At 41.7% G+C, this 255,622-nt stretch overlaps 1 protein-coding gene across 11 annotated transcripts; it reads right to left on the reverse strand.

Moving 5' to 3' along the window:
* Positions 1 to 44,964: 44,964 nt before the first annotated feature.
* Positions 44,965 to 227,756, reverse strand: MOBP (myelin associated oligodendrocyte basic protein). 11 transcript variants are annotated; one of them, XM_032345821.1, is made up of 14 exons: positions 227,586 to 227,756; positions 226,465 to 226,565; positions 217,375 to 217,522; positions 213,264 to 213,414; positions 208,925 to 209,028; positions 140,269 to 140,369; positions 103,825 to 104,014; positions 100,854 to 100,904; positions 89,127 to 89,203; positions 70,770 to 70,979; positions 70,236 to 70,481; positions 57,762 to 57,981; positions 47,104 to 47,187; positions 44,965 to 46,990 (listed from the first exon to the last, which is right to left on the reverse strand). In XM_032345821.1, exons 10-12 carry the CDS (start codon positions 70,973 to 70,975, stop codon positions 57,942 to 57,944), a joined length of 492 nt encoding a protein of 163 aa, XP_032201712.1. In that variant the 5' UTR covers positions 70,976 to 70,979; positions 89,127 to 89,203; positions 100,854 to 100,904; positions 103,825 to 104,014; positions 140,269 to 140,369; positions 208,925 to 209,028; positions 213,264 to 213,414; positions 217,375 to 217,522; positions 226,465 to 226,565; positions 227,586 to 227,756; the 3' UTR covers positions 44,965 to 46,990; positions 47,104 to 47,187; positions 57,762 to 57,941. The 11 variants fall into 11 exon arrangements, with proteins under 11 accessions (XP_032201712.1, XP_032201880.1, XP_032201963.1 ...); XM_032345989.1 differs by lacking the exon at positions 103,825 to 104,014; XM_032346072.1 differs by lacking the exons at positions 100,854 to 100,904; positions 103,825 to 104,014; positions 140,269 to 140,369; ... (3 more) ...; positions 226,465 to 226,565; positions 227,586 to 227,756 and adding exons at positions 57,601 to 57,642; positions 96,516 to 96,649 and having other exon boundaries at positions 57,872 to 57,981.
* Between the last annotated feature and the right edge of the window lie 27,866 nt (positions 227,757 to 255,622).

Raw genomic sequence — 255,622 nt, forward strand, 5'->3', positions numbered from 1 at the left:
CTATTGTGGATATCACTGCTATGAATATTGGGGTAGAGATGGCCCTTCTATTCACTACATCAGTATCTTTGTGGTAAATACCCAGTAGTGCAGTTGCAAGGTCATAGGGAAGCTCTATTTTTAATTTCTTAAGGAATCTCCATTCTGTTTTCCAAAGTGGCTGCACCAACTTGATTTCCCACCAACAGTGTTCCCCTTTCTCCACATCCTCTCCAACACTTGTTGTTTACTGTCTTGCTAATTTTGGCCATTCTAACTGGTGTAAGGTGCTATCTCAATGTGGTTTTGATTTGAATCTCCCTGATGGCTAATGATGATGACCATTTTTTAGCTATTTGTATGCCTTCTTTGGAGAAGTGTCTATTCATGTCTTCTGCCCATTTTTTGACTTGATTATTCATTTATGGGGGGTTGAGTTTGAGGAGTTCTTTATAGATCTTGGATATCAGCCCTTTATCTGCAGTGTTATTTGTAAAACCTGCTTTAAATATAAAGACATAAGTGGCTAAAAGTGAAAGGATAGGGAAAGATATACCAATTTTTTTTGTACTAACCAAAAGAAAGCTTGGGTGGTTTTATTGATATCAGACAAAATAGATTTTAGACCAAGAAAGATTATCACAATAATACAAAACCAAAAATAGTAATTTTAAGTCTCAATTAAAATTTTATTAAAATATCACAGAAGAAAAGAAAAAATAGTTTCAGGGAATCTTAATGTTCAAACTGAAGCTTAATTTTACATGTGCTTTTACTTAGATTTTCTTACTTTGTGCATACATGCCTTAAATAATTACTGACATTTTGTCATTTAGAAATATTAACTAAAGTCACGTATCTTTCAGATTTGCACAAATAGCTTATTATTTTGCAAGAAGGCAAAGTAGTAGGGAAACATTCCAGCAGTTTGTTGAAAATGATTTAGGCATGTAATATGCTCTCTTCCCATTATAGCCTGATGTCAACACAATTGGGAATCCAAGTAGGAATGAACTGAGTTACATTCTCTGGCTATTGGGAATACTGCCTATGCTTGTCTGAAGATAGATAGGAGAAAGGAACCTATGAGTTTGTTTACTATTCTTGCAGTATTCTCTCTCTTAGAGATATTAGGACCAATGTAAGAACATTTGCACATACCTACCAGTAGATTTTTAATCACTTTATCTTTTGGATTGAAGGTTATATTGCTTTGTAAATTTATGTAGGATAAATTGACTGGTAATCCTTGATTTTGAGGCTGGATTATTTTATTGCTAATGTATAGTAATATTCAAAAGGCTTATAAATAATGAACATACATACATTTGTGATTTAGGGATATTATAATGCCCCAACAACCAATTTCAGCTAATCTGATTTAATTGACATTATGTCAGGGGTTTTGAAGTTCTTAATAAAGGACCGAGAATAAAAGATTCCCAAGGGTAGCAACTATAGGTAGTAATGATTCTAATATGTTCACTAATCCATTTATAATGAAATAGTTATTGGCCAGATATTATAAATGATTAAAGTATCTCACGGATTGCATGGAGCACTGGGTGTGGTGCAAAAAACAATGAATACTGCTATGCTGAAAAAAATAAATAAATTTTTTAAAAAAGAAAATAATGCATGTGGGCAGATTGTTACATCAGAGGACCTTAAGATAGATTCATGGGTGTTGATAACATTAATATTAATGAGATTCATTGAGGACTGTAGGCAAATAGTTACTGCAAGTGGCACAGTACATCTCCTGGGGCAGGGGGCGGGGAACTAACTGGCAGTGCAGAGCCTCAGGTTCTGGTTTTACAGTATCATCTTTACAATTCAGGCAAGACGCTAAAGCTGTGTGCATGTGTGCCTCCATTTTTTGACTTGAGAAAGTATCAAATGATTCCCTGAAGTGATCTGTAGGGTCAGCTGAAATGAGAGGATAGCTAAAAACTTATGTGGGAGAAGATTAGAGAAAAACATCCCAAATGTGGGTGAAGAAAATAGGGATCATCTCATAATGAAGAGGCACAAGTGCCTCCATCTCAACTATTCTGCAGCTGGCCTTGACAACAGCACACTTGATGTCAAGTTTTACATGACAAATTGTCTTTTTGCCAAATAAGAAAATACATGATAAATGTCAACAACTGATAGTGGTGTTCATATTAAACTACTCTCAAAAAAAAAAGTAACTTTTTGCCTGCTTTCTGCAATTATGAGTACACTACAAATTAACCAAACTGCATCATTTTAGAGAGGTGAGTGTTAATGATACTCACAGAATCAAAGAATCAAAATTATTATTATGGTTTTTTTTTAATCACATTTTCCTTTACTTTCAAAATGCAATTTTCTCTAGGGAGAAAAAAGAAACCACTTGTATAAAAACATTTTTTTAAGTTAAATTCCACCACTCAATGTATACTACATCATTAGTTTTTCTTAAAATTTAATTCAATTTTATTTTTTTTTTTAGTGTTCCAAAATTCATTGTTTATGCACCACACCCAGTGCTGCATGCAATATGTGCCCTCCATAATACCCACCACCAGGCTCACCCATTTCCCCCCACCTTTTCCCCTCCAAAACCCTCAGTTTGTTTCTCAGAGTCCACAGTCTCTCATGGTTTGTCTTCCCCTCTGATTTCCCCCAATTCCTTCTCCTCTCCATCTCCCAATGTTCTCCATGTTATTCCTTATGCTCCAGAAGTAAGTGAAACCATATGATAATTGACTCTCTCTGCTTGACATATTTCACTCAGCATAATCTCTTCCAGTCCTGTCCATGTTGATACAAAAGTTGGGTATTCATCCTTTCTGATGGAGGCATAATACTCTGTTGTATATATGGACTATATCTTCTTTATCCATTCGTCTGTTGAAAGACATCATGGTTCTTTCCAGAGTTTGGTGACTCTGGCCATTGGTGCTATAAACTTTGAGGTACAGGTGACCCTTCTTTTCACTACATCTGTATCTTTGAGGTAAATACCCAGTAGTGCAATTGCAAGGTCATAGGGAAGCTCTATTTTTAATTTCTTAAGGAATCTCCACACTGTTTTCCAAAGTGGCTGCACCAACTTGATTTCCCACCAGTAGTGTTCCCCTTTCTCCACATCCTCTCCAACACTTGTTGTTTATTGTCTTGCTAATTTTGGCCATTCTAAGGTGCTATCTCAATGTGGTTTTGATTTGAATCTGCCTGATGGCTAATGATAATGACCATTTTTTTCACGTGTCTGTTAGCTATTTGTATGTCTTCTTTGAAGAAGTGTCTGTTCATGTCTTCTGCCCATTTTTTGATGTGATTATCTGTTTTGAGTGAGTTGAGTTTGAGAAGTTCTTTATAGATCCTGGATATCAGCCCTTTGTCTGTAGTGTCATTTGCGAATATCTTCTCCCATTTCGTGTGTTGCTTCCTTGTTTTGTTGACTGTTTCCTTGGCTGTGCAGAAGCTTTTGATCTTGATGAAGTCCCAAAAGTTCATTTTTGCTTCTGTTTCCTTTGCCTTTGGAGACATATCTTGAAAGAAGTTGCTGTGGCCACTGTCGAAGAAGTTACTGACAAGTTCTCCTCTAGGATTTTGATAGATTCCTGCCTCACATTGAGATCTTTTATCCATTTTGAGTTTATCTTTGTGTATGGTGTAAGAGAATGGTCGAGTTTCATTCTTCTACATATAGCTGTCCAATTTTCCCTGCACCATTTATTGAACAGACTGTCTTTTTTCCACTGGATATATTTTCCTGCTTTGTCGATGATTATTTGACCATAGAGTTGCGGGTCCATATCTGGGCTCTCTACTCTGTTCCACTAGTCTATGTGTCTGCTTTTGTGCCACTACCATGCTGTCTTGGTAATCACAGCTTTGTAGTAAAGCTTGAAATCAGGCAATGTGATGCCCCCAGTTTTGTTTTTCTTTTTCAACATTTCCTTAGCAATTTGGGGTCTCTTCTGGTTCCATACAAATTTTAGGATGTTTGCTCCAGCACTTCAAAAACTGCCAGTAGGATTTTGATCAGGATGGCATTGAATCGTTTCTCAGCCTTTTGGCTAAGATCAAGTGTGATCGGGATGGCATTGAAAGTATAGATGGCTCTAGGCAGTATAGACATTTTAACAATGTTTATTCTTCCTATCCATTAGCATGGAATGGTCTTCCATCTTTTTGTGTCTTCTTCAATTTCTTTCATGTGTGTTCTGTGGTTCCTTGAATACACATCCTTTACCTCTTTGGTTAGGTTTATTCCCAGGTATCTTATGTTCTTGTTGCTATAGTAAATGGAATTGATTCTTTAGTTTCCCTTTCTATTTTTTCATTGTTAGTGTGTGAGAAAGCAACTGATTTCTGTGCATTGATTTTGTATCCTGCCACATTACTGAATTGCTGTATGAATTCTAGTAGTTTGGGGGTGGAATCCTTTGGGTTTTCCATATAAAATATCATGTCACTTGCTAAGAGAGAGAGTTTGACTTCTTCATTGCCAATTTGAATACCTTTTATTTCTCTTTGTTGTCTGATTGCTGTTGCTAGAACTTCTAGTACTATGTTGAGCAAGAGTGGCAAGAGTGGACATCCTTTGTCATGTTCCTAATCTCAAAGGGAAGGCTGTCAGCTTTTCCCCAATGAGGATGATATTTGCTGTGGGTTTTTCATAGATAAATTTTGTTAAGTTGAGGACTATTCCCTCTATCGCTATACTTGAATTGTTTTAATCAGGAACGGATGTTGTATTTTGTCAAATGCTTTTTTTCTGCATCAATTGAGAGGACCATGTGGTTCTTCTCTCTTCTCTTATTGATTTGTTCTATCACATTGATTGATTTATGAACATTGAACCACCCTTGCATCCTAGGGATAAATCCTACCTGGTCATGGTGGATAATCTTCTTAATGTACTGTTGGATCCTATTGGCTAGGACCTTGTTGAGAATCCTGGCATCCATATTCCTCAGGGATATTGGTCTGAAATTCCCCTTTTTGGTGGGTTCTTTGCCTGGTTTGAGGATCAGGGTAATGCTGGCTTCATAAAGAGAGTCTGGAAGTTTTCTTTCTGTTTCTATATTTTGAAACAGCTTCAGGCAAATAGGTATTGTTTCTTCTTTGAATGTTTGGTAGAATTCTTCATGGAATCCTTCAGGTCTTGGGCTCTTGTTTTTTGGGAGGTTTTTGATCACTGCTTCAATCTTATTACTAGATATTGCTCTATTCATGTTGTCAGTTTCTTCCTGATTCAGTTTTGGAAGTTTAAAGGTTTACAGGAATGCATCCATTTTGTCTGTGTTGCTTAACTTCTTGGCATATAACTGTTGATAATAATTTCTGATGATTGTTTCTATTTCCTTGGTGTTAGTCATGATCTCTCCCTTTTCACAGATAATTTTATTAATTTGTGTCCTCTCTCTTTACTTTTAGATTAGTTTGGCCAACAGTTTATCAGTTTTATTGGTTTTTTCAAAATAAGAGCTTCTAGTTTCCTTGATGTGTTCTACTGTATCCCTAGTTTCTATCTCATTGCTCTCTGCTCTAATCTTGATTATTTCCCTTCTTGTGTGTGGGGTTGGCTTACTGTAAAAGGGTATGTGACCACCATGCTGGCACTACAAGAAATATTAAGGGAGGGTTCTATAAAAGAAGAAAGAACCAAAGAGTGTCACAGAACAGAAATTTACAGAGACAATCTATAGAAACAAGGATTTCACAGGCAACAAGATGGCAATAAAAATGTATCTTTCAATAATCACTCTTGACCTGAATGGCCTAAATGCTCCTATAAAATGGCACAAGGTTGCAAATTACAGGCCAGTCCATATGTTGTCTACAAAAAACCCATTTGAAACCCAAAGATACATCCAGATTGAAAATAAAGGGATGGGGAGCATCCTTCATGCCAATGGGCCTCAAAAGAAATCCAGGTAGTGATTCTCATATCATATAAATTAGATTTTAAACTAAGGACTGTAGTCAGAGATAAAGAAGGAGATAAACCATGAGAGATTCTTGATTCTGGGAAACAAACTGAAGGTTGCCAAAGGAAAGGTGGGTGGAGGAAAAGGGTTCAATGAACCATTGAACACTGCATTAAAAACTAATGGTGTTAATTCTCCAGACTGTAGTCAGAGATAAAGAAAGACACTACATCATTCTAAAAGGGTCTATCCACCAATAAGATCTAACAATTGTAAATATTTATGCCCCCAATATGGGAGCAGCCAACTACATAAGAGAACTGTTAATCAAGATAAAGAGTCATACTGATATGAATATATTAATAGTAGGAGATCTTAACATGCCACTCTCAGTAATAGACAGATCACCCAAGAAGAAAATCAATAAAGAAACAAGAGCATTGAATGGCACATTGGACCAGATGGACTTCAGACATATACAGAACATTCCACCTTAAAACACCAGAATACTCATTCTTCTTGAGACCACATGGAACTTTCTCCAGAATAGACCCCATACCCATACAAATCAGGGTTCAACAAAACCAAAAGACTGAGATTATTCCCTGAATATTCTCAGACCACAATCCTTTGAAACTGGAACTCAACTACAAGAAAAAGTTTAGAAGGAATTAAAACATTTGGAAGCTAAAGACCATCCTACTTAAGAATGTTTGGATTAACCAGAAAGTCAAAGAAGAACTTAAACAATTCATGGAAACCAATGAGAATGAAGACACTTTTGTCCCAAACCTATGGGATACAGCAAAAGTGGTCCTAAGGGGGAAATACATAGCCATCCAAGCCTCCCTCAAAAAAACTGAAAAGTCCAGAATACACCAGCTCTTTTTATGCCTTAAAGAACTGGAGAATCAACACCATTAGTTTTTGATATAGTGTTCAATGTTTCATTAGTTGTGTATAATACCCAGTGCTCATCACATCATGTGCCTTTATTAATGCCCATCACTGGCTACCCCTTCCCCCCACCCACCTTCCCTTTGGCAACCTTCAGTTTGTTTCCTAGAGTCAAGAATCTCTCATGGTTTGTCTCCCTCTCTGGTTACTTCTCATTCAGTTTTCTTCCCTTCTCCTGTGATCCTCTGCACTATTCCTTATGTTCCACATATGAGTAGAACCATATAAAAATTTTTAAATAAAAGAAGATAAAGATGTCACAAAGGAAGGAGATTAACAATTATGGACCACTTTTTGCATGTTAGACCTTGAATCCTGACATCATCTCCCACATTTTCACTGTGGAGCAAAGCAAAACTCAAAGAGAAGTAAAACCAGTTTGTCAAAGCTTCTTCAGCCAGATCTCCTACTTGTTTTGACCAGCTCCAACCTCATTTGCTTTCTGTTATATCACAGTCCATGAAAGAACCTAAATAGAAGGCCAAAGGCCAGTTAAACTCCTTTGAAAATGATCCCATTTCCCCATGAAAAACACTGTCTCAAAATATTTTTAGTCTTCATTCCCCCATGGCAGACACTGAGTCTTGAAACTTTTAAAGCTCCTTTTAAACTTGACCTCTTTCTGAAATTTAAAAAAGTTAGTTTTGCTGTCAACAGACTCCTGGAAAATGCCAACGTAACTACCAACATTTCTAAGGGTTCTCCACTTGGAGTTTTACTTATTTTAGCTGAACTTCAATTAGTCAGAGCTCTGTGTACAAAGCTTTACTTGCCCAAATTCCTATGTGAATTGAGAGAGAAACCTAGGACAATAACAGTGCCTTTTGTTTGTCCTTGATTAAATAAAGTTGCAAACACTTGATAGAGATTTTCCCAACCTAGAAATAATACCAAAATTTGAAAACTCACAACAGTACTGAAATGAGAATTTGATGGGTAGTCAATTGACAGACTCTAATAAAAGTTTTCACTTTTATTTATTAGGCGGATGGATGTAGCCAAACAAATACCCATAGGTGGCCAGTGTTTTATTCCAAGTATCAGCCCTGATTGTTGGTATTTATTGTTGTTTGAAAGAAAGTAAAACTTTCTGGGACACTTGGGTGGCTCAGTCAGTTAAGCATCTGCCTTCCTCTTGGGTCATGATCCTGGGATCCTGGGATGGAATCCTGCATCAGACTCCTTGCTCAGTGGGAAGCCTGCTGTTCCCTCTCCCTCTGCCTCTCCCCTCACTTGTGCTCGCTCTCTCTCTATGACAAACAAACAAACAAACAAACAAAAATAAAGTCTTTAAAATAATTAAAATTTTTAAAAAAGAAAAGAAAGTAAAACTTTCTTCTTCTCTCCCACTGTAAGTCTTCTGGAGTGATTAGACATAAGGGTATCTGTCTGTCTGCCAGCTGGGTGCTGTATCTTAGGGTGGTTAACCTATTATTCCTGTGCCTTTATTCCATGGAAGTCTTATATGCCCACATGGAGCCTAGAACTCCTAGAAGATGTCAGGACAAGGGTGGTAGAGAGTGACTTCAAGACTGGTGACTTTCTAAGAATTTTATGGTTTATGGTATAAGAACTTGGGAATAAGAGAAACAAAATTATCCCTCAACAGCCAGATTGTAAATTCATCAGATAATGAAATGGAGAAAACTTACTGTACAGAGTCAGCACAGATCTCTCTTTGGCAGGTCCTCACTCTATCACATCAAGTGTATTGGCACCTAAAGGAGGACTCACCATCAGAAAAGGGTCTGCACCAGCCTTGTAGAAACAAGAGACTCCAGATAAACAAGGATGATGAGAAGCTACCTATGTTCAGGGGAGAGAGGTTCACACTCAGTAGACATTAGGGTTGGGTGGTAAAGACATCTCTATGATGATGATGGATGTAGACATGGTGAATCCTTGTTAACAGACTCTGGGTATTCTTAGATGGCCATTCTCAGACTATCCCAACCATAAGAGGAAAACATCCCCCTATGATGTCCTAATGGCATTGAATAGTTCTTTTATTTAACTTCCTTTGTTCTGCTTTTGTCCTTACCATTCAACCAGAGAATTACTTGGCTCCCTGGAAAAGACTGCCCATGGGGAGTTTATGGGCTGTCTTGGGATACAGAGTTTTCTCTCCATGGTAGTGATTTCTCATTGCAAATCAGAATTGGGGTTCTGATTGTGGTTTAGCTTTGAGAGAACTCTGCTCCATGGAAACAGCATGCTACTGATTTGGACTTTACTGTACTTCTTGAGACAGTTCTTGTAAACTATTAATCTAGCCTGTTTATTTTCAGCTTCATTCCCATTTATGAGCATTATTAATGTGAAACCTGCTTCAGAGATGAATCCATCCTCAGGATGCTGATAAAATAAGCACAAATAAAGAAGCTGAGGACTAGTGAAGGGAAACAGTGCCACCAAGTGAGGCCTTTTCAGGGAAGACTTTGTGTCCCCTTGACACAACCTGCCATCACCACAGGCCTAGGAGCATGTCCACAGCCAGAGGTACATCTCCATAGATGGGGACACAGAGAGAAAGAGCATAACAAGGAGCATGGCTCAGATTATTATTCCCATCAACTTTCATCCAGTCCAGATCATCAGAGAACCAAGCACTGGGTTGGAAAAACTCCTGACTCACGGAACAGTGATGCTGGGAAGACTGTGAGTGGTGAAGAATCCTTGAGATTACAACACAAGTGCGTACCTGCACACGATTAAAATTTTACAGAAGAAGAATACAGAGCATTTGCTTGGATGAGTTCGTGTTAGAAGAAAGATCAAAAACAACATCCCATAATTGGTAAAAGGGCACATGTGCTTCAGTGGAGATGCGGAGGGTGACAGGATCCAGTGCTCTGGAGAACATCCCTGGTAGAATTATTTCTGGGGAAACTAACAACCTGGAAACCAAATAACCATAAGACCTTGGAATCTTATAGAAATGTAAACTATTAGCTACCAGCCACTGGGGAGGTTAAACTCCTCTGTCCCCAGAAGGACAGAGGGCTGAACTGAGTAGAGTTGCCAGTCCCTCATTGTTGAGGTCTTTTTTTAATTAATAAATTAATTTATTTGTTTGAGAGAGAGAGAAAGAGTGAGCAGTGGGGAGGGACAGAGGGGGAAAGAGAGAGAGAGAGAGAAGCAGACTCTCTGCTGAGTAGGAAGCCCAATGCGGGGCTCAATCCCAAGCCCTGGAGATCATGATCTGAGCCAAAGACAAATGGTCAAACACCAAGACACCCCCGCACTTCTCCCATTGCTGAATTTGAGGAGCCCTTAGTAGGTAGACTCCTTGCCATGAAGCCTAGTTCTTGTCTTTGTCCATGTGGCTCTTTTGGTCAGGAACGTTCTCATTCTCTCCCCAGTCCTGGTTGCTCCAGGACCTTGTCAGAATCTCTTCTGTGAAACTTAAGACTTTGTATTTGACACCATGCTATTTAGGTCTATATCTTATCTACGTTTCCAGACTATGCTTCTAGGAGCAGAGGCCTTGCTGTGTCAGCTCCATGCCCAGGATCTGGCACAGTGCCTCAAATGCAGAGGTGCTTGCTAAGTGGCGGCTGGCAGTCATCTGAATGAAGTCTTCTTATTAATACATGAGGAGTACATGTCAGCTCATGACTAGCTTGGGAAGTAGTGGGACCCCTCCAGAGCTCAGGCTGCCCACAGGGCCATTTGGGATGCACTCAGTTCTTTCCACTACCCCCCGCCTTCAACAGCCCATTTCCTGGCATCAAGCTGATGAAAGGAATTATTCCTGAGATTACTCCCAATTTTGAATGTTCTTTCCTGACCAAGTAGATTTCATCAACTGCACTCTGCGTTTTCCAGCATTTCTGGTTCCCAGAAAGCAAACTAAGGACAGAGCAGAAATTGCTTCATCTCTGTGACATGGCTGGCAGCAATCTGGGACAGGCAGCCCTGATTATTGCCGATCATTGTTTACAGAGTGAGGTGAGAAGAGCCTCAAGTCCTTGGGTTCCAGATTTCCCTTCATTTGCCTTTTTGCCAGGCTCCACAAGCTGTGAGGATGAGGCATCAGACCTCCAGCCAGCAGAGGTTCGAAGGTTTTTCATTTGGCTCCCCTGCCTGGGCTTCAGTATCCTGTTGCCACAGTTACTCTCTGAGGAACAAGTGTTCCACTGAGCATGAGCCAAATCCAGCTAAACTGGGCCAGGCTTTGGAGTCCACATGCTTCTGCCCGAGTCCGGCCTCTGCTCCTAAGGGCCTTGGTAACCCTGAGAAAATTACTCAGACTCTCTAACTCTGTGAAAAAGATAGACTCAGTTTCTATAAAGGGGTTCCCATAGGTGTCTATCTCATGGGGGAGGGTGAGGCTCAGCTGACAAAAGTGATATGCTAATGTGTTCAAAGCTGTTGAGTGCTGCACATGTTAAGAAAGTTCAAAGAGAAACAGCCCTCAAGTAATTTCATGGGTCTTTGGACCAGGAAGTGGAAGATGGGGTAGTGAGGAAGAAATACATCTAAACAGATGGGGCTCCTTGTAACATGCTTGAGTCACACACTCATCTATCTATGTACAGTCATTGTTCATTCAGTCTGCAATTATTGAGTGCTCACTACATGCCAGATGCTGTTCTAGGTGCTGGGTGCAAATCTGAAGGCAAGGAGATGTCAAGGAACGTGATTTCTGTAATTCAGGTTAGAGATGATGATGTCCTGAGTGAATGAATGCAGCAGGAATGAAGTGAGGTACATAGATTGAACTGATAGTTGGGAAGTTGACATAACAGAATAAGATTTGGGGAATGACGGAGAGAAATGTTGGTTAGAGAAGAGATAGAGTCAAAGATGCCTCCTATTTTCTGGTTTGAGCAAAGAGGTAGACAATTGTGCCAAACGCGGAGTAGAGGGGCCATGGGAGAGGAGCTCTTTGGGTAAGGGACATGGGGAGTTCAGGTTGGGTCATAGTGAGCTTCAAGTCCCTATGGGACAGCAAATGAAAAATATTTGTTAAAGACTAGGTCTAGAAATTGGGGAGTGGGGTGGGAAGCTAGAGTCAGCAAATGGACTTTGGAAATAACAACATACAGATGGGGATGAATGGGATTACCCACTGAGTATTTATTACACATAGAGATACAGAGATGGAGGATCTCTGCCTTCAACAATTTTACAGTCTAATGGAGGAGACAGACATTAGAGATGATCCCAATACGATAATAGCATAGTGCATAAAGGGAGTACAAAGGATTGTGGAAACCCAGAGAAGGAGGATATCAATTCTGCCTGGAAAGGTTGCAGAAAGCTTCCAATAGAGTTGGCATTTGCTCTGGGCCTGAAGGGTGTGCCAGGCAACGAAGAAGGTGGAGTGATGCAAAGAGCCAGAGTAGATGAACTGAGAAAACAAAACCAAGGGAACTGTGGCATTTGTAGAGGTGCCAAGCACTGTGAAGAGGAAGTTTCAGGGTGGGGATGGGAGACATGAGGCTGAGAAGGCATATTGAAGTCCAGGTATGCAGGCAAAGGGGCATGGTGGTCATTCTGTGGCCTCCGGAGATTTTCTTCTTTTGTTTGTTTCTTTCAGTTGGTTTGTTTGTTTTGTAGGGAGTGAAGACAACCAAATCTGCATTTTCAAGGGATTACCCTGGCAGCACTGTGGAGGCTGGATTAGCAAAAGTTAGAGCTTTTGTGTCAGAGCATCAGGGCATTTTCTGTTGCTTTCTTCCCTTGCTGTAGAGATCCAGGGCAGGAAGAGAACCAGGGCTTGTGGTTTATTTGAGCATTAACCCTTGCTGAGTCTTCTTGCAAGACAGTTTACCTTTTGCAGATTTCAGAGGTAAAATGAGTTTCACAATAGCCTTACTTTCTTCAGTATATTCTGGATGGTGCAATAAGAAATATGTGAGACGGGTTGAAAAGTATTCCATGAGCTTTATGCAGGGCTATTTTTCATGTATGGTAGGGCAGAGTCTTTGGTAGATCAAGTCAAGAGGTAGAAAGTGTATTAGCATAAGAACTCATTTAAGTTTGGCTATGGAATGCTGTAAGGGCCTACTTAGCCAGAGCGAGCCATTTTGTTGTTTATGAAGTAAACTTAGATTGACCTGCCCCTTCCCCCCAAGAGAAAAGTGCATAGAAACAGAACTAGTGAAATATGATTGACCAGCCCCTGATAACGGAGCCCACATACAAGGACGTGTCCGGCCAGATGGAAACGTCCAATCAGTGAAAGTGCACGTATTACCTCCCTACCCACCAAGGATGAGTCAGGCCAGGTGGAAACCTCCAGTCAAGGGAAAGCTCACGTATTACCCGCCAAGGAGTGTGAGCCCTGCCTTTTGGGCTCCAGACAAATTCTAGCCAAGCTCATAGGCTGAATTAGATGGCTATCATGGGGTAGAATGTAATTCCATTGGCCACCTGTATATGGCCAGGCTTAACCACATGGCCTTTACTCTATAAAAGTTAGTCTGTGAGACTGGGAGGGGCCGCTTCTTTGCAAGAGACGGCCCTGGCCGGTCAGTTTGATTCTCTATGCTTGGCGCTAAATAAAGCTTTGCTTGACCTTCACTTTGTATTGGTCTCGTCCTTTTATCCATGGACCCTTTCAAATGCCATCAAAATTAGCAAGACAAGAGTTTGTTTCTCTTGTACAGGCAACTATCTGAAGACTGAAATGTCTAAGTCAATTCTCTTCTGAGATACTGTGGATCTGCCAGTGCCCTTTTAAGAAAGAGTAAAAACCCATGATTAAGATGGTCTTCAGAACCTTGAATGAGTATCATCCAACAGAATGAGAAGTGAATGGGGGGAGTAGGATTGCTGAAGTTGGAAAAGACCCAAGAATTTGGTGCAGAAATGGATTCCTGAGAACCCATTCTAGATGGGCTTCGGGGGACTTGTTGACCATGACTCAACAAGAATATAGTTTTCCGCCATCTTCTGAACCAGAGCTGTCCAAGTATGATGCAAACCCCATATGCAATTTTAACCTTTCTAGTGCCCGCATCTTTAAAAGTAATAAGAAATGGGTAAAGTCAATGTTAATAACATTTGATTTAACACAATATAGGAAAACATTATCATTTAACAGGTAATCCATATTTTAATTTTTTTTATTTTTAAAATATTTTTAAATTAATATGATATTTTACAATGTTTTGTACATAGTCTTTGATGAAGTTCTAGAACATAGGTGAGTTTTGGTGGTGTGAGGTCTGGAGCCGATGACCAAGAAAGAATTCTCGAGACATCTTTGGTGCAAAATAGTGGTTTATTAAGCACTGGGACAGGACCTGTGGGCAGGAAGAACTGCTGCCCCCAGGTTGCGAGGAGTGGTCCATTATATACTTGTAAGTTGGGGAGGGGATTAGGGATGGCATAAGTCTCTAAGGAATTTTGGAAGCAAAGTTTCTAGGACCTTGAGGGGCTAGCTATTGTCTGGGGAAAAGATTATTCATTACCAGTAATAAAACCTTCTTCTGAGACCCTTTAGATGTGTATCAGTGGCCCATATGCTTGAGAATGATGGTCGACACTGTCTTGGAGGTTTAGAGATAAAGATTCCAAAGGAATTGTTAAAGTGGACTTACAGGGTCATAGGGAAGTTCTATTTTTAATTTCTTTAGGAATCTCCACAATGTTCTCCAAAGAGGCTGCACCAATTTGCATTCCCACCAACAGTGGAAGAGGGTTCCCCTTTCTCCACATCCCCTCCAACACATGTTGTTTCGTGTCTTGCTAATTTTGGCCATTCTAACTTGTGTAAGGTGATATCTCAATGTAGTTTTAATTTGAATCTCCCTGATGGCTAGTGATGATGAACATTTTTTCATGTGTCTGATAGCCATTTGTGTGTCTTCATTGGAGAAGTGTCTGTCCATATCTTCTGGCCATTTTTTGATATGATTGTCTGTTTTGTGTGTGTTGAGTTTGAGGAGTTCTTCATAGATCCTGGATATCAACCTTTTGTCTGTACTGTCATTTGCAAATATCTTCTCCCATTCTGTGGGTTGCCTCTTTGTTTTGTTGACTGTTTCCTTTGCTGTGCAGAAGCTTTTGATTTTGATGAAGTCCCAAAAGTTCATCTTCGCTTTTGTTTCCTTTGCCTTGGGAGACATATCTTGAAAGAAGTTGCTGTGGCTGATATCGAAAAGATTACTGCCTATGTTCTCCTCTAGGATTCTCATGGATTCCTGTCTTACATTGAGGTCTTTTATCCATTTTGAGTTTATCTTCCCTATGACCCTGCCATTGCACTCCTGGGTATTTACCCCAAAGATACAGATGTAGTGAAAAGAAGGGCCATCTGTACCCCAATGTTTATAGCAGCAATGGCCACGGTCACCAAACTGTGGAAAGAACCAAGATGCCCTTCAACGGATGAATGGATAAGGAAGATGTGGTCCATATACACTATGGAGTATTATGCCTCCATCAGAAAGGATGAATACCCAACTTTTGTAGCAACATGGACGGGACTGGAAGAGATTATGCTGAGCGAAATAAGTCAAGCGGAGAGAGTCAATTATCATATGGTTTCACTTATTTGTGGAGCATAACAAACAGCATGGAGGACATGGGGAGATAGAGAGGAGAAGGGAGTTGGGGTAAATTGGAAGGGGAGGTGAACCATGAGAGACTATGGACTCTGAAAAGCAATCTGAGGGTTTTGAAGGGGCGGGGGGTGGGAGGTTGGGGTACCAGGTGGTGGGTATTATAGAGGGCACGGATTGCATGGAGCACTGGGTGTGGTGCAAAAATAATGAATACTGTTATGCTGAAAATAAAAAATAAATAAATAAAAGAAGTAGGCTTACAGGATCCTGGTTGAGGGTAGGGGGTCGGTCAGGCTAGGATTGTCCTTTGCCCTTAGCAAAGCCTTAAGGTGGGGATAGTTGAGTCCCTAGAGGAGGGTCACTCTGCCTGTTTCAAGGGCTTGTCAGTAGGTAAGGAAATTTAATAATTTTTCTTCTGCCTCTGTTTCCCACATCAGTCTTCAAAATCCATTGTGTATTTTGCACTTAACTGTTATCTTAATTTGGACTAGCCACATTTCAAATGCTCTATAGCTACCTGTGACTCATTGCTATCATATTGGACAGTATAGTTTTAGACTGTATGTGGTTTTAATCATCTTATGATAAGGTAACTAGTTCTACTCTTGGTGGATAAATTGGTCCACACTTCTTAGTATTGCAGACATAACTGAAGGTTACAGGTATTTTCTTCCAAGCAGTACTGTTTTAGAGAAGTTTTTATTAACATGACTCAAAAATGCTGCATTTCATTTCCTAATTAAAACTTACTTCATATAGAGTTTTGGAATATAAGTTGGAAATTACCCACCACTCTTCCACCACAAAGAGACCACTCCATGTATGTTTTGAGAAATGGGTGTACAGCTGACAGGACTATTAGAAGTTATTCAATAACCCATTATGAAATCTTGGTTAATTTAGTGACTGTCTAATACCTAATTTCACTGTAATCTTTCCCCATTTAGTTCCTAGGATGAAAATCTTACCCAGTTTTCCACCTGTTAACTGATCCTCCTTTTCCCTTGGTCTGAGGAAGAAAATATAAATATTTCACCTCAGAGATGAGTGTGTGGCAGATGTGAGTTTCCATTTTAATCTTGCATTTATTGGGAGATACTCTTTGCTCATTGATCAAGTTTGTTTTGACCCAATGCTTTGGCCACTAAAGACTTGCAATAGAATGGACAGCCACAGCAGGAGTGAAGAAGTGGGTTCCTAAAGGAAAAAGAGAAAGTAAAAGGGAAAACTAGCTGTGACATTTCCAATGCCACTTCTTATGGACAGAGACAGGATTGAGTCTAGGAGAACATTTTAGGAGGGAGAGATCTTAGAGCTTATGGTAAAGAGGACCAGCCACTTGCTTAAAAGTCACTTTTGTGGGAATTAGAAGGAAAAAATGTCCCTGTGAGCAGATGCAACTTCATAAATAGTGCAGCCCAGTGAGAATCATGGGCTGGATTTTAGCCCTCATTCATTGCTCATCAAGCCAGCTATCATTTTGCAGTGTACAACCTGAAGAACTAGGCGCTGCATCGCCGACAGTACACCATTCACACACACACTCCCTGGGTTGGAGGGGAGATCAGGGTCAGCTGTTGAATGCTTGTGGAATGGGACTGAACCCCTGGATGCCGGAACCTGCTGACCCAGTTAGCACTGAGCAGGGCCCTGCTAGGGCCATAGAGGTCAATAATGGACTCTTACATATGCTTCCCTTCTGCTCCTGTTTCATTTCTCTGCCTTACTGGAGACTGGAAGTCCTGGGGAGCCAGGGGACAAACAGGGTAATGGAAGGTAAAGAGCTCTGGCCTGGAGGGTCAAAGAGGATCAACTAAAGGCAAGTCACCCTTCTTATACTGGATCTTCCCTTCCAAATCTGAGAACTCACCATTCTCCACATCTAATTCCTTAACTGCGAAAGGGCCTGTCACCCAAGATGTCAGAAAAATAGGTGGTTGAGGGCACTTTACAAATGGAAGGGTAAGAAAAGCAGCCTGTGCATGCATGCTGCCTTGGTCCATCCTTAGGGAAGTGACAAACAACTACACACATCTCCAGGTCTGGGCCAGCAAAACTTATCTCCTGACCTGGGAGCAACACTTGCTTAGAATGCCACCTCTTGGGGCACCTAGATGGCTCAGTTGCTAAGCATCTGCCTTTGGCTCAGGTCATGATCCCGGGGTCTTGGGATGGAGCCCTGCATGGTCTTGGGATGAGCCCTCCTGGGTCAGTGGGAGGCCTGCTTCTCTCTCTCCCACTCCCTTTGCTGTATTCTCTGTCCAACTCTCTCTCTCTGTCAAATAAATAAATAAATAAATAAATAAATAAATACCTTACCCCCCCACCACCAAAAAAAAGAAAGAAAGAAAAGAAAAGAATGCTACCTCTCCCTGCTCCCTGGAAGATTTTCCTGATGGATTGGTCATTTATCCAGGGTAGGATGACCTCCCTGACCCTCAGCTGTTCTGCACAGCAGTATTCTGTTACTTTCCTGATTACTCTCTCATTACAGACTAGTGCCCAAGCCCTAGCTAGGAGATGCTCAATAACACCATCAAATGAATGAAGACAACATCAGATAGATGATTGGAAGAAATAGAATTAAAAATCCCTTTTCTATCAGTCAACTTAGGCTAGGCTTTGCTACAGTAACAATCTCAACTCATGAAGGTTTATTTCTAGTGCATTAAAAATGAGGATCTGATGTCTCTTCTGGGAGCCACCTTCCAAGTGGAGACCCAAAGACCCAGGCTTCTGGTAACAACCATGTGGAACATATGACTTCCCTGTTGCTGCAGCAGCTGAAGAAAGCACAGGAAAGTCACACTCAGCAATCCTCCTGCTCATAGCCAGAACAAGTTGCATAACCCTATCTGTGTAACTCCTGTAACACATTGTAATTAGCTGTACTGTAACTAGTCATTGCTAGTTGTACGACTTCAATTAACCAAAGGAGGACCAGGGAATATGGGGAAGCCACAAATATGAATGAGTAATAAACATTTAAGCCACAACTTTCAATTGTGATAACCTAAAAGCTCTCTTTTTCATATAATAAAATGCTCTTGGGATGGTTAACAGAAGAACCCGAAATACTAAAAATAAACTAGGATCTCTGCTCGGTGACAGAGTTCACATCTCTTCAAATCCTCTGGATAATGCCAAAGGTTTTACAAATGGTGGTATCAATTCATGCTGTCTTCAGTAGGAAGTGAAAGTTCGTGCTGCACATTGACTCCAACACTTGATATTGTCAGAGTTTTATCATCTGTGCCATATCTGCTGGCTGGGTAATGGATAGCCATATGTTTAATGGTACTTAATCAGAGTTTAATGTATCGCTTAGTCGGTTTAAGTTTGAGAGATCTTTCATATGCTTATTGGCCGTTTGCACTGCCTCTCTGAAGTGTCTTTTTAGGACTTTTGCCCATTTTTTAAACCAGATTTTATATTTGCAGAAGAACTTTATACATCTTTGATACTCGCCCCTTCTTTTATCTCTGTGTCTCAAACATTCACTCTCTTTAGAGTAACAATGAAAGTCTCTTTTTTAAAGATTTTTAAAATTAATCATTTGAGAAAGAGTGAGAGCATGAGCTGGGGGGAGGGTCAGAGGGAGAGAGAGAAGCAGACTCCCTACTGAGAGGGGAGGCTTACATGGGGCTTGATTCCAGGACTCCAGGATCAAGAATTGAGCTAAAGGCAAACATTTAACTGACTGAGCCACCCAGGTGCACCTGAAAGTCTTTAATGTATTCAGAATTATTAATCATTACATTGTTGGGTAGCATGTTTTGTATCTCATAATGAACAATCTTTCCAGGGCCACCAACCTAATTCAGTTGGTAGAGCATTTTTATCTCAGTGTTGTGAATTCAAGCCTCACATTGGGCATAGAGCCTACTTTAAAAAAGTGAAATTAAAAAATAAAAATCTTTCCTTATCCAGGGTCATGAAAATATTCTCCTGTATCATCTTCTAAAATCTTCATAGTTTTCACTTTAATCTACCTGGGACTGACGTTTATGTATAGTGTCAAGTTGTGTCAGATTCTTTTTTATTATATGGATAACCATATCCTATTTACTGAGCCACTGTTTATTGAAAAGCCCTTCTTCCAGTGATCTTCAATGCCTTTGTCCTTATAAATGAGACATTCATATAAGAACAGGTCTGCCTCCAGAGTCTCTTCTTTGTTCCACCGGAATATTTTTCTCTCCTTGTTTCAGTTCCAAACTGTCTTTACTGCTAATGATTTATATCAGTCTTGATATCTAGTAGGGCAAGTCCTATGCCTCATTTTTCTTATTCAGAACTATCTTGGCTATTCTTAGCCTTTTTCAATTCCATACAAACTTTACAATCAATTTGTCAAGTGCTATAAAAAAAATCTTCAAAATATACAAATTCATTTGGAATGTCTGTATCTAAATATATAGACAAAGAGATTTTACATCCAATAAATTGCAAAACTTGTTTATTAATTCTAATTTGTCTATAGATTCTTCAGAATTTCCTGTGTTCATATCTATAAAAATGACCACTTTCTTTCTTTATTTTTCTTTCTCATGAAAACCTCCAACACAGTGTTGATACACAGTGATGATGGTAGCTATCTTTGTCTTATTCAGGACCTCAAAGCTGAAGCGTTTAACTTTTCAACGTGGCAAAGGGCATTTTCTGTGACTGTTCGTACATACTCTTTCTCAGATTTAGGAAGTTCTTTCTAGTATAGATTTCCTAATTTTTAAATCACAAATCAATGTTGAATTTTATCAGAAGCTTATTCTGTATTAACTGAAATAACCATATGACTGTTCTTTAATCTGTTAATATGATGGGTCACATATTATACTAATTAATGTTCTTATGTTGAAACATCATTATTCTCCAGTATTAGCCTTCCCTAATCAGTAGGTACTATCCCTTTTATACATGATGGGATTTAGTTTGCTAATAATTTAAATCCACGTTCCTGTGTGATACTTGGGCTGAAATTTCCTTTCCCAAGCTGCTCTGAGATGTCAAGCAATCTCCTTGAAGTGAGTTGGGAAGTAGTTCTTCTCTTTGTATTATCTCAAAGAGATCTTACAAATTAGAGTTAGTTATCCTTTACTGTTTGGTAGAAGTTACTGAAGAAGTTCTGTGGACATCTATTTATCTTTGTGGTTATAGGACTACATAGATAATTCCTACCATATTTCTGAATACTAAATATATCTGATATTTCTTGATATATCTATTTTAGAGCATTATGCCTTAACATCCTTTTAAGGTATTTGAAGCTTTAACTCTTTTATCCCCCAATCTCACTCCTCATGTATCATTCTAAGAGTTATATTATAATTTTTGTTCACATTTTTATAAATAAGTTTTTTCAAATACATTATTATTGCCAATGTGAAACATACCTAGGTGTACACTTAGTGGAAAAATTAAAGGCTATAAATAGCCTCAGGTTTTCCCCCAAATAAGTTCAGGTCAAACCATGTTATACAGCTAAATGAGCTTCCAAGATTTTTTTTCTCTGCTTTTCAACCTTGGTAGATTTTGCAATTGCCAATGTTTTCAAGTGTTGGACCTCTAGGGAGGATTTCAGGTAAATCTGGCCCAAGATACTGAACTGGAGGGAATGAGGCAGGAATGCAAGTACTTCCTACAACTCAAGCACAGAACTCTTTCCCCTGGTCTCCAGGGGTTATGAGGGCAGAAAAGAGGTGACACCTAAATCCCTGGGATGGTTGCCAATGCTAAGGAGATGTGAACCAGGATGAGAGATTGCAAGATGAGGGAGGGCTTTTAGACATGGAGGTGGCAGGATGAAAACCCCAGAGCTAAGAATAACCTTGTTTTTGTAGTTCAGCGTGGTCAGGGTGTTAATTGTGGAGTGAGGGTGAGGGAGATAGGGTGAAAGAGGCAGATAGACGCCAGGCCATGGAGGACCCCTGGGTGTGTAACAGTCTACACTTTAATTTTAAACAGAGGAGTAATAAGCTCCGAACCAGAACCTGGCTCCCAGAGTGCTGGCAGTAGGAAAAGAATTTGGGAGGTCCCTTATAATAAATCTTCAAACACTATGGTTTCTGTTATCTTTGAGACACTGCTTCCTTGGACAAGAAACAACAGAAGATAATAACTATGTGGAGGGAACACACTGCCGTCCTTCCAGTATGTGCCAGGGGAGACATCTACTAGAGTGCATCCTGCAGAGTTTGAACCATCTGGCAGAGTAGCTGAGCTGGATCTCACTGGTTACATGTTCACCCGAACCCCTTCGCCATGGATCCATGCATGAATATCAAATTCTGAATATCAAAACTTAGGTGGAGTGAATGCGTGCCTTTCTTTGTTACAAAGACTTGGATGAATGTCTTCTTTGGGGTAGAGAATAGAATTTCCTTCTGAAGGTAAAGATCCAGCCCATGAATTTCTTGTCGGTTACTGGCAGGGCAGGTGGAAGCTGACTTCACTGTGGTAGAAGTTAATGTTCATCACTGAATGAGTTGGAACAAGAGTTCATGCTGTGCTCTGGGTCTGTAGATTTCAGCTGAGCATCAAGAAAGGAATTTTTTTCTATTCTTCACCCTCTGAATTTTCCTCTTTGAGATTTGACTTTTTCTTTTGCAGAAATTAATATCTTATTTGCAACATTAAAGGTCTTGTCTGCCATTTCCTGCTCTTGCAAGTTTTCAGTACAAACTGCTCAGCTTGGGGGCAATAGAACCAAATCTTAAGGACACAAATAAAATAGTTTCTTAAAATTTTTATGAGCAATTCCGTATCTTATTCCATTCTAGTTAACATGGGAATTTAGCTAAGTAACACTTGAGTCATGTTTATTGAACAATGAAATTATAAACAGTCATTGCCCCTGGAAATACAAAGCTTCCAAGCACTCTGCTCTAATATTTCAGTAGGAAAGTGGAAGTTTAATTCTGCTACTGGTTCATGGAGGAAAAATCTGAGGTGATTACTTTGTTTGAGAAGGCTTTGACCAAAAAAAATGAACAATCAAACTTAAAACTAACAGGTGAACTTCAAAGAGTAGCCAAGGCTAGCTGTGCTTGGGTCAGAAAAACCACTTGTGGATATTTTGTTTCAAGTTGATTGATTTCCTTAGTTCAGTGGGGGGCCAGACAGATAGCAAATTTCCTTAGTGTCATCTTGTAGAACAGCATATTGGTGAGAACATAGCTATTGAGGTATTACACTTCATATAGGTAACCTGAGCCCAAGTAACCCACTATGCAGCTGTACTCAACACATGTTGCTCTCCCCAGAGATCTCATTGCTATTCATAGAGTAAATGATATGGTAGCACAGTGGGAATCTGGAGAAGGCCCCAAAGAAAGTTTATCCTGTGTAAAGAATTGTGTCCCTTCATGTAGGTTTTTTTTTTTTTTGTCTTGTTTTGTTTTTGTTTTTAATTTATAGAGAGAATTTTTACTAAGCCTTTATGGACTGCAGTCTTATTTCCCATCCATTTCTCAGCAGGCTTTGAGGAAATGGAGGCCAGACTTATCTATGAGGAAGCAGGGTTCAACCCAATCCAATTTCAACATGTTTATAGTTCACACAGAATGTACACAGCTCTGGGCTTGATCTGTGGGAAATTAAGAAATGAACCTTATATGATTTTTGCCCTCTTCCCTGGAGCTTCATCTAAATAGTGAGAGACACATACAAGGTATTTCATATACTTGACCAAAGGATTTGTACCCATCTGACTAAAAGCTCTGGAAACCTATGGGCAATTATTTAAGACACAAAGGGATAGCATCTGTCTTGGCATGCCCCCCTTATGCTAACTCACCCCAATTTTACAAGTGATGAGGAAAAACTAAAGATAAAAAATATTTATAGGATCATGTTTCACTTTGAAATTTCTCACTCCAGAGCACCCAGCTGGCTCAGTTGGAAAAGCAGGCAACTCTTGATCTCTGGGTTGTGATCAGCCAGACCAAAACTGGCTGTAGAGGTTATTTAAATAAAAATACAACTTTGGAGAGGGCACGGATTGCATGGAGTACGGGGTGTGGTGCAAAAATAATGAATACTGTTATGCTGGAAATAAAAAAAAAAAAAAAATACAACTTTGGAGAAAAAAATTTCTCACTCCAGCCCCTGCCCCCACCTGCCAAAGAGGACAAGGTCAAAGAAAGCAATAAGTGGAAAGGAAGGATTAAAGCCCATTAATGCTGCCTTTAAAATATACAATTTTATGGTGGTGGAACGCCCCCTCCCAGATGCAAATGTTGTAACTGAATAGAATCAGAATACAAATTATAGATAATTTTTGAGTAACACAAAGTTGGGTTCCCCTCAGTCACTTTTTAGCTACATTATACTGAGCAGGATACTAAACTCACTAACCTTGGTTTTCTTATCTATAAAATGGGGAAGATAAAAATTAATCTCACAAGATTAAGTGAGAATTGAATCCCTCAATTAAATGAATTAAATGAGACTTTGTATCTATAGTTTACTCAGTCCCCAAGTCTGTCACATACAAATGTCTAGAGTAAAGTTAAGGGATGAAGACTGACTGCCCACTCCAAATTCTTTCCACTGATAACCCTGTTTGTTGTCTTGCCTCTCTGGGCATCTCATTTTGCCCCAAACAAGGAATAACCATTTCCCCATCATTCCTCAGAGTATCATTAGCCCAAACAAGGTCTATATAATGGGTCTCTACTACCTTACTGAAGATTCTGAAATTATGGTGGATAAAGGAGTCAGAGAGAAGACATTTTTCTACACTGGTCTCCCTCTGACCCTAAGAGACAGTCTTGTTGACTTCTGGTCAACCTTGTTGCCCTCTCCTCCCTGCTTTGTTCTTGATATGGATAAGCCCTTCCCCCAGTTTCCTAGAATGCCAACACCAACCTAATATGTATTACAACCTAATATGTATTACAGACTGAGAAAAATAAAAGATGACTGGAGCAGAGCAGGGGACAGGAAATATAAAAAACAGAGTATCTGACATTTTACTATATCTCACTCATCCACACCACAGAATATCCATGTGACGTCTTTCCCTGGGAGACTACTTAACAGTGACATTCTTGTCAAGATTCTCTCCAACTCAGTGGTTCTTCTAGCTCTCAGGAGTCCCCAGTCCTACTTGTGAGAGGGCAATTCTTAAATTTGGTGCTTTATTTATCAGAGTAATGATTTTCCTTCTGTTCTACTTTCTTAAGTTCTCACATTTCACAACTTTAAAAACCCATGTTTTCCTAAATATAAGAGTTCCTTTGTTTACACTCATTTTATTTATTTTTCCTTTACAGTCATTTTACTAGGAATTCTTGGGGAAATGGAGATAAATATGTGTGTTCAGTCTGCCCTATTTAATTAAAAACCTAAAATTTCACTTTTCTATATCCCATGCATATTACCAAAAATATGAAATAACATTGGATTACTTCTTGGAAGTCCTAAAGACTTTGGAGAGACTAGTGTATTTGATGTTTATTATGAGGGTGATATAGAAGAATATACTTTATCCCTATGCATTAACATCTCCAAATCACATTACAAAATAAAATCATTTTCACCTGCCCAGAGGGCTCTGGTTCTTGTCAGCTTAGCCACAGAATCAGGGATTTCTCCTTGTGGTGTGACATGGGGTGATCTTCACTTTTGAGCCTCTGAGCCCTGATTCCGGCTTCCTATGAACCAGCAGCAGTGAGAGACATCTCGTGCTCCCCTCTTCTCTAGGGTGAACTCTCATGAGGTCCTGCCCACTAGTGAGAAGAAGATTGACCTGGAGCCTAAAGACTGAGATTCAAATTCCAACCTTGGCAGTGACCAAATGTGGGAACTTGAACAAGTCACATGGCCTCTCTGTGCCTTGGTTTCCTTGCCTGCAAATGGATTTTGCAAGAATTTTGTGGGAAGTAAATGGATGAAATATGTGCCTGACATCTCAAAGTGTTCAATGAATAGTGATCTGGATATTCTCTATGCAGGTTTATTAAGATTCACAACTGCCTTGTTCCCTGTTATGGAAATGAATCCACTTGGTTATATTCCTTAATAATATGGTATGCTTTTAAACTGATGGTCTTTCTATTTTCTATTGATGATAAAGCCCCCAAATTTGCATCACCATCTAGTAGGTTACCTGAGTAGCTTTGAGCAGACTTCTCAAACTTTAATGCTCCTTGCTAATCATCCAGGGATCTTGTTAAAATGGAGAGCATGACTCAGTACGCGTGGAGTGGGGCAGAACATGTTGCTTACAGACATGTGGGTTATGGATGTTGGCTGCTATTGACATCTCCCAATCACAGAGCTTCAGGTTGGGTGCAAACTCTGCATCTCTTACCTGTATCCTACTAGTCAGAAGGGCTGCAGGTGAGAAAGAGGAAAGCAGATGGAGAGTTTGGGAGACAGAGATAGAGGATAGGGAAGATGGGATAGAGTGGTGATAAGGGCCCCAGTGTAGGTGTCAGGTAGATTTGGGGTTGAAGTCTAGCCCTGCCATTTGCTGGTTTGACAACCTTTGGCAAATTCATGTAAGCTCTTAGAGGCTGACTTTTCCCAACTTTAAAATGGGTATAATAATGCCTACCTCACAGTATTGTAAAATTTGAACAACATCATATTCACACACCTCTGTCACTGTTTTAAAGAGTTACAACATCACATAGTCCCCTGCAAGTCCTGAGGGTAGAGCTAGATGCTCCTTACTATTCTTCTCTGGCCACATTCAATCCATCCAAAACATATTGATACTCTCCTCTTGTCCTTTGGTCTCCTCCTACTTCTTTTACTATGCAACTGCTCGCTCCACAGGGATCCTGTTCCATCTTGCCACAGTCCCTTGGGGGACTAGTAAAACTTAATCTCAATTTCTTTCTAGGAGGGGTGGAGTAGAAATTCTATGAGACAGATAAACACACTCTTGATAAGATTGATGACCTCTCTTAGCAAAAGTTCAATATAAAAGTTCTCAACACAAGAAAGAAAGAGAAAGAATAGAGGCATTGAAAGAGAGTAAACTCCCTTCTCCTAAAATGTAAATGGCACTGAAAGTCCCAGTAAACTGTGGCCCCCTATAGTCGTCCTTTTCCTTTTAGTCCCAAATCATTAACACACTTAAGAATGAAGTATGCAAAGTTCTTAAGAGCTCCAAGCTATATTTGCCAGCAAAACACCATCAGCTGTTGTCTATGGAATCACGTGCTTGAGCCGAAAATACCAGAATGCCGAGTTAGCACAGCACAGTCCATTCCCAGGGATCTGTAAATGGATTAACCACTTGGGAGAACTTTTCTGCTGACACCAGCATTTCCTTTTTTCCTTCTATCTAGCCAGGTTCTAGGACAGTGCAGAAGTAGGAAGGAACAATGTTAAGACCACAGAGGAGACACTCCTGGAAGCCATGCCAAGTGTACCCTCCATTGGCAACAAGGAGACTTGGTATTAAATGAAGTACCTAATTAATACCCTCTTCTTGACATGATGTATTTTGGGGATGATAGTTCAGAAGCAAAGCTACAAAAACTGTTTTCATTCAAATGTAGAAGTGTAGTGTTAAAATGATGCTGTTTTGCTAGACTAAAACATCAATGTTGGTTTAATAATAGAAAAATGTATTTGTAAATTTATTTGGTCTTTCTTACTTGTTGGCCTATTCTATTTTTCTTTTGGAGCATGCTCAGTCATTGCTATTTTTTCATTTAACAATGATCCATTATTATAACAAAATAATCAATAAAATGTGCAGTCTAAAATAATGAGAATGTATTGAAAATCTTCTTAGCTTCTGCTACCAAGCTGTTTTGAGTTGATGGCACAAAAACAAGATCTGTACAAGGTTTTTACTTTCTACAAGTATATTTCTATCTGTTATGATCTGAGTTCAGCTTGTCTATCATATAGTTTGAATGAGGACTCAATGCTTCTAACTCTTTTTACTTTCCGACCCACCTCCAACTTTCTTAAAATTCTTTGTTGTATGTGGCTTTTTCAACATGGTATATTGTCATGTGACTTTTAACTTGCCTGATGCATTGGTCCTGTAATATTGTTCTGTTCTCTTCTCATTAGCCCAAGAAGTGAAAGACATAAAAGAAATACAAAGTAGTAAGTAATCACCCTTCTGCAATATTTTTTTTAATGTCAAATCAGAATCTCAGTTTGCCAAATGACTTATGACTCTAAAGCCTTCTTGTATAACAATGCTTTCAACTGCATACTATCTCTGCTGAAGAGAAAATTTGTCTTTATAACATGAGTACAATGCTAATTATAAGTCAACTGTCATCATTTTGATGACAACACCAACACCAACACCAACCTAAAGTTTCCAGAGAGGCTTAGCAACACATGAAAAGTTCAGTGCTGTCACTTTGATGAAGTCCCAGAACCTAAGTCAGGTTCGGTGGGGTGAGGAGGTTCGGAGCCGACGACTAAAGAAAAAATTCTTAAGACGTCGTTGGTGCAAAATGGTGGTTTATTAAAGCACGGGGACAGGACCCGTGGGCAGGAAGAGCTGCTGCCCCAGGTTGTGAGGGTAGGCATGTTATATACCCCACGGTTGGGGGGAGGTGGTGAAGGGATGGGAGGTTTCAACAGAGTTCTCACATGTTAGGGAGGGCCTACAAGGTGCCGGGGGGGGGGGGGTCCTTGCCCTTATGGCTTGATCAATGTCGTCTTTAGGTCAGGCACTAACATCAAGATAATTGGGGAATTCTTGGTGGGGTATTATGATCCTGCTGTCATTTACATTCCCTTCTACCTCAGTCTCCTCCAGTTTATGGTGGGAGGGAGACATTAGGGCTTCAGGAACCAAGAGTTATTTGCCTCTGGAAATTTGTGCTATTGATAAGGTAACCTCCCTGTTTAGGCCTCTAGGAAATCTGTAGAGCAAGGGAGATTCCTGTTCTGCAGAATTGCGATCCCTGCAAGTTAACTATTTATCGTTTTATGGCAGTCAGGGGTGCCTGAGGAATGCTACACATATGGAGGGGAGCGGGTGAAGAGGGGGTGCAAGGCGCCAGCTTTTGCTTTGTCCTCAGCCAGCCTCCTGCTCCCTCATCAACTTCAATACAGGGATCACTTGATACCAACATAACTCTCAACACATCTCAAGGAACTGCAAGGCAGAAGCTGGTTTGAGTGTGAGTGTATCATCACATGACTGAGAATGTGGGTAAAATAATCCTTTCAAGACCAGCAGCTTTTGCGAACATAACATTTTCAAGAAGGTTGTATTTTTGAAAAAAGAAAATTTAAAAATTCTCCTACAATTAATCCATCCAGATACCAATGTGTGGTAAACACTAATCTCTGTCATTGTCTTGATTATTCAGGAAAGAAATAGTCCAGGAGAGAAGGGAAGCTGAGGACCGAAGGCACACAGCTGCTTCATGACGCAGCTGGAACTCAGACCCAGAACCTTTCCCACCCTACCCAGCCCTGTCCCTGCACCATTTTGGCTCTTAGACACCAAGAAGCAAGTTTGGTCTCACTAAGCTCAGATATACAAAATGGTATTGTTAGAAGATCTTTATTTGGTTTTAGCGTAGTTTTTTTGAAATCTATATTCTGTGTCTCCATTAAAACATGGAAATCTGGAATTCCAAGTTAACATTACCAATTCATGGAGAATAATTTTTGTTTCTAAGCTGCAATCAGAGCTCCCTCTAATGGCTATTTATTTGGACAGCAAATTCTTGGGAAAATGAAATAACCCTTGTTCTTTTATAACCAAGAATTTTTTTTAAGTTTTTGTTGTTTAGTGAGTCATTATTTGCCTTTAAAATAGATAATTTGCATCCACTTCAGTCTGCAAGTTTTAAAAATCTACAATTTTCCCACCTCTGAAAATCACATCAGTATATGTGAAAACAAAATTTACTTGATGTTATGGTTAATTCTATGTGTCAACTGGACTGAGCTACTGAATATTCAGATATTTGATCAAACATTATTTTGAGTGCCTCTAAGTGTTTTGGGAGTGAGATTAATTTGAATAGTAGCCTGAATAAAGTATATTGTCCTCTGTAATGTACATGGGCCTTAATCAATCAGCTGAAGGCCTAGATAGAACAAATAGGCTGATCCTCTCTCCAGCAAGAGAGAACTCCTGTCTGGATGCATGAGCTAGAACATCAGTTTTGCCTGTCTTCAGAGTTGAACTGAGACACTGGCTTTTCTTGGATCTTGAGCTAGCTTTTGGATTGAAACTTATACTGTCAGTTCTCTTAGTGTCCAGGTCTTCAGTCTCGCTTGCAGCCACAAGTCTTGGAACTTTGCAACCTCTGTAATTGTGTGAATATATATATGTATGTATATACATACATATATATATATAAGTACACACACAATTATATATTCACACAAACTGTGTGAAAAAAATATATATATATATAAATACACACACACAATTATACATAATCGGTTCACTTTCTCTAGGAAACTCTAAAACACTTGATTTCAAGGCATTTCTTTTTTTTAAACATAAAAAAAATGTTTGGATCCTTCTCTTACACAGTCAGTAACAGTGTAGAGTAGCTCTTCTTGAAGCATCTGTCTTCCTACCATCATAGGCAGTTTTGCCTAATTGGTTGTCAAGTCATGCTGACAATGAAGAACACAAAAAAACTGAGATCTGTGATCACCACATTTTAAAAGTATCATGAAAATAACATAAAATATAAAAATATATTCAATCAAAGTAATACCAACTCTACTAATACTGTATTTTACATTTTACATTTACTATCACATGTGATTGGATCCTCACAGCAATTCTGAGAGACAGAGCAAATATCCTACACTCAACTTACAGATTTATAACCCGATCCCCACAGAGAGTAACTGTCTCTAATATTGTGCCTTTTCCATTATAACCACATCACGCTGAGTCATTCTCTGCCACAAAACAATAAGACAGCATCTCCAGTTATATCTCTAACCACGTAGGCTACAGATGCTTTTCAACCCAAAATGTGCTATCCAATGGCTATTTTCTGGCTGACTTGGCTCAATAGACCAGAGTACAATGTAAATAATCCCACACTTAAGGTTGAAATTTCTGTTCAGAACACGTGACTTTCCCCCACTGAGTGGGGGTATATTCCATATACCTCATCACTGTATAAATAAATGATTAGGATCCCATATAAGTTATTTGGTTCCAAAGTGATTTGGAGTCTAGATAAAACCATTCAATTATATCTCCCCAACTAAAGTGAAACTTCCTAGAAATCAGGAAACATATCTTAGTCATCTCTGTCCCCCAAAGCCCTTGTGCAGAACAGGCCTTCTATAAACATGGATTATATAAATACATGAATGTTTCAATAATAATAATATTGCTATCTGATTATTTGTTGTGCATCTACTAGATGTCAGGACCTGTGCTAAAGCGTTTACATTCATTACTTGTAAACTTTTCAACCATCCTCTTGAAAACATAATATATTTTTTTTAATATTTTTTATTATACAGATGAGGAAATTGAGGCTCAGAGAAGCCATGTGCTCAGTGTCTTGCAGATGAAGGTCATGGTGCAGAAACCAGTCCCTCAACTGCTGGTTCCAAAGCCCACACAGTCTCCATACCACTCTGAGAACTGCTTACCATTGATGAGAAAAAAGACAACTTCCAAGCCCATAGAAAGTATCTTAGTAGCATCAAGTTGGTATATAATTTTCAGAAATGACCAAATAATCAATCCATGGGTCAGTACGAGGGCCATCCTGTCCGATCTCAATACGCCTTCCACTTTATGTGGTGCATTTTTTTAAAGGTTTATTTATTTATTTGAGAGAGACAGAGAGAGAGAGAGAATAAGCGGACGGAGGGGCAGAGAGAGAAGCAGACTCCCCACTGAGCAGGGAGCCAGACATGGGGCTTGATCCTAGTACCCTGGAATCATGACCTGAGCTGAAGGCAGATGCTTAACTGGCTAAGCCACCCAGATGCCCTGCCACCTGATGCATTTGAATAAAGGGAATGTTAAGAGCCTCACATAGATTTGGAAGAATGAGAAGGTTAAGTATCCTCTCTGGAATATAAAAACATCACTCGTAGAGACACCTGGCTGGCTCAGTTGGTGGAGCATTCGACTTTTGGTCTCCAGGTTGTAAATTCAAGCCTCATGTTGAGTGTAGAGATTACTTGAAAGAAAAGAAAAACAAAAACAAAAACAAAAACTAACAACAACAATAAAAAACTTAAAAAAAAAAACAAAACAAAACACTCATGTTCTAAGGGCTGGGAGCAGGATAGGGATCTGTTCCCTTTTGCTGTTGGGTGTTCCAGGCTGGCTTACCTTGTCTGAGTGCTCTTAAGAGATGATCTCTATGGCTTTGGGTAGTTTTTCTCAGAACTACTTTATAATATAAAAGGGAAGTTTTTGTAAGACCCAATTTTTTATTTCTATCACTTTATTTACAATCTGTAAGAAGTCAGCTTTATTTAGATACTCATATACATCCTTAATGTTTATTTTCTAAGAGCTTCTTTTGTTTCTAATCTTTTCTTTCTAAGTCACATTTTAGCTATAAAGATTATAGTCACCAACAAGGGTTGGTAAATTTTCACTGGATTCCAGATGACATCAATACCTTGAAAAAGAACTTGGCAGAAAGAGGACCTTCCTTTCTCAGAGGAGGGAATTTGCAAAGTAGCATTTTAAGGTTATATTAGATGTATCAAGATAAATTGTTAGTAATACATATAGAAAGTTGACCACTGAGCAAATACATATCACTGGTATTTTTTGAAATAATATTTGCTTCTTTCTAATCAAGTCTTATAAAAGGAGTAAACTCTAAGATGGCATATGCCAACATGTGCTCCATGGAGTATTAAGAGATGTTTGTGTTGAAAGGATTCTGCGGTCAAATCATTTAAGGAGATACTGTAGGAACCTGTTTGCTTAAAAAGGTAGAATCCTCCCCAGAGTTTCCTAACATACTAATGGGAACTATTACTCTCCATAAATGGAATACAATACATAGTGTATTAGGGTTCTCCAAGGAAGCAGAACCAATGAGGTACATATATATGAAAGGAAACTAGCTTACGAATATTTGGTTCACATGATTGTAAAGGTTTAGAAGTCTCGGGATCTGCTGTCTGAAAGGCATAAACCCGGGAAAGCTAGTGGTATCATTCAGTTCAAGTCCAAAGGCCTGAGGACTAAGAGAGCTGATCATGTAAATCTCAGTCTGAGAGACTGAGATGAGATGAGGTGTCCTGGCTCAACAGTGAAGTAGAAAAAAAGAAGGACAGAGTCATTCTTTACCCACTTTTAGTTCTTTCCAGACCTTCAGCAAAACCAAAATGGAGGGCCTTGGGACGGGCAATCTGCTTTACTGAGTTGCTGATTCAAATGCTAATCTCATCCAGAAACACCCTCACAGAAATGGCCAGAAATAATGTTTCATCTGGGCCCTGCATGACCATCAGGTTAATACATGAAATTAACACATAAATTTAACACATAATTTTTTGCCCAATCTGTTTCTGTTCAATCACAGAACCAATCTATTTATAATTGAGTGAGGTGAAGGCCTGGCATTCGTAAAGTATCTTTGGGAAAGGTGTTTTGGTTCCTTGATAGTTAATGAATTCCTTCTCTCATCATTGTCTTGGTGCTCTGGCAAAGCACTGAAACAAATTTGATAAATGTCGACTGAACCCATTCTCTTCCTAATCCAGCAAGTTGCCAACTGGCAATGAATGTCAGTTGCAAGTGGCAGTATCAATTATCTTGGTATTTTTCTTGAGTTTGATAAAAAACTTGCAACACGTTTTTGGCCCGAGGCTTGATCAGTATTTAGGCTTTCTGTGGACCACTCAGGAAAACACTTCTGCTTTCTCTTTTCTGCTTCATCAATTTCTGCCTTTATATTCATTGTTCCTTTCTTCTGTATTTCTTTGGATTATTTGTTGTTTCCGTTTAACATTTGAGTAGCATGCTTATTTCATTTACTTTCATTCTTCTTTTCCTTGAAATAAGAATTTAATGCTGTTAACTCGTATCTCAGCAGAGCTTTAACTATATCCTTACGATTTGTATTGTTTTCTCAAAATATTGAAATTGGGGTTTATATTTCCCCCCTTTTTTTAGAGAGAGAGAAAAGCAGGGCACAGAGGAATAGGGTGAAAGAATCTCAAGCAGGATCCACAGTCAGTGCAGCATCCAAAGTAGGGCTCAATCTCATGACTGTGAAATTGTTAGGAGTTAATTGGACAGTAGGTAGCCAGGACCAGGGTCCACTACAATAAAACATGGAGTCAGGACAGCTAAGACAAAACAACACTAACATCCTGTTTTGCAGCTTAGACAAGACCATCAGCCCTTGAACATTAACCTAATAGGTAGGCAGATGCTTGATCAAAGCCCTGATTGGCATGCTTTCGCACACCTTGGTTGCTTAAGAAGTTCCACAAAAGAGCTCATAAAACCCCTAGACATAGAAACTCCAAAAACAAACCTCTTGGGTCCCCTCCCTCTTTGTGAACTTTATACCATCACCCAATAAACTTGGCTTTGTTGCCCATCACTCTTAGTCTGGTCTACCTCTTCATTCTTCAAAGTGTTGTGACCAAGAACTGAGGGCACAAAAGGAAAAGAAATCTGAAACAAGATCATGACCTGAGCCCAAATCAAGAGTCAGATACTTAACTGACTGAGCCACTGAGGCACCCTTATATTTCCTCTCTGACCAAAAAATTGAGAGAGGCAGAATGGTGGTGGTATTTTTTTTTAATTTTTACTTTTTCTTTATTTTTTTAGTAGGTTCATTTCCCAACGTGGGGCTCAAACTCACAGCGCTGAGATCAAGAGTCACATGCTTTACCAACTGAACCAGTCAGGTACCCCCCCTCACATTTTTGTTTATTTTTTTAAATTAGTAGGCTGTGGTGGTATTTCTAAATTAGAGGGGGAAAAATTCTTTCTGGGTTTTATCATTATTAATTTCTTTCTTTTCTCTTATTCTTTTTTTTTTTTTCTTTTACATTGAGGAACTTAAGGATTTTTTCCAACTTTAACAAGGTATACCTGACAAATAAAATTCCATATGTTTAAAGCATACAATATGATGATGGATACACATACACATTGCGAAATGATTCCCACAATCTACTAATTAACATCTATAACCACACACAATTAATTACCTCCTCTTTTTTTTGGTTGTTGAGAATGTTTAAGATCTACTATCTTAGCAGATATCAAGTCCATAAAGTAGTATTATTAATTATAGTTACTATGCTATACATTAGATCCCAAGAATTTATTCATCTTATAACTGGAAGTTTTATTAATATCTCCCTATTTTCCCCACCCTCCAGCCCCTGGCAACCACCATCCCACTCTCTATTCCTATGAGCTTGACTTTTTTTTTCCCCACATGTAGGTGATCCCACAAAGTGTCTTTACCTTTCTCTGTCTGGCGTATTTCTCTTAGCATAATACACTCCAGGTTATCCATATTGTCGCAAATGACAGGATTTTCTTCTTTTTGTGACTGAATAATATTCCTCTGTGTGTGAGTGTGTGTGTGTGTGTGTGTGTGTGACACTTGTATATATTCATCCATGGACAGACACTTATGTGTTTCCATACCTTGCCTACTATGAATAATGTTGCAGTTAACATAGCAGTATAGATCTCTCTGAGATAGTGCTTTTGTTTCCTTTGGATATATATTCAGAAGTGGGATTCCTAGATAATAGGGTAGCTCTATTTTCAACTTTCTGAGGAACCTCTACACTGTTTTTCACGATGGCTGCTCACCAGTTTACGTTCTCACCAACAGTGTAGGAGGGTTCCCTTTCCTCTGCATCCTCACCAACATTTATTATCTCTTGTCTTTTTGGGAATAAACACCTAATAGGTGGGATGTGGTATCTCATTGTGGTTTTCATTTACATTTCCCTGTTGATTAGTGATAGTGAACATCTTCTTATGTGTCTGTTGACCATTTGTATGTCTTTGAAAAATGGCCAGTTTTCTTGATCTTCCATAGTCACCTATCTTTGCAAGAATAATGAATCCATACATGTCAATTACACCTATCTCACTAATTGTGTTATTAAGATTTCTATATTCTTACTTGTTTCTTTGCCTTCTTTCTCTGTTATGGACTGGGAGAAGGAAGTTAAATTTATCTACTATACTTTAATCTTTTTATTTGCTTTCTTGTCCTAAATTTCAGTTTAATAAATGCTAACATTGTATTATTTTGTGAATAGATATTTGTTACTTTTGTTATTAAGTACACACTACCATTATATAAAAAGCACTAGTCTCACTATTTGGCATTAACTAATATTCTTGTTTGATATTAATTTGATATGACCCTCCTTGTCTTTTTTTTTTTTTTTTATTTCCCGCATAACTCTGTCTTTTTTAAATTGAGGTCGGGTTCATGTTTCAGGTATACCTTTGCCATTTCTTTTTTTTTTTTTTTTTTAACTTTACTGACTCACTCTATTTCAGATGTTTTTCTTATATAAATTGCTTTGTGGTTTAATCTGATTTTTTTTTAAAGATTTTATTTATTTATTTGACAGACAGAGATCACAAGTAGGCAGAGAGGCACGCAGAGAGAGAGAGGAGGAAGCAGGCTCCCTGCCGAGCAGAGAGCCCGATGCGGGACTCGATCCCAGGACCCTGAGATCATGACCTGAGCCAAAGGCAGCGGCTTAACCCACTGAGCCACCCAGGCGCCCTTAATCTGATTTTTTTAAATAAGTAATTTGAATCTATTTACATTTAATAATATAACAAATGTATTTGGCCTTTGGTCTGTCACATTATTAAATGTTATGTGTTCTCCATTTTCTCAAGGTTTGCAGTGTGCATTTATTTTTTTGTGTGCTTATTTCTTCTTCAGAATGTTTGTGGAAAAGATGGGGTTATAGTGGCCTGAATTTGTCCCTTCCTCCTTGGGTATGCCTGAGGCAGTTTTTATCCTGGTTGAAACTCTTACAAATATTCATTGATGGAATTTACTCATTAAAAGAAAAATGAGGGTGTGTCAGGGAAGGTTGAGGAGGAACTGCTGGTTGACCTCTGAGCTGAGCTTGGGCACTCTGCACTCCTTACTCCCACCCCTGTCCTTTGAATGTGGGTTCCACTTGCCTCTCCTGCTCCCAGAGGCTGCTCCAAGGACATGACCTTGAGATGGTGCTATGGTGAGAATACCTGCAGGGTATGTGTGACTGAACTCAACTAAGGCCTCTGTATAAACTTTTAAGGTTTCTCAAGCAGGTACCAAGATCCATTCATCTTGCTGCTTACAAAGACAAGCTTCTTATGTGAGTTCCCTTCCTTATTAAACCTGCCACCTACCAACCTGGAGTGCCTGGCTAGCCTCTTTCTTCCATCTCTCCCTGCCCTCCATGTTTGGGAGCTGATTTCAGATTACATCTGGGAAGATCCCAAGGAGCTTGCAAACCAACAAGGTATTACAAGGTTGCTTTATACAGAGATTGCTTTTTATTTTCTTCTTTTTTCTTTTGACAGCTCACTTTGTGTAACTTCCTTTGGGTTTTTTATTTCTGCTTGGTAATCTTCCTTCATAGGAGCAATTGATTTTTTTAAGAGGTTTGTTTGTTTGTTTTTTAACTCAAGACAAAATATTTTGTTAAAATGTTCATCTATTGCTTTGCAAGTTTCTTTGTTATCCTTTATCTGGTCAGTTTTGCTGATTTTTAAACTTTTATCTTTCCATGATTCTTGGTCAACTTCTTTTTATTATTCTCAGCACTGGTTAGTTGTATTTCCCTGTCTGTTTGCAGCACGTATGTATTTTTGTTGTTTAAGTTTTAGAGGGTTTTGGAGGGGATTTGATTTGTGGGGTCTTTTGGAGTTGGTTTCTGAGATTTGCCTTTGCTTGTTTTCTATCATACATTTTCTTTGTTGATGTTGTTTAGAATCAAAGATCATGTATTTTCTAATAATAAAGAATTGAACTATCTGCTTAAGGTTCTACGATGCATTTCCTCTCCTACCCTGACATAGTCGCTATTCAATCCTCACCCCAACTTCCCAAATCCTTCAGTTCCTGACATGTGCAAGAAATGTTTTTGTATCACTTCATTGTGTATCCTTACCTACAGGAAGTACAGTTTTGAAATCCACTACCCTACAGCCACCTTTCTATTCACTTCCGTTAAGCAGACTATGCTTATTTCTGGGGCCTTTGCAGCCCTTGAAACTTGGATCTTAGCTGTTTCTCTCTCTCTCTCTCTTTTTTTTTTTTTTTTTTTTTTGCTTAAATGATATTTAATACATTGTTCCCTCATCTGTTGCTTTCTTATAATGTATAAGAGAAGATTGCTGTCTCACACAAATAAGTTCATATTGGAATTTCAGGTATATTTTCTTTAGAGAGATTTCTTTTTATTTTTTTTTCCCCATCAGTTCCTGAGCAGAAACCCAATTATGTGGCTCTCACAGAAAAGTTTGCTTTCTCTCAAAACAAAAGAAAACAAAAAAGCAAAACAAACAAAAGAGTTGGCTTTTTCTATGGGGAAAAAGCAAAGGTGACCCACGTCTCCCAGTCTTCCCATTTGCTTCAACTGAAAACTAGCAGGCATTGCTGTGAATCTAAGCCAGGATTTTGCTTTCTTCATTCTGATGTCTTGGAGATTATCAATAATATCAAACAAAGCTTTCATTCATTTTTCAATATTACATATTTGTCCAATATATGAATTCCCAGTAATTAATCAGACAAGTTTTTATTAATGAAATTCAAGTCAAGATATCTGTATTCAAGTCTGAAGGTAGAATGACATACATTAATTAGAGATGAATAACATTTCAAGGTAAATGAGAAAAACACTGCCTTTTAGTATATGAAATATTTATAAATAGAAGGGCTTTTATTTGCTCTGTTTTCATGAAATATCTATAACTAGAACTCCAGGTAAGCCTGGATGTCTGCATTCCTCAGTCATCTACATCTATAATGTGCCTAGTCACATGAAAGTTTTCAGGTTACCCAGATTATAATTAAAGAAATACCAGTTTAGAAGTGAACAATGTCCAGGGTGCAACCCAACACCTGTAAAATCTTGGGAAATGTTACCCAAATGTAGCTTTTTCTTCAAAACCCAAACAATCTGGTACCCTCTCATTTTCCCTTCCACGTATGACAGGCATCCATTTTATACTTTGCTGCACATTCTTTGTGCTGTTGCCCATTTACTTAATTTCTCTTCTTCCACCTTCCATACACTTAAAGAGTAGACACACTCCATAAAATAGAAGACTATGAATATATAAAAGTTGAGCCCAGGAAAATTCAGAAAAGCAAACTGAAGAAGAAAATTAAAATATGAATGTATAGACTATTACTTATTAGAAGTGGAAAATGGCAAGAATAATTTATTGTTTGCCAGAATCAGGTTTTTTCCTTGGGCATGCATCTAGCTTACCATCTCCAGCCTCCTCAGCAGCTGGAGTCCTTTGTTTGAATTTCACCTAATAGGAAGTATACACACATGATATGTGCTACTTCTGAGCTGTGGCCCATGAAAACCTTCCGTGTGTATTCTTCCATATTCTATCCTCCTTCTTCTTGACTGGAAGGGACTTGACAATCATGACATCAAAAGCCCTGTACTGAGGATGGCAGAGCCTCTGTTATGCTAGGGCCTTAAATAACTCTGTGGGGGAGAGGTGTCCAGCCAATCCTTGTAATTGCCCGACTGTCATCTGAGCCAAGGCAGAAATTTTGATTGTCTTTGAGCTACTAATCATGTTGTGTTTGTTACTTAGTATAGCACCAATAATACATGTGATTGATACCAAGTACAATAAACCCACATTTTCTATTTGGATTTCAGGTCTTTTAACAGCTAGGAAAAAGTCTAGACAGATATTTACCCAACAAATAGCAGTTCAGGGCATGAGTTACTCTTGGTTATCAGCTTTGGAGTATGTCTGAACTGGCACAGAGGAATAAATGACTTTCCAAACCAAAACAAGAGCGCTTTGGCAATGTTGCCATGACAGGAGGCATCCAGTGAAACATTACCAGTTCTAATCTCCTGTAATCTCCAGTTACAGGACTGTAACTGGAGATTGAGGAGCCCACATTATCTGTGAGACATTAAGTTGCAACCAGGATAAGAGCTGTGGTCAGTTTCTGGAGTCAGGCACTGGCAAAGTCAAGAATCCCAGGGGATGGTGGGTCAATATGGAAATTGAGAAAGCCAGGATCCAGGCTGCTGAGTTCAAATCCCAGCTTTACTCCTTACTAATTATGGAGTCTTGAGCAACTTCTTAATGTCTCTGGGCTGATTTCTTTCTTCTTCTATAAAACTTGTATAATATATATGTGTCTCAAAGGGTTGTTGTGCAAATTAAATACATCTAAATTTCAGTGTCTGGCACATAGTAAGCAATCAATAAATAGTAACTTTTCTTTTTTTTAAGATGAATGAGAAAGATGATGGAGCATACCTGGGGGAATTAGGCTGTGGCACAAACCAGGAGCAAAGCCAGAAAGGGTGAGAACCAGGGTTTTGCTCAATAAAAATTCCCATATGAAGCTGTAATATCTGACTTTTGGTCTTGCCCCACCTAATATAAAGTGTGGAGTAACATAAAGGAGCAAGCCACCACTTACATGGGGCAACAACAGCAGGAATCACCCATCCCTGAGGGAAGGAACCTTAAGGTCTGGCAGCCTCACAGTGGGACACCAGGCAGTGTCGGTTCATTGAGATATACCAGGAAAAGAGGGCTGAAGAATGGAGCTTGCATTGGTGTCAGAGTTTCATATCTTCTAAATATCATCTGTGTGACTTTGGGGTGAGTCTTTGAAACTAATTTTTTCTCATCTAAAATATGATAGTATTTAAAGAGCTGCTTATGATTAACAAGATAATACATTATCTTATAAAATATCTAATAAGTCATAGCTCAATAAATCTTTAACACTTGTCAGCGGAAGGGAGGCCATGGTGTCTATATGGTCTCCAATGATGGGTAAGTGGCTGGGCCAGGCATGGGAACCATTCAGTTTATTCTAAAAACCACACTTGGGAGCATTACTAGTTGTTAGTAAGTACTTAACAACATCCAGCTTGTGCTGAGTTGGCTTTGATCTATAAATACATTTAAGACTGTGAATAAGTGTATGCTCTGTCCAGTAGGCCAGCCTCAGAAATTTCTATTTCCTCAGCAGTACCCCTCTGTTCCCAGGGCTGCTCTTGGTCGTGGTCTGGGACACTTTGTTCCTTCCCCCATGGCCACCATCAGAGTCTCCATGGTTCCCTGTGTTATGGCTCCCAGTTCACAGAGAGAAGTTATGGATAGTGGCTCTGTTTGCCTTCTCTTTAGTATGGAGCTTTCAACAACTCCACTCTGCTGCCTTATGGGCTCAGATGATACCTATGCATGAGAACATTTCTGATTCTAAAACTTTGCTCACTCTTATAAGAAACTGTAGCATCTGGGACACCTGTGTGGCTCAGTGGATTAAAGCCCCTGCCTTTGGCTCAGGTCATGATCTCGGGGTTCTAGGATTGAGTCCCACATCGGGCTCTCAGCTCAGCAGGGAGCCTGCTCCCCTCCCCTGCCTACTTGTGATTTCTCTCTCTCTGAATAAATAAATAAATAAGTAAAATCTTCAAAAAAAAGAAAGAAAGAAAAGAAACTGTAGGATCCATTCTGTATAATACTAATGTTAGCAAAGAATTAATTCAAGAAATTTTTTCTGGAATATAGGAGAACAGAGACAGATTAACCCACAATGAGAGAGATGATCAATCTGGTCTAGTTGTTTCTTGAGATGGGGGTGTGGAGGCCCATGGGTATTAAAATTTAGTCAGAGGAGCAAAGTTAGAAACAGAAGGCCCAGATTCTCAGTGTCAAGTGGAAGCCACTGCTCAGGACCTGGAGGGAAAGATGTATTGGTCTATATAAAAGTAGTGATGGCAAGAACCAGGAAGAAGTAGGGCATCATCAGAAACCACAAAATAAAAATCCATTCAGTATGAATAGGGAAGCAAATAAGAGAAGAAGGAGAGTGAGGGTAGGAATGAGTGAATTTGTAAGAAGAATATTATTCGAACTATGGACTCACCAGCCTATGACTACAGAAAAGAGACATCTATATTTCTGTTCCTAAGATAGCTCCAGTCCTTACCTTGTGAAGGAAATACCCCTAAGTTTTTCTCAGTGTTCACAGCAGGGCTGACAATGCAGTCTTCCTCAGCAATTGCTATTAAAGCCAGTCAGTCTTCTTTTCCTGCTGGTGTTCACCATCTGCAAAGGTCCCTGTTTTTCCTGCTTACCAAAGGCCTAGAGATAGAGCCTTCTGAATTTTTTTTTTTTTAACACATCCAGGCAGAAGATGTTCAGTGGTGCCCAAAACACAAATTCTGTGATTTAAAGAGCCAGTAAAGAAGGGATGTTCATATGTTGAAAGCTTCCCCTTACATCCTCTCTCCAGGGGTCCCACCTGAGATGGCAGGAACAAGGACAATTTGGTTACAGCAGTTGGCTCTCCCCATTACTACCAATCATGTTTGACTTATAATTCTCACAGTGACTCCCGGACAGAGAAGACTAAGCAGGGCAAACCTGCCAATCCCGAGTAGCTGATGCTGACCGTGGGCAGTGCTCACAGACTTGAAATCCCTCATTCTTTGGTTTACACATTATACAAGGCCAAAACCCTCTATTGCTTGTTCTTCCCTAGATCCCATTGAGTTTCCAACCAAGTACTTCCAAAATGCCTCCATCAGACTGCCCCACAGCACTGCTGACTTCTTGCCCAAAGCACACTTCCACCACCACCTCCTTTGAGGAAAGTGGTTTGACCTCCTACCTGCATATGTTGGGCATGGTGCTATCCTTTGTTGATGATAAATCTGTTGTTAGTTGGTTTTATTCCAATTTTGTGTAACTATAGTATATGTCTAAGATACGAATTTTACAAAGAAGAGGATGCTATCGTGGCAAGAACAGGTGCTAAAATGACCTTTTCACTTGGTTTATCCTACCTTTAATTCTTACAGACATCAACTGGCATTACATTGACTCATTTTCCACTTGATTTTGGTGCTTTAGGTTGTTTTTAACACAAACACTTTTTTCCTCATATATTTATGACCAAACTTACTTCTTACCATTCTATTTTCTTTTCCTTCACTCATTTTTTTTGCTTCTTTAATTTTTATCTAATAATTTATCTAATTTTTAAACCTTTATTTATTTAAGTAATCTCTCCACCCAATATGGAGCTCAAACTCACAATTCTGAGATCAAGAGTCACATGACTCTCTGCTGAGCCACCCAGGCACCCCTGATTCTTTAATTATAAAATCTCCTTAGAAAGAAAAACCTCATTCAAAATTTATATTTTTATGGCATATTTTCCCTTTATTTCATCATTTTCCTTTTACTTTTTAAATACCTTTGGTACTTTTTCACCAACATGTTTTTTTTGTTTGTTTGACATTACACACCAAATATTTTTTGTTCATCAGTGTCCGTTTAACATTTTTCTGACGTCAGTAGGACTTTTTTCCCCCTTGGAATGAGGCCAAGGGGTCTACTACAGGTAAAAAAGCTTGTTCTGATTGGCCATCTGAGGCATATAACCCCACGATAATAAAAATAATAAAGAGATAGGATGCAGAGCCCCTTCCTGTGTGAAGTGAATCATTATTGAATAAATGGTTATAGCAACATGGCATAATTTGCAATAGTGCACATGTGCTGGTTAGTTGATAAAACTCAGTGCAGCTTTCAGGAGACGCCTCTATCCATGGTGCAGACATTTCTGGGCATACTTAGGGAAGATTGTGATTTACTGCTGGAAAGATAGGAGAAAAAAAACTCTTAAAGATCATCCTGGAATAATCAGAAACCCTGGTTCTCCCCAGTCCACTGGCATCCTTGACTACCCACATATATCACATTTCACAGAGATTTTTACAATAGTCATAGTGTATGGTGATATCCTTCTGACTATGTCCCGCTGCAGGTCCACAGCATCTGATATTTTCAAACTGTTGGTTATAAAACTTAAGTGTAGGCCTCACATGATTTGTATTAATCAATACACAGCTTTTTAAGTAAAAAATTTCAGAGACCAGGTATGTTTTTCAGGCAAATCTATTTTATCTTTTTTTTTTTTTTTACATCATTATGGACTTACGCCTCTTTGATACCTTAGGGCAACTTTGCTTTCTTTCAACATCCCTAAGAGCCACAAGCTAATCCTGATTTTTTTTTCCTCTGCCCAGAATTATGAAATCAACTATCCCCCAAGGGTATCTGTCTTTTTTACTAGAAAATAGTTTTAGAAGCCACAAGCACTAGTTCTACAAATAAGCTTGTTCCACATTCTGACTGGAATTTGGCAAGATGATAGCAAAAATATCCAACAGCATGAATCATTGTAGGGACAGAACAGATAAAGTCTCCTTTAAAAAATGTCAGAATTTGGGGGCGCCTGGGTGGCTCAGTGGTTTAAGCCGCTGCCTTCAGGTCATGATCTCAGCGTCCTGGGATCGGGTCCCGCATCGGGCTCTCTGCTCCGCGGAGAGCCTGCTTCCCTCTCTCTCTCTCTGCCTGCCTCTCCATCTACTTGTGATTTCTCTCTGTCAAATAAATAAATAAAAAATCTTTAAAAAAAAAATGTCAGAATTTGTATTGATATTTTCAATTCACCTCTATTTTAGTAAGTTCTTCTTTCCTTACTCTGATAGAAGAGTTTATTCATCCATTTCAATTTTTCAACAACTCATTTTCCTTGTTTTCATTAATGTTAATTTTTAAAAAGCTCTGTATTTATCATACCAAACCATGGGTCTAAATATCAGCATTGCCTCCTCCAAATTCAGAAGGCTCTGAATTTCTTCTGTTTTGAACTTCAGCTCAGCCATTCTGAAACTGACTCCAAAGTGTGGCGCTCCCATTGATTCTTTGGTTAGCACTGTCTTCACACTAATATCTGGAAGGGAAGCAGCCCAAGCCTTTGTGTAGGAGAATACCAAAGAAACTAAGAGTTCAGAGCACTCAGTATGATACCCTGATGCCTTGTTTGCATAATAAAAGACAAAAAATGCAGGTGATACACAAATACCCCTTCTTAAAATTAAAAAAAAAAAAATCCACTGTCAATTATCTCTGTTTGAGCTCCCAGTTTGATTTGATTTGATTTTTCCTTCTTATTTATTCTTTCACTAGTGCCTTTGTATATCTATGTGACAGGATTTTTAGTTAAAAAAACTGCATTTCCTGCCCTTGGGTACTAGTGGGTACACCAACTTACAAGAGTCGGCTGCATTCATCACCCCTGATTCTGCACTCAGTGACATCATGCTCACAGCCTGCAATCAACCATAGCAGAAGTGTTTACACCATGGAAATTGGCAAACACTATAAATCAGGGCTTTCCACCCAAAAATCCTGTTGTCAGGCATTTACAGGACAACTCTGGGTTCAGCTTTAGGACAACTCAGTTTTTCCAAAACCAGTCAAAATATCAGAACATAAAATCAATTAACATACAGAATTATCAGAGTTAATATGCCAAACATTATGGTCAAGAATCCCCACTTAAGAAGTTTACATAGAATAGCATTTGGAGCTTTATGTAATCTTTGCAGTATTCATGGCATAATGCTTCCCAGAACCAACACTTAGAAGACCAAAAAAAAAAAAAAAAAAAAGGCCACAATTGGATTATAGCACATTTTAGTTATAATATCCACTTAGTTATCCACTAGTTTCAAGTAATTTCCAGATATTTTTTATCCATCCCCAGGGGTTTTATTTCCACAACAGACAAACACAGACAATTCAGTAATTTCTAGTTATTAACATTTCTGTGGTATTATCCAGTTTTTTAACATAAGTTAATATACACCATGCTCTTTCCTTCTCAATTTTGCATTCTGTAATATCTGTGTCTTCTGAGTGATATAGAGGATAGAACCAAGGAAGTTACTAAGTATGAGGTCTGGCTCTGCCAAAATCTAAAATGGGCTGAAGGAATATTAAGTTTCCTTATTAGGTTTGAGTGGGGCTGGCCGACAAATTTGATCTTTCTAGTGGACTGTCATGGCACCCCTGGTGTCATTCCCAGGAATGTAATGTCCTCACCTATCTCATTGTTAAAAAGTGTTCATAGTAGAGGTTCTCATTTTGTTGTTCATTTAGCACCCGAGTTTAGGCAGGAGAAACGTTTCTACCTGAGGGCTTTGTGTAGTTCAATTCCCCTGCCTTTTTATTGCCACTTGCCCAGAGAAGTGGCCTCCCCAGCTGAGAAAGCCAAATGCTCTGACTTGTTCTTCCAGTTGCCTTGGGAGTACTTGGCTTGATTCTGCTTTGCAGAGGAATAGTCTTCTGAGCTGGATCTTACCTGAGTCTAGCATTTTTCCTCCCTACTCTCTGGTTTCCCTCTCCCCCAAACCCCACACCTTAAGCAGACTTCCTCTGGCATTGCCCCATATTCCCACTTGCCTTTTAAACTTGGCTGGGTCTGGCTGTGCTCACTCAAGGACACAGAGCCACAGCCTTGTTGGAGTGTCAGGCATCTGCCTGTGCTTGGCCACCCAACCCCCAGCACAAGACTGCTTCAGATGCCCTCACTCTCCTGAGTTTCCTCTACTAATACTACCCATTTTACATCCCTCCACATTCTGCAACATTCCATTATCTTCTACTGTGCTTTCCTACCTATTGCTACAGGAAGGTTGGGAGGGATGGTGTATTCAACTCTACCCCTTTTGTCCACATGTCAGAAATCTGCCTGAAGCCACAGCACAACCCAGGTCCAAAATGAGCAAGTGTTCTGTTCTCTAAGACTTGTAACCTTGGAAAGACCCCAGGCTGATCATGAGTCTCCCACTTATCCCGCCAAACTCCTTTGTGTCTGGCTAATATTGTTGACTATTTCTATATAGGTTTTAATCTCTTATTTCTTCAAGCCAGGAATTATTTCATATCTTCCTTTTGACTTCTGGGGGATAGATATTTTTTAGATAGGCTTTCATTTTTTGTTGTCATTTTTTAAAATCTATTCCATTATAGAGAGCATTTGAGATATCATGGTTTCTGCTTATCGCACAATTATAGTATTATGGGTCATTAAAATGTATGCATGGGGCATCAGATTGCATTTACCATCAATTGTTTGCTTTTTATATTCTTCATTTGTCTTACAAATTTATGTACCTGGTATAGGTATATATGATTCATTTGTTTTAACTGCTGTTAAGAATTTTATTTATAAGTATACCATTGTTGATTTACTCATTCTATTAGTGAACATTTTTATTAATTCCTTTCTCTTTCTCTCTCTTCTTTTCCAATAGCAAACAATTCTTTACTGAATAGATGTATGTGTGCCTCCTTTTCTCATGAATGCAAGTTTTCTCCAGGATCAGTACCTAGAATTATAATTGCTTGATCATAAGTTATATAATATCTTGTTTTGCTAGCATCCCCATTTTGTACCACAGAAGTATTACAATAGTTTATAAATTTTCATCAGTGGCTTATCAGAATTTTTCCCAAAACTTGATAAATTTTTATTTTTGCCATTATGGTGGCTATACAACCATATTTTTTTGTGTGCATCCCTGAAGAAAGATATATATCTTCAGATTGAAGGAACTTGAGTCCTAAGCAAAATAAATAAAAATAAGTCTATACTTAGTGACATCATAATGAAAATTCAGAAAATGAAAGACAAAAAGAAAAATCTTAATCCAAAGAAAAATAACAATTTACTTACAATGGAAGAACAAGTAGACTGACAACATATTTCTCATTGGCAGTGACAGAGGTCAGAAGACAACAGAGGGGTATCTTCACAAGGCTGTTAAGGGAAGAAAGACCTGTCATATTAGAACTCTATATTATTCTCCCAGAGGTTGTATCTGCACATCCTCAACTTGCCTCCTTCATCTTGCTTCAGAAAGATACTTCCCTTTGACCAAATGGTAGAGTAGGTGTCTGAAGCTGGGCAAATCTTAGAGCCTCATGCCCTCTGGTCTCATGACTGGTTCAAAGAGTAGGTATATAAACAAAGAAAGAAAGAGCTCTCTTTCCATGCATTGTCTTCCTTTTGGTCTGTTCCATCTAAGAGTACTTATAGGAAGATTTTCAGGAAGAAAGAGAGAGGAAGAGGGAGAGAGAGAAAAAACTTTAAAGTTTCTAGTCAGAGTTCATTTTTTAAGTGACTGGAGGTATAGGAGTAGCAGAGGGCAGGTAGGGTGTATAGATGGGAAAAATGTAGCCCAACCACTGTGAGAGATGGGAGACAGAGGCAACAAAAAATGGCACCAGATAAAAATGCTGACCATCAGTGGATGAACTTTAATAGGCTCCACCTACCAACAACTTAACCAAGGAAACAGAGCATCTTAATGTGTGCATAGTCCCTTCACAAGCACAGAAACTGCAGATCTAATATCCTTGTATCATACACCTATGCTCTTTTTATTCAAATGTAAGACAACATAGTCCATTTACATCACAGAATTTCAGACCTGGGAATTTTCTTAAAGGTACCCTTTCTTTGCATAGATGGGTGAATCAAAGGCCAGAGATTAAAGTATTTGGAGCAACATAGCTGAGTAGTGACAGACACAGAGACAGAACTTGGATCTCCTAAGCCCAAGTCACTTCTTTTCCCAGTCACACCATCTCTGCACCCATAGGGACTGAATTTTTGAAGTGGCCTTCCTAATGTTCCTGGGATAATTCTCTGTAGTAGACATGTTCTAAATGCTATCTATCCACTATGTCCTTTTTTTCTCTTCCCATGTCTCTCCATTTTCCTCTGCTAGAAAGTTATTGGGTTTAATGTTAAAGCTGATGTCCTAAAACCCTGCCATTAAGCTGAAGACCCCACCGCTACTTATGAGGGGGGTTAGCCCATGTCATCATAATAACCAAATGGAGTGGGAAAAGGTATCTTGCAGAAGATAGTATACTGATGTGGGAAAATCAAAGGTGACCCAGCAATTTGGTGTGGACTCTACTCCAAGTCCTCCTTAAATTCATGCTCAACATGTTAATGCATTTCAAAAAGAAAAAAATCCTACCCCAAATGAAGTGAAGCCTTAAAAAGACACTATAGCAGAAGACCACCTCATAATCCAATTGGTAATACTTAGATTTTGTCATCAAGTCTACTTTATTCTCTTTCCAAAGTCTTTCTCTTCATATGTCTTATTCCTTTGGAGTTTCTTTCCTCCTCTGCCATGAACTTCCCCTTCCTTTGTCCAGAGTCCTTTGCCTCCACCCTAGGACTGTAAACACCACTTGGCAAGGCACAGTGTTTTAGTTAGCCAAAGATCTCATGTTCCTCAAGGTTGCCCCACCTCAGGGAGCTAAGTTTGTTCGGTGAGGGGTACGGATAGTGCATGCAAGGTTGTCTGCCCAGAGTATGGGACCAACACATATTTTTCGCAGTCCAGTGTTGCTCTAGGTATTGTCCTATATCAATAAACAAACCAACTAGACTCTATTTGATCACAATACTCAGGTTCCTGAAGTTCTGTATGACTAAGAACAGGTAAGCTGACCTCTATCAACTAGAACTCTTTATAATATTCCTCCAGAAAATTTATTTCTATGTAAGTGTGTTAAATTTTTTAGACTCAAAGATTTCATCTTCTTTGGTCTGCACAACAGCCCTGAAAAGGGAAGTTTGGCTTAAATGACTTGCCTAAAGTAATGAAAAACAAAGCCATGCCCCAGCTCAAGTATTGTTATGCACATAAATGGTCTTTCCAGCATTCCTGCACATTTTCCTGAAACTTTCTTTGAACCACTACTTTGAACACCAACAGTTGGAAAACTTACTAATTTACTATATTTACTCCAACATGAATGTATTGAAATTGTACAGAATAGCCAAGATATAGACAACAGGATAAGAAATATCAAAAATTTAGAAATCAATATTTTTAGAAATCAGATGATAAGTTTTTTTATAAATCAGGTTATACTAAAAGGTTAACATATTCAAATGAAATCTTACTTTATAAGAATTAATTCAGATAAAACTTAAATATGAATACCAATAGTAATATTGCTTGGGGCAGAGGAAAAGTGATTTGGCCCAGACCCATACTCACACCCTTCCACCACAAGACTATCAACCAATAGAGCAAGCACCTGTATACAACCTGTATACAACCAATAGAGCAGTGCATCTATGAGCCCTGGTCTCTGTCCAGTATGGGTTGAGGAAATGGTACCATACACTTTGGGGCTCTCAGTTATCCTCTGGAATAGTTATCTGAGCTTTGTCTCTAAAGCCCTGATGGCTGGAAATTTCACTTCTGAGACTCTAATTAGTACTCAGTAAGTCTCAAAACAATTTTTTTTTCTTCAATATATTTTCATTATTTATTCAATCAGCAAATATCAACCCAGTTGACCAGGGATACTTGTGATGGCCACACTTATCTCTCGATCACCTGCAGATACTTTTGTTTTGATCTCTTAGATACAAGTAAAAAAGTACTTAGTGCTCCTGGGTTCCAAGTAAGGAGGGTTCCTAAAAAAACATGGATGAAGATCAAAGTTCAGGTGGTCCCCTAAAAATTTAAAGTGGGAACTCAGATTTTTTTTTAATTTTTTATTTTTTATAAACATATATTTTTATCCCCAGGGGTACAGGTCTGTGAATCACCAGGTTTACACACTTCACAGCACTTATGGGAACTCAGATTTTAAGACAAAATGAGTTCTGTATCTAGAAAGAAATCACATACACACAAGCCTGATTTTTCCCCTGTGTAAATAATGTTCTCAGATAGGGTACCTTGATGGCTCAGTCAGTTAAGCATCTACCTTTGGCTCAGGTCATGATCCCAAGATTCTGGAATCGAGTCCCACATCAGGTTCCCTGCTCAGTGGGGAGTCTGCTTCTCCTTGTCCCTCTGCCTCTCCCCCAGGTTATGCTCTCTCTCTCCCACTGTCTTAAATAGATGATAGAATAGATAGATAGATAAAAAATACTGTCCTGGAGTAAACAAGTTTGTGGCATAATGCATCCTTGCATGAGAAAGTCACTATATAACATGATTCCAAATCAGTTATATCCCAGAGAGAGTTAAAAATGTTCAGAACACAGAGCTGCCTTGAGAAGCAGCTATATGAAGATTTATTGGGTGATATATGTGGACTAATGTTTTTTCATTTTCACAGCAACTTGAATTTTGCAAGTCAGAAGAGAGAGGAAATTGGAATGGCATGTCAACCAAATCTCCTTCTGTATGGTAAAAGACATCACTATGTTTACCCCCCTACCTTCCATCTGCATATGATTTTGAGCAAAAGGAAAACAGGGAGTGGAAGGGAAAGAAACCACCTCCCCCAGGACACACGAAGCAGCAGAAGGAAAGAAACCACAAAAAGGAAAGCATAGGGGCGCCTGGGTGGCTCAGTAGGTTAAAGCCTCTGCCTTCGGCTCAGGTCATGATCTCAGGGTCCTGGGATCGAGCCCCACATTGGGCTCTCTGCTCAACGGGGAGCCTGCTTCCTCCTGTCTCTTTGCCTACTTGTGATCTCTGTCTGTCAAATAAAAAAAACGAAATCTTAAAAAAAAAGAAAAAAAAAAAGGAAAGAATATCTCTCCCTCCCCTCTGCTACCCACATACACATTTGATGCCAAATGCTTCCAGATCTTCCTTTGGACTCCAGAGATTCTCTTATTAGGACTCCAAGAGTTCAGTGAAGTGAAACTCACACTAGAAGAAAGGGGTGAGTATCACATGAGAACCTAAGTTCAAGTATTTGACTGAAAACTTTTGGAAGTATGAGACAATGCAAATATCAGCAAATTAAAATTGTAGGTGAAAGCAAGTTAAGGAAGTAGAAATAGCCCTGACATAACCATCCTAATGGAGATTAGCACATTTGCAAGACACATTGAGTGGTAGCTTGGCAGCAAGCCATGTGGGAAGGCAAGGAAAACTGGACTTGGAGGGAACTGGAGCCAAAACAAACCCGGCTTTGGGTCATCACCCCATCTGGATCATTCTTGGTGACCTGACAAGTGGGGATCCGATAACTCAAAGTGTTGATGGTTTGGGCAGAATCTCAGCTAACATCTGGGAACAAGATCTGGGGAGGACAGAATGAAACCCAGAACAATAAAAATGTATGAGAGTTGTTGGTAGGTCTACTGGAAATCTAAAAACCAAGTTCTTTTGTGAATGTAAGTTGTAGAAAAACAGATGAGTGAGGAAAGAGATGCAAGTTGGAAGAAAGACAGGAGCTGGAGGAGAGGAAGCTGTAGCCATTGGAAATGGTGGAGTGGAGACAAGGCTGTGGTCTCCTCCTGTCACTGGCTGTTCCCACCTTCCCAGCCCTACCTCCTGAGATCAGCAAGAAAATCAGGGGAGATATCAAGTCTCAGAAAATAGCTGTGGCTTAGGAAAATAATGGAGTTGAAGTTCTGAATAAATGTGCTTTGCAGATGACACTACTTGTTCTTCATCTTTGCATCAGAGGAGAAAAATCATAGAGAAGAAAATAAACAGGATCATTTTAAAAATAAGAGTGAGTTGGCAGATTACCATAGTAAAAAGATAAAGAGTCAGGGAAATCAGATGGTACCAAAATCCACATTAAAAAGAGGTGAAGAAAACAGACACCATTTATATTCCAAGCCAAATAATGAGTTATCAACAAGGCAGCAGCTGGAAGACAAAAGTTGGAAAATTATTCTTTTTTGTTTGTTTGTTTGCTGCTTATAGGCAAAGCTCTCGTTTAAAATTAAAGGCAAAATCTTGCAGCTGGCAGTAGAGATCCATAATGATCTCCATCAGCAGAAAACTAAGATTCTGTTAAAGGGTGTGACTCAGAAAGTTTATAAGCCACAGGGAAAGAACAGAGGCTTTTGGGGGCAGAAGGGGATGTTCACAGATGATTCAAGAAATGGAGAGGGAACATAGATTGTGTATAAATCTATTAGATCACTATGTGAGGGTAAAGAAAGCCTAAGATACCAGATTTTTTTCTTTTTGGTGCATTAAAATTTATTCCTGGATGGAAAAGAGTTGTTGCCTTCCCTGAGACAGGAATTGCAAATAGCAAACCCAGAATCTGGTGTACTTCAGAGATTTCAGACATAAAACCAAATCCAGGAAGATCACTAAACAACTTCTATCAATAAGAGGTCCTGGCTCCCATGGGCACTCCCTGTGAGTACTGGGGTATTCTACTCCCCACTGCGCAATTCACTTGGAAGAAGCATGCCTGGAAGTGGATTAGCTGTGAATGGGCTGCCACCCATGTAGGTTAACCTGGGGGGTGTCAGGAAAAACTTTATCCTTGATCTTTGGGCACACAAAATTTAATTGATGAGAAGTAGCCATAATGTCTACTGAGTGCTGTACCCACTGAAAGACAGACTACCCAACCCTCCGTGATGGTATTAGGCACAAAGAGATATCTCTATTTCAGCATTAATCAAACAGATTTGCTTAGAGTTCAAAGTGGGCTGTGCATGAACCATCACCTGGGTCAAGGGATCATTTCTAGTTTCTGATAATATATATACCTCTAATATTGTTCAAGTGTGGCTTCATTAACAAAGACTGGGCCCCAAATCTCTTACTTTCTGCAATGAGGGCTGGTTTTGACTAATGCTGATGCAAATAACTTCTTATCTTTATCAAGAATATGTGTCACTAACCTAACAGATGAAGACTTCCAACAGTCATCATCATCATCTTCTCAAACATGGACCCAGACAGTCCCAACTTTTCCTCTGGGTGAGCTTCCATCTCCTAACTAAAGGAAATCTTGGAAACCTAGACCCTCTTGCTGTAAAAGTATCTTCTTTCTAGGCATCATTACTTGAGATTATCTACCTCTCTCTCTACAAAGTATTTATAGCCTTTGGGCTCTAGAGAGGAGTGCACTACTCTCTCCAGATACCACCGTTGGGCTCCAAGGGCTTCCAGCCTCAGTTATGAATGGACTCTTGGCACAGTGCATGTGCTTCAAAATCCAAGTAATATTTGCAGTTCTCTGGTACTTAAATTTAACACTATTTTAGAACTGAGTTTTATTGTTCTGAGATCTTTTTAACCAAATGACTCAAATCTGATAGATATTTGATTTGTATGAAGACTACCACTTAACTCTAACCTCTCGTTTTCTCCACTCCCTGCAAACCTATTTTATGTGTTATTGATGTAGTTTAGTTAATGTAGCTTATACTACAGAAATGGATTTTTAGTACCATGTTGAATATAATATTCCAACGTAAATTTGCTTAAAAAAAAAGTATAGGTATAATTATCAGGACTGTTCGCTGATCTATGAACTTTTGCTCATCCATTCTTTGGATAAACCTAGTCAGTTGATTCTAAGTCAAAACACTCAACTTGGCAGTGGGTGAGTTGTTGCCTAAGAGGAAATAATTTGTCACTGAAACACCAGTCAACTGAACCCAAAGCTATGATGCAATGCCAAATAGTACACTCTTTGATTCAATGAATCATTTAGAAAATCACTAGCATAAGTATTGTACCAGTATTTGCTCTCAGTTGAGATTGTCAGACCATTTGACTTCAGTGGAACCCCTCATCTATATAAAATTAGAAGTCAGCATAGACCCTAGAAGCTGCCTTAGTTGATGTGGAGCTGCAGCTTAGAGCCCTGTTGGCTCCATCTCCCTCTTATCTTATGATATTGTACCCCAAGGGCCCCAGGTCACCACCAATCTCAGTTGGGAAACTTCTAGGTTGCAACATGATAACAAAAAGGCCAAGATCATGGTTTTAGTGGTCATGGCAGCCATGGCCAACCTCTCCCACTTACAAACCCAAAGTACCATGTAGTATAGGATGGATGTATACTTGATATTTAACAGAAAGAAATTATTTTTATCACTATACTTAACCAACCCCCCTACAAGTGTGTATTTATGTTACCAACAAGAGTGAGTATGCAAAATCTCTCCAACTTAAAACCATATACTCTATTGTTGTGTTAATAGAATCATCTTTGTCTATTAAGAATGCTTCATTTTGTTTAGCAGAGATAATAAGTACCCATTAATGGTGTTATTAGTGGGATTGAGACATGTGCTATGGAGTCAGTCCAGAAACCCTCCCAGGACCCTTTAGGCCTGAGTTTCCACATCTGTCTGGTGTTGGAAGAGAGTCCAGATGGACATTCAACAAACTACTCTCTCAGAGCACAGTCCCATCTTGCTGTGATTTGTCAGAATTTTTATGGCGTCCCATAGTGAAAACTTCCTTGTGATTCTTTATTCCTTGAGAAGTTTAGATTCTGCATTTCTTTCTCTAATTCTTTCATCATCCATCTGAGACCATATGGGACTTAAGTTTAGATCTGGGATTTATATCTAAATATGAAATTGTAGGCAACCACTTAGTGGCAAAATGTTGCCTTGAATTGTTAGTTAATTAATTAAATTCCTCTGTAGAAAGTTTTTTTTTGTTTTAAAGAAGATTTCAAAGATCTGAAATGAAGTGATCTCTTCATAATCCTGTTCACTGTCCTTATATCTCTGACCCTCAACACCACCTACTACCCCATCATGAATAGCTCACTTCACCACTGACATCAAGAGGAAATCAAAGCCATAGGCAGAAACAGCCTCAAGCTCCTGCCTCTAACACTGCAAACCCACCAAAATCTATATCCTCCCTTCCTCCTTCTCCCTTTTCCACTGAAAAGGAACCCATACTCTGTGCCTGATCTCCTCACTTGTGCCCTACTTCCTCCACTCTTGACTCCCTCAATATCTCTTCTTCCTTTGTATACCCACTCCGCTGCTTCCTTACCAGCAGCTTTCACCATACTCAAGCATCTCCTGAGTTCATGGAATGCTCCAGCTACTGGACTATCTTCTGCTTCCCTTCATGGTCAAATTCCTGTTCCTCACCTCCTATTTACTCCAAGAGTGCCCTAAAATGTCACCAATAGTTCCTTATTGTTACATATAATTTAGCAATAAATTTTGAGATACTTCTCAAAAGTATCTAAACTTTTGAAAAATTATTCCTATTTAAAAAACAACAAGCAAACATCTATTCAGTCAGTAAGTATTTATTGAGTTCTTCCTAGTGCTGGGAATTGAAGATGTAGCAGGAAACAGGTGTTGGTGATCATCGAGGTTACATTAAGAGCAGAAGGAGAGCTAAGCAATAAACAAGTAAATAAGTGAACAAGATAATTCCCAAGAGTGATAAGTGCTGTGAAGACAAATACAACTAAAAAATCTAAAGTGGTGGGATAGAGAGTAACTATGGAAACCTCAGTCAGTTTCCAAGGGAAACATCTCTGAGATGATATTTGAGCTGAAGTCACCAGTGCAAAGATCTTGGACCAGAGCATCACAGGCAGAGTGAATAGCAAGAACAGAGCCCCGAATGAACATAAGCACTGAGTAGCTATGACAACATATTGTTTATACATACAAAAGTAGACAACAGAAAGAAGACAGGAAACTGTCATCTTGCTGGGTAGGGAAAGGGCTTCTGAGCTGCAAATGGGGTAGATAAAACCTGGAAGGGCAATAAGTCTTGTACCCTTAGGGCTGGAGCATAGTTCCAGCTCCCCTCCACTATTCTCCTAAGTAGAAAAGTGTTGGAGGGTTGAGGATGAGTGGGATTTGGATCAACTGTCTGTATTTCTCACCCTTTGGTCCCAACTTTAAAGCCAAAAAACAAATCAGCCAAGCTTGGGCTTACAACAAGCTGAGATAGCTTCTGGAGTGGACCCCACTGGAGCCTCAAGAGAGATGAGCCCACCCCAACTGCTCTCCTTCCATCCCCCAACTCTGAGATGAGTAAGGAAAGTGGTCCAAGACAGGTTCCTGCAAGGCTGCTGCTGGGCAAACAGTAGAACCCTAAGTCAGGGTCAGGCCCCCGAAAGGGAGACTATTAGTATGTGATCTTCTCATGTGGTCAGTTTCAGTGGTCAGAGTCCTCTTGGGGGAAACGGAATTTCATGAGACTTGGAGGGGCTCTCCAGGATTTGTGCCTGAGAGAGAAAATGAGAGCCCAAAACTATTTCCCCAAAGCCAAGTTCCCCAACAATACACAAACACACACACCAGTCAACAGGAGGGCGAGATGATCTGAAAGTCCTCCAATTAACCTAGGGGCAACCCCCACCAACAGTGTGTGTGTGTAGGGATGTAGTCTAACAAGGGCAGAGTCAGGGGTTATTTCCTATGCCCCTGACTGAGAGTCCATACTTAAGGTTAAAGTTCTTCCCAAGAGTCTCTGGCTATAAATATTGGGAGAAAATTAGAGATGAAGTCAACTCCCAACCTTACTCCATTATAATTGGGTTCAGACCTGCACACATCATGGGTTAACCTCCTACAAAGGAGGGAAATCTTGGACTACTTATCTACCCTAACTTCCCAATTCTTCACCCCTATCTCCCACTTAATTCTCCTTTCCCCAGGGTCAAGCTCCTGTCCTATTTTACCTGATCCCACTATAGTATGTGGAGGCATTAACCAGGGACAATAAAGAGGGACCAGTACTCAGATCTCCCCAGGAATTTGGGGCACTAGGGCCTGGAAATAGCAACTATTTGAGTACCCCTTCTGGTCCTACGAAGGGCCCTGGGGCCATCTGTCTGTGTCCTGAGGTGGGAGCACAGGAGAACAGAATCTCTGCTTCACAGATGGCTCCTCTCAGCATCGTTGTCTCCAGGAGCCTTTAGGAAAGGGCCAGGGAGTAAGTAAGAAAACTTGCCCAAGTTGAAGCAATTAATTCTAGAGTTAGATCTGTCCATATGGGTTAGAAAGGCTCAAAAACAGTGTCTTGGAATATTTGCTCTCACCCAGGCAGAGACCAGAAGACATTCACAAATCCCTGTGTGAGGTTGGTGACAGGGGCCTGGGGAGTGGGAGGGAGTTGCTTCTTCATGACTTTACTCTCATCTCTGACAGAGCACACTGGCTGAATTTAACATGTGGATTTAGACAACTCCTACCCTCCTTGGGAATTTCCTTGCATGTCTGGTTCATCTGCTAACCTAATATCTTACTCAAAAGAACTTGGATCTTCCCCAGAACCAACTGTACCTCTGACTGTGTGCTAGTACAGGGGAACTGGCTGAAGAGGTCAAATGAAAACCAAATGGCACAGGGAAAGAGAGGAACCAGGCAGAGGATGTTACAAAGAAGATCAAGAATCAAATGTCAAACTAGGCAACAGGATGCCAAAGATAGAGGGGAAAAGATATTGGAGGACAATAAAAGGGCTGATACCTGGCTATTCTGGTCCAAAGACTCTGGAGGTCTGTGCATGTTCTGTGAAAGACAGGACTGCAGCTGAGACTAAAAGAGCCATATACTGAGATCTGGAGCCCAAGGGGACACTGCTGGGACCCACCAACTGGAGTATGACACATAGAGATACCCCCTCTCACCTCCAGGCAGGCTGCCCGGCAACCCCTGCCCCGAGGGGACTGTGGGCATTGGTAGTTGCCACATCAACAGGTGTCTGCCCCTGCGCCATATTTGAAGCTAGGTGACTTGCCCAAGAGCACGTGAGTCAAGAAGCAGTGAGTCCAGGTCCTGAGGTGGTCCATTCACTTGAAACTCCTCCCTCACTTTTTCCGTGGGGTTGGCTTACTCCTCCTTTTCAATCTGGTTTACAAAAAAAAAACAAAAATCCATAGCGTTTCTAAGTGATGAACATTTTATCTGTGCTCAGTTAACATAATTGTGAATTTATAGATACATTTAGGGTTATTATTTCTCTGGGAAATCTAGCCTTAGAATTTCTTTTCTTAATTTCACAAATCTGGTAGTATCTGGCCAAAATAAAATGTTAACTTTTTCCTGGCCTAAGCCTAGAAAAATTATTCTTTTGAAGTTCTATATTTTGTACAATAATTATTGGTTTTTTGATTAATCACTGAAGATAATTTTAAGACACAGAAAAACACAAAGGAAATAAAAAATACCACCCCACTCCTTAAAAAAAAACTAGTTTTACTGACAATAGGCATAAAGACATGATGTACACTTATATACATTAAGGTATTTAAACTCACATTATAAAATTGTGGCCATATTAACATGTTGCTATTTTGATGGGGAACAGATTGTGTTCGGGAGATAAACAACACCCAGTAAAAACATTATATATATGTGTCTCCAAACAGTTGCTTGCAAGCTTGTTCTCCAACTGAGGGATTACATTTTATTAACCACAATTTATTTAGACAGCAGAACTCTATGTGACTACCTTGGAAATGAGGCCATGTCAAATAGTTTCAGAACATCATCAACGTTCTTAATTTAAAAATCAAACAAGAAAAAACCCCACCAAGATACAGACATTAGGAATCCCAACTTTTGTATCAATATGGATGGGACCGGAGGAGATTGTGCTGAGTGAAATAAATCAGGCAGAGAAAGTCAATTATAATATGGTTTCACTTACTTGTGGAGCATAAAGAATAACACAGAAGACATTAGAAGAAGGAAAGGAAAAGCGAATTGGGGTAAGTCAGAGGGAAAGACGAAGGGTGAGAGACTGTGGACTCTGAGAAACATTGAGGGTTTGGGAGGGGAGGGGAGTGGGGGAATGGGTGAAACTGATGATAGTTATTAAGGAGGACACATAGTGCATGGAGCCCTGGGTGTGGTGCATAAACAATGAATCTTGGAACACTGAAAAAATAAAATAAAATTTAATTTAATAAAAAAAGAAATGTGCCATACTTTTAACACTGAAAACTAAACTTATGAGAAACACAGTTTTTCCTATAACTGAGGGGGTTTTTTAAATTAGAAATAAGATTCACAGTCAGGTGTTAACAATACCATTTTCCAAAACCCAAAATTATATATCAAGCTAACAGGGCTGGATACCAAGAAAAATAAAAGAATAAATACTTTATTTTAACCTGTAGAATAAATTATAGCCGGAAAAGGTTGGAACACATCCCTGGAAATTTGAGAAGAAAATCTCTTTACATTTTCTGGATTGCTTCCACGAACTCGAGGCATGACAGCCTGTTCATAAAAGAATGTTCCATAAATCATGCTAGATATGAAACCCTGGGCGCTGGCACTGTCATGGAAGACCACAAATCCCAGGCATCACCCTGTGCGGGTAGCCCTGCAATCAGCCACTGTGGCATCCTAGATGGTGTGAGCTCCTTACTATCTAATTAGCCCTCCACTAGCAATGGCAGCTACATGGGTTCCCACTAAGGGTAGCCAAATTGTGCAGCAATAGCCCATGAACTCCAGTTCAACAAGGGGAAGCAACTGAATTGGGGAGGATCTGCTAGTGGCCAGGATTAAATGACACAATGTGTCTATTAAATAACAGTTCTAATAACATCCACTTACCTAACAGTATAAGATGATGAAAAATGCTCTTTACACTAACAACTGATGAGGAAGGTAAAATCCTCATTTTACAAATGGGAAAAATATAGCTTTCAAAGAATAACTTTGACAGACAGCAGAGCCTGGATTCAAACCTGATGTCAGAGACTTTGTCCTTCCCACTGTGCCAGAATGACAGCTAGGTTGTATTTTCAGGTCTTATTCACTCAGTAACATCAGCCAACTCCTGAATCAGGTCCTGGGGATATAAGTGTTAAGAGTCCCAGGTCCTGATTCATGAAGATTCTGGCAAGAGAGATGCACACTACTGTGTCTGAAATGTAGTAATGGAAGTAAAAGACAAGCTCAGGGGGGAGGTGGCCCTCTGATAGCAAGAACTGTGAAGACCCTTAAGTCAAAAGGCTATGCCAAGACTCCTTAGAAATTACAATATGATGAGTCTGCAGACACAAGAGAGGAGAAGTTCTATGCCTACATGAAATACTCTGTACATCATCCTCAAAGACCAAGTCAAAACAGGAACATAACAGGTCATTATTACACAAAAGTCAAATCTTACATAAAATGTCCTAGTCATCTTATTGTAGCACAGCTTTGAGGGATGAAAATTATAAAGACTCTCCATATAACAGAGCATCTAATTTGGGCTCTAACCTCCTTTAATGTTCCAGAAAGCCAATTTTGCAAGGACTTAATCTTGTTAAAATATTTCTCTTTAAAGAAAATGTTCAAGTGAAATAGTAGTTTAAACCATACAAAAATTAAGCATACATATTGAAAAGGGGGGAAAAAAAGCACCAAAAAAATTCACAGACGTGATTGTCAATGTAGAAAATCCCAGGGTCTGCCCCAGAAAAAAAAAAACTAGACTCAGTTTAGCAAGATCACAAGCTACATGATCAATATACAAAAATCAATTATGTTTTATATATTGTTAAATAAATTTTATATATTGACAATTATATTTTATATATTTTATATACATTGATATGCATTATATATCAGTTATATTTTATATATAGTATATATTTTATGTATATAATGCATGAAGTGCTTCATTATAAAGCAAACAAAATAAGTACAATATCCGTATGCTGAAAATGCAAAACAAAAAAGGTCTAAATGAATGGGCAGATATACCATGTCCATGGATTCAATATTGTTACAGTTTTCACCAAGTTGATTTATAAACTCAACACGACCCCATTCAATTCTACCAGAATATATTGTATAAATTCACACAATGACCCTAAATTTTGTATGGGAAAGTAGAGGAACTAGAATAATCACAACAAATTTCAAAAATAAAGAGGAGTGTTGGAGAATTCACACTAAACTGATTTCAATACTTACTGTAAGGCTATAGTAATAAAGTTGGTTAAAAGAACGGATATGTAAATTAACTAACAGAATAGAAAGTCCAGAAATAAACTCATACATTTAGTCAACCAATTTTTGACAAAATTGCAAAGGTAATTCAGTGGAGAATCTTCTCAATAAATGGTGTTGGAACAACTGAATGTCCATATGCAAAAAAAAAAAAAAAATTGACCCTCAATCCATACTTCACACTATTTACAAAATATTAACTCAAAATGGACAATAATGTAAATGTAAACTTAAAGTTTTAGATTTCTAGAAGAAAACATAAGAAAAAAATCTTTGGGACCCTGGGTTAGGCAAAGAATTCTTACATATAATACAAAAAACATTATCTATAAAAGGAAAAAAAAATTGAAAAATTGGGGTTCATCAAAATTTAAAATTTTGGTTCTTCAAAAGACATTGTTAAAAAAATGAGAAAACAAGTCAAGCTAGCCATAGACTGGGAGAAAATATTTGCAAAACATATATTTGATAAATATATTAAATTTCATATATTTGATTATGTATTTAATATATATCCAGATATATTTTTAAACTCCAAAAGCACAACAATAAGAAAAATAGCAACCAACTTTTTGAAATGGGCAAAAAATCTTTTGTTTAAAGATTTTATTTATTTATTTGACAGAGAGAGACACAGCAAGAGAGGGAACACCAGCAGGGGAGTGTGAGAAGGAGAAGCAGGTTTCCCAATGAGCAGAAAGATGTGGGGCTTGATCCCAGGACCCTGGGACCATTACCTCAGCTGAAGGCAGAGACTTAATGACTGAGCCACCTAGGTACCCCTAAAATGGGCAAAAAGATTGAGCACACACTTGACTAGTAAATATCACCCATCTTTTGTGGATGATATATAAGTTCATTTAAAGATCCTCAATGTCACTAGTCATTAAGAAAATACAAAATTAAAATTACAATGAGATAGCACTATACATTTATTGGAATGGGTAAAATTTTAAAAGCTGACAAAATGCAGAACATTCCACATTGCTAGTGGGAATACAAAATAATATAACCACTGTCTAAAACAATTTAGCAGTTTCTTACACATTTAAACATATATCTACCACATGGCCCAGCAATACCAGTTCTACTTATTTACTCAAGAGAAAAGAAAACTTACACTCACATGAATGTTTACAGCAGGTTTATTCATAATCACCAAAAACTGAAAACAATCTAAATACCCTTCAACTGGTTAATGGAAAACTACGATAGGTACATGCATATAATGGAATATTACTCAGCAATAAAAATGAAAAAACTGCTGATTCATGCAACAACATGGTTCAATCTCAAATGCATTATGCTAAGTTAAAGAAGACAGACTCAAGAGGGTACATACTGTACAATTCCATTTATATGACATTTTAGACTTATAAGACAGAACTATAGGGACAGAAAAGATTATTGGTTGTCACGTGTTTGGTGATTGACTGCAAAGAGGAAATACGAGGGAAATTTGGTGGGGGGATGAGGTGATGTCTCAACTGTGATGGCGGTTACATGATTGTGTGTCTAGAACTGTTTGCCAAAAAAGTCAAATGCTGCTGCATGCAAATTATATCTCAATAAACCTGATATATGTAGGTTATGTTTGGGATGGGTGGGTGTATTACATACATATATATGACACTTGTGGGGTCCATGCCTTTCTCCTTTATCTGAATGCACATAACTGAACTATGACTGCCCAAAAGTTAATAGTGCTAAGTGATATGATGAGCATAATTCTGCTTATACCCAACTACTACTGTCCTGATGTGTGTTATTTTCCAATGAGACACAGCTGCCTGGAAATAGACATGGTGAAGACAGATGGCTGGATTCACCCAAAGTTAGAGTTTTCCCAAAGACATGAGACAGATATTTAGAGGGTAGTGGACTTCAGGGTGCTTTTGAAAGAGATTAAAATGTCGAGCCATGGCTTCTAATTTAGAGAGGGAGAAAAGTGAAGAAAGGAGTTTGAATAGACTTTTTTTTCAGAGAAGACATACAGATGGCCAACAGGTACATGAAAAGATCTTTAACATCACTAATCAACAGAAAAATGCAAATCAAAAACACATGAGATACCATCAACACCTGTAAGAATGGCTGTTACCAAAAAGAGTGGAAATAACAAGTATTGGTAAAGATGTGGAGAACAGGCAACCCTTGCGGACTGTTGGTGGGAATGTAAATTGGTGCAACACTATGGAAAACAGCATGGGGTTTTCTCAAAAAATATAAAATAAAACAGCTATATGATCCAGCAATTTCATTTCTGAGTATTTACCCAAAGAAAATGAAAACACTAGCTCAAAGAGATATAGGCACCTCCATGTTCATTGCAGAATTATTTAAAATAGCCAAGATATGGAAATAAACTAAGTGTCCATCAATGGATGAATGGATGAATGGATAAAGAAACTGTGGCTTATATATACAGTGGAATATTATTCAGTCATAAAGAAGAATGAGATCCTGCCATTTGCAATAACATGGATATGCCTTAAGGACATTACACTAAGGGAAATAAAGAGAATGGATTGATGGTTGCCGAAAGCGGAAGATGGGGAGTAGGGGGCAGGAGAAATGAGTGCTGGGGTTTTTTTAGTTTAAATAAATTGGCTAATCTCTAATACAATACAGTACTATACAATATAATAAATATAAAAATCAAAATGCCAGAGGCAAAAAAAGGAGTCTAATGAATGGAGAATGAAAAACAAGGGTCAGACCACTAGTGACACCCAGTGAAGTTTAAGAACAGCTGTGGAAACATTAGACAAAGCAAGCTGTAAGAAAAGCAGACTTGATGTGGAGTTGAATGATTCCACTGTCAATTGTGGAGATGATAATTTGTTTCCCTCCCTGGAGAATAAATTCTATAAGAACAAAAGATTCAGATGCAGCTCCAAGGATCAGAGCTCAGCTAGCTCTCAGTAGTTTTCCCAGCCTGGTCTCTGGTATTTAAAACCTACCCTAACTTTCTCAACTCTCCCCAGCTCTTTCATCCTTGGTTAGAATTGCCTTCATCGTAATGATCATTAATGTGTCTCTCCTTTGCTAAACTGAATGGTTTTTCCTGCTCCCATCAAAGGCCAGTCTCTACACATACTGTGAAGGAGCTTTACTCTATCAACGATCTCCATTCCCCCTCTTTTATTTTCAATCTCACTCTCATGTCCATACACCTTCTCATCAACTTTTAGCATACTCTAAGTTATAGTTCAAAAAAAATTCTAGAAGTAAAATTAGCCGTCATTTGTTGGGGATGTTTGAAAGTTAAGATGGTGGTTAGGTTTTCAACATGGGTGAAACAAGATGAAATGAGAGAATGAGCACGTCTTCATGGGAATGCAGTCAGGTGGGAACAGCTGGGTTTGGCAACATCCAGTGTGATCTGCCAGACAAAAAGGCCAAATGTGAGTTTAATGTTAGGGCTGGAGTAAGGTTTGAAAGTCATCAGTGTGCTAGTCATGAAAGAAGGGAAAAGAAGGAAAAGAAGGGAAAGAAGGAAAATCTCCCAAGCAGCAGGCTCAGGATGGAACCCCAACAGATTCCAAGGTTTATCAATTAGCAGGAAAGGAAGGATTCACAATAAGGACAGAAGGAAAGTCCACAAAGAGAATTACGAAACAGGAGGGTCATGGAAGGCAAGTGTACAAAAAATTAATGACTGAGTGAGTAGTCAACAAATTTAACAGACAGTACCATTGATATAAAGACGGGGTTCAGCATTCATCAAGTAAAGCAGCACAAAGAGCATAGGGAAGCCATTAGAGCAGATGTTTTTGGGGCTTTGTCTACAATTCCTTGCCCTTACCACTGTATGCACATTGGCTGAATTTCCAGATGCCTTTCTCTGTGTGTGGGCTATTTCCTGCTGCTGTAGCCCACTTTGCCATCTGCTTGGTAGACCAAAGGGTCAAGGAATTAATACCTCCACTCTTGAAGTAGCATTGGTTGACCAATGACTGACAGGACCTGGTGTAAAAATAACCCAGTTCCTTCACCTACTGCTTAGATAGGAAAACTGAGTGCACATCTTACACTGGCTTCTAGGGCTCTTTAGCAGGATTAAGCCCCAGGAACCCACAGTGAGAACTGGTTTGATAACACAGAATCAGCTTCTTCCTTTCCTGTCACACTTCCCTGTTCCTCCAGCATTACCTTCCTTGCCCCAGTGAACTGCCTGCCCTTGCATTGTTGCTGCTGTAGGAACCTGCATAGGAGAAACTCCATTGAGGTGCTATGGGAAGAAGCAGAGCAAAGTGAGCTGAAGAGTTAATGCAATGTAGAGAAGTTAAGGTGATGAATTTACACTATTTATGCTGAAAATAAAAAATAAATAAATAAAAAGAAAGAAACCAGAAACCAAATGGGATTACCCAAAGTAGTATTAAGGAGGGCACGTATTGCATGGAGCACTGGGTGTGGTGCAAAAACAATGAATACTGTTACACTGAAAAAAAAGAAAGAAAGAAAGAAAGAAAGAAAGAAAATTGCCTGAGAAGAGGAGAGATGGGACAGGGCCAGAGGCAAACTCAGTCATTAAGAGACAATTCAACATGTTCAAAAGCTAAAGTGCTTTCTCTTTAGACAATAGAAAAAGGCTGAAGTTGTCAGGGAGGTTCAGCAAGACCCTGGAAGAAACATGAGTGGGGGGAGGAAGATTACACAGATCACACATAAGCAGAGGAAACGAGGGGTTGACTGCTCAGGAAAAAAATTCTTTCTCCCCTAACAAGAAGGATTGAAAGACAGATGCATATCATAATAAACATGTTGGGTCTGGTGGAAGAAAACTAGTCTGGAGAGAGGCAGGTGCTCATCCACCAACACTTATAAGCTATAGGCTTTTCCTAGCTGTGCTCAGCAACTCTCCACATCTATGAATGGACTCAGCATCTGGAAGTTGGAGTAGAGCACATGGACCATCAGCTTGATCTAGGTGAGGGATTTGTGGGATGAGTGTGGCTGGATGATGGACAACAATGGCATTAAGGCTGTTAGAGAAAGTAGTTAATCATGTGGTCTAAATTAAGGACATGGGACCAGGCAGGAATTGTCAGAATAGAAGAACAGACACAACTCATTGAACCAGAGAACTCTCTGGTTTACCCAGGCCTCTGTGAGTACTTGCTCTACATAGGCACTATTGTCTGGGGACTGCCACGATGTGTAGAAGCCTGCTTCTGGTCAGGAAGGAATTAATGACTTAGGTAGGGCAAGACTTAAGGGTTCAGTCATCCAAACTCATAAAAGCAATAATGCGATCTGAGAAGCAGGCAGAAACACCAGAGCCTGATCTAAGAGCAAAGTGCTCAGGCCCTTTTCTGAACTCTGCTATTACCTGGGAAATGGTAGATGAATTTCTGATTCTGTTTGGCTGATGAGACCAAAAATAGATTGCCAGGGTGTAAACATAAGGATACAATTAAGCATAATATATGTCTGGGTGACGTTTTTCCACAAGCATGTAAGACATTTTTTCTAAGACATGAGTACAAAGTGAGTGTTTTTGCTTGTGTAAATACAGGGAAGGCTCAGAAAAGGGACTGGAAGGACAAATTTAGCCAGTCTTGTACAAAGAGAAAATGATTTATGGTTTTTCAGAAGAACAAAGTGCAGAGTGTACCTTTTGGTATCAGGAAGGACAAAGAGAGGACATAGAAATTGTCCGGAGTAAGTTCGGGTCTGCACACCTGAAAAGGAGACAGGTACTCCCATCTAACAGTTGAAGCTTAGCCCCAATACCCAGTTCTGTCAGTGCACACTCAGACCATCAGACCATCAGAGTAATTGCTCTGGGTCAGTGATCTTCAGAAGTAAATTCTAGCTTGTCGAGTATGTCAGTGTTTACAATTGCATTATAAACATGCATGTTGTTTGTCAGTCCTAATAATTCCAAGCAAGCTCACAGCTATATACGTATGTGTGTGTGTACTAATATATATATATATATATATATCTTCTTCTACAGTGACAAAGGGAAAGTAGACTGTTTAATACTCCATTACCAATGTAACCAGCATGTTGTAATTCAGTGAGTGGGCTTGTCCTAACCTTTAGAAGCAATGCAGTGCCATGTCTCGTTCAGGACAATGCATGGTCAATAAAACACCAAACCCTGCTTGCTTCAATATGAGACTCAAAGCTAAAGCACTCTTTCTCTGAAAAATCAAATTCTCGGGAGAGCCTGAAACCACTTAGAACCTTAACTCTCTACCAATCAGCTACTTTCCTGGGCTTTGATTTTATCATCTGCTGAAGTGAGACAAGAGAGTAAAAAGCAGCTGGAGGAGGGGAGGGACCAGACAGGGACCAGGCAGGATGGAAGCAGCCAAGCTTCGCGTAGTTCTGGAGGGAAGAGCAGCATCACCGAGGGAGGGGCTGCTCACAAATACCATGAGCAGCTGGACCAGGGGCATACATCATTTCCTTTGATTGCCCAAAGCTTGGTGCAGTGCTGTGCACATGATCTTGATGAATAGGCCTGAAAATACATGTAGAAATAGATTGGTTCTCCAAGCTTCTGGTGTGCAGGGCTCAATGGGTACAAGACATTTTGTGAAAGAATGAGTCAAATGCACACTGCTCAAAGTTATGCGACTGGTCCCAAATCAATCACAATACCACAGATCACCTGCACCTAAGGCAGAGCACCGAGGAGCCAAGAGAGGCTTGGCCCAGGAAACATGTGTTAACCCTAAACAAGGATGACCTGTGAAATCCTAAAATCTTGAGGAATTGAAAGTAGAATAAATTAAGAGGAAGATCCAAGGTTTCCTCCCATCAGATACAAGAATGCTACCATGTTCAATCAGGTTGCAAGGAATTACACCAATCAGATCCTAAGGTCTGAATATTCTCTGTTTTTTGAGATCTATCCAAGGGAGCTACTAAGGATCCAATAGGTCTCTGTCAGTATTTATTTAACCTTTAAAGGTCAGAACTCAGGAATGGGAATGGCACTATCTCAGAAAGTCTGTTTAGAAGCTCTTTATTGACCTTTTCTCCAAGTGCAATTTAGTAGCTCTACTTAAGAGTGATTTTATTTTTTTTCCCATTAACCTTCCCACCCCTTTGATTTGGGAACAGCCAACCAGTAGCAACAGAGGGAATAAACAGTGTGGTGAAGCAATGGCTCTAATGAATTTCCTCAGAACATTTAGAAATCTGAGAAGGAAAAATGAGTGTCTCAAGAAGGGCTCAAATGGTGCACCCTCAGTGTTGTGGACCATTACAAACAGGGGTTTTCAGGTCCCCTGTACCAGTGAACAAAAAGGACTGAGGAGGCAAGGGCAGCCTGAAACCTAATAAGAACAGTTAACTTGGGGAATCAAGTTACACCAACATTAGGATGTCTCTGGAGTTCAGGTGGATAAAACCAGCAGGATGGGTGCAGACAGATAAGTTGGCTTTCATGGTCTTCCATCTGTGTCCTGCTTGAACTCGCAGCCGCCCAAGCAGCCATCACACAACTCACTGCAAATGGTGGCTTGAAGCCACCCCCGCAGATGACCTGCCATGTATCCAGTTAGTTTCCTCTGCTTCTCACACTTCGTAACCAGTCCCACATATCTTAACTTACCTGGCCATCACCCTTGGACTCAGGCTCCCTGGGACATCTTGATTAATGACTAGGTAACCTGGTATACAACTTCCTATTCCAGAATTAAAGATGGCAGCCTCTTACCTCCTTCACAAATTAACCTCACCTGATCTTGCATCTTTTTAATTCTTTCACTTTTGGTGTCATACACATGGCCCCTTTCACATGTCTTTATTGCACATTACAGATAATGTGGATCATTTATTATGGATGGAAGCATCAGTGCTTCTCAAAGGGTGGTCTGTGTACCACCTGTGTCACTATGCTGGGATGGAGGTGCTGCTTTTTGGAAATAAATATCTCCAGACCTCATTGGTGACCCAAGGAATTAGATTCTCTGGGGCTATTTCTAACATGATCCTGAGTTGATTCTTCTGCATCCTTAACTGGCAAACAGTGCATGACATGCACACACAGTAACGTGCTATGCAGAATAAGTATGAAAATCTCAAATACAATGAGCACCCGCTTATTAACCCAAAAAACAGTTTCATTTCCAAATATTAAAAGGACTAAAAGATTGGCCTGCCATGTGCTTTGGCAGGGAATGTATGGAAAATCTCTGTACCCTCCACTCAATTTTGCTGTGAACCTAAAACTGATCTAAAAGTGAAATATATTTTAAAAAAAGAAGAAGAGGAGGGAGGAGAAAGAGGTAGAGGAGGAGGAGGAGGAGGTGGTGGAGGAGGAGGAGGAAGAGGAGAAGGAAAAGGAGAAGAAGAAGGAGGAGAAGGAGGGGGGAAGAGGAGGAGGAAGAATCTGACCTGTCTCAGGTGGGACAGATAAACATGTCTCTGGCTCACTGTTTCCCTCTGCAATTCCTCAAAAAAAGCCTTTTTTTCTCTGCTTATCCTAGCCTAACCTCCTTAGTGAGGCTCCAGATGAGCAGCCTGCTCCAGGCTCCTACAGCCCAGTATACTTACTGACTATGACAATATTAAGGCAATATTGCCCTACACTTTGACCAACTATTCTCTTGTTTCACCCTGGTGAGTCACAACCTAGCTTGTTCACTGCTGTATTCCCATCCCCCTGCATGAGATATGGAACTCTGGTATGCAATCAAGTTTGTTGAATGACTCAATAAATGAATGAATGATCTTGCCACTGAGATTAACATCAGATGAAGTGTGTCGGGAGGATGGATAAATGAACTGGCTAAACCTCTCTGTTTTTATACATGCATTTTTACACATGCACATCCCTAGAGTCACCCTTCCTCCTCTCTAAGGCACAGCAATGGATAGCCTCAGTCTCACAATCTGTTACTGGGGTGGATACTCTGAGTTGATAAATTAATTAATTGCAGTCCTCCTAGACAAAAGAAGCAATGGATACTGCCATCTGAAGTAGTGTACCGGCAGCTCTATGAGGAAAACAAGCCACACTAGGTATTTCCAATAAGGGGATTTAATGCAGGGAATTGACACAGGTTTGGTAAGGTCAAGAGAGGGCCACTGAGGTAACCCAGATGTTAGTAAACACAGGAGCAACTACTAACCTTAGGGCTGGGGGAACAAAAGGGAAGAGATGGTGTTACCAGAACCTAGAAGCTTTGATGGGGGACCCCCCACGGCTGGTGCCTGGCCCTCTCTGGGGGCTGCTGCGCGGCGGCTGCTTGGACTTCTGAGGGGGGCGCTGCTTGGCTGGTGGTGGTCGGACCTCTGGGCGGGGGCGTGGTTGACGCTCAGACCTCGGAGGGGACCGTGGCTTGGCTGGTGCTCTGACCACCGCGGGGGGTGCAGCTGGCTGGAGCTTGGGCCTCTGAGGGGATGTTGCACGGCGTCCGGTGCTGAGGGGGCCAAAAGAAGCTGGAGGCTGGTGCCATGGCTCTCTTCTGCTGCTTAAGGGACACTGACAGGAGCTGGAAACAGGGAGGCAGGACCTGCTCCCCCTCCCGCCTTTCAATAGCCCTTCAGTACCTTCCAGTGGCAGAACCTAACAGGGAGCGGACTGCAGGGCATTAGGGGATTAACAGCTCAGAAATCACCGAACTGAACAGGATGAGGGGGGGCGTGTTGCAGAGAGACCGCAGGCCAGTACCCAGCCAGGTGCTGAGTGGGCGGTGCAGACCACTTACCTGGTCTTCTGGCAGGCACAGCAGATCCAGTCCTCTTCTTTCTTCTGATAGAAGCAGCCACTCTTACAGATGCTATATTTCCGATCCACGATCTCACGCTTGGAGTTGAGGAAGGTGAATGGTGGGCAGCAATGTATGCTGAAGTGCTCTGTAAACTTCTGGTTCTTGGAGAGTCTGGGACCCTCCTTAGTCGTTTTCTGACTCATCTCACTAGAAATCGTTGTAGCAAGTAGTGATGGGGAGACATAAAACAGCACATCAGGCAGGGAGCTTCCTACTCAAGAAGCCTACTTCCTGCTATTTCCATAGTCCAAAATTAACATTCAGCCTTGCCTTATATCCTGAATCTGGAAGATCAATGTCTTGCCAACTCTGTGGAAAGGAACTAAATTAAGGATTTATTTTTATTTGCATACTTGTTAATCATGTTTTCTGAAAATGAATAATTTTTCATTTATGTTTTAATGACCCATTTAGGTTAGGAAAAATATTATAAAACCAAACATATCTATAGCAAAATATTAGTCTAGGTTTAGGAAAGGCCTTTTCTCTAAAATAATAATAATAGTAATACTAGTTTGGTATTAAAACCATAATCACCATTCAGACAAAATTACATCATAGCCATGAAAAAGAATGATCAATATGTTTGCATTTCACAAACATCATGTTGAACAAAAAAAGCTGGACACAAAGGAATGCAAGGTGTTTGACTCAATCTACATGAGGTTCAAAAACAGACAAAGCTAGTCTATGGTGTTAGAAATCAGAGCACAGCTATGTTTGGAGAAGCTAGGAAGGGGCATCAAAGAAGCCAGAACATGTTCTGGATCTGGGTCTGAGAGGGATTGCTTGGGTGCACATGCATGTCAAATTTCATTTTGGGGCACCTGGGTGGCTCAGTCGGTTCAGCATCTGACTCTTGGTTTTGGCTCAGGTCATGATCTCAAGTAGTGAGATCAAGTCCCACCTCTGACTCTGTGCTGGGTGTGGAGCCTGCTTAAGATTCTCTTTCCCACCTCTCTCTCTCTGCCCCTTCCCCCTCCAAAAATAATTTTTAAAAAATTCAGTGAGTACACACTTTAATTTTGTGCGTCTTTCTGTTTATTTCAGCTTATTTCAGTTAAAAAGAAAGAGGAGAAAGAGGAGGAATGGATGGAGGAGGAATCAAAGAGAAATTTGAGACTTGAAAAAACTCCCAAGCAGGAATAAATAGTTCAATTACTGCAACATGCTTTTTAGGAATGTGGCAAATGCAGAAATAGTCCCACCTAATACTACAAACACTGTAGAACATGGGGGACTTAAACGACTATTAACTGACAGGAGTCAACAAATATACACATGTAACATGCATATATTAGACCCTGAGAATGTCCTTGCTCTCAACAAATCCAAGGTCAAGTTGGACACACAGTTGTGCTGTATGTAATTACTGTGTGATGGTGATCAAGAGAAGTATGTACAAAAGTCAAGGGAAGCACCGAGAAGGGATGGATTCTTTGAAAATAGAAAAGATGATCTGGGCTTTAGGGATGAATACATTAAAAACAACTAAGTTACACTGAAAGGATATTCTAATTGTTATGTTTTTTGATGGGGCTGTCTTCTGCAAACAGAAATGAGGGCTGAGGAGCAAGTTGAATGCAGTTAAGAAAATAAAATAACTTTTTTTTTTGCATCTCAGTTTGTATAGTCCAAACCATGCATTACACCTATTAGGTGTGTTGCAAATGTTCTTTCCAGGAGTTTTACCTGCTTGTATCATGCAAAAATATTTTTTATGTAGTTAAGTTTCTTAGTTCTTTATCTACTCCTTCAGCTTTCATATATAGTTTGGTGTATCCCATTGTAAAAGAAAAGTCGCTCTCGATCCCACTTTTATATATCTTTTCCCCTCTCTATAACTCCTCCTCTCTATAGGCAGAGTACTTGAAAAATTATTGATACTACTTTTGTCCATTTCTACATCTCCTCCTCTGTGTACTCCAAAATAACTCCTGTTCCTTCCACCCAAAGAAAAATCAATCTCCATAGCCTCCCAATGACCTCCATGCTGTCAAACTAGTTGTCTTCTTCTTTGATTCCTCTCTTCATCTAAAGTCTTCCTCTCCTGTCATACTACATTCTCCTAGAGTCCCATCTCCATCTCTAGCCCCTCTTTATCATTTGGATAAAGGCTCCCCTGCTTTATCCAAATATTTTAATGTTACAGTTCTTCGAGGTATAGTAAACACTAAGTGATTAATGGGGTTACCTTCAACCATTCACTTCAACACTTATACTTAGGTCAAGCCAGCACAGTGCTCAGCTGCTGCCACACAGAGATGAATCATGCTTAGTCCAGTCCTCAAGAAAGTTATCCACAAGCTGGGGAGATAGGCAAGGATAAACAAAAGGTGTTGATGGCCACAAAACCTACTTATTGGCCCAAATTATATACTAGACCTTGAGGGAGTAAAGGGCAAGAATCAGATAAACATCCTGCTGACACTGAGCTCACAGTGTAGATTGAGGGTACAAAGAAAGCATCCTGTGCAACATGATAATATTTGGGTAAACCCTGAGAGGGTCCATAGGAGAGGGGCAATATGCTGGGCTGGGGAATTAGGTAAAGCATCATAGGGACAAACATTACATCTCACCCTAAGGTTTGGACAAAGATAAGAGTTTGTGGAGGGATGGGAATGGTTGATACCTAAGAAAGACACAGAGAGGTCAACTACAGTCCCCCCCAAGAGCCCACACTGTCTGCAGTACAGTGTGGGAGATGAGAGAGTGGCTGGATGCAGGTGATGAGGCAGGACAGGATTTACCTGTCACCATGAAGGATCTAGTTCTAGTGATTGGGAACATTGTCAGGCCATCAGACCATCAGTAGTCTAAATAGATGAGAGGGAAGGAGAGTATCTCATTATCTGGGATACTGTGAGTTGAGGGCTCTCGGGACGTTCATTGGGAAGTGAGCATCCAAACCACAGCTGCTATGGTCTTCATCTTGACAGTCCCTCACCTTACGGAAGAGGCACAACCTTGGGAATGGATGTGGTGAATATGAACTGAGTGAGTAGTCAGGCGAGGGAAGGCTCCCAGGATGGGTAGTGGGCCTACCTTCAAACTGCCAGGAGAGGGTCAAGGGAAGAAGGAGCAGCAGAGGCAGCCAGAGAGGTGGGAGGAGCAGCAGCCTCTTAGAAGAGGAATTTCTAAATTCACAGAGAAGGGTATGGTTAGCAGTACCCAAAGAAACCCTTCATACAAACAGGCATTTTTAGACCAATGAGAAACTAAGGTTGATTCTTGGGGTCTGATTCATCGTAAGACCCAAACCCTTAAAGATATGCCAGATTCTTACCCAAGTCCTGCACAATGTGGCAAAGTTCAGCTCAAGTTTCTGCTCTCGGGGGAAATGTTGAAACACTCCAGGACAAACCACATGAAGACGATGTTACTCAACTTTTCACAGCCAACCCGGACATCCGCCAGTTCCTCCAGCTTTCTGGAAACCTCTTTTCCCAAATGGTTCAGGCATTCATCACAAATAGCAGAAGATCTAGCACGTGTCCCAAATTTTTAAGAATGACTAGCATGGGGTCAGAGGGAGATTTAAAGTCTCCCGTGACTCTGAATTCCTGCTCTGACTGAATTCTCAATTCCCACTCACCTGATGTGATGCCATGTCCAACCCCATGCCTGTCCAGACCTTCATCCAGCCATCTCTTCCCCCAGCACATCAGGACAAAGTTCTCAAATTCTCCTTCCAGGACTTTTCTCACCCTCTGCCTTCCCCTACTGTGTCCAGCAGGGGGCAGCCTCACTTTCTGCTATCCTCTGCGTAGTTCCTTAAAGGAAAAGCAGTTCTCTTCCGTGGACACTGACATTCTTCTGGGGCAATCAGCTGAAAATTCATACCCTCTTTTCCTTAGTGAAGTGTTTATAGTCTGTGGAAAGGTTCTGGCTACTGTTTCTCCTGGTAGCGGAAATACAGCGTTTAGCTGGGGTAACCTGATTAATTGGGAATATGCACTGCCTCTCCAACTCTTTGCTCCAGCCATGCCCCAGTTTAGGAATGTTGAGCCCCACACACTAAGCAACAGCAGCTCACAGGTGAATCATCCTTTTCCAACACTCCAGACTTACTAGAAAACTAGTTATAACTACAGACAAATAACTAACAGCAAAGGCGAGAACTCACATTTACTGAGCACCCATTGTATGGTGGTTGCTTTAGGCTCTTTACCTCGTTTCAGAACATGGCCATTATCACCAACAAACTGAAGAGGAGGGAAGCTAAGGGACAGGACCAACTTCAGAAAGCAGAAAGAGGCAGGCAAGGAGTATGAATCCATGTCTGTGCGACTCCAACATCCTGTGTCCTTTGACCAGGCCCAACACTATCTGTTGAGCCCCCTGTGCTCAGCCCTTCTGTCCCCAAAAAGGCCTGGACTTTGGGCAACTGGAGATTGTCCAGGGGAATGGGATAAGGCTGCATAGAAGCAAGGGTGTCTGTCCTAGGGTAAGAAAACCTGTAGGTTGGAGAAACAGCTCACTGAAGAAGGAAGGGTAAAGAATGGGTTTGGGAATGTCACACAGCACAGCGGCCTGGACCTCCCTGTCAGAGCAAGAGGTGCATGATGGGACACGAGAATGTGAACGCCAAGCATCCTGTGAACTCCACGAGCTTTCTCCATCCCTCCTCAACCAGCCCTCAGTGGGCTTTAAAACCTATATTTACTTTTGAGAATCAGAAAACTTGGATGGATAAAAATAAAAGTTCCTAAATTTGTATCCCATAGTTAACCACTTACAAAATATTTAACATTTTTTCTTTGATAATATTTACATATAAATATGTAGTTAATAAAATGCAGGACCTTGCCTTACATATGGTTCAGATTTACATATTTGGAAAATTATTTAATTTACTTAAGTTTTATAGATATATACATTATTTATAGCATACTTACAGCTTTTAAAAGCTGTGATAAATTTATAGTTATAGCCCCCTTTATAGTCCATATCATATATTTGCATCTTGTCTCATTTTTCTTCAGTCATCTTGGCAGCAGTTATCCTACTTTATTACTCTTTTCAAAAACAAACTCTTGGTTTTCTTGTTTGTCTTTGCTCTTATTTTTTCTAGTTTTTTAGCTTCTGTAGGTATTATTTCTTTTCTTCAAGTTTTTTAGGTTTATGTCCATGTTTTTTTCTCTATTTTTTTAAAGTTTATTTATTTCTAAAGTGATCTCTACACCCACTAGGGGGCTCAAACCCACGACCCTGAGATCAAGAGTCACACCCTCTTCTGACTGGTCCAGCCAGGTTCCCCTCTCTATTCTTGAGTCAAGCATTTCTCACATATATTTTTATGGTTATAAGTTTTCCATTAAGTGCAACTTCAGCTGGATACCACAGATATTCATGTAAGTCATTTTTACTCGATTTTAAATATGGCTGAGTTCTTTGATTCATCCATTATTTATAAAAAACTGTCACAAAATTTCCAAGTGTAAATTAACTTCTAATTTTAATGCATTCTAGTTAGAGAAAGTGGCATGTATGATAATGACTCTTTATGTGTGAGGTTTGCTTTATGGCCTAGTTCATAGTCAATATTTTTTTTTCTATTTTTATCGGTTATGTAATTTTTTTTTATTTTATTTTTTATTTTTTTTTATTTCCAGCATAACAGTATTCATTATTTTTGCACCACACCCCGTGCTCCATGCAATCCGTGCCCTCTATAATACCCACCACCTGGTACCCCAACCTCCCACCCCCCGTCCCTTCAAAACCCTCAGATTGTTTTTCAGAGTCCATAGTCTCTCATGGTTCACCTCCCCTTCCAATTTCCCCCAACTCCCTTCTCCACTCTAAGTCCCCATAGTCAATATTTTTAAATGTTCCTTATGTGATTGAAAAGATTGTGACTTTCAGAACAATTTGGTATTATCTAGTGAAGTTAAAAATGGACACAAACTACCATCTAGCAATCTATTCTTGGGCACAGCAGCCATCTTGGATCATTCAGCACCTCAGAGGAAGCCCCATGGAAGAGCACAAAGACTAGAGGAGCTTGAGTCCACTGACTTGTGGAGTTGCTGTTCTAAGTTTAACTCTTGAACACTGAACATCCTTTTAATTTTTTTTAAGATAGTGTGATATTTAATAAACAAGTCTAATCCAAGCACCTGTTCACAATACATTATAAATTAAATGTATTTTAATTTAGGGGGCTTCCTAATACCTAAACATTTGAATCTTCTTATATATCTACCTACAGGATACAGCTTGCATTGTGGTCAAAACTCCAACTTCTGGTCACAGAATAGCTGGGTTACAACTTGACTGTCCCTTAACCAAGAGCCAGTCTGGCTAACCTCTAAAAAAATCTACATCTTCATTTAAATTGGACATCTTTTGGGACGCCTGGGTAGCTCAGTTGGTTGGACAACTGCCTTTGGCTCAGATCATGATCCTGGAGTCCCGGGATCGAGTCCCGCATTGGGCTCCCAGCTCCACGGGGAGTCTGCTTCTCTCTCTGCCCTTCTCCTCACTCATGCTCTCTCTCACTGTCTCTCTCTCAAATAAATAAATAAAATCTTTTTAAAAAATTGGACATATTTTACATGAGAGAAAAGTCAAACTTCCACCTCATTTTAACCACTATTATTTCAGTGACAAGCAAGCAAATACAATTTGAATAAATATGCTCAATTTATTCATCTAACTGGGTGTTTTACAAACAATAGAAATTTACTTCTCACAGTTCTGGAGGTTTGGGAGTCCAAGATCAAATTGCCAGATTTAGTGTCTGGTGAGAAGATGACCTATTTTTGAGATGACATTTTTCTTGCTATGTCCTCACATAGTGGAATGAGCAAGGGAGCTCTCTGGGGTCTCTTTTAATGAGGACACTAACTCCATTCATTAGGGCTTCTCCCTCATAACCTCATCATTTTCCAAGTGTCCACCTCCTAACATAATCACATTGGAGATTAGATTTCAACGTATGAATTTTAGGGACACTAACATAACAGAGAGGAAGAACAAACAAATATTAATACCTCAGGGAGCCTTTGAAAATATTAAATAGAGTGGATAAAGAACCTAGAGCTCAGCCTTATGTAAATCACTTACTTAATAAATTCTATCCCCCTTTTATCAAGAATTCAAATGACCTAATTCTACAGACTTTTCCAGACACATTCTCGAGAATCTCAGTATGTATCTCTGATGACATTTAATTCAAGCATTAATTACATCCTTATTTACATTAATGGTTAAAGACAAATCATTATAAACACTTCATGATGTTTTCAAAAAAGATATCACCTAATTGAAAAGCAAATATAATATGAACTATCTGGCAGGATGAAGAATTTTAATTAGAAACTGTAAAATATAGTTTCCACACTTCCCAGATGTTTCCATATATCCTAAAACTTAGAGGAGGGAAAGTAAGGCAGATATTTGAAGAAGGAGAAAAAGGGAGAGAAGGAGAGGAACCAAAGGGATAGGAACAAGAACCTCCCCCCACACATTATTTATTGCATAACTGCTATGTCCCAGATCCTTATATCCATTATTTTTTGTTCCCAAGATAATCATTTTAGGTAGTTCCCTACTCACCCCATTTTAGAGATGAGGAAACTGAAGGCTGAAGAAGTAAATGCTCCAAGATCATAATAATAATAAAATAACAAACTCGTCACAGTCAGTATGACTAGTTGATTGCCCAATATCCACTCTTCCCTGCAACAGCAAATTTGGATTTTGTTTGGTACCATGATAGGCCCAGTTAAATCTCTATAGAATCCCATGTGATCATGTTCTGGCCAATGAAATGTAGGCAAAAGTCCATAAGGAGATGACCTTTCTTTAATAATAAGGCTTTATTCAAGAAGAGACTCTTCTCTGGTGTGTGCATCCAGCCCAAACCAGCTGGACCCAGTCCCAGGAGGTAGGATTATTTCAAGCTTTTGGAGTCTGATCCATAGGACTCCCCTGCTTCCTTCCCGCCCAACAATTAAACAGAAAACACCTCCATCATCTTTGCCCAAAGGCAGGTCACTTCTTAGAGCCTTTCCAGAGCATCCCTTAACCCAAAGAGAAATTATCACTCCTTCTTTCATGCTTTGAACTTGGTGTGCTATACATAATTCTAGGGAAGAATCTGGAAGCTTTACTTTACCCTTACTGTTTCACTGCTTCCTTAAATTTTCTGTCCTTGTTGAATGCCTGTTTCAGAACAATGTTCTGACACCTGACATGTGATTAAAATGAGAGAATGAACAAAGATGTCTCCCACAAGTGCTGTCTCCAGATGTCCTCATAGGGACCTCTGTTCTGGCTTAGACAACAGTATCTTTTCAATGAGAAGGGCAACACAGAAAGGGACCTCCCCAAATGACCTTGAAAGTTATAAAAACAAGGTTCTTTAGAAAAAAAAATTTTAAAGACTCTGTGAACCCACTATATCTTTTCTTAATTCATGCAAATTAATTAGCAAGCTTTAGTCAACACACACATTTAATTTAATCACACATTCTAGAGATGACATTAGCAGCTCTATATAATCACCAGCTGTTTTTACATATAGCTTCACTATTCCCTAAGGAGACTGCAGGTGGATATTAGAACCCTAAATATAAAATGGATTTTCTTCCTTTCATCCATCCTTCCTTCCTTCCTTTCCACCATGTTTTCTTAAAAGAGAATTGGAATATGGGTTAGTTAATAGAAGTGGCATGTGACCCTTGTCTCAGACAGTCCTCTGGCAAGAAAAGACAATGCACGTAGTGAGCTGACATGTTGCAGCCATGTACTCTTTATGGCATCACAGGAAGTCAAACATAGATATGGGTACAAGGTCTGTGAAGTGAAGAGTGGATGCAGGTCAGTACGGGGGAAACAGAACAGTCCTTCAGTTCTTGTCAGTCAGAGCCATGAGCAAGGGTCTGTACTTGTCTCCTTTAAGAAACTCAACATGGGAGAGACAGGAGACAAGACTTCACCCTGATTATCAGAGTCTGATGCCTATGTGAGAACAATAGTCTGGCTTCAGAAAACAAAACTGTAAAGGAAAATTATGATCAGCCCCAAGGACTTAATATGCTATATGAATTAAGGAATGGGATGCTTAATATATACTTGGGAAATTTTTTTAATTAAAAACCAAAGCAAGATGGGGCATCTAGGTGGTGCAGTTGGTAAAGTGTCTGACTCTTGGTTTCAGCTCAGGTCCTGATCTCATGAATCGTGAGATCAAGCCCTTGGTTGGCTCCATGAACAGCACAGAGTCTGCTTGAGTTTCTCTCTTCCTCTCCCTCTGTTTCTCCCCTCCACCTTGCCCTGTGCTCACTCTCAATCTGTCTTTCTCCCAAATAAATAAATCAATCTTTAAAAAATACCAAAGCAAGAAATTTTATTTTATTTTTTAGTAAGAAATTTTTAATTTATTCACAATCATCTCCATTGTACCCCCCAAAAAAGGACTTTCACATTTTGCTATAATTATATAACTGGTACAGTATTACAAATACATAGCATGCTGAATATTGGCTGGGAAAGGAGAGACAAAACTAATTTCTGAATTTATTCTGCCTTGATCACTTCTGGCAAAAATTATCTCTTCCGAATAAGTGGTCAGTTAAAGTTCAGCTCCTTGGGATGCCTGGCTCAATTGGTTAAGCTTAACTGGCTCAGTGGGTTAAGTGTCTGCCTTCGATTCAGGTCTCCATCCCAGGGTCCTGAAATCTAGTCCTGCATCAGGTTCCCTGCTCAGCTGGGATCCTGCTTCCCCCTCTGCCGGCTACTCCCCCTGCTTGTCCTCTCTCTGTCTTTCTCTATTTCTGAAAAAAAATAAATAAAATCATAAAAAAAATAAAATAAGAAGAAAATTCAGAACCTTGACAGAACTATTCCCTGCCTCCCTCTGATCCTTCTAAAGGTGGATAAGGGTATGGGGAACTGGTAGTCTTCATGGCTTCATGTGGGTGAGATGGCTGGTCTGGGTAGTATCCTCCTCTGCTAGCCGTGGAGTGCCATAGTGTGAATGACACAAGTTACTGCTGACCCCAGCAAAGCCACTGGTTATCAGAGTCCCTGTTCAGTAGTTGCCTGTTCTGGTCCAGCTGTCCTCTCATCTCCTGCATGTCTAACTTGAGGCAACATCTGGATCCCATGCACACCCTGCATTATAGGTGGGTTGTCAAGAGTTCTATCTTGGTGTCATTGGCCTAGACTGCTCCCCAGCCAAAGCTGTGCACTCACTCATGGATCACACTGGATGTGGCTGAGGGCAGGGGGCTTGCAGCCTGTCCTCACTGTTCCTGTTCAAGTGTGTCATCAGGACCCCCCCACACACACACACACATGCACACAATATCAAACCTATGAGGATGATTCCACTGCACCATAACATATCTCTTGCCATGATTCTGAAACTTCATCTGGAGAAAAGAGAGAATATGAATGTTTCCTCCTTAGCTTGCCCTCTCTCCCCCTACCTTGAATAAGCTTCACAAAGTGCAGAATTCCTCCATAAATTCACAAAGTGGAGAAGGCTTAAGCAAATAATGACATGCTCTTCTTAGGCCTTTTCTTTCATTTACCCAACTTCTCCCCATACATGGCTATCAATTCTTATCAAAGCCCCCACTGCCACCCTCTTTGCCTTCAAGTGATTAGGAAAGCAGTAAGGAAGAGATAGGAATAACCAGGAATTGCAATTTTCATAGACTGGTTTCAAGAACAAGATGAAATGTCCAATATTTAAAATGCTAAATTAGGTGTACCTGTCTGCCTCAGTCAGTGGAGGGTGCAACTCCTGATCTCAAGGTTGTGAGTTTGAGCCTCATGTAGAGATTACTCAAAAATAAAATCTTAAAAATTAATTAACTAATTAATTAAAAATACTAAATTATTTCAAAGCATGGAGAATTACTTCAAGTGCTTAGAATACTTACAAATCTTGAATGAATTTCTGTCAAAACTTGCCTCTATTTTACAATTTAACATTTACCCTTTGAAAAGCGAACCCCTTAACAATAAAATCTTTTAAACTTTAATTCTATGAGAAGAGACAGAAGTAAAATACATTTTCAGTAATCATATAAGAATATGGAAGGGAAATAGTAAGTAGGTCTTTACTCACTGGGAGGGACATTTTCTGGGTAAATGGTAGGAAAATCCCCAACTTAATTTCTGCATACTCCCCAGCAAGAGGGAATCCTCTTTCAAGAAATTGTTGGAACAGAAAAAGTACAAAATTCATTATTCTAAAGATTTCTTAAAATCAGGCTAGCTTATGAAAGGAGAGAAGAAGGGCAAGAGATTCTTAGTATTTTTGTACAAATACAATGGAACCAGTAAGGCTTTGATTTTTGTTTAATTATTAATATTCTTATAAATGATAATCACAGAACTATTAGGGAGCCATTTGAAGACTGACTGAATATTAGACAACCCTTTTACAAGGTGAAAGAAGATGTATTAACATAGAAAATACGTTTGAAATATCAAGTGAAAGCCACTGGAAGCTAGATTACTTATTGCATGGCATCAACCCGAGGAAGCCACCCATGCCAACTAAGGCTAGCTCACAGCCCATGTGATAGTGTCTCAAGCACCCCCAGACATCTCCAGTGGTAGCAGCCCCAACACGAGCTGGGACAGGAGCCAGGGGCCTTCAGCAAGGTGGCTGCATGTTCAGACCCTGTCTTGAAGAGATGAGATACTGGTCTGGAGACCTCAAGCAATCTTGGGCAAATTTTCAAGCTGGTGACCTCTCTCTGAAGTGTCAGGAGGAGTTTGGAAATAACTTGTGACCACAGGTGACAGAGGGGTCCAGGTGACATCAGGCTGCACATGTAAAAATGATATACAGAACAAGATTGAAGTAAGTGAAGCTAAATACGACACTAACACTCAGCCATTCTCAAACATCTGTTGAGTGTTGAAGTGCTGGGGATGAATGAGACAGAACCTTGGGTACTCACAGAGCTCAGGGGACAAGGGAGGGAGACTCATCAGACCATCTCAGGAACAGAATAGCCAATGTATGACTGCAATGTAATGAGGGCTCTGGAGGAAGGGAGTGGGGTACTAGGAGAGACTACAGTGGCAAGATCACTATAGACTGGAGGCTAAGGAAGGGCTCCTGATGAAGAGACATCTGTCTGAGATCTGAAGGATGAACGGAGTCCACCATGAATGGGGAGGACAGAGTTCCAGACAAAGGTACCAAAACTTGATGTACTGGAGAAAACAGAGAAAGGATATAGCTGGGGCATTGTGAGGCTGCAGGGTAAGGCTTGGGAAGACCATGCAGGGCTATGAAGGTGAGCTAAAGAATAGGAAGAATGGGAGGCATTGAGAGATCTTGACTGGAGGAGGTAAGTCTTCCCACTTTTTGCTCCATGAAAGATCAGTCAGGCTTCTTGCAATGTAGACTGGAGACAGGCAGGAGGGGAAGCAAGGAGACCAATGACAGAGGACAGAGACTCCAGTCAGGGTAGGGGAGCAGAGGTGGGTCTTGGAAATCTAATAGAACTTGAGGATGGGTCAGATGTGGGGGTTCGATGTTATGGCTTGAGCAAATGACCAATGGAGACATTTACTGAGGTAGAGAAAGCTGCAGGAGAGGGGAGAAACATTCCTTTATTCAAACCTATTAACTGAGAACATACTGTGTGCGAAACATGTTAACCTGAGATGCTTATGAGGATCTAGTGTCGATGATGACACATGGCAGAATGGAAGCATGGCAGATGCCTCCAGATTGCTAAGGGTTAGAACAAAGATTGTTTCCTACAAGTTAACAGTTTGATTGTGTCCCATCTGTTGTTATTATTATAAATGATGTTTTCGTGAATAAAGTTGTGCACCCATCATTTCACACACATGCAATATCTGAGGGATGTATCTCTAAAAGTGGGATGACTAGGTCAAAAGAATCTGTGCACTTGTAATTCTGAAGATTTTAATAGATGTTTTCCAATTTACTCTCCATGGGATTTGTACAAATTATTATTCTACAAACAATGCATGATAAAGCCCATTTTCCCATCACCTCAACAGTAAGAGTAGGTTATTAAACCTTTAGATTTTTACAAATCTGATACGTAAAATGTCTCATAATGCAAAGTAGACAGGGTAAATCTCAAATGTTTTAGATTTGGGAAGTCTATAATTCTGACTTACCTATATAACAAAGTAAGGGAGAGAATAAAAACAGTAATAAATACTAAGAAAGCATTCACTAAAATTCAATACTGAATCATGATAAATACTCAATATAGAAGGAAGAGAAGGGGATGTTCCTAATATTATCAAAAGCTAGCTACCAAAATATCTATAATAACAACTTACTGGGGGTGGAATTTGAGAAATACTTTCATCTAAATCAGACTCCCCAGAAAGAATGCTCTCACTTACTATTCAACACTGTACTTTAGTGAAATCTTAACAAGAACAACAAGCAAAACAAAACACTAAAACTCTACAAACTAATTAGAATTAAAAACAAGATTTCTGGACACAAGATCAATATTCCAAAATCAAAATCATTTCTATAGATTAAGAAGATTCAACTAGAAATGTAAAATAAAAGAATTTCATTCAAGCTGGCCACAAAACCACAGAACACCTTCAGGCAAAAATATATCTAATAAAAGAAATGCAAGACCTTCATGAAGAAATTTGCAAATTTTTTTTGAAGGCTGCAAAAGAAACCGTCAATGTAAGTATACTGAATATCTCCCAATAAATCTGTAAACTTATTGCTAGTCCAATAATTATCAAATATTCATGTCACTGACAAGATGATTACATCATTCTTATCAAACTTTAAGAGACCAAGATGAGTCAAGACAATTTTGAATAAACATAGAGTGTTGTTCTACCAGATGGAGACACTCATCATAAGCTATACTAATTACAACAATAGAGTATTGGGGCACTTGGGTGGCTCAGTCAGTTAAGCGTGGGACTCCTGATTTCAGCTCAGGTTATGATCTCAAGGTCCTGGGATTGACCACCTCTGGCTCTGCCCTCAGCGGGGCGTCTGCTTGAGGATTCTCTTTCCTTCTCTCCATCTCCCTGTTCTCATGCTCCCTCTCTCTCTCTCTCACTTTGATCCTCACTCTCACTCTCAAATAAATACATAAATAAATCTTAAACAACAACAACAATAAAGTATTGCCTTGGAAATAGACCAACAGATCAATGAGACCAAACAGCTTAGAAACAGACCCACATAGGTATAGTAGTATGGTTCATAACATAGGGGACTTTTTTTTTTTTAACTGGTAAATGGACTCAAAAGGGAGACGGCTAATAACCCCAATAAGAATTTTATGTGTTATATATATAATATATAAAATTCTCTCATATATATATGAGAGAAATATCTTTTTTTTTTTTTTGAGAATTATCTTTATAAGCCAGTAATTCTATACAAATACCCTTAACTCTGGAAGACTCAAAGGCATGATGGCAATGAAATGTAAATGTAAATCGACGCCCACTCTGGACTGACCCCCAGAAAAGAGAGTTAAAGAAGGTCTTTGCGAAAGGTGAGCAAGAGGCAGCGGACCAGTGGGCCTGGGAGACACGCAGGGGGTGAGAATTCAGAGAACAGACACTGGGCTGGAGCTCTGCCCAGGGAACCGCCTGGGCTGTCAGAGCCCCTGCTGCTGGCACGCGAGGAATGCTTTGTGGAAGAGTTGTTTCTGGAATAAAACCCAGAGGTTCAGCGGTCTCACTCACCTACCATTGCTTTCCAAAGGCCGCTCAGCCCCAGCTCCTCCTCTACAAAAAGAAATATCACTGTGGCGCAAATTTATTCCACATTTCATAGAGATATTTTTTTGGAATCAGGGTGCTTTTTGACAGACAGCAGGACCTTGCCAAACTCCAGTACTGAGTTGGGAAGCAGCTGAGGCTTTAAAATATCAGCATAAAAGGGCCTCGGTTTGTCTAGGGGTTGATAGCCCATCTGGAGAGAGAACAAAGCCCTGCTTGCTTTGCTCTGTGCCAGGCGACAAGGGCACAGCACAGTGGTCCACTCTTGCATAGACTTATGCAGAGCCCTTTCTGACAACAAATTACCTACTCCTGCTATTATAGGAAAAGGAGCAAGTGTGACCTAGGATTGGTATCCTTAGGACATAGCTAATATATTCAGCAAATGTTTTGGAAGCAAAAACCTTGCTTATTATAGTGGTGGCAGATAAACATGTAAGAAGCGTAGTAATTTTCTGAATGTAATTTTGATAACATGACATTCTTTTTTTTCTAAAAATTATGCGATACACTGCTGTGGTGTATGGGTAGGGAAGCTTCCACTAGAATTTTATGTGGATGACTATTTCCACAATTTTCTATAAACGGGGGCAGGAGAGTCCAAGAGAAAGAACTAAAGGCATGAGTTTGTTTCCTCATGCATCCGTTTTCTACTTAAAAACTTCAGAGTCATTAAAAAATAAATAAATAAAATAAAATAAAATAAAATAAAAAAACAAAAAAAACTTCAGAGTCTTCCTGCAATTACAAAGTGAAGTCCTGTGCTTCTTAATTAATATGTCACACAAGACTTCTTGTGATTTGGTCCCTACCCACCTTTTTCCTGTACAGGGAACCAAGTTTCCAGATTTACATTGTCTTATAGAAAAAACCTAAATGTTAATTTGGCCTGTGGTCCCAACGGTGGGGGGGCGATGGAGGGGGGACCTAAATTAACTGATGGACGGATTTATTGCTCACTGACAGCTGGGTAAAGTGAGAGCTGCTAAACTGGGTTCTCCAAAGGGCATCAGTCTCAGGAAGACAAAGAAAAGAACCAGCCAGAGAGAAGCTGAAATAAGAACCAGATTGTTGAATTTTGGGGTCCAAGGCTACAATCTGACTCACCCAATAGCAGCTATACTGGTAGACTTCCTCAGATAGATAAAATGTCACTTATCTTTGTTCCATTTTGTAATTTTTATGCTCCCATCTTTATATTTATTCTATTATATTGAAAGCACTCATCTAATCAAACAAGCAGGAATGGGGGTCAAGAACGAGTCCAAGGTGTATAGTTCATGGAACTAGGTGAGTGGTAGAAGCATCTTCTAGAAGAGAAGCTTTAAGGAAAGAGGATGAATCATGAGTTCAGTTTTAGGTGCACTTCACTGGAGGTGTTTGAGGGGCATCTAGATGGAGATAGCAAGTGAACAATTCAAAAGAGAAATCTGGGTAGAAGACAGAATTTAAGATGTTGGGAGTATAGATAGCAATTGAACCCAGGGGCATGGATGGGATTGCCTGGTGGCAGAACGTGGAATGAGGAGAGGGTAGGACAGAGCCCCAGGGCCCTCCCACATTTGCAGGGCAGGTGGAGGGGAAGTGTTTGGCAAAGAGTAAAGAGAAGAGTCAGAGTAGGGTAGGGAAACTGGAATGTGTGGTATCATAAAAGCCAAAGGGAACAGTTTCAAAAGAGAGAGTGGTCAACTTGGTGGAATGATTCTAAGAGGTGGTGTGATATGAGGACTGTAAATAATATATAGAGGGGCACCTGGCCAGCTCAGCTAGTAGAACGTGCAACTCTTGATCTTGGGGTCATGAGTTCAAGTCTCATATTGGGGTAGAGATTACTTAATAAATAAAAGTTAAAAAAAAAGAAAAATAATACATTGAATTAAGTGATATGGAGATAACTGATGACTTTGACAATAATGTTTCCATAAAATGGCTGAGACAGAAGGTAAATTAGAGGGCTTGTGAAGAGAATAGTGGCTGAGGATGGAGAAAGACACTGTAGACAACTCAGGCCAGAGATCTGAGAGCTAAGGGCAGGAGAGCAGTAGTAGCTAGAGGAGTATGTGTTTTCCAGACTTTTGTTGTTATTGTTGTTGTTGTTGTTGTTGGGGGTGGGGGAGAATTGGTTGGCTTCTTGATTTGACTTCTTTGTTATCATGAAACTGATCAGAAGCATAAGTGCTGAAAGGAAGAGATTGAAATATAATAAGAGAGAATATAATTAGTATGCCTAAGAAAACCCTGAGGAGATGTAGTACAGAGCACATGTAGAAGGGTTAGCCTTTGTTGGAAGAGGGAAAACAATTGACTGCCTGAAGTTTCCATCTAATGGATTCCATTTTTCTAGTGAAATGGGAAGCAAATGTACCTGAGAATGACAAAGCTGAAAATTTGAAAAGAATAAAAGAGATTTTGTAAACATTTGAAGACCAGGCTGCCAGATAGTAATGACCTGGGTCGGGTCACTGACCATTAATGTGTAGTGGTTTTCCCAGTTGTTCTCAACAGCCAGGGTGCATACAGGGAGAAGACATATGGTTCATCTAGGGTTGGGAGATAATTTGCAGGAAAATATTTGAAAAGATGGATTCCAGAATCTATAAGTAATAGAAAGAAAATAGGCAGAAAGGAACAATTGATGAACAGATTCATAAATTGATGGAGAAATGGAAGGGAAAGTCAACTCAAGTACCTAGTAGAAGAATAGTTGTGGTGGAGTACTTAACAAAACAAGTTGAAGGAAAGGAGGGTTGTGAATGAATGCTAGATGTTTGCACCATTGGATTCAGAAATGGAGTAGTTTCAAGAACTGCCAAGTTCCATAGTATGCAATGGATGGATGAAGAAGAGTGGGTAATTCACTGGAGGGATAAATAGTTCATTCATATGGACATAAAGTCACATACACTGATGGATGGAGGTGGGAGGGCAGCGGGTAGGGGGCTGACCACAGAAGCATCAGTGGAGAAGATATGACTAGAAGTCAGAGGAAGACCGGCACAAGGAATGAAGCACAAGTTTCAAAGTACAGAAGACTAGCCAGAGAGGAAAGGAGTAGTGACCTGACAGTGGCAATGGGGAGGACACTGGTCCACTAAACCCTGGAGCCACTTGGAGTGTAAATATTCCCCATTTGACAAGCTGACAGATGAAGCTTGTTCTCAGAAGACTGTCTAGGTTCAGCTGAAACAATGAAATAGAAGGAATCTCCTGAGTAGGGTTTGAAGATACAGGGGAAGGAAGTCTCTCTTTCATGGAATGGCTCTTCCCCCATGCGTTCATAGTGCATGAGTTTGCCAAAAGTGGATAAATGGTGGCTGAGGTCATTATCCTTCTCATGCAGAGACATTTTTTTCCCCATATTTCTACCTCCCCAAACCTAGGATACTGTGAAACACCTGGAATAAGTTTTTCTAAAGTGTTTAACTCTTAATGAAAATTTGATTGCTCAGTCTTTTGCTGATTCTGCATTCTACTTTGGCATTTCAAATACTAGTAATCATTATACAGTAATTTAGATGCAGATCCAAAAGAGTACAAGAAATTCATTTGTACCTGTATTTTCATCCGTACACATTTGGTGATTAGATCTTTGTTATGAGCTTGTCTTGGTATCATTTGCTCCTTTTTTCCTAAAAGTGAAGCAGTAGAATGTGTTCTGGTTAATTTAGCATTTTGGTTAAGTTGTAGTTAATCCAAAAGTATTATACACAGAGATTATACTATACACAGAGATTCACTTTCACCATCCTAGGAAGGATATGATGATTAATTAAGATATTACCTGTCATTTGGGGACTAGAAAGAGAATATAATAACAAAATTGTATGCAAACTTAATTTATCATTATAGAGAATGCTATATGTCCAGGTAATTCACTGTCATTAAATAAACAGTCTTCAATCTCTTCTCCTAGTAAATCTGATGTCTACAAATCTGATTTTTGCTTATAACACTAATGAATGGAAGTCCTAAAATAAATGAAATTTTGGTGTCTGGCTTTAAAAACGCAAATCATAGCAATTAAGTAAAGCGTCTCAAGAAAGGAGTTGGAATGTCCTCCTCCCATGGAGATCTGGAAGAGAGATGTGTTTTTTACATTAAAAACTCGAGGAAGGAATCCAATTTGATAAGGCATTAAATTGAGAACTTCAACATATCAATCCTGTTTTCCTGGGCAATATGGAGATTTGTGGCCATCTATAACCATTTGCCCCTTCTTTCTTACTATATATCAGATCTTGGGAGTGTTGTTTGAACAAAGAGGTCTTCTAGATACAAAATAACCTGCAAAAGAAACCTATCATTCAGAGTGGTTGTTCTTTTAAGGTTCCTGTACCCAATCCCAATGTTGTGGAAGAGGGGCATGTCCCCCCATCACGCACACAGCACCAAGCAATTCTGGGACATCAGCAGGGTGTCAGGGAATTCAACTCAGTTCTGATACTATCTGCCTGAAAATAGCATCAGATTCCACAGGTTAAGAATTCCGTCCCCCAAGACTGCCTCCCCACCACCCCCCACTTCAGACTCCAGGCCAGTGGCAAACCCCAGGCTGTTACTCATGCTTCTGACCAATGCGCTATGGCTTGGAGGTTTTAACAACCTCCACCCCACTCCACCTCCCGCCCTTATGCTCCCTTAATTTACTAGAGTGCCTCACAGAACTGGGGGAAACATTTATTACTATCAACAGCCAGGTGAGGAGACACAGTGGATGAGGTTTGGGGAAAGGAGGAGGAGCTTCCATGTCCTCTCCAGGCACATGTTGTTCCCGCATCTCCAAGCATTCACCAGCCCAGAAGTTCTCAAAACCTTTGGGGTTTTATAGAGGTTTCATTACACAATCATGATTGACTAAGTCACTGGCCATTGGTCAATTCAACCTTCAACTGCTCTCCCCTCCCCAGAGGCCAGGGAGCAGGACTGAGATTTCCATCTCTCTAACACATGATTGGTTCTCCTGGCACCCTGCCCCCATCCTCATATATCTAAGGCATTTCCAACCTCATTTTATTATCACAACACAAGATACCTTAATGCCCTTGAAGAAACCTTCAAAGGTTTTAGGAACTAGAAACCATAGACAAAGACCGAACACACAACAGATATATGTTTTGGTCATGTGAATGACCAAATATATGTATTTCTTATAAATCACAATATTACAGTTGTCTTAGTTGATAATTTATCTTAGGTGATAACTAATCTTAGTAATAATGATGCAACTGACAACTCTGTATTGCTAACTGTAAAAATTATTGTAATATTTCTCTGTCAAATCAGATGAGCATGTTCCTTTTGAATTTAAATTAATTTTTAAAAATAAACTGCAAAAATAATCTATTGGGATTACAGTGAAATAAAAGCTTTTGCACAGCAAAGGAAACACCATCAACAAGATGAAATCAATTGGGAGAAGATATTTGCAAATAAGTAAACATTTATTAATTAAAAACAGGGCGCCTGGGTGGCTTAGTCAATTAAGTATCTGACTCTTGATTTCAACTCAGGTCATGATCTTGAGGTCCTGGGATCAAGCCTTGCATTGGGCTCTGTGCTCAGCATGGAGTCTGCTTATCCCTCTTTCTCTGCTCCTCCCCCCACCAAGTATCTCTCTATCTCTAAAATAAATAAGTTAAATTTTTTTAAAAATTGTAACTTTATAATGGAGATTCTTGCAAATACCTTCTTTTTTTTTTTTAATATTTAATTTATTTTTATTTATTTATTTTTTTTATTTCCAGCATAACAGTATTCATTATTTTTGCACCACACCCCGTGCTCCATGCAATCCGTGCCCTCTATAATACCCACCACCTGGTACCCCAACCTCCCACCCCCCGTCCCTTCAAAACCCTCAGATTGTTTTTCAGAGTCCATAGTCTCTCATGGTTCACCTCCCCTTCCAATTTCCCCCAACTCCCTTCTCCACTCTAAGTCCCCATGTCCTCCATGCTATTTGTTATGCTCCACAAATAAGTGAAACCATATGATAATTGACTCTCTCTGCTTGACTTATTTCACTCAGCATAATCTCTTCCAGTCCCGTCCATGTTGCTACAAAAGTTGGGTATTCATCCTTTCTGATGGAGGCATAATACTCTATCCCCAGGGGTACAGGTCTGTGAATCACCAGGTTTACACACTTCACAGCACTCACCAAAGCACATACCGTCCCCAATGTCCATAATCCCACCCCCTTCTCCCAAACCCCCTCCCCCCAGCAACCCTCAGTTTGTTTTGCAAATACCTTCTTAACCAAGTGCTCAACATTTTAATCATAAACACTCTGGGGTAGGCAACGTGGCCCTCCCAAGCAATTTCCAAATCCTAGTTGATGACACCTATGAATTACATAATCTTACATGGCAAGAAACTTTGCGAATATTCCTTAAAATAGGGAGATTATCCTGAATTACTTAGGTGAGCCCAATCTAATCAAATGAGTCCTTAAAAGCCAAGAATTTTCTCTGGCTGAAATCAGAGAAATATGACAAAGGAAGAGGTCAGAGATAGTTGAAGCATGAGAAGAGTTCAACCCACCACTGCTGACCTGAAAATGAGGGGCCCAGGGACCTGAGCCATGTGGAAGTGAATTCTGCCAACACCTAGAATGAGCTTGGGTATAGATTCTGCCCCAGAGCCTCTAGCTAAGAGCCTAGCTAGCCAACACTTTTATTTCAGCCTTGTGAGACCCTAAGCAGAGTACCAATCCTACAGGATAATTAATTTACAAAACTGTTAGCTAATAAACAGGCATGGTTTTTTAACACACTCAGTCTGTAATAATTTGTTACACAACAATATAAAATGAATATTCTCACTGCTGTGCATCACTGAAAACCCATCTATCTTCGTAATTAATTTTTGAACTGACTTAAGAAATAGATACACATTCCATGAACCTGTCTGCATCAGATGTCCTGGGTCTTAAAAGCTGTTGCTTCAGCGTCCGAATGCTGCCCTACTTTCCCCACGCACATTCACTCCAAATGTGGCTGCTGTGCATGAACTATATTTTCTTTTCTGTATTCTTGATACCCTGGCACCTATTGATCCTGGAGACATTGTGCCTCCCCAGGGTAGCTAATTCCTAGGGAGTAAAGGACTCCCCTAAGAGTGTGACTTTCACATGCAAACCAACCAATCCAGAGCCTACACTTGCCAATTACCCTTTTGATCAAGGTCCCACAGATCAAGCCAACAGTCCTCTGTCCCAATCACCCCAAGGCCAGGAACCAGAAAACTCAGGACAGCCTTCACATACCAAAACCCACTGAAATTATTCAAACTAGCTCATCCTAAATTCACCTAGTCTGTTTACCTCACTTCACCCGGTCCTTCCTGAAAAAACAAAAACAAAAAAACGCAATAAAGTTCTTGTCCATGCTTTTCCCTCATTCCCTGTGGCTCCTGATCAGCAATGGTACTTCCTGCATGGTCAAGCATGCATCCTCCTTTTCGGAACCGTGAGTAACAATGGCAATCATCTTCTGATCTGCTGCCCTCATCATGCATGAATGAAAACAAAATCCTGAGTACCTTTTTTAAAAACAGATTGGTCTTTTGTGAGATTAAGAGTTTCTTATGGTTTGTCTCCCTCCCAATCCCATCTTGCTTCATTTTTCCCCTCCCTACCCTCCAGAACCTCCCACCCTGCCTCTCAAATTCCTCATATCAGAGAGATCATATGATAATTGTCTTTCTCTGATTGACTTATTTCACTTAGCATGATACGCTCTAGTTCCATCCACATTGTTGCTGGGGGGTGGGAGAATAGGTATAGGGTGGCTGGGTTATGGACACTGGGGAGGGTATGTGCTACGGTGAGTGCTGTGAAATGTGTAAGCCTGATAATTCACAGACCTGTACCCCAGGGGCAAATATTATATGTTAATAAAAAAAATTTTTAATTAAATTAAATTAAAAATTTAAAACAAACAAACAAAAAAACCCAGATTCGTCTTTTAACCACACAGAGCACAGCTAACACCACCAGGTTTTACCTAATGCACTAGGGATAACAGAGCAACAGAAACCAGAGAGGACTGGGAAACCAACAAACGAGGTCGCTTTTGGAGCCTACACAATGGAACCTAATCCTACGGTCCCAGCCCGCCCAGCAGATTTCTAGGTTGTAGAAAGCTCAACTCCTATCCACAAGACACTTCTGGCTTTGCAAACCTTCCATGTCCTGGCCCCTAATTCTTTACTGAATGACAAAAAGAGGCCCTCATTTCCCAATCCAGGATGGCTCATCATGAGAACATACAATCCTTTAAGAAAAAGTCTCTTTCTCAAACTCCAAGGTGATCTCTGTGGACCAGATAAGGCAATCAAAATAACTAATGTTTATTTTCCCCAAAGCTGAGTTTCTCAACATTAAATTGTAGCATGTGCAGAACTCCAAATTTCTAATCTAATTTCATATTAAGAAAATAAAGTATTTATCTACCTCATCCAGGGAGCAGTCCTATTAAAGCCATAATACATTTACTTGACTACAAAGATTATATAACATGTTAATGAACTGCCCTACATTTATATTTATGATGACTTTGGCATTTCCTCGTGGGGGGTGGAGGGAATGGATGCTTTATATTTGGAAATCCTAAGAATCTATTTTAATACCTTTCCCCAAACAAAGGAAGTCTGCTAGGAAGTTGGTCTCTATCTTCAGAACAATAAAACAGCCAGCCACCTACAAACAGAAGTTTTCTAACTTACAAACAAAATGGAAGTTCTTTCTTTTCTCAGCACCCTGCCAGCATGCTAATGGTTGCCAGGGAGCCTGGAGTGGCCATCCAGGACCACTCTTGTGAACAGTATCTGTTTTCAGCAGATGGTTCATGAAATGAACACTCATAAAGCAGTAGATATGAACATAACACATGCAAAGAATCTATGTTAAATACTTTACTATACGACTATCAAGTTCATGTACATATTGTTGCAATTATCCTTTTTAATACAGGGCAGCAGTTACACACTTTTGGTGAATACTTGGGAATTACCTGTAAAAGCTCTGATTTAAATTTTTTTTGTATTTTCTTGTAAGATTTTAGGTACTCATTTAAAATTCTAGTTACCATTAAAGAAACCAGACTTCAAATTAACAGTCTGTACAATCAGGGGTGCCTGGGTGGCTCAGTCAGTTAAGCATCTGCCTTCAGCACAGGTCATGATCCAGGGTGCTGGGATCGAGCCCTGCATCGGGCTCCCTGCTCAGTAGGGAGGCTGCTTCTCCCTCTCCCCACTGCATGCTGTCTCTCTCTCTCTCTCTCTCAAATAAATAAATAAAATTCTTTAAAAAAAGAAAAAGTAAGTAGTCAGATTCAAGTATGAATTTGGAGATGTATGATCTGAAATGCAAGCATATTCCTTCCAAAACTGCATAATCTGGACTTAATCATGAGAAGACATTAGACCAAATCCAAAACAAGGGACATTTATTTTTTATTTTTAAAATTTTATTTATTTGTTTGTTTACTTATTTTATTAACGTATAATGTAGTATTTGCCCCAGGAGTACAGGTTTGCGAATCATTAGGCTTACACATTTCACAGCACTCACTATAGCACCCTCCCCAATGTCCATCACCCAGCCACCCTATCCCTACCCCTCCACCCCCCTGCAATCCTGTTTGTTTTGTGAGATTAAGAGTCTCTTGTGGTTTGTCTCCCTCCTAATCCTATCTTGTTTCCTTTTTTTAACAAGGGACATTTAACAAAGTAACAGGCCTATACTCTTCTAACTTGTTAAGATCATGAAAGAGAATGCCCATCTCAGGTAAAGACTAAAGACACATGGTAATCAAAGTGATGCATGATCTGGGAATGACACCTGGAGCAGTGGATAAAACCTAGATTTTTGTGGATTAGATAATAGTATTTTCTTAATGTTTGTTTTCTGATTTTGATCATATCTGAAAATTAATCTCAAATGGCTCAGAAAAATAATGTGTATGTGTACATACAAAGAAAGAGAATGATAAAGTAAATGTGGCAAAATGTCAACATTTCAGTGATCTGGGTACATCTGGAATTTTTGTATAGTTTCCAATTTTTCTGCAAACCTGAAACATTATTTTTTTTCCTGTAGGCTCCACACCCAATGTGGGGTTTGAACTCACAACCCTGAGAACAGGTGTTGCATGCTCTACTGACTGAGCCAGCCAGGTGCCCCTGAAACAATTTTTAAAATCCACTAAGGCATTGTCCTTTTAATCCAAATAAACATAAAATAGCATCGCTATACAGCTAACAGCAATCTGCTTTTTTCTTCCTGTTTCATTCACAAAGCAGTAAAAATAATTTTCCCTATTTTTCTCCTAATATTTTTGGCAAGTTCCTTGCTTTATTCCCTTGACACATAATGTTTTCTTTCCTTGTTCCAACCACCATAACACTGGAAAACTCTGGTTTCTAAGAAATTCTGCACAAGATAAAGCATTAACATCTTTCCATCTAAGGTTGCTAATCTACAGGGAGCAAAATTCTTATAAGATTTGGGCTTTCTTGTTCCATTAGTATACCCCACAGATAAAACCAGCTGCATGAAGGAAGTTGTTCCTAGATAAGAAGAAAAAACTCATTTTCAAATCATGACAAATAATAAAAGAAGAAATAGAAAAAGAAGAAGCCAATAGCTCCATTAATCTAGCTCTAGAAACATGAGGCTTTAAATCTGAAAGGATCTGAGTGTGGGTTTGGAGCCTCTCCCCAGGCTCAGACAATTTCCAAACATTAGTTGGAACACCAGAAGGAGACCTCTGCTCCCATTAGAATAACTCTATCAATTTTAAGTTCTCCCAATCTTGACTGCTATTACGGCAAGTTCCCCCTGGAATATAATGAAATGGCCCCCACAAAAATATGCAGTTGCCACTTGAAGATGAAGGACAACCTGAAGTTAGATGAAAACCTATGGGATTTCCTTACCTTCAAGTAACAGTTGTGTGAAACAGGCTCCACATCTGTGCCAGGTCCCTGGGGGAGTTGAGGCTACCTCAATGCATGCAGAATATATAGGGAGAGATTATATATCCGGGTTTTTCATTACAAAAGGTATTTTTGATGGGTTCTCAGCCAAGATCCACTTAAAAACAAAAGCCACACAAAGACTACAAAAAGGCCACACAAAGTTTAAACAAAAGGCTAAAGAAAGACCAAACAAAAGCCAAAGAAAGTTTAAACAAAGAGTGAAACAAAGACAAAACAAAGGCCAAACAAAGACAAAAACAAAGACTAAAACAAAGGGCAAAGGAAAATCTAAACAAAAGCTAAGCTAGGCTACAGCCATACCACACACACACACACACACACACACACAGATGCTATATCTTTACACACATCCACATATTTCAGTCCCCTACCTTCTACATCCCACATAATCCACTCCATGTGAAATCTTTCACGAAGGCACACTCCACACCAACTCCTCACACCAAACCATATGATAGATCCAACCAAACCATCATACCGGCTCACCCTACCAACAAACCACACACCCTTCATCCAGTGCCCACACATGTGGACATGGAGATGCACATGGAAGGGAAACAATAAGAAGACATGGGGGGAAGACAGTCATCTATAAGTCACAGAGAGAGATTTGGTACAGATCTCCTCTCACAGGCCTCAGAAGAAACCACTCCTGCTGACACCTTGATCTCAGATCCTAGCCTCGAGAACTGTGAGAAAATACATTTCTGTTACTTAGACCACCATTTGTGGTATTTTGTTACTGCTGCCCTAGCAAACTAATATACCATAGTCCTGTAAGTACTATTTCAATTAGTTTTTGTATTTATCAAAATAATACTAGCATGAAGTTATTTATAATGTTATTAAAAGATTTGTGTGTCAACTATACACCATTTTAAAAGGCTTGTGTTGAAAAACAATAGCCCTTTTTCTACCTCACCCTATTCCATAATCCCACTCACCAAAGGGAACCGCACTTAACTTTTTTTAAGCTGTTTTTTCTATATTTATTTCCACATTGCTAAATAATTACATAAACAGCCATTTATATACTTGTTTACTGAAGGCCTTTGGCTTCTTGATGAGGATTTGGTTTTCTTACTCTCTCCTCTTTGCTCTCTTGTCTCCTTCATCCACTGAATGTAGTTATCTCAGTATCTATATTCCTATAAATATGTAAATATTTCCTACAGAAACTTCTGATCAACTGTGATTTTTTTCTTTCTCTTTACAACTTTGTTTTTCCTGGAGTTAATAGTTGTCCTGTGTTTGCTTTCATTTGTTTATTTTAATTTTCTTAGTTTTTTATTTATGTGTCACTCATTTTTTTTCCAAATATTCCAACAGATTCCAATAATTTTCTCAAGCATTCTAATATATCAAATAATCATTTCCATCTATTGTCTTCTGTAATTCTCTGTTCTTATGTTCTGTTTTGAGACTGGTTGCTCTCAAATCAGTGCAGGTGGGGGCTTCCTTTCATTGCTTTGCTGTAAAGGATCACCTGTGCCTTGGATCCCATGTCATTCTCATTTTTGGTTTTCTCCCTCATTTTTCTGAAGCGCATCTTCTAGTTAATCTTCCTTAGAAAGGAGACACACACACACACACACACACACACACACACACGCACACACGATATATCTCTATCTCTATCTCTATCTCTGTCTCTATCATCTCTATCTATATTTGTATATCTTTTTGAGTGCTTGAATGCCTGAAAACTGCTTTATTCTATTCTCACTACTTGGTTGCTTGTTTGTCTGGGTATAGAATTCTGGGTTGAAAATAAGAGCCAAAACTCTGGCTGTATTGATTTTCTGTATTTTTTTTTCCCCTCTAGTGCTGTTGTTGAGAAGTTCTAGACCTTTCATATTTCCATTCTTTTCTGATTTTTTGAAAATCTCTGGAAATGTCCAAGATCTTATTTTACCCCAGTTGTGCTAAAACTCCCCCATTCTTTCAATATCAGTCTTTTTTCATCTGCCTTTGGTGGATCAATATCCTTTGGAAAATTATAATACTCTATCCTGTACTTTTTCTGTTTTTTTTTTTTTATTAATGTATTCCCTCTCATTTTCTTGCTTCTGTCTGAAAACTTTTATTAGTTGGCTATTGAAAAGTAAAGACAGAAAACTAAATTGTTCTAAATTTTTCCTCATTCTTCTCTCTAGGAAACTGCCTATTCTTTGATTTTTAGCTCTGCCTTTTATGACATTTTCTTATTTTATTCACCAAATACCTCCTATTGAATTTTATATTTTCTTTTGGAATCAGATTCTTAAATCCTAAGACCTCATTCTTATTTGCTGACTTTCCTTTTTTCAAAGCACATAGTCTTTCCTCTGAACGCTAAGAAAATAGTAATTACACTGTGTGGAGGTTCCTTGCTTACTTGTTTTGCTTGTTTGCTTCTTTGTTAGCTTTGTTCCTTGAATCGAGTTAGTCAGCTTACCTCAGTTTCCTTCATCCTTCTTTTGTTTTCATCTCTCTCCTTCTTGTTGAAAGCCTTTTCCTTTGTCTAGTGATCTTTCACTGTCCATTTCTGTCTGTTAGGCATTCAAGAGGTGACTGGATGCTCTGAGTACAAGCACAGGGCTTGCTGATAGGATGGACAGCCATACTGTCCAGAGCTCAATGTCTAAATGGCTAGAAGATTTTCCCCTAGGGTCATTCAGTTTCTTCAGGGAAGAGTAATCTGCTTTCCAGACTGGAAGGAGTAGTAAAGGTATGGGAGTTTGAACATCTTGCTACTGATCCTGTGATCAGGAGAGACAAGAGACCACATGACTGTGTGGATGTATCCCCTTTTCAAGCTCTGCCCATCTCTCCTGTGCTCTCCACAGATTGTGAGTCTGGAAATTTCTCCATAATAAACTTCCAGGGACCAGACCAAGCCGGTGCAGTGAAGCTTGAAACCCATTAGGAATGTTGGCTTCACCAGGCCTTTGTCGTGCTTCCTGCCATGCCTAGTGGCACATATTTTGGCCTGATTTTTTTGAACATCAGCCCTGAAAACACTTAAATTGGAATTTCTCCAACTCTGCCAAATCACTTACCATCCTCTGCCCACTCTCTATATCCCAAAACTGTGTTATGATCTCTCACTTTTTAGTGTCTCCTTTTCCTGGGGGGCTAAAGCCTTGAAAAAAATTCTCTACTGCCCCTCTGGAATAAAATATTTAGTTCTTTACTTTTTTTAAATATACTTTTTACTGCTATAATTTTAATAATTTTTTGGAAGGGAGAATAGATAAAATAAGCATGTGTAATTAATCTGCTGCTTTTTAAAATACATTTTTAAAAGATTTTATTTTTTGAAAGATTTTATTTATTTATTTGACAGTAATCACATGTAGGCAGAGAGACAGGCAGAGAGAGAGGGGGAAGCAGGCTCCCCGCTTAGCAGGGAGCCCAATGAAGGGCTCGATCCCAGAACCCTGAGACCATAACCTAAGCTGAAGGCAGAGGCTTAACCCACTGAGCCACTCAGGTGTCCCTAAAGATTTTATTTTTAAGTAATGTCTACACCCAACATGGAACTCAAACCCACAACCCCAAGTTTAAGACTCCCATGCTTCACCAGCTGAGCCAGCCTGGCACCCCCAACATATTACTTTTTTGTAAAGATGTATTCATTTTAAAGAGAGAGGGAGAGAGAGTACACAGGCAAACAAGGGGAGGGGCAGAGCGAGAAGGAGAGAGAGAATCTTTTTTTTTTTTTTTCAAATTTCTGATATTTTAATTTTTAATTTTTTATTTCTTTTCAGTGTAACAGTATTCATTGTTTTTTGCAACACATCCAGTGCCCCATGCAATCTGTGCCCTCTGGGAGAGAGAGAATATTAAATGCACTCTCTGCTAAGCACAGAGCCACTCATGGATCTCGATCTCAATACTTTAGATCAAGACCTGAACCAAAATCAAGAGTCAGACACTCAACCGACAGAGCCACCCAGATGCTCCAACCTGCCACTTTTAAACAAAAAATGAAGTAATTGGTTTTTTAAAAAATAATCTACATACCATAAAATTCACAATTTTGTGGTATAAAATTCAGAGATTTTTAGTATATTCATAAGGTTGTGGAGGCATCACCACTACCTAATTCTATAGCATTTTCACCACTATAAAAATAAACTGAGACTCACTAGCAGCCAGACACAATACCATTTTATATCAGCACATAGAGAGTCAAGCATGCAATGGGTTAGAGAGTATGGCAAACGTTTTGTTAAGGGTATTACTGAAAATTAGTATAAAGTGAGTAAATTATCTATGGAAGAAAGTTACCTTAGGAAATCCATTGGTGAGATAAGGACATCCCCACATTTCACCTAAAAACTGAAAGGTACATAAAGTCATATCCACAATTAGACAATAGTTGCTTCTGAAGAAATTATGTATCAAAATATGTGTTGTGAAAGTTGTTTTTTTATTAAAACGATAAAAGACAAGTCAGAGATTTTCAGGTTCATGACAACAATGCTATGTTTCCTGTAAAAATATGGGGGGCAAAGTTTTATAAATAGCTATATGACCATTTAATTACTGTAAGATGGAATTTACTAATGAATTGGGTGATCAAACCTGAGAGAAACAAACCTAAATGGTTCCCCATTTGCCTTTCAATCTTCACTTTCAGAGCAAATCTGTCTCCTCCAAGACTCTGACCTTCATCTTACACATTTTTAACTACACAGTGCCCAGCTTTCAGTGGTAAACAGAGGATTATGATACCAACGGAGCTGCCAGACGCTCAGACAAAGCCTCTATGTTCCCAAGCTGCACACCAAGGTCTCCCTCTCCCTCTGCACTATGCTAGGCCCAGTCACAATTGTGTTCTGGCCAGTGGGGACCTGTGTAATAATGTACATTGTGTTCTTCCCTAATTAAGGATCTGGTTTTGTCCAACTTGCTGTGTTAAAACTCACTCTGTGGAAGACATGTCTCTGGTGCTCAGCTTCCTCGCCCCTGGCATGGATTTACCCCTTGTAATATTACCACTGGAGAAGGAAAAGGTGGACATGGGGTCGCAAATGCAAGGATTCTAGCAAAAACAGAGACTCAGAATACGAATGTGTCAATGTGATGTGTTAAAGAAAACCAGAGCCCAATAGTAACATTAAAAACAGATTTTATTCAGGAACTATTGTGATAGGGGGAAAGAAACCTCAGTATAAAACTGAGCTCGGTTCCAAATATAACATGTACAATGGGGATTTGTAGCCAAGGAGCAGGCTGGAAGAGATAATGGTAAAATTACCGAGAGGTAATTTTCTGGTTAATACTCCTGATTAAAGCAATTTGACCAGATTCTTGTTGAAGACAAGCCAAGGAGATCAGGCATCACCTGGGGGTTTTAGGGGTGAGGGATTTGGTCAGATACAGAGTGAGGGATTCTTCCTAAACTAACTTTGTAACATTCTTGTTAAAATTGGTCAGGGAAGAGGGGCACCTGGGTGGCTCAGTAATTAAGTATTTGCCTTCAGCTCAGGTCATGATCTCAGTGTTCTGGGATCGAGCCCCACATGGGGCTCCCTGCCCAGGAGGAAGCCTGTTTCTCTCTCTCCCTCTGCCTGCTTCTCCCCCTGCTTGTGCTTGCTCTCTCTCTCTCTTTCTCTTTTTCTGTGTGTGTGTGCACACGCGTGTGTGTGTGTGTGTGTGTGTGTGTGAAATAAAGAAAGAAATTAAATTCTTTTTTTTAAATTGGTCAGTGCGGAGATGTCTGGCTGGCTTAGTCAGAGGAGGAAGTAACTCTTACTCTAGGGGTCCTGAGTTTGAACCCCGCATTGAGTGTAAAGATTACTAAAAATAAATAAACTAAAAACTTTTTTTAATTTAAAAAAAAAAATCGGTTGATGCAAAGACAGACCCAGAAGTCCCAAGGTTGGGAGGAGGGTCCAGAGGAGCCTGACTGAAATTGGCTAAGGAGGGTGTCTCACGGGTCAGTGTGCTGCAGTGAGGGATCCCTGGGTTCGGTTACTGATATCAGTTATCCAGAAACAAGAAATACACACAGTGAAGTGGGACCCAACGTAATGGAAACAATCTTAATTAAAACACAACAACAAAGAACCAACTTTATTTTAATTCTAGGCTCACCAAGCAGCCAAACAGCCATTTGGTTATCTAGTGGTTTGTTCAGTAAATGCCTCAAGAAAATCACAGATCCCATGCAATGTAAAAAAAAAAAAAAAAAAAAAATGCCCATCACACCAAATGGCATGCAGTAATATGGTAATATTACTTCTGTAATGGAAGCTGGCTACTCTGGGTTATTGTCCCACAACAAACTAAAAATCTAGTTTTTGATACTGTAAATCTAAAGTCCACAGTACGTGTAGATAGCACACAGGTGACCGAGAACAGACTATCTTTAACAACCTTTACTGTAGCTTTTATCTGAAGTTCCCAGTGGCCCTCTTCTTCTCCCCTCGACTCCAAGTTTGGCTTCTGGGCAAGAGCGACCTCGTTAGAGAAAGGTCTGCATCTTCCATGTTCCATGGTAGCATGGAGCCAGCCACCTCACTCTCTCACAAGGCTCCGGGAAGGAAATTGCCCCCCTGGGCATTCTAAGCACCACCAGTCACCTGCTGTCTCTCTCTGTCTCTCTCTCTCTCTCAGCTTCTCTCTCTTCAGCAACTCTGCCTCAGTCACTGCCTTAGGCACATTTCTCAGAGAGGTTGAAGAGTACAACACAACTGTTGCAAGATTTCCTTCCCATAAAAAAGATCCCCACCCATTAAAATTGTTCCAAGTTCAGGGTAACTCTTGATTTTGGGGTTGTGAGTTTGAGCCCCAGGTTGGGTATAGAGATTGCTTAAAAATAAAATCTTTAAAAATAATAATAAAACAAAATAAAATAAAATAGTTTTGAGGTCAATGCCCGGTGAGGCCAGTGATGAGTGAACTTTCATTCAAAGCAAACATGGCCAGGTCAGCTTTGATTTCCGGGAGGGAGTTACATAGACAGTCACTTATAAAGGGCTTTATGAGGAGAAATGTTCAGTTTTTCCCACAGATATCCCACAATAATTATCTCATGAGCCTATAACCTCCCCATTACCTGAAGAGAGAGAAGAGCTGGAAGCATGACAAAACATACCTTGAAATAATTTACCCATAAAGAGAATTTCACATGATATTTGAAGTAAAGAGAAGGGCGATGTCTTTCCACGTTATAAAAAGAAATCCCAGAATGAAATTCTGCCCTTGGTCAAGCGAATATACCAAATATTTGTCATAAGCAGCTGCTACTTACAGGGAGAATCCTCCATCCCTTCCCAGTGAAATAACAGCGTATATGTAAGTCCCTGCTTTTGTCTGCTGAGGCCTGTCCTTCTCCTTCTGTGGCATGTCCTCTCTCACACAGTGCTGCCCAGACCTTCATGGCGACAGTGACAAATGCAGTGACTATCCAGCTTCAGGGCTGTCTTACAAGTTTTGGAAATCTTGTTTGGGAAGGAAAAAAAAAAAAAAAAGGTTTGGTATGCACATAGGCGCATTCATGGCTTCATCATGTTAACCTCACCTCTGTGTTCTCAGTCCAGCCAAGCTGACCAGGTGCTGTGGGTCACTCCGGATCTCAGGTAGCATTCTGTATGTGAAAGTCATGGTTTCCAGCTGTGCATGAAGCCCTGGTGAGCCACCACAAGCCCCTAGGGGTGCTACGGAAGGAGTAAAATCTCAAGAAGCATGCACCAAAATACCAGTCTTTTGTCCTATGCTCCGTGGGCCAGTAGCTTCAGATAGTTTGCTGTTTTAGCAGCAGATTGTACTACATTCCTTTAGTTTATGTCATTATCTTTAGAAAGGTTACTCTTTAAACATTAGCTTGTTAAAAAGCAAGCATCACAGGAAAACCATGAGCATGGTGGGGTCAAAATCGGATTCCAAAATCTGAGAAGTTGTGCAGTGCCCAACAGGTATACATGTCCCATTACTAAGTAATCATGGCCATCTAACAATAAAAAATACTATTCCTTTCAGTTTATGTATGTTTTTCAAATCACCACTAAGTTGTTAGAACATAAATCTTTAAGTTATTTGGGCTTGGCTACTTTGTAAGAGGAGCCCCTAGGTATTTCTTTTGGCCTATTGGTGCTACGAAAAAAATCACAGAAACACTAAGGTTCCTTGAATCGGGAATCATTGGTATAAAACTTATAAAAATGACAGAATTGTCTCACAAGAACATTAAATCTTCACTTTCAGTAGGAAATAATTTATTGTCTGTGAAACTCTTGAAGCCAACTCTCCAGATCCTTATGTTTCCTCAGAGAACAGTATGAAAAATGTGACAACATGAATTTTCTAAACCCTTGATCCAGATACCCTCTGCCCCGGGGTTGACAACAGTAGGAATTTGAGAGAGATCCTCTGAATATCCTGGGCTCTCTGGGGAGGGCAGTGCATCAGGAACCACTGATTGGCTCCCTCATACCTCTTCCAGCTTTCCTCCCCAGTCACCGTACCCCTCTCATATTGGAGCCATCACGTGCTTAGCTTCTAAAGAAAACTGGCACAGCCCAGCCTTCCCACCTGTGGTGGCCAATGACGTGGAGACAGAGGATTTGAGGGCCTTTGGGAGGGTCTTTAAGGGGGCTCACTTGGCCAGGAGGCAACATTTCTCCCTGCCTCTTCCCTCACCCCCTGCCTATAACAGGGAATGGTGGCCATCTTTACAACCGGGAGAATAAGAACTAAGGCAGGCAGAGCACAAAGAAGAGGACCCTAGGACATCGACAGTCTCTGAGCTGCAAGGCTCTGGAAGTCACTTTATAAGAGTGAAAAATAGGCCCCTTTGTTAATGAAGTTGCTGTTACTTTAAGTCTCTGTAACCAGCAGTCACACCATTTTTTTAAGTGATTCAAGGAGCGCCTGGATGGCTCAGTGGGTTAAGCGTCTGTCCTTGACTCAGGTCACGATCCAGAGGTTGGAAGATCTGGGATGGAGCCCCATACTGGGCTCCTTGCTCAGTGGGGAACCTACTTCTCCTTCTCTCTCTGCCACCTCCCTGTTTGTGCACTCGCTTTCTCTCTCTGTGTCAAATAAAGCAATAAAATGTCTTGGGTTTTTTTTTTTTTTTTAAGGTCATTCAAGCTTGCCTCCGTGAGGAATGGAGAAGAGGCAACACAGATGCAACTGATTCTTCCTTGTAATACAATACCCAGGTCATAAAACTTGAATACACTAACTATTAAATCCAATGTATCTCATCCAAACTCTGTGATCTATTTCAGTGGACAGAGTAAACGATGAACATGTTAGCAATCACAACTATGTTAAATATGTTTCTGAAGTGATTTTCATATATAACACATCAACATATATTATGTACATATTCATATAGATTGGTGAGGAGAACCAAGGGAAAAGAAATGTAGAAAATATTAAATTTCTTTACAATCTGCAGCCCATTGACAAATACTTGAGACAGGCAGAGGGTGACATTCCTCAAGGAACTCACAACGGTCTTAATGTTAATGCTATGCTAGAGGCAGAAAGCAATCTTAGCTGGACTGGACAATAACCAGGCCTCCGGGATCCTGTAAGTCTTCTTTGACATGTGAAAATCCTTTTGGAAATTTCTTTTATCTCCACTCCTCCCCAGTTTAAAAGTATATAATCAAGCTCCTCACAATCCCCAGGGCTGGTTTTTCTGCTCAGAGGTCCTGTTTCCAAGCTTTAATAAAAACACCTTTTGCACTGAAAACATCTCAGGAATTGTTGACCGTTCTCTCCAGACCCACATCACATCCGGTGCTGTCACTGGTCCTCCCATACCCCCCACCAAAAACAATAGAAATATGCTGAGAGAGCAGCAAGGTCCACTTCAAAAATAAGTCGGTGTTTTGAGAAGCCTACATCCTGAGATTGCCCTTCAACATGGACACCCACAGAACGTGCAATTTACAGATCACTCCATGAAAATGACTTTTGTTTAGATCGAATGACTATCCTTTTAAAGGTTTATTTATTTGTTTATTTTAGAGAGAGAGAGCATGAGCAGGAGGAGTGAGAGGGAGAGAGAATCTCAAGAAGACTCTGCACTGAGCTTGGAGCCCAACTGGGGCTTAATCCCTTGATCCTGAGATCAAGACCTGAGCTCAAACCAAGAGTCTGAAGAGCCAACCACCTGGGCCACTCAGGTGCCCCCAAATGACTGTCCTTTTAAATTTGCTGATTTCTCATTCAAAGTTTAATGCTCAGATTTTAGAGATGTTGGAGCCTTCACAAAACTACATTGTAAATCAAATTAAGTGTCTCTACTCACTTTTGTAAATGAATTGTTTAAAATTTTGGTTGTGGGGCACCTAGGTGGCTCAGTCATTAAGCATCTGCCTTTGGCTCAGGTCATGATCCCGGGGTCCTGGGATCGAGCCCTGCACTGGGCTCCCTGCTCTACGGGAGGCCTACTTCTCCCTCTCCAGCTGCCCCTGCTTGTGTTCCCTCTCTTGCTGTCTCTCTCTCTGTCAAATAAATAAATAAAATCCTTAAAAAAAATAAAATTTTGGTTGTGTTTTGTTAAAAATCAATCTTTAATCAAAATATTCAATGAACGGAGCACCAAGCGACTTGAGTTTTTGAAGCTTTAGCAAATCACAATTATCATTAAACCTGAGGAACTTGTTAATCAGTTCCCACCCTGCCCTAACACCTCTCTGTTGAGATTCCCTGTCTCCAGAGTCCCCAGTGGATGCAGCCACACTTGGCCACACCACTTTCCTGCTCTGTGACAGGCCAGCCCCGTCTCCCATCCCCTACTCTCCTAAGTGTACAAGCTTTCTGGAAATGTCTCCCCAGTATTAGAATCCTTGTCCCTGGGTCTGCTTCAGGGGGATCCCAACCTAAGGACAGACCACAGAACGGTCTTCCTGTGAGCCTTGCCCTTTTTCCCTTCGTATGATGTGGAGCTTCATCAAACCTGGGGAACTTGTCTGCCTTGTATGGGAAGGATTTCCCCACCTGGATCAACAGAGCCCAAGGTCATCCTGAACCTATGTGATGTGTGTGTACATAATTTTTAAGATTTTATTTTTATTTTAAGTAATCTCTACACCCAAGGTGGGGCTCAAACTCACAACCCAGGGATCAAGGGTTGCATGCTCTACCAACTGAACCAGTCAAGACTCCCATCCTGAACCTTAAGCATGATTTAGCCAGGTGTTTGCTTCCATTTGCTGCTAAAGCAGATGTTACCACAGTCCTTGTTCCTGAAACCAGTTGCTGCTCTAACTTGTCCATTAACAGGTGCTGAGACTGGGGACATCCCCATATGAGGCGTTACTCATCATTTAGTTTTACTTTGTTGTTAGCTTCAAGAAATACTCTTTAAAAAAAAAAAATGAACAGGGGTGCTTGAGTGGCTCAGTCAGTTAAGCATCTCACTCTTGATTTCAGTTCAGGTCATGATCTCAAGGTCATGAGATAGAGCCCTGCATTGGACTCTGCACTGGGCTTGGAGCCTTCATTAGATTCTGTCTCTGCCCCACCCCCACACTTCTCCCTCTCTAAAAAAATAAAAAAATAAAAATAAAGGTTTAAGATAATCTGAACAGATTATGCATATAGTATATGTATAACATTCTCTTTTATTGCTGAAGGAAAACTACTTCATGCTTGAACATTTGGAGATTACAGATAGACAAATATCCAACCATAGTGATAAAGCAATTAAGTAAAGCCGTGAAGTCCACACTTGGGAGGATATAGACTTGGTTTCATGGAACCAGTGATTGGAAGAAAGAAATACTGAAAGGCAGGGCACTCAGGCATGCAAATAAGGAACTTGGGGCATCTCTCAACATTAGCAGCGTCTTTGTTAGTCACACAAAGTGTGATTTTACATTCCAGTGACAAATGTCCTCAGTCTCTGTAGAGATTTGAGCATGGTGGTTTGCAATTATAGTTATTTTATAACATGGGATTCTGAACTCATGAATAATTAACATTTTGAATATTGCTTAATAGCAGTGATTGGTTTAAAAACAAAAACAAGGCCAAACCCAAGATCCAGCAAATACTTTGGTTGAACACAGAATCTTTATTTCAGGAAACATACAGGGAAAGCTGTATTGTATGTTATTTTCACTTAAATATTGGATATTAATCTGATCTTATTTTTTTCTCAGTAGATTTTAGTGAATTACATGGCTCAGCTTGATAACTTGATAGTTTTTATTATGAAGAATTTTAAATATACACAAAAGTAGAGGGGAGTTCTGTGGTTTTTGTTTTTTGGGTTTTTTTTTTTTTTTTTACCTATTTCCAATAAGAACATTTTCTTTTCTTGTTTTATTTACTCCATTTTTATCTCCCCCCCCCCATACACATTATTTTGGTGGAGGGAGTGGTGGAGGATCAGAAGTTTAAAAATCAAATCCCAGGCATCAAATTACTCTTAGCACAAATCAGCACTATATGGATTCACTGCATGGAGCTCTAACAAAGCAAGACTTCTTAAGAGTGACCATAATGTTATTCTCATACCTAACAATTTAGCAATAATTCCAGAGTTAATGTGATAATTTACCAGGGATTGTTGGTGGTACTTAACAAGTAATTCAAATTGGCACTACAGGAAAGCTCTCAGCTGGTAGTTTGCTATTGCGAAAATACAAATGGCTACAGGATTTTGCTTCTGTTTCAAATTCACCTGCTAATCTTTTCTGCATTTTCACTGAATTTTAGAAAAAAAGTTGGAGCTGCTCCTCCTCTATCTAGAAATGTTTAAGGACAGAGTACATAAAAACAAAGTGTCTCCTACACCAATATTTTTTGAAGTTTATTTACTTTTTAAATAACCTCTGCACCCATCATGGGGCTTGAATTCATAACCCAGAGATCAAGATTCACATGCTCTTCTGAGACAGTCTGGTGCCCCTCTTATCCCAGTCTTAAGTAAAATGTGTGTGCTTTGTTTTGTTAATTCTGAATGGTGTTAGGATTCTGCATGACTTGGAGAATGTGTTTATGCTTTATTTATTGAGGTCAAGAGTAAGAGGACCCCAAGGGTAGTTGAGGCTTCAGGAATAAAACGATGACTTGATTTTCAAGCAGTGTCCATTTTACTCATGTGTATTATGGAGTAAAATAACAAGAGATTTTAAACAAAAACAAGAGCTTTTTTTTAAAAAAAAAAAAGATTTTATTTATTTGAGAGAGAGAGAGAGCATGAGTGGGGGTGGGGAGAAAGATTGCTGGGGGGGGAGGTGCGGGTGGAGAGACAGAAGCAGACTCCCTGCTGAACAGGAAGCCTGAGGACTCTATCCCAGGAGCCCTGGATCATAACCTGAGTGGAAAAGAGGTCATGAGTGGAAAGTCTAACAAACTGAGCCACCCCGGGGTCCCAAGACAATAACTTTAAAAAAAATACCCTTCTTCCTTATTTGGATTCATTTTCCCAGACACCTTTAGATTGTAGTTGAGACTTGTCTCTTCCTCTTCCTCTAAAGGGGAGGGGCTTCTTTGCTGGAGAAAATTGTAAAGAACACTGACTTAAAGGATAAAGAAAACATGACCCATTGTATTGAGGATATTTTTCTTAGCCAATGCATTTCAAGTGTTTTCAAGTGAAAAAACAGGCTTTAATTATACAATTTATATTCCATCATGCAAAGCTCAGGGCAAAATCCTAACTGGTGCATTTGGTCATACCAGAACTAAAGTTGTTATTATGTTGACCAAAATAAATAATTATAAAATCCAACAGTCCAGAGATTAGTAGACTGTCTAAAATACATTTACCTTTAGCTGCATTTAATACGTATAAGTGGTAATTTAATGATTTTTTTTGGGGGGGTGCAATGAGTCCCAGCTTTCAAATATTTCAGAAATGACCATTTCTGTTTGTTGTTCACAATAGCTGATTGGTAAGAATTAGCAGTTATCCACAGCTAGATCAATGGACAGAATGTCCAACATATTGGTCAGAGAGCATGGAAAGGGTACAAGTAAATTCTGAGACATTTAGGAAAATTGTTTTTTCCGTTGCTTCTTTTCCCGCTTCTATTCTTGCTAAGATCCGTACCCCCACTTCACTATATACATAGAAGGTACACATGCCTGAACCCCTCACATACACCATACATAATGCCTGTAATCTATGTCTTCCTTGTAAGGGACAAGAAATTAATGATTCTCTAGAAAAAACAACATCTAAAGAAGGACTAGGTGAGTATGACCAGATAAAGCTTTTATTTATTTATTCATTCATTCATTTATTTATTTATTTATTCCAGACCACCAGAGCTAGACATCTGGACACCAAGGCCCCTTGGCTCCAAGGAATAACACCGCGACCTTGTCTTTGTTCCAATCAGTTCCTGGATGCCTGAGAGGGCACATATATCAGACCACCATCCTCAGTAAAATCTCCAGACTCTGAACAAAGACAAGACTCTGTATCTCATCTCTCTCTCTCTCTCTCTCTCTCAATATATGCGTGTGTATATATATATATATAATACAATATATAATATAATTTGTATATATGTATAATTGAGAGATACAAGATATATATCTATTTATATATACATATATGTATATACATACACATACATTCATATATACATATGTATATGTGTATGTATATACATGTATATATGTATATATACATACATGTATATATGTTAGCCAGCAGAAGGTGGAAGCAAAATTTACTGAAGGTGTATTTTACTGAAGATATATATATATCTATATATATATAGATATTTTATATATACATATACATACATATATCTGTATGTATATATATACATAAACATATCTATATATAGATACATATAAGTATGTATCTATATATAGATATACCTATATCTATATATACGATCGCTATATATCTATATATATGTTATATATATGATATATCTATATAGATAGGTACCTATCTATATATATCTGTATGTATATATATACATATACATATCTATATAGAGATATATATCTATATAAATATATACGATAGATATATTGTACATATAACATACATATAGATATATAGCGATCATATATTATAGATATACATCTATATAGATAGGTACCTATATATCTATCTATATAATATACGATTGCTATATATCTATATGTATGTTATATATACAATATATCTATATAGATATATATCTCTATATAGATACATATATGTATATATATACATACAGATATATACATAGATAATAGATATATATCTTCATATATATCCATATATAGATATATATCTATATATTATATTTATATATTATATTTATATGAGGATATATATCTATATATTATATTTGTATATTATATATTATATTATATATAATATAATATATTTTATATTTTATATTATATTATATATAATTATATAAAATTATATAATAACAAATGAATATATTATGTAATATATATATTTATATAATATATAGATATAAGTATCTTCAGTAAAATATACCTTCAATAAATTTTGCTTCTGCCTTCTGCTGGCTCACGTTTGATTTCCATCCTACATGAAGCCATGAAGTCAAGGACCCTCTTGGTTGATCCTGTTGGACACCCACCTTGGGTCCTCAGACTGCACTGCCAGTATTGGTATGTTACAGTTTTCAAAGCTGAGGATTCAACCACTCCTTCCATTTTTTTTTTCCTGCAAGATAGAGTGCAAGTTATAATGCCTTTCTTTGTAAACATTTTATGGTATTTAAGATTTTCTTTTGACTTTTTTTTTTTAAAGAATTTTATTTATTTGACAGAGAGAGATCACAAGTAGGCAGAGAGGCAGGCAGAGAGAGAGGAGGAAGCAGGCTCCCCGATGAGCAGAGAGCCCGATGTGGGGCTCGATCCCAGGACCCTGGGATCATGACCTGAGTTGAAGGCAGAGGCTTTAACCCACTGAGCCACCCAGGCGCCCCTCTTTTGACTTTTTTGAAGAGAGTTTATTTATTTGAGAGAGAGCGAACACGAGCAGGGTGATGGGGCAGAAGGAGAGAAACAGACTCACAGCTGAGCAAGGAACCCCATGTGGGGCTTGATCCCAGGACCCTGGGATCATGACCTGAGCTGAGGACAGATGTTTAGTCAACTGAGACACCAAAGCACCCTTGATTTGGGGTTTTAAAGAATTTAGATGTTGGTGTGGTTTTTTTTCTCTCTCTCTTTGAATGACAAGTGGAACTTATTAATTATAACTCAGCATTTTCAATTTGGCCAATTGTTTTTGATGTGGGGAACAAAAGCAAAAGCAATCAATCAATCAATCAATCAATCAATTTCCTTACTACTTACAGCCCCACAAGTCCTTGAAACAGACAGAGTGACCTTCCTCTAGGAACTCAGCTGCCTCGATGTTGACACTTTCCAAAGGCCAAGAGATTGCAATCTTAGCCTGACCCCCCTCCCCAAGATCCTGTGTCTACTTTAACATATAAAAATTCCAGGGTACCTGAGTGGCTCAGTCGGTTAAGTGGCTGCCTTTGGTTCAGGTCATGAACCCTGGGTTCTGTGATTGAGTCCCACATTGGACTCCCTGCTCAGCCGAGAGCCTGCTTCTTCCTCTCCCTCTGCCTGCTGCTCTGTCTGCTTGCACTATCTCTGTGTCAAATAAATAAAAGCTTTTTAAAAAATTAACATATAAAAATTCCTTTGGCAACTTCCTTTATCTCTACCCCCAAGATACACGTTAGCAATCTTCCTCCAAGCATATGGCCCACTGATAGACATCTAAAGGGTCTCATGACTGAGATTTTACTAGACAGTAATAAATGACCTTTTCCTAATAATAGCTAGACTCCTCAGAATCTTGGAAACTTTGTTTCCAAAACACCTGGGAGGCCTGTGCTGTCCCTAATACCCTCCAACCTTGAAAGTATATATTCACTCACTCCCCACAACCCCAGTACAGCTCTTTCTGTCCACAGGTCCTGTCCCTATGAGTTTTTTTTATATTATTTTTCTTCAGTGTTCCAAGATTCATTGTTTATGCACCACACCCAGTTTCCCATGCAATACGTGCCTTCCTTAATACCCACCACCAGGCCACAAGGCTCAACCAACTCCCTACCTCCCTCCCCTCAAACAAACCCCCAGTTTGTTTCTCAGAGTCCACAGTCTCTCATGGTTTGCTCCCCCTCTGATTTCCCCAACTCATTTGTCCACTCTTTCTCCCAAGGTCCTCCGTGTTATTCCTTATACTCCACAAATAAGTGAAACCATATGATAATTGACTCTCTCTGCTTGACTTATTTCACTCAGTATAATCTCCCCCAGTCCCATCCATGCTGCTACAAAACTTGGGTATTCATGCTTTCTTTCTTTTTTTTTTTTTTTAAAGATTTTATTTGTCAGAGAGAGAGAAAGCACACAAGCAGGCAGAGAGGCAGGCAGAGGAGGAGAGAGAGGCAGGCTCCCCGCCGAGCAAGGAGCCCGACATGGGACTCCATCCCAGGACCCTGGGATCACGACCTGAGCCGAAGGCAGCAGCCTAACCCACTGAGCCACCCAGGCATCCCGGGTATTCATCCTTTCTGATGGAGGCATAATACTCCATAGTATATATGGACCATATCTTCTTTATCCATTCATCTGGTGAAGGGCATCTTGGCTCTTTGCACAGTTTGGCAACTGTCCCCCCATGATTTAATAAAACCACCCTATTGCACCAAAGATGTCTCAAGAATTCTTTCTTGGCCATCAGCTCTGAAGCTCATCATTTTCCTACCTCAGCTTTCTGTGACTATTGGAGAAAACTGGTTACAAAGCACAATTAAGCTATGGAAAACTATGATTTTTAGGATGGATTCATGCTTCCTTAGGCAGACATTCAAGTTACTTGCAGGGTCTGATAATATACTAACTTGAAAATAAAGAGTTCCGGGTATTATATCTAGAGAGAAAGCTAGGAGCTAACTGGGATTGGAAGTTTTCCCACAGATAGGATTCTGTAGAATAAATAATTGGGCACAGATAATTGAGAGATTGCAGATCACATAAAGATTTTTCAGGGGCATCTTTGAACCAAATATCTATTACAGTTTTTTTCTTTTTGAGCTATTGGCATATGGTATTTCATTGTTACTGAAACATATTTTGGGTAGGGTTTGGGGGGTAGTTTTTAATTTCTTTTATTTTTTAAGTAATCTCTACACCCAAAATGGGGCTCAAACCCCCAGATCAAAAGTTGCATGCTTCACTGACCGAATCAGCTAGGGACCCAAAACATGAAACATATTTTGAACTAAAAAATCAAAAATATATTCTCCTTCCTTTCCTCCAAGGGAAATTGTGAAAGCCACCATATATAACACAAAACAAAAAGCTGCAGAGGGAGAGGGAATAGCATTTTGAAGTCCTAGAAGGGAGAGATGAGCTCAGTGTGACTGGAGGGTAAGATGCTCATAAGAGACTAGAGAAATAGGCCAGGAGACGTGAGCAGAGAAAAACAATGACATTTTCTCTTGGTTACATGGAGAGTTTAGTCTCTAAGCTGAGCAAAGGTAGTTTGTTTTTTGAAATTAGTGATTTCTGGCCATCAGTGCCCCAGCAACCAGAACAGATGTTGGGTGCCATGATCTGTTGGGGATCAGGGTGGGGGTTTGCACAGAGTTTCTGCGTCCTCTCTGGGACAGTCACACTCCCAGAACAATGATGTGTTCATCAACCCATAAGTACTTTACTTATTTTTTTTTAGGTCATCTCTGTACCCAACGTAGGGCTTGAATTTGCAAACCCAAGATCAAGAGTCGCATGCTCTATGGACTGAGGCAGGAGGTGCCCCAACCCAAAAGCCCTTTAAAGGCTGCTTTCTTTTTTTTTTTTTAAATCAAGGTTTCACTGTTCAGGCATGATTGATTTAATCACCATCACTGGTGATTGAACAAAATCTCTGGTCTCTCTGGCCTCCCTGGAGGTCACAGGGTTGGGGTTTGGGGTTGGCCTGAAAGCTCTGGTCCTCTAATCATCTGGTTGGTTTTGGGGTGAACAGCTGCCACCCTGAAGCTATTTAGGGGCTCCCACCTTGAGTCATCTTAATAGCACACAAGGCCCTCTTCTTCTTGCTTAAGAAATTGCAAGGGCTTTAGGAGCTCTGTGCCAGGAACTAGGGGCAAAAACCAAATGCATTTTTTATTATACTGCAGAATAAGAGTAGGAAAATTCTGGTTACCTCATTTACCCAGGTAAATACAGATAGACACCTCTTCTGGTGCACTTCTAGACATATCTAATGGAGAGAAGAGAAATAAAACCAAGGTACAGACTCCAGAGTGGAGGACCCACATCTCACTCAGAGTGGGCTCCAAGGGTCAAAGCATCCTGCCCAGGGCCCCCTGGGGACGGATCCCTACACAGACACTTGAGAAGTTTCTCCAGCTTGTGTTGACACCTATGGTGAGAATTCTGTATTTAACTATCTTTGACAAGACCTACATTTGAAAATGCATTTGGTGGGGGTGCCTGGGTGGCTCAGTCAGTTAAGCTGTTCAGCGTCTACCTTTGGCTCAGGTAATGATCCTGGGGTCCTGGGACTGAGTCTGGCATTGGGCTCCCTGCTCAGCAGGGATCCTGCTCTCCCTCTCCTTCTCCTTTTTTCCCTCCCACCACTGCTTGTTCTTTCTCTCTCTCTGTCAAATAAATATTTTTTAAATTTTTTAAAAATGCATTTGGCATCCCGAATTTGTTAATTCATGCTATAAATAACTGATATGCAATTTCATCAAACCCTGCTCAATCATATTAGGAGTGCTTTTCTGGTTTCTATTTTATTATATTGCTCACAATCTATTCCATTTCTTTATAAAGATGCTAGGTGGGCTCTTTCATTAAAAGAAGGATTAAGAGTTTACTTCTTAAGGTTTGGACATCACTTTCTTACATATATTGATAGAAAAGTGGAAAAAATCTATTGGTGTTTCTATCATAATCAGGGAAATTGGCTGAGTTTTTAAGTTTTCTTTCTTTATGATGTACAAAGTGACAATCCTCCTTGGTGACATCTGAAAGCCTTTTCCTTCTATCTTAAAATTATTTTATAAGATGTAGTCTTTCAGCTCTCTGATACTGGGATATAGAAGATAGGACTTATCAAGGAATGGGGGGAAATATTTGGAACAATCCTGTGACTTCTGTAAGGCTATAGACGGAAAGACCATGAGAAAGAAGAACAAAGGATCATGGACAGCCCAGTTTCTACCCCGAGACCTTACTCCTTTTGTTCTGTATCACTAGCCTTCCTGCCAATATTGTATTGAGTGCTCCTTCCAATCACAGATTTCCTTTTACTGGGTGACAAAGGATCCTGCAGGAATTCTGCTCATCTAAGTCCCCCAAAACCACCTTCCCTTGTTCTAATCAGTGCCTTTGGGATATCCCAATACACGCCATGCAAAATGCCTTTCTGTAACCAAAACCTATAGGCAAAAAATCTATCCTACCAGATGTCATGATAAGCTATAAAGCTTTAGTAATTAGAAGAATGTAGCAGTGGCTCAGGGACAGACTCCTAGAGCTTGGGGAAGAATAGAGAGACTAGAATCAGACCTTGCACAGATGGGCCCTGGATTTTTGAGAGGCAGCAATTCTGAGCAGGGAAGAAAGGATGAGAGATGATATTTTCAAGAAAAAATGTCAAGGGTTGTGGCTCTATTCATAGGATTTTATATATGATTATGAAACCATTTGACATCGTTTGGTGAAGCTAGAGTTTAAAACCACAGTGGAGAAATTTGGCACACCAGGATCTATCAGAAATGTTCAAAGCACCCTTATGAATAATGGCCAGAACATGAACAACTCAAATGGCCAGTTGCTATGGTCTGCACGTTTGTGTCTCTCCAGAATTCAGATGTTGAAATCCTCACCCTTAAGCATGATGGTATTAGGAGGTGGGGCCTATGGGAGGTGATTGGGCCATGAGGATGGAGCACTGAGGAATGGAATTAGTGCCCTTATGAAATAGATGTCACAGAACTCCCTAGCCCTTCCACCCTGACTCATAAGAGGAACCTTGCCTGGCCAGGCTGCCATCCTGATCTCTTAACCTCCAGTCTCCAGAGCTGAAAACAATACATTTCTGTTGTTCATAAACCACCAGGCTATGATGTTTCATTGTACCAGGACATGTCATGCAGGAGGATGGCAACTGTTGATGAGAAGCACAAAAATAACATAGAGGAAATAAAACAGATCCCAATAAGCATAGAAAATATGCTAGGATTCCATGTACCAGAACCTCAAAAACAAATGGACCCAATTCGAAAATGGGCAAAGGACTAAAGAAACAGTTCTCTGAAAGAAGGTATACAAATGGTCAATAGGCATACAGTTATCAGGGAAATGCACATCGACACCACAATTAAAAGGCAGATAATAGCACACAATAGAACTCTGAATTCTAGAGGGACCCAAACATACATTTGTGAGGATGTAAAAGGATTGGAACCCTCATACACTGCTGTACCCTCATACACTCATACATATGATGGTGCAGCCACTTTGGAAAACAGTCAGTAGTTCCGTAAGGTGTGATCCAGCAATTCCACTCCTAGCAGTATATGCAAGAGAAATGAAAACCTATGGCCACACAAACACTTGTACACAAATGTTCATAATAGCATTTTTTATGATGGCCCCAAAATAGAAACAGTCCAAATGTCCATCACTTATCAACAGATTTTTTAAAATGTGATATATCCATAAAGTGGTATGTTATTCAGCAATAAAAGAAAGTATGAATATATGCTACAGTATGGACAAACCTTGGAAACCTTATGTTGTGAGGACAAAACCAGTCATAAAGTGCCATATGTTGTAGGATTTCATTTATATGAAATGTCTAGGATAGAAATATCTGTGGAGACTGGAAGCACATTAGCAGTTGCCTATGGTTGGAAAAAGAGATGGAGGGGGGGAATAAGTTATAGCTGCTGATAGGCATGGGTTTCTTTTCAGGACAAGGAAAATGTTCTAAAATTGATTATGAAGATAGTTGCACAAATCCTTGGGCATATTAAAAATCACGGATATTGTGCACTCTAAATGGCTAATTTTATAGCATGTGAATTAGATCTTAATAAAGTTGATTTAAAAAAAACAAACAGGGAAACTGAACAATGTATGAAGCAAAGGGGCATATTTTGGGGTAAAATGATAAATATAACCAAGGTATTACAAGAGTAGGAACTCTGTGACCTCAGGAGAAAGGAAATATCAAAGGACAGTTCACATGGTATTCTTTTAGGAAAGCACCTGTTGTGGTGTCTAGGTGGATCAGGTGGTTGAGTGTCCAACTCCTCATCTTGGCTCAGGTCTTGATCTCACCATTGTGAGTTCGAGCCCTATAATGAGCTCTGCACTGAGTATGGAGCCTACTAAAAAAACAAAACAACCCTCCCCCCCCAAAAAAAAACAAAACAAAACAAACAAAAAAGAAAATGTCTCCCTATATGTAGTGGGACGAGAGCAAATAAGATAGCTAAAGAAATAACTCTACCCCTCCCGGGAAGATAGAACCACCTGTCTCCCCTCCTGCTTCCTTCAGCTGTGAACCACAGAGTAGGCTGGCCATGCAATGTGGAGTGCGGGGCAGCCTCACCTCATCCCAGGGCACTGGCACACTGCCCACACACCTACACCTGCACACACTGCTCCCTTCCTTTTGCACAAACCAAGGGCCTGGCCAGAGCTGGAGCTGAGAACCCCGTTGTTTTCAGAATCCCAACCACCCCTCCTCAGTGTCATGGGGCCAACTCCTCAGCCTCCAGTCTCTACACCCAGGTTTTCCTCTCCACATTTAAAAACACCCTTCTTGAGAATGACAGTATCCTTTGGGACTCCTGAGTAGGCACCTGCCTCTCCCCTCAGACCCTTGGGTTTCGGCCTGCCTCTCATGGCAGCACCCTAGGCTCTCTGCATGATTCAAGGTTCTCAAAACAATGTATTTTGTGGAGATGGTTAGGACATTTCACACTTCCCAGAATTCCTTTATTTCACATGCTGCCTGGTACTGTACTCTTCTGCAACAAACATTCTGATATTGGGGGCAAAACATACATGTTTACTCCCCAACCAGGGCCAGAAAGGGGTATCCTTGCACCCTTGGATGGTTGGGAATAAGCTAGGATGTCCCAGAGGAGATGGGCTTGTGGGGAGGAGGGTAGGAATTAAAGGAGTTAGGGGAGAGGGTTCAGGAGGGAGCACATGGCAGATATGGGAGGGATGGTAGGGGAGGGAATCACAAGTTCCTTGCTTGCTGTGCTTACCCCAAGAGCGACCCTTGGGACACAGTTGGGTTGGAAAGGCTTTGATTTGCCCTCTCCCTACCAACACTCAGGGCTCCAGCTCCCCTCTTAGCCTAGGGGTGCTTTTGCCTAAGGTCAGAGTCCTTTCCCCATGGCCTTGAGCACTAAAACAAATGTCAGGAAGTCAGTGCCATCTATCTCTTCCAGACTCCACCATTCCTCTCTTGGACTTGGGGCTCTGGCTCTATAAGAACTCCTGTTCCCTAACCCATGGGACTAAACACCTTTCCTCTGCCTGCCACACCCACCAAACCTCTCAGAGCAGCACTGTACAATGGACCCAGCAAAGGAGGAGAACAGGAAATCTCAGCTGTCCTGGGCACAGTGCAGTGGGTAGTAGGAAGGGGCTCTCTTTCCTGGAAAAGCCTTTCTGAGCCCCCAAGTGAGCATTCTGGCGCCTGTCAGCCCATGTGCTCTCTCCAGAAGCCCTCTGGGCAGCACTGTGAGCTTGGTCTTGGGGAAGGCAATGCATCTCTTTCACCTCCACTCCCATTAGAGGTCTCCACCTGGGATCCTGCCAAGCCCACATTTGGGATACTTGGTCCCCTCAGCTAAATTGAGGCCCTCTCCCCCTTTCTTCTGCTAAACACACTGGCTTCACCAGGGCAGCCGCACCAACACATACACACACACATGCACACTTACTACACATGCACACATGCACGCACATACACTCCCTCCAAGGCCTGTAGATGAGCAGATAGCCACCAGAGGACAGTAGTTCCCTTTTCTTTCTCTTCTTGGGCGTAGAGTACAAAATTCTCAGCCTTTTGCAGTGGTGAGTGGGGGCTCCAGCGTAGACAGAGGGGTGGTCCTCAAGGAGACCCAAATCCCACTGCAAGGACTGGACTGCAGAGGATGGTATTGGTGCCAACTTCTGGACTCAGTTTAAATTCCAGGAAGTAAAAATGGGCTTTAAGGAAGCCGACCCTTAGTTGCTAAAAATATCATTGTCAGAATGATTTGAATCATTCTGACATCTTTGTCAGACATCATTGTCAGAGTGATTTGAATCATTCTGAAAACTTCAATATATTTTAAAAGCACAATATTAGGGGCGCCTGGGTGGCTTAGTCATTAAGCATCTGCCTTCAGCTCAGGTCATCAACCCAGGGTCCTGGGATGGAGCCCTACATCAGGCTTCCTGAGCAGGAAGCCTGCTTCTTCCTCTCCCACTCCCCCCTTCTTGCATTCCTTCTCTCACTGTCTCTCACTCTCTGTCAAATAAATAAATAAAATCTTTAAAAAATAAAAATAAAATAAAAGGCAATATTTATGCAAGCCAAGTAAATCTAAAGAGAGCTGAAAGGCCCCAAAGCTGCCTGCCTCCCTGTGAGCCCAGCCTCGGCCCGCTTGAGAGCCTGACCATCTGGGCCTGGGGGCTGCACAGGTGGCCTGGAGAGGTGGCTACACAGGGAGGGTATTTGGAGGAAGTAGGGTCTTCATACAGAACCAAGGACAAAAGAGGAAATGTCGGCCACAGGGCCCAAAGGGTGAGACACTCCTCGAGTCTTACCTCAGCTTCTGACCCCTCTCTGAGGTCCATCTGACACCCCATCCACCCTCCCAGGAGGCAGCAGCCTGAAACAGAGCCTGGCCCGTAGCAGCAGTTTCCAGGTGACTCATGGGACCCTCCCTGCTTAAGGTCCTCAGAAACAGCAGGGCTATGGGAAGGCCTGAAAGGCAGCAGAGAGGATCCAAGTACAGGTGGGACCATAAGTCAGTGAGGTGTGGTGGTGATGTATGTCCCCATGTCCCACTCATGTCCCCAGAGTGAGGCCAAGGCAGAGGGAAAGGAAGTAGAGAAGATAGTTTTTAATTTTTTTTTTTAATCAAGGTTTCACTATTCAGGCATGATTGATTTAATCACCCATCTTTGGTGATTGAACACAATCTTTGGTCCACCTGGAGATAAAAATACCTGGCTGCAGCAGTGTATTTTCTAAACAATGGAGTAAAGAGGCTGATGCCTTTTTTTCATCATTGGTACTTTTACCACTTTAAATTTTTTTTAGAGGGGGCATGGGGAAGGGGAGAGGGAGAGAATGAGAATCTCAAGCAGGCTCCATGCTCAGTGCAGAGCCCCACTCTGGGCCTAATCTCACGACCCTGAGATCTTGAGCCAAAATCAAGAGATAGATGCTCGAACAACCGCACCACCCAGGTCCCCCTCATCACAGGTACTTTAAAACAAATTACTTGTTTACTTCCCATTGTGCTGCTTTTAGTTATACCCTAACTGTGCATTTGCCTCTTTTCTTTGCTGAAAACCAAAGTTCAAATCCTCTTTGGTATCATGACCAACCCCAGTGCCCCAAGTCCTGCTCAGGGTAACTCCTTCTGGGGTGTGTCTCCAGGCCCATACACACACACACACACACACATACATACATATATATTTATATATATATTTTAATATAAATTATATATATTTCCTATATATGCAATATACTATCATATATATTATATACATATTCCCTTTTAAATGGAAAAGTGTCATCTTGCTTTACTATTACTAATGTAAACATTTGATGTCAAAGAAATGAAGGTAATTTTACAAACCCAGAATGTTTGGAAGTACGTGAAATTTCCATTTTATTGTTATATTCGACCACACTAGCTCAAATGCATTTCTCCACAACTATTCCAACATAACTCGTTTGGAATTATTTCAGTCATCCTTAACATGTGACTCTGCCAAATACTTTGAATCTAAAATGAAAGTATAAAATTTCATTTATTAACTTTTAGATGAATGAGGTAAAGAAAGTCATCAGGGGATGGTTGGGACTGTTAATTTCCATCAAGAAATTGTGTTGTGGGGCGCCTGGGTGGCTCAGTGGTTTAGGCCTCTGCCTTCAGCTCAGGTCATGATCTCAGGGTCCTGGGATGGAGCCCCACATCGGGCTCTCTGCTCAGCGGGGAGCCTGCTTCCCCCTCTCTCTCTGCTGCCTCTCTGCCTACTTGTGATCTCTGTCTAGCAAATAAATAAATAAAAATCTTTATAAAAAAAAGAAATTGTGTTGAAATATTTCCTCTGGTACAGTAGTTATAAATTAGAATTTTCAATAAACAAGAGCAGAACAAAAGTACAATAAAAGAAACTTCTGCAGGTTAAGCCTTCTATAGTCCCAAACCTCCGAGAAAAGCAAGGCAAAGCATCTTTCCTGCAAATTAAGTGAGTTTCCAGTATTTCCATGCAGTTGACCTTTCAGAGATAGACAGGACATATCATTCATACACATACACACACACACACACACACACACACACACACACACACACACACACACATATATCTTGGTTCTGCTTGTATTAATTATGCCTGAAGCGTTTAATACCCATCCAAGTCCAAAGGTGGAAGAACTGAGAAACTGGTACGCTAATAGGCAGACTGTGAAAGCACAGGCTGGTTGAGCAGTGCAGCCAATGGGAAGTTTTCTTCCATGAGGCTGAGAATAGTCCTGCTAGAGAGGCCAATGAGAATGAGGCAAGTTGGGGCACCTGGGTGGCTCTGTGGGTTAAGCCTCTGCCTTTGACTGGGGCCCTGGTCTCAGGGTCCTGGGATGGAGCCCCATATCCAGCTCTCTGCTCAGCAGGGAGCCTCTTCCCCTTTCCCCTCTGCCCACCTCTCTACCTCTGTGATCTTTCTCTGTGTGTGTGTATCAAATAAATAAATAAATTCTTTTAAAAAAATAAAAGAGTAAGGAAAGTCAATGTAGGAAGAGACAGAAACATTCTTCTCCCCCACTTACTATCTGCCACTATTTTAAAAAGGTAAGTCATGGGGCACCTTGGTGGCTCAGTCCTTAAGCATCCACCTTCAGGTGAGGTCATGATTCTGAGATCCTGGGATCCATCCCGGTGTCAGGCTCCCTGGTCAGTGGAGAGCCTGCTTCTCCCTCTGCCCCTCACACTGCTCATGCTCTCTCTCTCTCTCTCAAAACCTTTTTAAAAAAATTTTAGTTGTGTGTGTTGTTTTTAACTATGATCTGGTGTTTCTCTATTTCTTCTTGCTTCTCATTTTGATGCGTCATCCTAGCTGCCTACGGTATATTAGGGGATCCTGCCAATATTTGGGTAGGCTATTGCCAGTTCTTCACGAACCAATTTGCCAATGCTTCATATCTGAGCGGCTTCTTGGGAGAGCAGGCACACCAGGATCTCAAGCAGCGCCTGGTGGAAGGAGCAGGGCAGGGCAGGTACCAAGTCCTCTTGCTCTTGTTTGCAAACATCCATGACCCTGACGTGCGAAGGCAACTAGGGATGCCTCTGAACCGCAGCACATGTGGACACATGTGGACCCCACAACGCTGAGGGGAGCCAACATCGTGCTCTGCTCAGCATGATCCGGCAGGCTTCAAGCACCCAGCGGGGTGCCTGTGGCCAGCCCCACCACCTCGGCCCATCCCTATATATAAATTCCTTTATAAGAGGGATTTTTTTTTCATAGGAAGTGTGGACATGAATATATTCGTGCATGCTTGCTTGTTCGCCCGTGTTTTTAGACTCTATTCAGACATATAGGTATGTGAATTCCTTGTAACTGGTGTATGTCCTGTTTCATCACCTGCACATATAGGTATGTGAATTCCTTGTAACTGGTGTATGTCGTTTCATCACCTGCACAGATCATCTTTGATTTTGCCTTCCCCTGTGGATGGACATTTAGGATGTGCCGGAAGTTCCTCTGTTATAAGCAATGCAGCAATAATGCTAGTCCCTAGTGCCGTGCCCAGCTGGAGGGGCACAGAACAGCAATCCGTTACAGTGGGGAGGAGTCTATCCATGCCTTTGTGTAGAATTTCTACTGAATGGTGATAATTAGCAGAAGACATGCTTTTAGTCAGTAACTGCTTTTAAATTCTGCCCAATGCACCCCTTACGGCCTTCAGGGCTGGACTGCTCCCTCCCTCCACCATGGTTTCGTGGTAGATACTGAAAAGTGGAATTATATTTCAGTTTTCATGAGTACTGCCCACTGTTTATTCCAAACTTCATTCCAAAGTTGATTTATTTCCATCAGCTTTTAAAATACCTTTATGTTTGATTTTCTTCATCTTCTCCCACCCTGGCCGCCTCAGCCTCCTGCGAACTTTCTCTCCCTTTATCTGGACATTGGATGGGACTGTCCACGAATTTCTGAGCCCAGCTTTCTGATATCATCCACTAGTTCCAGTATATGTTGGTGAATCCAGTCTATACTGACCCCCATGTCCTCTCCCTGTGAATTCTGGATGGGCCCAGGAGATCTCTGCTTATAAACAAAACATTCCAAAATTGAACCTTGCATCCCCCTCCTGTTACTGATGCTTCCCCGTCTTAGTTAGGGGCAAGGGCAACTCAATCACCTTCACCCTTGGTCCACTGTCTTCACAGACCTGCTCCCACCATCCTGCCTAGTCTGTGACTTAGGGGTTTTTTTTTCTGATGACAGGATTGTTTAATATTTTTATGGTTTCCTAGTTATTATTTTAAATTCAATTAATTAACGTATAGTGTGTTATTAGTTTCAGAGATAGAGTTCAGTGACTTATATAATACCCAGTGCTCATTACATCATGTCCCCTCCTTACTGCCCATCATCCCATTAATCCATCCCTCTACCCTCCACCCCTCCAGCAACCCTCAGTTTGCTTCCTAGGGAAGAGTCTCTTGGGACATTTGGGTGTCTCAATTGGTTAATCATCTGCCCTACGCTCAGGTCATGATCTCCAGGGTCATGGGATTGAGCCCCATGTAGGGCTGCCCCTCTCTCTCTAATTAATAAAATCTTTTTTAAAAATCTCTTATGGGGGCGCCTGGGTGTCTCAGTAGGTTAAAGCCTCTGCCTTCAGCTCAGGTCATGATCCCACGGTCCTGGGATCCAGTCCCACACTGGGCTCTCTGAGAGAGCCTGCTTCCTCCTCTCTCTCTGCCTGCCTCTCTGTCTACTTGTGATCTCTGTCTGTCAAATAAATAAAATCTTTTAAAAAAATCTCTTATGGTTTGTCTCCCTGACTTGTTTTATTCTTCCCTCCCTTTCCCCATGATCCTCTGTTTTGTCTTTTAAATTTAACTTACAAGATCATATGATAATTGTCTTTCTTTGACTAATGTATGTCATTTAGCACAATACCCTCTAGTTCCATCTACATCATTGCAAATGGCAAGATTTCATTTTTTGATGGCTGAGTAGTGTTCCATTGTATGTATGTGTATGTGTGTATATTTTATATATGTATAAAATATAAATGTAAAGAAAATTGTCCAGTTTCATTCTTCTGCATGTGGCTGTCGAATTTTCCCAATACCATTTGTTGAAGACACTATCTTTTTTTCCATTGGATATTCTTTCCTGCTTTGTGACTTAGGTTCTTGTTTGTAGCTTTAAAAACAAGTCCATAGCTCTCACCTGAAAGGCCATTTTCTAGCTTAGGCCAACTTCTCTCTTACCTAGGTCACCCACACAATCTCCAACCAGCTTCCTGCCCCAGGCTTGCCTAAGAACTTCATCCATTGTCTTCCCTGTTCCCAGGACTTCTTCTACACCACACATCTGACTGCACTGTTCAACCCTCTCCATTTCAGCGTGGAGGCCTCCTGATCTCCCTTCCACTCTCTTACCTAGCATTGCCCTCTCCCCTGTCCTCCCCCCCCCCCCCCCGTTCTAAGCTCCAGCTGCATACTAGAAAAGCAGAGAGGTCCCCCAATTACGACTTATCCAGGCACCCTCCTCCCCTCAGCCTACAATACCCTGAAGACCCTCTGTCAGCTCCTCCTCATCCTTCTTTCCCCTCAAACACAGCGTCCTCTAGGGAGCCCTCCCAGCCCCACCCCATCCAGAGAGTAGGTTAAGATTCGAATGTAGGGTCGTTGAGGTCTGTTGGAGGCTGACCAGGGGTCACCACAGGTTGGCTGGAGGCCGTTGGACACTGGCTGGGGGCCGTTGGGGATTGGCTGGAGGCCTTTGGGGGGCTGACTGGCAACTGGTGGGGATTGGCCAGGGTCCGTTGGGATTGACTGGATACCGTTGGGGTGCTGACTGAATGCTGTTGGGGTGCTGGCTGGTCCGTTGTAAATTGTCCCAGGCCTTGGGCAGTTGCTGCGAGCAGTGAGGGAGGCCGTGCCTTCTCCAGAGACAAACAGGTTTGGAAGGTGGGGATTGAGGGGTAGACACCATGGGGGCCCTGAACGGCCGGCACCATGGACCTGGAGTGATGAGGACTCCCACGGGAGCCCCCAACCCTTGAGGCCCTGGGTGGATGAGAGAGTGCTGTGGAGCCCTGGAGCAACCTGCTGGGTCAGGCCCCCCGCAGGGAGTGGGGCAAGGGCGCCCCTGCAGCGAGGAGCTGGTTGGGTGGGGTGGGGAGGCCGAGCCCCTGGCCCCTCGTCCAGGGAGCCCGGTTCGCATATCCCTAAGCAACCCGGCAAGTCCGGGAGCCCGGAGATGCAGGCGCGCATTAGCTGTACCTGCGAGAGCAACAAGAGATGTGGGACTGCATTCAGTTAACGGTGTGCTCTTCTGTTCCTCTTTCCTGACCTGTTTGAGCACAGGCTCCAATTTTAGAGGCTATGGAGGAAAGAGCTTTGCCCAGGTCTGCCAGCAAGACCTTTACCTGCACAGACTCTTGCCAGAACTGGCTAAGGGTGATCACTTACGGACTGTGGGCTTGTGGCTGGAGTCCCAACCCGGGGCTGACCTTGGTGACTTAGATCATGTGAGTCTGTGAAAGCCTGGGCTATCCTGACCTCCAAGATGCAACTCCTGAGTGAAGATTTCTGCATGTCAGGCTTTAGATCAGATTTGTCTGCTTTTATCAAGAGCTTGTGGACAAAGGCCTTGACAGACACACGGTTGGGCTGTGCCCTCCGCCACTAGATTTAAGCACCTAGGAGGTAAGACAAGTGAGCTTCCTACACCCACCCCCCGAGACAGACAAATGCATACAGGTGAGCGAGGATGATAGAATTGTGAAGGCGTGGTTGTGATGATAGCCAAGACAGACACCACCCCTAAATCCTCCTTTGGTGACCCGAGGCTCAGCACCTCTATTCAACCAGTTCCTGTTTCTGGATGAAGGGAGAAGTCTTAGCTATCTATCCCTTGGAGTGGTTACTGCTCCTTTCCTTCAAATAGTAAATATCCCCCAAAAGCTACTCTTTCTGCTAAACTCTTTCATGCTGTTAATTTTTCCCAGCAGTAAATGAACATTTTGGGACTTTATTGAGATCAAAATCTTTGGGATGCCTTGGTGACTCAGTGGGTTAAGCCTCTGCCTTCCGCTCAGGTCATGATCTCAGGGTCCTGGGATCGAACCCACATCGGGCTCTCTGCTCAGCAGGGATCCTGCTTCCTCCTCTCTCTCTCTCTCTGCCCACCTCTCTGCCTACTTGTGATCTCTCTCTCTATCAAATAAATAAATTAAATATTTTTTAAAAAAGATCAAAATCTGCACAGCAAAGGAAACAGTCTACAAAACAAAGAGGTTCTGTAGAATGAATGAAATGAAAAATAGAGCTATCCTATATTTTATTTTATTTTTAGCTCCTCTAAACACCAGGCTCACCTAACCTCCAACCCACCCTCCAAAACCCTCAGTTTGTTTCTCAGGGTCCACAGTCTCTCATGATTTGTCTCCCCCTCTGATTTCCTCCAACTCACTTCTCTCCTTCTCCTAATGGCTTTCCATGTTACTCCTTATGATCCACAAGTAATTGAAACCATATGATCATTGACTTACTCTGCTTGACTTATTTCACTCAGCATAATCTCCTCTAGTCTCGTCCATGTTGATCTAAAAGTTGGGTATCCATCCTTTCTTATGGAAGCATGATATTCCATTGTATATATGGACCATATCTTCTTTATCCATTCATCTGTTGAAGGACATCTTGGCTCTCCAGAGTTTGGTGACTGTGGCCATTGCTGCTATGAAAATTGAGGTGCAGATGGCCCTTCTTTTCACTACATCTGCGTCTTTGGGGTAAATACCCAGTAGTGTAATTGCCCAATCATAGGGTCGCTATATTTTTAATTTCTTAAGGAATCTCCACACTGTTTTCCAAAGTGGCTGCACCAACTTGCATTTCCACCAACAGTGTAAGAGGGTTCCCCTTTCTCCACATCCTCTCTAACACTTGTTGTTTCCTGTCTTGTTAATTTTGGCCATTCTATCTGGTATAAGGTGATATCTCAATGTTATTTTGAATTGAATTTCCCAGGTGGCTAATCATGATGAACATTTTTTCATGTCTGTTATCCATTTGTATGCCTTCTTTGGAGAATTGTCTGTTTATGTCTTCTGCCCATTTTTTGATGTTATTATCTGTTTTTTGAGTGTTGAGTTTGAGGAGTTCTTTACAGAATTTGGATATCAGCTCTTTGTAGTGGCATTTGCAAATATCTTCTCCCATTCCTCAGATGGGAATTATTCTTTAGAAAATGCACACCATTAATTTTGACTTGTAGGGAAACATAAATCTAGGGAAACACAATACATGACATACAGACAATCAAACCCAAAATCACAGCACATGGATTCACATACTGACACTCCCTCTGTCCTGCATGCAAACCTGAACTCCCAAGGGAAGTTCAGCTGTTTCCAGGGACTGTACAACGTGGCCACAGTTCTTTACCTGGAAAATCCCTTTATCTCACCACATTCACTATTCTCACTCCCAGCATGAAGATGGAATCAAGGGGCTCTCAACATGAAACCTGCAAACAACCCCACCTTTCTCTTCTCCCAGATTTCTCCTCAGCAAGTGACTGGCTCCAAGATAACATGCCACTTTCACTTTCCACCTGACCAGTCTGCTATTATAGGAAGAAAACACCGTGAGGATCAGATCATGCTGTATCCTCGTTGCCCAGCTCTATTCTCATGTTGGTGGCAGGCAAAAAATAGATGGGAAACTGTGGAAGGGACCAGGAAACCAAAAAGTAAGGAGAGAGAAAATCTACTCATGGACAAGCATAAAGGATAAAGAATAAAGTGGAACACTCTTACACTGTTGGAGGAAATGCAAATTTGGTGCAGCTACTCTGGAAAACAGCATGGAATTTCCTCCATAAGTTAAAAAGAGAACTATACTATGACCCATCAATTACACTCATAATTTTCCAAAGGATGCCAAATATTGATTTGACGGGGCATTAACACCCCAATGTTTATAGCAACAACATCCACCACTGCCAAAACATGGAAGGAGCCCAGATGTCCATCAATAGATGAATGGCTAAAGAAGCGATATAGGGACACCAGGGTGGCTCAGTTGGTTAAGTGTCATCCTTCGGCTCATACCCTGACCCTAGGATCCTGGGATTTAGTTCCAAGTTAGGCTCCATACTCAGCAGGAGCCTGCTTCTCCTTCTGCCTACTGCTTTCCCTGCTTATGCCTTTTCTCTCGCTCACTCTTTCTCTCAAATAAATCTTAAAAGAAGTGATATATAATACAGTGGAATTATGGAGCCATAAAAATAAGACATTTTCCTATTCATAACAATGTGTATGGACCTATAGAGTAGTATCCCAAGTGAACTAAGTCAATCAGAGAAAGAGAAATATCATATGAATTCTCTCTTATGGGAGAATGAACAAACAAAACTGATGAACACAGGGTATGAAAGAAAAAATAAAGAAAGGGAGGCAAGCTATCACAAATGCTTTTTTTAAAGGTTTATTTACTTATTTTTGGATTTTGCCTTTTTTATTATGTTGTTAGTCAACATATATCATCAGTTTTTGATGTAGCGTTCCATGATTCTACCTATCTATACTATCTATACTAGTCTATCTATCTATACTTATAGTTATATATTATAAATGTAAAGAGAGAGCATTTGGGGAGAGGTGCAGAGGGAAAGAATCTCAAGCAGACTCCCCCCACTGAGCAGGACCCTAACGCAAGGCTTGACCATGTCCCTGAGATCATGACCTGAGTGGAAATCAAGAGTCAGTCACTCAATCAACTGAGCAACCCAGGTACTCCCCAAGAATCTTACATATAGAGAACAAACTTAGTGTTGCTGGAGGGGAGGTAAGAGGGGGAAGGACTAAATGGTTGATGGATAGTAAGGGGGGCAATTGTTGTGATGAGCACTGAGTGTTATATGTTATTGATGAATCTCTAAATTCCTCTCCTAAACCAATATTACACTATGTGGTAACCAACTAGAATTTAAATAAAAACTTGAAAAACAAAAAGAATGTAAAAGCACAAAGAGATTATGCTGAGTGAAATAAATCAAGCAGAGAGAGTCAATTATCATATGGTTTCACTTATTTGTGGAGCATGGCAAAAAGCATGGAGGACATGGGGAGTTAGAGAAGAGAAGGGAGTTGGGGTAAATTGGAAGGGGAGGTGAATCATGAGAGACTATGGACTCTGAAAAACAATTGGAGGGGTTTGAAGTGGCAGGGGGGTGGGAGGTTGGGGTACCAGGTGGTGGGTATTATAGAGGGCACGGATTGCATGGAGCACTGGATGTGGTGAAAAAATAATGAATACTGTTATGCTGAAAATAAATTAATAAAAAAAAGCACAAAGAGTGGATTTTCATGTATCCTTCAAACTTTGAGCTGAAAACATTACTGATGTTGTTTCACTCATTATAAGAAATTAACTACACCCAAGTAAGCTGTTATTAATAGGAAAAACTAGAGAGGAAGGATATGGATATTTATTATGTTATGTTATTCACAAAAAAATACATCAATAGTTTTTGATGTAGTCTTCTAAGATTCATTGTTCATGTGTAACACCCAGTGCTCCATGCAATATATGTCCTCCTTAATACCCACCACCAGGCTCAGCCATCCCCCCAACCCTTCCCTCTAAAACCCTCAGTTTGTTTCTCAGGGATGACAGTCTCATGGTTCGTCTTCTACTCCCATTCCCCCCCTTCGCTTTTCCTTTCCTTCTCCTAATGTCCTCCATGTTATTTCTTATGTTCCACAAGTAAGTGAAACCATATGATCGTTGACTTTCTCTGCTTGACTTATTTCATTCAGCACAATCTCTTCCAGTCCCATCCATGTTGATGCAAAAGCTGGGAATTCATCCTTTCTGATGGTTGAGTAATATCCCATTATATATATGGACCACATCTCCTTTATCTGTTCCTCTGTTAAAGGGCATTTGGGTCTTTCCACAGTTTGTCTATTGTGATATTGCTGCTATGAACATTGGCATACATATGACCCTTCTTTTCACTACATCTGTATCTTTGGGGTAAATACCCAATAGTGCCATTGCCAGGGCATTAGGGTAGCTTTATTTTTAATTTTTTGAGGAATCTCGGCACTGTTTTCCAAAGTGCCTGCACCAACTTGCATTCCCGGAAGCAGTATAAGAGGGCTCCTTTTTCTTCACAACCTCTCCAACATTTATTATTTCCTGACTTGTTAATCTTTGCCATTCTGGTTTTTTTTTAATTAATTTATTTATTTTCAGCATAACAGTATTCATTATTTTTTCACCACACCCAGTGCTCCATGCAATCCATGCCCTCCATAATACCCACCACCTGGTACCCCAACCTCCCACCCCCCTGCCACTTCAAACCCTTCAGATTGTTTTTCAGAGTCCATAGTCTCTCATGATTCACCTCCCTTCAATTTACCCCAACTCCCTTCTCCTCTCTAACACCCCTTGTCCTCCATGATATTTGTTATGCTCCACAAATAAGTGAAACCATATGATAATTGACTTTCTCTGCTTGACTTATTTCACTCAGCATAATCTCTTCCAGTCCCGTCCATGTTGCTACAAAAGTTGGGTATTCGTCCTTTCTGATGGAGGCATAATACTCCATAGTGTATATGGACCACATCTTCCTTATCTATTTGTCCATTGAAGGGCATCTTGGTTCTTTCCACAGTTTGGCGACCGTGGCCATTGCTGCTATAAACATTGGGGTACAGATGGCCCTTCTTTTCACGACATCTGTATCTTTGGAGTAAATACCCAGGAGTGCAAAGGCAGGGTCATAGGGAAGCTCTATTTTTAATTTCTTGAGGAATCTCCACACTGTTCTGCAAAGAGGTTGCACCAACTTGCATTCCCACCAACAGTGGAAGAGGGTTCCCCTTTCTCCACATCCTCTCCAACGCATGTTGTTTCCTGTCTTGTTAATTTTGGCCATTCTAACTGGTGTGAGGTGATATCTCAATGTGGTTTTAATTTGAATCTCCCTGAGGGCTAGTGATGATGAACATTTTTTCATGTGTCTGATAGCCATTTTTATGTCTTCATTGGAGAAGTCTCTGTTCATATCTTCTGCCCATTTTTTGATATGATTGCCTGTTTTGTGTGTGTTGAGTTTGAGGAGTTCATTATAGATCCTGTATATCAACCTTTTGTCTGTACTGTCATTTGCAAATATCTTCTCCCATTCTGTGGGTTGCCTCTTTGTTTTTTTGACTGTTTCCTTTGCTGTGCAGAAGCTTTTGATTTTGATGAAGTCCCAAAAATTTATTTTCGCTTTTGTTTCCTTTGCCTTTGGAGACATATCTTGAAAGAAGTTGCTGTGGCTGATATCGAAGAGATTACTGCCTGTGTTCTCCTCTACGATATTGATGGATTCCTGTCTCATGTTGAGGTCTTTTATCCATTTTGAGTTTATCTTTGTGTACGGTGTAAGAGAATGGTCGAGTTTCATTCTTCTACATATAGCTGCCCAGTTTTCCCAGCACCATTTATTGAAGAGACTGTCTTTTTTCCACTGTATATTTTTTTTCCTGTTTTGTCAAAGATTAATTGACCATAGAGTTGAGGGTCCGTATCTTGGCTCTCTACTCTGTTCCACTGGTCTATGTGTCTGTTTTTATGCCAGTACCATGCTGTCTTGGACGGGACTGGAAGAGATTATGCTTGATTTCAAGCTTTGTAATAAAGCTTGAAATCAGGTAACATTTACTATAGCACCAAGAACCATAAGATACCTGGGAATAAACCTAACCAAAAAGGTAAAAGATCTGTACTTGAGGAACTACAGAACACTCATGAAAAAAACTGAAGACACAAAAAGATGGAAGACCATTCCATGCTCTTGGAACGGAAGAATAAACATTGTTAAAATGTCTATACTGCCTAGAGCAATCTATACTTCTAATGCCATTCCAATCAAAATTCCACTGGTATTCTTCAAAGAGCTGGAGCAAATAATCCAAAAATTTGTATGGAATCAGAAGAGACCCCGAATCGCTAAGGAAATGTTGAAAAACAAAAATAAAACTGGGGGCATCATGTTACCTGTTTTTTTTTTTTTTAATCAGTGTTCCAAGATTCATTGTTTATGCACCACACCCAGTGCTCCATGTAATATGTGCCCTCCTTAATACCCACCACCACTCTAACTGGTGTAAGGTGGTATCTCAATGTGCTTTTGATTTTAATTTCTCTGACATCTAATGTTAATGAACAATTTTTTCATCTGTTAGTCATTTGTATGTCTTCTTTGGAGAAGTGTCTCTTCATGTCTTCTGCTCATTTTTTGACTTGTTTATCTGTTTTTAGGGTGTTGAACTTGAGAAGTTCCTTATAGAACTTGGATTTCAGCCCTTTGTCTGTAGTATCCCAAGGAATGGGAGAAGATATTTTCAAATATATCTTCTCCCATTCCTTGGATTGCCTCTTTGTTTTGTTGACTGTTTCCTCTGCTGCACAGAAGCTTTTGATCTTGAAGTCCCGAAAGTTCACTTTCACTTATGTTTCTCTTGCCTTTGGAGACATGTCTTGTAAGAAGTTGCTATGGCTGATGTCAAAGAGGCTCCTGCCTATGTTCTCCTCTAGGATTTGGATGAATTCCTCTCTCATGTTGAGGTTTTCATCCATTTTGAGTTTATCTTTGTGTATGGTGTAAGAGAATTGTCAATTTTCACTCTTCTGTATATAACTGTTCAATTCTCCCAGCACCATTTATTGAAGAGACTGTTGTTTTTCCATTGGATATTTTTCCTGCTTTGTTGAAGATTAGTTGACCATAGAGTTGGAGGGTCCATATCTGGGCTCTCTATTCTGTTGCATTGGTCTAAGTGTCTGTTTTTGTGCCAGTACCATGCTGTCCTGCTGACAAGAGCTTTGAAATATGGCTTGAAATCAGGCAACATGATGTCCACAGTTTTGCTTTACTTTTTCAACATTTCTTTGGTGATTCTGCATGTTTTCTGGTTCCATACAAATATTAGGCTTGATGGGCATGGCATTAAAAGTATAGATTCTCCTGGGCAACATAGACATTTAGTAATTTTATTCTTCTGATCCATATGCATGGACTGTTTTTTTCAATTTTTCAATTTTTCAATGTTTTTCATGAGTGTTCAGTAGTTCCTCAAGTATAGATATTTTACTTCTTTGGTTAGATTTATTACAAGATATTTTATAGTTTTTGGTGCTAATGTAAATGGAATCAATTCTTTAATTTCTCTTTCTACAGTTTCATTGTGGGTGTATAAGAAAGCAACGGATTTTTGTGCATTGATTTTGTATCCTATCACATTACTGAATTGCTGTATGAGTCCTAGTAATTTGGAGATGGAGAATTTTGGGTTTTCCACATAGAGTATCATGTCTTCTGTGAGGAGGGAGAGTTCCGCTTCTTCTTTGTCAATTTGAATATTTTTTATTTATTTTGTTGTCATTGTCTGATTGCTATTGCTAGGACTTCTAGTACTATGTTCAACAATAGTGGTGAGAGTGGGCATCCTTCTCATATTCCTGATCTCAATGGGAAGGCTCTCAGCTTTTCCCCGCTAAGAATAATATTCCCTGTGGATTTTTCATAGATGGATTTTAGGACGTTGAGAAACGTTCCCTCTATGCCTATACTGTGTAGAGTTTTAATTAGGAAAGGATGCTGTATTTTATCGAATGCTTTTTCTGCATCAATTGAGAGGACCATGTGGTTCTTCTTTCTTATTTATGTTTTCTATCACATTGATTGACTTGCAAATATTCAATCACCCTTTCTTCCCAGGGATAAATCCCACCTGGTCATTATGGGGAATCCTTTCAATGTACTATTGGATACTATTAACTAGGATCCTGTTGAGAATCTTGGGGTCCATATTCATCAGGTATATTAGTATGAAATTCTCCTTTTTGATGGGGTCTCTGCCTGGTTTGGGACTCAAGGTAATGCTGGACTCACAGAAAGAGTCTGGAAGTTTTCCTTCTGTCTCTATTTTTTGAAACTGCTTTGGGAGAATAGGTATTATTTCTTCTTTTAATGTTTGGTAGAATTCCCCAAGGAATCTATTAGGTCTGGGACTCTTTTTTTGGGGAGGTTTTTGGTCATTGTTTCAATCTCGTTACTGACTATGGGTCTATTCAGGTTGTTCATTTCTTTCTATTTCAGTGTTGATAGTTTATAGGTTTCTAGGATTGCATCATTTCTGCCAGGTTGCTTGATTTATTGTCATATAGCTATTGATAACAATTTATCAGAATTGTATTTTTTTTTTTGGTGTTAGTCGCAATCTCTCCCCTTTCATTCATAATTTTATTAATTTGGGTCCTTTATTTTTTCTTTTATGTAAGTCTGTTCACTGGTTTAACCATCTTATTAGTTCCTTCATTGAACCAGCTTATAGTTTTGTTAATATGTTCTATTGTGTTTCTGGTTTCTAATTCATTGATCTCTGCTCTAATCTTAATTATTTCCCTTCTTGTGCATGGGTAGGCTTAATTTGTTGCTGATCCTTCAGATCTTGAACGTGTAAAGATAATTTGTTTATTTGGGATTTTTCTACTTTTTTGAGTGAGGTATGGATGGTTATGTATTTCCCCTTTAGGAATGACACTGCTGTATCACATAGGTTTTGGATCAATGTGTCTTTGTTTGCATTGATTTCCATGAATTGATTAAGTTCTTCTTTGATCTCCTGGTTGACCCAAACATTCTTGAGCAGGGTTGTCTTTAGTTTCCAATTGTTTGAATTTCTTCCAGACTTTTTCTTGTGATTGAGTTCCATTTTGGTCTGAGAATATGTAGGGAATAATCTCAGTCTTTTGGTTTTGGTTGAGCCCTTATTTGTGACCCAGTATATGGTCTATTCTGGAGTAAGTTTCATGTCCACTGGAGAAGAATGAGTAGTCTATTGTTTTAAGGTGGAATGTTCTGTGTACATCATTGAGGTCCATATGTGCCAGTGTGTCATTCAAAGCTCTTAAATTTCTTTGCTGATTTTCTGCTTAGATGATCTGTCAGTTGCTGAGAATGGAGTGTAAAGATCTTCTACAGTTGTGATATTCTTATCAATATGTCTCCTTATTTTGCTAACAGTTGGCTTATGTAGTTGGCTGCTCCAATGTTGGGGGCATAGGTATTTACAATTGTCATCTCCTGGGTGCCTGGGTGGCTCAGTGGGTTAAGCCGCTGCCTTCGGCTCAGGTCATGATCTCAGGGTCCTGGGATCGAGTCCCGCATCGGGCTCTCTGCTCAGCAGGGAGCCTGCTTCCTCCTCTCTCTCTGCCTGCCTCTCTGCCTACTTGTGTTCTCTGTCAAATAAATAAATAAAATCTTTAAAAAAAAAAAACAATTGTCATCTCCTTTAGGGATGATATAGTGTCCTTCTGTATCTCTAACTATAGTTTTAACTTAAAATCTAATTTGTCTTATATTAGAATTGCTACCCAAACTTTCTACTGAAGTCTGTTAGCATGAAAGATTATTCTCCATCCCTTCACTCTCAGTGTGGATGTATCTTTAGGTTCAAAATGCGTCTCTTGTAGACAGCATATGGGTGGGTCCTGTATTTTTATCCATATGCAGCCCTGTGCCACTTTATGGGATCATTTAGGCCCTTCATCTTGAGAGTGATTATTGACTGATAGGATTTTATCGTCGTCATGTTGTCTGTGAAGTCCTTGTTTTCTACAGATTGTCTTTGTATATCTCTGTTCTTTGTCACTCTTGGGGTCTTTCTCCTTTAATAGAACACCCCCTGCCCTTAAAATTTCTTGCAGAGCCAGTTTAGTGGTCACATATTTCTTCAGACACTGCCAGTGCTGGAAGCTTTTTATGTCTCCATCTATTCTGAATGACAGCCTTGCTTGTCATTGACTGACTTGACTTGTCTTGTCTTGTCTGACTTGTCTTGACTGACTATTCTTCTAATTTAGTAACCTGACTATGTCTTACCAGCCTTTTCTAGCTTGCCAGGTTTCTGTGGACAGGTCTGATGTTATCCTGATTTTCCTCCCCTCTATACATAAGGAATCTCTCCCCACTAACTGCCCTCTAAAATGGTTTCCTTGGTTCTAAGATTTGTGAGTTTTATCATTACATGCCTGGGCCTTGGTCTGCCCTCATTGATCTTGAGGGGTGTCCTCTCTGTCACTAGGACATGATTGCTTGTTTCTTTCACTAGATTAGGGTAGTTCTTGGCTAAGATTTGGTCAAATATATCTTCTATTCCACTTTCTCTCTCCAGCCCCTCAAGGATCCCCAAAATTCTGAGAGTGGAATGTTTCATGCTGTCATTCATGTCTCTAAATCTGTTTTCAAGGATTCTAAACTGTTTGTTCCTGCTCCTTCTTTTCTATCTGTTTGTCTTCAAGATCACTAATTTGTTGTTCTGCCTCATTTACCCTAAATGTTAGAGTATCTTGATGAGATTGGATCTCACTGATAGCATTTTTAAGTTCTGCCAAGTCTGCTCTCACTTCTGCCCTTAATGAATCTATGTTGCCATTAATAGTTTTCTCCAGTCTGACTATTGTCTTCATAACTGCTACCTTAAAGTCCATTTCTGATATGTGGCTTAGTTAGATTCATATCTATTAGAGCTGCAGGAGAGGCCACTGTGTCTGGGATTGTTCTTTGTTTGGAGTTCCTATCCCAGTCATTCTGTTGAGTTGTGGTTGAGGTGTAGCCACCTACCTTTCTGACAAGGGCCTAAACTCTCTATGTGTTTTTGAATACTTGTGGAAGGTACACTTTCATCTGATAAAATTTCATAGACACATGCCCGTGAACTCTCACTGCACACAATATTGAAGTTTTTACAATTATTTGTGACTTTGCCTGCTGGTTTCCCTGATCCATATCAATGTCTGTTACATCCTGGATACTTTAGATGGATCCAGGGCCAACAAATCACCTTTCAGATTTTTTAAATGTTCTCTGGTTTGATTTCACTTTATGTTATTACATTTTCTTCTCTTAACTCCAGTATATTCCCTTAATTCCAGGGTAATTTCACTTTTCTCTCTTAATTCCAGTATAATTCGATGCATTATTCCTTGCTCATCAGGATCAGGGTACTCTAAATTCCCTTCACACAGTTTGCCCTTCCCTCCACTCAGCTCCACTTCGATAACCACCACTTTGTTCTCTATGACAAATAGCCTTGTGAAACATTGCATGCTTTGAACTTTTCACTATGTGTCATAGCATCCCTTTTGATGCTCCCATTACAAGGAGGACTCAGTGCAGTGCCTATGCAATGGAATCTGAATTCCAGGTTTTTTCTCTGGGATTCTGGAAGATCTAACACTTCGTGATTACACAGGATCTATGTCTTAATATTGTTGCTCTCAAAAATGGATGCCTTCAAAAGATACACCATTACCTAGGCTGTATCATTTTTCATGTCACCTTTTTAGGTGGAACCATAAGAAATGTGAGTCTAATTTCTTATTCAGAGGTTCAATCACTCCATTCAAAACCTTTCCTAAGAACTGGTGGAGTTTGTTTTGTTTTGGTTTGTTTTGGTTCAGTTTGCTTTCGCTGAGCTACATTATGTAGCATGTACAATATGCTACATTATTTAGCATAATGTTTTGAAGGTCCATCGATGTTGTAGCATGAGTGGGTTCTTCCTGTCTTTTATTTGGCTGATCAGTATTCCACTGTATAAATACTACACAGTTTGTTCTCAGTGGAAGAACATTTGGGTTGATTTCACTTTGGGATGATTATGAATAATGCTGCTAGGAACATTCATGGGTAAGATTTTGTGTGGCCATATGCTTTCAGTTCTTCTAGGTATATGCCTAGGAGGGGAGTTGTTGGGTCACGTGGTACCTGGATTGTACTATTTAAATTTCTGCAACACTCTTGCCCAAATTACTATACCCTTTTTTGTTCCTGCTCACAGTGTGTAAGGGCTCTAATTTCTCCACATCCTCACCAATGCTTATCTGTCTTTTGGATGAGAGATGTCTGAGGGTATGAAATGACAAGTCACCCTGACTGGGCTTTGGATTTCCTTCATAGCTGATTATTTTTTACTTCTGCTCAAGTGCTTCATGGTCTTTGGAAAAGTCTTAGAAAAGTGAAACATATAGTTGCAATTTAGTTGGACCTCAAGCAGCCATGGGGCATGTGACTTCATCATTAAAACCAGCAGACGTTTTGGCGTTTGCCCCTTTTTAGATTGACTATTTCTCTTTGATTAGAAGTCCTCAAGCTAAAAGTGTAAGATTATATTTCCTCTTACCTGTTGCTTCCCTTTGCCTTACTTTGTTCAGCAGGAATGTGATGGTAGCTGCTCAGTCCACATTCTTATCATGCTCAGATTCTTCAGGGCCTCACTGTACCCTGCAGAACAAATGCAAATGTTGGAACCTGAGAAGGAAACTTACCACAGTGTGCTCCCTTCACCACTCTCCCAAATGAGAACGGAAATGGGTCCTTGTGACAGAAACTACTCCACATCCCCAACCAGGCCTGCAGCTGCATCCACAAATCCAAAACATTGAGATTCCTGTGAGCAAATACATAGAAACCCAAGTCTATGAGAATGGAGGAAGTGTCTACATGGATTCTCTTCAGTTGAATCATGTTTGTTGCTGGTTCCATTATGCTGCCTACTTTAAGAAGAAAGCATTTTCTTGTGGGAGATTTAGGAATTTAGATTTGAGGGTAGGAGGATACATGGACTTGTGCCTGGAGACAGCATTATGCTACTTTAGTATGACCCATCACCCTTCAGGTGAGCAAAGAGCTGGAAGGAACCAAATAAGTTTGACCTCATTCATTGCTAAGCTCCAAGTCTGAAGGGGAAATTGATCTCCAGACACCCTGTTCACAAATCCCTTAGTAGATAAAGCATGTGCACTGTTTAATGGAAAAAGTGCAGAAATTTCTAGGGGTATCCCAATCATGCAACTTAATGTATGAGTGGAGGATAAGATTCCTTGACAGAGCAACACTTAAGGTAGATGATGAGTTTCATGCTCTTATCATCATTCTCAAAGACCTGTTAAACCTGTGTACTCTTCAGGCACCACATAGTGATGGAGGCAGGAGGCCAACCTATGTTGACTTGCCTTGGCCCTGTCCAGAGAGATATGTCATGTATCACAGATTTTGGAGTGGTAATCTTGCTAGTGGCAATGTTTTAAACTAGTATGTGCATGAAGAAATTTTAAAACTTGTTACCATTTCTTTCCCTTTCCTTCCTTTTTTTTTTTTTTTTTTTGGTGTGTAGGGGGGAGGGTGTTGATTACATTTCTTCAATTTAGCATAAAAAACAGTGGTTCTTTCAACCCTTTCAGCCTGACTTTTTTTTTTAATTTTGGAAAGACCTCATTATTATTTTTTTTCTTACTCACCCTACAGCACAGCATTAGTTTTTTATATAGTGTTCCACGGTTCATTGTTTGTGTATAACACCCAGTGCTCCATGCAATATGTGCTCTTCTTAATACCCATCACCCATATGGGCTCACCGATACACCCACTCCCCCCCCCCCAACTAAAATCCACAGATTATTTCCCAGAGTCCATCATCTCTTATAGTTCTTCTCCACCCATGGTTTCCCTCTTTTCATTTTCCCCTTCCTTCTCCTAATGTCCTCCATCCTACTCCTTATGTTCCACGAACAAGTGAAACCACAAGATGATTGTCTCTCTGCTTGACTTACTTCATTTAACATAATCTTCTCCAGTTCCATCCATGTTGGTGCAAGTGTTGGGTATTAATCTTCTCTAATGGCTGAGTAATATTCCATTGTATATATGGAACACAACTTCTTTACCCATTCTCTTGAAGGGCATCTCCGCTCCTTCTACTGTTTGGCTCTCATAGACATTGTTGCTATGAGCATTGCAGAGCATGTGGCCCTTCTTTTCAGTATCTCTGTATCTTTGGTGTAAATACCCAGTAGTGTGATTGCTGGGTCATAGTGTAGCTCTGGTTGTAGCTTTTTGAGGAACCTGCATAATGTTTTCCAAAGTGGTTGTGCCATCTCCCATTCCCACCAACAGTGTAAGAGGGTTCTCCTTTCTCCACAACCTAGCCTTCTTTCCACTGAGAAATGTGCTTTAAATTGACAACACTCTCTTCTTTATATGATCATGCTCACTTATAATTTGGTTGGGGGCTGGGCACATGACTTCCTTGACAAGTTTTCACAGCCACAGGATCAGAAGCGGTATGATTAAGTTTAGGATTAGGAGCCAGAGCACACATATAATCCCAGAGTGTTGCTTATCTGAAAGATGTTTAGGAAAGCACCAATTATGTGTTTTCAACCAACCTGCTGGTGAACACATATTCTTTTTTCTTCATTACTCAGAGAATAACCATTCTTCCATATGCAGAGAGACAAGGGAAGATGTTCAGGGAATTCACACAAATGAGATAACCTAAAGCATAGATTTACTGTGTACAGGGGGAAAAATAAATGTACATCAACAGAGAGTAAGAAAATATCTATAATTCAAAAATCATATGCTGAAACAAAGAAAATATGACATTTAAAATTCAATATTCTACTATTGCTTATTTTTTTCCTCTGCAAGTAATTTTCATTGTTTGTTCTAGAAATGTCTGGTAGCTCAGGAATAGAGAAAATGGGTGTAAATGGTGTTTTAGACCAAGAAGGAATCTTCTCTTTATTCTCCACATGCTAGCTTTACTCTGTGAATCATATTGAAATTTTCTCTGTCAGCTCTATTTGGCTTGCAGGATATTTTCTCTCACAGAACTTGTTAAACAGAATAACAATATGTGGACTTGGGATCAGTTTGTGAAACAAATCTGTCTTCCTAAGGCCACACATGAATATGGAGACAGACACTGAGCGCAGCACCTGGACCCATACTGTGTAGAGGCACAATCACTCGGAAAGGTGTAAAATGACCCGTCGCCATGGGAATGTGATGATATATCCTGTGCCCTTCATTTCAACTGTCACTCTCTGCACTGAGAGGAAGCTGAGTAGTAATAAGAGAAGAGGCTTCCTACGATGGGAAACCTGGATTGTTGTTCTATAGGTATGTACATATTCATGTTCTAAAGGCTGTTTCATCAAATGGACTAGGTAACTCTCACTAAGATATACTTAACTTTTTTTTTTTTTGCACCCTCCCAGTCATCTATGGGGTTACCTAAATGTATTTTATAATTTTCGCATTACTGTTTGTATGTTTGTCATTCTTCTATCAATTTGACTGCTTTTACTCTCCTGATATTTAGGAAAATGTTCTATTTCCAATTACCAGTGTGGTACACATTCTTACAGAGAACACACAGAAACACACCATACTGCCTTCAATGGATCAGGAGGATGTTGCCACTGCAGCAATAGTCATTACTTTTGGAGAGTTAGAGGAAAATTACTGTGACCAGCACATGTCAGAATTTGAGGGAAATTATTAGCAGTCTGAACACAGGGGTTTTCATAAGGAATGAAACTGGAAATTCTTATGGAATTTTGTGGGCTACTGTGGACACATTCGTTGGCTGTTTGAGTGATGCTGAGGACTGTTGGTGAGAAGGGACAATGTCATTGTCCCAGTGGAATGAATATTTTGCAACTGACCAATGGAGTATCTGCCTGATGTTCTCAGAGTCCAGGGGTGGGATCTCCAAGCTGTGGAATCTTCCAAAAAGAGGAAGGAGCTTGTTCCCTGCCATTGTGTGATCTGGAGAGGATGAGCAATACTGAGACTCGGGACAGGATGTGTAGGAGGACAGAAGGGGCAGGTAGATGCGGACCGAGCCAGGGTAGCCAGGCCTGCTCTTGGCAAGGCCTTAGTCGAAGCCCCTCAGACCTTTGCCAGATCAAAAGCAAGTCTCTGAGAATCACAGATTTAATTCATTACACCATTCTGGAGTCAGGGACTGATTCATAGAGTTATAAGGCTGAGTTAAGATTTGGATTTTTCTCTGGTCAAATGCTTCTTCCAGGGCACCCACCCTACGCCATAGAAAGCTTGGGGCAAGATGCATGGATAAACTGAAGAGAATCATGGTTCAGGGGTCTGGGGCATTTTCACAAGAGCCCCAGGCAGGTCTCAGGTGGTCAGGGATTCCCATGCCCTGGATCTAACTACATTCCTGCTCCAGATCCATCATTCATCACTGTGGCTACTCTGGGCAAGTTTCTTCTGCTCCTCACATTTTAACTTCCCTAAGTTTCAACAATTCTGATGAATTTTCCAACAGCTTCACTGTAAAACATGGGTGAGGATCCCTGCTTGCTACCATGTTAACATTGCTGATGTGAGATCATAGCAGACTATAATACATATTCCCCATGAGCTGTGTCCTTAGCCATGGGAAAGATAGGTCCCATGGCTAAGGACAAGGCTAAGCACTAAGCTTCAATCTTCCCTTGCTGTGGAGCCATCCAACTTCCCTATCTGGCATCACCCATTACCAAGTGCCCAGCTCATTCTCTAGTCATTTAAAAGCTGGACACTTACAGAACAATGGTCAAGCACCAGTCCTTTCCTTTCCTTATGGCTTTACTTGGGCCAAGTAAGTTGTTGCCTCATTTCCACATCCTAGATGAGGGAACTCAGGTATAGGGGTGTCCCCGTAATCTCTGAGGGACATGTTCCTCTGAAGTGGAATGTGAACCTAGGCAATCACATATGCTCACTGTGCTGTGTGGCGTTTCTCTAGTGTCTCAGCTAAAGAAATGTATTTTCCCATAAAACCTGTTTGGTGTGGGGTTTTAAGTGCACACACTCTGTACCATCTTCATAACTCCCACTTTGATCCATGAGTCTCTGCTGGGCAGCTGAGGAAGAAGGCATCAGAGGACTGAACCATGTATAAAGTATGACAAATTTCCCTCTGGTCTTCTGCCTGTAATTTGCCAACAGCCATCTCCTCTGTTACCTCTTTCCCAGGATTGTATCTGGAGGACACAGAAGATAATGTTCCAGCCAACTCAGGAAAATCACCTATCATCAATAGACAGACCAGACAAGGCTGCTTCTGGCCCCACAATAGGGTCCAACCCACTGATAAGCCAAAAGAAGTTATTGCGGAAATTTCTTCATGATGTTGATCCAGAATACTCTCTCTCTCTCACTAAGTAACTTATGCTAATGAGAAAGCAAAAAAAAAAATGTGATGGCACATTTTTCTGTAATTTCATGTGTACAAATTTAAATTTACTAAGTCAACTAGTGGTAGTATTGAACTCAAAGTCCGGTTCAGTCTTACAGGAAACAACAAAGAAAAGTGAATTGGGGGAAATTGGAGGGGGAGACAAAACATCAGAGACTATGGGCTCTGAGAAACAACCTGAGGGTTTTGGAAGGGAGGGGTGGGGGTATGGTTGAGCCTGGTGGTGGGTATTAAAGAAGGTACATATTGCATGCACCCAGTGCATGGAGCACTGGGTATGGTGCATAAACAAATCTTTGAACACTAAAAAAAATTTTTTTTTAATTTAAAAAAGGAAACAACATCTCTAGGTAAATCTTAGAACTTATCTGAATCTGGAATATAGGGAGATAGAGATCTCTCCCTGAGTCACTGTTTTAAACCTTTAAAACTTAATGGACAGGATTTGGAATAGGTTTACATGACATAAAGGTTGAACTGATAATACAGAAAATTTCTACTATCTACCCCTCAAGTTCCCCCTAGGAATAACTTCCTATGTGGGGACAGTACCTTTTTTTTTACAATCAGTGCAACCACATTGATGTATTTTTATTCCTTCACAGGGTCCAGGTTCCCACAGACAATGTGGGTAAGGGGAAGTGATATAAACCACTTCTATTGTGAAAACTATAACCATGTTCCATAGACTCTAGAAGGAAGTCGTTAAATTAGGTGTGATTTTTTGGTATGAGGGTGGAAGGCTGTCTATGTATGAGTCTATGCAGCATGACTGTAAACATGACTGCACGAGTGTATGGGGGTGTATGTGTGTGCGTGTTCCGTCAGGAGCTCTATCTCACTTAACCAGTACTGTGCAAGGGTTGGCTTTCTAAAGAGAAAAATGAAAATACTCCTCACGTGCATGTTTTGCCTACATTGACTCATCCTCCTCCTCTGCATTTGTATCTGGGGAATGTTTCAGTATTCCTTTCCATGACCAGAGATGGAGCTGACATGAATGGCCCTAGCTCTTGACTTCCTACATGGAAAGGTCACAATGTGAACCAAGGCCTAGGTCCCACTGTTGATGTTCTGGGCTACTGACCTGCACTTATCTCTTAGCCACAGGGTCATTAAAGAGCAAAGGTGTTTCTGCATCTGAATCCATGATTGGTAGTTATCAGAGTCCACAGAGATCCTCCAGACAGCCAAAACATTAGAAGGAAGCCTCCATGGCCTCATAAAGCCGGGTAGTTATAGGGGCACTTCAGAGCTTATGAGGCCTAGCACTGATGTGCAATGCACCTAGAAAGCTCGTGTGGTCCTGGTCAGCCCACAGATTCTAAGGGATGAGAGGGCCCATGCAAGATAGTGCAAGTAACATCTGTCAGTGCTGAGGTCATTTCTGGCTGAAGCAGAGAAGCCGTGAGAGATTTCAGTGTATTTGAGGACATTTGCAAAGCCTTACAAATGCTTGGCTCCTGCAATCACACACCCAAAGAACAGTAGGAAATAGGAACTCAATGGAAACCTCAGTTGTGAGCTTGGTGCCTAACACCCTTGTTGCAAATCCCCTGCACAGCTGGGTTAGAGTGTCAGCTCATGCTCCCTGGCTCATCTCCTTAATGAACCTTCCACTGGCTCGATGGCCTCTATGGGATAATAAGTCCATAACTTAGTGGACATACATGGACACACACAAACATGCCCAGACACACACACACACACACACACCACATAATACAAAGGATGGGAAGACTGGAAGGGAAACATGGATACCACATGATGGATAATCATGAAATTCTACTCCTGAAATGAAAACTATATGTTAACAAATTTAAATTTCAATGAAAAGAAAAAAATGGGCATTTTTTTTGTTTGTTTGTTTTTTATTTTTTTTATAATTTTTTATTTTTTATTTTTTATAAACATATATTTTTATCCCCAGGGGTACAGGTCTGTGAATCACCAGGTTTACACACTTCACAGCACTCACCAAAGCACATACCCTCCCCAATGTCCATAATCCCACCCCCTTCTCCCAACCCCCCTCCCGCCAGCAACCCTCAGTTTGTTTTGTGAGATTAAGAGTCACTTATGGTTTGTCTCCCTCCCAATTCCATCTTGTTTCATTGATTATTCTTCTACCCACTTAAGCCCCCATGTTGCATCACCACTTCCTCATATCAGGGAGATCATATGATAGTTGTCTTTCTCTGCTTGACTTATTTCGCTAAGCATGATACGCTCTAGTTCCATCCATGTTGTCGCAAATGGCAAGATTTCATTTCTTTTGATGGCTGCATAGTATATATACACAATGGAATACTATGCAGCCATCAAAAATGGGCATTTTTAAATGGTATGATGTTAGTGTTTCAAGTCTTCCATAAGTGATTTCCTTTAGGATAATTGATTCGTGAGCAACTATAATAGGATATTTGCCTCGGATTGATTTCAGTCTCCCAGTCAAGTAGAAAGTCTTACAGAAACATCATCAGTACAGTAGCAGTCTATGGGCATCCAAGGGGAAGAACTGGTGTACAAAGACGTGAGTGGCATTTAGCTGAACCTTAAAGATGCAGGAGAGGTCATGGGACTCTGTCATTACAACATAGCATGCATGTTAGTGTTAATCATTTTTTAGACTGACTCTTTCATACCAAATAGTCTCCCTGTAGCAAGAAAGCCAAATGTCTTTTCAACAAGATGGCAGGAAACTAGGAGGAGGCGCCGTTTCAACCTGTACCCTTAAGTGAGCTGATTACCTACCAAAGAACTCTGATCACCCATGAAATCAGCCTGAGATTAGAATTATACACTTCTGGATCTTTACGGGGACAGAAGATGCCAGGGGTCAGATAAAGCAGAGAGGGAACATTGGACTGATATCAGAAGATAGATAAAAGGGGGGGCCAAAAGAAGCAGCCCACTGGAAAATAATACCCCAATACGAGAGTGCCCTGCGACTGGGAAACAGCATTAACTTGGAGTCTGGTTGAAAGCACTCAAAAAGAGCAAAGGAGCGTGGAGGGAAATTGTGGGAATCAGGGTGATTAGGAACAGGGGCTTAAGTCCCTGGACCGAGGACAGCCACCCCTGGCACTGAGCCAGAGAGAGTGCAGTGGAGAAGCCCCCTCTTGGTCCCTGAGCTGCCAGCACACCTGAGAGCGTCTGGGTGGTAGCTCCCATGAGAGTGAGGGAGCTTTGCCAGCCAGTGGAACCACAGCCTTTGCACTCTCCATGCTGCACACTACCAGAGCCTGAGTTGCACCCCACAATGCCCCCCCACCAAGAGGTGTGTGCAGGCTGGCACAGCCTTTCATACTTTACATGTGTGCCCCGGCTACCAGAGTCTGAGTTGCGCCCCACACACACCCCTGAGAGAGATGCATGCAGGCACCAGCCGGAGCTCTCTTGGACCACAGAGAATCTAAGCACTCCCAGCCCGAGCCAGTGGGAAAATCTCATTGTGCTCTCCCTGCTTGGGACCTCCCTAGCGGTCCTGAGCTACCCAGACAGCCACAGCTATCGAGGTTTGGGGTACAAGCAGGAGTTCTGTGACCCCAGAGACCATGATTGAGAACGTGCTCTGCCAGTGGCCGAGGGGGAATTTATGTGCTCTAGAGCACCCAGAGGGGAACAGACTGAGGCTTCTCTCTGTGAGGGAGGTCTGGATGCAGTTTGCTTTCCTCTAAACCTCCAAAAACCATCAAAAGCTGCCAAGGGGAGAGAAAACAAATGAACAAAAAAACCTCCAGAGAACAAAAACCTAAAAAACCAGTTTCCTCAGAGACCACCCCCTTGATGGGGGCAGGAGGACTTAACTTTAGGGACATTGCCTGAAAACCCATGCAGCAGGCCCCTCCCTGAGAAAGACGACCAAAAAAAAAAAAAAGAAGACAACCACCACTACTTCATAGATAAAACTTTTATTTTTAATTCATTCCCACAATTCTGGTTCATTTTTTAAAATAGATAACTTTTTAACCTATTTACCATCATAGTGAGATGTCCAATACATCAAATACCATAATAACATTCTAACCTGAACTTTTTGATACATATACTTGTGTTTAATTTTTTAAATTTTATTTTAGTTTAGTTTATTCTTTTTTAAAAATATTCATATAGAGTTAAGCATCAAAGTAATCCCTTTTCCCCAATCCAATGCTACACCTATAGGTAAACTAGTCTTTAATCCCCCTTATCTTAGGAAAGTTGAGTCCTTTAACAAAGATAACAAGATACATCCAAGAAGAATCAAAATAACCTTCCTCACCCACACTGAGAATTTATAACCACTCTCCATCTTTTTCTCACTACCAGTGTTTCTGTGTATATTGTTTTTGTCCCTGGTAGTATATAACTCTTATAGTTTGGGTTCCTTTTTGACAAGGTTCTCTTTTTTTGTTTTTATATTTTTTCTCTTGACATCTACTTTTGTTGGTCTTTTTGTTTGTCCATTTTTTATATTTCATAAATTTTACTTTGGGTCTGGGCATTCTCTTTCATTTTATCCTTTTTTTCCTGTCTTTTTTTTGCTTTTTTCTTTCTTTTGGGTGGGGACTCTTGATTGCTAAGAGCATACATTCAGCTACACATCCATTCAGCCATCTCTCCCAAAATGACTAGGAGGAGGAATGCCCAACAGAAGAAAAATTCAGAGACTGGGTCTTCTGCAACAGAGCTAATGGGTATGGACATAGACAATATGTTGGAAAGGGGAATTCAGGCTAATAATTATCCAGGCAATAGCTAGGTTTGAGAAAGCTATGGATGATAAAATGGGATTGATTAGGGCAGAAGTGAAAGCCACAAGGGATGATGTTCACAATGTTCTTAACGAGTTCCAATCTAATCTAAAATTCTCTAAAAGCTAGGGCAACTGAGATAGAGATAGAATTAGTGATCTGGAGGACAAACATATAGAGAAAAAGGATCGCTAAGGAAATGTTAAACAAAAATAAAACGGGGGGGCATCACGTTACCTGATTTCAAGCTTTACTACAAAGCTTGTGATCACCAAGACAGCATAGTACTGGCATTAAACAGACACATAGACCAGTAGAATAGAGTAGAGAGCCCAGATATGGACCCTCAACTCTATGGGCAAATAATCTTTTGACAAAACAGCAAAAAATATACAGTGGAAAAAAAGATAGTCTCTTCAATAATGGTGCTGGAAAACTGCGCAGCTATATGTAGAAGAATGAAACTGGACCGTTCTCTTACACCGTACACAAAGATAAAATCAAATGGATAAAAGACCTCAATGTGAGACAGGAATCCTAGAGGAGAATATGGGCAGTAATCTCTTCGATATCAGCCACAGCAATTTCTTTCAAGATATGTCTCCAAAGGCAAAGGAAACAAAAGCAAAAATGAACTTTTGGGACTTCATCAAAATCAAAAGCTTCTTCCATCTTTTTGTGTCTTCTTCAATTTCTTTCATGAGTGTTCTGTAGTTCCTCAAGTACAGATCCTTTACCTCTTTGGTTAGGTTTATTCCCAGGTATCTTATGGTTCTTGGTGCTATAGTAAATGGAATTGATTCTCTAATTTCCCTTTCTGTATTTTCATTGTTAGTGTATAAGAAACCCACTGATTTCTGCACATTGACTTTGTATCCTGCCACGTTGCTGAATTGCTGTATGAGTTCTAGTAGTTCAGGGGTCGAGTCTTTTGGGTTTTCCATATAATCATGTCATCTGCGAATAGAGAGAGTTTGACTTCTTCATTGCCAATTTGGATACCTTTTATTTCTCTTTGTTGTCTGATTGCTGTTGCTAGGACTTCTAATACTATGTTGAACAAGAGTGGGTGAAAGTGGGCATCCATGTCTTGTTCCTGATCTCAAAGGAAGGCTGCAAGCTTTTTCCCATTGAGGATGATAATTTGCTGTGGGTCTTTCATAGATAGATTTTGTTGAAGTTCAGGAATGTTTCCTCTATCCCTATATTTTGAAGCGTTTTAATCAGGAACAGGTGCGCTACATGGCCAAAATTAGCAAGACAGGAAACGACATGTATTGGAGGGGATGTGGAGAAAGGGGAACCCTCTTCCACTGTTGGTGTGAATGCAAGTTGGTGCAGCCTCTTTGCAGAACAGTGTGGAGATTCCTCAAGAAATTAAAAATAGAACTTCCCTATGACCCTGCAATTGCACTCCTGGGTAGTTACCCCAAAGATACAGATGTCGTGAAAAGAAGGGCCATCTGTACCCCAATGTGTATAGCAGCAATGGCCACAGTCGCCAAACTGTGGAAAGAACCAAGATGCCCTTCAATGGACGAATGGATAAGGAAGATGTGGTCCATATACACTATGGAGTATGTATGCCTCCATCAGAAAGGATGAATACCCAACTTTTGTAGCAACATGGATGGGACTGGAAGAGATTATACTGAGTGAAATAAGTCAAACAGAGAGAGTCAATTATCATATGGTTTCACTTATTTGTGGAGCATAACAAATAGCATGGAGGACATGGGGAGATAGAGAGAAGTTGGGGGAAATTGGAAGGGGAGGTGAACCATGAGAGATTATGGACTCTGAAAAACAATCTGAGGGCTTTGAAGGGTCGGGGGGTGGGAGGTCGGGGTACCAGGTGGTGGGTATTATAGAGGGCACGCATTGCATGGAGCACTGGGTGTGGTACAAAAACAATGAATACTGTTATGCTGAAAATAAATTTTAAAAAATTAAAAAAAGAAAGAAACAAGAGCATTGAATGACACATTGGACCAGATGGGCCTCATAGATATATACAGAATACTCCATCCTAAAACAACAGAATACTCATTCTTCTCAAGTGCACATGGAACCTTCTCCAGAATAGACCACATACTGGGTCACAAATCAGGGCTCAACTGATACCAAAAGATTGAGATCATTCCCTGCATATTCTCAGATCAACTGGAGCTCAATCACAAGGAAAAGTTTGGAAGGAAACTCAAACACCTGGAAGGTAAAGACCACCTTGCTTAGAATGTTTGGATCAACCAGCAGATCAAAGAAGAACTTTTCAAGGAATAATTCAAGGAAAGGAATGAAAATGAAGATATATCTGTCCAAAACCTATGGGATATAGCAAAGGCAGTCCTAAGGGGGAAATACATAGCCATCCACGCCTCTTTCAAAAAAACTGAAAAATCCAGAATACACCAGCTGTCCCTACACCTTAAAGAACTGGAGAATCAACAATAAATTAAGCCAACTCCACACACAAGAAAGGAAATAATCAAGATTAGAGCACAGATCAATGAGATAGAAACTAGAGATACAGTAGAATGCATCAATGAAACTAGGAGCTGGTTTTTTGAAAGAATCAATATCAATAAGATCGATAAACCATTGGCCAAACTAATCCAAAAGAAAAGAGAGAAGGCCCAAATTAATAAAATTATGAATGAAAAGGGAGAGATCACAACTAACACCAAGGAATTAGGAACCATCATCAGAACTTATTATCACACATTATATGGCCAATAAGTTAAGCAACCTCGATAAAATGAATGCATTCCTGGAAAACTATAAACTCCTAAAACTGAACCAGGAAGACATTGACAACATGAATAGACTGATATCTGGTAATGAGATTGAAGCAGTGATCAAAAACCTCCCAAAAAACAATAGCCCAGGACCTGATGGATTCCCTGGGGAATTCTACAAATCTTTCAAAGAAGAAATAACACCTATTCTCCTGAAGTATTTCAAAAAATTTGAAGCAGAAGGAAAACTTCCAGACTCTTTTTATGAAGCCAGCATTACCCTCATCCCCAAACCAGGCAAAGACCACACCAAAAAGGAGAATTTCAGACCAATATCATTGATGAATATGGATGCTAAGATTCTCAATAAGATCCTAGCAAACATGATCCAACAGCACATTAAAAAGATTATCCACCATGACCAGGTGGGATTCATCCCTGGGCTACAAAGATGGTTCAACATTTGGAAATCAAGCAATCTATAGAACAAATCAATAAGAGAAGAGAGAAGAACCACATGGTTCTCTCAATTGATGCAGAAAAAGCATTTGACAAAATCCAGCATCCATTCCTGATTAAAACACTTCAAAATATAGGGATAGAGGGAACATTCCTGAACTTCATAAAATCTATCTATGAAAGACCCACAACAAATATCATCCTCAATGGGGAAAAGCTGACAGCCTTCCCTTTAAGATCAGGAACACGACAAGGATGCCCACTCTTGCCACTCTTGTTCAACATAGTACTAGAAGTTCTAGCAACAGCAATCAGACAACAAAGAGAAATAAAAGGTATCCAAATTGGCAATGAAGAAGCCAAACTCTCTCTCTTCATTGATGACATGATACTTTATATGGAAAACCCAAAAGACTCCACCCCCAAACTACTGGAACTCCTAGATCAATTCAGTAATGTGGATACAAAGTCAATGTACAGAAATCAGTTGCTTTCTCTTTTAAAAATTTTTTATTTATTTTCAGCACAACAGTATTCATTGTTTTTGTACCACACCCAGTGCTCCATGCAATATGTTCCTTCTCCAATACCCACCGCCTGGTTCCCCCAACCTCCCACCCACCCCCACCCCCCTGACTTCAAACCCCTCAGATTGTTTTTTCAGAGTCCATAGTCTTCTCATGGTTCACCTCCGCTTCCAATTTCCCCCAACTCCCTCTCCTAACTCTCCATGTCCACCAGGCTATTTGTTATGCTCCACAAATAAGTGAAACCATATGATAGTTGACTCTCTCTGTTTGACTTATTTCACTCAGCATAATCTCCTCCAGTTCCGTCCATGTTGCTACAAAAGTTGGGTATTCATCCTTTCTGATGGAGGCATAATACTCCATAGTGTATATGGACCACATCTTCCTTATCCATTCGTTCGTTGAAGGGCATGTTGGTTCTTTCCACAGTTTGGCAACCATGCCATCAAGGAGATTCAAATTAAAACCATATTGAGATATCACCTTACACCAGTTAGAATGGCCAAAATTAGCAAGACAGGAAACAACATGTGTTGGAAGAGATGTGGAGAAAGGGGAACCCTCTTCCACTGTTGGTGGGAATGCAAGTTGGTGCAGCCTCTTTGGAGAACAGTGTGGAGATTCCTCAAGAAGTTAAAAATAGAACTTCCCTATGACCCTACAATTGCACTCCTGGGTATTTACCCCAAAGATACAGATGTAGTGAAAAGAAGGGCCATCTGTACCCCAATGTTTTTAGCAGCAATCAGTTGCTTTCTTATACACTGACAATGAAAATAAAGAAAGGGAAATTAGAGAATTGATTCCATATGCTATAGTACCAAGAACCATAAGATACCTGGGAATAAACCTGACCAAAGAGGTAAAGGATCTGTACTCGAGGAACTACAGAACACTCATGAAAGAAATTGAAGAAGAGACAAAAAGAGGAAGACCATTCCATGCTCTTGGATCTAAAGAATAAACATTGTTAAAATGTCTATACTGCCTAGAGCAATCTATACTTTTAATGCCATTCTGATCAAAATTCCACCAGTATTTTTCAAAGAGCTGGAGCAAATAATCCTAAAATTTGTATGGAATGAGGAGAGACTCCGAATTGCTAAGGAAATGTTGAAAAAGAAAAACAAAACTGGCAGCATCATGTTGCCTGATTTCAAGCTTTGCTACAAAGCTATGATCACCAAGACAGCATGGTACTGGCATTAAAACAGACACATAGACCAGTAGAACGGAGTAGAGAGCCCAGATATGGACCCTCAACTCTATGGGCAAATAATCTTCGACAAAACAGGAGAAAATATACAGTGGAAAAAAGACAGTCTCTTCAATAAATGGTGCTGGGAAAACTGGACAGCTATATGTAGAAGAATGAAATTCAACCATTCTCTTACACCGTACATAAAAATAAACTCAAAATGGATAAAAGACCTCAATGTGAGACAGGAATCCATCAGAATCCTAGAGGAGAACATAGGCAGTAATCTCTTCGATATCAGCCACAGCAACTTCTTTCAAGATATGTCTCCAAAGGCAAAGGAAACAAAAGCGAAGATGAACTTTTGGGACTTCATCAAGATCAAAAGCTTCTGCACAGCAAAGGAAACAGTCAACAAAAACAACCCATGGAATGGGAGGCAAACCCATTGGAATGGGAGAAGATATTTGGCAAATGACAGTACAGAGAAAAGGCTGATATCCAGGATTTATAAAGAACTTCTCAAACTCAACACACACAAAACAGATAATCATGTCAAAAAATGGGCAGAAGACATGAACAGACACTTCTCCAATGAAGACATACAAATGGCTATCAGACACATGAAAAAACGTTCATCATCACTAGCCATCAGGGAGATTCAAATTAAAACTACATTGAGATACCACCTTACGCTAGTTAGAATGGCCAAAATTAGCAAGACAGGGAACAACATGTTTTGGAGAGGAGGTGCAGGAAGGGGAACCCCTTTACACTGTTGGTGGGAATGCAAGTTGGTGCAGCCAATTTGGAAACAGTGTGGAGATTCCTTAAGAAATTAAAATATAGAACATTTTTCCATTTCTTTGTGTCTTCCTGGTCCTGGGATCAAATCCTGCATGGGGCTCTCTGCTCAGCAGGGAGGCTGCATCCCCCCTCTCTCTGTCTGCCTCTGCCTACTTATGATCTCTTTCTCTGTGTCAAATCAATAAATAAAATCTTTAAAAAAAAAGAAATTAAAAATATAGAACTTCCCTATGACCTTGCAATTGCACTACTGGGTATTTACCCCAAAGATACAGATGTAGTGAATAGAAGGGCCATCTCTAGCCCAATGTTCATAGCAGCAATGGCCACAGTCAATTATCATATGGTTTCACTTATCTGTGGAGCATAACAAATAACATGGAGGACATGGAGAGATAGTGAAAAGAAGGGAGTTAGGGGAAGCTTGACGGGGAGAGGAACCATGAGAGACTATGGACTCTGGAAAACAATCTGAGGGTATGAAGGTGAGGGGGGTGAGAGGTTGGGAAAGCCTGGTGGTGGGTATTATGGAGGGCATTATTGCATGAAGCACTGGGTATAGTGCATAAACAATAAATTCTGTTACACTGAAAAGAAATTAATTTTTTTAAAAAAGAAAGAAAGCGAAAGTTCCAGTTTCTCATTTCCTTTCTGTTCCTCCACTCTACCTTTCTTTGTCCACCAAGGAGGACATCCCACCAGCAGCTCAGTCTATCCTTACACACCACCCATAAGCACACTGCCACACTGTTCCACATCCCACAAAGCTCCCTGGCTAGTTGCTGGGTCCTGATAGGTCCTATGTCTACTCCTAGCTCCCACAGAGTAATTCATACAAGAGCTTCCTGGCTGGATGCTATAGGAAGAAGCCCCACCCTCTCCAAGGTAAACTGTTTTTGTCTAAGGGAGACAGTTTGTTTTCTTCTTAAAGAGAACTAAGCTATTAAATTCAGAGCCTGGACATCTCAGGTGATATATCTATGTTATGTTATGTTAGTGTGATATTATGTTAGTGGGGAGAGTTTCAAGTGAGAGTGTGATACCTGATACAATAGGGTATTTTTGAATGACAACATCAGCTACAAGCTGTATGGTACTGAGCACTTTCCTTGGCAGAAGTGTTTGTCTTTGGATTTTTGGTTTCCTGATCAAAATGGTCTTGCAAGATCTTGTATGAAATGCTCAAGCTCTGTCCCTGTCCACTGTGTTTTGTTCTGGGGCCATTGACTTAACCCCTGATTGCCATTTGGTTTCTGAAATAGAACAAAACACCTGTGTAAACACTGTATAGTGTGATGTATTCCTCATACTGTATCTTTTTGCTAATTGCAGATGGATGAAGAACATACAGGTTGGGTTTTTTATAAAACTCATCTTTTTCAAACCAACCATCACTGATGAAGAAGGCCCGAAATGCTTGTCTGCTTCAGTCTGCAGGAATCCACCCTGATTCTGCATTCCTTTTGGGAATGGGTGTTGAGATTTAATGAGAAAACCTGTCCTGTAAGGAACTATGACCTTGTTCTACATTCCCAGAGGCACTAGGTAATTTAGGTTGTGTGGTTTCTGGTTTGTGAGGGTTAGGGTTGGCTGTGTGCATATGTGTGGTGCAACTGTCAATGTGTGTGTGTGTGTGTGTGTGTGTGTGTGTGTGTGTGTTGTGTGTGTGTTTCCTCAGGAGGTATTTCTGACTTACACAACAGTCAAACTTCTCCAAAAAAAAGGAAAATCTCATCAACACTGCACATAGAATGCATATAAATGTATTGTATACAATACCACTTTCCTCTCTCAACACAGACGTACCTGGAGATTTGCTTAAAACTCCCTTTCCTCAGAAGGAGATGCTGCAGGGATGAATGGCTCAATTCTTGCCTTCTATGTGGAAAAGCAAAAATAGGAACCTAGGCCCATGTCCCAGTGCTGTAGCTCTGGGACACTGATCAGCACTTATCACTCAGCTATGGGGCCACCAGTCACAGAGCAAGTCCCACATCCATTACATACCTGGAGATGCTCATCTCCATTGCCCAACATTTTAAGTGGCCTCCATGGACAAATAACCCAGGGCAGCTCATGTACGTTTAACAGCCCACTGAAGTCTAGTCATTAGTGAGGACCACAGAGAGAAAGCCCACATGCTTGTGGTGAGTCCGAGTTTGTGAAAGGTGTGGATGTAGGTCCCACAGAGGACCATGCAGGTCAACATCTGTCAGAGGTGGGGCCAATTCTCATGCAGGACCAAAGCCCATGATAGCAACTCCCCACTTCCTTCAACCCCCAGTGCTTGGCAACGAATCCTCTGCTCTCTTCTTCTATGACTTTTACTATTTATGCACCTCATGGTCATGCAAACACATAGTATTTGTTTCTGTGACTGGCATATTACGCTTAGAATAAGGCTCTGCGGGCTCATTTCTGGTTCCGCACATGATAAGTTCACTTCTTCTTTGAAGTTGGAATAATATTCCACTGCACTTAGATACCACATTTTCTTCATCAATTTTTCAATTCACCTGTGTATGGACACGGGGGCTGTTTCCATTTCCTGGTTATTGTGTAGAATGCTGCAGTGTTTATAACATTGCAGCTCTGTGCTAGAGAAGCTGGTTTCCTTTCCCCTCATACTATGCCGAGGAGCGTGACCACTGGATCATGTGGTACTTCTATTTATAGTTCTTTGAAATACTCATTACTGTTTTTCATTCATTATGTCTGTGCCATTTTACATTCTAACTGTGTACCAAGGTTCTGATTTCCCTTATTCTCACCAATACTCCCTATGGTTCTGTCTTTATCTTCGTCTTTCCTTAGCCTCCTCCCACCCCCTGCACTCCCTTTTCCTTTCCTTCTTTTCTTTCTGTAACTGGCATCTGAACAAGTGAGGTGATATCTCATTGTCCTTTGAATCTGCACATCCATGGTAATCAGGGATGAGGAGCAGGTTTTCATATGTCTAGATGTTGGCTATTTGCACATCTTCTTTGAAGTAATGTCCACTCAAGTCTTTCTCCCACGATTAAACTGGGTGGGTGGCTTTCTTGGGTTTTTTTTTTTTTTTTTGCAATTCACATGCAGGAATTTCTTATATATTTTGAATATTAGCTCTTTTTGCAATGTGTATTTGCACATGTCTTCTCCCTTTCCATTCTCTCCATTGTTGAAGAGACTATCCTTCTCCATGGTGTAGTCTTGGCATCCTTGCTAAGGATCCTGTGCCCGTGTATGTGTGTTCATTTGAGGACTCTCTATGCTGATTCATTGTTCTCCCCGTCTGTTTTTATGGCAGTACCATATGATTAGAGTATTGTAGCTTGCAATGCATTTTAAGTCAGGAAGAAAAGAGCTTCCACTTCTCTCATGCTCGAGATTGTTTTCGCTATTTGAGGTTCCCTAGGGATTTTGGTATTATCTGTTCTGTTACTATAAAATGACACTGGGATTTTGATATTGGTTGCATTGAAAGGTACTCTGCTGCTACTATGACATGGGGCACTGACCTTACCGTTTTGGCATCCCAGGATCTCAGAGAGTAACTGGGATATGTGCACAGGCTCAGGAAATACCTGCAAATAAATGACCCAATCAGGCCAACACACACTCAGCAAGGAACAATGAAGGGATGGGCACTTACGTCTTGATCTTTGGATTCTACAGTTCTGCTATCCAGAGTGCTAGCCACTAGCTTATAACTCTCTGTGTATAACTGTTTTTATTCCATCATTCATTAACTCATTTAATTCCAAGGAAAGGAAACATCATATTGCTCAGTCACACTAGCCACATTTCATGTGTATCCCTAAGAGTTGGAAATGGGTCCTTACACTTGGTGATGAGAGCTATAATAAACTTGAACAACTAAGTGTGAATGGTGATTCCTGTAGCATCTCTATCACACCTCAGATTCACAACTGCAATCAATGTCTTACTGAAGGGCTCTGATTCCTCCATGCCTAACAAACTTCTGGGAACCCATGGAAAAATTCAGGGAGATGCTGGATGACTCACCACAACCTCAACTAGTGTAGGAGGAATGGCTGGGCCCTCTCTTCAATAAAGGGATTGCTCATGCCTGTGTCTCTATAGATTTGTTTGTGGAGATCCTGGACAATGATACCAACCAGAGTGGAGAAGACATTCCTGATATGAACAGCACTCAGGTAGGAATCAGTGGGAGAGGGTTCCAGGTAACAGTCAGGTTGCAACCACTGATCTGGAGACTGCAAAAGTGCAGTTGAAATCAGAACAGGAAAATAGGCATAGAAGACTGATTTGCTCATTTCATTTCTTAATGACATGAGAGGAATTGTGTCTGTAGGCTTTGAGTGTGCAGTCCTGGAAAAAATCTGTTCTTGCTTTGCTCTCTGCAACTTGCGTTCCCATGAAACCTGTACTCCCCTCCCTTTGAAACTGCTGAATGTCTGACCTTGGTTTTGTTTGCTTGGCACCTCTTGGGAATTGTGCCCCAGAGATTATGGGACCATTCTGTTAATGACTGATCATGACTGTATTCTGGCAGGGACACAACTCTCTCACAGACACCTGGCCTAGTGTGTGCCAGGTGGTAAAGGAAGGATAACGGTCACCTGTACAACTTCTAGGACTTGTAACACCATCTTCCACCTTCCTTCCTACCGTTCTCCCTTTCGTCCTTCCCTCCTTCCTTCTTTTCTTCTTTCTTTCCTACTTCCTTCCTTGCTTCCTATTTTCCTTCCTTCCTCCCTCCCCCACCACTCCATGCCACTCTACCTCCTATTTCCCTTCCTTCCTTCCTTCCTTCCATCTTCTCTTTCTTTCTGTCATCCTCCTTTCTCTCTCTCTTTCTTTCTTTCTTTCTTTATTTCCTTTTTCCTCTCTACCCCTCCCTCCCTTCCTTCCTTCCTTCCTTCCTTTCTTCCTCTTTCTTTCCTCTTTTTTTTTTTTTAAAGATTTTGGTTATTTGACTGAGAGATATACAGCAGGAGAGGGAATAGAAGCAGGGCACGTGCAAGAGGGAAAAACAGGCTTCCCACAAAGCAGGGAGCCCGACTCAGGGCTCAGTCCCTCAAACCCTGGAACCATGACCCGAGCCAAAGGTGAACACTTAACAACTGAGCCACCCAGGTGCCCCTGAAACACCATAGTTCTATGGTGCTTGCACCTCCTTAAGGACCCTCCTTAAGGACCACTCCCACAGCTGCATTGTTAAAGAAATTCCTTCTGGCATCATTGCATATACTCCAGTGTCTTTTCCCAGAGTCACATAAGGGCATGAGCTTCTGTGCAGCTGCACTGCAGAAGCTCCAGGGTGGGCAATCATTCTAGAGAACTGTGTGAGGGGCTGCTGGGCCTGTTTCAAACTCTTGTACTCACAGCTCCACTGACCTGTCACTTATGATCTTCCTGTCATTGTCCAGTCCCAGGCAGAACCTCTGGGCAGTGGGCCAAAGGGTCACTGCTCTTCTCAGTACTAAGGACTCTTACTGGATGGCATTGACTTTGCCCCCATCACATCCTTGTCATGACCACCCTGTGACCTTTCCTCATGCTTTTCTTCCAATGGTTAGGGCAAACCCCTGGCAGATGCTGTATGTTTGTGTGGCCACACAGCTGTCCATTTCCCAGGGCCTCACTGAGAGACTAAGGGTAATTGGACAAGTTAATCATCCTCTAAATTTCACTCACCCTTTATAATGGTTCTAGGAATTGGGGTGGGGTGTAATGTTGTCTCTTGAGTATGGTCATGTCAGGCTTAGAACAGACATGGGCTACATGGAGGTAGTTGATACTTTCTCCCTCAAGGTCCTCAGCAATGCCAGACCCAGGACAGCAACTCCCCAACAAGAAGAATCAGTGGATTTAGTGAGTGGGTGTCAGCACATGGATTGTCTGTCCTCCAGTGCTTCCCTTCTTCATAACAATGTGATTGGTGGAGGTTAACGGTAGAAAGGAAATGAAGCATATCTTACGAGAGGAATAGGAGGGGGACATGGCAGGAGGGGAGTCAGGAGGGAGGAAGGTAATAACAAGCACAGACTCTCATGGAGACAGTGATCTCCTGCAGGAGGGACAGGAGGACACAGGCATCCATCCATTCCTGGTCTTGGAAAGAAGGTAAGGCTGGAAAAGCAGGTCAGAGAACAGACACCCACTCCCTCCCTGCAGACATCAAGGGCTGGAGCCTGGAGAGGACTCAGAGCTGAGGGCCAATCGCCCAGAATTCAGGGTACTTCCTTCCTGGAGCAGCAGGGTCTATGTTGCTACTTCTAGTAACTCCGATCCTTTCCCACGGCCACCCCCACATCGTCAGTGCCATCCATATCCACCCAGAGACTACTTTGCAGATTCAGAGGATTCGGATGAACACAGCAACATGATGCCCATAACACATTCCTTTCTTTTGTCTCTTTTTGCTTTCTCTCTTTGCAATGCATAGCCCCTCTTTATAGCTCTCACCCATTGTCTCTCTTTATGAGGCTCACCCTGAGGAGCCTCATCTCATCCAGGTACTTGAGGCCTTCTCTCTTCAGAGTCTAGGAGATGTTTCTGCAGCCCCCTTCCCTAAACCAGGGTCTGTAGCACTGATTCATGGTGAACAGTCCTGAATGGCCCAGCAGTGAGCTAGGCTGGGACTCAGAAGGGCCAAGCTGGATGGGCCCCAGAGAAGGCCTGGCCTGGTCGTGTCCCACATGGGTGTTTTCCTATCCTGGGCGTTTCTGGTCATGCCTGATTCTTCCCTTCCTTTCAGATATCAAAAACTTCGCTATTACAGGACCCTAGAAGAAGAGCAGAGGGTGTTGTTTTGCAGGAGGAACATGAAGAGCAATTCTAAATGTGAGATGCCTGCCATTGAATGGTAAGGCACAGGCAGCTCATGCCTCCCTCAACAGACTCGGTTGGGTCTACAGTGGAATCAACCACACTGCTGGCCCAGCTGCTATTGCCTGCCACCAAGAAGTAGACGAGAGTATGGTCATAATCCAGGCAGCACATGAGATTATGCCCTGAGCACATCCCCCATGGAACCAGGACCCAATCATGCATGCCCTTGAGCAGGAAGGGCTATGTCCTCCTTCAGCTGTTTGATTAGGAGGCAGGGATCTGGGTGCCTGTAGGACCACCAGGGATGGGAGTGGAGGAGGTGTGTGCATTGATTTATTTCTGAAGAGTGACCTTGGAGATGTTCTTCATGTCACTCTGCAGCACACAACCCTGCCCTCCCAACCTGATAAAATCAACAGAGACTTTCCTCTGTTAATATCTAGGTGTGATGAGACATTTGGGGTTGGGTGTGACCACCTCCAGATTCAGGCATCTGGCAGATGAGTGAAAGACATAGGCCCTCCAATGCTCATGCCAGCAGGACACCTCAGCTCCCCCTGCTTTGCATCCCTCTGGACACATGGCAGGCACTGGTAGTGAGGAGGGGATATTGTAGGATCCCTATCTGATTGTCAGTGCTCCATGTGTGTAGGTCCCCTGAGCCCTAGGGTGTTCTTCAGAAATTAATCAATGCACACACCTCCTCTACTCCTGTCCATGGTGGCCCTACAGGCACCCAGATCCCTGCCTCCAAGTCAAGCAGCTGCGGGAGGACATAGCCCTTCCTGCTCAGGTGCACACACCTGCTCATGGTGGCAGGCAACAGCAGCCAGGCCAGCACTGTGGGTGTTTCCACTCTAGATGGACCAAGTAAGTTGGAGAAGGGATGAGGCACATGTGCCTTACCTTTTCATGGTAGGCAGCCCCCTGAGCGTCCCCCTTGTGGGAGGTAGGGGCTAACTTCATACCACCATTTTCCAATGTGACTCTTCAGCTTCTCTAGATTCTGCCCTAACTGGCAGTCAAAGCCTTCAGAGAGATTTCTTATCTGCTCCCAGTGTAAATACATCCAGTGGTTCAGTATGTACAATGTGCAGTCTCATTCCCTCTGGAGTACAGGAGCACCCAGGAGCCACTGTGCCACCCACAGCACCCAGATACGCCCAGGGTCAGTCCACAGAGAAGTCATGTTGAGGGCTCTCAGAGATTGGGAAAGGGGCTGCCAAGCAAAAGAAGGACCCACAGCCACAAAGAGGCAAGGCTATTAGGGAAGGCACCCTGATGACATGGCAGACACCATCTTCATTCAGTTTCTGGGGATCGATGAAAGCTTCTCTTTCTTCCCAAAAGGCTTGGGTGCTACAGAGGTACCTCTAGCCCCCAGAGCTCAGATGTATGTCCCACCAGAAATCCTACCTCTCTTGTAGGGGCTGTCCCAAACATGCCATATGATCTCATACAGCTCTACCTCATGTTTCTCACAGCTGCAGAGGAGGACACCCTGGCCATATACCATGCCTAAGTTCTTTAGGGATACTCATCAACCATGAGCCAGACAGGTGTCCAGTTCCAGCTTTGGTACTCCTGGAACCATCAGACAGCAAAGCACTCAAAATAACTATTGAGGGGCACTTGACCGTTACGGGCCTCAGAAATAAGCTGTGTACAATTCTAACCTGGAGATAAGACCGGGGACCCCTGAAGACAAGACAAAGAGACCCTCTGAGACTGCCACCACCCCTGAGGTGGGTTGAGAATCACTGCTGAAGACCTAGCATCTGAGGAGGAAGCAGCACTCCAGGTCACGCCCAGTGCACTTTTGGGAGACACTGAGGCCATCTTCAACAACAGCAATGGACAGCCTTCCCTGCCTGCAGCAAGGTCCACTTCTCCTCCAGCTGTCCTCTAGCCCCCAGCAGGAATAAAAGGAGGAGAGATGCAGGAAGACACACAACTGCCAGAGCCCAGTGGCCACCCTGGATTCCAACGGAGGAGCAGCTCTGTGCATCCTTTATCTCAGGGGACACAGCTTGTATCAGAGCTCCTTCCAGTCACCTCTTCACAATCACTGTCCCCAGCTCTGACTTTCTGGCTGACTGACCCCTGCTGACTCCCATTATCAGAGAGGGCTGACTTGCTGGGTTCCCGAACCAGTGCCCCTGCCCCCTCCATCTCACCAGGCAGGGAGTCTGCATGAGAAGCCCATCTCCTGACTGGCCAGTTCCAGAAGCAGCTGCAGTCCCTCTTGCCATTTATGGTGAACCTCCTCCCAGATTCCACACTCATGGGGAAAGGGAGGAGGCCCTGTGCAACCCAAGTCCTCAGTTACAGCTAAAACACATGCCAGTTGTGCCTTCCCTCCTGCTCCCAGCACTTTTGAAATGGGAGTCCCCACCAGACTCTCCTGTTTTCAACTGGTAGAGCTCCCCTTCCACTGCAGTTCTTGTAGTGCCCATCCTCAGGCCAGCCTGCCCATCACTGCTGCTGCCATATCCAGCCTATTTTCAGCACACCGGAAGGTCCAGCTGCCCAGCCAGCCTGTGACCCTGAGGTCAACCTCATAGAGATAACTGTTTCGAACCACTACTGCCCCTAATATCACTTTGCCAGGGGCCCACCCTCTCAGAGCTCCCTGACTTCAGATGAAAGCCTAGCATTGCTGCCTGCCCCACTGCATTGAGGGGGCTCCTTTCCCAGCCCTCTCTTCTTAGCAGACCTATCTCTGGTGAACACAGCAGGAGCATGCTTGCCTTGAGGATGCTGCATCCATCCCCTTCCCAGGGCTTGTTAGACCCTAAACTGCTGGATCATGGACCCTGATGTTTTCCTCCAGGACTGGATTGTCTTCCTTGGGGCTCAAAAGGCAAGTGCTTGGCCTCAGGAAATAGCTTCCTTGACAATTACCCAATGTCCGTCTTCCTCCCAGGCTGGACCATGTGTGAGCCTCGTTTAGGAATAAAGAAATGCATGGATAGGCCTACCTCTGTGATCCTGGAGCCAGCTGAGTGCCTACAGATACAGCACTCCAACCACAGTCCCTGTCCTGCAGTGTTGCCCAAAGGTGGATGTTTTAAGGCTGTTTGTTCAATCCATGTGGCCTCAGTCTTCAGAGCGAAGCTGATGGAAGTACTCATCTCATATTTCCCTCAAAGCCTGGATGTGGTGGGACTCCTTCTGCCAAACTTGACTCCTCCCCTCTCTTGGCTTCCTTCCCAAGGCCCCTATATCTCTTCCAGAACTTATTATATATACTTGTTTCTGTTCCTATATATGATTCTGATTTTCTTGTGCTCTGTCAATCAAGGGTTCGAAAGCACTGATTTGGGTGAGAGGTGGCATGGGAAACAGACCTGTTTCAATTTTTCCTGTGGCTCAGCTAATAGGGTATAGACAGTAGCACACTTTGGTGGCTAGAAGAACTGAGCCCTGCATATGAAAGTGTGTTTGGGATTTAAGGATGCAGCCCAGGGTATCTAGGGTCCCAGCGAACAGATACACCAGGAGACTTATCCCTGCCTGCTGGAACTGCAGCTGCTCAAGCACCACTCAGACCTGGAGCAGGCTGGACATACCCTGTACACACCATATGGGAGGGGGGAAAATGGCAAAAGGGAGAGGGAAGCAAACCATAAGATCCTCTTAACGATAGAAAACAAGGGGTGCCTGGGTGACTCACCCAGTTTTGGCCTTCAGGTCAGGTATTGATCTCAGGGTCCTGGGATCAAGCCCCACATTTGGCTCCCTGCTCAGCAGGGAGACTCCTTTTCCTTCTCCATCTGCCCCTTCTCCCACCCCTCCAGGGGTTTCTCTCTCTCTCTCTATTTTAAGATTATTACACTTGATCTTAGCCAGATTATTAAAATCTTAATAATGGAGCTCAAACTGAGGGTTGACAGAGGGAGGCAGGTGGGGTTCACGGGCTTCGTGGATGACGGGTATTAAGGAGGAAGGGCACTTGATATGATGAGTTCAGGGTGATTGTTGTATCCAGGTAATGAATCACTGAATTCTACTCCTGAAATCAGTATTTCACTGTATGCTACCTAGCTAAAATTTAAATAAAATTTTGAAAAGAAAAATAAGAAAAAATGAAAAGAAATTAAAGTAAAAACAAACATAAGCCTTCTCAATGCCATAATTAAAAGACAGAGCATCAGAATGGATTTTAAAGACAGAAGAAGCTGCTATAAGGAACTCATTAGAAGAAATTAATTTTGTCATAACACAGATCACAGTTAAAAGTAAAGAAGCAGAAAAAGTTGAGCCACCATGCTAATAGAAATTAAATGTAACCCAGAGTAGCTACATTCATTTCAGACAAAGCTGACTTCAGATCCAGGAAAATGAGCAGGGATAAAGAGAGGCATCATATAAAGAGTAGGGGGTTCATTCTCCTACAAGACATAAACCATCCTTCACCTATATGCACCTCATCATCCACCATCAAATTATGTGACATAAAAACCATTGATGATGGGAAAGAAAAATGGAAAAATCCACTCCCTTGGTGGACTGATATTCGAATACCAAAATTCACTCAATATTCCACCGTGAGACCTTCCTCTTTCAGTAACTGATACATGCATTATGCATAAAGTCTTTGAGGATGAACAGAATAATATCTTCAGTCAACTAAATCTAAAAGAGATTCATGAAATAATGTATCTAGCAACAGCAGAATACACAGCCTTCCCAAACTCAGTGGAGCATTCAACAGAATAAGCACATTCTGCGGGGGGAAACCCACACCTCATAAAATTTAAAACAAGAGACCTCATGCACATTATGTTCTCAGACCCAGAAGAATGTGACCATAGAAGGAAAAAACAGAAAAATAACTAGAACATTCCAAAACCTGTTGAGGCTACACAACATGTGGATCAAACAGACAACACTCAAAAGAATGTTCAAATATTTTCCAATTAGTGAAAATGAATATACACCATTATAAAATGTATGGACCACAATGAAAGCAGTCCTTTGAGGGAAATGTAGAGCACTAAATACATACATTAACAAAATAAAGATCTGGAGTAATCTGCTAGATAACAATGTAAGTCTCAAGCAAACCAAGAAAAGAAAAGAAAAAAAGAGAAGGAAAGAAAGAAATAGAAAAAAGGAATACTTTCTGCAGAGATTGATAAAATTGAAAATGGGAACTCAATAAGGAAAATCAGTAAAACCAAAACTAGTTCTTTGAGAGGATTAAAAAATTGGGGCATAAATATTTGGAATTCTTAGGCCTCCTTGATGGATAGACCCTTTAATTATGATGTAATGCCCACGTTGAGCTCTTCTTACAGAGCTGGTTTTAAAATCTACTTTGTCTGATATAAGGATGACTACCCTTGGTGTATAGCTACTCTGGCTTTCTCTGGACGTCAATTGCATAACAAATGTTTCTGCATCTCCTTACTTCTCAGTCTGCTGATATCTGTAGTTCTAAAATGAGTCTCTTATAGGCAACCTACAGTTGTTTTTGTGTGTTTGTTTTATCCATTTGGATGCGCTATGTTATTTGATTGGAGCATTTAGTATTCCTTTCTAAATGATTATTTTTAAATTTTTTTAAATTTTTTCAATTTATTTATTTTCAGCATAACAGTATTCATTATTTTTTTACCACACCCAGTGCTCCATGCAATCCGTGCCCTCTATAATACCCAGACCTGGTACCCCAACCTCCCACACCCCCGCCACTTCAAACCCCTCAGATTGTTTTTCAGAGTCCATAGTCTCTCATGATTCACCTCCCCTTCCGATTTACCCCAACTCCCTTCTCCTCTCTAACACCCCTTGTCCTCCATGATATTTGTTATGCTCCACAAATAAGTGAAACCATATGATAATTGACTCTCTCTGCTTGACTTATTTCACTCAGCATAATCTCTTCCAGTCCCATCCATGTTGCTACAAAAGTTGGATATTCATTTAATATTTTTATTATTTCTATCATTTTTTATTTTTATCATTTTTTATTATGTTATGTTAGTCACCATTAACTACATCATTAATTGTTGATGTAGTGTTCCAAGATTCATTGTTTATGTGTAACACTCAGTGCTCCATTCAATATGTGCCCTCCATAATACCCACCACCAGGCTCACCCAACCTCCCAACTCCCGCTCCTCCAAAACCCTCAGATTGTTTTTCAGAGTCCACAGTTTCTCATGGTTCATCTTCCCCTCCAATACCCACAAGGGGTCAACCCGTCCCCGCACTCTTCTCCCCTCTAAAACCTTCAGCTTGCTTCATGGAGTCCACAGTCTCTCATGGTTCGTCTCCCCCTTTGATTCCCACCTCTTCATTTTTCCCTTCCTGCTCCTAATGTCCTCCGTGCTATTCCTTATGTTCCACAAGTAACTGAAACCATACAATAATTGACTTTGTCTGCTTGACTTGTTTCCCTCAGCATAATGTCCTCTAGTCCCATCCATGTTGATGCAAAAGTTGGGTTCAGACTGATGATTGAAAGGGATGAATTTAGGGCCATTGGTTCCCTGCAAAGTTGGTGTTTCTGGTGCTGTTCCTTGGTCCTTTCTAATCTTTGTTCCTTTTGGTCTTTTTTTCCACACTCAAAAGCACTCTTTAATATTTCTTGCTGAGATGGTTTAGTGCTAACACTGTCTTTTAGTTTTTGCTTGTCTGGGGAACACATTCTCTCTCCTTCAATTTCCTGTGTAATGGTTATATTGAAAGAGGTCCAAACAATATAAATAAATAAATAATAAACAGGCCATATCCTATACTGCCTTGGGCCTGAAGCTGCAGGATGTTTTTCAGAGTGTACACTCTGCTATTGTGTTTTGCTGCTCCTTCCCTTAGGTCAGTCCTCTCCAGAGTTTCTCCTTGCCTCTAATGCAGAGTGTCTGGACCTTGCCCACTGTATGGCAAGATTTAATTAAGTGTGCCTTGGTCTGCTTGTTAAATGAAGCTAGAGCTCAACAGAAAAGAAGCTAGACCTTATTTTACCTGAAGCTCTGAAGTACTCTCTGATCAGTAAACCTTCTACATGGGAGGGATCTGTGCTGGTCTTCTGTTGAGAGGGGTTAGCCATACAGATTCTTAGGTGAACTCACCTTGCTGCATGGGGCACAGGGGTCAGGGCTTGGTGTAAGCGGCTCTGGCCTCTACTTGGTGGTACTGTGTTGTTCACTGTAGTTGGTCAGTGCTGATGGGTGGGGGAGAAAAAGGCAGCACCCCACTCTCTTGTTCCCAGAGACATGAGTTCACACCCACCACTCTTTAGATAACCCTCATAGAAGGGAATCACTTGCCCCTCTTGTGTCTCTGACTTCCATTCCATCCCTGCCTTTACCATTTGTGTCCAAGCTGCCTGCCTGCCAGTGGCACAGCATTTTTGTGTTTTATGACAGGTGCATCTGGCTTTCAAAAATCCCAAATTTTAGGGCCTGGTGTGGCTTAGACATGCACAGATTATCTGGGGAGGGTTTAGCCACACCGTGGCCAGGGGCTGGTTGGTGCCAGAAAATGGTCACATGACCACAGCATGGTTGATAACATATTATAAAGGGCATGAAAAAGCCAGCACCAAAGTTCGCTGCCCTCCGCTAGTGTCTTTCATCCTATACTAATGAACAGGGAAGCTGGTTGGCACCTGCCTGGTCTTTGTGTCCAAAGTGTCCCTGCCAACTCTCCCAAAGGTACTCCAAGAAGAGGAACTGTTTCTCACCATGCAACCCAAGGGATCCTCAGAACACCTTGCCTACTCTCAGGCCTCCAGCCTCTGTCCCCACAGGAGCACCACCAAGCCCTCCAGGAATGAACCCAGCAATGGTGTGGGTTTCTAAATCCCAGAGAAAATATTCCTTCACCTTTCCAGCCCTGGGAGTGGTCTTTAAGGAAGAGAAAATGAAAGACAGAAGCAGGAAGGTGATGTGACAAGTCCTGCCAGTTAAGCCAGAGAGAGTTGCCTTCTCACCCAGCACATGACACACACTAGAAGAATTTAGTCTCCCTGTACAGGTGTCCCTGAGAGGGGTCTTGTGTTGCCAGAGAATACATCCACCATAGTTCCCTAACAAGAGGATCCTCATTCTTCATGCATAATTCCCAAGTGCTGGTAACGAATGAAACTAAGATTTGACATTTGGTAGTGGCAAAGGGAGGCAAGTTCCAGGAGAGATTACTTTTTAGAGAACAGAGCAAGAAAAGATGTGTACAAACCCAGCACACTCAAGATCCCTGGATGCAATTCCTCTTACTATTATGTCATGAAATTATAAAATAAACAAATCCATCTTCTACACATATTTCCCTTTCCTTTCTGATTTCATATTCACTTTCCTCAGTCTCCAGGTCATCAGGGGCAACCTAACTGTTACCTGGAACCCTCTCCCACTGGCTTTTACTCAGTGTTGTTTCCTACCTGGAGAGTCTTCCACCTCACTTCTGGAGTTCTTGATGTTCTCCACAAGCCAACCTCTAGAAACACAAGCAGGAGCAAACATTTTATTAGACAGAGAGGCCCAGCCATTCCTCCTACTCTGGTTCAGATTATGGTGGGACATGCAGCATCTCCCTGATCCTTCTAGTTGGATTCTCAGACCTATGCTGGCCTTGATGGGGTCAGAACACTTCAGCAAGACAGTGATCACAGTAGCAAACCTTCAAATGAGACCGAGATGATAAAGGAATTGTCATTTGCATTCTCAGTTCTACAGGCCCATTATAATGCTCACCTCCAAATTTAGCAATATGAAATTCCATCTGTCCTAGAAAACATGAAATTTTCCTAGCGTGTCCCTGTAAAGGGAGCTTACTTTATTTTATTATTTTTATTTTACTTTAGTTCATTGAGTTGATAAATGATTTTGTAAAGTTAACTTTAGAGAGTCACATTTGTCTAGGGTCTATTGTTCTGAATAGCACAGCTCTAGAGTACAAAGAGGAAGAAGAAATTACCTCTCCTTCCCTGCCTATTCCTTGCACAGTATTTGCTGACCTGATCTGACCATTCAAGCGTAGGTTTTTCACTGGGTTCTTGCACTAGAGTCGGGCATTACTTGAGGGCTTGGGAAATAAAAACAGTAAGGTCAACAGCCAGGTCCTAGAAAATATCATATACAAGTTCAGTGACACACCTATAAAAATCCCAATATCATTCATAGAAAAAACAGCACAATCTTAAAATACATATGGAACCATAATGGACCCCAAAGAGCCACAGCAACACTGAAAATAAACAACAGAGATGGATGCTCCACACTTGCTGACTTTCAGACACTTTAGAAAGCTACACTAAACTAACCAAGGTGGGGCAGGCATAAAAATAGGCACATAGACCAATGGATCTGAACAGAGAGCCTGAAAATAAACTCTCACATACATGGCCACCTGATCTTTGGCAAGGATGCCAAGACTACACAATGAGGAAAGAATAGTTTTTTCAACAACTGAAAGAAGGAAAAGGCAACCTACAGAAGGAGAGAGAGTATTTGCAAACCTTATAGCAGAAAAGGTGTTAATGTGCAAAAAGGAAACAAAAGGAACTGACTGAATCTGAGGATGGGGAGAAAACTTGATCTCGTGGCTCCAAAGTAAATAAACCAATGGCCAACAGGACTGTGAAAATATGTTCAACCTAACTAGCCATCAGGGAAGTGTAATCCAAACAAATCCCACATCCTTTGGGATGGCTTTTATCAAAAAATGAAACAAGGATAAAACAACAAAAACAACCACAACAACAAAACAGGTGTTGGTAAGAATGGGAAAACGTCAAATGTGTGTATGCCATTAGTGGAATGGAATATGGTGCAGCCATCATGGAAAAGTGTGCTGAGTTTCCTCACATTGCAAAGAGAACTCCCCGTGGATCCAGCAATCACACATCTGGGTATTCATCCAAAGGAAATGAAAGGAGTATCTCGAAGACACGCCTGCAATTTCATTCTCATTACAGCACTTCCACAGTACCCAGGATATGGGAAAAGGCCCATTGTTCATTGACACTCAATGTTGAATAAATGTGGTATATCCATACAGTGGATATTATTTAGCCTTAATAAAGAAGAGAATGCTGTCATTTGTGGGAACATGGAAGACCTGGAGTTCATTAAACTAAGTCAAATAAGCAAATGACAGAATAGGACTGTATGACTGCATTTCCGTGAGCAGTCTAAAATAATCAATGTATGGAATCAGAAAGCAGAAGGGTGCCAAGCATTGGTGAGTTGCTCTTCTATGTGTATAAATATTTAGTCATGCCAGATGGAAGTAGAGATCTGCTGCTCAGACATGTGCATTGAGTTAACAATACTGGGCTGTCTACTTGCCAAATTGGTCAAGAGCATTGATGTAATGTTATGTGAGGTTTTTTTTCCTACAAGTAAAGCAGGAGTAAAAGAAAACACAAAAGGAAAGAAAGGAAAGAAAGAAGAAAAAGAAAGAAAAGAAGAGAAGAGAGCAGCGGATGGGAGGAAGGCAAAAGGATCACACTGTTGGTTGAGAAGATGACAGAAAGGCACTCTCTGTAGGTGTTAAAGATGTCTACACAGTGTTCACTGTTGTGAACCGGAGGCTGTGTCCTTTTTCATCTCCATTTAGGAGGGAGCCAAATATCATCTAAAGTGTGCACAAGGTGCATTCGGGTACTACTGCCTCTCCTGATCTTGAATCTTTGGAATCACTCACCAGCAGTGGAAATGATGATCTATAGATTGAGGATTTCTAGGGCACCCTTGTATCAAGTAGAGTGTTTCTGGGGGCAAAGGAGCTGCATTGGAAAATCAAGCAGTCTTATGTTATTGTTTGATTATTGGGGGGAAAAAACCTATATGGAAATCAAATCCTATTAAGACATGCATTTCTCACAGAGTTGATGTTCCAAAAAAAAAAAAAACACAACAACAAACAAAAACAAACAAACAAAAACCTAAACCATAACATGGCTCAGTGTCCATTGCTATTGACTTAAAATAACCACCTTGACTTGCTTATTTGTAGAGGCCTTCAGAATAATCCATCCATCTCCCATGGTCAATGGATGGGACATGAGTAGTGACACTCCTGTCACACTCCTGAGGTTCCCTTTCCCCACATGCAAAATGTACCCCTTCACCCTCTTAACTAGGAAGCTGAGTGCCCACCCTGATGCTCAGTCCCTGAAGAAGACCTCTTGTCTCTCATTTTGTATGACACTGTTTTTGCCCAACACAAAAGAACCACTGCAATGATCAGTGGTGGGAGACTCACTCTCCAAACAAGAATGAGTTTTATTCTATTATTCCTTATTCTGAAGGTAAATGCTAGACCTCGGTGGGGAAAGGGGGAGTGAATTTCCCTCCCCAAATTCCTGGGACTCCTCCCTTCTAGATTCCCACCAGGTCTGGGTGTGGGCATGCAGTGGCACCAGGAGCCACCTGCTGAAGGAAGGAGCCAGCCCCAGCACTCACTGCTTCAGAGGGACTTGGGAAGACTCACTTAGATGAAGAGTGTTTTGAGTGGGTGAAGTGACAAGACTGAGGGACACTGACCTTTTACAATTTCAAAAGACCTACCATGAGGTGAGAGTCATTATTAAATGGAATTGTCACTGACTCTGTAACAGGAATTGGGAAGCATGATTTTGTTGATCTTGGGGACAGTTATCCTCTTCCTGGCTACTGATGAGATATGTTTTCCTGGTTAATGGGTGTATTCTATCTGGCATATCATGAATAATATTTGAATTGTACACTCTGATTAATTTACACATGCTTATGCACTCATGATGTATGGTGATGGAAACTTATTTGGAGAGTCAACACCATTAATTGTTCTGTGTAGGGAAACATAACTCTAGGAAAACACACAAAAATGCACAATCAAAACTAGAATCACTGCACATGGATTCCCATACTGACACACCTACTTCCCTGCATGCAGACCTACCCCACTTGCTTCTGAGGACTGTACAACGTGGCCACAGGTCTTCCCCTAGAAAATCCCTTTGTGTTGCCACATGCCATATTCTCAGTCCCACCAGGAAGCTGGAATCAGGTGGCTTTCAACATTAAACTGCCAGGACAGCCCTACCTTTCTCATCTCCCAGATTTCTCCTCAGAAAGTGAGTGACTCCAGAATACATACTGCCTTCACTATCCCCCTGACCAGTCTGCTACTACAGAAAGAAAAACCTCTGAGGATCCTTTCATCCAAGGTCCTGCTCGTAGAGCTTTCTTCTTAAGTTGGTGACAATAGAAAACCAGGTGGAAATCTGTGATAGAGACCAGAAAACCAAAAGGCAAGAAGAGGGGAAGCCTACTCATGGACAAAGGCATCAAATTTTCCTAAAGAATGTATTCCTCCCAAGTCCCTTTGTGTCGGCAGTTAGGGAATTATTTCCAGGGGGGAGAAATTATTACTGGTAAAAAGATAACTACCTGATATTCCAATTGTTTCAAAGTCTTTGGAATCAGGAATCCGTAGGTAACAGGTTTTACTTAACATTCAATCCACTAAGTTGTATATATCAACTGGCATGGGCATGCTCATATTTTTATATCTTCACTCACTTTAAAATGCAATAAGGTGAGACAGGAGTCAAGATGGTGGAGAAGTAGCAGGCTGACACTACTTCAGGTAGCAGGAGATCAGCTAGATAGCTTATCTAAAGTTTGCAAACACTCACAAATCCAATGGCAGATCAAAGAGAAGAACAACAGCAATTCTAGAAACAGAAAATCAACCACTTTCTGAAAGGTAGGACTGGTGGAGAAGTGAATCCAAAGCTACGGGAAGATAGACCCCGAGGAGAGGGGCCGGCTCCTGGCAAGCGGCGGAGCACCAGAGCACAAAATAAAGACTTTTAAAAGTCTGTTCCACTGAGGAACATCACTCCAGAGGCTAAACCGGGGTGAAGCCCATGCAGGGTCAGCGTGGCCTCAGGTCCTGACAGGTCACAGAAGGATCGGGGGTGTCTGAGTGTCGCAGAGCTTATAGGTATTAGAACAGGGAAGCTGGCTACAGAGACAGAGCCGAGGAGTGAGCTCCCAGCTCGGGGTTACCTTGAACTGGTCACAGGCTCTGTGAGCTCAGAGCGCAGCCAGAGGCCAGGGAGACGTGAGTAAATGCGCGCTGTTCTCTGAGGGTGCACTGAGGAGTGGGGCCCCCGGCTCTCGGCTCCTCTGGGCCAGAGACGGGCAGGCCACCATTTTCATTCCTGTCCTCTGGAACTCTATGGAAAGCGCTCAGGGAACAAAAGCTCCCAAAAGCAAACCAAAGGGAGCGGATTACTCAGCCCATCCCCTGGGTTGTACAATTCCGCCTGGGGCAAAGACACTTGTGAATCACTACAACAGGCCCCTCCCCCAGAAGATCAACAAGAAATCCAGCCAGTGATGATGACCATTTTTTCATGTGTCTGATAGCCAGTTGTATGTCTTCATTGGAGAAGTGTCTGTTCATATCTTCTGCCCATTTTTTGATATGATTGTCTGTTTTGTGTGTATTGAGTTTGAGGAGTTCTTTATACATCCTGGATATCAACCTTTTGTCTGTACTGCCATTTGCAAATATCTTCTCCCATTCCGTGGGTTGCCTCTTTGTTTTCTTGACTGTTTCCTTTGCTGTGCAGAAGGTTTTGATTCACTAGCCATCAGGGAGAGTCAAATTAAAACCACATTGAGATATCACCTTACACCAGTTAGAATGGCCAAAATTAGCAAGACAGGAAACAACATGTGTTGGAGGGGATGTGGAGAAAGGGGAACCCTCTTCCACTGTTGGTGGGAATGCAAGTTGGTGCAGCCTCTTTGCAGAACAGTGTGGAGATTCCTCAAGAAATTAAAAATAGAACTTCCCTATGACCCTGCAATTGCACTCCTGGGTATTTACCCCAAAGATACAGATGTCGTGAAAAGAAGGGCCATCTGTACCCCAATGTGTATAGCAGCAATGGCCACAGTCGCCAAACTGTGGAAAGAACCAAGATGCCCTTCAATGGACGAATGGATAAGGAAGATGTGGTCCATATACACTATGGAGTATGTATGCCTCCATCAGAAAGGATGAATACCCAACTTTTGTAGCAACATGGACGGGACTGGAAGAGATTATGCTGAGTGAAATAAGTCAAACAGAGAGAGTCAATTATCATATGGTTTCACTTATTTGTGGAGCATAACAAATATCATGGAGGACATGGGGAGATAGAGAGGAGAAGGGAATTGGGGGAAATTGGAAGGAGAGGTGAACCATGAGAGACTATGGACTCTGAAAAACAATCTGAGGGTTTTGAAGGGGCGGGGGGTGGGAGGTCGGGGTACCAGGTGGTCGGTGTTATAGAGGGCACAGATTGCATGGAGCACTGGGTGTGGCACAAAAATAATGAATACTGTTATGCTGAAAATAAATAAAAAATAAATTTAAAAAAAAAAGAAATATTCCCAAGCAGCTGCCGAAACTCCCTTTGTTTCAGGGAAGTTCCTGTCTTCTCTGGCCCAATGTGGACTGCCTAGCCCCTCCCCCCTTGCTGGCGGGGAAAGCATGGCATCTGAAGTGGAGTGGGCCCAGGTGGAACATGAAATCTGTTAGCAAAGAGATGACTAAACTGATGGTTAATTGTCTGTCTCAGGGTTTTAATGGGTAATTGTTAAAGTAGCTTTCAACGTCTTTGGTAACTTGAAACTTTGAACCAAATGGGATAAAATACTAGAGTGCTGGTTGCTGAAACTGGGTTTACACTTTTAAAATCTGTTGGTAAACATGTTTTGTGTTTAACTGATTCATAAATTTGCCTTCTAAGAATTCTGTTGTAACAGTTCACAATTGGTTAATACTTAGTCTTCACTAGAGATTGAGATGTTTCTAAGAAAATGTAAATGGTTTTCTCTTTGCCTGCCCAGAATTGTAAATGAGATCTCTTTGACTCATTGACTCATAGCCTTTGACTAAGGCTTTTCCTTGATATGCTAAGTTACTCAGGAAGTACTTCTAAACCAATGATAAATCTTGGGTTACATTTGGGTAAATGCTGTAACTGCTCTAGAGGTTCTATACATTTCCTAAAGTTTTAATGTTTTGATAGTGTCATCACTTGATATTTAACCATATCTATTCTGAGTTCTTGTCACTTGTAATTATTTTAATTCTCTTGTAAAATGACTTCCGCCTTAAAGGAAATTCATATGGGAGACTTTCAGGACAAATACAGGTCTTTGATATGTTGAAATCCTGAAACTGAAATGGGTAAGAATGTCCAGAAGTAAAAGCTGCATTCAGACTAAACCAGAATTAGCAACATGGGATTAGATGAACTGAAAGATTGTAATGTTTTGTCTCTTGATGTTTTGTCTTATTTTAAGCATTACTGGTTCTGTAATGTTTGCTCTTCCAGAGTAGAGAAACTTTTTCTCAAGTTATCTGTAACTTACAGAGGTGTAAAAGTATTCATTTGTAAACAAATCAAGGCATTCAACTTTTCTCTCTATCTGAACCCTCTGAAACCAAAATGTCTCAGAGCAAGTATTCTTTCTTCCATGGCAATCAGTCATTTGCATAAGTTCAATAAGAATCTGTTCTCCTTGTAACAGAACACCATTGGAAACACTGGTTATTTCACCAAGGCTTTGACTGGAATGTCATATTTGAAAAGAACTCAGATATGATCAGACAGCTTAAAAGAACTAAGGTTGACTTTATAAAACCTGGAGCCGTAAAGCCCTTTGGAACTGTTGGCCTGATACCTTACTTACAGAATTCCCAAGAGCCTCACCAGGTGAGTAAAGAATGTCACTTCCTGGCAGGTGTATGAACCTCAGGAAGAGGAATTCGCCCAAATCAACAGGTATTGCAGGCATGTCTGATGGCAAGTATGTGGCTTCTGGCCTGGAGAGGCTACTAAAAGTTCAACCTAGAGATTCCTTATAAAAAGTTCCAGAAAAGCAGATTCTAAAAGATCTATATGATCACTCACTGTTCTTGCTGAACTTATGTAAATAAGGAGGCCAAGTTTGTTAAAACTGGACTTGTTTTTCAAATAAATTAGTCCAGATTTGGCTACCTCTGGAAATGAGGGTTATTTTAGAGAAAAAAATTGTGTTTTAATAACACACCTTTATGGATGCTAAATTCTAGATTTGGTTGTCTTTAAATGTTTGTTTACCTAAGCTAGACAACTTGAGGTAAACTTCAGAGAAGTTGCACAATAGCTCGTTTAGATGATCTTGCTTTTGCCAGTCAGTCAGCCAAGATATAAGGAGGAAAGTTCAGACAATTGAAGGATTTGAAGGGAAGGATCTGACTGAGTTAGTGGAAATAGCCGCTGAGGACTATGAATCATGATTGGAGGGGCTGAGAGCTCTCTTACAAACTCTGCGGGAAAAAGGGCATCAGGTGTCAGCAAAGAAAGCACAGCTTTCTCAGAGCACACCACTTATTCAGGCTTTGATCTCCACGAGGGAGTTTCTTGGGATGGTGGGCTACTGTAGGCTGTGGATACCGCAGTTCACAGAGATGGCCTGACCTCTCTACAAACTGACTAAGGGAGGACTCACTATGCAATGGGTAAAAGGCAGTCTCTTCAACAAATGGTGCTGGGAAAAATAGACAGCTATGTACAGAAGAATGTAACTCGACCATTCTCTTACATCATACACAAAGATAAACTCAAAATGGATGAAAGACCTCAATGTGAGACAGCAATCCACCCAAATCCTAGAGGAGAACACAGGCAGTAACCTCTTCAACATCAGCCACAGCAAATTCTTTCAAGACACATCTCCAAAGGCAAGGGAAACAAAAGCAAAAATGAACCTTTGGGACTTCATCAAGATCAAAAGCTTCTGCACAGCAAACAAAACAGTCAACAATGCGAAAGGCAACCCACAGAATAAAAGAAGATATTTGCAAATGATACTACAGATAAAGGGCTGGTATCTAATATCTACAAAGAACTTCTCAAACCCAACACCCAAAAAACTAATCAAGTCAAAAAATGAGCAGAGGACATGAACAGACATTTCTCCAAAGACATATGAATGGCAAAGAGACATCTGAAAAAGTATTCATCATCATTGGCATCAGGGAAATTCAATCAAAACCACATTGGGATACCACCTTACACCAGTTAGAACAGAAAAAATTGACAAGAATCAACAAATGTTGGAGAGGATGTGGAGAAAGGGGAACTGTCTTGCACTGTTGGTGGGGTTGCAAGCTTGTACAGTGACTTTGGAAAACAGTGTGGAGTTTCCTCATAAATTAAAAAATAGAGCTACTCTATGTCCCAACAATGGCACTACTGGACCCCAAAGATACAGATGTAGTGAAAAGATACAGATGTAGTGAAAAGAAGGACCATATGCCCCCAATGTTCATAGCAGCAATGCCCATAATAGCCAAACTGTGGAAGAAGCCCAAGATGTCCTGCAACAGACAAATGGATAAAGAAGATATTGTTAATACATACAATGGACTATTACTCAGCCATCTGCAGGGATGAATACCCAACATTAGCAACAACATGGATGGACCTGGAGGAGATTATGCTAAGTGAAAAAAGTCAAACAGAGAAATGGAATGTAAAGAATAGCATGGAGGACATTAGGAGAAAGAAGGGAAAAATGAGGGTGGGGGGAAATCAGAGGGGGAGATGAACCATGAGAGACTATAAATTATGGGAATCAAACTGAGGGTTTTAGAGAGGAAGAGGGTGGGGGGATGTGTGAGGCCAGTGATGGGTATTAAGGAGGGCACATATTGCATGGAGCACAGGGTGTTATATGCAAGCAATGAATCATGGAACACTACATCAAAAACTAATGTACTCTATGGTCACTAACATAACGTAATAAAAAATACATTAAAAAAATGAAGTTATTATGATGGGTTAGTAAGAAACAAGACATAGGGGAGACTGGGCAGCTCAGTCAGTTGAGCATCTGACTCTTGATTTTGACTCCAGTCATAGTCTTGGGATCATGTGATTGAGCTCTGTACTCAGCATACTGTCTGCTTGAGATTCTTTCTCTCCTTCTGCCACTCCTCCAACTTGTGCGCTAAATAAATAAATACAATAAATTTTTAAAAGAAAAAAAGAAACAGGAAGTAAATACTTATTTTAAAAAGTGAGGGCATGGGGCGCCTAAGTGACTCAGTCATTAATGGTCTGCCTTCAGCTCAGGTCATGATCCCAGGGTGGGAAGAGCCCCACACCTGGCTCCCTGCTCAGCAGGAAGTCTGCTTCTCCCTCTCCCACTCGCCCCGCTTGTGTTCCCTCTCTCGCTATGTCTCTGTCTGTCAAATAAACAAGTAAAATCTTAAAAAAAAAAAAAAAATGAGGGCATTCTGGAGCAGTGGTTCTCAAACAGGAGAATGTATCAGATCAACATGGAGAGCTTATTAATCCTACACAACCAAGCTCCACCCCAAGACAGCCTGATCTTGCAGGCCTAAGGGAGGGCAGGTTAACAACTTGCATTTCTAACAAACTTTGCTGTGATGTTGATGCTTCTATGCTGGAGAGCACAGTTTGAGAAACAGACACTAGAGAAACACCAGAGATTTTGTTACTCATAGACCCCAAGTCTCATGGTGGCATAAAATATCTTTAAGGACACAAAGGCCAAGTATAATATAATGTATATTTTATTTTATACTTCTCTGACCATTAAACTCTAAACAGAAGTTTCACATAAATGTAAAAAGAAGAAAAGGAGAACAAAATCAACAAAATTAAATACTGGGAGCAGATGAAGGGTGTGCAAGAAGGGGCTGTCCTGGGGAGGGCTGTGCATTTGCAGGCAAACCAGCAGAATGGCTTGGACCTGGTGAAGACTGTGCTTAAGCCACAGCTTAGTCCTGGGGCTTGGGCATAGAAGGCATCTCATTCCTGCTTCTCCCCAGTCCAGGCTGCATGGGCACAGAAGAATGCCAGCATATCTCCCATGTCCCCTGTTCCTTCAGCATCTTCAGGCCAGAGTCCCCTGTTCTCTACACACACCTCCATACTCATTTGCACTCATCAAGCTCACGGGTGTATATCCAGGAACGTGCAGTCACATTAACGCACAAACAATGTTTCTGATTTCAGTCTTCCCTCACCTTCATAGGCTCAGATTCCAACTCCAGAGTCAAGTGTGTTAATGTCCTTAGCAGACTGACAAAGGGCCACTACAGAGGCAGGTGTCAACCATCCTTCCAGAGGACCCAGGCAGGGAGACACTGCATTCTGTACCCTGCTGTTATGAAGGAAAACTCCACTGAGCAACTGAGGCTGCCTGGACTCATGAGGGAGGCCCAGATGCTGGTTCTGAGAAGCATCCAGCCTTGCTTCACTGCTCACTAACCAGCTGATAAGAAAGCAGAAATTCAGAAGGCCAGTCCCTAGGAGGTCCCCCAACTCTGTGAGATAGGGGATGCAGTGGTTGTCTGGATCCAGGGTCTGGTGCCATGTCAGCTGAACCACTACTTCTGCCAGGTATAGTAGAAGTGTCACCTGGCATAAGGGCAAGCAGACACAAAATATTACAACCAAGTCAGAAAGCCAAGTGTCACCAAGAAACACTAGCAAATTTCAAAGGCAGATACCAAGGTGGACATGTCCACTCCTAGGAGTCTCCTTCCTCCAGCTTTTCTTGGGGTCAATGCCCAGCTCTGAGCTCATGCCGAGGCAGGAAGTCCACACTTACCCATACTTACCTAGCCTCCTTCTCTGTGGTCAGGCCTGCTCCTGGCAAACTGAGGTGCCAGACAGACCATCTCAGCTACAGCAGCTCCTTGCACGGTCTTTGGAAACTCAAGATATAGGTCTTATTGGGACTTTAGTTTGGATTTGCTGGAGGTCCTTGTATGGGCAGCTTTGGAGAGTAAGCCTTTCCTGAAAGTGCCACAGGGTAGTGAGCATAGTCCTGGCCTCATTTCAGGGCTCCTCGGTCCCCTGTCCCAGGCAGACTCCAGCCCCTTCCTTGCTCCTGCTCAAAACACTGCCTCAGAGTGTCCCAGCTCAGTCTTCAGGGTTAGGGACATGCAATTGCAAATGCCCTAACTTAGGGAGATTCGAACATGTGAGTTCCTCATTGTAGCACTCCCATCCTAGAACTGTCCATCAGTGCCCACAGTTCTCTCTGCCAACAACCTGGGCCCACATGTCCCTATCATCATCCAGTCCTGACTGAAGTCCATGCACTCCAGCAAGGGGCTGGTCTCTGCCCACTCTTTCCGTGATGGATGGTGTGTATGGCCCAGTTCCCCAGCTGGACCCACTCATCAACCTGCTTCTTGGAAACTTGCCGCCACTTCAGGACCATCCTCTGATCCTCTGCTGAGGAGTGTGCAGTGTTCTATACGTGGAATGGATAGTGCCCTGTGGGCGGTGTACCCTATGAAGTGTGCAGTGTAGCATGTGCTGTGTGGAATGTGCAGGGGGAAGTGTGTAGTAGAGTGTGGAGTGGCCTCTCTGTCTGGATCATGCCTTTGTGCTTGAACAAGTTGACTCTTGGAAGATGGGGGCTGTACCCTGCCATGTCCAGGAAACCCCGACCTTATCTCTGCAGCATCTTTCCCAGGACAGGGAGACAAATCTTGCTGGCTAACCACTGAGTGCTGTTTTGGTACTGCTATAACCATCCTTACCTGGGTCAGACTTGCTAGCAGATAGAACACCACAAAGATCTTATTGTTTGGGACCAAATGGCTTTCCACCAAGCAGATGATGTAGAAGAAAATAAGATGGCCCAGGACCACCAGAAAGAGTAGGACTCAAACTGATAAGGAATTAATTTCTGGAAAAAAATAAAACCAAGGAGATTGTGTGACCTGCTGGGCAACAGAGGCCACCTTGGCATGTGACAGTCTCCAGTGAGGCTTCCACATTATTTATCTATTACATGAGTGTTTGCTGAGCACCTACTATGTGGCAGGCATGTTCTTGTATACAGGGATATGGGGATATACTCCTGTCCCTTCCCTCATGGATCTGACATTTTAAGCAAGAGAAAAAAATAAAACCAGAATCGAGTAGCAGAAACAAATAAACAAGAAAAGTCCAGTGCTAGGATAAAAATGAACCAGGATAATGTGGTAGAGAACAAAGTGTATATTAGTAGGATGAATACTGGGGAATTAGAAGCCCTCGAAAGAAGATGACATCTTGGCTGAGATATGAATTCGAAGAGGACTCTGGGGAGATGGCAGAGGAACGAGAACACGCAAGGGGCTGAAGGTCGAAGAGAGCTCTGGAATGTGCATGAAGGGAGGCTCAGCATGTGGAATTAGTAATCCAGGGAAGGGTGGCACACTCATGGGGGCCTCAGGCAGCCCCTTCCTCACGCTAAGCCTCTGGGACACATTCAGCACATTCTCTTTTTGCTTCAGTACTCTAAGAATTTGAGACTCTGCAAAAAGTGTGACTTCCGTGCCCCAACCACACACACTTTTAGAAACTGTAAGTGTGAATGCAACTGACTTCTCAAACAGAAACAGAGTTTCAATAAAAAGTCTCCATTCGCCTCTGAGTTAATATAGTTCATCAAACTTACAAGAAAGAGGAGGAACAATCGTACAGCTTAGAAGCTAAAAATACTACCATAAAATAATAGGTAGAGAGAGGGTGAGAAAACTCAAGAGCTCCAAAATCTGCTATTCATGATGAAAAATTGGACACAGTATGAAAAGATTCCTTGGGGGGAAAAAAAAAAGCAGAGAGGAGGAGGGGTGAGATGGCAGAGAAGTAGGAGACCCTGCTTCAACCAGTCCTCTAAAGTGAGCTAAATATCTACCAGAACACTCTGAACACCCGTGAAATCAGCCTGAGATGTAAGATTATACACTTCTGGATCTCTGTGGGGGCAGAAGACATCAGTGGAGATGTAAAGCCGAGTGGGAATGCTCAGACTGATATCGGAGGACAAACAGAAGGGGGAGGGAGTCACCAGAAGTGACCCATTGGGAAATATTACCCAAATACGAAAAGTGTCCTGAGGTTGGGGAGCAGCATGAACTTGGAGCCTGGTTAAAAGCACTCAAAAAGAGCAAAAGAGCTTAAGGGGCAACTGGTAGAAACGGGTGGTCACAGGCACGGGCCTAAACCCACAACCCAGGATGGCGGTGCCACTGCCAATGACCTCCTATACCAGAGAGAGGGCATGGAGCCTCTAGTTCTTGATCCCTAAGCCCGAAGCTTTCTGCTGCTTGCAGCACTGCTTGGCTGGGCACACTCCCGCCCATGTGTGAGAAAGTCTGGTATTTGTACCAGCTGGAGCTCTCTTGAACCACAGTCTTTTGCACTTTGTGCACACTGAGCAGCCAGGATCCAAGTGCACTCCCCGCCCCCACCTGAAAGAGCTTGGTGTGTGTACTAGCTGGAGGAGACCGGCTGAGGGTCTGGACAGAACCCTGGGTTCTGAGAGAACCCTGCCTGACCAGAGATTGGTTTAGCCTTCCATGACCTGTACACCCTGCATGGGCCTGGACCCCAAACAGCAGCTCAGCAAAGGCAGCAACTGGAAGCAGGCTCCCTTGACCACTACCGGTTTTAGTGGCACGGGGGGTGCACAAAAAAGCAGGTGCCTTGGACAACCACTGAGACAATGGCTGGGGGTGCACACCATCTGTGGGAGATTGCCCTGTTCAGTGGAGTTTACAGAGGGGAGTCTGTGTGTTCTGGACCACCCTAAGGGGAGCAGACTGAGGCTTCTCTCTCTGAGGGGGAGGTCTGGGTACAGTTTGCTTTCCACTAAGCCTGAGAAAAGCAAAAAGCCACAAAAAGTCTTCAAAGAACAAAAACCCCCAGAGAACAAAAGCCTGAAAAAACGGTTTCCACAGAGCCCAGCCCCTAGATAAGGAGCAGGATGATTCAACCCAAGCAAGACTGACTGAAGAACAACGTGGCAGGCCCCTCCCGCAGAAGGCAAGTCAAAAGAACAAGAGGACAACCATGACAGGTCCCCATAAAACTGTAAAACCCCAACATCAGGGAAAACAACATATTAAGCTCACAGGTATTGACCTAAAACCCTGTATATTTTATAGATACAACTATTCTGTTTTTTTTTAAAAGATTTTATTTATTTATTTGACAGAGAGAGATCACAGTAGGAGAGAGGAAGGGAAGAGATCACAGAGAGAGAGGAAGGGAAGCCGGCCCCCTGCTGAGCAGAGAGCCCGATGTGGGACTCGATCCCAGGACCCTGAGATCATGACCCGAGCCGAAGGCAGCGGCTTAACCCATTGAGCCACCCAGGCGCCCCTAGATACAACTATTTATTTAAATTCATACTCATGATTCTTGTTTTTTTTAATTTTTAAATTTTTACATCTTATCACTACAACTAGAGGTTTAATGCAACATATTCCATAATAACATTTTAACTGGAACTTTATTCACACATATACTTCTGTTTTTCTTTTTCCTTTTTTAAAAATATACATACAGATATAAGCTTCAAGATATCTCTCTTTCCCTAATCAATACTACCCCTATATATAAACCAATTTTAATCTCCCTTTATCCCTTTATCTCTGGAAATTTGAGTCCCTTAACAAAGATACCAAGATATACTCAGGAAGAACAAAATAAACTTTCTCGTCCACATCGAGGATTTATAACCATCCTCCCAATTTCTTCTTCTGTTAGTATTTCTGTGCATTTGTTTTTGTTCTGGTATTATATAAATCTTATCTTTGGGGTTCATTTTGGCTAGGTTCTTTTTTTTTTTTTTTCTTGTCATTCACTTTTGTCAGCCTTTCTGTTTGCCATTTTTGTTAATATACCTTATAAATCTTACTTTGGGGGCTCATTCTGTCTGGGTTCTCTCTTTTGTCTCTTTCTTTCTATTTTTCTTTTCTCTTTCTTTTTTGTGGTAACTTCCAATTGCTCCAAAATGTTCCAGGGTGCACCTTGCCTGGATCATGGTTGATATATTCAGCTATACATCCCCTCAACCATTTCTCAGCAAAATGACTTGGGGGAGGAACACCCAACAGAGGAAAAATTCAGAGACCGTGTCCTCTCCATCAGAACTATTGGATATGAACATAAACATAAGGTCAGAAATGGAGTTCAGAGTTACAATTATCCAGGCAATGACTAGGTTGGAGAAAACAATTAATGACAACATAAAATCTCTAAGGGCGGAATTGAGAGCCTCCCAGGCAGATGTTAAAAATGCTATCAATGTTTTCACTTATTTGTGGAGCATAACAAATATCATGGAGGACAAGGGGTGTTAGAGAGGAGAAGGGAGTTGGGGGAAATTGGAAGGGGAGGTGAATCATGAGAGACTATGGACTCTGAAAAACAATCTGAGGGTTTTAAAGGGGTGGGGGGGTGGGAGGTTGGGATACCAGGTGGTGGGTATTATAGAGGGCACGGATTGCATGGAGCACTGGGTGTGGTGAAAAAATAATGAATACTTTTTTTCTGAAAATAAATTAATTAATTAAAAAAAATGCTATCAATGAGATACAGTCTAATCTAAACAGTCTAACAACTAGGGTAACCAAGGCAGAAGACAGAATTAGTGATCTAGACGACAAAATGAGAGAGCAAAAGGATCAGGAGGAGGCATGGAAGAAACAGCTTAAAAGCCATAAAAACAAAATTAGGGAAATAGATGATGCTATGAAATGTTCCAAAGTCAGAATTATTGGGATCTCTGAGGGAATGGAAAAAGAGAGAAGACTAGAAGATATAATTGAATGAATTCTGCAGGAAAATTTTCCCAGTCTGGGGAACAGAACAAGCGTTTGGGTCCTAGAGGCAGAGGGAACACCCAACAAGTTCAACGAATCTAGAACAACCTCAAGGCACTTAATTGTGAAACTCATAAATCATAATTTTAGACAAGAGGTTCTGAGGGAAGCTACTTGAAAGAGATTCCTTATGTACAGAGGATGGTCCATCAGAATAATGTCAGACCTGTCCCCAGAAACCTGGCAAGTCAGAGAGGGCTGGAAAGACATATTCAGGGTACTAAATCAGAAGAACATGCAGCCAGGAAGACTTTATCCAGCAAGACTGACATTCGAAATGGATGGAGAGATAAAGAGCATCCAAGACCGGCAAGATTTAAAAGAGTATGTGACCACCAAGCCCCCACTACAAGAAACATTAAGGAAGGTTCTAAAAAAGAAGAAAGATCGGGGCACCTGGGTGGCTCAGTGGGTTAAAGCCTCTGCCTTTGGCTCAGGTCATGATCCCAGGGTCTTGGGATCGAGCCCCGCATCAGGCTCTCTGCTCAGTGGGGAGCCTGCTTCCCTTCCTCTCACTGCCTGCCTCTCTGTCTACTTGTGATCTCTGTCTGTCAAATAAATAAATGGAATCTTTTTTTAAAAAATAAATAAATAAAAAAGAAAAAAGAAGAAAGAACCCAAGAGTGACAAAGAACAGAAATGTATAGAGACAATCTATACAAACAAGGACTTCACAGGCTGCATGATGTCAATAAAAACGTATCTTTCAATAATCATTCTCAATGTGAACAGCCTAAATGCTCCCATAAAATGCTACAGGGTTGCAGATTAGATAAAATGAGAGGACCCATCCATATGCTGTCTACAAGAGACATATTTGGAACACAAAGATACATCCAGATTGAACATGAAGGAATGGAGGAATATCTTTCATGCCAACGGGCCTCAAAAGAAAGCTGGGATAGCAATTCACATATCAGATATATTGGATTTTAAACTAAAGGCTGTAGTCAGAGATAAAGAAGGACAATACATCATTCTTATTTTTATTTATACTTTATTTTATTTTTTCAGTGTTCCAAGATTCATTGTTTATGCATCACACCTAGTGCTCCATGCAATACATGTCCTCCTTAATAACCACCACCAGGTTCACCCATGCCCCACCACCCTCCCCTCCATATCCTTCAGTTTGTTTCTCAGAGTCCACAGTCTCTCATGGTTCATCTCTCCCTCCAAATTCCCCCAATTCCCTTCTCCTCTCCTTCTTTGAATGTCCTCTGTGTTATTCCTTATGCTCCACAAGTAAGTGAGACTCTATGATAATTGACTCCCTCTGCTTGACTTATTTTACCCAGCATAACACTACATCATTCTTAAAGGGTTTATCCACCAAGAAGATCTAACAATTGTAAGTATTTATGCCTCCTATATGGGAGCAGCTAACCACATGAGCCAACTGTTCATCAAAATCAAGTCATATTGATATGAATATGATAATAGTAGGGGATTGTAACATGCCACTCTCATTAATAGATTATTCAAACAGAAAATCAATAAAGAAACAAGAGCATTTAATTACACATTGGACAAGATGGACCTCATACATATATACAGAACACTCCTCCCTAGAACTACAGAATACTCATTCTTCTCCAGTGCACATGGAGCTTTCTCCAGAATAGACCATATACCATGCCACAAATCAGGGCTCAAGTGATACCAAAAGATTGAGATTATTCTCTGCAATTATTCTCAGACCACCATGTTTGAAACTGGAACTCAACCACAAGAAAAAGTTTGGAACCAATTCAAACACTTGGAAGCTACAGACCATCCTACTCAAGAATGTTTGGATCAACAAGGAAATCAAAAAAAGAACTTAAACAATTCATGGAAACAATGAGAATGAAGACACATCAGTCCAAAGCCTATAAGATATGGCAAAGGTGGTCCTAGAAGGGAAATACATAGCCATCCAAACCTCAGTCAAAAAAAAAAAAAAAAAGAAAAGAAAAAAGAAAAATCTCAAATATACCAGCTCTCTTTACACTTTAAAGAACTGGAAAATCAACAAGTTAAGCCAACCCCACACATAACTAGGGAAATAATCAAGACTAGAGCAGAGTTCAATGAGATAAAAACTAGTGATATAGTAGACACATGAACAAAATGAGAAGCTGATTCTTTGAATGAATAAGTAAGATCGATAAACGACTGGTGAAACTAATCCAAAATAAAAGACAGAGGTCCCAAATTAATAAAATTATGAATGAAAGGGGGAGATCATGACTAACACCAAGGAAATAGAAAGAATCATAGCCTTTATTATTATCAACAGTTGTATGCCAATAAGTTAAGCAACCTAGCAGAAATCGATGCATTCCTGGAAACCTATAAACTTCCAAGACTGATTCAGGAAAAAATTGACAACCTGAATAGATCAATATCTAGTAACAAGATTGAAGCAGTGATCAAAAACTTCCCAAAAAATAAGAGCCCAGGACCTGATGGTTTCCCTGGGAATTTTATCAAACATTCAAAGAAGAAATAATACCTATTGTTCTGAAGCTGTTTCAAAAAATAGAGACAGAATGGAAATTACCACATTCTTTCTATAAAGCCACCATTCCCCTGATCCTCAAACCAAGCAAAGACCCCACTAAAAAGGAGAATTTCAGACCAATATCCCTGATTAATATGGATGCCAAGATTCTCAACAAGATCCTAGCTAATAGGATCCAACAGTACATTAAAAAGATTATCCACCCTGACCAGTGGAATTTATCCCTGGGATGCAAGGATGGTTCAACATTCACAAATCAATCAATATGACAGAACAAATCAATCAAAAGAGAGAAGAACCATATTGTCCTCTCTGATTGATGTAGAAAAAGCATTTGACAAGATACAGCATCCATACCTGATTAAAACTCTTCAAACTATAGAGGTAGAATATTCCTCAAACTCATAAAATCTGTCTATGAAAAACCCAAAACGAATATCATTCTCAATGGGAAAAAGCTGACAGCCTTCCCACTGAGATTGGGAACATGATAAGGATGCCCACTCTCACCACTCTTGTTGAAGATAGTATTTGAAGTCCTACCAACATCAATTATACAACAAAAAGAAATAAATGTATTGATATTGACAAAGAAGAAGTCAAACTCTATCTCTTCACACGTAACATGATACTTTATATGGAAAACCCAAAAGACTCCAGCCCCAAACTACTAGAACTCATACAGTTATTCAGTATGTGGCAGGATACAAAATCAATGCACAGAAATCAGTTGCTATCTTATATGCTAACAATGAAAATATAGGAACAGAAATGAGAGAATCGATTCCATTTACGATAGCACCAAGAACCATAAGATACCTGGGAATAAACCTAACCAAAGAGGTAAAGGGACTGTACTCGAGGAACTACAGAACACACATGAAAGAAATTGAAGAAGGCACAAAAAGGTGGAAGAGAATTCCATGCTCAAGGATCTGAAGAAGAAATATTGTAAAAATGTTATTACTGGCTGAAGCAATGTATACTTTCAATGCCAACCCAAATAAAATTCCACTGACATTTTTCAAAGTGCTGGAACTAACAATCCTAAAATTTGTATGGAAATAGAAGAGACCCCGAATTGCTAAGGAAATGTTGAAATAGAAAAACAAAACTGGGGCATCACGTTGCCTGATCCAAGCTTTACTACAAAGCTGTGATCACCAAGACAGCCTGCAAAAACAGACACAAAGTCCAATGGATCAGAGTAGAGAGCCCAGATATGGACCCACAACTCTATGGTCAACTAAGCTTTGATGAAGCAGGAAAAAATATCCAGTGGAAAAAAGACAGTCTTTTCAATAAATAGTGCCGGGAAAATTGGAAAACTGAATATAGAAGAATGAAACTTAGCCATTCTCTTACATGAATCACAAAGATAAACCCAAAATGGATAAAAGACCTCAACATGAGGCAGAAATCTGTCAGAATCCTAGGGGAGAACACAGGCAGTAACGTCTTTGACACTGGCCACAGCAACGTTTTTCAAGATATGTCTCCAAAGGCAAAGGAAACAGAAGCAGAAATGAACACTTTGGGACTTCATCAAGATCAAAATCTTCTGCACAGCAAAGAAAACAGTCTACAAAACAAAGAGGCAACCCATGGAATGGGAGAAGATATTCACAAATGACACTACAGACAAAGGGTTGATATCCAAGATCTATAAAGAACTCCACAAACTCAACCCCCCAAAAAACACATAATCAGATTAAAAAAAAAAAATGGGCAGAAGACAAGAACAGACACTTCACCAAAGAAGACATACAGTTGGCTAACAGACACATGAAAAAATGTTCATTCATCATTAACCACCAGGAAGATTCAAATACATTGCGGTATCAACCTTACACAAGTTAGAATTGCCAAAATTAACAAGACAGGAAACAACAAGTATTGGAGAGGATGTGGAGAAAGGGGAACCCTCTAACACTGTTGGGAATGCAAGTTTGTGCAGCCACTTTGGAAAACAGTGTGGAGATTCCCTAAGAAATGAAAAATAGAGCTACCCTATGACCCTGCAATTGCACTACTGGGTATTTTCCCCATGGATACAGATGTAGTGAAAAGAAGGTCCATCTGTATCCCAATGTTTATAGCAGCGATGGCCACAGTCACAAACATCTGGAAAGAGCCAAGATGACTTTCATCAGATGAATGGATAAAGAAGATATGGTCCATATATACAACGGAGTATTATGCCTCCATCAGAAAGGATGAATACCCAATTTTTGTATCAACATGAATAGGACTGGAGGAGATTATGCTGAGTGAAATAAGTCAAGCAGAGGGAGTCAATGCTTATACGGTTTCACTTACTTGTGAAGCAGAAGGAATAACATGGAGGACATTGGGTGAAGGAGAGAAGTGAGCTGGAGGAAATCGGAGGGGGAGACGAACCATGAGAGACTGTGGACTCTGAGAAACAAACTGAGCCTTTTGCGGGGGAAGGGGCTGAGGGGTTGGGAGAGCCTCATGGTGGGTATTAAGAAAGGCACGTATTGCATGGAGCACCGGGTGTGCTACAAAAAGAATGAATCTTGGAACACTGAAAAAAATAAAAATTTTTTAGAAATTACAGTTTAGAGAAAGAAGAGAGGGCTGGGTGGGCAAGATAGAAGGGAAGAGTTTATCAAGGAGATAGAGGATAAATTGATCCTTGAAGAATACCTTATTTGTTTTTTGTTTTAAAAAAATTAAAATAGGGGTGCCTGTGTGGCTCAGTCGTTAATCATCTGCCTTCAGCTCAAGTCCTGATCCCAACTTCCTGGGATTAAGCCCCACATGAAGCACCTGCTTGGCAGGAAGCCTGCCTCATCCTCTCCCACTCTCCCTGCCTGTGTTCCTTCTCTCACTGTGTTTCTCTCTGTCAAATACATAAATAAAATCTTTTAAAAATAATAAAATAAATTGAAGTAAAATAAAATAAAGTAAATGGCCACATGGCCTCTGGAAGACACCATATCCACCTGAGATGCATAAAGTGGAGCATGGGTTAGGCCAGAATTGTTTCATCCAGAGGGGAAGGACACCAGGAGTGTGCCACATGTGCAGGTTGGTGGAGATCCGGCTGGTCTGAATGGCCACCAGATTGCCACCAACAGCTGGGAGGAGCAAAAGAATGCCAGTCTCTAAGTTCTGTCTCTTCTTTTAAGTCTATGTCCTCCAGGCACCCTTCCTTGACTGATTCAGCACTGGATCTATCTTTCTTCCCTTCCACTTTACCACAGAACTTGTTTGAGAACAAGTAAAGAACGGGTAAACTAGACACTAGGAATGAAGTATCACGTTGACAGCTATCTCTTATGGTGAAAGAAGGAAGTGTGACTGGCAAAGTAGGATTTTAATATATATTTGTTGGGTAGTGGGAGGGGGTGGGGAAGAGGGAGGGAGGGAGGGGAGTGACAGAAAGGTCTATGGGAGGGGTATCCTGATAAGCCATTCAAGGTCCTAGGAAGTGACAGGAATCAGATTACAGACTGGAACATCCGAGAAAATGAAAGGATCCCCTAAGGAAGGAGATAGAAGAGAAATGAGGGACAGCAGTGAGGAAAGAGGAGCAACAGGCCTGGGGCTTGCTGATGAGGTCCCAGCTTCCATAGGAAGTGGACTGTGCCCAGTCTGCCAGGACCATAGGGCCCAGGCGACAAAAGCCATGCTGAGCAACCTCTGCAGGGCAAGGATCTGGGGCAGACAGAGGATGGGGCCTACCCATGGCCATCTCCTTTAGAGTCTGGGTGGGCTGCCCCCATTCTATTTCCTCAGTCCCCTGGAGATTAACCCCTCACCAGGAAGATGTGCCCAGTGATCTCCAGAGGGAGAAACCAACTACTCTCGATACAAAGAATGGTCTGTGGGCAGAGGACAGCTGCAGATCTATTTTGCTACACCCACACAGTTGACTGACTGACTGATTTTATTACGTTCAATTAGCCACCCTATAGTAGTACATCACTAGTTTTTGATGTAGTGCTCAATGATTCAATAGCTGTGTAGCACCGGGTGTTATGCACATGATTTTTAAAAAAGGAAAATACTCTTTAAAAAGTAACTTGAATTAATTGCCAGCTTCTCCTAACAAGTCCATTGAGGTAAGTCCAGACCTCCAATATTGCCAGGCAGCAACTGGCCGGAGCTGAGCAGACCCCACTTACTCCACACCAGGAGCATGCTCTGCAGCATGACATTCCGTGCCACTCCTTACTGCCCAGTTACTGTCACACCTGCTCGACTCATTCAAACTGCTTTCATAGCCCCAGAGGCATCTGAGTTGGTGACATCCAAGGAAATCTTTCCAAGTGTTAAACATTGGGACCTGACTTAGCTGCTGCTAGGTGGTCGGCTCCTGTGTACGATACATTAACTAATACTGGTTGCAAAGCAATTTAATTACTATAGTGTTATACTACATTTTAATACTTGGAAATAAAATTTCACCATTATTATTACTATTAGTGTGCTTTACTCTTTTTCCTATCAATATTTCCTTGGCTATTCTCACTCGTTTATTTGTCCAGATCAACTTTAAAGTAATATTGTCAGCTGTTCCTGTAACTCCCTTTGGCACACTGAGAGTAACTTCATTAACTTTACAAACGAAAACAAGGAACATTGATAACTTTACAACTTGGCTTGCCCCATTCAGCAACTTCATATCTCTCTCCAAATTTATATTTCCCTTTGTAAAGTGTTATTGTTTTATTTCTATAGATCCTGAACATTTGAGGCTTCAGTCTGCAGAGGTTTTAAATTAGTTAATGTTTTAAAAGATATCTCTTTTCTGATTGTATTTCACAAAGGATGATTGTTAGTGTGTACAGGAGTATACAGATACATATTTATGTATGTGAATACACATATATATTTTTTAAATTTCATCTAGATATTTTGAAACCAGGTCACTTTATTAAGCTTATTTAGTTTCATAGTTTTCTAGTTGCTTTGATCTTTCCAAGACGGCATATATATTGATAGCAAATAATGAGTTTTTCTCCTTCCCAATATGCTAGTCTCTTATTTCCTTTTCTTGGCTTATTACAATATCTAAAACATCCAGAACAATATAGCTAAAATAAAATAATGTAAATAAAACAAAATAAATACAAAATGTAGAAAAATTGTTCTATTTCAAGTCGCACTGAGAGTATTTTTAAAAATCATGAATGTGCGTTGGGTGCCTGGATGGCTCAGTGGGTTAAGCCTCTGCCTTTGGCTCAGGTCATGATCTCCAGGTCCTGGGATCGAGCCCTGCGTTGGGCTCTCTGCTCAGCAGGAAGCCTGCTTCCTCCTGTCTCTCTCTGCCTGCCTCTCTGCCTACTTGTGATCACTCTCTCTCTCTCTCTGTCAAATAAATAAATGAAATCTTTTTTAAAAAAATCATGAATCTGTGTTGAAAACAAAACTTATCTATAGAGACTAGAGCTGGATCAGGGTTGCCAGGAAGGAGTTGCTGAGAGGCTGGGCTCAGTGCATGAGGAGACATCTCCTGAGGAGATGGAAATGTTTCAGATCTCAATTGGGATGGTACTTACACAGGGACACAGATCTGTCAAAAGTCACTGACCTGCATGTTTAAAATTTGTGAGTTTTTATTTTATTAATTTATATCTTTTTTTTTAAGATTTTATTTATTTATTTGACAGACAGAGATCACAAGTAGGCAGAGAAGCAGGCAGAGAGAGGAGGTAGCAGGCTCCCTGCTGAGCAGAGAGCCCGATGCGGGACTTGATCCCAGGACCCTGGGATCATGACATGAGCTGAAGGCAGAAGCTTTAACCCACAGAGCCACCCAGGTGCCCCTTACTAATTTATACCTTAATACAGTGATTTAAACAAAAAATTGGGGTGTTGAGTGCCTTCAAAAGTTCTACTGTGATGATGATGATCGTATTCTCCTTGGACAGATGGCTTCTACCTTCTACCTTCTCCTTGGACAGATGAATTCTACCACTAGTTGTGTTTTCCCTTCATGTTTTATGTATTTTAAACAAATTAGAATGAAGATTTTATCGTTGCAGAGAATGTTTAATATGTAGTTAAACACTATGAAATAAAAATGCTAACATGTGAAATGCCACCACAGCAGAGGCGGCAAGAACCACCTTGCAAGGACCACTGACCAATGACATCATATGTGTGCATGTCTGTATCATGTTATCTGCTGCTTAAAACATTTTAATGTCCTTATGGGTCTGTAAGTGATCCAGCCTTACCTGTTGATTCCCTATGACTGCAGTAACAAAGTATAACAAATTTTCTGGCTTTAAAACAACAGAAATACATTCTCCTACTGTTCTGGAGCCTGAGTCTGAAATGAGTCTTCTGGGGCAAAACTCAGAGCACCTCTGGAAGCTCTAGGGAAGAATGTGTTCCTTCACCTTCTCCAGCAGGTGGAGCCACATTTCCTGGCTCTTCTTCCATCTTCCAATCCCATAGCAGAGCATCTTCTCTGCCTTGGCTTCTCTCACCTGGCCTTTTCTTCTGAAACTTCCCTCTCCCTCGTGCTGACACTGAGACCCACCCGGATAATCCAGGATCATCTCCCAGGTCCCTCACAGAATCACACCTGCAAAGACCCTGTCCACATAAGGAACCATGCACAGGCCCAACTGATTAGGTTGTGGCTCTTGAGGGGTCACTGTCGGGCTGACCGCCCTTCACCCTCTCTCCCGGCACCCTCTCCCCTCGCCTGCCCTACTCCAGCTACACTGCTCCTCTTTCAGTCTCTTGGCCATACCACACCTCCTCTTGCCACAGGCCGGGTTCACATGCTGGTCACAGGAGGGGAGAGACCAGTCTGCGTAACAGAAGGAGAATGTCAGTTCCCAGGATAGCCAGGAGGGCTGGGACAAGCAACAAGGTGAGGACCGTGTGAGCCACAGAGCCCTGAGTAGAGCCCTCTACTGATGGAACATTCAAGGAGACATTCTAGAGAACAAAACCCTCCAACAGAGGTGGGTGTCGTGTCTATTAAAACCCTCTCTCTCCTCTCCCAAACCCTCCAGCCAGCCTGTACTGCTCATTACAGCTTCTACGTGAATGTGTGGAGCTTGGCTTGGGGACCCAGAGCAGCACCTGACACCGGGGCTAGAGCAGAAACCAAGGGTACACGGGGTTGGACCTGGCCCTTGCCAGCAGTCCAGCTGCACCGTGGAAAAAGAGTTTGGCAGACTGGGAGGAGTGACCAGGTGGAGCATCATGATGGAACAGAACCTCACGACACTCATTTCTCCAGAGACCAACCCACCGGCTAACAAGCTATGAGGGGAGCCTGGGAGGTGCCCATGGATCCATCCCTGCCGAGGCAGGTGGCCCAGATGCTCATTTATTGACTTATAGCTGTGGAGAGTCGTGATGCCAGCGCCATTCCCAGGTTCCCCTTCAGGCCCACCAGGGGCGGCACCAAGGTCAATAGATCTTTAACCTCCATAAACACGAGCCAGTGCCGGTGGGGAAAGAGTGGAGATCAATCCAAGTACACATATTGGCACATCTTCAAATTTTCTCCAACAAAGTTGTGGCAAGTTATTTTTCATGAATAAGACTAAGTAGTTTCTTACATGGCTTTAAATTAAATGCAGAATAAGGAAGCCATGAAAATTTCTCAGTACTATTCAGTGAACAGCACTTGTGGCCTCAGGATAGTACCCTTCTTTCTCTGGCCTTCAGCAGCTGGGAAAACTGGGGACCAAGCTGAGGTCCAAGGCTGACTGGCTGGGTCCAGCCTGCAAACACACTGTGTTTAGTGTGGCCCATGTGTTTCTAGCAAAGGGAACAAGTCACCAATTTCAGAGCTAGGAGATTTCTCATGAATGGGAGAGCTGGTGAGACCAGCTGGGACCGAGAAGTGGCCTTGCTCTATTGGGGACAGTGATTCTCAGGTGACCCCGAGATACCAAGGCCCCAGAGCATCACATCTGGGCTCTGGATTTGTCAAAACAGACAGAATATGTCTCTATCCAGGTCTTATCAAGTATAAAAAAATTAAAAAAAAAAAAAAAAAGAATCCCTGGGTCGTTGGTTGGTTAAGCATCTGCCTTTGGCTCACGTCATGATTCTGGGGTCCTGGGATCAAGTGCCACATCAAGGAGCAGGGAGCCTGCTTCTCCCTCTGTCCCTCCCCACCTTGTGCTAACCCTCTCCCTCTTCTTTCTCACTCGCTCTCGCTCTACCTTGAATAAATAAATAAAGTCTTCAAAAATAAGATAAAATTTAAAAAGAATGAAAGGGGCACATACCTTTAAAAAAACTGGAAGGGAAAAATCTTATTTGTGAAGTCAAAATGATTCCTATCTATTCATTCGCAGTTAGATTGCCTGTGCCCCCTCCACCAATTTTCAATACCTCACTGGTACCACTGACATAATTTAATTCTCTGGCCCCTAGAGATATCTGTGATCCCCACATTAAAGGCTCCTCTTAGTTTTAGAATTCAGCTAGGAGACAGGAGGCCAGGGGTCTGGTTCCTATTCCCTGAGACTGAAGATGTATGAATCCACTTACTAGGGGCCCAGAAGAGTCATCCAAAGCAGCCCAACAGACCATCTTATAGGACCTGAAGTGAAAGGGGTCAGGCCTTCTTCAGGTGCTCAGATGAACAAAGAGCACCCATGGCTGATGGCTCTCTTTCTCCTGCAAAGCTGGGGCATTCAGAATCCATTCCCAGCTCTGACGGAGTGAGGTGTCCACCCTCCCCTGAAAGTTCAGAAGACTGTGTCCCCAGGCAAGGAGGTGCTCCCATGGTCTGTCGGCAGCCTCCTGCAGCTCTCGGACTTCCGGAAGCATCCAGCCCCAGTCCCCTGTGCAACTGTCCTGTCAGTGCACAACATCCCATCCAGAGAGGTCAGTCTGCCATCCAGTTCCTGGCAAGGCCCTCCTCCCTGGGCTCTGGTCTCCCCTGAGGCCGGCATCCTCTACCCCAAGTCTCCTCCCACCTCCCAGCAGGCTTGTCTGTTCCCAAGCACTTTCTTTTCGACTCATATCCGAGTACCTGCCGACTCAAGCATAAAAATAAACCCCTTCTCTCAGCATATCCTGCCACAGAAGGCTCACCAACACCCAGACAACTCCTCTGTACTCAGCATACAACTTGAGCAGAGCAAACCAGTCCCCTCACTGTCTCTCCAGCACCCTGACCATGGCCGTGTGCCACTCCTCACTCCTTGCAAATGCCCAGTCACTCAACTGTATCTCTGCACACATTTATCCCTTTGCTTGGAATGACTGCTGTCTCTCACGTCATCCTAGAAGCTGTTAGAGTATCCTTTAAGGTCCAACTCCAGCTGTCCTGATAACTACAGATTCTATGATCCCTATAGGAAGAATGAGTCGTTCCCTCTTTCTTCATAGGCAAATGTCTGTTCACTGCCTCCGCTCCTGGACACTTGTTTGTGGGAGGATCAGATGAGCGCCTGCCTCATCTGTTAGGCTACAGACACCAGGAAGGCAAGGATAGGCCTGTTTCTGCTCACCACTGCACCTCCAGGGCCCAAGAGTAGCTGGTACAGAATTCAACAAAATAAACCCCACCTGGTCATGGTGGATAATCTTCTTAATGAACTGTTGGATCCTATTAGCTAAGATCTTGTTGAGGATCTTGGCATCCATACTCATCAGGGATATTGGTCTGAAAATCTCCTTTTTGATGGGGTCTTTGTCTGGTTTAGGCATCAGGGTAATGCTGGCTTACTAGAAAGTGTCTAGAAGTTTTCCTTTTGTTTCTATTTTTTTGAAATAGCTTCAGGAAACTAGGTATTAGTTCTTCTTAGAATGTTTGGTAGAATTCCCCTGGGAATCCGTTGGGTCCTGGGCTCTCGTTTTTTGGGAGGTTTTTGATCACTGCTTCAATCTCGTTACTAGATATTGGTCCACGCAGGCTGTCAATTTCTCTGTTTCAGTCTTGCAAGTTTATAGGTTTCCAGGAATGTATCCATTTCTGCCAAGTTGCTTAACTTATTGGCATGTAACTGTTGATAATGATTTCTGGTGATCTTTTCTATTTCCTTGGTGTTAGTCATGATATCTCCTCTTTCATTCATAATTTTATTAATTTGGGTCCTCTCTCTTTTCTTTTGGATTAGTTTGGCCAATGGCTTATTATTCTTATTAATTCTTTCAAAGTCCCAGCTTCTGGTTTCGTTAATGTGTTCTATTGTATCTCTAGTTTCTAACTCATTGATCTCTGTTTTGTAATTACACTACTGGGTGTTCACCCCAAAGATACAGATGTAGTGAAAAGAAGGGCCATCTGTACCCCAGTGTTCATAGCAGGATAGGCCACAATCGCCACACCGTGGAAAGAGCCAAGTTGCCCTTCAACAGACAAATGGATAAAGAAGATATGGTCCATATACAAAATGGAATACTATGCCTCCATCAGAAAGGATGAATACCCAACTTTGCATCAACATGAACGGGACTGGAGGGGATTATGCTAAATGAAATAACTCAAGCAGGGAAAGTCGGTTATCATATGGTTTCACTTACTTGTGGAGCATAAGGAACAACATGAAGGACATTAGGAGAAAGAAAGGAAAAGTGAATTAGGGTAAACCAGACTCTCAGAAACAAACTGAGGCTTTCAGAGAGGAGGAGTGGGGGGATAGGTGAGCCTGGTGGTGGGTATTAAGGAGGGCACGTATTGCATGGAGCACTGGGTGTGGTGCATAAACAATGAATCTTGGAGCACTGAAAAAATAAAATATTTTTTTAAAGAATTCAATAAAATATGTGGAGTGAATAAATGAGGAACCAGATGAATGAATGAATTCATCTAACCTACTCTGTGTATGGCTACTTCCTGTCTGATTTATGTACGATTCAGTGCAGAAAGACCACATACACTCTAACAATTAAAACCGCTGTCATTCAAAGCAGGAAAGAATGTCCAAAGGAAAAAAGACAGCCTCTTCAACAAATGGTGTTGGGAAAATTGGACAGCCACATGCAGAAAAATGAAATTGGGCCATTTCCTTATACCACACATGAAAATAGACTCAAAATGGATGAAAGACCTCAATATGAGAAAGGAATCCAAAAAATCCTTGAGGAGAACACAGGCAGCAACCTCTTCAACCTCAACTGCAGCAACATCTTCCTAGGAACATCGCCAAAGGCAAGGGAAGCAAAGGCAAAAAAGAACTATTGGGACTTCATCAAGATCAAAAGCTTTTGCACAGCAAAGGAAACAGTTAACAAAACCAAAAGACAACTGACAGAATGGGAGAAGATATTTGCAAATGACATATCAGATAAAGGGCTAGTATCCAAAATCTATAAAGAGCTTAGCAAACGCAATACCCAAAGTACAAATAATCCAATCAAGAAATGGGCAGAGGACATGACCAGACATTTCTGCAAAGAAGACATCCAGATGGTCAACAGACACATGAAAAAATGCTCCACATCACTCAGCATCAGGGAAATACAAATCAAAACCACAATGAGATACCACCTCAAACCAGTCAGAATAGCTAAAATTTACAAGTCAGGAAACAACAAATGCTGGCGAGGATGCGGAGAAAGGGGAAACCTCCTACACTGCTGGTGGGAATCCAAGCTGATGCAACCACTCTGGAAAACAGCATGGAGGTTCCTCAAAAAGTTGAAAATAGAGCTACCCTATGACCCAGCAATTGCACTGCTGGGTATTTACCCTAAAGATACAAACGTAATGATCCGAAGGGGCACATGCACCCAAATATTTATAGCAGCAATATTCACAGTAGCCAAATTATGGAAAGAATCTAGATGTCTATCAACAGATGAATGGATAAAGAAGATGTGAGATATATATATATATATATATATATATATATATATATATATATAATGCAGCCATCAAAAGAAATGAAATCTTGCCATTCGCGATGACGTGGATGGAACTAGAGGGTATCATGCTTAGCAAAATAAGTCAATCTGTGAAAGACAACTATCATATGATCTCCCTGACATGAGGAAGTGGAGATGCAACGTGGAGGGTTGAGGGATAGGAAAAGAATAAATGAAACAAGATGGGATCGGGAGGGAGACAAACCATAAGAGACTCTTAATCTCACAAAACCAACTGCAGGGGGCTGGGGGGAGGAAGGTCGGGAGAGGGTGGTGGGATTATGGACATTGGGGAAGGTATGTGCTATGGTGAGTGCTGTGAAGTGTGTAAACCTGGCGATTCACGGACCTGTACCCCTGGGGCTAATAATACATTATATGTTTATTTAAAAATTTAAAAATTAAAAAAAAAAAACACTGCCAATGCCCCTGGGTACACCCCTAAAACTCTGAAGGACACACATGACCTGATAATAGAGGCTTCCTCCACAAATAAGCTGAGATTGAAGGCTTACCTCAACTGCGATATTTATTTTGTAAAAAAGAGAAAAATTTATATTTTCCTTTCTTGTGTAACAAAAGATAATTATTCAAAAAAAGAAAAAAGAAAGAACTGATACTCTGGCCACTTACTGGGCGCCAAACCCTGGACCCAATGACAGACTAAACCCAGACCCCATAAACAGAGAACACAGACCCCTGGCCCCAAATCTAGATGAGACAAAGCCAGCACCTGGCCAGTGCCCTTGGGGCCAGCCCACTGTGCCAGGGACATCGGCAAGGCAGACCTGCAGGTGGTCATCCTTGCTGCAGGCTCATAAGCCCTGAGGCCCTGACATGCAGCAGCCTGGGAACAGCTGGAGCCAGGTCACTCTCCTGTGTTGCAGGACTACCCTGTGAAACAGTGCTGGCAAAGCTGTCTCCTGAACCACTGAGTGGCCATGAGCAGGGAGGTGCTGGTGCACACATAGGACCCACACAAACCTGAGTGCCCTTGAACTTCACTCTACACGGAAGGCACTGCATGTTTGCAAAGTGGGGAGAAGGACTGAGGTGTGTCTTCCGGGGATCTTTCCTATTTTCCCAGCTGCTGGGTCTTCTAAAGCTGGATGGCTCAAGGCCTGGATTTGCAGACAGCCTTCCCCCTGTATGCTCTGGGCCTGCTTCCCAAGACACCCCTTTTTCTTCCTGCTAGCCTTACAGATGTTATCTCAGCACAGAGGTCCAGAAAGGTGTTCTGCCCTCTGGCCAGACCTCCTCCTGGACTGCCCTTCTGCACCACCACTGCTGATGGTCAGGCACAATCCCAAGCCTGTCTTCCCCCCACATGCCACTGAATCTTCTGGACTCTTCCAAGATACCCCCCAACCCATTGATGGATATTCTCCCAGCCTGCGGCACTAAGGGACATGCCATGTGGTGGAGGGCTGAAACCCATGCTCCGTGAGAAGTCATGGAAGGTCAAAAAGGAGAGACCCAGGGCAGAGTCTTTCTCCGCAGTAACCCCAGAAGGGTCTTAGGGAAGGCATGAGACACTACTGCAGCAGCTGAAGCTCTGAGGTGGGAGAGATGGGTATACAGGTTGCAAGCCCCCCAAGTGAATGCTTCCTAATGGTACTGGCCAGTACACAACGGGCTGTCCCGGATGCATAAGGGTTGAGAGTGCCGTCTGCTGAGCCATGCAAGTGGAGGACAGCTAGGAGGGATCACGAGCCTCATCCTGAGACTGGGAGACAGCCGTCAGGAAGGAGATGCTGGGTCGAACTGAGAAAGACCCACACTAGCTGGGATGTCCCCACAGGCTACCAAACTAAATGTAAACTTAATTTCACACACTAAAAATTACATCATATATTATGATTCCATATGTGCTAGACAAATACACACCAAAACGTTGACAGAGATTATGGGCACTCTCTCTTCTTCACTTACGTATATTGTCTAAAATCACAGACTAACTCTATAAAAACGTTTAGGCAGACAAAGCAAAGCCTCAGCAATTCATACAGCATTACCTGAGCCAATCCCAGGGCATAAACAGACCAGGAGAAGCAAGTGCTAGAGTGTGTGCTCCCCCGAGGGCCTCCCGCAAATGCCAACCTCTGCACAGGCACCCCAGGCTGCCTCGACTCTCCAGGCTGCTTCTACTCTTGGCAGAGAAGGGCCTGGAGAAATCTCAGTATAACAGGCCCCACAGGTCCCTGAGGAGTTCATTCCTCAAGGTCAAGAGGGCTGCAGGTACCCAAGAAAGAAGCCATGTTTTATGATCACCTTCACTTCGGAGTCCAAAGGCTCATGGGCATATGAAGAAGCTGTGTTCACGGAGAAAACACAGTCCTGTTCTCTCTTAAGGGCCCAGTAGGCTGATAAACAGGCTTCCAAAGGGACTGTCATCCACTACAAAGGTTAGACCAACCCTGCCTGCTAACTGCCCCAACCCAGAGAATTGGCTGGGACATCAATTCAGACTGCCAATGATCCTATTTTTGGGGGTGCCCTGTGTACTCCCCACATACCAGGGACGGAATGGCAGGCCTGAGGGTTGGCTGGAACAAAGGCCATGGCCACAGTCAAAAGAAGCCCAAGGTCAGAAGCACACTCACCTACTGACACAAGAGGATTTCACCTGGACCAGGCCCTTGATCTGGGCCTCAACTTCTGCTCCTGTTCCTCTTGGGCAAGGTAGCTGTTTCCCCTGTGTTGGAGAGTCTATCCCACACTCAGATCCCATCCCAGTAGCCTGCAGTTCATGCTCCTCACTAATCTAGATCCTAATGACTTCCTCAAGCCCATCCACCTCGTCACCAACTCCAGCTAACGTCCTCCAACAACTGTTTCCCGCAAGCCTCAGATATTCCTCTCTCTGCATCGTCCTTACACAATTCATTTACTCATTCATTCAACGGGTATTTTTTTTTTAAAGATTTTATTTATTTATTTGACAGAGAGAGATCACAAGTAGGCAGAGAGGCAGGCAGAGAGAGAGAGAGAGAGGAGGAAGCAGGCTCCCTGCTGAGCAGAGAGCCCGATGTGGGACTCGATCCCAGGACCCTGAGACCATGACCTGAGCCGAAGGCAGCGGCTTAACCCACTGAGCCACCCAGGCGCCCCTCAACGGGTATTTTTAAGCCTTTCCTTGAAGCCAGTGATAATGAGCTCTAACCATCTTGGGCATTCCTCCCTTTGATTTGTGAAGAGACACCAAGCCAGTCTGGTTCATGAGAGACTGAGTCTCTGCTTCCCATCTCCCAAAATGCTCATGCTTGAAACCCATACACCACACTGTGAGGAGCCCAAGTGGTCACATGGAGAGGCCCCCTAAGGGTGTTCCTGCTGCAATTCCAGGGACAGCCAGCAGCAACTGTCATGTCATGTAGTGAGCTAGCCTGTGGTTAGCAAGCCACCACAGCAGACACAGCAACAGAGCAGACATCCATTCTCACAGAGCCCTACCCAAACTGCAGATTGATGATCTAACTGAATGACTGGCTTGAAACAAGCCACTAAATTTGGGTGTGGTATGCAGAATGGTAGTAGGTAACAGGGACATCTAAGGAGCCATGTCCCCACTCTTCATTTTCCCCATCTCAGATAAACTAATAATTACCAAGCTTCCCCTGAGTTCTCAGGTTCCGTGTAACTCCCATGTAATTCATTCAGTCCTCCATGATCATTCCTTCCAACCCCTCTCCCAAGCCTCCTGCCTCAGTGAATGGTTCTGCCAGAAAACCAAAACCCTTTCCTATAACCCATCCCCCACCCACCTCAACACCACACCCAACCTGCTCATCCCCATGTTTCTGCCATGCCTGTCCCCTCCTCTCCAGCTCATGGACACCACCTTCAGCAGGGCCCTTACTAGCCCCTAACCCATCTGTCCACCAGAAGTAATACTTGTGCTTCACATTCACATTTGACATCACATCTCCAAGTCACCCGCTTGCCCAAATATCCTCAAGAGCTGTCAGCTCATTACCTGAGAAAGTTGAGATTTTGCGGCCACACATTTAAGGTCCTTCGCAATCTGGGGTGGGGAGCATCCATTTGAAGCCTGTCTCTTTCTAGAACATAGTCATACATCGCATGGCCTAGAAGGAACTTCCCGTGGACCCTCACGTGGGCCGTGCCTATGTTCACACTACTCTTTCTGAGGTTCCACACTGCTCAGACTGAACTCCTGCCAAACCTCGGGGCCAGCTGAAGTGCCTCCTCGTCTTTGAGGCCGTCCCAGTTTCCTGGACAGAGCCTGATATCTTCTTGCCCAGGATTCCCAAGCTCTTTTTCTGAACCCCCCTGAAGGCAAGCCCACACTTGCCGGGTGGCAACATGAAATGCACACACATCGACTCTCCCGTCCTGGAGTGCGCTGCCTCGAGATGGAGGCTGGCTGACTCACTGCTGCAATCTTCAGAGGAGGGGAAAGCACTTCTTCTTTTACTCCTCAAATTAGTACTGAGTGGCTAATATTTGCCAGACTCACGGTCTAAGTGTCATGGTGCATCTGTTAGCTGAAAGAGACACGCTTAGAGTCTTCTACTATGGCAGCAAATCCTAAAAATGAAAATGTAATTATGACCTGTGACAAGTGCTCTGAAAGAAACCCAAGGAACAGGAGCAGAGATGGGGGCCAACCAACCACACACAGCACCAAGAGTAAATGAATGAATAAACAAACGATTGAAAGAGCTTCACTCCCTTGCGGAGCCGTCTGTGCTTCTCAATGCCCTTTCGTGCTGAATCATTTCACGTTCAGTCCAACACCAGACTCACAAAGCATCTCTAGGATGTTCACCAGGAAGTACAACCTTCTGTTTTTGCAGATGAGAAATCAAAGGCCCAAAAGACACATGACAAAATGCTCCACATCACTCGCCATCAGGGAAATACAAATCAAAACCACAGTGAAATACCACCCCACACCAGTCAGAATGGCTAAAATGAGCAAGCCAGGAAAGGACAGGTGTTGGCGAGGATGCAGAGAAAGGGGAACCCTGTTACACTGTTGGTGGGAATGCAAGCTGGTGCAACCACTCTGGAAAACAGTATGGATGCTCCTCAAGAAGTTAAAAATAGAGCTAGCCTATGACCCAGGAATTGCACTACTGGGTATCTACACCAAAGATACAGATGTAGTGAAAAGGAGGGCCATATGTCCACAAAAGCCAAACTGGAAAGAGCTGAGATGCCCTCCTACAGATGAATGGATAGAGAAAATCTTGTTCATATCTACTATGGAATATGGCACAGCCATCAGAAAGGAGGAATACCTACCATTTACATCAACAGGGATGGAACAGGAGGGTGTAACGCCAAGTGAAGTAAGTCAAGCAGAGAAAGACAATTATCACATGCTTTCACTCATATGCAGAATATAAGAAATAGCACAGAGGATCATAGGAGAAAGGATGGAAAGCTGAATGGGAAGAAATCAGAGGGAGACAAACCATGAGAACTCTTGACTCTGGAAACAAACTGAGGGTTGCTGGAAGGGAGGGGGTGGGAAGATGGGATAACTGGGTGATGAGCATTAAGGAGGGCATGTATCTGTGATGAGTATTGGGTTTTATATGCGAGAAATGAATCACTGAACACTACATCAAAAACTAAAAATATGTTGTCTAATTGACTTTAAATAAAAAAAGAAAGAAAGAAATTGACGGCCCTAGAGGATTTGCCCAAGATCATCACACATGTCAGTACCAGAGGCAGGACTAAGGCCCTGACTCCCAGTGCAGACTGCCTCCACCGCCCTCGCTGTGGTCCACTCCTTGCCCGAGAGTCTCCCATTTGCTGCTGCCTGCCATCTGTGGTTTGGATCCCTGTATTCAGACAAGAGTCTGAACCAGCAGAAGGCAGAGAGAAATGGCATGTTTTGGGGAAAGGAGTTGCAGAAGTTAACTGGTTTACAACAGAACAGCTCGGAGCTCGCCTGGTGCCTCTGGTCACTGCTCCCGTGGCCTGGAGCTGGAGGGACCCCCGACAAGTCGTCACTTTATTATTATTTCTTTATAGTTTTGAATTTGGTCAAACATCCTAATACAATGGTATTTGGATATTATACACAGTGGGCCCTTGAACCATTCTCCCAGTACAGAAGATATGGAAATAGACAATCCTTTACATAATTTCACAGAGAAAGAGATTCCCAATTAAGCAATTCTTAATCATTATGAAAATGTTTCTCATTTCTGTTTAAAGAAGCAAATGATAAATTAACATAAATGCCAAAGGAGTGAACACAAGCAGTGAAAGTTCAAGGATATACATCAAGATGCTAATCGGGGCTGCTTCTGAATGGTAGCATTAAAACGGACAGTGGGGAGCCTGCTTCTCCCTCTCCCACTTCCCCTGCTCATGTTCCCTCTCTCACTGTGTCCCTGTCAAGTAAATAAATAAAACATTTTTTTTAAAAGTGACCTTTATTGTATAATTTTCTGTATATTCTATTGTGATTACTTGCTTTCATAACCATCAAAACATAAACTGTCACCAAAAATAAATAAAAGATGTCATTATATGAAAAAAATTACTTTCCTGTGCTATTTGAGAACAAAATCTGTCAGCATGGTTTATTAGGTCACAATCCAGAAAATCAAGACTGCACTTTTAAAAATAGTTGGGTAGCACAGTAGAAAATCTCAAAGAGCTTGATCTAGATTCTGGGGCTATGCTAGGCAGTGGGGTAAAATCTGGGTCAAGTGTCAGGTGGTTTCCTGGGTGAACTCAGAGGGTTGCTGTGATGCTCAGTAGGCAAACACATGCACATTTTTAGCATAATTTGTTGTATATTAAAAAGCTTCAGGAGTTCCTGACTCAGTGTGAATACTGTAAATCTCAACTGTTGTTATTGTTGGTTTTTAAATTATAAGACTTTGGGAACCAAATTGCTCCAAAGCAGCCAGGGGAGCAAGAGACCTCCGGGGCACACTGTCCAGAGCCCCGTGAGGGAGCATCTCGCCTTCAGTTCCTAACACCACTGGAGGCAGGCAGGGGAGGGGCTGCCAGTGCAGCTGAGGCTCATTCAGGGGGTGTCCTCCTCCCAGGGGGACCCTGCGCAGGCCCTTCCAGACTGTCTGAGTGACCCCGAGGTCCTACCTCTATAGCTTCTCTATGAGGGGCTGGGCTTCAGTCTCAGAGCATGAGGCCTGGACAAGGGTTTCCAAACACGGTTTCTGCTGCCCCAAACCCAGAGTGCTGGCACCTGTGGAGAAATCCCTGACTGCTCACCAAGCAGCTATAGGTACAGGGTTGGCTAACCTGACTCGGTCATCCTACCATTGAAAGAACAGACCCTGCCTACAGCCCCACTGGTCCCTGCTGCCTCTGACTGTGAATGGGGCCCACAGAAGGCCAGCCCTCATCAGCAGTACCCCTCCTTCCTTGAGGAGAAACCAGTCCCTGGTGGGCACTTGTCTCCTTTATAGGGTGCTTACCAATACCCTCTACGGCCCACAGGCCCTGCCCAGAACATGCCCACACCCACCTGACCAGGCTCAATCACCACTGTGTTTCCGGGGCCAGGCAGGCAGCCATCTTCCAGGAGAGCAGCATCAGGGGTAGTTCCAGGGGATGATGATGCCACAGACCCTGCCATACAAAAGAAGAGGGACTCTGTCTCTCCACACAGCCAGGGGGCCAGAGTGCACCTGCCAGTGGTGTCCTCTCTCTCAAGCCGACACCCACTCGGCTCTGCCCTGCTCACTCCACTCCACAACACTCCACTCCACAACACTCCACTCCACTCCAGGCTTCCTGATATGGAGCGAAAGGTCCCCTGAGAGATAGCTCGTGCCTGGCTTTCCAGTCCCTGATGGGGCAGTATGTTCAATCTGGCAGTAGCCCCTCTTCCCAGCAGGGCATGATGGCAGGGAAGTTTCCGATGGGAGCTGTGAGACCTGCCTAGGGACAGCTGACACCAGGCAATGGGGGAGGGGATGGCAAGCAGGGCCTGGGAGAAGGCGAAGGATCACACAGGCAGTCTGAGAAGGTATGGGAGAGGGGTCGGATCACATGGTGGGCCAGGAGGAAGCGGGTGAGGGTCTTCCTAGGCTTGAAGCCAGGGTGAGTCCCCTGGAGAGAAGGAAGCAGTCTGCCCGGGAGGCCTGATAAGACTTGCCTGCTGTGCATTAAGAGATGGTGCCATCAGTACAAGAAGTGTCTCCACCAAGGGGAGGCCCCACAGTCCTCGGGGGCCTAATGATGACACGTGTGGTCCTAGCAGGCATGTGGCCCTGCCTTCCCCTAAATCCTGTAAGATGCGGGCTCTATCTTTATCAGTGTCAGACAATTACTGAGCCCGTCCACACAAGAGCTCCGCACAGGCTACATGACTTGTTTTCTTTGTCATCATATTCATGATCATCATCACCATCAGAACGTTTCCCAAAAAGATGACATCTTAGCTAAGCCCAGGCGAGGGGAAGAGTGTGGATGAATGCTAAGGGCAGGACCAACAGGACCAGCACTTTTCTTGGGAGCAATGGGTGCACTGAGGGTTTGGGAGAACCACTCCCACCCCCAGTACACCCAGCAGGGTGAGACAGTGGAGGAAGCACAGCGAGTGTTCCCAGGGAAGGGGGTGAGGTCATCAGGGTTGTGAAGGCTCCGAAGAAAAAAAGACACGAGGGAAGTCCCACTGTCGTGGCTGATCGGTACTCCCCAAAATTTACGTGTTGAAATCCTAACTCCAGGAATTAGGGTTGTTCCAGATATCATTAGTTAAGATGAGGTCTTACTCAAATGGGGGGGTGCCTAACCCAAAATGACTGATGCCTTTATAAAAACAAAGTCATGTAAAGAGAGACTAGCAGGAGAACACGATGTGAGCATGAGGGCAGAGATAGAGAGACACCAAAGATTGCTGATAAAGCCCAGAAGCTAGGGGAGAGGGCTGGAGCAGATCCTCACACCCTCAGAAGAAACCAACCTTCTGACACCTGTATCTAGAGCTTCCAGCCCCAGAACGCCGAGACAGTAAATGCTTGCTCTTTGAGCCTCCTGGTTTGGGTACTTTGTTACGACGGCCCTAGCAGACTCATACACCTGCCGATATAGGGAAAACATCCTGCTCCCCCATCTCTCTGGGAGGCTCACCATCAGCGTCTTCCTCAGTCTGACAGGACAGCCAGCCTGAGAGGCACCTGGAAGATCAGTGACCTCACAGACTCATGTGCCTGGCGCCAGTGTTCACCCGGGCCCTGGGCCCCTGCCATAGCCTGCGCCAGAGGAAGGGGCTCCAAGCACTCCGGCTCTGCAGGGCTCTCGCTCCACACTCTGACATCTTGGCTGGGAGTTCTTTGTTGTGGGGGGCTGTCCTGGAGTACTCCCTCCGTCTTGTGTCCTCTGGGGGAAAGGCCAGGTGGGCGCCCTGCCCTGGAGTCTGTGCCGTCTCCCCCCAGCCTTGCCCCTCTCTGTGGGCTACAGGAGAGGGTTTACTATGTCCACAGCCCACTCTCCTGACAGGAGCCTCCCTCACCAGCAGGCTTGTCCTTCAGGACCTGGTGTGTCCATCTGTGCTCATTTCTGTTGATCCAAGAGACATTTGAAACCCTTCTCCTTCTGAAATACCCCAGGAAGCCAAGTGGCTCTGACCACCATCCATGGGGATGTGAGGTCCCTGCTGGTGGGTCATGGTGTCCCCACACTGTTGGGGGCACAGAGCATGTGGGAAGGCTGGCTAGGTGCTGACCACACTGGGGCTCTCACCCATCTTAGATGATTTTAGAGGACATTCCTCGGTGTGCTTTCCTCACACAAGTTTCTCTCAGGTTTGCTCCTTGGGGTCCCCCTAGCTCTGCCCCACACCTTCGCAGAGCGGCACACCATGCCCGGTAAGGACGCAGCAGAGCTCAGTGGGGGCTGTGTCGGGTTCTGCTGTAGCAGCCCCAGCAGAGCTGCTGGGAGAACTCTCTGGCTGGTCTCCCGGTGCGCCTGTCAGTGAGCCTCACAGCCATGCCGTGTGGCGGGGGTGCATCTGGGGACTGAAGAGTCAATGGCAAGCTGCCTTTCATAGGGTAGAGCCCCTCCGCCATCCCCAGGCAGTGTGAGGGGACTTCTCTCTCCCTAGGCTATTGGGCCTCACTGCTGGGTGTAAATCATTCCCCCATCCCTAGCCTGTTCTGTGTGCAGTGGACACTTGACTTTCTCCCTTGGAGTGCCAGTTCCTATCCTTTGCCTATTTCTCTATTATGTTGTTCCTGTTCCTTGGTTCTGTGTAGTTCTTTGTTTTGATGCACAGTCATCATTATAATCTTTCCAGATAAAATTTTTCAGGTGCACCCTCTACAAAGCCTGACTGCTGGAGGGTTATTGAGGGGATTAAGTAAAATTACACTTACAAAGTCATTACAACAGTGCCTGGCACAGAGCAGGTACTTTGGGAATGAAAGCTGTTTCATTTGCTAGAATGTAAGTCCCCTGAGGATAGGCATTCTCATCGGCTCTGGTCATCACTGTATCTCCAGCACCTGAACTGCCCAGTATGTAGTGACTGTCGAATAAACAGACGTAGGATAGATATGCAGAAACGGGATGAGTGGCCACACAACATTCCCTATGAAAAGCACCCGGTGTGTGGAGAAATTCACCCTCTGCTATGACTCACCCAATAGGCTCCTTTCTGCTCAAGGTCAGGTTGCAATTTGGTCTGGCATGGTTGATAGGGATGGTGGAGCCCTGGAAGAAGCACGGAGTGGGCGGCGGGGGAGGGGGTGGTCACTGGGAGGGAGCTCCACTGTTTCCTCAGTGGGCAGCCAGACTGTCTGGAGTTCAGAAATCAAGAGTTTTGTCTGTGTCCTGAAGCCCCCATGAACCAGACAGGTAGAGACCCAAACTTTCCAGATTATGTATGACAGGGGCATCTGAGGACTCCAGACACAGGTGGAGTGAGCAGCCAACAGGCACAAGGTGCCTGCTGCACAGAGCCTGGCAGAGTCCTCAGGTGGGAAGCTGGTCCTGGTATAGCTAAGATCTCTGGCTTGGACATTGGGGCAGAGAAAAGGGGAGTGAGAGGCCAAGTTGCCTCTGGAGGGTGCGCTAGCCCAGGAGGGCCCGGGGTGGGGCAGCTCCTGCCAGCAGTGATGCAGCAGCAAGAGGAGCAGAAGGTGGGCCTTCCATCACACCTGCACCCCTCCACCCCATGGAGAGGACACAAGGCATGAGCCCCAAATACGGCACAGACCCATGAATGCCTCGGTGGTGGGGGTCCCACCACTGCCTGTAGTGGGCAAATCTCTGAAAATGGGTCCCATGGTCCCACTCTGATCCCTGTGATCTGGGAGATGGTGAGCTACTCCTTTGCAAAGATGCAGAATGGCAGTTGACCTTAGGAAGAGATGATGCAGGTGTCCCGAGCACCACCTCAGGAGCCCCCACAAAGGCAAAGTTTTCTCCAGTTCATGGCAAACGGATGCCAAGCCTGAAAACAGCAAGGGGATGGAGGACTGGGGCAAGGGCCAGAGCAAGGCCTGCAGTGGCTGACAACAGCCCCCACCAGCAGTCAGCAAGGACCTGGGCCTCAGTCCTGCATCAGCAGGAGCTGAACTCCACCAACACCTGAATGGGCCACAGGCAGGGGCTCCCCAGAGCCTCCAGCCAAAGCCCAGCCTGGACACACCTTGACACTGTCCTTGGGAAACCCCGGCATGGAACCCAGCCTGAAGTCCATCTGCAGAAGTGGGAGCTGATCAACAGGGTTCTTTTAAGCCAGTCAGCTGTGGTCATTTGTTATACTGCAGGCAGGCCAATGCACTGCCCTCGGAGTTTCCTGCTGGGCCCAGCCTGCCTGTGTGAACTCACTTGGTGGGCAGGAGCCTCAGCCTCACCTGAATCTTGTCGCACCAGCCAGCAAAGTAGCAGAAGGTCTGGACGGACATGCCCACATGGTTCTTCAGGGCCAATGTGCAGACAGCACCTGCATCCAGAGCCTCAATGATGGCCAGCTCCTCCTGACGCTGTTCCATGAGGTCCGCCAACCTGGCCAAGGCGGGGTGGGGTGCAGAGAGGAGGGAGATAGGCTCAGGCCTGGAGCTGCCTGGCCTGTTCTTTTAAGGCCCTTCTTCAGTGAGTCAGGGGCTCTGCCCTGCTCTCCCAGCTCTGCCACATTCTGATGTGCTGACCTCAGTTTCCCCATCCATGAGATGGAACAGTAAGGTCTCCTTGGCCAGCTGAGTGTAAGAATGGTGCCCTTCTGGCCCTCTCCCCTCTCTTTTCCTTTCTTCCTTCCTAAAATATTGATGGATTTACTACTTCATAATGATGCTTACAAATGATCCTGAAAATAGTCCCTCTGCCTCTCTAATAAGGAGGTCACCATTCCAAAGGCCACCCTCTCTGTCTCTAGACAGCCTTGACCAGGAGAAAGCATGTCTGGCTTCAAGCACCAGCCGGTCTGGTAGAGTATGTCCCCAAGGATGGCATCTGTGGGGAGGGTGGGGAAGGGGGATGACGGGAGAGATTCAAGGGAAGGTCATCTACACAGCCCTTCTTAAATGGGAGCACTCCGACAGCCAGCTGCCCTCCCATGTTTCTGGTGGGTATACTGCTAGGGCAGCCTGGGGATTAGGACTCTGCCCCCTTCCCTGATGTAAGGGAGCTCAGGGAGCAGCGTGCCCAAGGGGCAGGGTGGACAGGGGAAGGTGGGATCTAGAGCAGCTCTCAATCTTGTACATGGGGGAGCTCTGGCCCAAAGTCTGGAACCAATGCCTGCTGAGCTGCTCCTCTCTGCACATAGCTGTGGCACATCCTCAACCCTAACTACACACTCACACTCTCCGGGAAGCCAACCTTCACCCCACATCAATCATATCTCCCTGCAGTGTCCTCCTAGCACCCTCCGTCTTTCTTCAAACCTCGCCTGACTGTCACAGATACCCACTTAGACAAGTACTCCAGTACTGTTTGCCTCCCCTGAAGGGCTGGGACAGTGTTTGGTCTCCTGCTCCCTCCAGGACCTCCTGCACCCACCAGCCACACAGTCAGCATGTGGCACAAGGCTGCTGAGAGAAACTGGACCAAACAGACACAAGCAATCTAGTGGCAGAGCCACACTGTTACCTCAGAGACAGTATATACCAGGTAATTCTCTAGGTAAGAAAAACAAAGGTGTAAATCACTCTTTGAGAACTATTCTAGACCAGATAAGGAAAACACCATGTTATGGCATTTCAAGGACTAGGGTTTCATCAACTAGAAAAACATGTGTCTAAGGTATAAATCTATATTACACATAAGCCAAAGATAGACTCTGTGTATTGGCCCCGAGGTTGTTCACATCTTATTCACAGGGTGAGACCTGTCAGCTCAGACACTTGCTGGATATACGTTTATGTATCCAGCTATTTTAAAAATAGTCTAAACAAGCAGACTTTGAGCCACTTAGGGCCTTGTTGCTTCGCATCCTCCAGGAACCTCACTTGACAGATGTTATCATTGGTGAGATGGACCACACAGTTGTAACTGCTGCCCCTCCCAGGCTTCTGACCCAGAGACTCCTGTTCTGCTACTGAGACATGAGAGCCCCCTCCAGGATCTCCTGACCCCCAAGAATTCCCTTGCACCCTTTCCATTCTGAGTAGGCGCCCCCACTACAATCTCTGGAGGGCCTCCCACTATGGGGGCACCATCCCATGAAGTCTGTTGTATATTACTACTTCTCATAATCATCTTTTCCCTTGAACAGCCCCAAATCACTCCAACTCTGCCAGACAATGTCACACACATGTGATGTGGTCATGTCATAAGTCATAAGTCCCTAGCGTGACTCCCTTTTGGGAGGCTCTTCAAGGAGAGCAGAGTGGGACTGTCTATTGTCCACTTTGTTAAGCTGCAGCTCTACCTCCCAGAGTCCCGTCCCCAGAACGTGCCAGTGGAGAAAGCAGGGAAAGCAACCTCCATCACCCCACAGCTCTGCAGGATGGACGTGAGGAAGGGCAAGGATGGGGTGCCAGGCAGGCTCAGCCTGGCACCCCTGGATCCCTAACAGCAGCGTGGGCCACCACCACATTCCCGGCTGTGGACTTAAGGAAGTGTCTGAACACAAGATGTCAACTTCCCGCAGGCTCTCCCACCAGCTCTTGGTGGTCCTGCTCTGGCAGCTGGGACACTGGCTCTCCAGGCTCCTGAGAGTTTCGCTTTTGTCCCTCAGTGGTTCTTGGGGACTGTCTGGTGACTTTCTCTAGCACTCCTTTCTGGTTCTTTCCTCCCAACTTACCCCTAAAACGCATTCTGTACTCCATAATATCTACCCGGGTCCTTTTTTCCTCATTGAACGAGGGACTGCCCCCTCCTGGGCCAGCAATGAGCACCCCTCCACCATGGGGACTGGGAGACTACATGAGGCAGGGACCGGGTTATTAGGAGCTCTCAGGCCTGGCCTCAAGATGCGTGTCCCAGCAGTACAGGACTCTCTTCACAGCTGTGCAGGGACCAACAATCAATCCCTCACTGTGGTGCGGCTAGCGGTGCTATTGTGGCACATGCCACTAGATGGCAGCAGAGAACCTCAAGGGAAAAACTGGGCCAGCACATCCTGCGGTGGGAGTCCCTGCTTCAGGACCAGAAGGTTCAGCACCATTAAGCCTGGGCTTGCACATTTTGCTTCTGCCTAACCTGGAGGCTCTTGGAAGCCAATGGCTTCCTATAACTGATGGACTCTTCAAGGGGTCTTGAAACTAACTTGAGTCATGGCAGGCTGGGTGCCCCTCCCTAAACCCCACCATCTCTGTTCTATTTCAAAATCATAGAGGCCCCGCCTCTCTAGTCCCCTGTGCTGGGGGCTGTCATGGTGGGTCTGGACTCTGGAATAGAAACAAAACAAAACAAAACAAAAAACAAACAAACAAACAAACAAAAACGGCATTCTCACTGAAAAGCCAAGACAGGGTCTCTCTCCCAACCAGATGACAAGCACATTTGGACCACATCATGACCAGGCTGTATGCCTGACAACTTCCCCAGGACCCAGAGCAGAAAAGCCAGGTTCCTAAAACCAGCCTGTTCACCAGTCTTTTCAACATTGCTTAGCTCATCTGCCCAGCAGCCCCTTCTGGAAACATTACCGCACTTCCTTGGGGGTGGCTGCTCCTCCCCCCTTGGGACCACTTGGGTCTAGGGGAGCTCTCTCTTCTCCAGGCCTTACTCCCACCCCATTCTCTAAAGCTGGAGCAACCCGAAGTCCTTCCCTATGATTTTTTTTTTTTTTTTTTTTTTTTTTTTTTAAGAGATATCGGGAGAGAGAGCGAGCACAGGCAGACAGAATGGCAGACAGAGGCAGAGGGAGAAGCAGGCTCCCTGCCAAGCAAGGAGCCCGATGTGGGACTCGATCTCAGGACGCTGGGATCATGACCTGAGCCGAAGGCAGCCGCTTAACCAACTGAGCCACCCAGGCATCCCTTCCCTATGATTTTTGATGGAACTAAGGGGAAAGAATCCCTTCTGCCCTGCTTTAAGGAAAAAAAAAAAAAAAAAAAAAGACAGGAAAGTGTGAGATTCCAGCAGTCAGTGTGAAGCTGGGCAAGTGCCAGCAGACAGAACAGGCCCCATCCTTCCTTTGCTGGCTTCTGCATCAAGTAGCCCTATCCCGCCTCTCGTCCAGGCCACTCCAGGTAAATGCCGTACAGAGCCTGCCCAGGACCATCTGTTAGCTTTGCCAGTTTGCTGCTCCGATCTGATCAGCACCTTCACTTTTATACCCTCTCATCTTCTATCTCACTGTCCCCTCCACCGAGGACATCTTTGTCTCCTCTGTTGTATTTGCCTAACTATACTGGCATCCTCAGGCTCATCCTCAGGGAGAGCCTGGGACACTGAAGGTAGGCTCTTAGGTGCCCTGGCTTCCTGATGTCCAGGTCCCCCCCGCCCATGTGCCACTGTGGATCCACAGATGTGGGTGTCTGAGGGGTCTGTAATGCCAAGCCCATGTGGAGGAAGACTCACACAGTCAATGATGCACTTGTTGTCTTCATCACCCCCTCATAGCTTTCTCACTAATAGTTGGATGAAGTCCCCAAAGGTGGTTGCCATGTAAATATCTTCATTTTCTAATTCCAGTCCATTATACAGCTCCTTCAATTCCTCAATCAGTCTGGAGAAAAGAAGATAGAAAAGTGGGAGAATGGGAAGAGACTTGGCAGAATAGCATCACTGTAGCGGCAGAGGTCAAGGGGCCGAACACAGTTTCCCAGAACTCATCTCAACACCCAAGTATGAGTGTTAGTTTAGAACTTGGGTTCAGTCTTCAACATGGCCACAGCAACTTCTTTCAAGACATGTCTCTAAAGGCAAAGGAAATAAATGCAAAAGTGAACTTGTGGGACTTCATCAAGATCAAAAGCTTCTGCACAGCAAAGGGAACAGTCAACAATACAAAGAGGCAACCCACGGAATGGGAGAAGATATTCTCAAATGACACTACAGACAAAGGGCTGATATCCAAGATCTATAAAGAACTCCTCAAACTCAACCCCCCAAAAAACAGATAATCACATCCAAAAATGGGCAGAAGACATGAACAGATACTTCTCCAAAGAAGAAATACAGAGGTGCCTGGGTGGCTTGGTAGGTTAAAGCCTCTGCCTTCCGCTCAGGTCATGATCCCAGGGTCCTGGGATCAAGCCCTGCATCGGGCTCTCTGCTTAGCAAGGAGCCTGCTTCCTCCTCTCTCTCTCTCTGCCTGCCTCTCCGCCTCCCTATGATTTCTGTCTGTCAGGTAAATAAACAAAATCTTTAAAAAAAAGAAGAAGAAGAAGAAGTACAAATGGCTAACAAACACATGAAAAAAATGTTCATCATCATTAGCCACCATGGAGATTCAAATCAAAATCACATTGAGAAAGCACCTTACAGCAGTTAGAATGGCCAAAATCAGCAAGACAGTAAACAACAAGTGTTGAAGAAGATGTGGAGGAAGGGGAACCCTCTAACACTGTTGGTGGAATGCAAGTTGGTGCAGCCACTTTGGAGAACAGTGTGGAGATTCCTTAAGAAATGAAAAATAGGGGAGCCTGGATGGCTCAGTGGGTTAAGCCTCTGCCTTCGGCTCAGGTCATGATCCCAGAGTCCTGGGATCGAGCCCCACATCGGGATCTCTGCTCAGCGGGGAGTCTGCTTCCTCCTCTCTCTCTGCCTGCCTTTCTGCCTACTTGTGATCTCTGTCAAATAAATAAATAAAATCTTTAAAAAAAAAAAAAGAAATGAAAAATAGAGTTACCCTAATGACCCTGAAATTGCACTACTGGGTATTAACCCCAAAGATACAGATGTCGTGGAAAGAAGGGCAACCTGTACCCCAATGTTCATAGCAACAATGGCCACAATCGCCAAACTATGGAAAGAGCCAAGATGCCCTTCCACAGACAAATGGATAAAGAAGATATGGTCCATATATACAATGCAGTATTGTGCCTCCATCAGAAAGGATGAATACCCAACTTTTGTATCAACATGGCCAAGACTGGAGGAGATTATGCTAAGTGAAATAAGTTAAGCAGAGAGAGTCAATGATCATACAGTTTCACTGCTTGTGGAGTATAAGGAATAACACGGAGGACACTGAGAGAAGGAAAGGAGAAGTGAGTTGCGGGAAATCGGAGGGGGAGACAAATCATGAGAGACTGTGGACTCTGAGAAACAAACTGAGGGTTTTGGAGGGGAGAAGGGTGGGTGAGCCTGGTGGTGGGTATTAAGGAGGGCATGTATTGCATGGAGCACTGGGTGTGGTGCAAAAACAATGAATTTTGGAACACCGAAAAAATAAAATAAAAAATTTTTTAAAAGCTAATAAAATTAAAAAATCATTGCTTAAAAAAAATAACAAAACTAAAGAAACTGAGTGATAATAATACACTAATAGTAGGGAACTTTAACACACCACTCACAGCAATGGACCGATCACCTAAGCAGAATTACAGCAAGGAAACAAGGGCTTTGAGTGATGCAATGTACCAGATGGGCTTAACATATATATTCAGAGTATTTCATTCTAAAGCAGAAGAATATACATTCTTCTCAAATGCATATTGAATGTTCTCCAGAAGGGATCACATACTGGGTCACAAATCAGGCCTCAACTGGTAAAAAATATTGAGAGCATACCAGGCATATTTTCAAATCACAATGCTATAATGTGAAGTCAACCACAAGAAAAACTTTGGAAGGACTGCAAATACATGGATGTTAAAGAACATCCTACTGAAAAATGAATGGGTTGACCAGGACATTAAAGAAGAATTTTTTTTAAATTCATGGAAACAAATGAAAATGAAAACAAAGAACACTTGAAATGCAGCAAAGTTGGTCCTGAAAGGAAAGTCTATACTAATCCAGTCATTCCTCAAGAAGAAGGGAAGGTCTCAAATACACAATCTAACCTTAAACCTAAAGGAGCTGGAGAAAGAACAGCAAATAAAGCCTAAATACAGCAGGAGAAGAGAAGTAATGAGGACTAAAGCAGAAATCAAGAACACAGAAATCAAAAGAACAGTAGAACAGATCAGTGAAACTAGGAACTGGGTTCTTTGAAAGAATTAATAAGATTGATAAACCTGGGGGCGCCTGGGTGGCTCAGTGGGTTAAGCCGCTGCCTTCGGCTCAGGTCATGATCTCAGGGTCCTGGGATCGAGTCCCGCATCGGACTCTCTGCTCAGCAGGGAGCCTGCTTCCTCCTCTCTCTCTCTGCCCGCCTCTCTGCCTACTTGTGATCTGTCTGTCAAATAAATAAATAAAATCTTAAAAAAAAAAAAGATTGATAAACCTGTAGCCAGACTTATCAAAAAGAAAAGAGGAAGGACCCAAATAAATAAAATCATGAATGAAAGAGGAGAGATCACAACCAACAGCAAAGAAATATAATAACAATAAAATACTATGAACAATTATATGCCAACAAATTAGGTAACCTGGAAAAAACAGATAAATTCCAAGAAACATATAAACTACAAAACTGAAACAAGAAGAAATGGAAAACGCTACTGCCCCTCGGAACAATTTGTTACTTAAACTATAGCCCCTGGAGTATTTTACTAGTTGCCAAGCACATTTAGATATGGCCTTAAGAAAAACATACACTGGCAACAGGTCTTTGGGGAGAAGGACGATATACGACCATGAAGCTGGGTAGCTGGGGATGCCTGGCTCGCTGAGGGCAGAACGCCACCCCTTCACAGAAGCCAGACAGCCGGGAATGCCTGGAAATGCCCACAATTGCCAAAATATGGAAAGAGTACAAATGTCCATCGATAGATGATTGGGTAATGAAGATATAGGATACATATGTGTACACACAAACACACAATAATATTACTCAACCATCCAAAAGAATGAAATCTTGCCATCTGCAATAATGTGGATTGAACTAGAGTATTAGGCTAAATATAGTAAGGCAGTCAGAGAAAGACAAATATATGATTTCACTCATATGTGGACTTTTTATTTAAAATCAATTAATTAACATATAGTGTAGTATTAGTTTCATGTATAGAGTTTAGTGATTCATCAATCTTATATAATACCCAGTGCTCATTACATCACATGTCCTCCTTAATGTCCATCACCCACTTCCCCATCCCCCAACACTGTTCCCCTTCCTTCCCTTACAAACCTCTGCTTTGTTTCTTAAGTCATATATGGAATTTAAGAAACAAAATAGAAGAACATATGGGAAGGACAGAAAAAAATAAAATAAGATAAAAACAAAGAGATAGGCAAACCATAAGAGACTCTTAACTGTAGGAAACAAACTGAGGGTTGCTGGAGGGAAGCGGGTGGGGGATGGGGTCACTGGGTGATGGAGATTAAGGAGGTCCCTTGATGAAATGAGCCCTGGGTGTTATATGCAACTGATGAATCACTAAATTCTACTCCTGAAACTAATAATACAGTCAGTATATGCTAACTAAACTGAATTTTAAAAAAAATGTAAAAAAAAAAAAAACGTAAAAAAAAAAAAACCCCAAAACTAAAATTAAACAAAAGTCTAACCATATCAATTATTAGTAAATATGTAGAGCAACTGAACTCATATACTGCTGGTGGGGTTGTTTAAAACAGTACTTTGGAAACCATTTTGGACAGCAGTTGGTAGTTTCTTTTTTGTTGTTGTTAAAGATTTTATTTATTTATTTATTTATTTGTCAGAGAGACAGAGAGAGAGAGAGCACAAGCAGGCAGAGTGTCAGGCAGAGGCAGAGAGAGAAGCAGTCTCCTCTCTGAGCAAGAAGCCCGATGCGGATCTCAATCCCAGGACCCTGGGATCAGGACATGAGCCTAAGGCAGCAGCTTAACCAACTGAGCCACCCAGGTGTCCCCAGTTGGCAGTTTCTTAAAAATTAAATATATACTTCCCATTTCACTCTTAGGTATTTACTCAAGATAAATAAAAACCTACATATAGACAGAAGATGGTAGAGCTAAAGCTCCAAAGATCCACCCATCCACCTAAACAACTGTTGAACTGGCAGAATCACCCAAATCAAATGTTCTGGAACTCTGGAGTCCAGTCAAACATTTGCAACATCCAGGAAAGAACGTGATGAAGAGGCTGTAAACATCAATAATTTCATCCTTTCATGACGTATTAGTGGTAGGAGGCAGTGGGGAACGCTGGCCTTGTTCCTGGTGCAGCTTTCTGAGCCAGGACAGGCAATAAGGTCTTGCCTTCTGTATATGAGTATTGTGTGGTCTGAGTGTTGATGCTCATTTTGATCACTGAGGGGCCAGCAAATATGCTGGCAGCCACAGTTTTTAACCCCCACTGGCTGAGGCATCTTCAGGGAATTGAAAGAGACATTACTCTTTCCCCTCTTTTGGGACTCAGACATCTAAGAAAATCTTTGGCCATTGGCTGACCACAGAGATAACAGAACAGAAATTTTTAATGTCTACATACAACAAAGAATACATACTTTGCAAAAAAAAAAAAAAAAGAGAGAGAGAGAGAGAGAGAGAGAAAGGAAAAGAGAGTTTGGAAAAGCCACAGATGGATGGCTCCAACCCTCCACAAACAAGACTTAGCAACAACTGAGGAGTGAGACAATTACATTTTCAGAATTACCATAACACTCAAAATGTCCAATTTTGAATAAAAAAGTGTAAAACAGGGGCGCCTGGGTGGCTCAGTGGGTTAAAGCCTCTGCCTTCAGCTCAGGTCATGATCCCAGGGTCCTGGGATCAAGCCCCACATCAGGCTCTCTGCTCAGCAGGGAGCCTGCTTCCCCCACTCTCTCTCTCTGCCTGCCTCTCTGTCTACTTCTGATCTGTCAAATAAATAAATAAATAAAATCTTTTAAAAAAATGTAAAACATACAAAGAAACAGGCATATATAGCTGATTTACAGGAAAAGTAAAAGAATTTGGAAGAAAGCATTCTCTAGGAAGACCAGATATTAGAATTATTCATCAAAGATGTTAAGTCAACTCTCTTAAATACATACAATGATTTAAAGGAAACCTTGGACAAAGAACTAAAGGAAATCAAGAACACAATGTATGAAAAAAATGAGAAGATCAATGAAGACATAAAATTTTAAAAATTAACCAAAGAAATTCTCAAGCTGACAAGTACAATAACTACAATAAAAAAATTACTAAGGAGGTTCAACATCAGATTTGAGAACACAGAAGAAAGGATTAGTGAACTTGAAATTATCCAGTATGAAGAAGAGGGGGAAAAAGAATGAATAAAAAAGGAACAGCGTCTGAGGGACATCATCAAACTTACCATCATTCTCATCTTAGGAGTTCTAAAGAGGAAGAGAGATAGAAAGGGGCAGAAAAAATATTTAAAGAAGTAATGTCCCAGAGTTCTCAAATCTGAGGGAACACAGGAATAAGCACATCCAAGAAGATCAATGAATTCCAAAGAGGATAAACTCAAAAAGATTTACACCAAGACACATTATAGTCAACTCGTTGAAACCCAAAGACAAAGAAGGAAACTGGAAAGCAATAAGAGAGAACTAACCCTTCCATACAAAGAATCCTCCATAAAATTAAAAGCTGATTTACATTCAAAAGCCATGAAGGCCAGAAAGCAGTGACATAGCATATTTAAAGTCTTGAAAGAAAAAAATGTTAACTATGAATTCTATATCTGTCAATACTCTCTCTCAAGAATGAAAGAGAAATTAAGACGTTTCAGATACACAAAAGCTGAGGGAGTTAATTTCTAGTAGACTTGCCATACAAGAGACGCTAAAAAGAATTTCTCACTTGTCAAGAACACGGTTTTCTCAAAAAGAAGCTTGTGGGGGAGGGGAAGACAGGGTACTCAGAAATAAGTGGGAAATTACTACTACCACGTAGCTTCATGATGGTGGGGATTTTGTCCATTTTGTTTACCTTTGTATTCCCAGCATCTAGCACAGTTCCAAGCACACAGTAGGCACCAAAAAAATTTTTCTTAGTGAACAGATGAAAGAATTAAGTTGCATGAAGCTATATAAGCCAGAACACTGAAATTATAGGGCACATATGGTATAATTTGATGGTCAATGGGTAGCAAGTATTAACCATCTTCATCTTCTTCCCCCCCCATATTCTTTTTTCTACCTTGCTGTTCTCCTCTCTCACTCTCATTTGTCAAGAATACAGTTTCCAGCATCATTCTAGCATCATTATTAATTGTGGTCCCCTTAACTCATGAAAATAGTCCAGTCTGGACATATATTTCATACCATCCTACCTAAAAGTGGAATTAGGAAAAGAACTCTTTAGGGGATAATACTGTATATCAACTATACTTCAATTAAACATTTTTTTAAATTATTTAGGAAGATTAGCCCAGATGGATTAGAGTGATTTAAAAAAACAAAAAAACAAAAAGAATGGAGGAAGGGAAGTGAATTGGGAGACAACTTTAGGAATGCAGGATGGGTGACCTTTAAGTGGTCTGCCACTCTCTAGGTGTCTGAAAAGTGTTTGCTGAATGAATGAACAAATGAATGAGAAATGAAAAAACAAATGATAGGGAAGAAAATTATGAAATCCAGCAATTTCCAGGAAAGCATAAACTTGTATTAGACTGGATACAGAGGATGATTGAAAGAAAGAATTCAAGGTTATCGGATCCAGGTCTGAATATCAACAATGGTAATGTCACTAGGAAAGATGAAGATGTAGGAAAACACTTTAGGTGAGAAGAGGAAAAATATGTCAGGAAAGCAAATCTGAGAATAAGACAGAAGGGACAAAGGGAGTTGTGCAAATATATTAGCTCACTGAGGTAGAGGCTTTGGTTAGAAGAGCAGGAAGGGAAAAAGAGAAATGCACAAGGATATGCCATGAGGAAGCCCTTAAGGTGATTCTGGGGAAACTGAGAGGGAAGCAAGACTTACCAGAAGATCAGGGAGGGCCAGTCTGAGGAGTCGTTGGTCAAAAGGAAACCTAATGATTTGTCCTCTGCCTGATTGAATGGGAAATTCCCTCAGAAAGCCTGGAAGAATTCCCAGGCACTAGGAAAGAAGGAGAACTCTTGGCTGGAGAAGTAAAAGGAGGTACAGATGAGATCACGAGGCCAGCAGGACACTAGGGATATCCAAGCAACTGTGAATAAAGGCATAATCTCAGAGACAACTGGCAAATGGAAGAGAACAAATGAGACCCAACAGATCTCTGACCTACAAATCCCTGAGACTGATGGGTGAGTGTTCTGATCTTAGGACCACCATTCCCTTCAGGTGTGAGAAACTCCCAAAGGGCACAGTCCTATTCCCAGAAAGAGAGAGAAAGAGGTTTTACCTTGGAGGTTGTATTCCTTTAACTCACCAGCATCACCTATTCTGGTTTCTTTTTTTTTTTTTTTTTTTTTTTTAAGATTTTACTTATTTATTTTACAGAGAGAGAGAGAGATCAAAAGTACACAGAGAGGCAGGCACAGAGAGATGGGGAAGCAGGCTCCTTGCCAAGCAGAGAGCCTGACGTGGGGCCGGATCCCAGGACCCTGAGATCATGACCTGAGCCGAAGGCAGAGGCTTTTAACCCACTGAGCCACCCAGGTGCCCCTACCTATTCCGGTTTCTGATAGCAGTAGTCACACGGTCCTTGGTTACTGATAAGGTGCAACAGAGTGACGAGTAAGAGGGAATACCTGAAAAATTCCAGAAAGAGAGATGAATGAAATACAAAAATTGAAAGAAAAAAAAAAAAGAACTGGAGGAAAATATGTGGGGACTACTTGATTTCAGGAAGCAAAAGGCCTATGCCTTAAGCATAAAGCAAAGCCTGACATCATAACAAAAGCAGATAGACTTGACCACACAGAAATTTCTGTACTTAAAAAAAAAAAAAACACACACACACACACATACACACCGTAACAAATCTGTACTATAAACTAGGGTTGCCTTCTACTAGAACGGGTTATATGTCTGTGTCATTCCTCCTCACAAGTACATGTGAGGGCCATGGTATTCATGGGAGGAATTCCACAAAGTACCTAGCACAAAGAGGGTTCAGTAAATGTTGTATGATTTGAAACATTAAACAAGTTCAAGATTCTAATTCTATCTGGGTGTACAGATGATAAGAACTGCACCCTTCACACATGACCACCACCATCCCTTCTCCACTTGTTCACCCTTTTGTCCTGCATATTATCTGAAGACCATGACAGTATATATACAGTCTTGACAATGTTGTCTCAATAGCGCTACCCAGGGGCTATTCTAGATATTCCAGCCAATTCTAGATAGACTTAATCTAACTCAGAGATTCTCAGAATGTCAGGGTTGGAAGGAATCACCCAGATGTCCCAATGACTTCTATCAAAATGTAGTGATGGGGAAACAACCTTAGAAGAAAGAGGCAACTCAAATTCAAGTCTCCTGTCACCCAAATTTGAGTTCAACTATATCACCTTTCCTCCCACCCCCAAACTGTACTCCTCAAGGTCCAGAGGGCTCACTCCCACTTCTCAGGTTCTCTCATCCTCAATAAAAAGCCATTCAGAAATGCTCCCATTCAGCCATGGTCCTTCCTCTAGTCAGCAGGATTCCTGTCCCCTGATAATTAATTTCACAGTATAGGTCTCACCTGGCCAGCACAGCCTCACTCCAAAGAATCTGCCCAGCACAAATCTTGCCTGATCTCTTCCTTGGTTTTGATGAGGATGTTCCTAAGGGAGTGTGCTATCACTGTAAACAGAAGAGAGAAGATTGCGTTCTCTGAGAGCTCAACTCCAAGCAGACACTCAGGGTGGTGTCCCTTCCCTGGGTAACTTCCTTTCCTATAGAACTATGAAAAGCAAGGATCATCATTCCCATTCTGAAGATGAGGAAATGCAGCTCCCAGAGACTGAATTACATGCCAAAGTTCGAATGGCTGGTAAGAGACAAATCTTGTGTCTGAAGGTAACCTTCATTCCATCCAACGACAGCTGCTCCTTTTCACCTGTTGTTTGATATCAAATTCTCCATATCCTTCTCTAACTGCAAAATGCATTCCAACTGCAATCCTGCTTTCCAGCCAAAGTTCGCAGCAAGGAGATGAGAAGGAAACTTTGTTGAGTCAAGTGTCTTTAGAGAGGAAAAACTAAGTCTTTAAAGGGAGGGTAAAAGGTGAATGTTTTCTTGTTTCTTTGCTTATTTTTAATGATTACCTGTTTCTTAGGATTACTAGCCCTCAAAATCTGTTTTGTGTTTTCAGCCTCTCCAGATTTTCAGACTCGGCTTCTAGCCCTTCAAGCTTGTTCCATTTCTTCCCTACAGAAGACACCTCTGCTTTGTACATACTGTCACCCCCAGGACCTAGCAGTCAGTGGTAGGTGCTCAGTAAGTACTGAATGAATGAAAGAGTAATCTCCTGCAAAACTCGGTTGCTCACTGGGAACACAACGGGGACTGGACTGGTGATCCGATTCAAGCTGGGGTTGTGGAGTCCTTGGAGCCTGGTTGGGCGCTAGACCGCTATTACCAGGGCGGCCTGATGGCTAGGGGCGGGGACGGCAAAATTCTATAACCACTGTCAGCCCTATCAGAGAGAGCCGCTACGACCCCAGACTAGAGACAGCGCCCAACGAGGGCCCTCGACTACCCCTAGAGAGACCTACCCCCCGTCGCCGTGGCGGCTGCGCAGAAGGAGGCTTCTGTCCCGGCAAGTGTCACCAACCCTCTCCCAAAACACAGACCGAACCCCGACGCCAGGCTGCCCCATACCCCTCATCCAAAGGTCCTGACTCACTCCTCGGAACACAGCGGAGACGGAACTGTGTCACTGACTCCCCACTCTCAACTTCACCCTCGGGCCCTTCTAGGCCTCTGGAGGTTTCGGAATCTCTGTGCCCTGGAGGTTGAAGCATCCCACCCCTCAGGAGTCGGCCAGCTTCGCGGGATCCCTGGCCCCGCCTCCCGCATAGTTTCTGCCCTGTCATTGGCTGCGAGGATGAAAGGGCTCAGAGAGTTCAGCCAATTGACTCTAGAGGGCTCTAGGGGTGGAGCCTGGGGAGGAGACCCGGTTAGGCCGGTAAGAAGAAGCCATCAGATCGGCGGCCAACTCCCTCTCTCCATCAGAGAGGCTTCCTGAAGTCACATTCCTTGCTCCAGGAAAGTCGTCTTTCCTTCCATATATGCCGCGCCTTTCAGCCGCAAAGCCCAATCAGTTCCTATTTACCGGTAGCATATAAAGACGGCACTATGGGAGGCCTGGTACGTCACTGTTTTAGACACTGCTGATGAGGTATCGAAGAAAATGAACTCGCTGCCTCGTAAGGCATACTTTCAGGTCAGGGGATGCAATGATAAATAAATACATCTGGGGAAAGAGTTTTCCTAACAGAGGGAACATCAGGAGCACAGTCCTTGAATCAGGAGGGAGATGGAGGACACATTTCAGACCTTATAGACCATAAGGGCTTTGGATGTGTCAGGAAAAGCATTGGAGGGTTATGGAACCGAGGAGTGACATGATGTTACCTTTTTCTTTTCTTGCCACATATCTAAAGTTTATTAGCTATTAGACACAGAAGTAGCCAAGAAACTTGTTCTACAAATTCTGTGGATTTCTTGCTCATAATCCCTGGTCATTCTGGAAAAAACCACACATGGAAGTTTCCATCGATGACATAACATTTTAAAAATTTGCTCTGGCTGCTCTGTTGAGAACAGTCTGAAGGTGGGTGAGAGTAGAAGCAGGGAGATTAAGAGGCCATTGCAGTATTCCAGATGAGAAATGATGGTGGCTTGGATAGCTTAGAAATGATGGACATGATGAGAAACAGTTCTGCATATACATTTGATCCTTGAATAATGCCGGGGTTAGGGACAGTGACCCTGACAGTAAAAAGAAAATACACGCATCCACATTTTAACTCCCTCGAAACTTAAATATTGTTAAGTCTGTTGACCAGAAACTTTATGGATAACATTGCCAATTCATACTTTTGTGTGTTACATGTATAATGGCTCCCCAGCCAGGCTCTGACACTGAGGTCAACCCCATAAATATCACTGGGCTTGGAGACACTACTGCTTCTCAAGTCACATGCCCAGGGGCTGGCCATGTCAAAGCCCACCAACTTAGAGCTGAGGGCCCAGGACCATGGCCTGCCAGGCTACCTTTAAGGGAGTGTTTTCATGGGTCTCTACTCCTAGCAGTCCTACCACTGTGGTAGCGGTACACCTCCACCAGAGGTACACCTTAACGAGAAACAGCCTCACAAGTAGGACCCCTCATCTTCATCCTGGGTTGGTTAGACCAAAACCCTCTGGGTCATTGACCATATCTTCCTTCATGGTTGTATCAGATTCCTTGGGACCTAAGAGGCAAATGCCTGGCCACAGAGAATAGCTCTCTTGAAATTCACCAATGCCCATCTTCCTCTCAGGCTGGACCATGCATGGGCCTTGTTTAGATGGGAAATGAAGATCTAGCCCTGACCTTTGCAATCCTGGAGCTAACTGGGTGACCACAGATAAAGCATCCCCTCCCCATTTCCTGCCCTGCACTTTTCCCCAAAAGTTGTGGTTCAATCCCTGTGGTCACAGTCCTCAAAGGGCAGTTGATGGAAGGGCTCATGTCCCATTTTCCTCCAGATTTGGATGTGGCAGGACTCCTGCCTAAGTTTGTCCCCTCCCCTCTCCCAGTTTTCTACCCAGAATCCATGTGTCTTTTCCAGAACTTATCATAAAAACTTGTACCTGTTCCTCTACGTAATTCTCATGTGCCTATGCTCTGTAGACCAAGTGTGGAAACGCATTGATTTGGGTAAGGGGTGACATGGGGGTTGGACCTGTTTCAAATTTCCTACAGACCAGCTAATGGGGTAGAAAGAGTAGCACACCTTGATGGCTAGAAGGACTGACAACTACACATGACAGTGTGATTGGGGTTTAAGGATATAACCCAGGATAACATGGGTTCTAGGGGAGGTGTACACAGGGAGATACATCCCTGCCTATTGGAACAGTTGCTGCTCAAACACCTCTCTGACTGGAGCAGACTGGGCCTCCCTAATGCAGTCTACACATTCATCTTGTCTAACATAGTCATTTCTGTTTAACTTTTTGCTTTATCATCCCAAGCTAATCATGTACACAAGTATCTTATGTAATGAACATGGGCCTGGCTTTACAGCAGCTGAGCCAGGAAAAACAAGACAGAATTTCCTTCTAGAATGTGACATATCCCTAGCACTCCTAACATCCTATGTTTTATTTATTTATTTATAATTTTATTTTATTTTTTCAATGTCCAAAGATTCACTGTTTATGCACCACACCCAGTGCTCCATGCAATACGTGCCCTCCTTAATACCTGCCACCATGCTCACCCAACCCCACATCTCCCTCCCCTCCAAACATTCAGTTTGTTTCTCAGGGTCCACAGTCTCTCATGGTTCCTCTCTCCCTCCAATTTCCCCCAACTCACTTCTCCACTGATTCACCCAATGTCCTCTGTGTTATTCTTTATGTTCCACAAACAAGTGAAACCATGTGATCATTGACTCTCTCTGCTTGACCTATATCACTCAGCATAATTGCCTCCAGTCCAGTCCACATTGATACAAATGTTGAGTATTAATGCTTTCTGATGGAGTCATAATATTCCATTGTATATATGGACCATGTCTTCTTTATATATTCATCCATTGAAGGACATCTTGGTGCTTTCCACAGTTTAGCGATTCTGGTCATTGCTGTCTTGAACCCTGGGGTACAGATGGCCCTTCTTTTCACGACATCTGTATCTTTGGGGAAAATGCCCAGTAGTGCAATTGCAGGGTCATAAGGTAGCTCTGTTTTTAATTTTTTTGAGGAATCTCCACACTGTTTTCCAAAGCGGCTGCACCAACTTGCATTCCACCAACAGGGTAAGAGTATCCCCCTTTCTCCACATCCTCTCCAACACTTGTTGTTTCTTGTCTCATTAATATTGGCCATTCTAACTGATGTAAGTTGGTATGTGAATGTGATTTTGATTTGAATCTCCCTGATGGCTAATGACGATGAACATTTTTGCATGTGTCTGTTAGCCACTCATATGTCTTCTTTGGAGAAAGACATGTCTTCTTTTGTTCATGTCTTTTGTCCATTTTTGGAAGTAATTTTGTCTTTTGACGGGGGTTGAGTTTGAAGAGTTCTCTATAGATCTTGGACATCAGCCCTTTTTCTGGAGTGCCATTTGCAAATATCTTCTCCCATTCTGGGGGTTGCCTCTTTGTTTTATAGACCGTTTCCTTTGCTGTGCAGAAGCTTTTGATCTTAATGAAGTCCCAAAATTTTCATTTTCGCTTTTATTTCCTTTGCCCTCAGAGACATGTCTTGAAATAAATTGCTGTGGCCAATGTCGAAGAGGTTACTGCCTATGTTCTCCTATAGGATTTTGTTAGATTCCTGCCTCGTGTTGAGGTCTTTTATCCATTTCGAGTTTATCTTTGGGTATGGTATAAGAGAATGGTCGAGTTTCATTCTCCTATACATAGGTGTCCAATATTCAAAGCGCCATTTATTGAAGAGACTGTCTTTTTTCCACTGGATATTTTTTCCTGCATTGTTGATAATTATTTGACCATAGAGTTGTGGGTCTATATCTGAGCTCTCGACTCTGTTCCACTGATCTATGTGTCTGTTTTTGTGCCAGTACCAGGCTTTCTTGGTGATCACAAATTTGTAGTAAAGCTTGAAATCAGGTAATGTGATGCCCCCAGTTTTGCTTTTCTTTTTCAACATTTCCTTAGCAATTTGGGCCCTTTTTCAGGTTCCATACAAATTTTAGGATTGTTTATTCCAGAACTTTGAAAAATGCAGATGGAGTTTTGATCAGGATGAGATTGAAAGTATAGATTGCTCTGGGCAGTATAGACGTTTTCACAATGTTTATTCTTCTGATCCATGAGTGTGGATGGAATGTTTTTCCATCTTTTTATGTCTTCTTCAATTTCTTTCATGAGTGTTCTGTAGTTTCTCAAGTACAGATCCTTTTCCTCTTTGGTTAGGTTTGTTCCCAGGTATCTTATGGTCCTTGGTCCTATAGTAAATGGAATCAATTCTCTCATTTCCCCTTCTATATTTTCTTGTTAGTGTATAAGAAACAACTGATTTCTCTGAATTGATTTTTGTATCCTGCTACATTAGTGAATACTGTATAACTTCTAGTAGCTTGGGGCTGGAGTCTTTTGAGTTTTCCATATAAAGTATCATGTCATCTCAAAGACAGTTTGAATTCTTCTTTGCCAATTTGAATAACTTCTATTTAGTTTTGTTGACTGGTTGCTCTTCCTAGGACATCTAGTACTATGTTGAACAACAGTGGCGAGAGTGGGAGTCCTTGCCATGTTCCTGATCTCAAAGGGAAAGCTGTCAGCTTTTCCCCATTGAGAATAATATTCATTGTGGATTTTTTATAGATAGATTTTATGAAGTTGAGGAATGTTCCTTCCATCCCTATACTTTGAAGAGTTCTAATCAGGAACGGATGCTGTATTTTGTCAAATGCTTTTTCTGAATCAACTGAGAGGACCTTGTGGTTCTTCTCTCTTCTCTTATTGATTTGTTCTATCACATTGACTGATTTGTGAATGTTGGACCGCCCTTGCTTCCCAGGGATAAATCCCACCTGGTCACAGTGGATAATCTTTTTAATGTGCTGTTGGATCCTATTAGCTAGGATCTTGTAGAGGATCTTGGCATCCATATTCATCAGGGATATTGGTCTGGAAATCTCCTTTTTGATGGGGTCTTTGCCTGGTTTGGGGATCAGGGTAGTGTTGGCTTAATAGAAAGTGTCTGAAAGTTTTCCTTCTGTTTCTATTTCTTGAAACACCTTCAGGAGAATAGGTACTATTTCCTCTTTGAATATTTGGTAGAATTTTCCAGGGAGTCCGTCAGGTCCTGGGCTCTTGTTTCTTGGGAAGTTTTTGATCATTGCTTCAATCTTGTTTCTAGCTATTTCTTTATTCAGGTTGTCAATTTATTCCTGTTTCAGGCTTAGAAGATTATAGGTTTCCAGGAATGCATCCATTTCTGTTAGATTGCTTAACTTATTGGCATATAACTATTGATAATAATTTCTGATAATTGCTTCTATTTCCTTGGCATTAGTGGTGATCTCTATCCTTTCATTCATAATTTTATAAATATGGGTCCTCTCTCTTTTCTTTTGGATTATTTTGGCCAGTGGTTTATCAATCTTATTAATTCTTTCAAAGAACCAGATTCTAGGTTTGTTGATGTGTTCTGCTGTATCTACTGCACTATTGGATATTTGCCTTCAAAGATACAGATGTAGTGAAAACAGGAAGAAATTGACAATCAATCAAACAATCAATGTGATAGAACAAATCAATAAGAGAAGAGAGAAGAACCACATGGTCCTCTCAATTAATGCAGGAAAAGTGTTTAACAAAATACAGCATCCGCTCCTGATTAGAATTCTTCAAAGTGTAGGGATGGAGGGAACATTCCTCAACTTCATATAATCTATCTATGAAAAAATCACAGTGAATATAATTCTCAATGGGGAAAAGTTGACAGTCTTCACTTTGAGATGAGGAACACTACAAAGATGCCCACTCTTGCCACGTTGTTCAACGTAGTACTAGAAGTCCTAGCAACAGCAACCAGAAAACAAAAAGAAATAAAAGGTATTCAATTGGCAAAGAAGAAGTCAAAGTCTCTCTTTTTGCAGAAGACATAATACTTTATGTGGAAAAACCAAAAACTGGACCACCAGATTATTAGAACTCATACAGCAATTCAGTAATGTAGCTAGATAAATCAATGCACAAAAATCAGTTGTTTCTTATACACTAACAATGTAACTTTAGAAAGTGAAATTGGAGAATCAATTCCATTTACCATAGCGCCAAGAACCATAAGATACCTGGGAATAAACTTAACCAAAGAGGTGAAGATTCTGTACTTGAGGAGCTAAGAACATTCATGAAAGAAATTGAAGAAGACACAAAAATATGGAAAAGCATTCCATGCTTATGGATCCAAAGAATAAACATTGTTAAAATCTCTACACTACCTAGAGCAATCTATAGTTTCAATGCCATCCTGCTCAAAATTCCACTGGCATTTTTCAAAGTGCTGGAACAAAAAATAAAAAAAAAAATTGTATGGAATCAGAAGAGACCCTGAATTGCTAAGGAAAAGTTAAAAAAGAAACACAAAACTGGGAGCATCACGTTGCCTGACTTGAAGCTTTACTACAAAGCTGTGATCACCAAGACAGCATAATACAGCACAAAAACAGACACATAGACCAGTGGAACAGAGTAGAGAGCCAAGATATGGACCTGCAACTCAATGGTCAACTAATCTTCAACAAATCAGGTGAAGATATCCAGTGGAAAAAATAGAGTATCTTTAATAAATTCTGCTGGGAAAATTTGGCAGCTATGTAGAGAAGAATGAAACTCAACCATTCTCTTACACCATACACAAACATAACCTCTAAATGGATAAAAGACATCAACATGAGGCAGGGATCTATCAAAATCCTAGAAGAGAACATAGGCAGTAACCTCTTCGATATCAGCCACAGCAACTTCTTTCAAGATATGTCTCCAAAGGCAAAGGAAACAAAAGTGAAAATGAACTTTTGGTACTTTATCAAGATCAGAAGCTTCTGCACAACAAAGGAAACACTCTACAAAACAAAGAGGCAACCCACAGAATGGGAGAAGATATTCTCAAATGACACTACAGACAAAGGGCTGATTATCCAAGTTCTCTATAGAGAACTCCTCAAACTCACCCCCCAAAAACAGATAATCATGTCAAAAAATGGGCAGAAGACATGAACAGACACTTCTCCAAAGAAGACCTACAAATGTCTAACAGACACATGAAAAAATGTTCATAATCATTAGCCATCAGAGAGATTCAAATCAAAACTACATTGCAATACCACTTTATACCAGTTAGAATGGTCAAAATTAATGAGACAGGAAACAACATGTGTTGGAAAGGATGTGGAGAAAGGGGAATACTCTTACACTGTTGTTTGCAATGCACGTTGGTGCAGCCACTTTGGAAAACAGTGTGGAGATTCCTTAAGAAATGACAAATAGAGCTACCCAATGACTCTGCAATTGCAGTACTGCCTATTTACCTCAAAGATACAGATGTAGTGAAAATAAGGGCCATTTTTACCCACTATTCATAGCAGCAGTGGCCACAGTGTCCAAACTCTGGAAAGAGCCAAGATGCCCTTCAACAGACAAATAGATAAAGAAGATATGGTCCATATATACAATGGAGTATTATGCCTCCATCAGAAAGGATGAATACTCAACTTTTGCATCAACATGGACAGGACTGCAGGTGATTATGCTGAGTGAAATAAGTCAAGCAGAGAGAGTCAATGATCATATGGTTTCACTTATTCATGCAGCATAAGGAATAACACAGTGGACATTAGGAGAAGGAATAGAAAAGTGAATTGGGGGAAATTGGAGGAGTAAATGAGCCATGAGAGACTGTGGACTTTGAGAAACACACTGAGGGCTTTGGAGGGGAGGAGGATTGGGGGTTAGATGAGCCTGTTAGGTGGTATTTAGGAGGCCATGTATTGTATGGATCTCTGGGTGTGTTGCATAAACAATGAATCTTGGAACACTAAAAAAAGAAAATTAATTTTTAAAAATTCTGAAGTGATCAGAAGCTACCACAGATAAGTCACTAAAGCCAGGATGATAGAAAAATGACAAAAAAGAGGGGCGCCTAGGTGGTTCAGTGGGTTAAATCCTCTGCCTTCGACTCAAGTCATGATCCCAGGGTCCTGGGATTGAGCCCCGCATTGGGATCTCTGCTTAGCAGGGAACCTACTTCCTCTTCTCTCTCTGTCTGCCTCTGCTTACTTGTGATCTCTGTCTGTCAAATAAATAAATAAAATCTTCTTTAAAAATGACAAAATAAAAAGAAAAAAGCAAAGGAAAAAAAGGGAGAAAGGGGAGTCAGAATATATTCTCTCAGTGGGGAAAAAGCAGAGTGATCTGGCTGCTTCTGACTGATTTTTGGTTTGTGTGTTAGAAGACACTATATCCCCAAATTGCAAGAAATCAGAACATATACATATCAAAATAAAATTGAATAGAGTGGAGGTCTGGCAAGATGGCAGAGGACCCTATTTCAACTGGTCCCCTGAATTGAGCTGGATATCAGTCAGATCACTCTGAACACACATGAAATCAGTGTGAGATGTAAGAAGTTACATCAGGATCTATACCAAAAGAATCTCCAGCGGCTGGTTTTGAGATATGAAGTGGGAGCCTTGATTATGTGGGCAGATACTAGAAGATAAATGGCAGGGGGAGGGAGCCACCATATGCACTGGTGCTGGGAAGGTGTAGTAATGCAGGAGTGCAAAAGTGTCCAGTACTGGGGCCCTGGCACAGTCTCGCAGACCTGTAGCTGTGGGGAAAGTAGTTTAGGGCAGCTCTCTAGATTAAACCTATGATAAGGAAAAACTATACTCTAAGATGGCTGACCAAACCAGCAACGGAATTCCAGTCCCTGTCTCAAAGCCCTTCTGGGTTCTTCTTTCCTATATCGTTTCCCTCGCACACCAAAAGTACCAAGTGTATGGAAGTAGAAGGGTATAAATCCCACTCCCTGCTTGTGCTCAGAGCTCAGACCTTCGAGAACAACCTGCTCTGAGCCCACTGGTGTTAAATAAACCTCTGATCCCCCAAAGTCTCTGAGTGCCGCTTGGTTCTTCCGCCAGGATCCAGTCCAGGTTCAGCAACACCTAAAGCTGGGGGAGCAAGCGTGTGAACTGGGGGAAGCTGCTGGTTTTAGAAGCACAAAGAGCAGATATGTGCCTGCACCTGGAAACAAGGGCTGGGAAGGCTCCTATGGGGCACACAACTCAGGTCACTGCGGTTTTTAGCAGCGCCAGATAAAAACATAGTCATTGTGACCTCGAGGGCTTTCTGGAGAAAAGTCTGTGATCTCTCTGTTCTGAGACAGAAGTTTGGACACAGTTACTTCTGCTCTGACTCTTGGAGGGGACACAGAAACCTGCCAGGGAAAGTCACCAGAGAACAAAAGCCCCACAAAACCCTTTTTCACCTAACCCACCCCCCACCTCAGTGGGCAAGGCAAATCTGCCTAAACAGGGTTGCCTGAGTAACAGCATGTCTGGCCCCTCTCCCCAGAAGATAGGCTGAAAGAACAAGAGGCCAAAAACCCTTAGGTCCCTATAAAACAGGTGTATCCTGCTTGGGTTGTGGTCAATCAATAGTTTGGACTCTGTACATTCCCTCAATCAACTCTCACCAGAGTGACTAGAAGGAGGAATCCCCAACAGAGGAAAAATTCAGAGACTGTGACCTCCACCACAGAACTAATGGATATGGACATAAGCAAGTTGTCAGAAATAGAACTCAAGGTAACAATTATGCAGACAATAGCTAGGTTGGAGAAAAACATTCGTGGCAACATAGATTCTCTAAGAGCAGAAATGAGAGCTGATTTGGAAGAACTTAAAAATACTATCAATGAGATTCAATCTAATCTAAATAGTTTAACAACTAGAGTAAATGAGACAGAAGATTGAATTAGTGATCTAAAAGACAAACTGATAGAAAAGAAGGATCAGGAGGAGGCCTGGAACCAAGAGCTTAGAATCCATGAAAACAGATTTAGAGAAATAACTGACACTAAGAAATGTGCCAATGTCAGAATTATTGGGATCCCTGAGGAGGTGGAGAGAGACAGAGAATAATAGAAGGTATAGTTGAGCAAATCCTAGCTGAGAATTTCCCTAACCTGGGGAAGGAAACATGAGTCCATGTCCTGGCAGCAGAGAGGACACCCCAAGGTCAATGAGAGAAGTGTGACCCTCTGGCATGTGACAGTGAAACTTGTGAATCTTAAGCCAGAGAAGTATCTCTTAAGGGCAGCTAGGGGAAAGATATTCCTTAGGTACAGAGGGAGGAACATCAGAATTATGACAGATCTGTCCACAGAAACCTGGCAAGCCAGAAAGGTCTGGCAAGACATATTCAGGGAAGAGAAGAACTAAATGAGAAGGACATGAAGCTAAAAATGCTTTATCCAGTAAGGCTGTCATTTAGAAAGGATGGAGAGATAAAGAGCTTCCAAGACTGGCAAAGACTCAAAGAACATGTGACCACCAAGCCTGCCCTGCAAGAAATATTAAGGGGAAGTCTATAGAAGAAGAAAGACCCCAAGAGTGATATAGAACAGAAACTCACAGTTACAACTCTACAGAAGCAAGGACCTCACAGGAAACATTATGACAATAAAAACTTTCAATATCTTTCAATAATCACTCTCAACATGAACAACCCAAATGATCCCATATAGTGGCACAGAGTTGCAGATTGGATAAAAAGACGATCCATTCATATGCTGTCTACAAGAGATTTATTTTGAACCTAAAGATACATCCAGCCTGAAAGGGAAGGGATGGAGGACCATATTTCATGCCAAGTTTCTTCATAAGAAAGCTGGGGTAACGATTCTCATAACAAACAAATTCGATTTTAAGCGAGAGACACAGATACAGAAGGACAATACATCATTCTGAAAGGGTCTATCCAACAAGAAAACCTAACAATTGTAAATACTGATTCCCCCAACATGAGAGCAGCCAACTGCATAAGCCAACTGCATAAGCCAACTGTTAAGCAAAATAAAGAGACATACTGATAAGAATGCGTTAATTGGGGGCGCCTGGGTGGCTCAGTGGGTTAAAGCCTCTGCCTTCAGCTCAGGTCATGATCTCAGGGTCCTGGGATTGAGCCCCGCATCGGGCTCTCTGCCCAGCAGGGAGCCTGTTTCCCTCTCTCTCTCTGCCTGCCTCTCTGCCTACTTGTGATCTTTCTCGCTCTGTCAAATAAATAAAATCTTTAAAAAAAAAAAAGAATGTGTTAATTGTAGGGGATCCTACACACCACTCTCAGCAACAGATAGATCATCTAAGCAGAAAACAACAAAGAAACAATAGCTTTCAAGGACACATTGGACCAGATAGACCTCATACCTATATACAGAACATTCCACCCTAAAACACCAGAATACTCATTCTCTTTGAGGGCACATGGAACTTTCTCTAGAATAGACCACATACTGAGTCACAAATCAAGTCTCAACTGATATCAAAAGACTGAAATTATTTCTTGCATATTCTTGGACCACAGTGCTTTGAAATTGGAACTCAATCACAAAAAAAAGTTTGGAAGAAATTCATACACTTGGAAGATAAAGACCATCCTGCTCAGGAATGTTTGGGTCAACCAAGAAATCAAAGTAGAACTTAATCAATTCATGGAAATCAATGAGAACAGAGATGTATTGGTCCAAAACCTATGGGATATGGCAAAGGCAATCCTAAAGGGAAAATACATAGGCATCCAAGCCTCACTCAAAAAAAATGAAAAATCCTGAATACACAAACTTCACACCTTAAAGAACTGGAGAATCAACAACAAATTAAGCCCAACCCATGCAGGAGAACGGGATTAACTAGACTAGAGCAGAGATCAAAGAATTAGAAACCAGATATACAGTAGAACACCCAACTAGAAGCTGCTTCTTTGAAAGAATTAATCAGATCGATAGAAAAGTTGGGTATCCATCCTTTCTGATGGAGGCATAATATTCCATCGTATATATGGACCATACCTCCCTTATCCATACATCTGTTAAAGAGCATGTTGGCTCATCATTAGCCATCAGGGAGATTCAAAATATTACACAGACATCAGAAAGGATGAATACCCAACTTCTGTATCAAACGTGGATGGGACTGGGAGAGATTATGCTGAGTGAAATAAGTCAAGCAGAGAAAGTCAATTATTATGGTTTCGCTTACCTGTGAAGCATAAGGAATAACATGGAGGACATTAGGAGAAGTAAAGGAAAAGTGAATTGGGGGAAATTGGAGAGGGAGACAAACCATGACAAACTATGAACTCTGAGAAACAAACTGAGGGTTTTGGAGGGGAGGGGCATGAGTGGTTGGGTGAACCTGGTGGTTGGTATTAGGGAGGGAATGTATTGCATGGAGCACTGGGTGTGGTGCATAAACAATATTGGAACACTGAAAAAAAATAAAATAAAGTTAAGATGTTAAAAAATATATTTAAAATAATAATAAATAAAATAACACTTTGAGATACCACCTTACACCAGTTAGAATGGCCAAAATTAACAAGACAGTAAACAACAAGTGTTGGAGAAGATGTGGAGAAAGGGGAACCCTCTTACACTGTTGTGGGAATGCAAGTTGGTGCAGGCATTTTGGAAAACAGTGTGGAGATTCCTTAAGAAATTAAAAATAGAGCTACCTTATGATCCTGCAATTGCACTACTGAATATTTACCCTAAAGATATAGATGTAGTAAAAAGAAAGGCCATATGTACCCCAGTGTTCATAGCAGCGATGGCCACAATTGCCAAACTGCAAAAAGAACCTTCTAGTTATTTTCAGAGTAGTCAGGCAGAGGGCAATCTCCCTACCACCTTGGCTCACAGATTGTGGTGACTAGAGCAGAAAATCTCCTCTGGGTTCGCTGACCCTAACCAGTCTTCTCATTCCACTGCTTGGACACTTTATTGTTTCAGACTCCCCTGTTCTTTCTGAGTCTTCTGGATTTCTGAGACCACAATGATCCACCTAGAATTCTGTCCTATCTGCTCTCTGTGCCCTTTTCAGAAGGGGGTGCCTTTCAATGTAGAGCAGATTTCCAAGGAGCCCAATTATTTTTTTTGCTCTGGTGTAATATGACTTTCTGGCAGCCAGCATATGGAAGCTCCCTCCACCCCCAGCTTATCTTTGGATATTTCTGATATTTCCCTCAAAGACTCAAGGTTCTGCATCTCCTACCTTGCAAAAAGTAATCATTTTTCCGCTTGTTGAGATCCATATAAGTCTTCTTACATCTCGGGTTGAAATTGTGTGTGTTCAGAATGGTTTGAAAGATATCCAGCTCAGGGTGCCTGGGTGGCTCAGTGGGTTAAGCCTCTGCCTTCAGCTCAGGTCATGATCTCAGGGTCCTGGGATCGAGCCCAGCATCAGGCTCTCTGCTCATCAGGAGCCTACTTCCCCCTCTCCCTCTGCCTGCTTCTCTGCCTACTTGTGATCTCTCTCTCTCTCTCTCTCTCTCTCTCTGTCAAATAAATAAATAAAATCTTTAAAATAAAAAAAAATTTAAAAAAGAAAGATATCAAACTAAATTCAAGGGACTGGAGGAAACAAGGTCCCCTCCTGAGGTACAGAGGTGTTCCTGCAATCTCTGGGGGACATGGTCCTCTGAAGTGGGATATAAACCTAGGGAATCACATATGCTCACTGTGCTGTGTGATGTTTCTCTAGTGTCTCAGCTAAAGAAATAAATTTGCCCTTAGACCATGTCTGTTGGGGGTTTTTAAGTGCACACACAGTGTAGCACCTTTCTAAGTCCAACTTTGATCCAGGAGTCTCTGCTGGGCAGCCGAGGAAGAAGGGGTCAGAGTACTGAACCATGCATAAATTATAACCAAATTGTTTATGGTCCTCTGCCTGTTGCCAATAGTTCTCTCTTTTGTTAACCATTTTCCAGGATTTTGCTTGGAAATCACAGAAGGAAACATGTCAGCCAGGTCAGGAACATCATCTTCTGTCCCCAAAAGGCAGATCAGTGAAGGCTGCTTCTGCCCCCACAATAAGGTACCACCTATTGATGGCCCAGAGGAAGGTTACATGGAAATTTCCTCATTAAATTGATCCAGAGCCCTCTCTTTCATTAAGTACCATATGCTTATGAAAAATGCAAGAGCACTTTTCTTCTGTTATTTCATGTGTACAAATTTAAATTTAGTAAGTCAACTGGTGGTAGTATAAGTGTCAAGATACATTTCTAACTCAAAATTGGGTTCAACCTAATAGGAAACAACATCTCTAGCTAATTCATAGAACTTATCTGATGTTGGATTATGGCAAGATACAGATCTCTCCCTGACTCACTGTTTCCAAACTTTTCAAATTTAACAGACAGTATTCAGGATCTGTTTAGATGAACATAAAGGTTGAACAGATAGTATAGTAAGTTTCCATAAGCTACCCCTCCAGTTTCCCCTAGGAATAACTTCTTACATGAGTGTGGTACATTTCTTACAATGAATGCAACCAGATATTTTTATTTATTCAAAGTGCACAAATTGCACTACAACTCATTCTTTGTGCTTTGATAGTCCATGAGTTTTGAAAATACATAATGTCAAGGATCTCCCATATGACAACATACAAAATCTTCACAGCTATGTTCATAGCAGCATGAGTCACAATTGGAATCTGCAGGCAGAGAAAGACAAACATGGTATGTTTCCTCTGACACAGCTTATATAGTGCAGGCAAATTCCCAGAGAAAGAAAGGAGAGATAAGAAGGGCTAAAGGCAGTGGAGACAATGGAGTCATTTCTTCATGGGTATCGAGGTATTTTTGAACTGTTGAGAGTTTTGTTTGTGAATCATAGTAATGGATGCAAGGACTTCTGAATGAAATTAAAACCCCTGAGTATAGGGGCGCCTGGGTGGCTCAGTGGGTTAAGCCTCTGCCTTCGGCTCGGGTCATGATCCCAGGGTCCTGGGATCGAGCCCTGCATCGGGCTCTCTGCTCAGCAGGGAGCCTGCTTCCTCTCTCTCTCTGCCTGCCTCTCTGCCTACTTGTGATCTCTGTCTGTCAAATAAATAAATAAAATCTTATAAAAGAAAAACCCGAGTATATGTTTACTGATGATTAGATGCATAAATGTTATGTATATCACATCCTAATAAAACAAGGGAAAATCCAATAGGTTAGATGATGAATAGAGAAGCTCTGTATGTGTACACAAGGAAGCTGAAATAGACCTGTATTATGTGGAGAAGTGGGAATTTACACTGGGTACGATGTGTCACGGGACCCTGTCATGGAAACCATGGAAACAAGGCATGCAGTTCGTGTTTGCGCTTCTTCACGTGGAGTATTTCACACTGACTAGATCTAAACTTAACTAAAAACTCAAAGGCTCTGTTTCCCACTCACTTCTTTCCTGCTCCTCTGATTTCCCTTCTTTCATCCCCCAAGTGGTGGGCCCAGCAGCAGCTCAGTCCTTGTTGTTTACCAATCACATCCATGCACTGTTGCTTTGTGTTCACATCAAGCAATGCCCCCTGAATAATTCCTGAGCAAGACAAGCAATGTTCAGACAGTTCTTTTGTGTTCTCCGGATCCTCTGGAGGGTCCATTGAGGACCTTCCTAGTGACACGGTGGAGGAAGTCTCCCCATCTCTCCCCGAGGTAAGGTCATCTTTCCTGTTCTGACTTAGAAATCTCTCTCTCAATCTCTCTCTCCTTTTTCAATTCCAGGCAGGCAGGAGAATCTGACAATGTACAGTAGTGATGTTGTATGCAATTTCCTTGTTTAGGGCCATGTGCAGTGAAAGTCTGTAATTCACTGAGAACTGAAACATACGGTAATAAAAATGACAGCATCAGGTACAATACGTATAGTAGCAAGCCTTTTCATTCACAGAAACTTTTCTTCCTTGAAGAAGAATGTTGTATATGCTGATCAGAATGGACTTCTGCCATGTAAAGGTCATTTTTTTTTTAAAGATTTTACTTATTTATTTGACAGACAGAGGTCACAAGTAGGCAGAGAGGCAGGCAGAGAGAGAGGAGGAAGCAGGCTCCCTGCTGAGCAGAGAGCCCCATGCGGGCCTTGATCCCAGGACCCTGGGATGATGACCCGAGATGAAGGCAAAGGCTTAACCCACTGAGCCACCCAGGCGCCCCTGTAAAGGTCATTTTTGAGAAAGAAGAGGATAAAGGAAGGAAACATTCATTGTATGCCTGCCACATGCTGTACCTCCATGTAAGCTGGTCCTTTCATAAAGATATCTTTGTCCTTGAACAATCTCAGGTACACATTCCATTCTTGCATGTGTGAGAATGTAGATAGGAAATGCATTTCTTTCTTTGTGTGAGATGATAGCCAATAAGTTCCCGGGGCGGGGAGGGGGTTTACAGATGATTTTAACTAAATTGCCTCAAACTGCTTCTGATTCTTCTGATTATACATACTAGAAGGCTCCTGGCCTCTCTATTCCAGCTTTAGCTGTCCCACTCCCGGTAGACTGAGGTTGACAAAAGATAACGGCTACAAAAAGTGGGAAACTCATATGGTGATCTTATTCTTATAGGGGTCAACTCTGTTCCATAGCCTACTTTCTTCTGGGTTTTGCTTTGTTTTGTTTTGTTTTATTTTGTTATATCTTCCAGCAACAGTTTTTTATATTTCCTCCTGAGTTTTTAGTGTTTATTCATGGGAGATTGTCTGACAAGAGTTGCTTGGCCAATACAAGAGAGAGTCTGATCTGTTAGCAAAGTTCTAAGAAATATGAGTGAAGTTTCATGACTGACCCTTAGCCTAGAGACTGGACTTGCACAGGAAAGAACACCTTATAGGTGTTCAAAACATGTTTAGAACCCATCACTGGGAATAACTTTTGGTGCCAGCTTAGAAGTCATAGAACCTGCTCATTCTTATTGAGTCAATTTCCATTTTCCATCCCAAGGGGTAATATGCAGTTTGATTGCCTTTTTATTCACTGATTCCAAACTTCTTTCAGTCTGTATCAGAAATTTGATTCACTCTCCTAAGGATTTCCCAACTTGGGAAATATTTCAAAGTCCCTTGGGCTAAGGACTTGGGGAGGAGGAGCGCCCAAGAGGAGTTCCAGACTGGTAATAAGCTGTGACCTCCCAAGTGTGGTGGCCAAGCTTCTGCCCAAGGGGGTTCTTTAGAAGGCAACTAGATTTATCTGGTTGTTTCACAAAAGCAGACTTCAATCTGGGATGTGTACAATATGCACCAGGCTCTTTGTACCAAATTAAATCAGATATTCTTTACTTGCTGAATTTTTTCAGTTTTTTTTTTAAGATTGTATTTATTTACTTGACAGAGATTATAAGTAGGCAGAGAGGCAGGCAGAGAAAGAGGGGTGAAGTAGGCTTCCCCCACTGAATAGAGAGCCAGATGTGGGGCTGGATCCCAGCACCATGAGATCGTGATCTGAGCTGAAGGCAGAGGCTTAACCCACTGAGCCAGCCACCCAGGTGCCCCAAATTTTTTCAGTCTTGAATTTAAGGTTCTGGTTTCCTGACCAATGGTAGATGGCATTTTCTACAGTAGCAGGTGTTTGGGGTCTGTGCTATGATAAGTAAGGTATAGCTTGTGTTCTAAAAGGTTCGAATAAAATGAAATCATCTAAGAGAGAAGACAAGAAAAAGCAACAAGTAGCTTGTTCACACTAACTGAGAGTAGAATCATTCTGGGCTACTCAGACAATTGGAACTACACTGGTGATGACAATACATCCCCCACCAGCCTCAAGAAAGCCCCATGGGAAAGACGCCCATTTTCCCTGGTGCCTTCTCGTCATGAGTGCCCGTCTGAGTTGGAGGAAGTCTTTTGCAATACTGAGCCCCTGCTGCAATACAGTGCAGTAATGGCACTGCCCATTACTGGCAAGATGCTGGGGGTTCAAAGCAATTCCTTGTGAATCTGTCACAAATGGGGACCTTCGAGCCGTCTCCTGGCAGAACCCTTTTGAGGCTGAAAACCCTACTGATAGAAGAAAAGCCACGTTTTAAGCACTGGGTCCTGAGCACCAGTGCTCAGTTGGTGGAAAAGGCTCAGATCTTCGCCTGGGTTTGGAAAAGTATTAGCCAGGAAGCATTTCTTAGCAGAGTGCTGCTGCCCTCCTGTGGTTAACAGAACAAATGACCATGATCTTTTAGGTGCTCTGATTCCCTTCGTGGATTTCGATGAATGAAAACCATGCATTCCTCTATTTCCCCATTTTAATTTAGATGGTAATCTCTGCTATAGGCATAGGTAAGGCGAAAGATATAAATTCTTCGAAATAGAAAATAGAAGTTTTTTTTTCCCAAGTACTGTATCTTTAATTCATAAACCTACTATTTTCCAGGAAAAAAAGTGGTATAAATATGTTTTTTGGCACCCTCACATAATAAATGTATTTTTATTTGTCTTCTTTCCACGTTACAGGGTAAATTCCTGGAGAGTAGGAAATGTTTTTGGTTCTTTTCCAGATCCCATGTTCATAGCTCAATGAAGAGTACATGGTTTCCAGCAAATATTGTTGAATAACAAAATTGTAAGGTATAAAAGTTTACATTATTTTTCTCTCTATTTTTGCAGCAAACGTGGCAGGCAGTGGCTTTTTTATTTGATTATCTTATGCATAGATTATTGCCTTATGCCGCCTAGACCCATTTCCCGGTGCATGAAGAATGCTTTCAGCACGGCAAACCTTGCAGCCTTTTCTTCAATATTCAAACCAAAGCAGGTCAGCAACTGCTCTTTACCTAGTTGAAATGCAAAGAAACGTTACCAAGATTTTTCATTAATCAGAATAACAAAGATCAGTAATTACTGTGGGTGATGATAAATTGAACTCTGCATTCTCTTTTGATGCTACTAAAAATGCAATTTAAGAAAATGTAATTATTTTATCTTAAATCCTTAAAATGTCCCTGCCATTTGATCCAGCTAACCACAAGGATGTTCATGACAACGATGTTGATAAAGTAGAAATTTTGTAAAATATTAAAAATAAGAAAATAAAATATAAACTATTTGATTGTCATTTAACAGTTTACATTATATAGCTAAATATACCATAGGTACAAATGGAGAAATGCTTATTGTAAATTCTATAGGGAAAATCAATTGGCTATTATTGTGTCTGTAAGTAGTTACTCTTGTCCACTCCATTGTATTGCCTGAGAAGGTCATTGCTATTATACAAAGGACTGGTGACAGTGGGCATCCATGTCTTCTTTCTGTAGTGAAATGCTTTTAGAATCTTTCCATCGCATCAGCTGCCTATTGTTGAATAGCAAACTTTCCTGAAGTGAAGCTGCTTGAAACAACAATCATTTCTTTGCTCACAGATAGTCAGTTTCTACAGAGCTGGGCAGGAATGACTTTCATCTGCTCCACATGGCATCCACAGAGATGGCTCAAACCAAGACTGGACAATCCACTTTCAGTATGCATCACTCCCATGGCTGGGAAGTTAATGCCGGCTGTCTGTTGGCAGTTCGGCTGTTCTAGAGTCTGGGAGCAAGGGGCATTGCTTCTTCTCCAGTGGGCTTCTCCTCAGTTTCTTGGGCTTCTTCACTGTGTGATAGTGGAGTTCCCAGAACAAATAACCCAAGAGATCCAGACAAAAGACGGTGGCATTTTTACTCTATCCTTGGAAACACACACTGTCATTCCCACTGTTCCTGGGTTGGGGGAATCCCAAAGTCTCATTCACATGAAGAGAAGGACAAAGATTCCACCCATGAGGCAGTGGCAAGGTCATATTATATAATGAGCTTGCCTGACCAGAAATACTCTTATGTTCTAATTTTAGTATATGTGCTGCTGAAGGGAGCACAACATTCTTATATTCTAAAGTTGATACTTAACCTCCCTCGTTAACAGACATTGAAACACTTTATCCTCAACATGCCCCCCCTCTGCTCTTTGTATATATTTTATTGATTTTTTTTTCTTTTTCTCTTTCTTTAAAGATTTTATTTATTTATTTATTTGAGGGTTGGGGGAGGGAGGAGAGACCATTCGAAGTTGAGTCCCACTGAGCGTTGAGCCCAATGCTTGGCTCAATCCCTCCACCTGAGATCATGACCTGAGCCAAAACCAAGTAGGACTCTCAACCAACTCTCAACCAGACCCCCCCCTTTCCTTTTCTCTTTTTGGTTTTTACGCCATAAATTGGAAGCTTTATTGAAATCTCTAGTGTATGCCACCAAGCAATATATCTCTACAGAGTATTATTTCCATTTGTCTGTATTTGAGCTTCTTACAAATGAATTCACATATGAAGAATAATTTCTATTATGGACTCCTGGGACCCAGGACCCAGGACCCTGCATTGGGCTCCCTGCTCAGTGGGAAGTCTGCTTCTCCCTCTCCCACCCACCCTGCTTCTGCTCTCTCTCTCTGGCTGTGTCTTTTTCTGTCAAATAAATAAATAAAATCTTTTAAAAGATAAATAAAATAAATAAAAAAGAATAATTTCTGTTACCACTTTTTGCCCAAAGTTACATTTGCAGAGTTGATGCATGTCATTATGTGTAGCTGTGCTTTGTTCATTTTCATTGTTGCCTGGCACTCCGTGATGTAAATATATGACAGGTGATCAGCTGTGCTGTAGGTGGACCATTGACTGTTTCCGGGGTTGTTGATTAACATTCTTGTCCACATATCCTAGTGCAAATAAGGGGGAAAGTAGTGATGCTGATGGAAGCTGTGAATATACGCGTTTCTTTGGCGTATATCCCTAAGAGGGATATTATAGATGCTTATGTTACTAAATAATGCCAAACTGTACCAATGTATACTCCCACCAGTCAGTAGGGGAGTTCTTGTTCCAAAGTCCTGTTAGCCATAATCTGGTTTTGCCAGATTTTTTTCTCATTTATGGTAGCTTTGTAATGGAAAACAACTCCTTAATCCTACCTTAATCCTACCTTAATCTCACCTTCCTGCAGGCCCCCTTTCCAAGGAGTTAAGAATGTTTTCCTGTGGGGCGCCTGGGTGGCTCAGATGGGTAAGCACCTGCCTTTGGCTCCCTCAGGTCATGATTTCCAGGTCCTCCAGTGGAGCCCCATGTCTAGCTCTCTGCTCAGCGAGGAATCTGCTTCTCCCTTTCCCTCTGCCTCTCTCCTTGCTTGTGCGCTGTCTCTGTCTCTGTTATCTCTCCCAAATGCATTTTTCTTTTAATCTTAAAAAAAAAAAAAAAAGAATATTTTCCCCTTCAAAGTTTGCCTCTTCTGTTGCATAGCTCATAACTGTTTGACTTGGTTGTACAGAAATATTTGGATATATATCCATATATATATAGATACCAGATATAGAATGTGCCTCTATTAGCAAAACTCTGGATCTTTCCATTGCTGCTTTATCGGCTGGCCAGATTTAGCTGGAGTTCTTGTCTCTCTCATGAATTTGCTCAAAGCAGTCAAAAAATGGTCAACATAAGCCATCATTCTGAATCTTTCCTACCATTTCCCTAATGCTACAGATTTCATCAAATTGTAGTCTACCATCCAGAGCAATGTAGGCCTCAAAACCTGATCAAACTTTCTACCACCATGTAATTTGAGGTAGCAGCTTCTCAGCCTATGCCCAGCTACAAAAGTCAGGGGAGCTATTACTATGGAAGAAGGGAGGATGGACATGGGCGGACCACTAGCACTTGGTCACAGCTTCCATCAGCATCACTACTTTCCCCCTTATTAACTTTATTTTTGTTTTCTGGAAAAGTATTTATTTTGTCCTAGTTCTTGGAAAAGAGAGCTGGGCTGACCATTCATTTTTCTCATTTGACTATCTTTGGTCACTCTTGATGGGGAATACTCACGTGCTCTTTTCCTCCTTGGCTGCTTTCAGGAACACTTTCTTTTTGGTGTTTCCATGATTCCTTACAGCATAAAAGATAGGTTTTTAAAAATTGATCCCACTTAGGATGCCTGGGTGGTTCAGTGTGTTAAAGCCTCTGCCTTTGGCTCAGGTCATGTTTCCAGGGTCCTGGGATCGAGCCCCACATGGAGCTCTCTGCTCAGCATGGAGCTTGCTTCCTCCTCTCTCTCTGCCTGTCAAACAAATAAATAAAATCTTTTTAAAAATTTTAATTAAATTTAATTAAAAATAAAATAAAATTGATCCTACTTGGGGTACCTGGGTAGCTCAGTCAGCTAAGCATCTGCCTTCAGCTCAGGTCATGAGCCCGGTGTCCTGCATCAAGCCCCTCATCAGGCTCCCTTCTCAGTAGGAAGCCTGCTTCTCCCTTTCCCATTCCCCATGCTTGTGCTTGCTCTCTCTCTTTCTCTCTTTCTGTTAAATAAATAAATAAATTGATAGATGATAGAAGATAGATAGATAGAAAATTTTTAAAAAATAATTGATCCTACTTGGTACATAGTGGGATTCCTGAATTTGTGGATTCATGAGAGTTTCAGGAAGTTCTTAGCCTTTTCTCTTTGACACTGACTGTTCTCATTCTCCTGCTGCAATTTCCAACTAGATGTGTGACTTTCTCACTGTAACTTCTATGTATCTTAACTTCTCTGATTTTTTGTCCCTCTGTCCCTGTTTTCCTTGTCAATTTTTTATGTTTTTCTAGTTCACCAAACTTCTCTCCAACAGAGTTCTTACTGATAAACAGAGGTCTTATTGATAAACCTGTCCGTTGTATTTTAAATTGTGATGATCGTACTTCTTCATTTCTAAATTGCAAATGTAGTATTAATAGACTTTGTTTTGAAAAACCAATTTACTTAACAGAATTATATCTATATGAAATGATATACACTAATACAAAAAATAATAATAATCCTCTATAAGGGATTTTGAAACAAATGTCAAAACAGCCTATTATCTCCTTCAGGTTTGAAAGCCTCTGAGACCCTGGGGCACCTGGGTGACTCAGTGGGTTAAACCTCTGCCTTCAGCTCAGGTTATGATTCCAGAATCCTGGTATCGAGCCCCGCATAGGGATCTCTGTTCAGCAGGGAGCCTGCTTTTCCCCTCTCTCTGCCTGGCTCTCTACCTACTTGTGCTCTCTCTCTCTCTCTGTCAAATAAATAAATAAAATCTTTAGAATAAGAAAGAAAAAAAGAAAGCCTCTGAGGCCCTGAGCAGAATCCTATGCATGGATGGCCATGGTAGTCTGGAGGACTACTTTCTCATGCTTAACACTGTAACTTTCTCTTGCAAATCATAAATGGAAGACACCTGTAGTTTGGGATAGGGTACTGAATAGAAGGAAATGCAGAGGTCAGTGGCCAAGGAGGTATTGGAGGGCCTTTTGGTGGGGACATGGTGGACACTTCTGGCAATATGGGATGATTTTTGTACCAGGGTGAACTGAGCCAACCACCCAGAGAGAGGGGAGAGTGCTCCTTGGGACGTTGCCTTTCAGTGAGGGTATATCAGGGAGCAGAACTGGGGTAGATGTCTATGCAGTTAGAGACTTTTTCCTGGTCCCCAACTCATTTCCAGAAATATCTAAAGGAAAAGGGAAGGAAAAAAAATGTAGGTGACTTTTCTGTGGGGCAGACAGTGGAGATCTACAGCTTTCACACAGTATGGACTCCAAAAGACTCTAGGGCCTATGGTAAATGCCCCCAGCTCCCCAAGGATAGACCTCTCTCATCTCCACTTGGTGAGACTGGGCTGAGATTCCTCCTTGCAGAGGGATTTCTTTACTCTCTTTTGATTCTCCCCAATGATTCTTTCCATTGGCTTCTTTTTATAGTTAATGCCTATGACACTTGTTTTAGACATATCTTCTCCATGTTCCCATCATCCTCACTTCTGTTCCCATAGAAAATGGTTTACTTGTTAACCAAGTACTTGCCTTCCCAAAATATAGGTCACAAGATCAGAAGCTTTGTTTTCATTCACTACTCTTTTCCCAGTGCTTAGAATAACGTTTGGCCTAGAGTATGTCCTCAATAAATATTTGTTGAATGTTGAATACTTATTTCACTTGAGATTCTTTGCAGAGATAAAATTGGATAATTCTCGGGTTATTCCTAAGTGAAGCCTGTTGCACTTAGCACCTGAAATATGACAGGTTCTGGTCTACTGAATAAGTACAATGTGTAGCATGTAGGTTTGGAACAGGTTTTTCACAGATGGAATTTAGTAACATCATTCTTGCCATGCACAAAGGGTCTGGATTGTTCAGGCAGTCAGAAACCCCATGGCAACAGTGACATTTACCATTGGATATTTACATTATTTAGAATATGGATTAAGCTGCTACAACAGGATTCCTAATAGTGGCTTTAAAATATCTTGAGTGTCTAGCAATAAATTTACCAAAAGATGTACAAAACCTCTTTGGGAAAAATTATAAAATTTTATTGAGGGAAGGACATAAAATGAAAACCTGGCAAGATATGTAGGTTGTTCGTACATTGAAAAACTCAGTGTCAGTCAATACTGCTCTAAAGTATAGAATCAATACAATCCCAGCTGGATTTATAGTGGAATTGTACTAATTAATTTTTAAAATGTGCATAACAATACAAAATTATCAGTAATAGCCAGGACTCTCTTGAAGAGAAGAGGAAGGAAGGAAGATTGCCATACCTATTGCCATGTTAGATTATAAAATTCTAGTAAAGATGAAGAACAGTGTGGCCTTGCCCCAGGGACTGAGGCCTAAGGCAGGGGTAGAATAGAGAGACCAGGATCAGACCTTGCATGGATGGTCTCTGGACTTTGAGAGGCAGCAGTTCTGAGCAGTGATGAAAGGGTGGTGTTTTCATAACAAGATACTGAGGGTTGTGGTTGCATTTTCATAGGACTTTGTATACTATTGTGAAACCGTCTGGCGTTATCTGGTGCAGTTAGAGTTGAAGGCCACAGTGGGGAAATTTTGGTGCACCAAGACTAACAAGCATGCTCAAAGTAGTTCTGTTGATAATGGTCAGAACATGGAAACAACCCAAATGGCCATTGCAGGATATTGATGTCATTGATGATTCCGTAGGAACATGGCAATAGGATGAAAAGCAGAAAAATAACACTGAAGGCAAGAAGTAAATCACACAAGGGGCACCTGGGTGGCTCAGTCAGTTAAGCATTGGACTCTTGATTTTGGCTCAGGTCATGATTTCAGGGTTGTGAGATCATGCCCCGAGTCAGGCTCCACAGTGGGTATGGAACCTGCTTAAGATTCTCTCTCTCCCTCTGCCTCCCTCAAAATTAAAATTAAAATTAAAAAGAAGCAAACAATACATGAAAATATGCTATGGTTCCATTTATAGGAAACTCAAAAACAGGGAAACTGGACAATTTTTTTTAAATTTTATTATTTATTTGACACAGAAAGAGATAGAGAGAGAGAGGGAACACAAGCAGGGGGAGTAGGAGAGGGAGAAGCAGGCTTCCCACTGAGCAAGAAGCCTGACGTGGGGCTCAATCCCAGGACCCTGAGATCAGGACCTGAGCCAAAGGCAGACCCTTAATGACTGAGCCACCCAGGCACCCTGAAACTGGACAATTCTTAATTAAAAGGGCACACTTAGGTAAAACAATCAAGTCAACCAAGGGATTATGCTAGAGGAGGTCTGTGACTTCAGGGGGCAAGCAAGTAACAGGAGGCTCACATGGTAACCTCCTCAGGTCCTAGCACCTTTCTATTTCAAAACCCATGCAATGAGTACAGAGGCTTTCATTTGATTCTTATTTTTCTAGAATATACAAATATATCTTTTGTGGTCATCTGCATGCATGATGCATTTTACAATTAAAAATTCTTTTTAGGGGCACCTTGATAGCTCAGTGGGTTAAGCCTCTGCCTTTGGCTCAGGTCATGGTCTCAGGGTCCTGGGACTGAGCCCTGCCTGCTCCCCCCCACCCCCGGCCCTGCCTGTCTCTCTGCCTACCTGTGATCTCTCTCTCTCTGTCAAATAAATAAATATTTTTAAAAAATAAAAATTCTTTTTAAATTATGCATGAACAAAAGACAATATGATACACAGTATGAGTGTTTGCTACATGCCAGGATCCAGGCTAATTGCTGTGGCAATAATCTCTGAATCACAACCCCATGATTATCCCCATGCTGGGGCCACTTGGGCCACTGGGAGACATCTATTGCTCAGGGCCACACATGAGGAAGGAGCTAAGCGGGGCTTTCTTTCGTTATCTCAGGCATAGCTGATTCCAAAGCCAGCTCTGCAATCTGCCTCACTCATAGCACATGATGTCGAGGGTAATGCAACAGCCAGAGTCCTTTCACAGGTCACCTGTGACCTGTGGGTGGTGGCCCAGACCAGACCCAGTCTCACCCACCCCTTCACCAGAAGACCTCAACCCAAGCCAGCCTTGGGGAGTGCAGCATGTCCCTGAAACACCATGTAAGACTGCTGCTTTGACCTAGGGGAGCAGACGGTAATACCCTAGGGAAGGTTGAGGGCAGGTGATGATGAAGTGGCCTTGAGCTCTGTGCTGCCAAATAACATGCAAGAGTGGGCACCTCAAGCCTTGGGGGGAGCCTGAGGCTTGCCACATGGAATTCAACCCTCCAGCTCTTTCTTAAACACTCTGTAAATCTCTAAGACTTCTTAAAATATTTTTAAAGATTTTATCAGAGAGAGAAGGAGGGAAAAGAGAGAGAGAAAGCATGCAAGTGGGTAGAAAGGCAGAGGGAGGAGAGAAAGTCCCAAGCAGGCCCCGTTCCCAGCATGTAGCCCAAGGCAGGGCTTGATCCTGAGATCATGACCTGAGCCAAGGTCAAAAGTTGGATGCTTAACCAAGCCACCCAGACACGTCTAAGATTTATTCTTAATCAGTTTCTCTGTTCATTCAGAGTACTCACCCCCTACAATCTGTGAAGTGTCAAGGTCTGTGTTAGGCTGAATTCAGTGGGGATGCTGATTTGCTTTTGCACTGGGATGTAGTAAGAAACGTTTTCTATGGAAGGAGAAACTCCCAAGGTAATTAAGAAAGTAGAGGGAGAAAAGGGGGAACTCTACTAAACTTCTGGGTGGAATTCAGTTTCTCTAAGTTTAGAAGACAAACCCCAAAAAGTCCATCAAGAGCTGGAAGCTGTGGTAAGAACAAAAAAATCTTACGCTGGAGGTTTCTTCTTATGGGAATTATTGTTTCCACAATAGAGAGAAAAAAAAGCATAAGCCATGTATTGTTCACAGAGTTTCCAAGGTCAGGTGGGACAAAAGAACTGAGTGTGTTACTACGTCCTGAAAGACTGTGCTAGTGTGAATAGAGATGGAGAGGTGCTGAGGAAAAAAGAGGAGGCAGCCCATTTGGTCAAATAAAATGCAGGGCAGGGGCGCCTGGGTGGCTCAGTGGGTGAAGCCGCTGCCTTCGGCTCAGGTCATGATCTCAGGGTCCTGGGATCGAGTCCCGAATTGGGCTCTCTGCTCAGCGGGGAGCCTGCTTCCCTCTCTCTCTCTCTGCCTGCCTCTCCGTCTACTTGTGATTTCTGTCAAATAAATAAATAAAATCTTTAAAAAAAAAAAAAATGCAGGGCAGGGGAGGGAGGGTGGGAAGGTCCTCCTCGCCCAGCGGTCCCCAGAAGACTCAGGGCTGCCAGTGGGGGAAAGCTGCCAGCAGCACATTTCAGGGTGAACACCTGGAGGGGGGCATTAATTTGTCACTTAGCTTCAGCAGGACTTAGGGACTAACCATCTGGTAGGCACCACTGAGCCACAAAGTCAGTTTGGATTTATTTAAAATGCCCCTTCCAGTTCATGCTGGCTTAAAGGTACTGGCTTGGGGCACCTGGGTGGCTCAGTGGGTTGAGCCTCTGCCTTTGGCCCAGGTCATGATCTCAGGGTCCTGGGATCAAGTCCCGCATCAGGCTCTCTGCTCAGCGGGGAGCCTGCTCCCTCCTCTCTGCCTACTTGTGATCTCTCTTTCTCTGTGTCAAATAAATAAAATCTTTAAAATAAAATAAAATAAAGGTCCTGGCTCTGCAGCCATGGGGCAGCTATGTTGTCCCGGAGGGGGAGTGACTTAGGTTTGAACCACCTTGTGGTCCTGGGTTGGAGCAATCTCAGCAGCTATTGACAGAAGGAACACAAGTAATTCTCCTGGAGGCAAGAAGAGGGTATGAGGGAAAGCTAAGTCCAGGTGGGAAGTGTAACTACCACCCTTAGAACAGTGTATTACTT

This window comes from Mustela erminea, chromosome 1, assembly GCF_009829155.1.
Source record: "Mustela erminea isolate mMusErm1 chromosome 1, mMusErm1.Pri, whole genome shotgun sequence".
Classification (NCBI taxonomy): Eukaryota; Metazoa; Chordata; class Mammalia; order Carnivora; family Mustelidae; genus Mustela; species Mustela erminea.

Excerpts from the sequence above, each read along its gene's own strand:
- MOBP (XM_032345989.1), bottom strand. The coding sequence starts at position 70,975 with ATGAGTCAGAAAACGACTAAGGAGGGTCCCAGACTCTCCAAGAACCAG. Across the intron at positions 70,482-70,769 it reads TGTGCCTGCCAGAAGACCAG|CACCGGACGCCGTGCAACAT; the intron begins GTAAGTGGTCTG and ends TGGCCCCCTCAG. Across the intron at positions 57,982-70,235 it reads TCCCCCATCAAAGCTTCTAG|ATTGAAAAGGAGGAGTAAGC; the intron begins GTTCTGGTAACA and ends TTTGTAAACCAG.